At 38.9% G+C, this 288358-nt stretch overlaps 2 protein-coding genes and 1 non-coding gene across 3 annotated transcripts; 1 reads left to right on the top strand and 2 right to left on the bottom strand.

Annotated features, from left to right (window-relative positions):
- Positions 1-5891: 5891 nt before the first annotated feature.
- RLIM (ring finger protein, LIM domain interacting) lies at positions 5892-23559 on the top strand. The gene is made up of 4 exons (XM_049767238.1): positions 5892-5966; positions 19058-19245; positions 20351-20434; positions 21820-23559. Exons 2-4 carry the CDS (start codon positions 19080-19082, stop codon positions 23424-23426), a joined length of 1857 nt encoding a protein of 618 aa, XP_049623195.1. The 5' UTR covers positions 5892-5966; positions 19058-19079; the 3' UTR covers positions 23427-23559.
- Positions 23560-102026: 78467 nt separating this feature from the next.
- On the bottom strand, positions 102027-271859 carry SLC16A2 (solute carrier family 16 member 2). The gene is made up of 6 exons (XM_049767257.1): positions 271302-271859; positions 114818-114962; positions 111844-112294; positions 110532-110675; positions 104854-105082; positions 102027-103142 (listed from the first exon to the last, which is right to left on the bottom strand). Exons 1-6 carry the CDS (start codon positions 271729-271731, stop codon positions 102922-102924), a joined length of 1620 nt encoding a protein of 539 aa, XP_049623214.1. The 5' UTR covers positions 271732-271859; the 3' UTR covers positions 102027-102921.
- On the bottom strand, positions 152828-153258 carry LOC125999934 (small Cajal body-specific RNA 2). The gene has a single exon (XR_007492362.1). It is a non-coding gene; the product is annotated as a small Cajal body-specific RNA 2 (non-coding RNA).
- Positions 271860-288358: the final 16499 nt, after the last annotated feature.

Raw genomic sequence — 288358 nt, 5'->3', positions numbered from 1 at the left:
AAACAATCTCTATAACCTGGTTCCAACCTGAACTCAGATCCCAAGAGAGAATTATCTACTAGAATTTCTACTAAGCAGATCCAAAAAAAGGGGATGGGAAAAGCTACCTCTACAAACAGAAATATACTCTAAGAGTTATAATTATTAAGGACATGTATCTATAGAATTATAAAAGGGAAATATAGATGTCACCTTTAAGTCTTTTGAGATAGTCTGCGGGATATAAAATCTAAAGCAGTTTCATCCCACGCTGTGGTCTTGTGGAGTCTGACAAAGAGTTCACAGAAGTCAGGTAGTGTCCTCAAGCTGAGGGTCTCTCTGGAGCTGAATCCTATAGAGCGCAACAGTCCACAGCGAGGAGAGGTGAAATAAAAGGGGCTGCATGGATGAATTTCACTTTGGGATCCAGGTGGCAGCTTGTTCAAGGCAGGGGATGGTTCTGGTTTCTGAGGAGTTAAAAACTGAGAGTAAAAGGATTAAATAAAGAGAGACAACAGATCAGGGTCGATAGGGTAAGAGAATAGAAGAGGATTTGTAAGGTGGCAGGCAATGGAGAGAGTTAAGGAGGGATTATATATAACAGGGACTATATACAACCTAGACAGGCATTATGTATAATACAGATTAAACAGACATAGAAGTGTCCACCACATACACACTCACACACACACATAGACACATATTGGAGATCAATTTGAAGGTTGCAGCTGAAGGCCTGACCTTATGGAATGGGTCAGAGTGCTTAAAAATATGAGGCCAGCACATCCGGGGGAAAGGTTTTCTAATCTCTAGGCAAATCATCATTGATGAGAGTAAACATTGGTAAGTAAAAGCATTCACAATAAGATTGAGCATGGAGCATTCTTAGAACAATTATAATTTTTATGTCTAGAATACTAAGCAATATGGTAGTGAGCAGTGTAAGAGGAGTCTACCCCATGAAATATCATCTACCAGGTCTAGAGCATCCAGGTTCCTTCCCTAAAAGCAAACTGACAGCATAAGCATTATGATATAATAGTAAACTAGCTTAAATTAAAAAGAATAAATTGCAAAATATATTCAATGAACAGGAACTGTAATAAAAGTCTACGGTGTGTAGTTGCCTATTTCAACAGTTTCTGTGGACATCAACATTAGATCATAATAGCAGGTTTAATCAAATGGAAAATGGATATGTTAGAGTATTTTACTAAGACATTACCATATTGAGTACTGAATTTGGAGTCTAATATGATAAAGCACCGAATTGCAAAACTAGGGTGACCAACCTTTATCTCCAAGAACCACTGTGGACAAAGAAGTTAAAAAGTTAGTTTAGACATAATAAAATTAAGACACTAAAACATTATAATAGTGAACACTGTAGTGGGAGTCCCTGGCTCCCAAACAACGTTTTGCACCTGTTTCTGTGGATAAAAGCATTAGAACATTATTATAGACCTCTATAATGCACAGTGGTTTGAACACTTGCTCAATCTAAACTGCTGTATCCATTGCTGCAGGTTTCTTTGAAGTATAAAAGAGAATAAATGCTTTTGTGTTTCTCCTCTTCCACTCAATTTGTTTCCTTTGCCTCACTATACCCTGATGTCTACAGTGTTTGAGATAGTTACCAGTTAGACCATTTTGTTTCTTTATACAGTTATTCTAAATACCACATATAATATGATATGATATATGATATGTTATGATATATCATTCTGTATTTGTCCTTCTAGCTTACTTCATTTAACATAATATCTTCTAGTTTTATCAGTGCTGCTGTAAATTGCAGGATTGGATCGTTCCTTATTGCTATGTAGTATTCCATTATATACATGGACCACATCTTCATGATTCATCTGTTGTTGTTTTAATATAAATTAAAGAATTCTATTGTTAGGGGGATGGTGAGGCCTATTATTGCTTTGACCTTTGTTATTTTAGATTTTAAATAAATTAGGGAAACCTTTCCTGGGAATGAATAACTGAATAAATTAAGAAGATGGTTGGATTGTTAAGGCAAATTATAGCCAGTCCCCATAAAAATGTACAGATAGGTGCAATTTGGTTTGTTGGAATATTAAGAACGTTAGTGTTCCTATAGTGTTTTTGAAGAAAACAGAAAAAGAAATATGAAAACACCTGAAAAACTTGGGTAAAATTGGTTTTCTTTTAGCTGAAAATGAGAGTTTGATGCTGTGTAGCTCATTCCATGGGGTACTTCTGGCATTACTATGGTATATGAAAGGTATTCTTTAAGTGCTTTTTTTTGCAACAGCACTTATCTGATTTTTCCAACATTTTTGTGCACATTGTTTTCAAGTATTTCAAGTCTCTGTCTCAAAGAAGACCACTCCTTAAAATTACCAGTCCCTTTTACCCCTATAGGACTTTTTCCCTGGCCCTTCCCTGCTTTTACATTTTTTATCAGGTATGAACTAATTATAGATGTAATCTATTCCTGCAGTGTATATACACGTACACACATACTTTGACCCTCCCCAAAGTAGAATATAAATACCTGTAAGAATTGAGATTTTGGATGTTACTGCTGGTGTTTGAGGAACTTCAGAATGAGGAGATAGCAGTCACAAGAAAAAAGTGCTACTGTCCTCCTATGTGACTCACCATAATCTTGCCAGTGAAATGACCAAGTAGGGAAGTCAAGACAGGCAAAAGTCTGTATGTGCTCTTATACTTGAAGTCTGGTCATACAAGGCCCATTAAGTTAACCAGTAGTCTGTATATAGGACCCCTAATGTGGGAACTGGTCCTTATGGCATGCATTTGATGGTTATCAAGCTGGAGTGTGGTTTTCAAATTACAGTGTGGGCTCCAGTGCTTTACAGAAAAAAGAAAGTCTACTGATCCCAGCCCAGGTTCCCTATTTGCCTATTGTCAAAGAAGACAAATAGTGAAGCAAAAATATTATTTAAAAGGGAGGAGAAAAGGAAACCCGTTCGAGAGAGAATTTTAGTTTCTCAGAGAAAGGAATCTCAACAAAATAATGAGAGGTTACACAAGCAGACAACTCCTGAATATGGAGTGAGAACGCTTTGCTTTTCTTGCTTTTGCAGAGCTGGTTTTATAGGCTATTTTTTTTTAAAGTTGTCCTGACTTGAGAGTTTTCTTTGCATTTAGGAATTCAATGCTAGGGTCATGTCAAGGTAAAAGGTCATTGAACTTTGAATTGTCTAATATACCCTTCCCAGGTCCTGTTTGCTACCTCTGAATCATCTCTAAAGGGGGTGGGCAGCCTGTTGGACTTGGATTGGCTTTATTCAGAGGATTATCAGGCCTGAGTTCCTGAAAGTCATAGCCAGGGTCAGCCTGAGCATTTGGGCTGGTGTTCTCAGTCTGAAGCTAAGGAGCTCCATTTAAGATCATACCTTGAAAAAAAAAAAAAAGATCAGATCTTGATTGCATTACTTCCTGAAATGTATTCATCTGTGTTAATTTACACAGCTCAATATCTACAACCGGGGATTACAAGTGGCGCTTTAAAGTTGAGTAAAAGGATGCTAAGTATCGGTTTGGGCCAATTGCATGAATTCCCGTCAGGCGGGTGCCGTCTCGCAGCCCTCGCTCTTTGCAAACTCCTTCAGGCAGGCCGAGCCCGCTGCTTTTCCGTTTGCAAAATGGGAAAAGCCCAGGTTCCCACAATTCTCCGAGCGCGACTTTCTCACCAGCACTCAAAATGGCGGCGGAGGGTGGGGCGTGTCACATGGTGGGCGGCAGCGAGACTTTCCTTTTCCAGACCTCCGCGGCCCCGTCGCGTCACCGGCTGCCCGCCTCCTCTTCCCGCCGAGCCTGGGCGAGAAGCACGCGCCGATTGGCTGGCGGCCTGGGAGTGCGAACAGGGCCCGGGCGCGGCGTCATCACTTCCTGTTGTGGGCAGTCATTTCCTGTCGGCGTTTGGTAACAATGGGGAAGATAATGGCTGCTTGAGCTACGTCTCCGGGCCGGCGCTGGGCTAGAGGCGGGTCTCCACCAGTGAAACAGCGGAGGCGGGCTCCAGCGCGGTGGCTGCGGAGGCGCTCAGGAGCGTCTGCGGCAGCCCCTAAGAAGCTTCTGACTCTGCAACCGAGTAAGTTGAGCCCGGGGAAGCCTCCGAGAACTGGATGGGGAGCCTGGGCCGCGCGTTCTCGCGACACGGCCCGGGCGGCACGTCGTGGCCGAGGCTCGCGCCTCCGCGGGCCTCCAGGCGCCGCTGGCTAAACGAGGGGCTCTTGGCTTGAGTCGCTGCTGCCATTTTAGTCCATCAGCCAGCCGAGCGGCCCGTCTCGGAAGACGGGGGAGAGGCGGGCAGGGAGGACTTCCTCCGCTCGGCTGCACGAGCCAGCACCCGGGCCTCCCCCAAGCCCGAAGCACTTGAGCGCTTAGGAGATGTGAGCCTTGGCCTTAAGCGCGACTTTCTTCCCAATCGTCTCGGGTGTTGCATTCTTGGAAGGCTTTTCTCCTTGCCTCACGGTTTGTTTTTTAACTCGGAGAGCTAGGGTTTGGGCCAGGGTGTGTATTGGGGCGGGGGGGGGGGTAGGTGGGAGGGGTGGGGAATCAGGCTGCTCTCTTTAGCTTTCAGATTTCCCAGGATGTCTTAAGACCCCATTTTGAGCCCTTCAATCGGGCGCTCTCAGTTAGGCGCCCCCCTGGGGCCACTGTGACATCTTCCCTAAGGCAAACGTGCTTTACTCCTTCGCTCTACCCTGGCGTATCCTTTGCCAGACACCACTGCAGGGATCCCCTCCTCCCCTCCCCCCCCCAAACGGAAAGAGAAACTGTTCAATGTGCCTTTTTTTTTTCCTTTGGGAAAGGGTGGGAACCGAGCCAAATATTTTCAAGGGAAATTGCGTTCAATCGGCCCAGGACGCTCCCCCACCCCCCTTGTCAAAAAAAAAAAAGCCTTAGGGTCTCAGCTTCTGCGGGCGGTACCTGCCACGTACGCCTTAGTAACTAGTATTAACCGGTTGGGCTTCTGCTTCCTGAACACTCACTCCCTTTTTCCCTTCTGCTGATTAATTTCAAGATGGAGGAGACAGCCACGTTCCTTCACTAGACCATTTCCCCACACTTATTCCACAGGTTAGTCTGGCCATCTGAGGTCTGGCGAGCTCGTGATTTATGTGATTTCTTTCATGTGGGCACAAAAGTCTTTTGTTCGGGGGGCATTTATTTGGATTGGGTATCTACCATTTCCCAGGCCTCACACTAAATTTGGGGGGTGGAAATAAGGAGCCTGCATTTTCCCGGATCACAGTTCATCTGTGACAGATTAATCACTGACTTTAGAAGACTGATGGGAGGGAGGGGGAAACGTACTACTAAATCATTTATTTGTCTCTGTAATTAGACGACGCTTAAGACGCCTATCATATTATGTGCCTCCTGGATGACTGGCAAGGGTCTAAATTATAGACCCCCCACAAATAAATTGTTTTAGATCATAAGATTAAGTATCCACAAAACCCAGTATAAACACTTAAAATAACCAGTTTAGAACACGGTTTTCCTGGAAAATGCTCAAAACATTCTTTAGCCTAAGATGTCTTCAAGATATTTGATTAGTTTTTGTCTTAGGCGAATGTAATGTGCCAAATAAAAGTAACTTAAAAAGTCATTGTCAGAATCTGAATTTAATTACTAATATGCTAAGGGAAGGCCTATTTTAAGTAAGCTTACATTAAAAGGTATATTGGCTGTCAACTTTGACTGAAATATTAAACTTAATGTATAGAATTATTGGTTCTCTCTGACCTCTTCATTTACTCCCAAATAATATTCTACCCCTTATACAGAAATAGATTGTGTTATGGTGTATATGTGTCTATGTAAAATACATAGGATTACGATGTCTATTTCAAAGTAAATGTTTCTTATAAAAGAGGAAGAATAATGGATTCTTTTTTTTTTCTAGAGCAGAAAGTGAAGAAAACTAAAATCAAGTTTATTGTATTACAATACTATGTCATAACAGTCAGGTAATTTATTTTTGTTGCGTCTCCTGATGATTTATGTGTAGAGTGCATGCTTAAAAATATTTTCTGTTTGCAGACCCTTTAATTTGGCTGGGCTTACTATCTTAGTTGGTGTTGAGCATTCTTAAGAATGGCATTTTTACAAGGAATTCAAAGGGTAATATTACTAACTAAAAAGAACTAGTGCTTTCTTTACTGAGTTTTCTTCTTTTAAAGTACCCCATAGAACAGAGGAAAGGGGGGGAAACAAAATAGACATTTTAAAGCCTTAAAGCATTGTTAGAATGGGATAAGTATAAATAGATTTTAAGTTTGTTAATGAGTAAGTGAAATATTAGTATACTATACAGGAATCTAATATTGTTTTGTGTAGTGTTTTCATTTTTCTGCAACATTAAAAGTTATAATACATAATGTTACTGGCATTAACTTGCCCATAGTTAAGGTAAAGAGCATATTAACTGTAGAATAGAAGTAACAGGTTTATTATTCATCCTCAACTAAGTGGCAGAGCCCCATTTTAATCCAATTTTATCTGATGCTGAAGTTGCCAAACTAATGACTCAAGACCTAATTGCTCTCTAGGTTGAAAATGTAAAGAGATAGTATTAATGTTGTGTTGAATCAAAAATTAAATTATATTTGAAGGTAAATCTACTTGATGAAGTGAGACCTGTTTTAAGTCTGTCCCAGTCCCTGTTTTCAAACTTATAAATTTGATAAACTTAATTTAAAATAAGAAGTGATGGGATGAAACTTTAAGAAATGAATTAATGAAATTATACCTAAAAGTGTTATCCTATTTGGATGTGAGTTTTTATAAGTCATGAGAAATGTACATTTGTGATTATTATACTGTACATATTACTTTTTACTTAGCCCCAGTGGGTTGAGAAATAGGGCAAATCACTTACCAGCCTCTAGTTTTCCTGATTCGCAATAGAGTGAATAATAAAATAGAAAGTGAAAAGTCCTCTTTCAAATCCAGATTAATTAGGTCCTCGAATTTTCAGACATTTCCTAAGAGGAGGAAGTTGTTTTTGTGTTTTTTTTTTGTAAGTCTAGCTCTGAAATTTATATATAACAAAAAGATTTTTAAAACCTTTGGCTCAGTGATATAAAAACTATCCAGTTTATAAAATCACTTAAAGTTTTCATAACAAGAATGCAATAATCTAAAATATGAAGGAAAACATTTCTCAATCTTGATCATGGATTGTTTTCCATGTGTAAAGGATTAAAGCGATTTTTATTTATCATTTGAGATATTTCTATATAACTGAACAATTTGGGAATATAGTTATGAATTTCTTATTTTTCTGAAATACATTCTGACATTTTTGTTGTAAGTTGTCTTATATTTTAGTGCCTCATCTCAAATTGATCATAACGCACCTAACATAAACTCAGTTTCACCTAAATATGCTGACAAATACTCATAAATAAATGGTATGTATGTGTATATATATATATGTGTGTGTGTTTATATATATATACATATATATTCATGGAACACTTGTATTTATTTCATACTTGTAGTCTGGGTAATTATAAGATTTCCATGGTTTTGAGTGTATTTTCTGAGGATATAAAGAAACTATCCGTGTTCACTTTTTATATTTATTTAATTTTTATTGATTGAAATTCTGTGATTTAGAATACATGTTAATGAAGATTTTTCATTCACTCAATTCTAACACCACACCCTTTACCATAGTGCCCACCTACCTCTCCCAAAGATGTTCAATGTTTTTAACATTTTGGAATAAAAAGGAATATTTTTTTCATGCTGTTCACTTGACTGTAGTAAAACATAAGTTGACTTCTGGCTATAACATTTAGGGTTTTTTTAGTGCTCTATTGACTAACATTAATGTATGCTATATATGATGACTGTAATTTATATAATATGTAATAGTTGAGAGAATCATTAACTATTTTATTTGTTTTTACTTTGGGGCCATTCCCAGTGGTCCTTAGGGCTTATTACTGGCTCTGTACTCAGAGATTACTCCTAATGGGTTCCTGAGGAACATATAGGATTCTGGGGGGTCTAACTTGATTTGGCTGTGTATATAGCGAGTACCCTACCCGATGTACTATTGCTCTGGCCTCTAATAATTATTTTAGAACAACAGACTTAAAACTCTGCTTTTCCAGACAAATGGGTATATATTGTCAGACATCTTGGTCTTCACTTCTTTGTAGGAACACTTGTTGTCATTATGTTTGGATTTACAAATTGTTTTTCTCAAATAATATAATAGTTACTTTTTAGTGTATGTAATTTTATTTTTTTAAGTGATTTGAGTAAATGGTTTGGGCCAAATCTAGCATTGCTCAATGACTGACTACTTCTAACTTACAGCTTGGGCTTGTTTTTGTCCTTATAGATTCTTCCTGGTAGTGTTTGATGTGATGTAGTTCTGGGTTTGCCTTAGAGCCTCCTGGGCCCTTGTTAAATAATTTTAGTTTTGGGGGGCTGCCATACCCAAGAATTCAGTGTTTGGTTATGCTGTCTTTGTACCCAGGGGACTAGGGATCATTTTTGGCAGTAGGGAGTACGGTGTAGTATTTGGGCATCTAACTTAGGACTTCTCAAATGCCTTACTCAAATTGCCTTAGTGCAATCTTTCTGGTCCCTATAAAGTTCTTTTTTTGGGGGGTCACACTCTGCAGCACTCCACGGTTACTCCTGGCTCTGCACTCAGAAATTGCTCCTGGCTGGCACGGGGGACCATATAGGATGACGGGATTCAAACCACTATCCTGGGTCAGCTGCATGCAAGGCAAATGCCCTACCGCTGTATTATCTCTTTGGCCCCCCATAAAGTTTTTAATAGAAAACTCATATCTTTAAAATGATACTTTAGTTACAGATAAACATCATATTGCCAGTAGTCAGTGGTTTTAATGCTTTAAATATTAAATGCATGAAACTTTGGAAATTTTGAGTCAGTCTGTGACTTAGGAATAATTGAAGCATTTTATACGTGTGTTCATGTGAATAAGGCCAAATTCAGTAATAAAAATTTGCAATAAGTAATGAAAGGTTAAATTTGCAGTTTAAAATAATTGAATAGGAATGGATATCATAATAGTATCCATTTTTTACTAACTTGACTTTATGAATTGAGTTGGCAACATTTGTCATGGTTTCTATCCTTTGAATTATTGATGTCCTTTTTATTAATTGATTTAAACACTATGATCACAGTGTTGTTCATGATTGAGTTTCAGTCATCAGTCATACAATGTACCAGTGCACATTTCCCGCCACCGATATCCCCAGTTTCCTCCCACCCTCCCCTTTTATTTTTTATTTCTCTTTCCCTTTTTAGACAGTATGGTTTGTACTATTGTCATTAAAGATGTATCATATATATATATATATATATATATATATATATATATATTTCTATCTCCTTTCAGCACCCAGTTCTTGTTCAGTAATCATTTCCAATATCATTGTCATAGTGTTCCCTTCTCTGCCCTAACTTGCATTCCCCTACTATTTGTGGCAAGCTTCCTACCATAAACTGGTCCTTCTGGCCCATGTCTTTATTGCCTCTTGATATTATTGCCATACTATCTTTTTTCTTTGGATATGGAGAATATTATTCACAGTTAAATGAGTGGAGGGATAGAGACAGAATATTCTCACTTATTTGTGGACTATTGATGTTCTTAATGGTCTTTCAATTTGTTTTATTTAGTGGCTTGTAGTAGTCAGATTTTTAGAGCCTATAAGTCAGTAAACTTATCAATGATACACAAAAGGACGTTTCTGAGTCTGTTTTTCCTGCTATTTAAGTGGTATAGATAGAATAATAGAAGCAAGGCTAAGTGAACATTGCCATGCAGATATTTTATAATCTTATATCGCTATGGTAGAATCAACAGTTGTGGATGTCTTGGTAGCATCTGTTGATAGGCCAATATTAGGAATAATCTGCAAATTGTGTGGATGGTGAGAAGTGTTGTATACAAAATAAAGGTCATGGTATATCAACTTGCCCTAAGTTTTAATGAATATCCACATTTCTTTTTTAAAATCTAATGAGCACAAAAGTTTATGAATGAAGTGATGAGGAAAACCATTTCTAAGCTTTTTTATCTGTCGATTTAAGTTGTTCTTCAGCTTTATTTTTCTGATATAAGACTGCAACTTTTTCTTAGTTTTGTCTTATTCATAGATAATCACAGAACTGAGAGGTACGTTTTAGGATTTTTAATCCAGAGTACTGAATAACTTATTGCCTCTCAAAAAACTATGTGATTGGGCCCGGAAAGATAGCACAGCGGCGTTTGCTTTGCAAGCAGCCGATCCAGGACCTAAGGTGGTTGGTTCGAATCCCAGTGTCCCATATGGTCCCCCGTGCCTGCCAGGAGCTATTTCTGAGCAGACAGCCGGAGGTTAACCCCTGAGCACCGCCGGGTGTGGCCCAAAAACCAAAAAAACAAGAAACTATGTGATTGTTCAGTCTGTTAAAAATACAACATTTTAATTAAACATCTATGCGTGAAGAATTTCTAAAACTTTTGATATCTATGTATATATTAGTATTTTTGTCCTAACCTCAAGTTCAACAGTTCTTTATGACTTAGCTTCTTTTTAAACTCCATTAAATTAAATATTTTCTAATTTGGAGTTATTTCCATTAATAATTTGGTACATTACTGAAGTAATATTTTCTTTGCTGTCCAGGATCACATTTTGTTAATTCTCATTTATGAGGTGTCTAATGAAGCTCTATTGCAAACTAAATGCTTGTAATCCCCTAGAACATTTTTATATAATGTGTTTGGAATTTTTTGAAAATATTTGCAAGGGCAAAAGTGCTCAAGATTCAAGTCGGTTGCTTTTATGTTCTCTCTGCCTCTCTCCTCCCTTTTTTATTTGTTTATTTTGAGTTTGGAACTATACTCAGTGGTGCTCAGGGTTTACTTCTGCTCCTGCGTTGATCACTCCAGCAGGACTCAAGGGTGCCATATGGGATGCCAGGGATCAAACTTGCAGGTCAAGTGCCCTGTCTGCTGTACTATTGCTATTCCTACCATTTTTTGTTTTTAAAGTTTTATTTATTAAGCCAGTGAAATTGCTCAACAGTCTCAGTGTATTCGGGAGACCTAGGTCCTCCATACTACACAGTCCTCAGTACAAAGAGCTGGCCTCATTACTGCTTGGAAAAATCAAAAAGCAACAATAACAGCAGAATAATTTAATAAGACTTTTCTTCCACACTTACTGTCTATTTTTAAATTTACATAGCATTTGAATTTCAGGACTTAGTTTTGTGAGGCTTGTTGCTTTTTAACTGTACTTTGATACTTCAAGTCCCTTAATTGGATACTGTGAGACAGTATGTCCCTTGAATATGAAGAGTGGGCTTATACTTAGGACCAGGTGTCCTGTCACCATCAGCATCAAACAGTATACTAAAAAATTAATTTATGCCTTAATATAACAAAATGACTATTTTGAAGATTGGCTACATAGAATTAAATGAAATAGTGCTTTTAGCAGTTGTCAGAAATTAATTTAATAGGTGTTGGTGTGACTATAGGAGAAATGGAAATCATGAACAGTACAAAAAAATTCAAGATGACACAAATGTTATAAAGTCCCTTATTACTGAATACACTTCAGATTTGCTTTTCTTGCTGCTTTTTCTTCCTGATAGTTATCTGACTTAGTCATGTTAATGACTTAGTCATTTATCAGACTAGTGTTTTTTTTTTTTTTGGACTGGGCAGTTTCTGATTTGACTCTTGTGTTTTTAGGGATTGGTTTGCTTATATTGACATAGTGCTCTGAAAGAAATGAACTTAATAAAATATACTTTTTATAAAACTTAGGTGATACTCAGGGTTTACTTCTTGCTCTGCTCTCAAAGGTTCACTTCTGGCAGAGCTTGGGGAACTATATGTGTTACCAGGAATGGCCACATGCAAAGCAAGCCCTTTATCCACTCTCTTATCTCTTCAGCCTAGTAAAATACACTGTTATCCAAATATTTAAAACAAAATGACTATAAAAATTGACGTTCCTAAAAACAAATTCTTATGAGTTAATGCAGCTTGTCAAAGTTTTTAACATTTTGGATGTTTCCATAGCAGGAGAGATGACCATCATAAAATTATCATAGTAAGGTTGAATATTTTAGACATGCCTTCTGATATTCAAATAATGCATTCAAAAGTCTATAATCTTGGGGTATATTGGGAAGAAGTTATCTAAGTAAAAAATTTATTTGGAATCAAAAGACTTGGATTTAATTACTGTATCTTTCACCTTAAAAACATTTGGTTTGTTTGGGGCCGGAGCCATAGCACAGTGGTAGGGCGTTTGCCTTGCATTCAACCAACCCAGGATGATCCTGGTTCGATCCCTGGTATCCCATATGGTCCCCTAAGCCTGATAGGAGCAATTTCTGAGTGCATAGCCAGGAATAACCCCTGAGCGCCAGTGGGTGTGGCCCAAAAAAACCCAAAAAATAAAGAAAAAATATTTGGTTTGGTGATCACTTTCTCTTTGCTTCCATTTCATTTTCCATAAAGTAGATAGAGGTGACTCCTAATTCCTAGTCTTCTATTGAAGAGTAAATGGAATGCAGGTGGAAAATCTGTGTAAATACAGGGTGGTAAGTATTGCTTGTAATTACGGAGAAAATTGTGATTTTATATTTATTGACTGGGATATTGTAGCTCTTCAGTAGAGTATTTACCTGCTGTCTGAGGCCTTGAGTTCCACCCCCAACTTCCCTCTGCTCCAAAGTAGGCATGTTTTCTTAGGTTGGTTACTACTAGACATTTAAATTTAAAAATGGTTAGTGCCAATTGTATATTCAATCCAAAAAGTCTGGCCTATACACATGGATATTATAACTATAAGAAAACTAAATAGGAGCTCAGAGTGTATGGCAATAGGAGTAAGTCATGTAAATTTTTGTGCATAGGAAAATTTATTTATCCTAAGTCTTTATGTAGAGTACTCAATATTACTCTTTTTAGGAAAAATTAGAATAATGGGTTTATAGAACATGAACATGGATTTAGAATTTGCACAATATATTGGTATCTTACAGGCATATAGATATTTTAAGTCTGCACTGTCCATTATTATATAGCCACTGTGACTACTACACACTTATAATATTTCTAACACTTAGGTGAAATGGATTTTAAAATTTATTGGGCCGGAGAGATAGCATGGAGGTAAGGCGTTTGCCTTTAATGCAGAAGGACGGTGGTTCGAATCCCGGCATCCCATATGGTCCCCTGTGCCTGCCAGGGGCGATTTCTGAGCATAGAGCCAGGAGTAACCCCTGAGCGCTGCCAGGTGTAACCCCAAAACCAAAAAAAATAATTTAGTTTGGGGGCCAGAATGATAGCATAGCCAGTAGGGCTTTGACTTGCATGCAACTCACCCAGGTTCTATCCCCAGCATCTTGTATGTTCCCCGAGCCTGCCAGGAGTAACCCCTGAGTGCTGCCAAATGTGGCCTAAAAAACAAAAAAAAAATAGTTTTTAATAATTAAATAAAACAAGTCATAAAAATTACTTTTTTAAAGACAGAATTTTGTTACTTAGTATGATTATGTTTCACGTTAAGTATTCAAAAATTGGCCTCCAGGAAGGGGATAGGGCAGTTGTTTTGCTCATGAACAACCTAGATTCCATCCTCAGTACCCCAATTGGTCCCCTGAGCACTGCCAGGTGTATCCTATAAACAAAACAAAAATAGTTTAGACTTCAGCTTGGGAAGTACAATTTGTATAGTACACATTAAATTTTAGAGACATTTTATATTGATAACATTTAAAATACTATGTTTTGGTTATGTTGAGTAAACAATGTAAATTTCACTTCTTTTTTTAGTTCAGTCTTACCAAAATTAACATCAAGTCTATGAGATTATGAGGTTTAAGATAATTGTATTCTCCCTTTTCCTCTCTTTCTTGTTATGTTCATCTTTATTGTTCACATAATATTAGGCTAATTGTTTTGACTAAGACTTCTGCAGACCAACAGTTTTAATTCAATTCCAATAGCTTTTGCTATTAGAATATGCCACTTAGAAACTTAGGTTGGCTAAAGACTTTTTTGTTCCTTTGGTGAATAAATACTTATTGATGAGATTTCATTTTAAATTTGTAATCTTGTCAATGAGGAAATTAAAACAGAAAATACCTGGAAACAAATTAAAATAAAAACCAAGTAACTAGATTCAGTATGCACAGTGCTAAAATGGGAGTTGAGAGTGATGAAAGTTATAATAGAACAAGAAAAATCACAGATGAACAATTTGATCCTACAACTTCTAATTGTAATAAATGAACAAATAAAACCAAGTAGAATTTCAGTCTGAAACACATGGGTGATAGCTAAGGGAAGTGTGCATCAACATCATAACTCAGTCAACAAATAATAGGGGGTTAAGGGATGGAGGAAGATCAGATAAGAGGTGATAAAGGATCAGGGAAAGGGGGTATCATACAGTTTGGTTGGTAGTGTGCAGTAAATTTAAACATAAACACTATTGCAACACTTTCCTAAACTGTAATCTAAAAAATAATCTATACGTACAACAAATAAAACCTAACAAGAGGAAAGAAATAATACAACTTGGAGTAGAAATAAACAACAAACCAAAAATACAATGCAAAAGATAATGAAACTAACTTTATTTCTCAAAAGATAAAAATCGTGTTATCTTGGGGCTGGAGAGATCTTGCATGAGGCCAAACCGGGTTCGATCCCCAGCATCCTATGATTTTCTGATTCTGCCAGTTATTTCTGAGTCAGACCCAGGAGTAACCCCTTAGTGCCACTGGGTGTGGCCCCCCAAAACAAAATAAAATCATGTTATCTTTAGCTAGGCTTATTTGAAAAAGTAGAGAAAACTTGAAATTATTTTATGAAGTAACTGGATTGGGATTAATCAAAGTGCTCTGTAATTAAGAACAAAAAGTGCCCCTTTCTACTCTTTATTGCCATTTACACCATGATTAAGTTAATTGAATTTATTAATAAACATTGGTGGCAGAAATATTAGTGTAAACTAGGGGTAATGACTAGCCAAAGTTTCCATTATATCATTAGACAGTTTGTTTTACATAAAATATCACACATAATAAATGATACTCTTAACAGTATTTGTACAAAGTCTATCCGCACCACTTGAGCATCCCGCAGTCTTACTTCTAGCAGTGCTCAGGGTTGGCTGAGTGCAAGGTAGGCACCCTACCCACTGTGGACCCATGAAACATTTTTAAGAAATATTACTCATATGAGGCCGAAGCAGTAGCACAAGTGATAGGGTGTTTGCCTTGCATGCGCTAATTTAGGACGGACCTTGGTTCGATCCCCTAGCATCCCTTATGGTCTCCCAAGCCAGGAACGATAAAAAGAAAAATATTACTCATAATCTCTCAAGGTATTTCTTCTCTTTTCTAACATACTTATTTATCCTACATATGGTGATGAATATTTAGCTATGTTCATTGTTTAAACAATTTTAAAGAATCAAGATTTACAAAGTTATTGATAGTTGAATTTTAGACATAAAACGTTCTAGTACCAATCCCATCACCAGTGTCAACTTCCCTCCATCAGTGTCTCCAAGTTTGATGGTTATAGTTTAGATCCCTGCTTTTGGTATTGTTCAGTTGGTGGCATTACCACTCCCCCACATTACCAACATAGCCAATATCCCTGACCCCTGTTATCCCATTATTTCCCTTTCTCATCTTCCTACCTCTTGAATTTATTTCCTTTTCTGTCTTATTACTATACTCTGGGATAGGTATCCCACCCACCTCTGCAACATTGCATTCCCTTGTCTATTTATTTTCTGTACCACATATAAGTAAGATCACTCTGTGTATTCAGCATGTTTTTATCATTCTCCACAGCTATATGTATTCCATTGTGTATATATGCAACATCTTCACAATAAGTTCATATGTCATTAGACACCTAAGTTGATTCCATATCTTAGCTTTTGTACAGAGTACTGTGATAAATATAATAGTATGTGTCCCTTTGAAGTGATGGATATTTTAATGTTCTGAAAGTAGAAGCCCAAAAGTATAATTGTTTGGTTGTAAACCGTAGTTTATTTCATTCTCTTCTTACCCTCTCATCACTACCAGTTTTAATGTACCAACCTGTTTTCATTTTGTATGTTAAAATATACTTTTTTGGAGGTTGGGGGTAGAGCACATTCTAATAGGCTTTCATTTATTTAGTTAGAAATTTAGGTCCTACCTGGTGGTGTTTGGGGGTTTCTCCTGTTGTTGTACTTAGGGATCACTCCTGCCAGGCTCTGGGGACCTTATAGGATGCTGGGGATGGGGAGCATATAATACAAACTCCCTACCTGCTTTATTATATTTCTCAGGCCCCTGAGAAAGTGCTGTGTAGAAGGTTCACCATAGAACTTCAAGATAAGTAAACATTCAACACATGATCATCTTGGCAATTTTTATCACCTTTTATGTTCAGTTTGATTTTTTGAACTCAGATTAAGCATTTTCTTGTGATTTTCATTGATATAAGAATAAGGAACTTCAGGAAAGGTTTGCTTTACATATATACGAATGTAATACTACTTTACCTCCAAAGTTCCAATGCCATCTCATCATCAAAATGACTTCTCTTTCTTCCTTAGACTCCCCTTGCCTTCCTTAACCACCATAGTTTTCACATAGTGTGGAAATTTTATTGACACTTCATTTGCTTTGGTTATCCTTACTTCACTTAATGACCTTGGTTTCATCCATTTTTGTTCCAAAGAGCGTGATTTCTTTTTTAGTAAAGGCAAACTTAGTGTCTTTTAACAGGCCATTCTCATTGCCAGTCTAGCCATTTTTATTTGTTTGTTTGGAAGCTATACATGGCTGTGCTCAGTGCTTACTCCTGGTTCTGCATTCAGGAATCATTCCTGATGTTTCTCAGAGGACCATATGCAGTATCAGGAAGTGAACCAGGATCGGCCACGTGCAAGTCAAGTGCCTTACCTTGTGTACTATTTGTCCCTCAGCATAATCATTTTGAGGTACTCCCCCTTTTTGTCCAATTTGTAGTAGCTTTCTTTGAATCCCAAAATGTCTAGAGTAAAATATCAAAAAGGAATATGGACTCTTTAAATTTATTTCTTTTGTAATTGTATCTTTAAAACTCTTGCTAAAATATTCTTTTCCTGGTCATGAATTTTTGAACCAAGACAGTGTAGATACTTCTTAAAGAACTTAAGTACAATAATAATAATAATAATAATAATAATAATACAGCAGGAAAGGTGCTTGCCTTCTGTGTGTTCAACTCAGGTTCAATCCCTGGCATCCTATATGGTCCTCCGAGCTCCATCAGGAGTGTAGAGCCAAGAGTAACCTCTGAGCACCACTGGTTGTAACCCAGAAATAAAAAATTAAAATTAAAAAGAAATAAAAATAACTTTGTTTCTTGCTACTAAAGAATATCATCTAAGGATCAGGTGTTATAAAATGAAAGTATAATTAAATGCAGCACAAAGAATGGAGGCTTGAAGTGGGTAGGGCACTTGTCATGTTCTAGGCTAGGCCAACCCAGGTTTAACCCCCAACACCCAATATAGTTCCACAAGCCCCACCAGGAGTGATCTCTGAGTGTAGAGAAGTAAGCCCTACCCACTTCCTGGGTGGCCAAAATTTATTTCTTTTTTTAATGAAGATGTTTTCCCTTCATATAAAGTAATAATGTAGGCCACTAATTGATCATGAAATATGAGCAAAACATAACTAGAATTTTCTATTTTAAAAATCTTGTGATTTTATATTTTTTATGATTTACACCAGAGAAAGCAGATGAGAACAAAATTAAATGAAAATATGCTATAATTAGGCTTTTTGGTGAAACTATGCTAGAAAAAAATGCCAGAATTTGGGCATTAATAAGAATAGACTTTGTAAAGTATCGTAATTGCTATTTATGGATGAGACTTGATTATAATTCTTATGACCCATTTTTATAATTTAATGATTTAGTGAAAACTTGGGTTAGAATTGTAATAACTTATGATCACCTGATACCTAATTTTTTTCATAAAATAATAAATTTTCAAACTAAGTTTTCCATTGAAGTCTGAACATGTGATGTCATTGTTTTATTTAGTAGTTTTAGTTCACTGCTGAGTGCAGTCATAGCTATGTAATAATAAAATAATTCACGCTGTACACTCTAAGGCTAGAATTCAAAGTTCACTTTGTCTTCATTTCACAAATATGTACTCTTAATTTTAAAAATATGTCAAGTGACACTTGAGAGTTAATGCATTGAACCTCAATTAGATCCTCAGTCTAAAGCTGCCCTTTGCACTGCTGGACCCAAGTAATACCCCACATCCTCATTTTCTCACATTGAACCTCTCTCTGGTTTGCTGGGAACTCTCAAACCTTCAGTGTACCATTTGGATGCCCCACTCCAATTTTTGTCATAATTCAGTAATTTAATATGACACCTGAAATGTTGTCAAGGTATATTTGCATCACTGCAACTTGCAGGTGCCAACTATGGTGCAAAGCAATTAAAGTGCTACATCTGATCTCTGTCACAACTACTCAGCTCAGACATTATAGCATGAAGTTTACCATAGATAACATGTAAATGAATGTGTGTAGCTGTTTTTAGTAAAATTTTAACAGATTTGAATTTCTAATTCATCACTAAATGTTCTCATAAGATAATTTTTAAAATATGAAAAAACATTCTTAAATCATTTGTAAATATAAGTAAATAGCACCTCTAGATTTGCTACATGGGTTATAAGTTTGCTGAAGGTGTGATGATGGTGGAATTAGTTGAGTATGGAATGGATAGAGAACTTCATAACAGTAAACATCAAGATGATTCAAAAATGACTGCTAAAATTCATTATCTCTTTGACCTCTTATTTAATTTTTTTCTAATACAAAGTATTTCTGGAGTTTTCTGATATGAATATTTCACTTGAGGTCTTTGAACCCATGTCTTGACCTGATTTCTATATTTTCACAAAGATGAAACTTTCATAGAATATATACTAACAACTGCTTTCATCGTTGATCTTTCTCTTAGGTAATTTTCCACTTGTTTATCAAGATGGAAAGTTCAGATTCTAATGATAAAGGAAGCGATCAGTCTGCAGCACAACGCAGAAGTCAAATGGACAGACTGGATCGGGAAGAAGCTTTTTATCAATTTGTAAACAACCTAAGTGAAGAAGATTATAGACTTATGAGGGATAACAATTTACTAGGCACCCCAGGTATGCATCGTGTATTTTAAGGATTTTTATATATATGTAAATTGTTGACTTTAAAAAGATTTTAATGTTTTAAAAATATTTTTCAGTAATTTTTAAGCATTTCAATACAAGGGAAATACAATTATATATAATACTATGCTACTTGTTACTTAGTGATTTTTTTTTAATTTGGAATTACATGTCCAGATTGTATTCAGTCTAAGCCAGCCTTGGGTAAAATGTGTACTCTTCAGAACTTTTTGCTTGGTGGTTCTCTTTGACAAAGTTCTATTTATTTTTTTTCCTTTTTGGGCCACACACTCCTGGGAGCTCGGGACCATATGGCATGCCAGGAATTAAACCTGGATTAGGCACTTACCTTGCACATACGGCCCCTGAGCACCACTGGATGTAGCCAAAAATTAATATCTCATTATGACTATTTCTACAAACCTTTGGTAGATGCTTACAGTTTTAAATGTGTAACTATAACTTTTGGGGGGCATATCCAGGGATGCTCAGGCATCACCATATGGGATCTTAGGATTGAATCCAGATAGGCAACGTGTAAGACAATCTCCCTATCTGCTGTGCTATCAATCTGGTCTTTATTGTAATTTTTATCAGAGGGAATACATTTTGAGTCGAGCACTTGATTTGAATCAAAATGCCCAAGTTAAGTTGGTATTCTGTCTGTGTTAGCCATTTATTAACCATGGCTCTGGTACATCAAAGTATTAGTCTGTTTACTGTTTTAAAACAAATCTGGACTGGAGAGATACAATACAGTGGATAGGGAGTTTGCCTTGCATGCAGCAGGTCCAGGTTTGATCTTTGACATCCCATATGGTTCCCCAAGCCTGTCAGAAGTTATTCCTGAGTGCAGAGCCAGGAATAACTTCTGAGCTTTGCTGGGTTCATACCCACAGAAAACAAAAGAAAGCAGATCTGCCTCTCAGAAATGAAATTTTTGACAAGAAGTACTATATGAAAAACAATAAGAAACATATAAATATAATTGTATATAATATTCTGTAAACAAATACTACCTTGATTCTTAACTACTCCTTGGTTTTCATCTAGATGCTATTTGTAATTTGGCAAACTTTTTAAAACCTATTTTCAGGTGAAAGTACAGAGGAAGAATTGCTGAGGAGACTGCAACAAATTAAAGAGGGACCTCCACCACAAAACTCAGATGAGAATAGAGGTACAGTTTGCTAGATAGGGCAGGAGTGGGGTGAGGATGAAATGGATAGCAAACTTCATAACAAATAATAAATGACAACTAAGGTGATCCCAAAATGACACAACTTAATTTGGGTTAAGTAACTGCTCATAAAAAAGAGAGAAGCAGGATTTTCTTGATAATTTATTGAGAACGTTGACATGTTTTATTTCTGATTAACCTTTGAGTTCTACTAAATGGAACATAGTAAGAAATTGCCTGTTTAAATGTGATTTTTTTTTCTTGATTTTACACCTCCGTTGAAATTTTTTCATCATCAGCAAGAAATGCTACATTTTCTAACAGTGGTTCTCAGTGGGGTAAATTTTGTTTCTTACTGGAAAACATGGTATTATCTGGAAATATTTTGGGTGGTCAAGACTAGAGAATTGCTATTAGCATTTGTAACTAGATAGAAGCCAGAAATGTTGTCTAACATGGTAAAATGCATAATATAGATCCCTGTGTTGCCACTGTTGAGGAATTCTGGTGGACTCTTAGATCTGGTGTTTTCCTTCCAGTTTGACTAACTTAAAAGGCTATATAATGGCAGTTTGGTTCTTTAATGTACCATTATATCTACTCTGCTAGGTAGGCTCAAGCTGTATATTTTGTCTGCTCTCCAATTTCATGTCAACATGAAATGTTATTAATATAAAGAAATGTTCAAATTTAAGTTTTAAAATTTTAACAACCTTTTTTTATTTTGTTTGCAATAGCTACAGCATTTTTGTATTTTATCAAAAGCACTTAGAAACCAGAAGTAGGGCCGGAGTGCTAGCACAGTGGCAGGGCGTTTGCCTTGCACGCAGCTAATCCAGGATGGATGTGGGTTTGATCCCCAGCATCCCATATGGTCCCCCAAGCCAGGAGCAATTTATTAATGCAGAGCCAGGAATAACCCCTGAGCGCTGCCTGGTGTGGCCCAAATCAAACAAACAAACAAATAAATGAAAAGAAACTAGAAGTAATGACATAGAATAATGAAAATTGATTAAAAATGAAACTTAAAATATTAAATCTGTACCCTAATTTGTCTTGTGTGCTTATATTAATGTTAACAGTGGAAAATGTTGTCTTCTAGTAGTGACTATGAATATGACAAAGTATAGACGATAGCTTTTTATTACTTTCTTTTTTTTTTCCAAGAAAACAGCAATTTTCTATTTTCTCTAGAATTGGCTTACTTTTTCAAAACAAAATTAACTTCCCTGCCTTTATTTACAAATCTTTGCACTGTAGTTTTCAAAAACTGTAAATATGAAATGTGTTTAGAATCTTTTATTTTTTTCAAAGCATTCTTGCATGATGTTCTAAGTTTGTAGAAGTTCCTTCATTTCCCTCATCAATTTTTTTTTAAAAAACAGGTGGAGACTCTTCCGATGATGTGTCCAACAGTGATTCTATAATTGACTGGCTTAACTCTGTCCGACAAACTGGAAATACAACACGAAGTGGACAAAGAGGAAACCAATCTTGGAGAGCAGTGAGCCGGACTAATCCAAACAGTGGTGATTTTAGATTCAGTTTAGAGATTAACGTTAACCGTAACAATGGAAGCCAAAATTCAGAGAATGAAAATGAACCATCCACAAGACGTTCTGGAGGAGAGAATTTGGACAGTAGCCAAAGGCAAATAGAAAGTTCACGATCTGATTCCACATCTGTGAGAGCATTTAGATCAGAACGAGGTTCGACTGAAGCAATAATGGGAGTTATACCTACCAGAGGCCAGAGAAGGGCAAGGAGCAGGAGCCCAGACCATCGCCGAACCAGAACCAGAGCTGAAAGAAGTAGGTCACCTCTGCATTCAGTGAGTGAAATGCCACGACGATCTCATCATAATATCTCATCTCAAACTTTTGAGCATTCTTTGGTAAATGAGACTGAGGGAAGTTCTAGAACCCGGCACCACGTGACATTAAGACAGCAAATAAGTGGGCCTGATTTGCTAAGTAGAGGTCTCTTTGCAGCATCTGGAACAAGAAATGCTGCTCAAGGAGCAGGTTCTTCGGACACATCCAGCAGTGGTGAATCTACAGGATCAGGGCAGAGACCTCCAACCATAGTTCTTGATCTACAAGTAAGAAGAGTTCGTCCTGGGGAATATCGGCAAAGAGACAGCATAGCGAGCAGAACCCGGTCTAGGTCTCAGACGCCAAATAACACTGTCACTTACGAAAGTGAGCGGGGAGGTTTTAGGCGTACATTTTCACGTTCTGAACGGGCAGGAGTGAGAACCTATGTCAGTACCATTAGAATTCCCATTCGTAGAATCTTAAATACTGGCTTAAGTGAGACTACATCTGTTGCAATTCAGACCATGTTAAGGCAGATAATGACAGGCTTTGGAGAACTAAGCTACTTTATGTACAGTGATAGTGATTCAGAGCCTAGTGGCCCTGTCTCAAGTCGAAATATGGAAAGGGCAGAGTCACGAAGTGGAAGAGGGGCTTCGGGTAGTAATAGTAGTTCTGGATCCAGTTCCAGCTCCAGCTCCAGCTCAAGCTCCAGCTCAAGCTCCAGCTCCAGCTCAAGCTCAAGCTCTAGTGGTGAAAGTTCGGAAACTAGCTCAGAGGTATTTGAAGGCAGTAGTGAAGGAAGCTCATCTGGTAGCAGGCGAGAGGGTCGACACAGGCCTCCCCCCACAGTAACATTTGATGACGGCGGTTCTTTGCCTTTCCTTAGCCTGGCTCAGTTTTTTCTTTTAAATGAGGATGATGATGATCAACCTCGAGGACTTACCAAAGAACAGATTGACAACTTGTCAATGAGAAGTTTTGGCGAAAATGATGCATTAAAAACCTGCAGTGTTTGCATTACAGAATACACAGAAGGCAACAAACTTCGTAAACTACCTTGTTCCCACGAGTACCATGTTCACTGTATTGATCGCTGGTTATCTGAGAATTCTACTTGTCCTATTTGTCGTAGAGCAGTCTTAACTTCTGGTAACAGAGAAAGCATTGTGTAATTAAAGTCTGAACTCAGCTGTGTAGCTGGTATAGTGATGGGCAAACAGGAAACAAATGCTTTATGCCCACTTTTTGAGTGGTGCTTAAATATAAAATCACAACCTGAATTCAGTCACTGCTTTTTTGAATGATTGTCCTTTTCTCAAATATCTGTTCCAGAATAAAAGGAAATATTTACAAATGTTATAGAATATAAAATTTGATTTCAATACCAGTAATTGATAATGCTGATGACTTATATATGCTTGTCATTTTCTCCTTTGTTGTCTTAAGAGATATGCTTTAGCAATGGCTCTCTACCTGTTTCATGTTAATCTTTAAATTATCCCATGCCATAGGAGAGAGGTAAAGGAAATTCCCAGTTTAAACTGTTACATTACATGTTTTATAAGTGTATCACTCCCACTTATTAGTTGGCACAATTCAGCTACATTCAGAATATCATATGTTCACCTGTCAGATGAGAGGGTATTGGACATGTCAGTATAAATAACACTAAGATTAGGATTTTCTAAGTGTAAAACTGTCTCCTAAGCCCATCACTGTGGCACACTGTAGAGTGAGTTTATAGTTTGGGATATTTATCTTGTGGAAATATTAAAAAAGCTTATGCTTGTGTGAGTGAAAAAATAATTTGTTTAAAATTGTAAAGATATTTTGTAGAGCTCAGTACTTTTCCAATGCACTCTTGTATTAAGGCATTAAAATTTGTAAAGTACTATGCTTAGAAAAGAAAAAAATGCTTTTTATGAGCCAACTAAGTAAAAAAAATAGCGACCAAACAGAGTACAAAGTGTAGAACTCTGTTCAAGAGCAGAACTTATCTGTAGTAGTTCATAATGTGTAAAATAACTACTGTGACATGCAAAGGAATGCATAAAGTGCATAATTTAATTAGATTGAAGACCAATGGAAATTGTATATTTTAACTTGGAACTTGGCAGGAAGTGAAAGAATTTTAACTGTATAAAGACAACAGTCATGACAGGTTTGAACAGATGTCATTCAATGAGAACCTTGAACACAGTAATCTAACTTGAACAAATGAAGTAGATTGAAAATTATGGTTTAAGAAAAGCAAGTATCACTAGGTAGAGGATATACTGACTTTTTTTGCAAGTCTGCTTTTCAAAAAAAGAAAGATGAAAGAGACTATGACCACTTTTAAAGAAGAATTGGAGGTAGTGCAAATGTGGTGTGTGCTAATAGAGAATTTGTTTTGAATTTACATTATTTTCAAGTTTTATCATTTAAGGTACCAGTGCACATTTGTTTATATTTTTATACTTTGTATAGCATAGACCTGACATCTCACATTTAAAGAACTAAGGGTTTTTTTCCTTTGTTAAAAGTGAGTTGTGTTGGGTTATTTGAAATTCAGATTTTAATTATGTTGCCCATAGTTGATGATGAAACTGCTGGCTCATAATCTATGGGCCATGCACTTTTTGAGCTTCGTAGTAAGAATAGGTTTGTAAAGAACCCTAGTATTAGAGCTAAATTTCTTTTTTGCTTGGGATTAGATTTAGTCTTGACTATGGAGGAGTGTTTTTTTTTTCTGGTAAAACCTAATGGTCACAAAGAGAATTGAATACATTTTTGGCCTTTAACGAAGTGAGCTGACCACCCAGGCATAGTCTATAAACATACTTCAGAAATTATCTAGCTATTTTAACTGATCTTGACTTATAAAGATGATTATTACAAAGCTCATCCTTTTTGTGGTTTCCTATAACTTTCAATCCTGCATAAGTATCAAGGAAATTGATTTGTAAATATGGTAATGTTTACTAATGATATGTTCTGCTCTTGCAAGGAAATAGTGTCCAAACAAAGCTTCACTTATTTTTTTAATATAAGCAGATTTCACTGTTTATGGCGCTTATGTAATATATTTTTTTTCCAAAAGAGGTCCATGTAAATGTCAGGATACCTTTATATTTGTGAGCCTCTGTCTTCTTTCCTAAGGTTATAATCTACGAATTTCAGATCTGCAGGGTAGTTCTCATGGGCTAAAAACAAACCCATCTTTCTCTTGGAATAAAATGTCCCATCATTATAAGAGTTTTTATTTAAAGTAGATTAAGACAACTCTTGCCCATTATAAAGCATAAAGTTCTTGACAACAGATACCTCCCTAATCCTCCCAAGATGTATTACTCACTTGTGAAGTATTAAAGAAGCAATTCCTGCAGAATGTTGATAATGAATACAGATATTAAGACAATTCATAAACACTGGAAATTGAATTTTAATTTTTTAATCTTTGGTAGTGGACATAATGGACATGCACATGGAGACCCTTTTCAGAAGCACTCATTAACTTCATTTATTTATGTAGCATAGATACATATTTTTGTGGAAATTGCGAGTTGAACTTTTTTGTTTGCAAGGTTCATAACTAATATATGCTTATTAGTATTGTGAACACTGAAGACAAGGTCATTTGTAGGTGTCAGATGTACAATGGAGAATAAAATGTTTTCCCATCAACATTCAAACACCTTTTAGAGGAAGCATTTTCTTGCAAAAGACTTAACATTTCATGATGTGTCTTAGCACTTTAAGGTTTTATCTTGGAGACCGAGTTCGAACTTCATGCAGTAGTGGGTACAAGAAAAACATTGGGAGTTACATTGTTCATTGTTCATCTACCTTGTTAGATCCTTTAAAGCTTAGGTGAAAAATAGAAAAAATACTGAAATACTTTCGTTGTTAAAAATTCACTTTCTTATACAACTTTTGACGTGATTAACTGCAGGTATTTGGCTGACAAAATAGAAATTTATTACTGCTGAAACCAAAATTGAACAATTTAGATTCAAAGTTGGTGGACTTGAGCTGTAAAAAAGTGAGTCATGTTATTAATTTGTAATATTTGTTCTAAAATACACTAGCTGTACCTCAGTGGTATTATTGGAAGTGGGGATTGAAAAAAAACATGCATTAGTGCTAGAATATAAACTAATCATTGTATAACAGGAAGAAACTTTAGAATTATATATATACATGTATGTGTATGATCTCTAAAAAGACTGTTGGAATTCATCCAAAATTTAAAATTAGGAGTTTGGTTAGCTGTGTTAACTCAAGTAATTTTTTTCCTGGGGAAACATGCCATTTCTGTGCCAACTATACTTTCCTAGTACCAGTGTCTTACTTTTCTGAAGGGTTATTATACAATATTTGTTTTAAATGCCTTTTTCCCAAATGCCCATGACATAAAATAGGTCAAGCATCAGCCACAGATTTCATTTTGTTCCCAAAATAACCCACATGATTGGAATGTGTGAGTATTATGAAAGGCCGTATTTACAGCTTGCCTAGAATACAGTGGCACCTTGTGGTGGTTCTTTATAGCTTAAAAGATTGAAGATATTTTTATCTCTCTCCCTCATTGTTCTCTTTCATGTGAATGAAAAAATGTTTTCCTTATAAGTTTTACCCTCTGGCTTCCTTGTATTACCAATATTAATATTACCAATACTAAGTACATAGAAATCACATTTGCTGGACACTTATTCTTACTAAAACTATTCTGATTGATAATTTAAAAGTATTCTGTATATCAGTAATGCAAGAGACTGAAATTTAGGCCTATTTTAAAGTATGATTATTTCAATATTCAATAATCTTGAATATTGAGTTGAATTGTGCACATTGGAAAACACTTCAAAATATAACTAATGTTATATTTGGAAAATCAGAGTTCAAGGATTGAGAAACTGTTTCATTTATTTTTTGAATCCAGATTTTAATAAGCACGTAAAACAGCTAGGACTCAGTAACAGCCCTTTAAAAAAGCTACATTCTGAAAGTCAAAGTTATTCACTGGAATCCACTTATACAGTGTCTATTCCTAATGAATAGGCAGTCATACTTGATTTAATTCGGTGTTATATCTAAATTATGGCATAGAACACAGCTATTACTGAAGTTGTAGCCCTCTTAAAAGGTAACAGTTTGTATCGCTTATATTTTCTAAGTTTTAATTCAGATTTACAGGAAGCAGGCACACCCTCCAGTATAAATTGCATTAGGATATTTGGTTTAGACAAGAATTGGCTTATAAAAAACCCACACGCTGCTTTTAGAGTAACTTGGATGGCAGTAATTCATGTCTGTACTACAGTGCCTAATTATTTGAGATTTCTCTACTACTCCCTCATCTTGCAGATGATTCTGATTCTATAATATGGTTGAATTAAATGCCCAGCCTTAGCTCTTATGTGAACCTTTGCTAACATTCTTTAACTGATGGAATTTTACATGTTTTACTCTCCAGTGTTTGGATTTTACCTCTTGATAGTTTCATGTGTCCCTGGTGCTGCTTTTAATGATGTTGGGTATCAGGTATCAAACTGAGTATGTACGCAGTTGGCCTGGTCATGTATCTGCCTGTTTTATCTTTGAGGAAGAGCTGCTTTGGTATAGATGTTTATTTGGATTTGTATAAGGAAAAGTGGCAGCAGATTGGGAAGGATCTCTGAAACCTTTAAGAACCTGAAGGGATTTGGAGAGATCAGTAACAAAGACTACATTGTCTTTGACCATGAAGTACATAAATGTATTTTCTGTAAAGACTAAAGTGATTGTTATACCAGGGCTTCCTGACCTCTGGGAAAAATTTTGAAAAGTACTGAAAGGAGCACAATATGAAGTTAATTTGTTGGCTTGCTTTATGTTTCTGATTTCTTATTTAATCCTGAACATAACACCCTTTTCTAGTATCTGTTCAGCAGACTCCTGGTTGGGAAGCCCTGTATTAACTTTTGAGAATGTACCCAGTTTCCTTTTTTTTTGTACAGTACTTTATACCTGCTAAAATTAACTTGTTTAATGCAAAATGAGACCGTGAATGGTCAGTCATATTAAAGCTGGTTTGATTATTAATAGTTAATCTTTTAGGAAGCTTTTTTCCTTATGTAAGATGTCATACTGCAGATATAAAATATAGACTATCAATAAAATGCATGAAGTGATCATTTGTGGTTGATCATCTCTACTTGGGTTTTTCTTTAAAGGGAGGGGTAATCTGACAAAAAGCTCTGCTGCTTCAAACTAATATTAAGTAATTTTCGAGTCAATTGGGATTATAGTGCAATCCTGATTTTGATTACCTTCACTGCTATGAAGTGCGGGCAGATACTGCTTTATGTGATACACGTTTTGTGTAGAAAAATGGTTTAATCTTTGTAAAATTGTTAAAATATATTTCAATACAAGCATCTTGGGAAAGTTTATGAAAATGGCATATTAAGTGGCTACGTGCCTTTTTGGTGTACTCACCATTGCATTGGCTACTGCCTTGCTTTATATTTGAATATGAAATCATGTGAGTATGTGTCATCTTGTTATCATGTGTCTTCTGTTATCCCTTTGACCTCTAACCATATATGTATATACACACACATATATATGTAAGTCACTAAGATATTTTCTCTAAGTAGATCATCCTATTTTTGTATTCAGTATTTTCCCTTAGACTTGGTATATTTTTAGCTGACAGTGCAATATTTCTAGTTTTTTTTCTGGTAGCTACAGAGCCCTATCACTGGCATAGGGACTGAATTGTGGTTCATTTTTGTATGGGTTACCTTTTTTATGATTTTACTTTTAGTGTTATCAGTGAGCCTATTTGAAACTAATATCACTGAAAAGCTTAAATTCTAGACAACAAAGTTAGCCACACAACACAGGAAACATGTTGAGGGAAATGACCTAAAAATCTAGTAAATCAGTGGATATGAGCTATATTTTTTGTTAAAAATAAATTCCAAAGAAATAGTTTGAGATTGCATTCAGCCAGGACTTAGGTCCAAGGTCATACAAATAGAAATAGCTATGTTCTGATTATAGGCATTATTCAGTGCAATATATTTCCATAATGTTTCTAAATTGTATTATTACTCTGTGGGTGATATAGCTAAGTAAGTTACAGAAGCATGAGCAGCAAAATAATTTCCTGTCAGAACTGATTTCAAGGCTTCTGTTTTATATGTTCTATATGGCCCCTAATTTGTATTTTTAATGTTCATCCTCAGTTCTACACTAGATTACTGATGAAGTTTTATTTCTGAGACTAAACACGTTTTTGATTGATTTGTCGAAAAAATTTTGAGGTTTAAAAGTTACCTTGTAAATTTGATTTTGGGCATTGCTTAAATGTACCTTACTCTGTTTCTGAGAGGAAGGAGACAAAATTTGGGACTCATGTAAATAGTCATCTCAGACCCATATTACATGTACTCTTGGCTTCAATTGATCAGTAATAAGAAGTAACTAAAAAGGAAAATGTTTCCTTAGAATGCTAACCAGTTTATTGGCATTCAAGTAAAAGTCTTTTAAAGTCTTGGACATGGGTATTCCAAGAATGTTACAGCTCCCACTCAGTTTTTAGGACTTGTTTTAAATTCCTTTCAAAAACAATTTTATGTTCATTTTGTTTATGTTATTTGCCACCCTTGAGATAAATGACTCCAAAATTTGCTTTGTTGATAGAGATTCAACTTTTAGAAGAATGTACTGTGTGCTCTAAAGCCATTTACAAGCAAGGAATTTCAAATAATTGATATAATTGTGTTGAGAGTTGTCAAGATAGTAACTTAAAAATATTAGCACATCGCAACATTTGAAACATGGGAATAATTTCAAATCATAAGGCACTTTTAGTAGAGACATGCAGTTAAAATATATACATATAATTAAACATCTTCATTCAAATGTTTGAGACATGAAAGAGTACTAGGAAGAGCTTGTCTGAATTTATTTTGTTTCCTTAATTATTAAGATAACTATTATGCTCTTACTATATTCTAACCTTATTGGTCCAAGGTTACTCTTTGGTTTTGGTAATATAGGAAATGAGCTTTTGTAATATTGCTGTTTCTTAATGAGGAATTGTTGGTTTTGATTTACCTACTTTTTTTTAACAATGTTTTTATTAGACATTCACATGGGAAAATGCTCAGTTAAGAAACATAGCAAATTTGTTTAGTGTACTCCTGAAAAAAATCAATTGATCTTATGTCACCAAATATTCTGGAATAATGTCTTGGTCAGAATATAATGGAAATCATGTAATTGTAAATTTTCTGGCAGTGGCATTACAAAAGGTACATAGATAAATATGAAACTAAATATATGCAATCATTACAATACTTAATTTTATAATCATTTTAACATTTGTGTATTTTATGCTAGGTATTGAACCCAGGACCCCATATATGCAAAGTATTACTGAACTAGTCCTTAGCAAATGTAAAAATGATTGATATAATTACATCAAGATTATATTACTATTTTATTTTACCACTCACGTTACCGTGTTATTTTGGATGAGGCACATTTCAAATACTCAACTGCAACAATTATCTAAAGGTTACCATATTGAACAGTACAGTTTTAGAACAGTTTAGGAGAGAATGAGTAAAGAGTTTTAGATGTAAATGGTGATATATTTTTTAAATTCACCTGTACTGGATATTATAATCTCAATTCTAGAACTAGTCATTCTTTTAATTGTGTCTATACTTTACTTATACTATCAAGCTAATAAAATTATTTTATCCTCCATTTTTGGAATTCAAATGATATACTCCTTACCAAAGTATTTAAGAAAGACTTTAACAGATGGACTCTCCCATGATTAAAAGTTAAGGAAACATCACAACTGTAGGTTTATGCAGCAGCCAAAAAATAAATTCTTAGATTTTTGGTACCCAAAGATTCATTTGTATTCTTAGTTTAGTTGTTGTCTGTTTTGTTTTTGTTTTGGGGTCCACACCTGACATCGCTCGGGGGTTTACTCCTGGCTGTGTTCAGAAGTCACTCCTTGCAGTAGTGATTTTGCAAGGCAAACACCTTACCTGTTGTACTATTGCTATGGTCTTAGTATCCTTATTTTTTATACTAAAAGACAATACAAAGAATTTTCAGGAAGTCGCTTTATCATTTGAAATCACATTTAAATGTTTGGAAGTTAGCAATAGTTCACTACAGTCCAGTCTAATAGAGCTACAGCCTGCTTCCACTTTTGTAGTTGGATAGTAAATGATCACTTGTGTAAGTTAACTTATTTAGGGAAAATGAAAAGGGAAAGATGAAAATAGAGGCTACCAGATCAGAATTTGACCCCAGTGAGGGCAAGTATTTTTCAACAACAAATCTCTGGTACTTTTTTATGAAAGGTAGTTTGGCAGCACAGAGTGAAATACTTCTCCCCCATGAAGAGCCTTTTGAATTTAGGTTTTAGTTCAATAAAATAAAAAGTTAGGTTTAGGAAAAAGAAGTTGATTCATTTAACTTTCTTTTACTTGTGTTTTGTGTGAACATTGCATTCTGGCCTCTATAAATCTGAAAACTCAATAGTAGAGGAAGGATATTGTTTTCTAGCTTGGGTGGTTTTATCTTATTCCCAGAACATGAAACTGCTTAGAGCAACCTATAAGAGCCCTCTTTTTAAGAGTAGGGTGTAGCCCCTCTAGATTAAAGGTGAACATTTAGGAAGAGTTGTTTCCTTTGTCTTGTCTGCCCTTTCTGGGGAGAAGAGAAAGAAACAATGTCTAGGGTTTCTTTAGTATATTATATTGGTATCAGCTTATTTCTAATATACCAATTTGTCAACAAAATCCAAAGTCTTCTGAATTGTGTAAAGCAGATTATGCCTTATTGCTTTATTGAAAAAGAAGTTTCCCTAATGCTATCATCTTCAGCATAAGTTAACATTTTTCTCCACAATTAGAGACGAATAGCATCTTCATTTTATTCATTCATTATGTATTTATTTTGGTTTGGGGGTCACACCCTGTGGCCAGCTCTCTGGGGTTACTCCTGGCTCTGCTCTTCAGAAAACACTCCTGGCAGGCTCGGGTGACCATATGGGATGCAGGGATTCGAACCACTGTCCGTCCTGGATCTGCTGCGTGCTAGACTAATGCCCTACCATTGTGCTATCTCTTCAGCTCAGTATCTCCATTTTAAATAGGAAGTCCATTTAGCCTAATTTGCTAAATGGAAACACTATTTACTTAAAAGCTTTGTACAGGCATGAGCACTGACTGGACAATTATTTTTTAACTGTTATGTCAGAATAACTCTTGGAAATAGCTGGAAAACAGTTTGTTCTTTCTCTTCATTTCACATACTATTGGTACATTTGATTTTGAATACCTCTTAACTGAAAATGCATGAACCGGACCTAGCTAAAGCCTATTTCTTTTAAAATGACAGTAAACCTTAACCTAAAAGGCTGGGGCACCACATGGGATGCCAGGAATGGAACCTAGTCCCTCCCAGGTCAGCCTCATGAAAGGCAAACACCCCCACTGCTTTGCCATCCCTCTAGCCCATCTTAACCTAAAAGCATAAATAAGTTTGATTCCTGATTCTGTGCATCATTGTGGATGATTGAAGTCTACGCAAAACTGTTCCTAAAAGGTACTGACAGAAACATTGAAACTGATAGAAAACACTGTGATTTAAAACATTCAACCTCCACTTAAACATACACTTTTACACTTGGATCCCAATGAAAGGTTAATGTGTATTACCAGCATAACTGCAAGGGAGGATAGTTAGTTATGGATAAGTTTTTCACACTTTTTTCTTACTTGGTATAACTGTTGGGCGAGGGAGCAATTTGATATTTGTGTTTTATAACATAGAATCAGAATTTAGTATGCTCCAGATTCCATTTATGATTTTTTTTTTTGGGTTTTGGGTCACACTCGACCACGCTCCGGGGTTACTCCTGGCTCCGCTCAGAAGTCGCTCCTGGCAGGCTCGGGACCATATGGAATGCTGGGATTCGAACCACTGACCTTCTGCATGCAAGGCAAACACTTTACCTCCATGCTATCTCTCCGGCCCCCTATGATGTTTATTATACAAAATTTTTTTACTGGAATCTATACCCCAAGCACCAAATGAGGGGATATTAAAGCAAACAAAACAGAAGGCCCTTGCCATATTGGAACTTACATTTTAGAGAGGCAGTTTATATATTTGTAAATGCAAATTAAAATGTGTGCCTGACTAAAATGGAGTAAGGAGCTTGGGGGAAAGCTTCCTGGGAAAGTGATACAGGTTGAGGCCAGAATGATTAAGAAGCAGAGCATTCCAATCCCGGGAAATAAATTTGGCAGGAGGAAGAGTAACTGTTCATGGGAGAAAGGCAGTAAGAAATGAGGTTTATAAAAGTTACTCCAAGATGAGAAGTGGTTATATGGGAGTTAGTTAAGTGGGCACTTAATGGGAGTAAAGTGCTCTGATTTAAATTCCTACTAAATGACAGAATAAGGGGTAGAAGAAAGATCTGATTCTAAGGCTGCTGCATATTTCATGAACTATAGAAGATTCCTCACTTCCTTGCCCCTTTTGTCCCCAAGGTGGGTATGGGAAGGCTGAAATGAGAACCTGGTGATAGTTTTGCAGTGATCTGACATTTTAGTTCCCAGGTTTGTTTTTCAACAAGATTCAATATGATGGGCCATAGACAGTGCAGCAAGGGCACTTGTCATGCATAAGGCTGACCTGGTTTGATCCCCAGCATCCCATATGATCTTCCAAGCGTGATGAGTAATTGAGTTCAGAGCCAGGAGTAATCATTGATCACCACCTGGTATGGTCCAAAAACAAAAATCAGTGTTGACCTTTATGTTGTACTCCAATTTTATACCTTTCTGTCACTATTTAAAAAAAAAAACCTTCATATTTAATGGTGCCCAGTGCCACAATAAAAGGAACAAGCTTCTGAAGACTTGATCAGCCGTTGCTCTGCTTTTTTTTAAGCTATTACCTGTAGGGGGCAGGATTAGCCAAATATAATAACCAAAGTTAGTTTTTAGTTCTCCACATTTACCTTCATTTGTGGTTGGGGATGCTTCTATGATGACTCAGGACTGCATCCACTTGTTTATGATGCTTGCTGGAGGGTCCTGCACTTGGTTGAGGTTCTGGCACATTAAGTTGTGTTCACATCTTTAGTTGTGGATTTCTCATTCATTTTGTTTACAGTGCTTGGCAAAAGTTGCATACTTTTGTTGCAGTTTTCACACACACACACACATACATGATTTTGTTATGCCAGAGATCACTTTTTTTTTGATAAACTGGGAATCCCAAACAGCAAAACTGTTAGGATCAAACTTTCATGTGGAGTGATGCTTGGAATTAAATTCAAACTCACTGACTTCTAGCTAGCCAGGCAGTTTCTCTATTGACGTGTCCCCAGATTTCCTCAGTTCTTTATAGGTTGTTTTTATTGTTTGTTTTGTTTTGGAAACAGACCCTATATGCTCAGGGCTTATTCCTTGGTATGTGCTCAGGAATTGCTCCAGGTTTAGGGGACCATATAGGACATTGGCATTCAAGCCAGGTCCATCCTGGGCAGCCCCATGCAAGGCAAATGCCCTACCACTGTGCTATTGCTCCAGCCCCTCTTTATAATTTTTTTGTTTTTTATTATAACACCAGATTTACCAAGTTGCTTGGACTACACTAATTTCTGGCATTAAAAATTCAAACAGCAATCCCACCAGTAGTATAACTTCCCTTTACCAGTGTCCCCAATCGCCCACCTACCACCATAGCCTACCTCCATGCAGTCACAAAGTTATGTAATATTGCTTGTTTAACAAAAAAATCAAACAATTATCAAAACTCAGATCATGGGGCCGGAGAGATAGCATGGAGGTAAGGCGTTTGCTTTTCATGCAGAAGGTCATCGGTTCGAATCCTGGCATCCCATATGGTCCCTCATGTCGGCCAGGAGCAATTTCTGAGCATGGAGCCAGGAGTAACCCCTGAGCACTGCCAGGTGTGACCCAAAAACCACACACACACACAACTCAGATCAACACAGGTCAATTTGAAGTGATGATTATATTGTGATTTTGTATTCCTAGGGTATATCCCTAGGAATGGTATGCTGGATCATATGGGAGCTCAATTTTCAGGGTTTTTTTTTTTTGTTGGAATACCCATATTGGGGGGGATTGGGCCACACTCAGTGACACTCGGGTTCCTCCTGGCTATGCACTCAGAAATTGCTCATAGCTTGGGGGACCATATGGGATGCCGGAAGATCCAACCGTGGTCCATCCGAGGCTAGCACATGCAAGGCAAATGCCCTACCACTCGAGCCACCGCTCTGGCCCAGGAATACCCATATTTTTTTCCAGAAAGGTAGGACAAGTTGGCGTTCACACCAGCAGTCTTTTTCTCCCCACATCCTCACTAACACTGGCTATTTTTTGTGATGTGTGCGAATCTCTTGGTATGAGATGATACCTCATTGCTGCTTTGATTTGCTTCTCCATGATGAATAATGATGGAGGGCATTTTTATATGCCTTTTGGCCATCTGTATTTCAGTATATATTTCAGATATCAGTAGATATCTTCTCAATTTTGCATGGAGTTACATTTTTTTCTTGTTGAGTCCTACCAATGCGTTGGATAGCTTAGATATTAAACCCTTATCAGATGGGTGTTGGGTGAATCTCTTCCAGGTCAGTGGGTAAGCTTTGTGTCTTACTCACCATTTCCTTTGGGGTGCAAGAGCTTTAGATTTAATGCAGTCCCATATACCTTTGTTTTCACGTTCTTGGCTAGTACTGTTTCCTCCTTAAAGGTTCATTTAGCTTCAATGTCATGGAGTGTTTTGCCTACATTTTCCTCTATGTATCTTATGGTTTCAGGTCTGATATCAGGGTTTTTAATCCATTTTAATTTAACTCTTTGTGCATGGCATTAAGTAGAAATCTGAGTTCACTTTTTTGGATATAGTTGACCAATTTTCCCAATAATCTTTGTTCAAGAGACTTTCCTTGCTCCATTTTGTTTTTGTTTTTGTTTTTGTTATCAAAGATTAATTGATCACATACATACGACTCAGTCTCAGAATATTCAAGTCTATTCCATTGATCTGAGGGTCTGTCTTTATTCCAGTTCCATGCTGCTTTAATTTAAGCTTGAAGAAAGAGATTCCTTCCATCTTTTCTTTTTTTCTTTTTGTTTTTTTGTTTTGTTTTGTTTTGGCTACGTTCAGGGGTTACTCCTGGTTATGCGCTCAGAAATTGCTCCTGGCTTATGGGACCATATGGGATGCTGGGGATCAAACTGTTGTCCATCCTGGGTCAGCTGCATGCAAGGCAAATGCCCTACCACTGTGTTTTTGCTCTGGCCCTTCCATCTTTTTCCAAAGTTTGTTTTAGCTATTTGTAGATATCTATACAAATTTTAGGAGTGTTTGATCCACTTCTTTGAAAAATGTCAGGGCCCGGAGAGATAGCACAGCGGTGTTTGCCTTGCAAGCAGCCGATCCAGGACCAAAGGTGGTTGGTTCGAATCCCGGTGTCCCATATGGTCCCCCTAGCTTGCCAGGAGCTATTTCTGAGCAGATAGCCAGGAATAACCCCTGTGCACCACCGGGTGTGACCCAAAAACCAAAACAAAACCAAAAAAAAAAAAAGAAAAAAAGAAAAATGTCAGAGTATTCTTTAGGGATTACATTAAATCTGTACAATGATTTAGGGAGCATTGCCATTTTAATGATGTTGATTCTCCCAATCAATGAGCAGGGTATATGTTTCTATTTTTGGGTGTCCTCTTTTATTTCTTGAAGCAGTCTTTCGTAGTTTTATTTGTATAGGTCTTTTGCCTCTTTAGTTAAATTAACTCCAAGGAACTGATTTTCTCAGCTACAATTGTGAATGGAATTGTTGTTTAAATCTCTTTATTCTCTTTTAGTATTAATGTATAGAAAAGCTTCGATTTTTGAGTATTACTTTTGTAGTCTGACACTTTACAAGTTTATGGTTTAAAGTAGCTTTTTTTTTTTTGGTTTTTGGGTCACACCAGCAGCTCTCAGGGGTTACTCCTGGCTCTATGCTCAGAAATCGCTCCTGGCAGGCTCGGGGGGCCATGTGGGATACCAGGATTCAAACTACCATCCTTCTGCATGCAAGGCAAACGCCCTACCTCCATGCTATCTCTCCGGCCCTTAAGTAGCTTTTTGTAAACTTTTAAGGATTTTCTAGACACAGTATCATGTCATTTGCAAACAGTAAGAGCTTCACTTCTTTCTTTCCAATCTGGATGCCCTTGATAACTTTCTCTTCCCAGATTCCTATGAGTAGAGATAGTGAGAGGGACAAACTTGTCATATGCCATATCTTAGAGAAAAGACATTTATTTTTCCCCATTGAGTATAATCGCCATAGGCTTGTGGTAAATGTCCTTGACTATGTTGGTTTATCAATATTGTTTATTTAAAAAACTTTTGCTTTCATTGATTTTTTTATTGTTTCCTGGGTGTCCAGTTCATTAATTTCTGCTCTAAGTTTTATTATTTCCTACTGCCTGACTATCTTTGCCTCCATTTGCTGATCATTTTCCAATTCTTAAGCTGTGCCACTAAGTTATTTAGGTAGGCCTTCTTTTCCTTCCTGATGAATGATTGCAAAGCTATAAGTTTTCCACTCAGTACCACTCTTTTTTTTCAGTACCACTCTTACTGTGTCCCAGAAGTTCTGATATTTTATGCCTTCATTCTCATTTATTTCCAGTAATCTTTTTATATCCTTTTAGATTTTGTCACTGACCCACTTGTTCAATAGTGAGCTGTTTAATTTCCAGGTCTTAAAATTGTTTCTCCATGTCTGTTTATAAATAATGGTGGTCTGAGAAGATAGTTTATACAATTTCGATCCTCTTGGTTTTAAGAAGGTATGTTTTGTGGTCAAGCATATGGTCTTTATTGAGGATTGTCCCATGCACATTGGAGAAGAATGTGTATCCATCTTTCTGGGGATGGAAAAACTTGTATAGGTCTACTTAGCCATTTTCTTTACTTCTCCCTTCAAAGCAAGTATATCCCTATTAAGTTTTTAGCCTAGTTGATCTATCAAGAGATGACAGAGTGTTGTTCAAGTCTCACATCTGTTCTATTGCTGTTGATTGTTGAATTAACTAGGTCCCTTCCTAGTCTCCACCACAAGGTTTGGTCTAGTGATTCCTAATAAATACCCAGGTCACTCCCTATTTTACACCCCAGGGTGTAGTCTGATACTTTCTAATAAAGACCCCAACACCTCAAGAAAACACTCTCTTGTATTCCCAGTTTTCTCCACTGAACAATCTGCTTCTTAGGAATTCCTGAATCTGTTTTACTTCTACTATGTGTGGGTTATTTCTAGCTTTGGTGTTTGCTTCCAGACCCTTGTATTTCCAATGTTATGGTCTTGGAGCATGATACTTCCTCCATGCCTGGCACCTAAACAGGGACTCAGCTGAGGACTCAGGTGAGATGTTAATTCCATGGTTTTTTAAATGGATTTTAAGTTAGCAACTATTTGGTTCAAAGTTGTGACAATGGCTTGGTTTGGGGTTGATGGACCCTGGTTTTCCTCATGCAAGTTTCTATCTTCTTTCTTTCTTTTTGTTTTGGGGCCAAACTCGGTGACACTCAGGGGTTACTCCTGGCTATGGGCACAGAAATCGCTCCTGGCTTGGGGGACCATATGGGATGCCGGGGGATCAAACCATGGTCCATCCTAGACTAGTGAAGGCAAGGCATATGTCTCACCTCTTGCACCACTGCTCCAGCCCCTGCTACCTACTTTCAACAGTCAAGATAAAACATACTGATGTAGTAATTTATGCATTGGTAGCTCTGGTCATGATTTTTCATAACAGTTTAGTACGTATGTATCATGGGATGTGGAAAGATGTGGATTGAATACTCAACCTGTCACTTAAAGTTTCTGACATGAGTTATATTGTTTCTAAAAGGCCTCTAAAGCTGAAATATAGGAAAACATTTCTGGAAATAACACAAGGTCAGGTCCAAAGCCCTGAGGTTGGTATTCTACTGCCCAAACTTCCACTAGGCCAGAAGAGCCTCTAGTTGCTTCACCAAATGATATTGATTAAAAAGTGAAAAATCTGCCAAAAATGATGTTATAATAGCCCGAACAGAGCTGAATTAGAAAGCAGATCTGTAAGATTATCACTCACCCCCTTCCACCACAACTCTTTAGAGAGTGTGGAACAGACCACTTCCCCCACAATGGCTCCTTATTAGGGAGATTGGCATTAATACGGAATTGAAAATCAATCTTCCTCATCAGGAAAACAAAAACAACAGATAATTCTTAGGGAATTTGGCTCTAACACAGTATCAAAAACAAATCATCACTAGCTGGCATGGGGTTGGGGGAGACCCCATGGGGAAGGCCTTCTCCCTAATTTGGGTGTGCTGGGAGACTTGATAGGCTCCCAGCCTTCCCCTCCTCTGCCCCCGGCATCCAGGCCTTCTGGGGTGGCAGCGCAGGGGGTCATACAAGGTGGGTGTCGGGGAGTCCTTCCTGGATGTGGCCCCAAGCTTTCCCCGCCCTTCTCTTAGCTCTAGGGAAGGAAGGGCACAGGGTGTAGAGCGGGCAGATCCTGGCTTCCTGCTCTCTGTCGATCCTCTCTTGAGCTAGAGGCTAGCTCTAGCCAGCATGGGGTTGGGGAGACCCCATGTGGAAGGCCTTCTCCCTAACTTGGGTGCGCTGGGAGCCTTGATAGGCTCCCAGCCTTCCCCTCTTCTGCCCCCGGCCTCCAGGCCATCTGGGGTGGAAGCCCAGGGGGTCAGACAAGGTGGATATCCGGGAGTCCCTCCTGGATGGGGTCCCAAGCTTTCCCACCCTTCCCTAAGCTCCAGAGAGGGAAGGGCACAGGATGTAGGGCAGGCAGATCCTGGCTTCCGACTCTCTCTCGATCCTCTCTTGAGATGGAGGCTAGCTCTAGTTGGCATGGGGTTGGAAGAGACCCCATGTGGAAGGCCTTCTCCTAACTTGGGTGCTCTGGGAGTCTTGATAGGCTCCCAGCTTTCCCCTCTTCTGCCCCCAGCCTCCAGGCCTTCTGGGGTGGCAGCCCAGGCGGCCAGACAAGGTGGGTTTCGGGGGGTCCCTTCTGGATGGGGTCCCAAGCTTTCCCCACCCTTCCCTCAGCTCTAGGGAGGGAAGGGCACAGGGTGTAGGGCGGGCAGATCCTGGCTTCCAATCTCTCGATCCTCTCTTGAGCTGGAGGCTAGTTCTAGCGGCATGGGGTTGGGGAGACCTCATGTAGAAGGCCTTCTTCCTAACTTGGATGTGTTGGGAGCCTTGATAGGCTCCCAGCCTTCCCCTCTTCTGCCCCCGGCCTCCAGGCCTTCTGGGGTGGCAGCCCAGGTGGCCAGACAAGATGGGTGTCGGGGGGTCCCTCCTGCATGTGGTCCCAAGTTTTCCCCGCCCTTCCCTCAGCTCTAGGGAGGGAAGGGCACAGGATGTAGGGCGGGCAGATCCTGGCTACCGGCTCTGTCTCAATCCTCTCTTGAGCTAGAGGCTAGCTCTAGCCAGCATGGGGTTGGGGGAGATCCCATGTGGAAGGCCTTCTCCCTAACTTGGGTGCGCTGACAGCCTTGATAGGCTCCCAGCCTTCCCCTCTTCTGCCTCCAGCGTCCAGGCCTTCTGGGCTGGCAGCCCAGGTGGCCAGACAAGTTGGGTGTCGGGGGGGGGGGTCCCTCCTGGATGGGGTCCCAAGCTTTCCCCGCCCTTCCCTCAGCTCCAGGGAGGGAAAGGCACAGGGTGTAGGGCGGACAGATCCTGGCTTCCAACTCTCTCGATCCTCTCTTGAGCTGGAGGCTAGCTCTAGCGGGCATGGAATTGGGGGAGACCCCATGTGGAAGGCCTTCTCCCTAACTTGGGTGCGCTGGGAGTCTTGATAGGCTCCCAGCTTTCCCCTCTTCTGCCCCCGGCCTCCAGGCCTTCTGGGGTGGCAGCCCAGGCGGCCAGAAAGGTGGGTGTTGGGGGGTCCCTCCTGGATGGGGTCCCAAGCTTTCCCCGCCCTTCCCTCAGCTCTAGGGAGGGAAGGGCACAGGATGTAGGGCGGGCAGATCCTGACTTCCAACTCTCTCTCGATCCTCTCTTGAAATGGAGGCTAGCTCTAGCTGGCATGGAGTTGGGGGAGACCCCATGTGGAAGGCCTTCTCCCTAACTTGGATGTGTTGGGAGTCTTAATAGGCTCCCAGCCTTCCCCTCTTCTGCCCCTGGCCTCCAGACCTTCTGGGGGTGGCAGCCCAGGTGGCCAGAAAAGGTGGGTATCGGGGGTCCCTCCTGGATGGGGTCCCCAACTTTCCCCACCCTTGCCTCAGCTCTAGGGAGGGAAGGGCACAGGGTGTAGGGCAGACAGATCCTGGCTTCCTGCTCTTTCTCGATCCTCTCTTGAGCTGGAGGCTAGCTCTAGCCGGCATGGGGTTGGGGGAGACCTCATGTGGAAGGCCTTCTCCCTAAGTTGGATGTGTTGGGAGCCTTGATAGGCTCCTAGCCTTCCCCTCTTCTGCCCCCGACCTCCAGGCCTTCTGGGGTGGCAGCCCAGGCGGCCAGACAAGGTGGGTTTCTGGGGGTCCCTCCTGGATGGGGTCCCAAGCTTTCCCCGCTCTTCCTCAACTTTAGGGAAGGAAGGGCACAGGGTGTAGGGCGGGCAGATCCTGGCTTCCGGCTGTCTCTCGATCCTCTCTTGAGCTGGAGGCTAGCTCTAACTGGCTTGGGGTTGGGGGAGATCTCATGTGGAAGGCCTTCTCCCTAACTTTGCTGCGCTGGGAGCCTTGTTAGGCTCCCAGCCTTCCCCTCTCCTGCCCCCGCCTAACTTGGGGTTGGTCCTAACTTGGGGTGTGCTGAGATTTTCTCGGTTGCGCTAAGTTTGTCACTGGCAATTTCTGACCACTCTGTATATGGAAAACTGGTGTGTTGGCACTGCTTGTATTAAGATTATTTCTTATCTTTATGTTATGTTTTGCGTATCCAGAATGACCATTTTGTATTCTGCCCTTTCCACACCCCTTCAAAGCTCATTTTTACTCCTTAACTCTCTCACCCAAACATCACTAACCCACATTACTCTTTTTAACTTCAGTATTGCAGAAACCTAAGCCGTGCATTGTGTGTAACAACCCTGAACTGTTTCAAAAGACATAAAATGGACACGTATGTCTTTAGAATATATTGTTTTCCCCTGAAAAGTATAAGTCTTACTAAATATTCTCTTATACAATTACGATTCTAACCACTTTTTATCTTCTCTTTATGAGCTGTTCAATAAGGAATTTTGGTGAAAGAGTCCCCCAGTTTAATGCTTATGATTGAACCATGTCATGGGTATTATTGGACTTGTTCTTATGTCCCCCATATGCACCAATAACGCCACATGGCATTGCTCCTTTTTTGCATAGGCACATTAAAATGAGAAAATACTATACATACAAATAAGATCCTATCTAATAGAGATTGGAATACACAAATCTTGTAGTGCAAAGGGACTTACACCCTGAACATTGACATAATGACCTGGCACAGGCCTCAGAAGAAAGGGCATTTTCCATTCACCCCTGAACCAGGGAAGCCATCCACAAAACATTCAGGTTTGTCTATAACATCACCTGGAAGCAATCCTCTACCACGGAAGACCCTACCACTGCTCAGACATCGACCTGCTCAAAAGAGACTTCCCTTAACACTGAGAAGACTTAACAACAACGACCTGCTTACAGAACAGGGCTTCCTGCATTGCCCTTTAATGCTGAGGTGAAACGAGAAGATGCTCCACATTATGACTTCAATGTAGGATATGCAGATTCCAGGATCTTTAATACAGAAACATGATACCAACAACAGAGACTGTGTAAAAAGTGTGTTGGCACTACAGATAATGTCTTGGATTGGACAATAACTTGCCTGGAGCCTAGAGTTGGTCTTATGCCAGGAAACTTCAGGGGTAGGGTCTCTTTGTATTTAGGCCAAGGTATTCCTTTCCATGCCTCTCATATTTTGGTGGGCCTATGCAAACAACAATTGCCACTCTAACACTGTTTTTACTGTGCTCCTTTGATTCTAATCCTTAAAAAAACTCACTTAAAATTTGAGGTTAACTTAAGCTAATAATCATGTACATGGAAATGTAAAAAATACAATGCCTCTAATGTTTAAGGAGTTATGTAAGTTTTATGGCTTTAGATTGCCTTGTGTGCTGTTAAGAAATATTATAATGTGTTACAATCTGGGGACTTGAGGGACAAAGTAATTGTACATAGATTCTGTTTTATTTATCTTAATGTTCTTTGGCTAAAAGTTCAAAGTTAAGATATCAGCAAGGGGACTTCTTCTGAGAATTATGTTATGGGTGATTGTCCTTCCACTGTAACTTTACCTTGTCCTCTTTCTTTGCATCTTTGTTCTCATAATTCAAAATAAAAAAATTTAAAGAAAAGCATCCCTATTAGGAAAAAATCAGACTTCAACCTATGAGGGTGTACATATGGATTACCTTGGTTATATAAGAAAGTGTGCTCATAATGTGGTTGTCTTTCTCCATTTTGTGTTGAATTACTTGTTTCATGAAGTAATGGTAGGTTTTGGACCCACCCAGATTTTAATTCTGTATATAAAACCCATTTGAGTATGTCTCAATATTTACAATGCTGGCAGGGATGTGGAGAGAAAGGAACTCTTATTCACTGCTCATAGGAATGCTGTTTAGTCCAACATTTATGGAAAGTGATATGGAGATTCTTCCAAAAACCAGAAATGGAGCTCCCATACGATCCAGCTATACCACTCCTAGGGATATAACCTAGACACAAAAATACAATACAAAAATCCCTTCCTCAAACCTATATTCATTGCAGCACTATTTACAATAACCAGACTCTGGAAACAACCAGGATGCCCTTCAAAAGATGAATGGCTAAAGAAACGGTGGTACATATACACAATGGCATATTATGCAGCTATCAGGAGAGATGAAGTCATGAAATTTTCTTATACATGGATGTATATGGAATCTATTATGCTGAGTGAAATAAGTCAGAGGGAGAGAGAAAAATGCAGAATGGTCTCACTCATCTATGGGTTTTAAGAAAATAAAAGACATTTTTGCAGTAATTCTCAGAGAAAAAAGAGAGGAGGGCTGGAAGGTCCAGGTCACTACGTGAAGCTCACCACAAAGAGTGATGAGTGTTGTTAGAGAAATAACTACATTGAGAACTATCATAACAATGTGAATGAACGAGGGAAGTAGAAGCCTGTCTAGAGTACAGGCGGGGGTGGTGTGGTGAGGAGGGAGATCTGGGACATTGGTGATGTGAATGTTACACTGGTGAAGGGGGCTGTTCTTTGCATGACTGAAACGCAACTGCAATCATATTTGTAATCAAGCTGTTTAAATAAAGATATACAAAAAAGAACTGACACAGTTCCCTGCACCAGAACCAGGAACCAAATCCTCCTTTGGAAATCTCTAATACCACCTTGGCACCAACTCGCACCAGGGTAGGTGCATCCTGATGATGAAGAAACAACAACTTTATCTATGGGCAGGTTCCTCGACCTCATCACCTAAGGGTGAGATGAAATCAGAAGACACTCTGCACTTTGACCTATGCTAAAACCAAGATCACTAATTACAGAAGCGTCCTTTACCTACCTGGTTGTCAGGGTAATATGGGAACAATCTTTGGAGTAAGTCAGTTAATGGTTGCAGTGGGGGTGGGAGTAGGACCTTCCTTGGTAAAATTTATGTTCCTGTTGCTGGTATAGGAAAACATGTTTTCATAGGTGATATCCATGGTTCAGGGGTGAATGGTCAATGTCCAATCGACTAGAGTCTAAGAAGGGTTCTCAAACTCACAGCCCGCTGGCCATTTGCGGCCCTCTGTACAACATTTTGTGGCCCGCGGCCGGCCTTCAAATGTTGCAGTATTCGCGATTATTTGCTTACCGAATAATCGCAATAAAAATCGCATTAGTAAGAAAAAAATCGCATTAAACATTCACATATCCCGAGCAGTTCCATTTGGGGTATACAAATGTTTAATGCGATTTTTTGCAATTTTTTTTCTTACTAGTGCAATTTTTTTATTGCGAATATTTGGTAAGCGAATAATTGCAAATACTTTGTGCCTTGCACAGACGTCATTTCCGCTGCTCCTGCCCGCTGTCCCTTGCATTATCGGAGGCCTAAGAGAGAGAAGGGAGATAAGTTTATTACAGAATTAGATTTTGTCATACCTTCATCATGACTTCATCAAAGCCTGCAGTGAAGAGAAAGATTGATGATGAGCACAGACAATTTCAGGAAAAGTGGGAGACACAGTATTTCTTTGTTGAGCACAGGGGCATCCCCACATGTCTTATTTGCTCAGAGAAAGTTGCAGTGCACAAGGAATACAACTTGAAACGCCATTATTCAATTAAACATGCTGAGGAATGTGCAAAATATCAAGGAAATGAGAGAGCCAAGCGGGTTGCCAGTCTTAAAGCATGCCTAATGAGGCAAGAAGATTTCTTCAAGAAAGCAACCAAAGAGAATGTTGCATTAGTCAAATGGTTAGTGAGATGATTGCTAAAGCAGGGAAACTATTCACAGAAGGAGATTTTGTTAAAAAAAAATGCATGTTATAGGCTGCAAGTATTATCTGTCCAGAAAAAAAAAGGTCAGTTTAGCAAAATCAGCCTTTCTGCCAACACTGTGGCAGAACGCATTTCTGACATGTCAAGTGACATTTATCATCAACTGTGTGAGAAAGCCAAATCTTTTAATGCATACTCAGTTGCTCTTGACGAGGTCACAGATATAACAGACACTGCACAGCTCACAATTTATGTCCGTGGTGTTGATTGCAATTTTAAATTGACAGAGGAGCTGTTCACAATAATTTTAATGCATGGCCAGACCACCGCTAATGAGATATTTCGGCATCTGTGTGATGCCATTGAGAATGCTGGTTTGTCATGGAAGAGGTTTGTTGGAATAATAACCGATGGAGTGCCATCAATGACAGGGAGGAAAAATGGACTGGTGGCACTTGTTCAAAACAAACTTGAAGAGGAGGGTGTAGAGAAGGCCATTGCTCTTCACTGCATTATCCATCAGCAGGCCCTTTGCAGTAAATGCCTGCCGTGTGACAATGTGATGTCTCTTGTTGTGAAATGCATCAACCAAATCAGATCCAGGGTCTTAAAGCACAGGAGGTTCCATGCTTTTTTAGAGGAAATGGAGTCAGAATATGGAGATGTGCTCTATTTCACCAAGGTACGTTGGCTCAGCAGGGGAAATGTCCTGAAAAGATTTTTTGAGTTGAGAGAAGAAGTGAAAGCCTTCATGGAGAAGGATGGGAATTCTGTTTCTGAGTTGAGTGATCACAAATGGCTCGTGGACTTAGGTTTTCTTGTTGACATCACACATAAGCTGAATGTACTAAACAAGATGTTACAAGGCCCAGGGCAGCTTTTCAGTGCTGCCTATGACAATGTGAGAGCATTCTCCACAAAACTTGTGTTATGGAAATCCCAGCTCTCTCAGACAAACCTTTGCCATTTCCCAGCATGCAAGGAACTGTGGATGCAGGCATACCATTCAGTGGTGATAAATATGTTGATGCTATTTTTAAGCTAGAGAAGAAATTTGATCGCAGATTTGCAGACTTCAAAAAGCACAGAGCCACTTTCCAAATTTTTGTGGTACCCTTTTCCTTTGATGTCCAAGATGCCCCTCCTTTGCTTCAAATGGAGCTCATTGACCTGCAATGCAACTCTGATCTCAAAGCCAAGTTCAGGGAGATTAGTGGAAAAGCAGACATGCATGGGCAATTTTTGAGAGAATTGCCCCCCAGCTTCCCTGAGCTTTCCTGAATGTTCAAGCGCACCATATGCCTTTTTGGGAGCACATATTTGTGTGAAAAGTTATTCTCCACGTTGAACTTCAATAAGTCAAAGTACAGGTCTAGACTTAATAATGACCCTTCATACTGAGGGTCTCAACTGCTTCCTCTCTAAAGTCAAATGTGGTTCAGATTTGTGAGAAGAAGCACTGTCAAGTCTCTGGCAGCAAGGAATAGGCAAAAGATGCCATGTTCAGAAGAACTGTTCATGATCTTCACTCAGTGTTCTATTCATGTTCAGAAGAAATAATTAAAACTGTTAATAATGACGTTTGAGGACTTTTTTTGTGAAATCACTTATGCGGCCCTGCCTCATCCCGACTTTGCCTCCTGTGGCCCCCAGGTAAATTGAGTTTGAGACCCTTGGTCTAAGCCAAGTCATTATGCCAAGTGTTAGGGTATAAGGTCTTACTGCAGTATAAATATTTTTGTGTTCCCATCTCTATTAGTTAAGAACTTGTTCGCATCTGTTAACTTTTCCCATTTTAATGTGCCTATGCAAAAAGGGACAATGCCACAGGGTATTGTGCATGTGGGGGGCTGAGATGTCAAGACCAACAGTCCTCAGAGCCTTTTGCCTACATAAACTCTGAACAGAGATTTGTCTACTAGTATTCTTTATTGAATGGATCCTGAGGATAGGGGGAATTGCTGCTACATGAGAAGATATTTGATAATTGTTATGCCTATTAAAGGGTGTATCTAAAAGAAATATTGAAAGGAAATTTATAAGTGTCTTTAAATCTTTTGAAATAGGCGGGGAAGGAGGAAGATCAGGACACGGCTTCAACCTGTGATTTCGTTTTGTGGAGTCTAGGGAAGATGGCTCCCAACAGTTCTGTATCAGGAAGTGTCCTCAAGCAGGGAATTTCTCAGGAACCAAATCTGGTAGCAAACAAAAGTCCACAGAGTGAAGAAAGAGGGGCCACCAAGAGCAAATCAGTAGCAGCAGACTGTCAGCTTCTCATGCTTAAAACCTATCTTTTCACTTCGGGAGATGGTTGGCATCTAGCTGGGCTGTGGAGAATATTCTGCTTTGTGAGGGGTTAAGAACTGTGAGTGAAAAAAAGGTTAAATGTGGAGAAATAACATGAAGGGCTTGAAAAGGGTTTGTAAGGTGTTAAGCAAAAAAAAGGGGGGTAAGGGTTATTTATGATAGAGGGGACAACACTATTTTATGTAGACCTTATATCTATTATGGACAGAGATTAGACTGACATTGGTATGACGTACACAGACACTCATGTGCCTACATCGACAGCCAGAAGATAGATTCATGGATTATATTTGAAAATCATTCCCAGATGATACAGGACAAAACACTTAAAGAGAAGAAGGGAAAAGAGAAAAAATGTAAAGCTGGCAAGTCTACTGTAAAAGGTTTTCCTCCCCCTCCTCCCCATATTTTCCCTTTAGGCTTATCATGTTTGATAAGAGTAAACTAGATTAAAAAGTAAGGCTTTATATCTTAAGTTGTGTGTGGAGCATTCTTAAGAACAATCATGGTTTTTAAGTCTAAACCAAGTTACATGGTAATGAGCACTGTCTGGGGAGACTATACCATGAAATTAAAATTATATCTGTTACAGATAAACATTAGATAGCCATTAGTATAGTGAACATATATACTTATGCCATCAATCCATGGGTTAAAAAAGCTAAAAAGGAGACCCAGGTGAGATGGGACACAAAATAAATCAGGGAGAAAAAAACAAAGAAAAAATGGTTAAAGCCAGCAAAGGTTTTACATTTTCTGGTACATTCCTGTTTGGTGAGGGTAAACTTTACTGGGGAAAAGGCTACCCGTTACAGATTGTATATAGAGATTTCTATAAAATATGTGATATGATAATGAGCACTGTATAGGGAGAATATACCATGTATTATTATCCAGTGGGCCTGGTGCATCCCGTTTCCTTTCCTAGAGGCAACCTATGATTATGAGCATTATGGTATCATGGTAGACTAACTAGTGCGCCCACGCAGTTTGTGAAAAAAGGACTGATGAGAAGGAGGGAAAAGCTCTTTTGTAAGACCTGTGAAGGCCCCAGGACTGGGGTCCTGTTGCCAGGTCTCCTGGCCTGGCAGAAGCCACACCGTTCTCAGATGACAATGGATTCATACTGTAGTGACACTGGGAACTGGGGACCTCAAGTACTTCTATTTTTGATGGAGGGACTTTATCAGGACTTGAACAAAGCTGATAGGCAGAAAAGACATATAGAAAAAATATTGGTCATCTTTTTGACTCAAAAGTTTAAAATAAGCTTGGCAGAGACACAAGAAGTTTAATGAATCTATTATCACTACACTTTTCTAAGACCAGTTTAAATCCAAAATATAATGTCTTATCTGCCACCAAGAATCTGACATGGGAGATTTTTATTCATTTATCTTTTCTTTTGACATAAATGCATGTTGCAAGGTTGCCTTAAAGTGATTTCAAAGAACTTAGAGACAAATAATAGGGTTTATTTCTGCCACTGCAACATAGAGCAGGATTCCTTAAGAAGGACAGAAATTGGGGCCGGGCAGTGGCGCTAGAGGTAAGGTGCCTGCCTTGCCTGTGCTAGCCTTGGACGGACCGCAGTTCGATCCCCCGGCATCCCATATGGTCCACCAAGCCAGGAGCGACTTCTGAGCGCATAGCCAGGAGTAACCCCTGAGCGTCACCGGGTGTGGCCTAAAAACCAAAAAAAAAAAAAAAAAAAAGAAGGACAGAAATTTAGAAATTACCACCTGTTCTCTTAATACATTTGAAACACATTTTTGGGGGGGAGGTCACACCCAGCAGCGCTCAGGGGTTACTCCTGGCTCTATGCTCAGAAATCGCTCCTTGCAGGCTCGGGGGATCATATGGGACACTGTGACTTGAACCACCGACCGTCTGCATGCGAGGCAAACAGACTACCTCCATGCTCTCTCTGGCCCCAAAACTCTTTTTCTACAATGGCAAGAAGATGAAAAAAACGACAGACCTTCGTGGACTTTCCTTTAGAAAATCTTAACTTATCACAATACACTATAGACTCTAAGAACAACCCTGAAGAATACAATTTATTCTGTTTTGAACCATTATGATGGAATGTAAAAGGGTCATTGCACAGCTTATGGTAAAAATACAGCAAGACAACATTGGTTAAAATTTGATAATCAAGAAATAAGTTTCACAATGGTCTAAAGCAGGGGTCTCAAACTCGCGGCCCATGGGCCATTTGCGGCCCTCCGTACAACATTTTGTGGCCCTGCCCTAGAGGAATCTTTTTGTTTTGTTTTGTTTTAGTTGTTTGGGTCACACCCCCCAATGTTAAAGGCTTACTACTGACTTTGCACTCAAGGATCACCCCGTCTTTGCCTCCTGTGGCCCCCAGGTAAATTGAGTTTGAGATCCCTGGTCTAGAGTGAACAGGTATGTAATCAATCTCTAATTACAAAGGTCTATAATAATGTCCCAATGTATTTATTCACAGAACCAGGTGCAGAATATGATTGGAACTCTGGGACACCCACTGTAGTGAATACTAACAATATGTTTTAATGCCTTAATTTTACCAGGTATAAAATAACTCTTCAGCTTCTTGGTCCACAGTGGCCCTAGGAAACAAAGAATGGACACCCTAATCATAAACCTCGGTATTCAATCATACTGAACACCGTATACAGTGCACATTATGACAATGTCTTGATAAAAAAATCTAATTTAACCACTTCCTTTTTTTATGTTTTCTATTAGGACACAAAGCATATGTTCATTCAGACCACTGGAACAGTCAATGGCGCATCACAGATCTGTTACAGGTCCCAATCATCAAACATGATTTTGCAAATTACTACTTCCTTTTTATTTTCTTCTTTCTCCCCTTCTCTTTTTCTCTCTACTTCTTTATCCATCTCTCCATTATTCTTCTTAATAAAATCAATCTATGTTTAATAATTTTCTCACAGTCAATAGCTCCATAGGTAAAGTACCTCCATACTTAAGATGCAGCAATCGATACTATTAAGGGTAGTCATAGCTTATAGTCCTCACTACCACACTGCTTAGTACTCTAGATGCAAAAACTGTTTAGCCTAAAAAGCTACAGCCACTATATAACCCTGCTTATTTAGCAAAGACCACCCCTCGTCAATGAGGAAGAGTCTTGAAAGAGGAAAACCCTCCAACACTTATGCACTAGCCCAATCTTTTTCAACTTATTTTTACAGTGTTTACCTCTTTTTTTCTCTATTATCTTTTCTTTTCCCCTTCTTTTTTTTTTTTTGGTTTTTGGGTCACACCCAGCAGTGCTCAGGGATTATTCCTGGCTCCAGGCTCAGAAATTGCTCCTGTCAGGCACGGGGGACCATATGGGGCACCGGGATTTGAACCAATGACCTCCTGCATGAAAGGCAAACGCCTTACCTCCATGCTATCTTTCCAGCCCCACTTTTCCCCTTCTTTATCTCCTAATCCATATATTAGCCAATTACTTCTTTTTTCTTATCTCAATTATTTCTTTTTTTGTATAGCAAAAATTAGATATTATTATTGTTATTTTTTATTTATATATTTTATTTAAACACCTTGATTACATACATGATTGTGTTTGGGTTTCAGTCATGTAAAGAACACCACCATCACCAGTGCAACATTCCCATCACCAATGTCCCAAATCTCCCTCCTCCCCACCCAACCCCTGCCTGTACACTAGACAGGCTTTCTATTTCCCTCATACATTCTCATTATTAGGATAGTTCACAATGTAGTTATTTCTCTAACTAAACTCATCACTCTTTGTGGTGAGCTTCATGAGGTGATCTGTAACTTCCAGCCCTTCTCTCTTTTGTGTCTGAAAATTATTATTGCAAGAATGTCTTTCATTTTTCTTAAAACCCATAGATGAGTGAGACCATTCTGCATTTTTTTCTCTCTCTCTCTGACTTATCTCATTCAGCATAATAATTCTATGAACATCCATGTATAGGAAAATTTCATGACTTCATCTCTCATGACAGCTGCATAATATTCCATTGTGCATATGTACCACAGTTTCTTTTTTTTTTTTTTTTTTTTTTTTTTTTTGGTTTTTGGGCCACACCCGGTAACGCTCAGGGGTTACTCCTGGCTATGCGCTCAGAAGTTGCTCCTGGCTTGGGGGACCATATGGGACACCAGGGGATCGAACTGCGGTCCGATCAAGGATAGCGCAGGCAAGGCAGGCGCACCTTACCTTTAGCGCCACCGCCCGGCCCCGTACCACAGTTTCTTAACCATTCGTCTGTTGAAGAGTATCTTGGTTGTTTCCATAGTCTTGCTATGGTAAATAGTGCTGCAATGAATATAGGTGTAAGGAAGGAATTTTGGTATTGTATTTTTGTGTTCCTAGGGTATATTCCTAGAAGTAGTAAAGCTGGATCATATGGGAGCTCAATTTCCAGTTTTTGGAAGAATCTCCATATTGCTTTCCATAAAGGTTGAACTAGACGGCATTCCCACCAGCAGTGGATAGGAGTTCCTTTCTTTCCACATCCCCACCAATACTGCTTGTTCTCATTCTTTGTGATGTGTGCCAATCTCTGTGGTGTGAGGCGGTACCTCATAGTTGTTTTGATTTGCATCTCCCTGATGATTAGTGATGTGGAGCATTTTTTCATGTGTCTCTTGGCCATTTGTATTTCTTTGTCAAAATGAGCTCAATTATTTCTTAAGATTTCAGACCCAGCCTATGAGGGTCAGACCTCCAACAACAACCTAGAAATAAATCATTAATGTTTGTCTTTACATGGGCATGAGTTTGTAGACAGTGGACTCCTCTCAGACTCCCAAACCTAAAATGTAAACAAACATCCATGCCCAAAGTGTATATAACCCCTTTTATATATTTTCCTTCTTCCTCCCTTCAGAAATACTTCTATCCTCTCATCCCCAAATCCTGATCCATTATCTCTCCTTATTTATCTCTCCTTACCCTCAGTTCTTAACCCATTAGGTACTGATACCAACCTCCTACAGCAATATACCATCACCCAGCTCCCAAAGTAAAAGAACACTTATCGAGCCTTGGCAAGAAACTACAATCAACACTCCTACTGACTCAAGCTTTGTGGCCCTTCTCACCCTCTCAGATGTGAACTGTTGCATGCTTCCATTTCAGCTTCAAAAGGATCCCCAGCCCAAGGACATTACCTGATCCCTTATGACTACAAATCACTTCTCAAATTCAACAAGACCACGACGTGTGATGAAAATGTGCCACGAATTTCAGCCTCCACAAAAATGTCTCAAAAGATTTAATAGGGTCCCCCAAGCCTGCCAGGAGCGATTTCTGAGCATAGAGCCAGGAGTAACCGCTCAGCACTGCCAGGTGTGACCCAAAAACAACAACAACAACAAAAGATACAATGGGGAAGCCTATATTTCCTTATATGTTTACTACCTTTATAACAATTCCTCCTAGTCTGTATGTTCCCAAATGTAAGGTAGCCCCTTAAACACCTTCTTTTCTTTAATTCCTTTTTTAAATTCATTTTTATTTCTTTCAGTATATATTCATAGATTGTTTTTCTCTTTAACTTCACCTGTTTTGTATCTGCTTGGTACAAAAACATACAAGAAAAAGTCTGGCCAGGGATGAAAGCTCAGGTCAAAACCAGGGCACAAAGATTCTGTAGCCTGACATTGTTACCCCAAATGCACCAGCAATATAATACGGCATCATTCCTTTTTGCAAAGGCATACTAAAAAGGAAGGAAACTTATGTATAGAACCAAGCCCTTATCTACTAGAAATAAGAACCCACACGTTTTTTAATACAAGGGCACCTCCCACCCTGAACATGTGTCATTTGGTTTAGACTTGATATCTACTAGAAAAAAGAACCCACACGTTTTTTAATACAAGGGCACCTCCCCTGAACCTCCCCTGAACATGTGTCATTTGGTTTAGACTTGAAAACCATGATTGTTCTTAAGAATGCTCCACATACAACTTAAGCTATGAAGCCTTACTTTCCATATGCTTCAAATAATGGGGAACATGTAAAGGAAAACCCTTGGCCTAAATACAAGGAGACCTTATCCCTGAAGTTTTTTTGGCATAAGACCATTTATAGGCTCCAGGCATACTAGGTTGTCCAACTCAAGTCATTGTCTGTAGTGCCAATAAACCTTTTTTCCTCCTGCACAGTCACTGTTGTTGGTGTCAGGTTTCTGTAGTTAAAAATTCTGTATTCTGTGTATATCCTACATCAAATTCAGGATGATGTGGAGCATTCTCTAGTTTCTCCTCACAATTAGAGGGCAATGCGGATAGCCCTGCCCTGAAAACAGGTTGTTGTTGTTGTTGTTGTTGTTGTGTCTTATTGGTGTTAAGGGACCTCTCTTTGGAGTAGGTCAATGCTGGGGCAGTGGTAGGGTCTTCTGTGGTAGAGGATTGCTCGCAGGTGATGTTATAGATAACTTTGATTGTTTCTTATATGGCATCCTGGTTCAGGGGTGAATGGACAATGCCCATTCTTCTGAGGCCTGGGCCAGGTCATTATGACAATGTTTAGGGTGTAAGGTCCCACTGAATTACAAAATTTGTGTGTTCCTATCTCTATTAGATAAGAACTTGCCTTTATGTATATAGTATTTTCCAATTTTAATGTGCCCATGCAAAAGCAGAACAATGCCTCATTGCGTTATTGGTGCATATGGGGACCGCTGGAACAAGTCCAAAAATCTCCGTAACTTGGTTCTAACGTAAGTTCTAAATCTAGGGACTCTTCTACCAGAATTCCTTATTGAAGAGATCACAAAGAGAAGAACAGACAAAACAGTGGGGAAAATTGTCACTATATAAGAGAATATTCAGAAAAACTACAGAGGCTTGGCTGGGCTCAGAACACTCCGAATGCCAGGATTTCTTGGTGTGTTTGCCTGGTATGTTGGGGGCTCTGGGCAGGACAGCTAGCCATAGGACCCCTGGGCTGACCACTTAGTCCAGGGGAACAAGATTCCCCCCACACCAGGCGGGTCTTCAGGGCCACGCCTGGTTAATCGGGCCCTGGGGGGAGGGGGTGAGAAATTCCTCCCTAGGCATCCAAGAACTACAGAGGCTTGGCTGGGCTCAGAACACTCCACATGCCAGGATTTCGTGGGCTTTTGACTGGTATGTTGGGGGCTCTGGGCAGGACAGCTAGCCATAGGACCCCTGGGCTGACCACTTTGTCCAGGCGAGCATGATTTCCCCCACACCAGGCGGGTCTTCAGGGCCACGCCTGGTTAATCGGGCCCTGGGAGGAGGGGGTGAGAGATTCCTTCCTAGGCATCCAAAAACTACAGAGGCTTGGCTGGGCTCAGAACACTCCGAATGCCAGGATTTCTTGGTGTGTTTGCCTGGTATGTTGGGGGCTCTGGGCAGGACAGCTAGCCATAGGACCCCTGGGCTGACCACTTAGTCCAGGGGAACAAGATTCCCCCCACACCAGGCGGGTCTTCAGGGCCACGCCTGGTTAATCGGGCCCTGGGGGGAGGGGGTGAGAAATTCCTCCCTAGGCATCCAAGAACTACAGAACCGCGCGGGGGCTCATGCCCCCGCGCGTACTTCATGTACTTCAAGTAATCAGAATATTCCCTATTCTTATGTTATGTTTTCCGTATACAGAATGTTTATTTTGTATTCTCCCCTTTCCCACACCTCTACAAAGCTCTTTTTTACTCCTTAACTCTCTAACCCCCTCTCAAACATCATTAACCTAGTTTACTCTATTTAACTTCAGTAGTGTACAATCCTAATCACAGTCCAAAGCTGTGCATTGTGTGTGACAACCCCAAACTGTTTCAAGATACATAAAATGGACACGTATTTCTTTAGAATATTTTGTGTTTTTTCTCTGACATCTATAATTCTTACTAAATGTTGTCTTATACAGTGATGATTCTAACCACTTTTTATCTTCTCTTTTTGAGCTGTTTAACAAGGAATTTTGGTGGAAGAGTCCCCCAGTTTAATGCTTATGATTGAACCATGTCTTGGGAATCATTGTAATTGTTCTTATGGCCTCATATGCGCCAATAACACCATGTGGCATTGCTTCTTATTTGCATAGGCACATTAAAATGGGAAAATAGTATAAATACAAATAAGATCCTATCTAATAGAGATTGGAACACACAAATCTTGTAGTGCAAAGGGACCTTACACCCTGAACATTGACATAACGACCTGGCACAGACCTCAGAAGAAAGGGCATATTCCATTCTCCCCTGAACCAGGAAAGCCATCCACGAAACATCCAGGCTGGTCTATAACATCACCTGGAAGCAATCCTCTACCACGGAAGACCTACACTGCTCAGACTTCGACCTGCTCAAAAGAGACTTCCCTTAACACTGAGAAGACTTAACAACAACAACGACCTGCTTACAGGACAGGGCTCCCTGCATTGCCCTTTGATTGTGAGGTGAAAGGAGAGGATGCTCCACATCCTGACTTCAATGTAAGATATGCAGATTCCAGGATCTTTAATACAGAAACATGATACCAACAACAGAGACTGTGTGAAAAATAAAAGTGTGTTGGCACTACAGACAATGTATTGGATTGGACGATCTAGCTTGCCTGGAGCCTAGACTTCGTCTTGTGCCAAGAAACTTCAGGGGTCTGGTCTCTTTGTACTTAGGCCAACGTTATTTCTTTCCATGTCCCTCATATTTTGGTGGGCCTATGCAAACAACAATTGCCACTCTAACACCATTTTTACTGTGCTCCTTTGACTCTAATCCTTAAAAAGAACTCACTTAAAATTTGAGGTTAACTTAAGCTAATATGCATGTATATGGAAATGTAAGAAAATACTATGCCTGTAATGTTTAAGGAGTTACGTAAGTTTTATGGCTTTAGATTGCCTTGTGTACTGTTAAGAAATATTATAATGGGTTACAATCTGGGGACTTGAGGAACAAAGTAATTGTACATGGATTCTGTCTTATTTATCTTAATGTTCTTTGGCTGAAATTTCAAAGTTAAGATATCAGCAAGGGGACTTCTGAGAATTATGTTATGGGTGATTGTCCTTCCACTGTAACTTTACCTTGTCCTCTTTCTTTGCACCCTTGTTCTCATAATTAAAAATAAAAATTAAAAAAAAAAAGAAAAAAAAAGAGAATATTCAGTAAGGGTTATAGCTATTAAGGAAATACATACAAGATATTTAAAAGATATATATATGTCCCTTTTATGTTTCTGAAATAGTTTGGGGTGTGTTAAATTTGGTGCATCACTTTGGTGATTTGGCTTGTGCAGTCTGATACCCGGCTGGCAATGGACCGATATCAGGTAAAGTCCTTGAGCCATGACTTCTCAGAAACTGCATCTCTTAGCAAGCAAAGGCCCACAATGAAGGAAGGAGGAGGAAAGGAGTCCTCTTATCCTGACAATGAGAAAATGGCAACATCTTGATCTAAGAGCAGGTTTTCTCACCTCACCATCTAACGATAAAATAAAATCAGAAGATTTGTCAGCCTTTGATCAGTGCAAAAGCCAAGATCGCTATCTACAGAAGACTGATGGTGACAATCATAACTGGGCAGAATGTACCCTGGGACCACTAAAAAAAGCCCTAAACTAGGATTTGGCCTATGATCTGTACAACAACCAAGATCTCTAATCCCAGAGGTCTGACTGAGACAATTGCAACTGAACAGGTCTTCTGGAAACATAACGGAAGACTCTATCCTAGACTTTATCCTAAGATCAATGCAAAAACCAAGACCACCAAGTAGAGAAGACTGATTAAAGCAACAATGATGGAACAGAACTTCTAGAACCTTAAATAAAAACTTCATCAGAGGCTCCATACTTTGACCTGTGCAGATACCAAGATCTCTAGATACAGAGGTCTGATTTCACCATCCATGACAGAGCAGAAGTTTCCGGGAGGAAGGGGGGAGCCTTCCTGACTTCCCAGCACCCCCCAAAGCTAGGGAGAGGGCCTTTAGCCTGGGCTCTTCTCACACCCCATGCTGGCTGGCCAGAACTAACCTCCAGAACCTTTAACCTCATTTCTTAACTCCTCATGAACCCCTTTTCCACTTGTTGGTGGGAACCCCCACCTACAGCCCAATTCCTGTCTCTGCCCTAGGAAGAAGATGCTGCCCTCACTTTTGCTGATGTGTTCTCAGCTATCACCTTTTTACCACTTCCTTCACTATAGACTGCTGCTTGCAACTAGTTTTGGCTTTTGAGAGATTCTTGACTCTAGGACATTTCTTGATCTATTACTGCTATGAGCTATTTTTTTTTCAGATTCCAAAAGACCATGTTGCCAGCTGGAGTTGTAAGTCAAAATTTATCCTCCCCTCAGACTATTTCAAATAATTTATAGGGAATATCTATATCTCCTCTGTTTAGAAGATATTATCCTTGGAGTTTTGTGCTTTTGATAATACTTTAGTTATAGTATCCTGTGGCACCATTCTTTTTTGCATGGGCACATTAAGATTGGAAAACATTAGATACTAAGAGGAATTATTACCCATTAGGGATGACAATTCAGAAATTTTTGTTACAGAGGGCCTTCCACCTTGAATATTTGTCATAGTGACTTGACTTAGGCTTTAGTTGCTTGGACATTGGCTGGTCACCACTGAACCTTGGGTCTCATCTTTGAATACAACACCATTTTCTGCACCTACAGCAGTAATCGAACTTTTACCAGAATTACCAAGTTTAAGTGAAAGTGACTGCTTAGATCTGCCCAAGGGGGAGAGGAAGATGGGAGCCGCGAACCCATCCTCGGCAAGAACGACTTTCCAGCGCTTTCTAGAAAGATGCAACTGCTTGGGATGCCACCATTACTATCACCACCACTTCTCCTGGCTGCTGAATTCTACCAGGATGGACCCTGGAACTGCCTTGGCACATATTTACCCCAGGGTGGGCTCTCAACGCTAACATGACTATGGCTTGGAAATCAACAATCACTTACTTTGAAGGCAGATTTCTCTGCCTTGCTATATAATGGCGAGATAAAATCAGGAGATGCCTCAAGACATCCTGACTTTGACATAAGAGATATGCTAACACCAAGATCTCCAATTACTGATACCTGACAGAAAACTGTGATTGAGGAGAACCGTTTCTGGAACCTTAAAGAAAGACTTTGGGGTTAGACAAATTAGTATGCCTGAAGCCTGTTATTTGTCATATAGCGGGTTGCTTTGAGGGTAGGTTAAAATATCCTGTTTTCAGACCAAAGGTTTTTTCTTTCTATTTTTCCAACTTTTGCTGTTGGAAATTTTGCCAATTCTTTTATCTTTTAGAGGCATTCACTCTTTTCTTAGAACCTTGGGAAGCAAAATACTTTGTTTTACCTCATATTTCTGTATTTTTCTATAGTCAATTAGGGGGAAAAATTGGGTTAACGAACTCCCTCCCTATTCTCCCCAGGGTGTGGCCTAGCACTTCCTAACAAAGACCCTGGGTCTCAGGAAAATGCTCTCTTGCATGTCTGGTCTTTCTCCACTTAGCTATCTGCTTCTTAGGAGTGTTGGAGTTCCTGAACCTGTTTTATCACCTTCACTATGTGGATTATTTATTTTCTTCCAGACCTGTTTTTCTCCAATGTTTTGATCTTGGGGTATGAGGCTTAGTCCAAAGTTGATGTCTTTCTTCACACATCTATTAGTAGTCGTTTTAAGTATTTTGTTAAGGATTAAATATTTAAGTTGTTTAAGGACTTTACTGACTCCTCATTAGATGCATATATGTTTATGAGTGTGATTTCTTCCTGGTGTACATATCCCTTAATTGTTAAGAAATAGCCTTCCCTGTAACTAATAACTTTTTTAAGCAAAAGTCTGTATCATCTGATATCACTATGGTGATTCTAGCCGTTTTAAAAAGTTGTTTGCTTGAAGGATTGTCCTCCAACTTTGACTTTGAACCTATGTTTGCTCTGAGTTTTAAAGTATTTTTCTTGCAGGTAGCAAGATGCTAGATACAGTTTTCTGATCCATTTTGCCACTCTGTGGCTCATAATGTATCCACTTTGTTCATTGATGTTGAGAGAGATTATTCTCAAAGGGTTTTGTGCCATCTTTTTGTAAGTTTGGTGAGTTTGTGAGACCTGTCTGCCTTAAATTGGACCCCTCTGTTGTTCTTCTAAGGTTGCCTTTGAGTCGGTAGAGTTCCTAAGCTGTTGTTTATCTGTGAATAAGTGAATCCTTCCTTCAAACCTGAATGAGAGTCTTGCTGGGTGAAGTATTCTTGACATGACATTCATTTCACTGAGTTATTTCATTATATCCCACAACTACCTTTAGGTCTTGGGGGTGACTTTTGAGAAATTTGCTATGCATTTCAAGGATGCTTCTTTTTATGTAATATCCCTTTTTGATCTTACTGCTTTCAGTATTCTTTTTGTTTTTGTGGTTTTCATTATTGTGACTAGGATGTCTCTGGGGTGCTTTTATTTGGGTCTCTTTTAGCTGGTACTATTTGGGCATCTAGGCATCTGTTTTGATAACTCAGCAGTAATGCCGTTGACTGTTGCTTCTTCATTATTTTCTTCCTGCCTCTTTGGGACCTTAATGATTCTTATGTCATATCTGTTGTGTTTGTCATAAATGTTTATTATTGTCTGATTGCTTATTGTGAGGATTGTTTTTATCTTCTGATAATTTGATTTAAGGCTATTTTCCAATTTTTTCTGTTGTATGAAGTTATTATGCAACTCATCTTCCATCTCACTCATTCTGTCTTCAGTAGCTGTTACTCTGCTGGTGAGGCATTTCAGTGACTTTTTCCTTTTGCCTACCAGTTTCTCAGACCTTTTATGTTAGTTTGAAGTTTTCTATGTTTTAATCTAATATTCTCTTGAGTCTTGTTTGCTATTCCTTCGGCTTGTTCCATGGTTTCTTTGAGTTCTTTGAAAATTCATCCTCCACGTGTCCTCTCTAAATTTCTTATCAAAGAGATTATATAGGTGCCTAATGTTGGTGAGTCATCAGCACTCCCATCTTTATTCATTATGTGTTGTGGGGTTCTGCACTGTCTTTCCATTGTAACCTTTCCAGTGTGTGGTGATGTGTGTGTGTGTGTGTGTGTGTTATGACCTTGAAGTAAATCGGCCTTTCTGCAGCCTCAGTGCACTGATCAGACATCTCACAAACATGAGGCATTACTGTGAGGGTTACCATTAGTTTACTCCCTCATGCTTATATTTGTGTCATGGGTCTGGGTCACCTGACAGCTCTGAGTCCTGCTACTCAGAGTCTGGCCATAGGAGTGAGCAAGGGCAGCACTTTCAGACGGTCTCCTAGCAAAGGCAGCCATGTCACCTAGCCCCACCCAGTTAGCTACCTAGTAGTGCAGCAGCTGCTGTTACAGCTTAAAGGTGCCCTCTAGTTGTAGCTTGGTGCCTCCTCCTTCCTCATCACTGACATTTGCAACCAGAGCTCTGATATGCTGATGGGTTTGTGCTTTTTCCCATAGTCCCAGCCTACTTCCACCTTCCACAGTTTCCAGCTCTGCTACTGGATTGATTCACAGCAACACCTTTTCTGTCTCTGGGAACACTGTGGCCATATTCACGATTTCCTGCTCTGCCTCTGTTTTCTAGGGCTAATTACCCTCCCTTGCTCTTTTTTCCAGCAATCTCCCTGAGTACTTGATATTAGATCTAGTGATCTGCTTTTGCTCCGTTTTCAGTTGTCTGGTCCTGTTCGTGGACTCAGGAGCTTATGAAATTGCACACTCCGATTGCTCCAGCATGAGTTGCTCTAGGTGTCTTCAGGCTCCTCTGTACTGCTGCCCTACTGTTGCTGTAGTGTGACACTTTCTCATAATCCAGTTTGATTACCTCTTTTTACTGATTATAGATTACCTTCAGCATTTTATTATTGAGTTATTTAACTCAGTTGCCTGCTTTGAAACAGGTTCACACCGTAAAAGAATATTGGTAACCCCAAAACAGAAAGCTATTTTGCAAGGAAGTTAGCATCCCCTAAATAGAAACACAAGAATGAATTATACTAGTTACATTAGAGATATGAAATCCTGATCTAACCATTGTGATAGTGGCCCAAACCTTAGTATCTGGATTCCTAGCTTATCTTCAAATATAGAAACAAAGACCAAAAGAAATAGGTTAATGAAAAGACAGTTATAGTTAGGTGGAAATTTAGTATTTTTCTAGTTGGTGTGGTGGCACACATAATTTTCTTTGTTTAGTAGTAGGTAGGCCCATATTGAAGCATTATATTTGTCTCTCTGTCATACCAACACTAACTTTTGGGATAGGTCTGATGTGATATCATAGCCTAGAAATGTCCAGGGCTATTTCAGAGATACAAGAGAGTGCATATGAGATGAGACTTATCTATAGATAAGTCTCTATATCTATAGATATAGAGATTTGTAATATATAATATGTAATTCATATATAATCTATATATAATATATAGAGATATGTATTTAACTTAATGTTTTGAAAATATGTCCAAGTTCTGTGAGTATGCAAAAATTGTTGGCTTTAACTTTTCCCTGACTTACTATCTATAGTTTTCTTGCAAATAGTCTGTTTGATATGTAGCCTGGCTTTACATAAATGACACTTACTTGGAAAATTTAATTCCCAGTGCCTTTCCCCACTTCAAACTTCCTTCTACTTTTGCTCTGTAAAAAGAACCTCTTTATTTAGAGATCCAAAAATTATTAGAACTGTATCTATATAAGAACACATTCCCAAGAATCCTAAGAGAATATATAAGTACATTAAGAACAAGGATCAAATGACTCCCAGGAGAGATAGTATGATACACTTAAAGGTAGAGTGAAAAGAACATAGCTTTAAGAATTAGATTTGGATTCATAAGTCTCATACAAGTTGTCAACACTTCTCTTTGTGTCAGTTTTCTTTTCTACAAAGGAAACAATGACTACTTTGTTAGGAAGCAACTGAGTTGCTTACTGCTCATATAGACAAATTCCATAGTAGAAAAATTCTGTCCAGGTGTTATTATGATAGAAAAGCAGTGTTGTCCTCTATGATAGTAGTAGCTGATTTAACACCCAATGACCCAAATTTACACATCTGCTTTTGCAACATTTAGAGAATAATGTATGGTCTGGAATACCAGCCTTAAGAAAAAAATTAATTCATTTGGCCCATGTTCCTTGGATAACCAAGGAATTTTAGTATATATTGTGAAATAAACAGAAAAGCAACCATTTCCAAAAGTGACTTCACCATTGTGAGATAGTGGGAGATGGGAGGATTTCATCAAATAGATTCCTGCTTTACCATGGTTACACCTAATTGCCCATGAAGAAATAGAGCAATCACAAAGCTATGTTGCCATGGTAGCATTTTTGATGTTGCTATGCTTGGTATCAAGCCACATTTAACAACTACAACTGGAGCTGGATGCAGGCATATAAAGATGCAGGTACCAAACAAAAAAAAAAAAGAAAAGAAAGAAAGAAAGAAAGAAAGAAAGAAAGAAAGGAAGGAAGGAAGGAAGGAAGGAAGGAAGGAAGGAAGGAAGGAAGGAAGGAAGGAAAGAAAGAAAGAAAGAAAGAAAGAAAGAAAGAAAGAAAGAAAGAAAGAAAGAAAGAAAGAAAGAAAGAAAGAAAGAAAGAAAGAAAAAGAAAAGGAAAAAATCAACTTGAATACCACCACCAAAACTAGTAAAGTAATTGCTAAAATAAGCATCTTTTTCTTTTGTTTTGTTTTTGGGCCACACCCGGTGATGCTCAGGGGTTACTCCTGACTATGAGCTCAGAAATCACGCCTGGCTTGGGGGACCATGTGGGACGCCGGGGGATTGAACCTAGGTCCGTCCTAGGTTAGAGCAGGCAAGGCAGGCACCTTACTTCTAGTGCCACCATGCCAGCCCCAAAATAAGCATCTTTTAAAAAAGTTATGTTAAAACTTGCATGTGGCTCAACAATAATTCCACACGTTTTTAAAACAACTTGATTATTCTCTTTAATTTTTTTTATAAATTTTGTTTAGAAAATGACTAAAATAATTTTTGATACAGTTGAAAAAGATTGAGAAGGAAACTAAATTTGAAAAGTAGATTTTTTTGGTATTTGGGTCACACCCAGTGACGCTCAGGTGTTACTCCTGAATCTTCACTCAGAAATTGTTCCTGGCAGACTCTTGGGACCATGTGGGATGCCGGGAATTGAACCTGGGTCCATCCTAAGTCAGCTATGTACAAGGCAAACACCCTACTGCAGTGCTATTTTTCTGGCCCCTGAAAAGTAGATCTTAAGATCAGGATAGGTGTTTACCTGGAATGGTGAATCTTATTTAGATTGAAATGACAAAATCTTATTGAGAGTTTCATATCCTTTTTCTGTTAATCCTCTTTGTTAGGATTATCAACCATCAGTATCAGTTAGGAATGTTTTAGTTAGACAGTGTTAGACTAAAAAAACTGTTTATAGCCAGGTCTGAACTGAACTAAGATATTCCTTTCTTATAATATGAGTAAATCTACTCTGAGATCTGAGCTAGCTTACAAAAACAAAACAAAACAAAAAACACTGAGACAATTTATCTAGGGATAAGCCCTCTTTGTATTACCCATCCATCATCAGAGTTCATAGCTTAGAGGAAAAAGCACTGTTAGACATTATTCTCCTCTTTATATAATTCTCTTTGAATTATATTAGATACCGGAGGTCTTGTTCCATTATGTATTTATTGTTTATTTCATTACAGAAGAAAATTTCCCTATTATCTTAACTTTTCTTCATACTCCAAAGACTCTTAAATCATATCTCTGCATCTGGATTCTCCCTGAAATTTCAAATACATGTTACCTAGTTGTATGCTAAGCATCTCAATCTGAATATTAAAATACAATTTTAAAAATAATTATTTATTAAATATAATCACTGTATTTAATCACTATAGTTACTGAAATAGTTAGGTTTCATACAAAAAAGTTATAATGTATAACACTCCACCAGTGCACTTTTTCTGCCACCAATGTCCCTCATTACCATCCCACCCCTGGAGTAGGAATTAACATGTACTTTGAATAGTGAAATTTTCTCCTTTTTAGTAGGGCACATGATGAAATTATCCATAGTGGACTTCTGCAACTGCCAATGAGTAAAGAATTTTTCATTCATTAAGAAACAGAAAATCTCTATATCGTTAACATGACTTTACCGGTCTATCTGGTAGAAAGAATTAGTTGGGAAGGTTAAAAAATTACCTATAGAGAGTACTTTAAAAGGTTAATTGGGAGGGGCATGTGAGATTACGGATTTGTCTGTCTCTACATCAATCAACATCCAGATTATTTCTCTGTGGATGTAATTCTCTGACTGTAGCCCCTCTGATTGGTAGTGGAACTGGGCGGTCCCACCTTCCACGTGTGACTTTTTCCTTATATAAAAAAGCTTGGGCGGAAGGAAAGCCCTTTTATTTCTGGATCTCCATAGAGACAGCTTCTTGGCTTGGTGGTCTGCGATTTGGAGTGAGGGTCAGGTGGGAAATTTTCAGAAGTCTTTTCTCTCTAAGTGTGTGTAGTTGATTATTTTGCAGACCGCCTTCTGATTTTAGTTTTTTGATTGTTTTTTTTTTCGGGCCACACCCATTTGATGCTCAGGGTTTACTCCTGGCTAAGCACTCAGAAATTGCCCCTGGCTTGGGGGGACCATATGGGATGCCGGAGGATCGAACCACAGTCCTTCCTTGGTTAGCACTTGCAAGGCAGACACCTTACCTCTAGCACACCTCGTTGGTCCCTGATTTTAGTTTTCTTTAAAGTGTGGTGGTGACAAGCTCTTTACTTGGAAAACTCAGCATCAAGTTGGAACATATTGAAGCTGAAATAACTAACAGTTATTGCACTGCTGCCCTGTCCTCTCATATGAAAGAAATGTTTGTTTTGGGACATATCTAAGGGACTCCAAGTGACTTGCTTATCTTTTACTTCAGAAAATACATCCAAGGTTTGACCTGGAAATAACTATAGTTTGTTAAGAAACATTTTCCCAAGTAAAGCTTTGCCTCCTTCTAATCAAGCTTGTCTTTTTTAAGTCAGAATTCACCCTTTTTACAAAAACATGCTTTTTAGTTGGTTATCTTTGAAAGCCCAAAAGCAAAAACCTGTTTCCTTAGATTTTTACCTGGGTAAAAATTTCAGATGTAAGCTTTGGATCAATACTTTTATCTGTTTATGTGTGTGTTGAGTCTGGGTGTGGTGGCCACCGCTGTTTAATCCCAGTAGTGCTGAGAGGTTTCTCAGTAATGTTTGATTTTGTTTGTAATGTCTATTTATGTGGTATCTCTACCTTTCATTATATTTATATTCCTTGACTCCTGTTGCCATCATGGGAAGAAGATGATGACACCACTGTGAATCGTCCATTTATTGAAGAGTGGGGAAAGGATGACATCACACATATGAAATACTCATGTGTTGTGTATGTAAACATTTTTATGGGATTATTATGTTACTGACCCTACCCTGATCGGTGATTGTGCCCTACCCTAGGGTGTGACCTGGCATTCTGCTCTCACCCTAGAGTGGTACCTGATTCTGCTCTAACCATTGGGTGGTACCTGATTCTGGGGCATAAAAGCATGGGTCTGGGGCCGGAGAGATAGCATGGAGGTAAGGCGTTTGCCTTTCATGCAGGAGGTCATCGGTTCGAATCTCGGCGCCCCATATGGTCCCCTGTGCCTGCCAGGAGCAATTTCTGAGCCTGGAGCCAGAAATAACCCCTGAGCACTGCTGGGTGTGACCCCCAAAAAACACACACACACACACACACAAAGCATGGGTCTGTGGAAGATGAGGGTTTTTTCCTGGGGCCTATTTTTAGGCCTTTTGGCTTCAGCCTCTTCATGGAATAAAGAGCTGTTTTCTTCAGAAGCCTGACTGCCTGTTGGCTTTCTTCCCACCGCATTCACCTCAGAACCGCCGGCTGAACAGGGTAAGAGATGCGTGGTCTAAGCTGGGGAAGAAAGGCCTCATCCTCCATTCTTCCATCAATCAACCTCATCAGGGGCTGATTTGCAACATTATGGCACCTCAACAGGAACCTGAACCTGGACCCTCAATAACTGTAAGTGAAATACTTCATTGGAAATTTCCTCTGCTGACCATTAAATGGTTTCTGTGGTTAGTCATGTGGATTCTGCCACCTTTTTGCATACGTATCGATTCTCCATTATACACGTGGATTATTCCATTTTGTTTTAAGCTAATTGGTTTGGATCTAAAGACAATCACTACAGTTGGATGGTTGTGGTCTATATTTCAAATGAAAATTGCATTGTCTCCAGCCATCATAGTTTGTGGAATTTCTGTGTTGGCTCATGTTGTTACTGTGAGCATAGGTATTGGCTGGTATTTAGAAAATAGAAAGTGTAGAAATGGTGAGGCTAAAACCAGTATGGATAATAAGAAAATCTTTTCGATAAAAATTCAGACCAAGGTGCTGGCTGATGAATCCAGCCCCACCATCAACAATATAGAAATTTTTCCTTGAAGAAAAACAACTTGGAAAGTTAAGCCTGATTATAGCGAACGCATGACAGTAGTGACTCAGACGATGATCAACCTCCAGTGGTAACTCCAGAAGTGAGGCCTCATTCTATTCCCAAAATTGAATCGCACAATAGTGCAGATTCAGATAATGAACCACATGCATGGCCTCAGAGCTCTATTCAGAGTAATTTTGCTAATCCGGCCTCATCCCCTTTACACGGGGTAAATGTTTCTAACTATGTACCCTATCAGATGGAAGAACTAGATCGGTTTAAAAAAGCATGTAAAGAGTATGGTCCAAAATTACCATTCAGTGTGGAGTTACCAAAACTTTGGAGTCATAACTCATCTTGGACTTTGTATGATTTTAAAAGAATCACTGATATATGCCTGTTGTTTAAACAGCGAACTGAATGGGAATTGAACTATTAAGAAGGTGTAAAAGCCAGATTATATAGCCCGGATGGTACGAAAAAATAAGTGCATTATTGTATGAATTATTGATGGCAGAAAATAAATTTGCAAATATTTAGACACAAGGGGCTTTACCTAAAGAAATCTTAAATTTAATTAGGGATATTGCATTGTCGTCATGGGAAAAATTGATTCTAACAGCATTGGTAGAGGAAACTTTTTAAAAATTACCCAAGGTCCTTATGAGCCATATGCAGAGTTTGTAGGTAAGATAAAAGATGCTCTGAAGTTACAAGTCGAAGATGAGGAGATGAGAAACTTCCTCGTAAAATCTTTGGCTTATCATACTGCAAATTTGGCCTGTAGGTTAGTATTGAATACTTTAAATAAAAAGGCAGATGTGAATGATTTCCTTTATGCCTGTCGGAATGTCTATGGGGAAACCCAACTCCCACCCCACATAGGCTCAGTGCAAACCTTTGCAGTTACCAAGGGAACGATGCCTTTCTACCCATGGGGACAAAGCACTTCCTGAAAACCAGGTCTTTGCCCAAAATGCAAAAAGGGTCACCACTGGGCGAAAGATTGCAGATCCGAAAATCTCATTGATAATAACCTAAGAAGAGGTTTCAACACAATCCCCAGGAGGCAAATCATCTGCTACCATTGTGGAAAACAGGGCCATATCAAAAGGAATTGCCATCTTCTTTTAAATCAGCTTCTCAAGGACACACACACAAGGTGCAGGGAAACACCCACAGGGTCTCCCCCCAGGCCCTTACAAATCAGGGGCAAAGTTCACTGACAATAATCCTTCTAAGCCCAGCCCAAGAAAATTCATCACTATAAGGGAATTAATTCACGCCACATCAGGGAGCACCGGATTAGACATTTTATACCCAGAGGACATTACAATGTACCCAGGAGCATGCCCTTACATGTTAGAAACTGGCATTGTGGGCCCGCCACCCCTAGATACTATGGGTTTGATTCTTGGCAGAAGTTCCCTCAACATAAAGGGTATATCAGTAACCACTGGTGTCATTGACTCAGATTCTATGAGAGAAATCATTGTAGTTATTACTGTACCAGTTACATGGACTTTTAAAAAAGGAGAAGCAATTGCCTAGATAGTAATAGTGCCTTATGTCAAATTTGGGACTTCTGATAAGACTATAATTGGAGGTTTTGGAAGCACAGATCCGGTGCTGCTCAAAACCCAATCGTGGATCTGGTTACTAAATTTAAAGGTAAAAATCCAATGATCAAACTTCACTTGGAAAGGCAACCCTTTGACGGCATGATAGGTACTGGTGCTCAGGTTACCATAATTTCTGATAAAAAATGGCCAGAAAATTGGCCTCTCCGGGAAATCCCATTTTCGCTAGAAGGAGGAAGCCTGAGCTCCTGCCTGTTGAGTATGAGGACTATAATATTTTTTGGCCCAGAAAATCAAAAATCAATAATCAGACCTTACGTGGGCCCATTTTCACCATCCCTGTGGAGCTGTGATCTACACAAACAGTGGAAAGCAGAATTTCACATCCCATTAGCTCCAAAAGAGCCTGAACCTTCTTTTGATTTAAAAACCCAAAATTTTATTAGGGGCCACTACCATAAAAACCTCAGCACCAATAAAAATAAAATGGAAATCTGGCGAACTAATTTGGACAGGCCAGTAGCCCCTTAAAACTGATAAATTAAAGGTGCTGACAGAATTAGTGAAGGAACAGCTAAGTTTGGAAAATATTGAACCATCTTTTTCTCAATGGAATTCATCTATATTCACTATAAAAAAGAAATCCGGTAAATGGAGACTTTTGATGGATCTTAGAACTGTAAATGTATCCATGATACCTATGGGCAAATTGCAGACTGGTTTACCTTCACCTGTAGTTATTCCAAAGGAATGGCCACTAATTATAATTGATCTGAAAGACTGCTTCTACCATATTCCTATCCACCCAGATGATTAAAAAACGTTTTGCATTCTCAGTTCCTTCTCTCATGTACCATTGTTTCTTTATCCACTCATCTGTTTTCAGAAATTTGGGCTGTTTTCAGATTCTGGCAATTGTGATTAATGCTACAATGAACATAGGAATGTAGAGGACTTTTCCACATTGTGTTTCTTAGCCCTTAGGATATATTTCTAGGAATGGTATTTCTGGATCATATGAAAGTTTAATTTGTAGTTTTTTGAGGAAAATCCATATTTTTATCAAAAAGGTTATTATTTAATTTATTTATTAGTATATTTAAGCACCGTGATTACAAACGTGCTTGTAGCTGGGTTTCAGTTATAGAAAAAAATAACAACCCATGTTGCCTGTGCAACCTTCCCACAACAATGCTCCATTACCCTCCTCCCCAACCCCCTGCCTGTATTCAAGAAAGGAATTTATTTCTATCACTCAGTACCATTGTCATGAGAGTTGTTAGTGTAGTTGTTTCTCTAACAGCAATGACCACACTTTGTGGTAAGTTTCATATTGTAGCCTGGTCCTTCCAGCCATCATTTCAATTGTCTCTGGATATTATTACAATAATGTCTTGTATTTTTCTTAAATCCCACAGATGAGTGAGACTATTATGTGTCTAACTCTCTTCCTTTAACATATTCAATCAGCATAATAATTTTCATGTCCATCATTGTATAGAAAAATTTTATGACTTCATAATTCCCAAGAGCTGCATAGTGTTCCATTGTGTATCTATACCTCAGCTTCTTTACCCACTCATCTGTTGTCAGTCATCTGGATTGTTTTCTAGATTAAGGCAATTGTAAATAGTATTGCACTGAATATAGCTGTGCAGAAGGTTTTTTTGTGTTGTGTTTTTGTGCTCTTAGGATATATCCCTAGAAATAGTATTGCAAGGGCCCAGAGAGATAGCACAGTGGCATTTGCCTTGCAAGCAGCTGATCCAGGACCTACGGTGGTTGGTTTGAATCCTGGTGTCCCCCGTGCCTGCCAGGAGCTATTTCTGAGTAGACAGCCAGGAGTAACCCCTGAGCACCGCCGGGTGTGGCCCAAAAACCACAAAAAATGGTATTGCAGGATCACAGTGATGGCTAACCTTTTTGAGCCTGAGTGCCCAAACTGTGCACAATGCCTGGTCCTCCCAATGGCCAGTCCAGCCCTGTTGCCAGGTGAGTTGCAAAGCAGACATAGGCATACTTGCCTCCCGCTGTGCTGCGTATCTTAATTGCGGACCTCTTCCCACGTGCCAGCTGCAACGCCTTCGCGTGCCACCACTAGCACTCATGCCACAGATTCTCCATAGAGGATATAGGAGCTCAATTTCCAGTTTTTTGTGGAATCTCCATATTGTTTTTATTTTTTATTTTTTGGTTTTTGGGCCATACCCGGCAGTGCTCAGGGGTTACTCCTGGCTGTCTGCTCAGAAATAGCTCCTGGCAGACACGGGGGACCATATGGGGCACCGGGATTTGAACCAACCACCTTTGGTCCTGGATCAGCTGCTTGCAAGGCAAACGCCGCTGTGCTATCTCTCCGGGCCCTCCATATTGTTTTTTTATAAAGGCTGTACTAGACTACATTTCCACTAGCAGTGAATGAGAGTTTCTTTCTCCCCATATCCCCACCAGCACTGACTGTACTTTTCTTTGTGATATGTGGCAGTCTCTCTGCCATGATATAGTACCTCATTATTGTTTTGATTTACATCTCCATGATGATTTTTGATTTAGAGCATTTTTCACATGTGTTTTGGCCATTTGTAATTATTCTTTGAAGAAGTGTCTGTTCATTTATTCTTCTCATTTTTGTTGGGGTTAGATGTTCTGTTTTTTTAAGTTCTGTCAGTAGCTTGTGTATCTTAGATATTAGCCCCTTACCTGACAGTTATTGACAGTTTTCCTAAATAGTATCTCCAACTCTGTGGGAGTGGCCTTTCATCTTAGTTAATATTTCCTTTGAGGTGCAGAAGTTTCTCAACTTAATATAGCACCATTTGTTTACCTTTGCTTCCAATTGTTTGGAAAGTGATGTTTTCTCGTTGAATATTTCTTTAGTCTCAATGTCATGGAGAGTTTTACCTACATGTACTTCTATATACCTACGGTTCTGGATTTGATATCACGGTTTTAATCCTTTTGGATTTGACTTTTGTGCATGATGTTAAATGGAGTTCCGAGTTCACTTTTTTGCATGTGTCTGTCCAGTTGTTCCCAAAGTACTTGTTGAAGAGGCTTCCCTTACTCCATTTTGAGTTTTTTGCTTCATTATAAAAGATTAATTTATTTTCTGGGGAATACTTTCAGAATATTCAAGTCTATTTCATTGATCTGAGGGTCTTTCTTTCTTCCAATACCATGTTATTTTAATGAATATTACTTGTAGTACAATTTAAAGTTAGGGAAAGTGATGCCTCCGATATTCTTTTTCCTAAGGGTTTCTATAGTTATTAGTGCATGTTTATTTATTTATCCAAATAAATTTCAGGAGTGTTTGACCCATTTCTTTGAAGAAAGACAAGAATACCTTTAAAGGAATTGCATTAATTCTGTACAATACTTTAGAAGTTATGCCATTTTAATGATGTTAGCCTCCCAATCTATGAACAGGATATGTGCCTCCATTTCCTTGTGTCCTCTTTTATTTCTTGAAGCACTCTTGTAGATTTCTAGATCCTTCACCACTTTAGTTAAGTTGACTCCAAGGTATATGAGTTTGTGTGACACTAATGAGAATGGGAAATTTTTTTACTGTTCATTTCTTCTCTGTAATTATTTCTGTAAGAAGGTCATTGATTTATGCATGTTAATTTTGTACCTCCTACTTTGATTTACTCCTGTTAGAATATCATTTAACTGGGCCCAGAGAGATAGCACAACGGCGTTTGCCTTGCAATCAGCCGATCCCCGACTTAAGGTGGTTGATTGGAATCCCGGTGTCCCATATGGTCCCCCGTGCCTGCCAGGAGCTATTTCTGAGCAGACAGCCAGTAGTAACCCCTGAGGACCACCGGGTGTGGCCCAAAATACAAAAAAAAAGAATATCATTTAACTGTGTTGACCAGAGATTTTGAAAGAAGAAAGCTAGAAAATGGAGTTAAGATAAATTTGTAACTCTTGCATTCTGTCAATATGAAGTTGAAAGTGCTCCTGGAGTTCATAAATTACAATTATTTACAAGATCTACCAATCTGGAACTAACTTTACCCTGAGCTTGTCTTTTCCTGCAAATTGGCTTGGTCTGATTTCCAATTTCAGCCACTGTAGTTGGTTGATAGGTGACTCCTATCATGGTGGATTCATGGCACATGGCTACTTCAAGATATTTATCCAGACTAAAAGACTTAGGAGAATCAGGAAATCTAAGGTCTAGCAAATAGTGAGGAGTGCCAGGAACCTGCCATAGGCAGACTCTGAGTTCATCCAACTCTATAATTGTTAGGTACCCTCTGCATGAGAACTCTGAGTTCTACTGACATACAATTTTCGGAAATTTAGTTTTTTCCCAACTTATCACTTGTGGAATAACCAGTCCACCTCAAGGGCTTAACAAATCAAAGCGGTTCAAAGGAGGACAGGATTTAATATACTTTATTTGATCAATGTACATTACAACAGCCTCATTACAACCACTCTTTTCTTCTTTACTACACACTGACACCATTCTCGTTCCCATACCCTATCTTATGGTTCTCTGCTCTTTCTGGATCTGTGCTAGCAGCAATTGCTCCACTCTCTTGAGGTTCTCTCCCTCTTCAGTCCAGACCCCCTCTGCTCTGCCTGACTTTCTGGTCAATACAAAGAACACTTTTAAATAATAGAAGCCACGCTTACAGTCTTAGAGCAGTCAGTTATAGAAAGGAAAACAAAGCTGACACAATACGAAGGACATTTTTTTCTGTGAACCCATGGACAGATTTATAAGGACTCAAGACCTTTTTGTTTGCCTAAGTTTTGTCAATGTATATAAACATTTATGTAGACACTGATTTGTCAAAAATTCTATCTGGCATTGAGTTGTTTCACACAAAAAACCAAGCTCTTTAAGTGTAGGAAGAAGCCTAACAATTTTACCATAAGTCCCACTGTAGGGGATCCATCCGTACTGACTGATACCACGATCCCCTGCAGATTCAGGAAATTTCTCAACTAAGCATATTAAGGAGAAAGGTAATGACATGGTTGCTAAAAGGCATATAACAGGACCACACTAAGAGGTATGTGAGAAGGAGCTTATGTATTATCTCCACTTTTTCTTTTCTCAGGTGCTGGCTTTGAATGATATCTGATACACTTCCATATCTTTCTGTAGTTTGGCAGAGTGCCAAAAGCCTGGAAGAGAGGTAATATTTGAGAGGTAACCATAGCTATGTTACACATTAATACATTCCCATGAAAGCAAGGTCCCTTGGCAACTTTCTACCGTTCTGAAATAATACTAGGCTTAGAGCCTTTTGTCTGTCTCTAAAATTAAGCAGAGCTCTGGAAATAAGTTCTTATTAATAATTATCATATGAAATACAAAGAGAAATAAAGGAGAAAGGCAACAGAGAACTCATTTTGGGGATATTTTATAATATCTTTAAACACCATGATTACAAGACATGTTTGTAGTTGGGTTTCAGTTATAAAAAGAACACACCTCTTAACCTATGCAACATTCCCACCACCATTGCTCCCCATCTCCTTTCTCACTCACACCCCTGCCTGTATTCAAGAAAGTCATTTTATTTCTCTCATTCATATCATTGTCATGATAGTTGTTAGTGTAGTTATTTCCCTAACTGCACTCACCGCTCTGTTGTAAGCTTCATATTGTGGCCTAGTCCTTCCAACCCTCAATTCTATTATCTCTTGGTATTATCTCTATCTTTTATTTTTCTTAGAGCCCACAGATGAGTGAGACTATTCTGTGTCTATCCAGAGTGCTCATTTTGGATTTTACCGTCATTATTAAGTATAAAGGAATCCGGAGAGATAGCACAGTGGTGTTTGCCTTGCAAGTAGCCTATCCAGGACCTAAGGTGGTTGGTTCGAACCCTGGTGTCCCATATGTTCCCCCATGCCTGCCAGGAGCTATTTCTGAGCAGATAACTAGGAATAACCCCTGAGCACCACCGGGTGTAGCCCAAAAACCAAAAAAAGTATAAAGGAATCCAAAATATGATTATGTCCAGAGAAAAATTTATGGGAAACTCTTAATTTCTCTTCCAAGCTCCCTTCCCTACCCCACTTCTTTCATAGAAAATACTGAGATGCAAGTATAGGATTGTTGTGTATGTACACATTTTTATGGGATTATGTTACTGACCCTACCCTGATCGGTGATTGTGCCCTACCCTAGGGTATGACCTGGCATTCTGCTCCCACTCTAGGGTGGTACCTGATTCTGCTCCCACCATTGGGTGGTATCTGGTCCCGCCATTGGGTGGTACATGATTCTGGGGCATTAAAGCAAGGGTCTGGAAGGCGGGGGGCTTTTTTCCTGGAGCCTATTCTTAGGCCTTTTGGCTTTGGCCTCTTCACGGAATAAAGAGCTGTTTTCTTTGGAAGCCTGACTGCCTGTTGGCTTTCTTCCCACCGCATTCACCTCAGAACCGCCGGCTGAACAGGGTAAGAGATGCATGGTCCGAGCTGAAGGAGAAAGGCCTCATCCTCCATCCCTCCTTCAGTCAACCTCATCAAGGGCTGATTTGCAACATAGGATGCGCTAATAAGCTCTATCTAGTTCTGCTTCTGCTCTTTCATGCCTTTATCCTAAGGCTGTTTTCCATTCACTGTCCAGAGCCTTCATTGGTGTAGTCAGTAAACAGATTAGACTTGAGACAGCAGGTACTGACTTTAGACACAATAAGTAATCTTTTTGAAAAGTTAGAGGAAAAAAAATGTGCTTATTTCCCTACAGTTTGTAGGGTAAGGCAAAAAGAGTCTTGTAAGATGTGTGAAATTTGTCCTCTAGGCTTCACTTTGATCTACAAAACAGAACAAAGAGCATCTATCAGTGTGAAATGAAGAGGTTTGGATGTAGTGAGGAATATGTAAACACCTGTGAATATTGCTTTTCCATAAGTGAGGGCCACCTGTAACCATCTGAATGAGCCTCTAAATCCAATTATTATGATGTGCGGTTGTATAATGAAGGAGAAATAGAGTATTCTGTGCATATATTGTGGAGTGGGGGAGGTGGTGAGGAGCAGGAAGCTGGAAGATCTTGCACTGAAAGGAAACTCTGACCATTGTAAAACTTTCAGATAGAGGCTGGAGGCTCCCATGAAGACGCCATCTTAGAAAAGAGAAGTGTGTGGTTTGGACAGGAAGAGAAGAGAATGGAAATCATTTCCCGTTCTCCTTTTGCACCCAATTAGGACAAATGACTGAAGGAAGCATATTCGAAAGGAAAAAAATGAGGAAGGTAGTCTTGGAGCAATCTAGACTTTTCTATAATTTCTGAAGCTATATCCAGATTTGAGGGCCTAGAAAATATCTCCAGTTTATCTAAGTGAACCTAGGGTAGCTGGAGAAGATTTGTCCCCCTTCCCTACATCCTATGTAGATTGTGGGCTTGAATTGGGGCTCCCACCTGTGTGACTTCCTCTTGAGAGTTCTGGGGGAAAATTATAGAAATTGATGGGGTTGAAAGAGTAGGCTATTTCTTTGGCACAACCAACCATATTGTTCTAAGTTGTATGGAACAGGAGACTGGTGCCTATGCTTTCAAATTAGAGAGAAGAACCAAGGAAGATAGATGTTATAAATAGCCCCCATATTCCTCCAGACCTCCTGCCTGGAGTACTTGAATCTTTCCTAGCTTTGACCTGAGTCCATTCTTTGGGGGCCTATGGGGCCATTCTGGTAGAAGGAAGAGATAAGGGTCAGGTAGTTCTCATCAACTTATCAGTCATCTGACCCTGGATCTAAACTTAGCTATTGATTGGAGCAGTATGGTTCTGCCCCAATTCTTGATGGCACAGATAAGGTGGTGAGGGCTATGGATCTACGTAGTACTAAACCTTGCTACAGAGAAACTTCTTCCAATTGATATGGGTCCCTAACAGCTTGTTTGGCCCATAATTAGTCCTTTCTACCTTTCCCACACTCTTCTCCTGGGCAGGGTGGGTGTGTTAGGGTCCAGAGTTGAAGGACAAGACCACACAATTGAAATAAAGCAAAGCAAAGCTTTATGCTTTCAACAAACAAGCTACAAACTGACCATTCAGGGCCAGCTCCCAGGGGATGTGACCACAAGCCAGGTAGCAGGAAATCTTGACCTTTAAGTTGATAGCCTGTTGTCTAGGGTGTTTTTAGGGTGTTTCATCATGTCCTTTTATGGCTAGGTATCTGGGATGGTCTCTTGTGGTTTATAAGGCTTTTGGATTTGAATCATTATTGTTGGAATAGAAACTTAGCCCTTACATGGAAATTAACCTTTTCAGCCTTAAATAGAAACTTAATATTGATTTGACAAAATGGAGTCCCTTCTGATCTAGGCTTCACAGATGGTTATAATTTGAGGATTCTTGAGTTGCAGGAACAGGTGCCACTCATACGTCTTTATACTTTCTGGACTCTACAATAAATGTAGAGCCATGAACAGCTACTATTTCCTATGCCAAGGTAACCCAAGAAAAGTAGCTGAACCAGGAACATCAGAACAAGCCCCACTCCCTTTCAGTCCCATTTACATTTTCAAGTATTTTTCCACTGTTGTGAAGATGAAGACATGGCGGAAAATGACATCTGCTAGTAACCGCAGTAAAAAATTCAAAGATCTCACTGTAAGGTCAGTGAGGGCAGGTGCCTGGTGGGAAAGGGAAAAAAGTGGTAGCTTCATCTGTCAGTATGCAGCCCCTATGATTTGGGTGGTCTTAATTGGGATGTTAAGTACATTCAACTGGCCCTGGTGGAAGAGAGACGATTTTCAAGGCTTCCCTCTCTTACCCCCACCTAGACGGGGCCTTTAACATCCATTAAAATGAGCAACATAAGTTTATTTTATCCAACTGAAATTTAGTAGGAAACTAATTCTTAGGAGCAAAGTGCTCCTCAGAACAGCTCCTGTCAGAAGGAGGCCAGTTTCAGGGAATGGTGTTCTGCTCCCAAAGAAACTGAAGTCAGTAAGATTTGGGATACTGGAGCCCAAAGGAAGAAAAATTATCTATGAATGAAGATACTAAATGTTTTTCCTATCTTTTACTTAGTAGAGTTGCAATCCCTTCTTACAATTTTTCCAAATTGCCTTAAATTGATTGTAAATGTTCAAGTAAAAAAATTTTTTGTTGGTTATATATTTTTTAATTTTTTATTCAATCACTGAATTACAAAGTTAAAATGTTATTCATGGTCAAGGTTTAGGGGTACAATATTTCATCACCAATCTCTTCACCAGTTTCCAATTCCCTCTACCAATGTCTCAGTTTCCCTCCCAGCCTGCATTTATGGCAGACACTTTTTCTCTTTTTAAAAAATTTTAGGCACTGTGGTTTGCAATGCTATTATGGAGAGAGAGGGGGCATGATGCATATCACTTTTCTTCCTTTCAGAACCCCAGTTCTCATCCAGAGTGACCACTGCCCTCTATTACTATTTTAATGATTCCGTCCATGTTCTACCTCCTTTCTACCATTGTGTCAAGCTACCAATTCACCTCCCCTTTATTTCTAATTTCTTTTTGCATTAGCTATTCCTCTAGTATGTTATTTTATACTCCATAACTGCATGGGATCATTCTGTGTATCTCCATCTCTCTCTGACTCATCTCACTCAGCATGATATTCTCCAGGTCAATCCATGAACCAGCAAATTTCCTGTTTTCACCTTTTTCTAAAGGCTTTATAGTATTCTGTTGTTCTTACATACCATGAATTCTTTAGCCAGTTATGTTGGGCACTTGGGTAGTTTCCAAATCTTGGCTATTGTGAATAGTGCTGCAATTATTATAGGAATGCAGAGGAATATTCTGCATTTTGTTTTTGAATCCTTAGGGTATATTCCAGGTGTGGAATAGATAGGTCATATGGAAATGCAATTCCTAATTTTCGGAAGTATGTCCATTTGCTTTCTGTTACTTATTGCTCCTTTTTAGAAGCTTACTGCATCCAGAAAAGACTGGAACAGAAGCCAGGCAATGAGTAGAACATTTTCATTACATGTAGTACAACTTGGTTGGATGCCCAGTATTTCATATCATCCCACCACAGCTAATACCTGAGCACCGAGGTATGAGTTAGCCCTGATTATGGGTGTGGTTCAAAAACAAAACAAAAAACTAAGCCACTCATTATTCCCACCTGCAGTGAATGAGGGTCATTTCCCCAACTTTTCATCCATACTAACATCGCTGAAGTTCATTGTATGGTTTATTGTGTGGTTCATTGCCAGTCTCTTTGGTGTAAGGTGATATCTCATTGTTGTTTTGATTTGCAGTTACTTGATGACTAAATATATAGATTGTTTTATTTGCCTTTTGGCTTATTGTTTTTTATCTTTGAGGAAGTTTTTATTTATAGTTTCTCCCCACTGTTGGATGGGATTGAAATTTCTTATTGTAAAGTTCTACTAGTATTATATATAGCTTGGATAGTAACTCTTTATCAGGAGATTATTGGGCACATAATTTCTCCCAGTCTGTGGGCTATCTTTGTGTAAAAGATGAAACTGGCGAGTCTACAACTTTGCTTTGGTCAGCTTAGGGCAGGGAGGAAAGCAGTGGAGAAAGGTTTTCAGGAGTGACTGCAGTGAGATGACTCTACTTTTTATCAGGGGAGGAAAAGTATTTCCAGTTTTTCTCAAACTTTTATTTTTTTTTTGGTTTTTGGATCACACCCGGCAGCAGTCAGGGGTTACTCCTGGCTCTATGCTCAGAAATCGCTCCTGGCAGGCTCGGGGAACCATATGGGATGCCGGGATTCGAACCACCATCCTTCTGCATGCAAGGCAAATGCCTTACCTACATGCCATCTCTCCAGCCCTTCCTCAAACTTTTTAAACAAGGGGTTAGTTCACTGTCCCTCAGGCCATTGTTCTGTAAAAATAAAAACTATGAACAAATTTGTATGCACACTACATCTATCTTATTTTGAAGTGAAGAAACAAATGGTAACAAATACAATATGAGGAATGAGGAGCTTGTATCTCTGAAAAAGAAACTGATGCATCTTCACGTGGGTCATTTCTCTTAAGCAGGTCTTGACAAATCTCATGAGGCAAGGAGCAATAAGTAACAGAAAGAAATCAGAACAATTGGGAAAAGAATAAACAAAGCCCAGGTGGGTAACACACTTGGGAAACATGAGAGTGAACCCTTATTTGCGAATCAATCCCTAAACTCATTTCAAATATTGATTAATTTGGTGGTGTGATTTTCTATAACCTCAGAGTCATTGACATACCAACAGCATTGTTCCTTCAAAAACATGCATATCCCCCTTTTGTCCACTGTTATCAGGTCCGGTGCTTGCCTGGTTTGCAGGACCACCTCAGTCAAGCCTGTGAGATGATAGAGGTATCAAAGATCTTCTGCAGCTGCTTGGCAAAGTCTCAGGCCGAGATCAGTTCCTGAGCTAATGCCTCACTTAAGAGTCCAACAGAGGTGGTCAGTCCTGCCGCTATCAGCACGGGAAGGAAGATGGCTCTTTTCACCCTGGTCTATGGCAGTGACCAGGACCTTATCAGGTCCATAGAGGGTGAACTGGGTACCAATGCCAGTAGGTGGCATCTACCTGAGGTGAAGGGATGTAGAGAGTAAAATTACACCAGAGTAAAAGACCAGGAGGAGAGGTGCTCCAGGCTGCGGAAGTTATTTGGCTCCTGGGGGGAGGGTCCTCTCACAACAGAATTCCTATAAAAAGGGTTCCTTGCAGGAGCAGGCAATCTGAAACATAAACAGGGGTAGTAGCAAACAGGGGTTGAGACAGACAGTGAGAGAGAGAAAGCAATCTTGGGTTTCAGAGGAGTTTACAGCCTCTAAGCTGAGCGTATATTGTAAGTACTTTGGCCAACAGGAAAGTATAGTGGGTGGTGGAAAGAGCATTGCCTACGCCTATGTTCAGCATCCTTAATAAGATGGGGCATTCTGTCTCATCCATCTATTGTTTTATTAAGATGGGATATTCTGGGGCCAGAGCAGAGGGTGTTTGCTTTGGACGTGGCTGACGTGGGTTCGATCCCAGGCATCCCATGTTATCCCGTGAGCCTGCCAGGAGTCATTTCTGAGTGAAAAGCCAGGAGGAACTCCTGAGCATTGCTAGGTGTGCCCCCAAAAAAGAATGGGTCATTTTATCTTACCAAATTGGTCACATCAGGCATTCCAGGGGTGCAATTTTTAACCCTAGCCTTTTCACATTTAGGAATTTGCAGGCTCTGCTTCATCCTGTGTGTTACTAGTTTTAATGAGGCTTGCGGCCAAATTGGACCTGCAAATCTGAGATAATGCTGTCCTTTGGTTTTACTGGTGGTAAATACAAATATGCAAAAATTTGGGCTATATAATTTGAGGTACATTCATTTTTAGATGATTTTTCTTGGCCTCTAGGCTCCCATGTATCAAATTAATGAATGCCATAGATGGTATATTTCACTACCTGCACTAGCTTGTTTGCATAACTTACCAACACATTTAAAATGACAATCATGGCTAGAAATATAATGTTGTTTTACCAGTATTAATTTGGATTAATAATTTCTTACTCCTGAACAAACTTCTTTATTTATCTCCTGATGAGCAGAGTGATGCTGTATGAGACTTTTTCATCACTTTCTTGGATCATAAAGGTCTGGTTGGGCATTTTTTCCAGTAAAAATAAAAGCATATCTTCTCTCCCAACCAGAACCCCTCCTTTTTTCCACCTGCTTTTTTAACCAAATAGGTTGCTGATTAGTATGGGTTTTATCACTAGCCTTCTCTGGTATTTTTCAGCCACATACATTTTAGACAATATCATGATTGCTGGATTTTTTAGTTTCATTTAGAAAACATTGATTGCCTGTTATTTCCAAAGGTCCAATTTTCTAAATGCATTATAAAATGAATCTATAGAATCTAAGCTCCATTTTCATAGACTTATCTAAACAAAAACATTAGAATATTCTTTCAAATATAATTTAAAGCTAAACATATTAACAATCCAGTTTACAACCTACTTGTTTCACTTTCTTATATAGAACACACATCTACACATCTACACACTTTTCTTTAACTAAGAAAACCCCTCCACCACCAGAATACTCTGGCTACTCAAGTTAACAGCCTAGAAACCAGCACTGGGCTCTTGGAAAGGAGATTTAGAACTGCTCTCTGCAAATTTGAAAACAAGTTGCTAGGGATTCTTACACCTAGCAGGACAAAATTGTACTCTATGGTACTTATTAAAAGTCTGTAAGCTGTTCTTGAATAAAATATTAAAATCAGTTCTATAGATTTCCAACGATTTTTGTATATTCACAATCAAATATTACGATTGGAAAACATTCACTAAAATGATTATGAACCACTGAGAATTTACCACTTACAGCTAATATTAAATTTGATATCTAGTGACAAAATTGACACGGAGTTAAGTTACTTTAATCATACCATGCATTTCCCTGAAGTGGGCATCCTAATTAAGAATATAGTCTGAAAAGCTAACTACAGCAATTTGCAATATTTTCCATCCATAATTCTTCATTCTTAGAAACCACTAGAGTTAAAGCTAGCTGCTCTTTATGGAAGCTTTTAACTCACTAAGGTTGAGTATTAAAATGATCCACTTTTTTTCCTTTCAGTCTGTTATCAATCTACTTTCAGATTGTTGGTATTTCCTGATAAATGTATAATCTGCCTTATGAGTGGTCTTGGCTCTCTTTTAGGTTGCCCTGGCAACCAAGAGAGAAGAATTTTCCTTGTTAGAAATGTGGGAAGCCAGCTGGTAAGGGAGTTCAGCATGGAGAGGCCCCTTTAAGGGGCTCTTATTAACAGTAATGAGTGGGAGTAGGAGGAAATGCAAAAATGCAACACTTCCAACTCCCTCTAATTTGGATTCTGGATTAGTTGCCAGGATTCAGGGATTTCTCCTTTTTAAAGAGAGTATAGTCCACCCCTGTGTCTTAGGAAATAGTTAAAATTCTGCCCATATATAGTAAAGGTGATGCCAGAATGAAATTTCAGGCTAGGCTTTGTTCAGAATATCTGTGTGTGGAGGGGAGAAGAAAGGATAGGGTGATGACATTGTAATCCTCATAGTCTCCCTTAAGGTCATGACTGGGAGCTTCCCCTCTATTAGTTTAAATGTAATAGCGGGGACACACTTATCTTTATAATATTTCAATTTACAGTCCCGTTTCCAATGGAACCCTTGCTGGCAGCAGGGGCATATGCTGTTAGGACTCTCCTTTTTATCCTTTGCTTTTTCTGTTTAGGGCAGGAGTATTTCCAATGGTCAGTACTATCACACTTATAGCATGGGTGGGCAGCACCCACTTCACTCCACTCTGATTTTTTTTCAGGGGAGTTACCATGGCAGTGGCTTGATAAGTGACTGACACCACATCTTGAGTTCTAATTATCAAATCCTGAAAGTGGCATTCCTCATCCTCATAAGCTTGCTTGCATTCAGAGGTCATCTCTTTGCAGGCAAATTGGTGGATTATTTTGTCCTGAAAGACAGGGTCAAGGACCTTCTGTTCGAAGTTCTCCTTTGCTCTTTGAACAAAATCAAGGAATGGTTCAGTAGTCTCTGGTGAAGGGATACTAGAGAGGTAGAGCAGAATGCATTAGGAAAGTGAGGGTACAGCGCTCCCATGACTGTAAGACGCAAAGGCAATCTTGGTCAAAGTACCCAATGCTTCCTAGGTAAGACTCATAGACTGTCAAGCTCACCCTCCCCAACAGATCCAGAGATCAAGTGGGGGGTTAGGGCAGTGCTGGAATTTTCTCAGGGTAAGAAGCCTCCCACTGAAGGAAAAGGTAACCTAGCAGTATTATTCTAGTGATAGTCTGACCAATTTTGGTGGGTGCTAAGGAATTGGTCTATGATATACAGAATAGCTCTAATCCAGGGAGATTGGGCTCCATTGGCAGTACTTAGCTTCTCCATTTCCTAATATGTGTAGGAGACTATACTGGGGGATTTCCAGGGACAGTGCAGACAGGATAAAAACAAGGGTCCTAATAAGAACTGGAGCTCCTATTTATGAGTATGAGATAGGGAGGGGACTCAGAAATGAAGAGAGATCTGGGAGGTAAAGGAGTGAATGAAGGGGTGGGAAGAGGCATTCCACAAGGAATATCTGAGAAGGATGTGAGGGAGACACTGGTAGGGATGCCAGGAGAAGGTATTTCTGAGGACAGGGAAGTGCCCAAGGGATAAATAGAGCAACCTAAGAGGCTGGTTTGGGGTCTGTACCAAGACTCTGTCTCAGGGGGCAGGGTGAAACTGGATCAAAACTATAAAGAAGGGCTGAGATGGAGAAAAATTCAATGGGAGGGTCTTCTTATATTTAATCTGGGCCCCTGTGGCCAGAAACTGAATTTGTGTACAGGTGTCTCAAAGACCCTTTTTGGCTCCATCCAGGTAGCAATTTATCAGGCAGCCTGTAAAAATATCTCCCCCCACCTGTGCGGATGTAAGTTTAAGGTCCCTAGACTTGGACCTCACATAAACCATGGAAAGCTGTTTCCTTTTTATATAGGGAGTTTCCCATTTTGAGACTAAAGGAAAGAAACAAAAAGGAAAACAGACAGGAAAAGGATGGGAATCTGCAGTGGGGACAAGACTGCAGGGATAGCCCTTCCAATTTCCCTAGAGAGTTGCCCCAGCCTTCAGTTGGATGTCCTCTTTTGTTCAAGTCCTTGAGACTTTCTTTCAGAGTGAAAGAATGTGTCTGAAAAGAGTCAAAGGAAAGGCAGAGGAATATTTGCCACCTGATTGAGCAGTCGGGACAAGAGACCACCCTTTTGTTTCACTGTAACTCCAGACAGAAATCTCCTGTTTGTCTACCATCTTTGTTCAAGTCCTCAGGGATTTCTTTCTGAACTAAAAAGATAGGAAGGAGAGAAATAGAGAGTTAAAACCCAAGTATGACTGAAAAAGGCAGTGTCCTTAGAGGAAGCAGTTGCAGAGAGACTTCCATTGCAATCCAGGGATGACTGAAGGGGGCAGTGTCCCTAAAGAGAACAGTTGTTGGGAATTGTTTCATTGAAGCCTAGGGGTGACTGAAGGAGAAAGTGTCCCTAGTGAGGACGGATGTGGAGAGAGTGTTCCATTATAACCCGAAGAAGCTGAAGAAGACAGAGGAAATAGCTGCAGGGAGACTATGCATTAAAAGAACCATTGGGCCAGTTCTCCTCTGAAATGCAGGGAACTCACCTGTTTAAGATGACACTTTTGTTGAGCCCCACCTTGGGTACACGTTGTAAAGGATGATGTATGATCCTGACTGAGTCCACCATCTTGCTCAGATCAGAGGGGTGGAAAGCAGTGGAGAAAAGCCTTCAAAAGTGATTGCAGTAAGATGACTCTCCTTTTATCAGGGGAGAAGGAGTACTTAAAAGCTACGCAGCTAATAGGACTTATCTGGGCAGGAAGCTTGAACTGTGAGAACCAAAGACCCCTGGGCCTAGGACCAAGATGGTCCTGAACCCAGTAATTTTACAGGCAGGTCAAAAGTCTATGCACACAGTATTTTCCCACTCTACCACTTCTCCATAGGCAGAGGGAGCTAGCCCAGAGATAAAGCTGCAGAATGTAACCTCTAAAGAGCAGGACCCTCCCTATTCTGTTGAAATGTTTGAATTGTAGAAGCTTGTTAACCCTATATAAACTGCTTGGAAATTTGAATTGGGGTCTTCGTCAAGATTCCACTATGTTGGATGAGACTTGGACCTTAGCTAGCTGAATAAACTCCCCTTTGCACCTTGCTTTATTGGAGGTGGTTACTGATTCTCAGCACCGACTCAGGTGGTAAACTCAAACCCTACTTTAGGGGCTCGTCCTTGATTGACTTTCCCTTGACCTGGGATCTGGCCAGCTCTGATATAGGGAGAATTAGGACTTAAAAGACCTGCAGGCATGGGGCTGGAGCAGTGGTGCAAGCAGTAAGGCATCTGCCTTGCGCTTGCTAGCCTAGGATGGACCGTGGTTCAATCCTCTGGCGACCCATATGGTCTCCCAAGCTAGGAGCAATTTCTGAGTGCATAGCCAGGAGCAACCCCTGAGCATCACCAGGAATGGCCGAAAACACACACAAAGAAAGACCTGCAGGCAGTCAGGGGTGGTCTTTGGAATGAGAGGTCTGACTATCAGGTGCTGTCTTTGGACCAAGATGCCTGACTAAGTGTCAGGGGAGGTCTTCGGATTGAGGGCCCTGACCAAGAAGGCTCCAGACTGGAGCTAGTTGTGAGCTTAGCAGACATGCTTGGGAGCTCCCAACAGAGTGTTCAGGGAGACATCCCTGACAACATTTGGGTTCCCTCAGAATGGTGGGCTCTGTTCGGTAAGATCAGAAGGAAAGGAAAGGAAAGAGAAGGGAAGAGAAGGGAAGGGGAGGGGAGGGGAGGGGAGGGTGGGGAGGGTGGGGAGGGGAGGGAAGTGAAGGAAAGGAAAAATGCAAGGAAAAAGGCAAGGCAAGGCAAGGCAAGGCAAGTCAAGGCCTTGGGTTATCATGCATGCCATTCAAGTGTGTGTGTCTGGTCTCATTTATGTGCAGGAGTGTTTTTCTTCCCCTTTTTACATTATGTGTTTTGCTTGTGTGTGTTGGCTGGATTTACAAGTTTAGTAGAGACAGTTATGTCTCTGAGTCTGCTGCTGTTGCTGAGACCACTCCCCTTCTCTGCTCCCTATGCAAGCTGCAGGTCTGTGAGTATTTCGAAGAGAATGCAGGCAGTGGGAGGGCTGGCACAGAGCCAGGCAGTCAAGACAGCAAATGAGGGCCAAAGCTGGGGGTATTAGCCTAGCTCCTTCCATCTGTAGGTTAGATTAGAGCAATTTTTCTGATTGAAACAGAAAAGGGGTGCTATGGTGGTATAAAGTCAATATTAAGACATTGGGGATTGGTAGGCTTTCTAACTTCTGGAATGTAATATTTAAAATTCTCCAAAAGAAAAGCTGAAACTTTGAGATAAGAACACTGAACTTCCTTTTTTTTACCGTCTGCCCCTCAGGAAATAACAAACTATCAGAAAAAAAAACCCTGGTCATTTTAAAATTTAAGCTGGGACTACAAAAAGCAGGTTTAAAAAATTGGGCCTTTTTATATTTCTACTGGAGAAAAATTTCTCTGACTTTAAAGGTTTCTAAAAATAAAAAATTGTGTATAAATTGTTGCAAAAATTGTGGCTTGCCTTTTTAGGTTATATTGTAAATTTTGTGAATGCCTAATATTGTTGAAATAACTAAATTTCATAACCATTTTGTCACCAGGTATTAAATTTATTGATGGTCATAAGACAGCTTTTTTAAATGTGAAAATATTAATGGGTTATGAAAATATTAGAAGTGCTCTCTGAATGTAATGGTACTACATTGTGATTGTATTTTATTGGGTATTCTATAGAGCCTATTAAATGCCTTTAATCATGTCTAGCAATCTGTTTCAAAATTGAAAGGCCAGGGCCTTACCAAAAATAAAAAAAGCCCTGTCCAGTGCTCTAAGGTGGGTGCCGGCTGCAGCGAGAGTAACAGTACCATCCAGAAAGAGAATGAAGAGAAGAGATTAGAAAAAGAAATGCAGGTGTGTGATTTATGTAAAAAGATAATGGATTTATGATTGTTGGAAGGTAACTCTGTGAAAGTGTGACCAGTTTGTTACAAATTGGAATAAAGTAAAGTTATAGAATGAATATAAAAGAATGTGCAGTAGGTTTGATGTATGTGAAGTAAAAAAAAAACCCTGAATGGTCAAACTGGCAATCTCAGTAGGATACAAACCTGTCTCTGAAGGGCCCTGGATACATCTTTAAAATCTGGTCTTCAGGGCCCGGAGAGATAGCACAGCGGTGTTTGCCTTGCAAGCAGCCAATCCAGGACCTAAGGTGGTTGGTTCGAATCCTGGTGTCCCATATGGTCCCCCGTGCCTGCCAGGAGCTATTTCTGAGCAGACAGCCAGGAGTAACTCTTGAGCACTGCTGGGTGTGACCCCAAAACAAAACAAAACAAAACAAAAAATATCTGGTCTTCATTTCCTTTTAGGTGTGAAATCTTCTAAATTTAATGTAGTACCATTTGTTTCTCTTTCCACTTGGTTGATCAGTGTCATTTCAACCTTAATAGGGTGTTCTTTTCTTTTATAACTGAAACCCAACTGCAAACATGTTTGTAATCATGGTAATCATGGTGCTTAAATATATTATTTAAAAATATGATTTCAGTGCTACAGAGTGTTCTGTTTTCCTCTATTTATATTATGGATTCAGGTGTAATATCAAAGTTTTTCATCTATTTTCATTTGACTTTTATGCATGGCATTTGGAAGAGGCCTAAGTTCATTATTTTCCCAGCACCACTTGTTGAAATACTTTGCTTGCTTCACTTCATATTTTTGCTCCTTTATTAAGATTTTTTTTTTTTTTTTTTTTTTTTTTTTTGGTTTTTGGGCCACACCCAGTAACGCTCAGGGGTTACTCCTGGCTATGTGCTCAGAAGTTGCTCCTGGCTTGGGGGACCATATGGGACACCGGGGGATCGAACCGCGGTCCGTCCAAGGTTAGCGCAGGCAAGGCAGGCACCTTACCTTTAGCGCCACCGCCCGGCCCCCCTTTATTAAGATTTATTTGTGGATCTGTCTCTGGATATCAAGTCTATTCCAATTATCTTAGCACCTATTTTTTGTCTGCTTTGTTTTGTTTTTGTTTTTGGATCACACCTGGCTATGCTCAGGGGTTGCTCCTGGCTCTGTGCTCAGAAACCACTCCTGGGAGGCTTGGGGAACATATGGGATGATGGGATTCGAACCACCATCAGTCCTGGGTCGACCACAAGCAAGGCAAACACCCTACTGCTATGCTATCTCTCTGGCCCCAAACTGTCTTTATTCCAATACTATGCTGTCTTTATTACTATCACTTTATAGTATAGTATGAAGTTGGGGAAAAAGTGATGCCTCCCATATTTGGGGGGGGGGGATACCATATCTAGTGGTGCTCAGGGATTACTCCTGGCTCTGATCTCAGAAATCGTTTCTGACAGGCTCGGGGGACCATATGGAATGCTGGGGATTGAACCTGGGTCTGTCCTGGGTCATCTGCATGCATGGCAAACATGTTGCTGCTGTTCTGTCACGCTGACCCTCTCCCATAATTTTTATCTGAAGACTGATTTGGCAATTTGCAGTGATGTGTTATTGCTTCATCTGAATTGTAGAAGTGTCTGGTCTATTTATTAAAAACGCCATAGGTATCCTTATAGGGATTACAGTGAATCTGAATAATGCTTTAGGGGAGTACTGGCATGTTGATGTTAGTCCTTCCAATTCAGGTACAGGAGATATGTTTCCATTTCCACATGTATTTACTCATTTAAGCAGTGTTTTATAGTTTTTTTGTATCAGTCATTAACCTCCTAGTTTAGATGATTCTTAGATACTTGGTATTTTTGAGGAAAAATTATAAATGTAATTTTTTAATATTACTCTCATCTATTTTATTATTTGCATATAGGAAAGATATGAACATTTGCATGTAAATATTGTGCCCTTCCACTTTACAAATTTATTGTTTCTGGAAACTTTCTCTAGAGTCCTTAGGGTTTCTTAGATATATTATCATGTCATCTGCTAACAGTTGAAGCTTGTCTTCTTTTCCTATCTGTGTGCACTAAATATCTTATTCTTGCCTAATTACTATGACAAGTATTTCCAGTACTATGTTAATACAAGTAGTGAGAGTCTTGTCTTTTTCCTTATCCCTATTGATCATAATATTTGCCATAAGTTTTTGATAAATAGCTTTGACTATTAGGAATGATGAGAAAAGTTCCTTTAAATCCCATTGGTTGAAAACTTTTTATAATGAATGTCTGCTGGATGTTGCCAAATTATTTCTTTCTCTGCATCAATAGATATGCTCATGTTATATTTATTTTTCTTTTATTGATATGGTGTATTACATTGAATTGCATAGTGTATTACATGAATTGACTTGTGCATTAAACCATCCTTGCACCCTTAGGATGAATCCTACTTAGTGTATGAGATTTTTTTATAAGCTGTCGGATTCAATTTGCTAGTATTTTGTTGAGGATCTTTGCTTCAATGTTCATCAGGGATATTGCCTATACTTCTCTCTTTCTGGGCAGTATCTCTGCCTGATTTTGGTTCTGTTTGGGAGTCTTTCTGTTTGTGTATTTCCTGGAAGATTCTCAAAAAGATTGTTAGTAGGTCTTACTTAAAGATTTGAAAAACTCAATAGTGATACTATCTAGGCCTTGGAATTTTTTGTTTGTTTTTTGTTTTGATTTTGGGGCCACACTTGATGATGCGCAGGTGTTACTACTGATTATGTGCTCAGAAATCGCTCCTGGCTTGGGAGACCATATGGAATGCTAGGGATCAAACCAAGGTCCATCCCGGATCAGCCATGTGCAAGGCAAATGCCATACCACTGTGCTATTTCTCCGGCCCCTAGGCCTTGGATTTTCTTTTGTATTTTGTTATTGATTTCTTTAGAAGTCTGTCCAAGTGTTCCACATCTTCTTGATTCAACCTTGGGAAGTTATAGGAGTCTCAGAAGTTATCCATTTGTGGTAGATTCTCATATTTTGTGGCATATAGATATTTAAAGTGATATTAGATGATTCTTTGGATTTCTGTGATATCTGTTGTGACATCCTGATAAATTTCAAATTTAGATGATTTGGATTCTTTCATTTATTTTGTTAGTCTTGTTAGTGGTTTATTTATCTTGGTTTATTTTTTTTCAAAGAATAAAATCTTTGTCTCATTGATCTTTTGGATTGCTTTTTTGTCCAATATTTCCCCCATATAAAAGAGTAGGAATTGTTGACATACACCTGTAAATAACTTTTTACTTTCACCTTTTCTATTATTTAGCACAAGAACCCTTAATTACACTGTTCCTGACCATCAGGTGATTTATATTAAATTCTGACTAATAAAAGTGGCAGGGAAAGCAGCAGGGAGCTAGAAGTGTGGCTCAACACCTCCTGGCCCAAATGTGTCTTCTCCTATGACTCTGTCTGGTTTCTTGTGCAAAATTGCAAGCTGAGACTCCACAGAATGCATCCATGAGTGAGCCATCAACCCCCAGGAAACTAGCCAATCAGTGAGACCCAGAATTTACCTCCAAAGCTGGCAACTGAACAGGGACCTGAAAACTTCAAAACAGATGTGGAGTAATAAATTTCTTGGGGTACTGAATAACAAAACTGTTATTTTCATGTCAGCCTCCTCTTGCTGCACTGAATGTGCTCTACCCTATATTGGAGTATTAGGTCACATAACTCTCTTCTGAATTGCCTCATGCTGCTCTGGTTATTTACCAACACTTTATTTGGGGGGGGGGGCACACCCTGTGAGGCTCAGGGGTTACTCCTGGCTATGTGCTCAGAAGTTGCTCCTGGCTTCTTGGGGGACCATATGGGACGCCGGGGGATCGAACCGCGGTCCGTCCTAGGCTAGCGCAGGCAAGGCAGGCACCTTACCTCCAGCGCCACCGCCCGGCCCCTACCAACACTTTTTTTAAGATAAACTGAATGTGGCATATATGTCAAAAATACTCCTATGCCCTAAGAAGTGAAGAGAGCTTATACAGTAGTGAATAGTCCTTACTCAAAAGACTTTCCTAATGCTGGTACTTTCCTAATACTTTCCTAATGCTGGACCCAGTGATATAAATTAAATTGCATTAAAGATGTCTGACAGATGTGTGCAGGATACAAAAGTTAAGATTTATCAATCAAAAGGCTCCTAAAGAGTTTTATTTCCCTTGGTTTGTTTCCTGGTTTGGTCCCTTCAGCCACCTTAATTGCAGACCTGAGAGCTGATGAGGGGGTCCCCGCTGGTTTAGGAGGGTATGGAGGGACGATTTTCTCTTTGACCACTGAGAGGCTGCTCTGAGTATCCTGGAACTCTAGGGTCTTGGCCAGGACATGGTGACCTTTGCAAAGTGACCCTGAACTTTCTGGAGGAGTGGCTGTGACTGTATGTTTTCAGAGGAAGCTCTACAGAGACGTGATGTGGGAGACATACCAGCACCTGCAGGCCATAGGCTTTCCTGTGTTAGGCAGCCAATAATATGACAGTGAACATAATCTCTTCAGGGCAGCACAGGGTAAGTTGACTCAGCCCAATAAGAGTGGAGGCTAATTCCTGCTGTGTGTTTGGGTACGAAAGAGCTATAATAAAGGGCTGCTGCCTCGTTCCCTGCCTGTTTTCCTGCTTTCCTGTGTGAGGCAGCCAAGAAGATGACAGCAAACACAATCTTTTCAGGGCCCAGCACAGGGCCCTGTCTCTTCCCAATAAGGGTGGAACCTGATACCTGCCATGTATTTGGGCACAAGAGAGCCATCATAAAGGACTGCTACCTCAATCTTTGCCTGTTCTCCTGTGTGAGGCAGGCAAGAAGATGACAACAAACAACTGTCAGGGCCCAACACAGGGTAAGCTGTCTCCATCCAATAAGGATGGAGGCTGATTCCTGCCATATGTTTGGGCACAAACAAGCCATTATAAAAAGGCTGATGCCTTATTCCCTGCCTGCTTTCCTGCTTACCTGTGTGAGGCAGCCAAGAAGACGACAGCAAACATAATCTCTTCAGGGAACAGCACAGGGTAAGCTGCCTCTGCTCAATAGGGGTTGAGCCAAAGGAGTGCTGCTGCTCCATTTTGTGGCTGCATGCATGTTCTAGCCCATGAACCCCACCACAACACATAGTAAAACCACACTACAAGCTTGGCAATGGGGAAACAATGCAGGACAACACCATGCATAGAGAATGAAGATGGCAGCTCTGATGACCTGAAAAGTACCAATCACTTAACCCTTCGGAGAAGGAGTTTAGATAAGAACTATGGAGAATATTCAGAGAACTCAAAGAAAGAATAGATCGAGCTGAACTTACCAAAAGTAAAAATTAGAAAATTCCAAACTGAAATAACAGGACTGAAAAACTCAGTAGATAAAATGAAAACCTTGGGCCCAGAGAGATAGTACAGTGGCATTTGCCTTGCAAGCAGCCTATCCAGGACCAAAGGTGGTTGGTTCGAATCCCAGTGTCCCATATGGTTCCCTGTGCCTGCCAGGAGCTATTTCTGAGCAGACAGCCAGGAGTAACCCCTGAGCATCGCTGGGTGTGGCCCAAAAACAAACAAACAAAAAAACAAACAAACAAAAAGAAATGAAAACCTCAATGGCAAGCCTCTCCAACAGAGTAGCAGCAGCTGAGGACAGAACCAATGAGATGAAAGACAAGATGCAGAACAACTCCTTACAGCAGACAAAATTGAAAAAAGAATCTTAAAGCAAATGATTAAAAAAATGGAAAAAATCCTCAAAGAATGTGAACAGATGAAAATAGAAAGCTTTGGAGGGTACCAAGACCAAACAGTCATATGATCATTGAGTAGAAATAAAAAATGATCAGACTTAAACACCAAATCTAAAGCCAATGACAACAGAATCGATACCCAATCTATGACAAGTTAGACACAGAGGGGACCACTTATATTAGCAGCCTGGGGGGCAAAGGAGGGGGATATGGGATGCATGCTGGGAACACGGGTGGAGGGAGGACAACGTTGGTGGTGGGAATTCCCCTGATTCAATGTCACTATATACCTAAAATATTAATGTGAAAGATTTGTAATCCACTGTGATCAAAATAAAAATTATTAAAAAAAACAAACAAAAATTAAAATTAAATAGTGACTTACAGGGGCCAGAGAGATAGCATGGAAGTAAGGTGTTTGCCTTGCATGCAGAAGGACAGTGGTTTGAATCCCGGCATCCCATATGGTCCCCTGTGCCTGCCAGGGGCGATTTCTGAGCATAGAGCCAGGAGTAACCCCTGAGCGCTGCCGGGTGTGACCCAAAAACCGAAAACCAAAAAAAAAAAATAAAATAGTGACTTACAGCTATCAACATATAAGTCTTTTACCTCTTTCGTTAAACTAATTCTAAATACTTCATCTTTTGAGACATAGTTTTAAGAGGGTTATTTTTTTCTCTTCCTCTTCTAGTTCTATTTTTGTATACAGAAATGTGGCAGATTTACTTGTATGTTAAGACTGCACTCATTTTATGTATATTTTATGCCATATTAAAATAGTTATAGTTCAATTTTTATTTTTCAATTGGAATCATTTTAACTTCTTTTCAGGATGTGGGGTGGAAGGAAAGTTCAATGGGTTGTGTGAATGGTTTATATGTTGGTGACTGGGTTTTGTTCCTGGTCCTGCAAGGCTCCCTGAGCACCACTAGGAGAGACCCCCAAGCACAGAATTGGATGTAGTTTCCAAGTGCCACCAGATGTCTCCCAAAAAGAAAAATGGAAAAAAACCAAGCACATGATTATTTTTTCTTCCCTAATAGGTATGCCTAGAATGTACAATAGTGTGTTGAATAATACAGATGAAAATGGACACACATGGCTTATGTGTGACCTTAGAGTAGTTTTTATGTTTTAACAATTAAGTATGAAGTTGTACGTGTGTTTTATATAGCCTTTACTATATTAAGTTTTTCAACACTCTTTTTGTTGAGTTTTCAAAATTACAAATGGATATTAAATCTTGCCAATACCTTTCTCTTCTATTGATATATAATTTTTCCACTCTGTTAATGGGGGAAATTCTAATCTTTTATTTCTCCTTTCAAAAATTTTCCCCTCCTTCCTCTCCTGGAACGCTATTATTGTTATTATTATATTATGTTAAATAATAATTATTATATATCATATATTATATAAAACATTATATTGCAAATGTTGTTCCTCTTAATGCTCTCCTAAACTTTCTTATACTGTCTTCACTTTAAAATTATTTTTTCAGAACCAGAGAAATAGTACAGAAGTTCATCTGCATGTGCCTTACATGTGGTTAACCAGGTTCAATACCAGGCATCCTTTATGGTCCCCTGAGCTTCAGGAATTATCCTTGAGTGCAAAGCAAGAACCTCCTTAGCACTGCTAGGTGTGACAAAAATTAGTTTTCCTCCTTTGTTTTTATGATGTAGTCTACCTTATTCTCAACTTCATTATTTTGAGTTCAGATCTTCCATTCTGCTTTAGTGCTGTTATTATATATTAGAAAACACAGTAGTAACACTAAATTAATCTTTATCTCATTCATTTATGTTTCCATGTATTTTTCATACATTGAAACTTACTTGTAGTTTATTTATAGTCTCCTTTTCCACTTATTCCTTCACTTTATTGAACATCAATAATAGTATTTTGGCTTGGAAGTCTTCATTGAGGAGTTTTAATAGTTCCAGTAAATTTGGCGACCACCTTGGGCTTTTGTCTTCATCCATTAAGTATATTTTTATTTTAGTTTTGTCTTGTTTTGGGGCCACACTCAGTATTCAGGGGTTACTCCAGTTTTTGCATTCAGGAATCACTCCTTGCATGCTCAGGGGACCATATAGGATGCCAGGGATCAAACTGGGTCAGCCGCATGCAAGGCAAACTTCCTATCAGCTGTTATTGCTCAGGCCAAATGGTTGTGTTTTTTTTTTGTTGTTGTTATGTCTGTTGTATTGACGCTGGGGTAGAGATCTGAGTATGAGCTGACCTAAAAAGTGATCACATTTATCTGCACTAAATCAAGCCTAAGTATGTGACTTTGAGATTATGCTGACTCAGCTACCCACTGGGGAGTTTTAGTTACACCACTGAATAGCAGCTACAGTGCTACTGGGAAATGCACCCAGAGGCTACTACTCCCCTTATAATTCTTTGATCAGGCAGATCATTTTAACCTGTAACCTGTAACCCCTGCAGCGCTGTTACCCATTAGGGTATTTGAATTTGCTGGACCAAGCAGTCTGAAATACTAAGCACAAACTGACTTGGGGAATGTCCTGTGTTCCAATCCTACATTTGACCAGATCCTAACTAAATATTCAATACATGTGACAAAGCTGGGTCTACTGCCAGCTTTCTTTAGTCTATTCAGAATTATCTTTTCAATCCACTCTATATTACCAGCTATATGTGAGATACAGATAAAGTTTGACTTGGGCAAGGGGTTGGGGGGAGAACTGATGAAGGTAGATGTCATTGTGCCCATTGCTGCCCTATCCTTGGCTTAGAATGGTGGAATTTTCCTTCTCATGATCCCTGCTCTAAAAGGATTCAGAGCAGTTTTGCAGGGGAAGCTAAAGGCTGTGTCTATCTTATTAGACTTTAGTCTTGCTTGAAACTCAGGTTTTGTAAGAGTGGAGTTTTAAGTCTGGGTGTTGATTTTCAGCTTGCCCATACCTTTTTCTCAATGCAAAACTCTAACCAATTATTGAATGTTTAACCACTCTTCAATTTCTTGGAGCCATGATCCTTTTCTGAAATTGGTCACAATTCTGTGTTCCACAGTAAGAATCTGTCAGAGATGGTAACTGGATTTTTAGTGAATTTTCTCAGCAGTGGCTCCAGATGGGATTATCAGTTGAATTCAGGTTTGATGTGTTCTTTATCTTGATGCCATAAGAGCATTCTTAGATCTTTTGGGGTTGCTGGAGTCAAGACTTTGTATTGATACCACCTACTACTCATCTACCTGCTTGAATATCTGGAGTGACTGGGAAGAGAGACTACTAAAAGTACAGGTGGGTTGAGGTGAGGATAATTGTAAAGTCTACATAAAACTCGGCTCAGGTTTTCTTTTTCAGCATAATTCCAAAGTTTATATTCTTTATGGAAATGGGCTTATTAAAAACAAACTGAAAGAGAAGACCAAGTCACCTTTTTTCCTTCTGTGTGTTTGTTTCTGATTTGTAAATTGAGAGATTTAGATTAGACTGGAAAACAATGACCCAAATTTAAGGCTTAGTCTACTGTCACTGTCAAAGGGTTTGTACCCACTGCAGACCCTTTCTATCTCTAGATTCGTTTCCCCATTTAAATTCAATGTAAAGAATTGATAAGGATACTTATCAAAGGTTATTTTCACAGTTGTTGTTGATAGATTCTTCTTTTGTACATCATCATAAATTTCCAAACATTTGTCATACACTGTTAAGTGATCTAACTATATGAGTTTCTTCAGGTTTACCCAGCAGAGGAAGGAAGAGAAAGAGGGAATTAAACCATATTAAGTCTTCCCAATTTTCAACATGCTTGTAGCAAGGCCTTGAAGGGGCCACCACTCTGACTCATTCACTAATTGTTGATGTATTTAAGAGTAGTGCTGAATGTACCTTTAAGGGTGATGATACCCCCCCCCACTAATGGCAGTTGGACTCGGACATGCCCCTTTGAACTGACAACTGCCCCCAAAGTATAAAAAGGAGAGTCTGGCAGTTATTGGGGGACCCAGAGAAAATACCAGAGAGAGCCTGCCGGCCCATGGGGGAGCGGAGCATTGTTAAAATGCTGTCTGCTTCTTCTCCCCTCCCCTCCTCTCCCCTCCCATTCCCTCCCCTCCCCTCCCCTCCCCTCCTCCCCTTCCCTCCCCTCCTCCCCTCCACTCCCCTCCCCTCCCCTCGCCTCGCCTCTCCTCTCCTCTCCTCTCTCTCACAAACCCGGACCTACAGGCCTGCCCCAGCCCTTTCAGACCCCCGCAAAAGAAGCAGACTTCAGACTATCTCCCTCAGACCTCCCAACAGTGGCAGACTTCAGGCTGGGAATAAAAGGATACATTGTTTCTACCCCCCCTCTCTCTGGCCACTCTCTCTCCCAGGTTGCTCAGGAGGCAGTTTGGGTGGGCACCTCACCCCATCTGGCAGTCCGGTCTCCTAGCCCTTGCAACCTTGTAGCTTTAAGATCTTTGCAGCTGGTGCCCTGAACACAATTGAACCCTGGCTTCTGCAAGGACTTCAAGAGGAAAAAGATCTTAGTAAAAAAGGTTAAAGTTGAAAAGAGAGAAAGGGGCTGGGGTAGCTCAGCAGTAGGGCGTTTGCCTTGTATGTGGCTGACTCAGGATGGAGCCAGGAGCGATTTTTGAGCACAGGACCAGGAATAACCCCTGAACATCACCAGGTGTGGCCCAAAAACAAACAAAAAAGAGAGAAATGACTACAAGAGAGATTGAACAGATAAATAGAAAAGAGAAAATGAGCAAAAAATAGAGAAAGAGAAAATAAGCAGTAGAGATTCAGAGAGAAAATAAATGAGCAAAAGAGAAAACGAGAGAGAAAATGAGCAATGTTTTAAATAGATAATATTTGCCCCTTAGATAGATAGATAGAAAGTGAAAAACTGATAACCCCCCAACTATCATTTATCAGCAGGAAGTAGCTAGAAAGATTTCATAGATCCAAAGAATGAGAATCTTTCACTTTCTTAGGCTAGGCATAGGTTTTTATAAAAAAGTTACAAAGTTCAGGGCGGGAGAGATAGCATGGAGGTTAGGTATTTGCTTTGCATACAGAAAGATGGTGGTTTGAATCCTGGCATCCCATATGGTCTCCAGAGCCTGCCAGGAGCGATTTCTGAGCGTAGAGCCAGGAGAAACCCCTGAGCGCTGCCAGGTGTGACCCAAAAACCAAAAAAAAAAAAAAAAGTTACAAAGTTCCCTAAACATTGTTTTCTTTTTTCTCTACACTGGTCTCTGACTTTTGAGATTTCAAAACAACACTCAAGATATTAGAAGCAGAAATGTAGCTGACAGCCACTCTTGCTAAAAGATTAGAAGATTATCACCTGATTGAACTCCACAGACCACTGAAGATAACTTTCCAGGTATATGAACAATATAGAAATCTCTATCACTACCTCTATCTCTGGTAGTCCAGGGTCGCTATTCCATGCTCTCCATTTGTGAAGTAACCACTCCAGTCCTGAATAGAGCACCAACTTTAAATTCCCATACTATGAGGGAAATTAAAGGAAATCTGGGAAATCTGAAAACTGGCAGAGATTTATGGGACTTTAGGAGGGAATGTATATAGGTTGTCCAGAGCTCCTAGCATAGAGAGGCCGGAATCACTAGAGCATAGCAGTTGAAGAAAAGGAGTTCTTTGCAAACTCTGTCCTTCAGAGCCACATCAGCTTTAATTACAATTTAGTTTGTGTAAGCTATGAAACCTTGGCCCAGAAAAATGAACATTATTGCTGAACTATAATTATGGAGTTTTGGTGAGACATTTTTAAGAGACCCTCTCCCCACTCAGCTAGTCTTAAGTAAACTTGCCTTAAGTAAGTTAAGCCTTAACTAGTCTTAAGTAAATCACAAATATTGGCTTTGTTATTTATTGCTTGTTTTATTGTTGCAAAGATTAGCTCCTATCACATCCTGCTTGTTTTACTGTAAACTCCCTTAACTTGTTTTGTCCAGAGACAGAAGCCATCTTCTGAAGAAAGAAATTTCCTCCTGAAAACAATCATTTGTTGAAGTTTTACTGAGAAACACTGTTTTGCTGTTTCTTATAACAAGCCCCATAGATCATCTTTGCAGATTTCCTGTGTGTATGACTATCAATGGGCATTTCCTTAAAAATTGTAATCTCTCGGTAAAGTCGAGGCCAATGACAGGAAGCACCTTAAAGCTGTAGACTCTGTGGGCTCAGGGAGATAGCATGGAGGTAAGGCATTTGCCTTGTATGCAGAAGGACGGTGGTTCAAATCCCGGCGTCCTATATGGTCCCCCGTGCCTGCCAGGAGCGATTTCTGAGCAGAGAGCCAAGAGTAACCCGAGTGCTGCTGGGTGTGACCCAAAATCAAAAAAAAAAAAAAAAAAGCTGTAGACTTTGAAAGTAATCCCTATTGTTTAAGGCCAAATATAATATTTTTTCTGATTATTAACAGATAAAATAACCTTATTATTGTAACCATATTTCTTATTATTGTGACACTGTATTTTACCTATCTGCTGAATAATTATGTACTATATACTTTAAAAGAATGGGAAGAACTGTGTTTGGGGCTGTATGTTGCCTTCTTTTGTGTGAAGTGCAGTCACCGAGAATCTAATAAAGAATTCCTGGGGAGGTGGGAGTGAAAGCAGAGTAGGTAGGGCTTTTGCTTTGCACACAACTGAACCATATGGTCCTCTAGCCAGCTAGGAGCGTTTTCTAAGTGTAGAGCCAGGATTAACTCCTGAGTGTTCCTGGGCATGTCCCAAAATAAAAGACAAAAAAAAAAAAAAAGAATTCCTTACTTAAGCTGTGGAAAATGTTTCCATTATTTCTAACTTGGGATATAACATAGACCTGCTTATTTGCTCTTTTGTTTCCACAGTAGAATACATAAAAATGGAGTATACCTTGAGAGTTGAAAGGGTTACCTGAACTCTTGGTCCACTTTAATAAAATCCTTTCTCTTCCAGCAAGACTGAATTTTCCAAAACAAAACTACCTTTCTAAATTCTTTGTCTCTCAGAGATGCAGGACAATTTTTTATTTGGAATGAAAATTTCAGTTTTGGAACAAACTCTTGTTTTTCACCAAGTTAAGACTTTTATTTTTATAAACAACAAACAAACTGAAGTTATATTTTAGATTTGTTTATTTTGCTCCAAACATTTTGAGGAGTTAAATGTTCCAGGTTTCAAGCTCCCAGATTTGTTCATCCTAGATTTAACTGTGGTGCATAAGAGGCAGAATCATAGACTAAATATTAATACTGAGCTACTTTCTCTCCAACCAACATGCTCTCCAACAGCGTACAAGTCCACAAATGAATATATGCATATGTGGAAGAAGTAATCTGATACCATACCACATTATATAATACGTGTAGGGCAATTTGGAACATGTGAATGTCTTTAATTCATCTGGAGACAAGTGGGTGGCATCTTATTCTTAATAACCATCTGCTCTTTGAGCAACAAAAGAGGCCCTACGGAACTATTCTCTTGACGTGACTGAGGCAGAAATGGAAGTAGGGGCTTGTTATACAATATTTCCAATGCTCTCTCCTGGGAATTATAAGACTCCCAGGCACAGCTTCTCCTGTATCACTGTTATTTGAGCTGACTGAATTGAAATTAGCCCGCCCTCCTGTTCACAGAGCCAAGACCAAGTGAGCTTTTGTTTGTACAATTGGTAAAACTTGAACTGGAACTAGTGAAGGGGGCTCAGGATTTTGGTCTTGAATGATATCATCAGAGGCCAACATGCCCCAGCTGCCTGTTTTAAATGGAAAATGGAAAACACTGTTTCATTTGGAGTGTCCTTTTGGGACAACTTCATCCTCCTGGTCCTAGGATGGCCCTACCTTGGGATGACAAGTCACTATTAACAACAAGTGACAAGTATGCCTCTTCAGAAGATGATGAAAGGTTAGGGTAACAGTTTGAATATTACAAAGGTTCAGAGTAGGGAAAAGAGACACAGTGAGGCTGAGTGAGGACAGAGGCTCCTAAACAAGTAAATTGTGTTAAAAGGATACATCTCGGTTGGGAATGCTTTTTTAGTAACACTTGCCCAGAACCTGAGCATAGAAAGCATCTGGTAGATGTTTATAGGGATGAAGATGGTTCAGCACCTACTCTTCCTGGCACCTTTAATGCCTATTAAGCAGAGTGACCAGACTGCCTGGCATGAGGTCACATGGATAATATAACCTTGATGGTTTCTCTTCCAAAAGAATTACTTGTCCAAAAATAATAGAAATACTGTCCCTATGTTTGTCTATTGTCTAAACACTTTTGGGATTCAGGATGAGATAGGATTTTCCCTAAAACAGTCTCTTTTCAGGTCTGGTCCAGTTAGAAGTATTGACCTCTCATAAATAATGAGAGATAGAGGAGTTGGTACTTCACCAAGTTAATAATTATTCCTCTTTTCACAGTGTCATCTTCACCATTAGTCCTTCTGTGCCTGCTGAGATGAAAGTAGTTTCTTTACATTTGAAGATGGATAAAATGTGGGTATTAGGAGTGAACTTTAGGCCTTACTGTCCAAGGAAATTTTTAAAAACCAGCAAATAGAACTTTTAAAAAAACACTGAGGGTGATATACTTATTTACATGATGATTAGAGAAACTTGAGCCAAAAAGTGACTTGTGGCTCTGCCCAAGATGAGTGGAACTGATACTAGTATTAGGCATGGATCAGACCAAGATAAGGCTAATTGGCTTAATCTCTATGTCCCTCATATCTTCAAGCACCCGTGTGTATAAGACAGTCAATTAATAGCAACAGGAGGAAGAGACTGAAAGGATGCAAAAGAGGGAAAAGGAGAAGAAAAGGAAGCAGACTGTTAACCAACCATTTGGTGGGAAGCCAACCTGTACACTTGTAAATTGATGGCACCTATAGCCCTTAGGAAATCAAGTCCCTCTGGGACTCTAAGGTTAAACAAGGCTCATTATCTTATTTTACTTTTCTGACATCTCTGTTTTGACCTTAACATCTAACTCCCAAGGACTGATCTTAAGGAACTCCCCAGCATGCAGAGGATTAGGTCTCCTCACCCTGCTTCTAGGGACATAGTAGCACCATTAGCAATTGTTTTGAGGGATGGCTAACAAGCTGGAGCCAGGATGTCCCTCCCTTTTCTCCCCGGAGGTTAGAAGGTGAGGGGGGTTAATTACAAGTTTTTCTAGATCCTAGGGGAAGAATGGCCTTGGCATGTTTCAGACATTCAGGAAGAGAATTTATATAATGCATTTAGAACACTTGGAACTTTGACTCAAAAAGAAGTCAGTTGACTAAAACACTATGTGCATAGGTTTAGGTACAAGTGTGGTGGTGGCAAATATGTAAATGCTGAGCATGTCAGGGTAAAGGAAAAGGTCTGGGGAGGAGCAAACAACAGCAAAAAATAGAAAAACAAAAAGGAGGCAGATTAGATTGGTTCCTCAGGGGTTGGGGACCCTGGTAACAGCTCCCTGTTGGGGTCTGGTTCTGAAGCCAACATCTTATCTTTGCTGGAATCTCTTTGATCTTTCTTAAACATCCGTTGATGCATCAGAGGGACAAAAGAGAGAATTACAGCTCCTATGATAGGGGGCACACCGGCAAAGTAGAAGGCGATATGGTAGTCTCCAAAACAGTTGCGAAGGAGACCTGAAACAATGAAGACAGATAAAGCAACTCAGCTTTGTCCAGCTGCCCACAATTCTTTCTGACTCTTATCGAGCCATCATACTGCCCCTCTTGGCCTGTAATACCTTGGCCCAGGAACACCCTCATATTAAACACTTTTGTATGGAAGAAATAGAATATCTTCTATAAATACAGAAGGTTTCTTCTTGAAGTTTTGGAAGCACAGACACTTGAGGCTAATGTTCATTATGAATGAAGCTAAAATAACTTCTCCGAAAGTTCTCCATTTGTGGCTTTCTTGGAGTTAATCAACTTCTTGTCACTTCTAGGCATAGAGTTTAGAGGAATGCTGGTTTAAAATAGTTCTATAAAATGGGCTGGAGCAATAGTATAGTGGGTAGAGCATTTGCTTTGCATGCAGCCAACACAGGTTTGATCCTAGGACATCCCACTATGCCCTGAGTAATTCCAGTAGGAATTACTGAGTACAGAGCCAGGAGTAACCTTTGAGCACCTCTGGGTTTGACCCAGCCCCCCCAAAACAAAACAAAAATAGTTCAGCCTCATGTTAGTTCACAATGTTAATATTCTCCTGTACCCAATTTGGCCTAGAGTGTTTTCAAATTTTCATTTTTGCACTTTCTCTGAAACCCCTAATTTTCCCTGAAAAGAGGCTATATGAGTATCCTTCCTTCCACATATAGATAAATTGATCCTTTGGCTTCCTATATCTTGCCAATACCATGATGTATAGTGGGTAACTCAAGCTTATCTGCGGAAGCTAATGTGGGACATTTCAAGTAGAATAACTGAGCAAAGACAAATCAGTCTTTGGGATATTTAGGAGACAAGAGAACCAAAAATGTAAACTATAGGATCTACCTTTGAGATCAGGAACTGGACAGTGGTTCTCCTGTGTCAATGGTCATTGCAAAAAAAACCTGAATGGAGGCTTTTTTTACTGTCACATATGATAATCAGAAGTACACTTAGCACCATAGGCAGAATTGACATTCTAGAAATATTTATAACCCATTTGACCAGCCTCCGAGAGAAAAGATAACAACACATCAATATTTTTAATAAATCTTATAAAAAGTAAATTACTTTTTTCCTTTTATTGATTTTCCTTGTGTGCTATGTTCCCTGAGATATCAAAAACACTTTTTTTTGGTAGAGTGGAGAGAAAAATTGGGTATGTTGAAACATGTCAAGCCATCACATTCCTATTTTCTTTAGGAAGTAGCCTTGCTGACCAAATCCTGGGATGTGCCTTAATAAAGTCTCTATTATAGGCTCAATTCAGAAGCCATTAGAATAGAAGGAGGTGTCTCAAAACATTATTAACTTATAATAGTTTGATAAACTGTTCTCTTCTTCCTGACCTTGAAGATAATTATTTCTTCATGAAAAGAAAGAGAAGACACATGAACAGTAGAGTAATCAAGGTCAATCCATTTCTCTCTCCACTCTTTTAGAATCAGTTCTCTCTACCCTCTTGAAATTAGTGCAGTAAAAACACACTAAAGCAGATATACAGCCATGAAAATCCCATTTCCCAAAATGAATCGATGTTTTTCCATCAGTAGTTGTAAATTATTTTGTGTACTCTAATGAAGCTGCTTAAAAAGAGATGAAGAAAAGAGACCTCTATGAGAGATGTTTAGGAAATTTTGAGCTCAGGGAAGGTAGGATTCCTACTCTCACATTTTCCCTAGAATATCATCCTCACCTGCAATGGGGGGTCCAGCAATCATAGGTAGAGCCATCATGCCCAGGAGGTAACCAATGGCTTGTGAAGCCTGCATTGGACCCACCAGCTCAAATGCAATGGGAGCCATGATGGTGATGAAGAAGCCATCACAAAGGCCCAGGAATAGGCAAACAACGATGAGGCCTCCAAAGCCCTGGCACAGGGGAATCATCATAGACATCAGACCAAGAAGCAGGAAGGAGATGACCTAAAAGAGCAAGGGCCTGAGGTTATTTTATATTGGCTAAACAAAATCATGTAATAAATCATGTCTTCTTTCTGAGGCTTTCATTTCTGCTAACAGTAAAATGGAATAAGGATTGCTGACAATTATTGTTCAACCAAATAATTACTAAAGCCCCCTTAAGTGATGAAAGAAAATTTTTATATCTTTTTGAATAAATTGTATTTTGGCCATACCAAATGGTATTTGGTGGCTACTCAGCTTATTGCTGGAGGTGGGGGTTGCTCCCAGAATTTCTTAGGGAGGGGGTACTGAATCAAATCCAGTGCCCTCATAAAAAATGTCCAATTTTAAGGGGGTTTTAATTTAACTGTAATTATTAATATTTGTGTTTGATTTTGAGTGATAACTGGTGATGCTTAAGGCATATTCCTACTTCAGTGACCTGCATCACACCTGGCGGTACTTGGAGGAGGTCTCCAACATATATGTTCACCTACTAATCTAACTCTCTGGCACATCTTTCCATAATTTTTAATAAAGGTGTAGGAATGTGTCCCTACCTCCAACAATTTGTTTGTGGGCTGAGGAGATAGTATAGTGCTTAGGGCACTTTCCTTGAATGCAGATAACCTGGGTTCAATTCCTGCACACTATTTGGTTCCCCAAGTTTACCAAGAATTATTCCAGCGCAGAGCCATGAACACCACTTGGTGTATCCCCAAGAGTTTGTTTGCACTAGTCTTAGACAAAAAGTCTTGCTCTTTCTGTTGTTTGATGTTGTATTTGACCACACTAAGCATCAGAGTGTGGATTAGATCATGTTGGTATTTTCATATCCAAGTAAAATACAGGATGAGGTAGGGAAGGCAGTGAGGATGACCTGTATCATGATTAGAGAGGTGTGTAAATAGAAAGCACAAATTCCTCAAATATGGACTGATATAATGTCCATTTTTGTGGAGTGCTGACTTTAGTAAACATCTTGACTTGAAAGAAACCATTAGGTTCACCTAGATTTCTTATTCTTTAAGATATATGACATATTGTCCCGTTTTAGACCTGATAGGTGGAATGTCACTGAGGTCTTCTGGGATTGACTGAGTACGTATCCTGTGAAGGCAACAAAGAGGACTTAAATGAGATCCAAGTTACTAGCAGAAGATCTAAAGGATCTGAAATCATTACTGTGCTCTTTGGGAGCTGAACAAAGCCTCTAATACAAAGAAACTACCTTTCTGTAGGTGGTGTTTTCACTTCTATAAAAGGACAACTAATATCACAACTGGTTCCATTTTTATTTGTCAGTTGTACTCAGGGAGCCAATCAGGGCCTTCAACCAGTAGAGCTCAGCTGGCATGTGTTGTGAGAAATTGAAGCTAGGGCCTCATACACTTCAGTCATGTCTTCAGTTCCAAAACGGAATTTTTAGTTAAGGTCTCTACAACCATGCCTGTAAACCAGACTAAATATGGCAGAGAAAGACCTCCTCCCAACTGCAGCAATTGTAGCCAGCAAAGCCAGGTTGTACTAGATTCAGGGCTAGGAGCAGATCTGTTTACCAAGACCATCATAGGAACTAAAATTTTACAAAAGTTTATACAAGCAGACTGACTTAGGAATGGGTAGTAAGATAAAGGCTGTTTTAATACTCTCAGTGTTAGTTTGTTTTGGGAGAAGAGAAATATATTGATCATGTCAGAAAGAGGAAATCAGAGCCAGAGAGTAGAGGAGATAGGGTACTTTTCTTGCATGTGCTAAACTCCAGTTTGAGTCCCCAATACAACATATGGTTACCAAGCACTGTCAAGAGTAATCCATGAGCACAGAGCCACTAGTAAGGTTTGAGCACCACCTGGTGTGGTTCCCTCCTCTCAAAGGGAAACCTCTTAATTGGGACACTTTTAAACTTTCCAATACTTTTTGAGAAAGCTAGGCAGAATCTAGAAATTAGTATCCTAATACTCCATCTTCTCCTCTAGGAGACTCATACACAACTTTATGAAAACCAGAACCACCTATCAACCTAGTCACAATGGTATTGTAATTAGATTATCATTAATAAACATTAAGTAACTCATTAATTGATTTTAGTTAGTTTCTAGCTGTTTTTAGAGACCTTGACAAAATTTTTAGAAACAGGAAACTCACATTGGTATTAAGAATCATGTCCCACAAATTGCCTCAACATGAAACTTTACTGCAAGTTTTAACCATTTCATTTCCAGCACATTATTCAAGGGCTTAACATCAGACAAGTATGTCTTTGTCCATAGCAGGAAACCAAATAATTAGTGAATGGCTCTTAAGAACATAAGTATGTATATTCCACTCCTCTTGTAGACCTGCATTCCTATACCTGCATTCTTTTTTTCATTTTTGGTATTTGACCCATATTCAGCAGTGCTCAGCGGTTACACTGGCTCTGCACTAAAGAAATAACTACTGGCAGGCTTGGGGAACCATAGGGGATGGTGGGGATCAAACCTGGTTGACTGCATGCAAGGCAAATGCCCTACCTGCTGTGCTATTACTCTGGCCCCTATAACTATTCTTACCCTGAGAAAAAGTATATTTTTATAATTTTTATTTTATATAATTTTATACAATTATTAATAATATGTATATTTCCTTATATATTGTCTTGAATCACCAGTAGAATAAGTTTGGACAAGTGACTTTCCCTTTTCAAACCTTATTTCCTCGATGAATTAAATAAAGGAGTTAAATTATTACAAGTTGATGAAAATACTTCAATTATAATGTACTAATATGGCTTTATATTATTCAAAGTGTAAAACCTGATAAAGAGAAAAATGGCGAGTGGTAGAGCTATAAGGAAATGGTCAGTAATAACACTGCACTAGCAAATACTTCCACCTCTCTTGGAACTTCACTGCATGATAGAACACAATAGTTGCTCCAGCCTTACCTTTCTCATAGGATATAAGATCAGTTCCTTCTCCAATGCTAGTCTAGCCTGATTTCTACTACCCTTTGTCATCTTGGAGATGCTCATTCTGACAGGAAATAATCACAGGTGTAGCATGTAGAAGAGGATTGGAAAAGTACATATAATGTTATACACAGAAAGAAAAAGCATTTGAGGACATTTTCACTGGAATTCAATATTTTATGATTGATTTGTCTTATTTTCAGGCTTTTTGTTTGACTTTAATTGAGTTACTTATTTGGGGGACTTGGCTCGACCACTTAAGGCAGAGCTCTCAAATTTATTTGGCCTTTAACCTCTTTTTCAGAAAAATAAAATCATTTAGTGTCCTAGAAATACACCTTCTTTAAGCAAACAGAAAGTACCCATAAATATGCATGAGTCTACTACTGTCTCCCTTGAATTGTTCTAGTGTCCCCTCTGGGAAGGGTATTATTTTCTCTGGGGAGCAGTAGTTGGGTAAATAATATGAGGAGAATGCTGCTAAGAGTTTAGTTCTGTTCCTACTGTCTATATGAACTTTTCCCTCAGTACTTCTATAACTGTAATAATAGGTTGGACTGGAAAGATAAGATCACACCGATTAAACCAATCCACCAGTTCTTACGATCCTATCACTGAGTTAAATACAACAGAACATTGTAATAATATTCTAGACCCAAAACACTTGAAGTTATTTACAAAAAACCTTTAAATGTGAGACATATAAGAGAAAGCAATTCTTTCTAAATAAAGTTAGGGTCCCTTAAAACTGATGTTAGGAGTTTCACAGGAGATACAGAACTTAACTGTTTCCCAGATGGATTCTTTGTGACCATGTGTTTTCTGGAATTACTATTCTGCCTCCACAAGTTTACACACTTGAGTACCTTCAGGTAAGCTCAGATATATGAATAAAAAGTGTAAGAAAGGTAAAAAAGGCAATATAGTTGCCAAGTAGACAAAGATAGTTGTGGTGTCCATCTATATTCAAGTCATACCAGAGCCTCATTCACATAGAAAGTATCCTCGAGCTATGTCTATTGACTCCAACATTAGACTCTGTTTAATCTCAGGAGGGATTAAAACCTCACATAGATATACAATGCATTTTGATAGTCAAGTCTGATGTTACTTAAAGACTATTCATGGTTCATCCCTGGTGGGCAGGCATCATTCCGGGTGGTATTTGTGGCAGGGAGGTGAGATATAAAATGCTGCAGATTAAAATCCAACCTCCTGCATATAAATCCTGAGTTCAGCATATTAAGATATCTATTTGGTCCCCCAAAATGTTCTATTTACAAAAGCCTTGTTATACCTATATATCTTTTTAGCTTCACATGTGAGGTTATATAAGAAAGGTAAGCATTATGGGGAACACAGTAGGAGTACAACAGATAGGGCACTTGCCTTGCATGAGTTCAATCTCTAAAGTTTCATATGGTCACTTGAGCACTGCCAGTAGTAATTCCTGAGTGCAGAGCCAAAAGTAACTAAACACTGAGTGCCACTGAGTGTGACCCCAAAACAAACAAATGCAACAAAAACAAAAATGAAGAAAAACATAAGAATGATTAATACATAAATGAAGGCAATGAAGACTAGATAAAGGGAGTGAGATCTATACTTTTCTGGCACTTTTGTGCATATGCCAGAAATATTCTATCAATCTGAGGGTATTTTTGAATCAATGCATGATGCCAAATAGCTCTAGAAGAATAAGAGGTGATAGACAAAAAACTAGGATTTGAAGAGAGAAACCCTGGGCTACAGAGTACAGATGCCTAAGACTCCCCGAAAACATATCAGGTAGCAATGAGGTCAATTTGCAGTGGAGAAGGGCCAGGAGAATATCTAAGTCCTGGCTGCAATTTCCTCTCAAATGAGAAAAATGTTAATAATAACCTCCTTTGAAAATATTCTTGGTGCTGAAGAGATGATAGTACAAGGTTTGAGAAGCTTTCTTTAAAAGTTATGGGCCGGGCCGGAGAGATAGCATGGAGGTAGTGCATTTGCCTTCCATTCAGAAGGATGGTGGTTCAAATCCCAGCATCTCATATGGTCCCCCGTGCCTACCAGGAGCGATTTTTGACCATAGAGTCAGGAGTGACCCCTGAGCGCTGCTGGGTGTGACCCAAAAAGCAAAAAAAAGTTATGGGCCAAGGTTTGATCCCTAACTGCATATGGTTTTCCAAACCCTGTCAGGAGTGATCCCTGAACACAGATTAAGGAGGAAACTCTAAGAACCCATGGCCCAATCTACTAAGGGGAAGTGTTCAAGTTTCCACATACTCTCACTGAATTGTTACCCTATTTTGCTCAAGGACACACAAATAAGGACAGTCTTCATTTGAAAGCAGGGGAAAACTGAAGTCCAGAGAACTTTATTCATTTTTTTAATGATTCACAACAATACTAGGATGCAAGACACAGAAGAGGCACACCCTCTATACTTTTATCTCCTAAAACTAGAAATGAACAACCAACTGGCTTATGTTATTCCTCCCTAAAGTGGACTGAATGGATCATCATACAAACCTGCAAGTAGATCTTCTTTAGTCCAGGAATAGAGTCACTGACACGGCCTGACACAAGGCGTCCAAGGCCTGAAGTAGCACCAATACACACCAAAAGCACCCAGGTCTGCTTGATTTCCAAGAACTCCTCTTCCACATACTTCATCTGAAAAACAGCATTAGAACCTCCAGAACAAGAGAAAGAGGGACTGATTTGTTAACTGTTAATATAGTCAGAATCCTCTGCCACTTACTTCTCTAGATTATGGCAAGTGAGCCATTCCCTGTAGTCATAGCTATGGGACAAGTTCTCTGGATGCTTATAATAGTTTAAAATGCTGCATATTGAGCTGTGTATGTGGCTTAAGTAGTAGAGCACATTCATAGCATATGTGAGACCTAAAATTATTCCCTAGCAATGCATGCCACTTTGAGCACTGCCAGGAGTGACTCAACACCCCACCAGTACTAATCAGTGGGGTGCCTGTTAAAAATGGGATAACTGGAGTTTGTGTTTCTAAGAAACAGTTGAGAGGAATAGTAATCTCTTACTCCTGGAAAAATTGGCTAAAAATTAAACAATTATGAAAATCCAAGGATTCCCCTATGATTTTTGCATTCCTTAATCCATATGTGACAGCCTGGTGCAATAATAGGTCACCAGGGAAGAAGATTCCACTGACTCCAGTGGAATAATCCCAAAGTCTGTTTTTAAGAAACATAAGATGTGTAGAAGAGAACAAATGAACTACAGCCAATAATTCTGAAAACTTAATAGTGATGGATGCTCATTAAACAAAGCTAAGTATGTCTTATTTGCTGCAAGATTGCTTAGTATCCTTAAAAGGTTAATACATATTATGATTCTAGTAAAGATTATTATATTTTTTTCTTAACAAATAATTTCACCACAAAGACCAGTATTCCATCAAACAAACAGTCCTTCAGACATCTGGACCTAATCTCCTGAAATATAACTGTATTTGTCAGTTGTAGAAAACATAGGCTAATACATAGGAAACACAAAGTAATATAGAAGCTAATCTATTTCTAATAATTTGTTGGATAATAAACGCAATCACCCTGCTACACCATCAATACACACACACACACACACACACACACACACACACACACACACACACACACACCATCAAGATCTTTCAACTTATACACTTTCCTTCTCTGGGTATTTCCAACTTCTATTTTGTCTTTTTCTTTTAAAGTTCTCAATTCTGCCCTTTCAACAACCTCCACCTCTACCCTATAGACAGAAAAATTGAGAGATGCTTCTTAGGTTCAATAGGTGGGTATTTCACCCTGATATTCCTCACCAGGTGTACATAAGGAACGAAGTAGCCAAGGGCAGCAGCAGCAATCCCGAAGGCCCAGATGCGGTAGGTACGCTGGCGAAACACTCGCATGTTGAAGTATTTCCTGAGCTGAATCAGAAAGTGTTGGCATAGAGTGTGTACACCTCTCTTGCTTGGGGTGTCCTGGGAGCTGGGCAGGAGAGGTCGGTAGGTGAGTGAAAGCAGCATAAGAATAAACATGAAGGTGCTCAACACTTGGAAAGTTTGGGCGAGCTTGATTTTAGCCCCCAGTGTTTTGATGAGGAGGGGGAAGGATATGGAGAAGATGCTACTCCCAGCAGATACCACACCATTGGCCAGACCCAGGCGGCGTTGGAAGTAGTGGCCCAGGATGACAAGTGATGGCTGAAAGGCAAAGGAACAGCCGCAGCCAAAGAGAATCCCGTAAGTGAAGTAACGCAGACTTAGGGAGCTGTGGAGAGATAGAAAGAGCTAGCCTTAGCAAATTGAACAGCAATTCACTGCCCCTCTCCCATTAACCTCTTGAGATCCACATCATCCCACCATTAACGCATAACTAAAATGACTCTCAGAACAGATAAGAAATAGGATATTCTGGTCTTCATTTTGCAGATGGGGAGATATAGTCTCAGAGAATTAGTTATTTACCAATCATAGCATGACTGAAGGGACAGTAAAACTTGGCATTTACCATCTCTATGACTCTTATTTGAAACATAGAGAAAATCATTCAAAAGAAAACCAAAAGCAACCTAAACAAAGACTTGATGAGGGGCTGTAAGGAGTATGTCAGTGACTTAGAATAGTTTCACAGTATGACCCTTCTAGATACCATGTTGGTAACCAAAGCTTTTTTCTAAAGTAACATGCAAGATCTTTGAGAATTTGCCAATATCTGGGAAAGTTATGACACTTCACAGTGTCTTTCATTCAGTATCTTTCTCCATTTTCAGGGCACCCAGAAAGGCTGCTGGTCTCCAGAAACACTCATTACCAATCTTACCCAAAGTCATATATATTCTAAGTAAATTATTACATATCTCATGAAATTTGCATAGGAATTCTGAGGTAAAGAGACCTTTCATATTCCAAAACCCAGATCCCCTGCCTGCTTGATGGGAAGTGGTGTCTCAAAAGAAATGTGGGTCTGACCAAGTAAGACAAGTTTGGGTTTAACATTCTTAAGCTTTACTGTGGCCCAAAGCTTCTGTAATTAAAGATAAAAAGTTAGAGAAAGGCTTTGAAATGTTCATCTTGGCTAGAAATCTGTCTCCAGACAATATTGGCCCAGCCTAATTAAGCCTTTTTTTAGGGGTTGGATAGTATAAATATTAGGGTGTTTTCCTTGCAGACAACTGACACTGATTTGATCCATGACACTACATATGGTTCACCAAATTCCTGAGCACAGAGAAAGGAGAATGTCTTAGGTACAGCTAAGAGCTGTCTTAGTCTTCTTTCCCCAAAAAGATATTTTTGATTTTGAAGCCTCAATATTTTGTGATAGTTCTTTTGATTTGTTTTATTTTGGGGGTCACACTAGCCACAGGCAGGGGTTACTTTGGGCTGTGCACTGAGCAATGACTCCTGGCAGGTTTGGGATCAACCCAGGTTGGCCTTGATCAAGGCAAAAGCCCTACCTGCTGTAGTGTTGCTATGGCCCCTTCTGATAGTCCTTTTTTTGTGGGGGGCATCACGCCCGGCAGTGCTCAGGGGTTACTCCTGGCTATATGATCAGAAATAGCTACTGGCAAGCTTGGGGGACCATATGGGATGCCGGTATTTGAACCACTGTCCTTCTGCATGCAAGGCAAATGCCCTACTTCCATGCTATCTCTCTGGCATGACCCCTTGTGATAGTTGTTATCTGAGCACTGACGTATCTAATAAAACATTTATGGTTAAGCCATCCCTTTCCATAGACAGATCCAGGCCTGACATTTAAGAGCTAGGCCTTTACTGATGCTGATATAGAGCTTGAACTCTTGATTATAAAACAGTTTTCATCACCTTTGCTTTATTCATTTCCATCTACTTGCATCTACAGTGTATGGGTAAGAGTTATAGTTCCAAATGCATTTTTCAGAGTATTTAGGAATTTCCTGATGAGATTATATGTATCCTTTGGCATTTCCCTAAGCAGAAGGTACCGGAGAGATAGCATGGAGGTAGGGCATTTGCCTTGCATGCAGAAGGATGGTGGTTTGAATCCTGGTATCCCATATGGTCTCCTGAGCCTGCCAGGAGCGATTTCTGAGTGCAGAGGCAGGAGTAACCTCTGAGCGCTGCCAGGTGTGCCCCCCCCCCAAAAAACTAGTCAGAAACCTGATCTAAGGTAAAGATAAGGCCATCTGTAAGTGGGCCAGGGTAGGACAAAGCAAGGATTTAGTACAGGGGTTGTTGTGGGCCAAATCCTAGCTTAGCTCAAAGGACAGACTTCTGAGTAGGTTTGTCAAGCCTACCACAATCATCCACCAATCTTGCCTCTCTATTCTCACTTCATAGTATCTGAAGAAACTCAAAGAAATTAAGTCAGATAACAGGAAGTAAGAAGTGTGATTTGGAACTCTAGCTCTAAGCAGAACCATTTTACCACTGAACATGAACCCACATAGCAAGTTCTTTGGCTCTAAAGATGCTCTTACAAGAAGGCAAATGAGATGAAGGAAGGGAAGGGTTTTAGGGATGGAGACTGCATGCCACACATGAGTTTTCTTTCCTCTTTCTTTATTAGATGGTAATGAACCAAGAAACCATTGAAGGCCAGGTATAAACTCTGCTGGACAGTAGATTAGGATGACAGATATCTTTAACTCATAAAGATAGATTACTCATACAGGGCACAATTGTAGCAAAACCCAGTTCTCATTCTTCAAACTGAGTGGAATTCTAGCCTAGAGATTATAACCCATATCCTTCTCTGAGGAGACTAGCTCAGAAAGCAGTCTGAAAAGTTAGCAACTCTTATTCTTACCTGGTGAAGGAGCTGGAATGTAGTCCAATGAAAGCAACAGCAGCTCCTGCAGTTGCTGTAATTCGGCATCCCAAACGATCAGTGAATATACTCACAATTGGAGAACAGAAGAAGATCATGCCCATTGAGAGGGCTCCTACCCAAGCTGCAGAGAAAAAAGAGTAACCACTTTAGCTTAATGTGATAATTAGTGGTATGGCCATTATCACTTTTTCTGGCCTTTAATAGTGGGCATTGCATTGGCCTGAAATGACGACTTGGCATCCCTTAATGGCTAGAGAGATCTTCAAAGAGTGTGTAGTAGGACAAGGTACGAGTAAGGAGTACAGGTCATAATTACACCCAGAATTTCATACAGGGTGTCATTAGAGATCACCAAGTGCATGATAGAGCCTTCTGATTTGCCCTCCCAAAACCGCACTACATTTATCTGTCTCTTTTTTTAATTTGACCATGTGACTGAATTATGATTTATAGATTATATAACTTTAAGCCTGAACTACTATTAAGTTTATCATTTAAAAAATTAAATATGGGGCCGGGAAGGTGGCGCTAGAGGTAAGGTGTCTGCCTTGCAAGCGCTAGCATAGGATGGACTGCGGTTCGATCCCCCGGCGTCCCATATGGTCCCCCCAAGCCAGGGGCGATTTCTGAGTGCATAGCCAGGAGTAAGCCCTGAGTGTCAAACGGGTGTGGCCCAAAAACCAAAAAAAAAAAAAAACCACAAAAAATTAAATACAATCTTAGTGTGAAATTGGGTGCCATGTATTAAAACTAAAGAAATGCTGGTTCTGCTAAGGTTCCTGAATAAGTATGTAGAATGAAATTTCCCTCGCTCTGCAGTTTAAAACATGTCCTGAATTCCATATAAAAATACATTTTTGTTCTTTAAGCCATTCAATATTTGTTACAGAAATTAGACCTACACAATCTGAAACAAATTTCTCCACTATGATTTACTGAAAATAGGTCCAGAAATGAGAAGGGACTTACCAAAGTTAACACAGCAAGTTAATATAGAGCTGGGACTCAAACTCAACCCTTTATTTATAGTCCTTTATTCCTATTATGTAATGGCCCCAAATACCATATATCCACCCAGGTAAAGAGGGTCTGGATGGTCACAGGAGGAAAAAATACAAAGATGAGAGTAAAATATGCATGGTCAAGTAACAATCTGTCTCTTCAAGCTGAGAGAGAGTGCTGCCTGCCAGAACTGCAGGTTTTTTTGAGTAAGGAGACTACCCCAGGCAGGGGAGTAAGAACAGAAAGCCTATCCTGAGCCAGTTCTGCCCAGATTTTCTTGATACATGTAAAATAAGATAAGTAGGAAAAAAATCTCTGTCTTGGATAAAACCAAGTTGTAAACAAACTGATAAAAAGACAGGAATAATCTTTGTTTTGAGTTGAACCAAATTGTAACTTGTAAACCAACAATTCTCCTTTTTTTTTGTTTTTTGGGTCACACCCAGCAGCGCTCAAGGGTTATTCCTGGCTCTATGCTCAGAAATCGCTTCTGACAGGCTCAGGGGACCATATGGGATACCAGGATTCAAACCACCATCCTTCTGCATGCAAGGCAAAGGCCCTACCTCCATGCTATCTCTCTGGTACCTTCTGCCTTCTGTGTCTAAGGCAAACGCCTTACTGCTGTGCTATCTTTCCGGCCCCAATTCTCACTTTTCCTTTAATGAAAAGCAGAAGTTATGAGATAAGCCAGAATAGCTCATGTTCTAAATTTCTAAAATTTTAGAACACAGGGAGATTTGACAAAAACCTCAAATAGAGTGATAAAAGTGGGTGTTATTTTGCATAGGCATGGTGAAAGCTAGGGAAATAAAATAAAAACACTTTAAACCTAGATACGTGCAGGTTGGCCTTTCCCAGGAAGCATTTGGTCATATATTCCAGCTGTAGGCTTCAGTTTTATGTAACCCCAAAGAGTCTTCTAAGTCCCAAGAAAAGTTCTCAAAGCAGCTGTTATAGGCAAAGTACTAGAGTCCTGAGCTTTCACAAGTCCTATGTTGTTGCCATGGCATCATGAAGAATGCTGGGTTTACAAGTCATTGCCGGGATGTCAAAAAGCATGTCCAAATTTGCCAGTCATTGCCTGGGTTGCTCGAAGATTATCCCTGGATTCCTTGTTGTCAAGGTGGCACAAAACCTGTTTTTGGTTTTGATAAAGGAACCCAAAGTTTGGGGCTGTGAGGCTGATCTCAGAGCAGCTGAAGTTTAAGTCAAGTTAATATGAAAATATTCAGTGTTAAAGTCTCACTTACAACATATAAATTTAAGAGTTCCTATCCCTAATATTTCCGCATTTTACTGGGTCTATGCAAAAAGAAAAAAGGATAATGCCACAAAGTACCATTGGGGCACCAGGGGACTATGGCTAGGTTGTAGTATTTATCCCTCATTTAATGTCATTTTCTATAATTCTTGATACATAGGTAAACAACAACACTGTTCCCCAAGAAATATATAAAAATATATAAAAATCCCCTATTTTCTGCTGTAAAAGTCCAAAGGAGCATTACTATTCCCAAATAAAGCAATGCATACGAGGAAATACAAATATCCCCTCATGTCTGTTGAGTAAGTCCAAGGTGGGTAGAGTCTGTAATACTGCTTCAGCTAATGAGGTGATCTGTCAGCTGATGGCAGTCAAATAGATGGTGGAAATGTCCTGAAGCTGCTGGGTAGAGTTATGGACTAAGATCAGTCCTGATCCAAGGCCTACTCAAGAATCTAGTTTTGGTATGAGTGGCAGTCTATGGTGATGAGAGGTTTAAAGGGGCAGACGGCTGGCATGTGGGAGTGGAATGGTGTTGCAGAGCACAAGGTATATTGAGTTGTAGGCATAAAGGGGCCTAATTGGGAGAACAACAAATACAGGATAAGAGAGCATGGAGAAACAATGGAAAAGGTTTTACATAGTGGCAGGCAGGGGAGTGGAAAGATAAAAGAACTGTGCAACACAAGCAGACATTACATATGGCACAGATGGACATTAAACTATCATAAATGAGGCCACCACACACACAAATGCACAAACATACACAGTAGATTGATCAATATGTTATATCTTTTAAACTGATCCATTGAGGATGGTAAATGTGAATGAGCCAAAGCGCTTCATAGATATAAAGCCAGCAAGTAAGGTGGTGAAGAAATTATAGACTTGACTGTAAAAACATCATAGGTTAGGTTATGCATACATCATATGAAAACCGATTGGATTTTTCATATCCTGTCCTGAGTGTATCAAAATTTTATTCAGAAATTGCTAAACATCCTACAATAAGCACTGTAATAAGAGTGAAGAACACAGAACACTGTAATGTGAGTCCAGAGTATTCAGTACCTTTCCTGTAGGCTTTTCTGTTAAATATATTAGAACATTTTAGTGAATGTATTTAAATTGAAAATGGATTGCTAAAACAGTCTTATAGTGAGCACTTTAATGGGAGTTTAGAGTATAGAGCACTGTCATGTGAGTTTGGAGCATCCCACTTCTTTTGTATGGATGACTCTGAACAAAAAATATTAGAATATTATTACATACATACTAGTTTGTAAAGAAGTTACTAAAACATTCTTAAAATGAGCACTCTAGTGGGTGTCCCTGGCACCCAAATTTATTCAGAGATCTGTGGACAAAACCATTAAAACATTATTGCAGACATCTTTTAAATGGCAATGAGCTGATCACCTGCTTTAATTTATGCAGTTTTATTCATTGCTATAGGTTCCTTTTAAGTATTAAAGAGGAAATAAGCTGTTGACTTCACAGTAGAGGTAGGGGTAGCCAAAACTTCGTGAACATCAAATTTAAACCAGCATTGTCTCACTGCATTTCTATAGCAGGCAGTGTAATGACCTCTATTTCACCATAATAATTTAATGACCTCTATTTTACCATAATAATTCAAAACAGAAAATAAGTTATATTTTTTCAAGTTGTTCTTAGACTCAATAACATACTGTGACATGTCAAGGTTATCTAAGGGGAAGTCCACATAGGTCTGTATATTTTACTTCTGCTTAACCTTGTAGGAAAAGCACTTTAGATGCATTAAAAGCACAGGTGGTAATTTCCAAATTTGTATCTTTTTTTAGATAATCCTGCTGAGCTTTGCAATGAATGCAATAGGACCTGTTGTTGTCTGTCAGTTTTTCTTCTTTGGACAATAACTTAAGGCAATCCTGGAGTTTACATTTGCTTGTCGATGATAGTGGCAGAGATAGGGTGCATGAAAATCTCAAATGTCCGAGACTTTTTGTGACAGGTTAGACACTGGACTGCGGATTTGAAATGGCCTTGAAAAAGTGTAACAATAATACTCATTGAGCTGATTGTTTCTCTGCTGAGCATGCTCTGCAGCCATCAAGTCATTGAGAAGACCATTATATTTCTCTTTATGTCTTTTTCTGCCCTTTGGCTTTATTCATATCTTCATGGAGACCCTTCATCAGAAATAGAAGTAGTTCATGTGAATCTTGTTGGCTCTGCCCTGCAAACTGGTCATTGATCTTTAAGTCTTATCTTCAAGTCTTTTGGACTGATAAGCATGTGCTATACTGCCCAATGGGCTTTCATAATTAGGTCAATTTGTTTTGCCACTATACCTTTATGCCCCAATGGATTTGACTTGTTAATATCATCCTGGTAATGGGTTAGGTTGAAATAATTTGTCAAACATGGAGTGTTACACAGGCACTGCAATATTGAATTCATGCAACAAGTGTTTCATAAGTTACAAAGTCAGTGAGAGTTGGTCCAGTTCCTCCAAAAACCAAATTGAAAATTTGAATCTCATTACTCTTTTTTTGTTTTTGGGCCACAACCGGCTGTGCGTAGGGGTTACTCCTGGCTATCTGCTCTAAAATAGCTCCTGGCAGGCACGGGAGACCATATGGAACGCCGGGATTTGAACCAACCACCTTAGGTCCTGGATCAACTGCTTGCTAAACAAACGCCGCTGTGCTATATCTCTGGCCCCGAATCTCATTACTCTTAGTCTCTGCTTTAGTACGATACGTCAGCTTGTTGTTCTGATTAACCTGTTGGAATTTATGTTGGTTTCCTTTTCTATTTGTCTTGAGTAATCTGTGTTGTATCTGAGGAGGAGCAGGAAAGATTCAGCTTGATTGGTTCCTTATCCCATTCAGCAGGAATCTGTGGCTTGGTTTCATCATTTGTAAGAACTTTGTTTCTTACGAGGCATAATAGGACCCAGAATTTCTTGGTGAGGTTGCCATCTGTAGGAATATAAGCATATCCTTTTCCTCTTAAAGATTATCATCTATCCATTCTTTGTAAATTTTTACCCAAATAGGTGAAATAACTGATTTTTGGGCCAGTGTATCTTCTTGAAAGTGTCTTTCAGCAGCTGTGTGGGGCTCCATTGGGGGTAAATTCAAGAAGTTTAGTAAAAATGCTATGAAGCATAAAAAGTAAAGTGATGACATTCCTCCTTTCATGTATTTTAATAACTGAGTTTGAGGGTTCTGAGCACATGTTCAACAAGGATTGAACAATCCCTGAAGATTGCAAGGGATACTAATGACATGCTTGATTTGCTATTCTTTACAGAAGGATTGAAAGTTTTACTAGTGTAGGCTGGGTTATTATACATTTTGATGGTATGGGAAACAACCATGACAGAAAAACATTGAAGTAAAAAGGAACAAAGATTCTTATCTCTTTCAGAAATCATAGGAATGTTAATAAGTGTCAACTACTACATGAAGATATGGCTTGTTTGGGGAAAGGTTAACATAGTGATATCTGCTATAATACACTCATCTGCAGACCTTGGAGGTTGGTTCCAGCTACATGTGAGGTACAGTTCAAAGGGGTGCAAATATTACTTGAACTGACAATTTGTGTGGCTTACCTTTATAGAATGCAATAATATACATGAAGAAGACTAGTGTTTATGTGTACTGCTTGGTGCTCTTCTACAGATGATGTGAAAATAGATGTTGCCAGGCAATCAGCAGTTTTGTTTTCTTGAAGTCAGGAAAGCCAAAATGAGATCTTATGTTAGTGATAAAAATAGATTTAGAATGCTTTCTTAAAAAGGTTCATAGTTTCTGAAGTAATTCCTGAACTACATGGTTGTAAGCACTTAAGAAAGAAGTTAGAATTTTAGGAAAAATGATGACCATGTATGCTGAGTCACACATTATGTTACATGGGTATAATACATGAGAAACTAAGTAAATCATCATGGCAAGTTCCACTTATTGGGCAGACTTATAATTTTTCAACACTGTTGTGGTCAGTGAGGGACCAGTGATACCACCTTTCCCTGATGAAGAGGCATCTATATAAAATACTAGAGCATCAGGAATTGAAGAAGAATGTATTATAGGGCTCGGAGAGATAGCACAGCGGTGTTTGCCTTGCAAGCAGCCAATCCAGGACCAAAGGTGGTTGGTTCGAATCCCGGTGTCCCATATGGTCCCCCGTGCCTGCCAGGAGCTATTTCTGAGCAGACAGCCAGGAGTAACCCCTGAGCATCGCCGGGTGTGGCCCAAAAACCAAAAAGAAAAAAAAAGAATGTATTATAGATGAAATTACAAAAGGTATCTTTCTGAAAAAAGTCCACGTGTTTCTAGCTGGATAGTGCAAACAGCTAAGGCTGTTTGAAGGGCTTCACTGAGAAACAGAATGGATTTAATTTTCATTTTATGAATGGGAAAGTCAATGACATGGTGCTAGTAGTCCAGTAGTGCATGTGCTCACAGTCTCCCTTTAATTCCAAGAGCAGATATCAATTCCAAATTCAGCATAAGGGTGTGAGGCTATCTAATGTTTAAATAGATAGATTCTAATTTGCCAGATAATTGGGTTATAGAAGTAGTTGTTGATTGGTGGCACAACAAAGAACAGTAAACATACTTTTTCCAGGGTTAAACCTTAGAGATAAGACTTTTGGAGCTGGCCCATAAAAATTCTAATTTCTTTTGAGTTTCAGGTTTTAGCTGCCTTGGGCTATACAGGGCAGAATCCCCTTTCAAGGTGAGAAGTAGGTTCCTGAGCTCAGAGTTGGGAATTCCAAGGTGGGGCAGACCCAATGAATGTTTCCCAGTAGTTTTTGAAAGTCATTAAGAGTTCTTAGATATTTCTGGCAAGTGGAGATTTTCTGGGTATGTACTGTAGTGTGTTCCAGAACATAGCCCAATTATTTATATAGGGGCAGCATCTGAACTTTCTCTGTGGCAACCTGTTAACCAGTCACTGGCAAGCATGTCATCACATCCTCATATAATCTCTGAAGTTCCTTGTCATTATGCAAGATATTATCCATATAGAGAATATATAAACATGGGAAAACCTTGCATAAACAGGGCATAAAACCATATCAGCAAAATATTGGCTCAAGTTTTGTGAATTGGTTATTCCCTGAGGTAAAATAATCCACATAAATTTATGCATGGGGACCCTGTTGTTAAGAGAGGGAATGAATAATGCAAAGCATTTGTGAAATTCTGGATATACAGTATTTTATAAAATTGGTCTTTTAGGTCTATCACAACCAACGGCCAGTCTTTAAGAATAGTTGCTGGAGCAGGGAGACTGGGTTGTAATGTGCACATGAGAACCATAGTAGAATTAACATTCCTTAAATCAATTAACAACCACCATTTTCCAGACTTCTTTTGTATAACAGAAACAGGAGAGTTCAATTTTGAAAATGAGGATTCAATATGTCCCAGTTTAAGTTGTTACTCCATCAAGTCTATTACCACCTTTAATTTTGTGTTGTTAAGGGGCCACTGTGGTGTCCATACAGGATTGTGGGATATCTAATGAATGTGGAAGGACATCAGGCACTGAACTACAGTAGCTCCAATTAAAAAGGCATGGCCTCTGAACTAGTGGCCGGAGAGGAATCTGGAGGAGTAATATGATAGTCAGCATGCCATTGATCATGTAGATCTCCAACCCATAGATTCCAGGGTAAGGGAGCTACATATGTTAGGAAGGTGGCCACCTGTACTGGACCAATGAATTAATGGCTTCTAACAATCTGTCAGGCAGAGAAAGAAAGCACTGAATCGATTCTTTGTAGGCCATAAGGTATTTCTTACAAGGCCCTATTACAGGAGCAGAGTTGGGAAGAAATGATAGAAACATCAGCACTTGTGCCAAACATACTTTTACATTTCTTCCCATGAATCTCAAGGCTTATAAGTGTAGCTTGGCCTTTGTAAGCTTAGAGGTAAAGGTCATCAGAGGATTAGTGGAGGCAGTTATTGGGTTGGTGTTACAAAGTTTTCAATCCTCAAGGTGATCAGAGTGGCCAGGCATTACAAAGAGGAATAGAAGAAGCTGAGCAATATAGTCTAGCTTCTCAAAAGTCCAAACAGTTGACACTGAAATGACAATTATTATTTCTCAAACACGATCAGGTTCTATCACCCCCACATGAATGATGATTCCCTTAACAGACGATTTCTCCCCAGGAGAATTGTCCGAGGATCGGACAGGATCAGTTCCTTTATGCCAGACCTTAATTTGTAGGGACTCTAGGCTGGTGTTATGGTTACAGTCCAATGGCAGGGGATATCCAAGGCACAACTTCCTATAGTAGCAGGCTTCAGTGAATCTATTTTTGTAGCTCTGTTGGCTGGGCTGAGGAGGTGAGCTGTCAGTATGAGTGTCCTATGATTCAGTGGGGCCTGAGACTTGCCCTGTACCCTTTTTACTGAGACATTCTGACTTGGTACTGGTCTCAAGAATGCAGGTCCAAGGAGGAATCTTGCAGATTCTTCAAAGATGCTCTAGTTTTCCATAGTTAAAACATCTGCCCTGAATCTGTTAATTCTGTGTCTAGTTACTTTTCCAGTTACACAAGTCATAATTATCAGTCAAGGTGAAGTCTCTAACCCAGTGATTTCTCTTGCCACACCTTGACAAAGTCGAGGTGGTTCCTTCCAGAGACAGTATTAGGAGATGTTCTGTCTTCCCTGCAGAAATAACCTGACCCATTTCAATTATCCTGAGCTTGCCTCCGAGCTGAATAAACCTCAGCAGCATGAATGTGTGCCTGATGTTTATTTTAACCAATATTTTGACATGCTTTTAGGTACCTCATAATGTCGTTTTTCTCTCTCTGATAGGGTACAAGTTTGCCGTTCAATCTTTATTAGCATTATCAAAGGCTAATTGCCTTATCAGGTGCTTCTGTGTTTCTTTAACTTTAATCTGCCTCCGGATAGCATCTGTCAATTTCACCAGAAATTCTGCATATAGCTCTGAAAGTCCCTTAAAAACTTTGTATAGCTACCCCTAAATTAGGCATCAGCATAAATTTTCCCCAACCTCACAATGCTATCTCATGGACCTTTGCCAAAATATCACAATAGGAAAGTTTGCTTTTTTACATCAGTGCACTGCCCTTCTTTGATTAACATTTCATAAGTCATTTGAACCCCTGAAATTCTCCAATCAGAATGACCTAAGGTGTGTTTAGTCATAGCCTCATCACTAATCCACATCTTATACTGACAAAATTGCTAAGAATTCAGGAAAGTCCTAGCTATTTTATGAAAATCCCGAGAAGTCCAAAGCACACCCTTACTTCAGGCAGTAAGGAACTCAACACAATACAGGGATGTTGGTTCATATGAGTTACAAGTATTTTTGAACAGACTAAATATGGCCATGTTCAAGTCCTCATAAAAATAGAAGCTGATAATTTTCCTGATAGACTGGGGAGGAGTCTATCATGAGGCCTAGATGTTTCTACTAAGCTGCTTTCAGCCTGAATCTCAAAGGGCAGTAGCTGATTCATTATGATTCTTTTCCTTGCCCAAGGTAAGAGATCTAATATATAGTGATTTCTCAGGTTTAACGCCAGTGGTAAGTGATACATGATCAGCCTTGGAATGGATTTTATTTTGAGAATGCATCGCTACGGGAAAGACACTTTTACTCTCTAGTATAGAAGATATTTCAGAGTGGGATATTCACATTCATGAATAAGAGTTTCATGTTCTGGAGAGATGCATGTAGATACATTAAAATAACAACAAAAGTAACAACAAGCCATTAGCATGCATATCGACATCCTATTAAGTAATACTGAAAGGTGCAGCAACATTAATCAAAACCCAAGAAATTAGCATAGTTTTGACCAACTAGGAAATTCTAGCCATGACCTACAAAAGGACCAAGGCCCCGACCCAGGAGGAGATCATTTTACTCACTATTGTTGGGGTCTTCTCAGGTCCTTCTTTTGTGAGCCAGATGTAATGGCTCCAACCCCTATATTTCCACTCAGGGAGAGCGGGTTTGGAGCAAGAGTCACCACAGGAAATAATCCAAACAAAGCTGAGAGTAAAATACACATGGCTGAATTGCTAATGTCTCATCAAACCAAGAGAGAGCTGCCTGCCAGAACAACAGTTTTTATTGAGTACAGAGACCAACATAGGCAGGAGAGAAGCCTATCCTGAGCCAGTCCCACCGAGGTTTTCTTGAGACATATAAAATATGAAATATGATAAGTAGAGGGAAAAAAATCTCCGTTTTCCATAAAACCAAGTTGTAAACAAAGAGATATAAAATAGAAGATTGAATTATTGGGGTTATATTTGAACTAGCCAATATTTGAGTTGCTTCCATGGATTCTAAACCAGATCTATTGTTTTATTAATTAAGCTACTTCCTTCAGAACCAGAAAACAGGAAGGGGAGTTAAAATATAAGCTCTCTTGAGCTGGAGGCTAGCTCTAGCCACATGGGGTTTGGAAAGACCCAATGTGGAAGGCCTTCTCCCTAACTTGGGTGTGCTGGGAGCCTTGATAGGCCAACAACCTTCCCCTGTTCTGCCCCCAGACTCTAGGCCTTCTGGGGTGGCAGCCCAGGCGGCCAGACAAGGTGGGTATCGGGGGTCCCTCCTGGATGGGGTCCCAAGCTTTCCCCGCCCTTCCCCCAGCTCTAGGGTGAGAAGGGCACAGGCTGTAGGGTGGGCAGATCCTGGCTTCCGGCTCTCTATCCATCCTCTCTTGAGCTGGAGGCTAGCTTTAGCCACATGGGGTTTGGGGAGACCCTATGTGGAAGGCCTTCTCCCTAACTTGGGTGCGCTGGGAGCCTTGATAGGCCCCCAGCCTTCCCCTGTTCTGTTCCCGGCCTCCAGGCCTTCTGGGGTGGCAGCCCAGCCGGCCAGACAAGGTGGGTGTCGGGGGGTCCCTCCTGGATGGGGTCCCAAGCTTTCGCTGTCCTTCCCCCAGCTCTAGGATGGGAAGGGCACAGGGTGTAGGGCGGGCAGATCCTGGCTTCTGACTCTCTATCCATCCTCTCTTGAGCTGGAGGATAGCTCTAGCTGCATGGGGTTTGGGGAGACCCCATGTGGAAAGCCTTCGCCCTAACTTGGGTGCTTTGGGAGCCTTGATAGGCACCCAGCCTTCCCCTCTTCTGCCCCCGGCCTCCAGGCCTTCTGGGGTGGCAGCCAGACAAGGTGTCGGGGGTCCCTCCTGGATGGGGTCCCAAGCTTTCCCCGCCCTTCCCCCAGCTCTAGGGTGGGAAGGGCACAGGGTGTAGGGCGGGCAGATCCTGGCTTCTGGCTCTCTATCCATCCTCTCTTGAGCTGGAGGCTAGCTCTAGCTGCATGGGGTTTGGGGAGACTCCATGTGGAAGGCCGTCTCCCTAACTTGGGTGCACTGGGAGCCTTGATTGGACCCAGCCTTCCCCTGTTCTGCCCCCGGCCTCCAGCCCTTCTGGGGTTCCAGCCCAGGAGGCCAGAAATGGTGGGTCTTAACTTGGGGTTTGCTGAGATTTGCTCGGTTGCGCTAAGTTTGTCACTGGCAATTTCTGACTAGTCCACATATGGAAAACCGCGTGGGGACTAGTGCCCCCTCGCACACAGCATGTATTAAGAGTATCCCTTATCTTTATGCTTGTTTTGCGTATCCAGAATGTCCATTTTGTATTCTTCCTTTTCCCACATCCCTACAAAGCTCATTTTTACTCCTTAGCACTCTCACCCCCAAACATCACTAACCCACATTACTCTTTTTAACTTCAGTACTGCACAATCCTTATCACAGACCAAAGCCATGCATTGTGTGTGACAACCCCAAACTGTTTCAAAAGACATAAAATGGACACGTATTTCTTTCAAATATTTTGTGTTTTTTCTCTGACAGCTATAAGTCTTACTTAATATTCTCTTATACAGTGACGATTATAACCACTTTTTATCTTCCCTTTATTCAACGAGGAATTTTGTTGAAAGAGTCCCCCAGTTTAATGCTTATGATTGAATCATGTCATGGGGATTGTTGGACTTGTTCTTATGGCCCCCATATGCGCCAATAACGCCACGTGGAATTGCTCCTTTTTTGCATAGGCACATTAAAATGGGAAAATACTATACATACAAATAAGATCTTATCTAATAGCGATTGAAACACACAAATCTTGTAGTGCAAAGGGACCTTACACTCTGAACATTGACATAACGACCTGGCACAGGCCTCAGAAAAAAGGGCATTTTGCATTCACCCCTGAACCAGGAAAGCCATCCATGAAACATTCAGATTTGTCTATAACATCACCTGGAAGTAATCCTCTACCACGGAAGACCCTACCACTGGTCAGACATCGACCTGCTCAAAAGAGACTTCCCTTAACAATGAGAAGACTTAACAACAACAACGACCTGCTTACAGGACAGGGCTCTCTGCATTTCCTTTAATGGTGAGGTGAAACAAGAGGACACATCCTGACTTCAATGTAGGATATGCAGATTCCAGGATATTTAATACAGAAACATGAGACCAACAACAGAGACTGTGTGAAAAATAAAAGTGTGTTGGCACTACAGACAATGTCTTGGATTGGACGACCTAGCTTGCCTGGAGCCTAGAGTTGGTCTTATGCCAGGAAACTTCAGGGGTAGGTCTCTTTTTATTTAGGCCACGGTTATTCCTTTCCATGCCCCTCATATTTTGGTGGGCCTATGCAAACAACAATTGCCACTCTAACACCATTTTTACTGTGCTCCTTTGACTCTAATCCTTAAAGAAAAACCACTTAAAATTTGAGGTTAACTTAAGCTAATATGCATGTACATGGAAATGTAAAAAATACTATGCCTCTAATGTTTAAGGAGTTATGTAAGTTTTATGGTTTTAGATTGCCTTGTGTGCTGTTAAGAAATATTAAAATGTGTTACAATCTGGGGACTTGAGGGACAAAGTAATTGTACATGGATTCTGTTTTATTTATCTTAATGTTCTTTGGCTGAAAGTTCAAAGTTAAGATATCAGCAAGGGGACTTCTTCTGAGAATTATGTTATGGGTGATTGTCCTTCCACTATAACTTTACCTTGTCCTCTTTCTTTGCATCTTTGTTCTCATAATTAAAAATAAAAAAATTAAAAAAGAAACAAAAAAGAAACATTTAAGGTATCATACAACTACAATCATATTTGTGATCACGGTGTTTAAATAAAGATAATTAAAAAAAGAAACATTGAAGAGGAGCTGTAACCACGCCCTCAAATGCCATCACAATGTTAACACTGGGCAAGCTCTATAGACTTACTCTTTTCTTGAAATAGATATAAAGCAAGAGGTGAAAATAGATACACCAGCCAAGCAGCTGTAAGCAGAAAATCTCAGGAAGAGGGAAGGCAAAGGCTTTATCCTGCTGAAGCCACATCTGCTGCATCCATCACCCATAATCATATCTTTGCCTGTGGTCCTGCTTCACCACTACTCTACAATTCTCTCCAGAGACACCACTCTGACCAAACTCCAGATATACTAATATTTTTGATATACAGGGATTTTTGGAATGAGTGCACCCTCCCCCTAAATTATACTTCCAGGAATCCTGTCAACTGTAGTCATAACCAGAAACACACTCTCCATGTTTGCAGAAGGCTAGCTCCATAAGCTCACTCTTTACCAGAAAGAGGTGTAAACTAAGCCTTGAAAAATTATGGGTACACTGTCCATGCAGGTGAAAGCTGGCAATCGTGGGTGGTAAGGTGGTATTTTGCCAAAAACCACTCCTGCTGCATTAATCACTCATAGTCACTGTTCTGCCTAAGACAATGCTTCACTACTCCTCTACAGTTCTCTGCAGAGATACCAATCTGACCAAACTCTAGGTATGCCAGATATTTGGTCTGATAACACCAGAACGTTTTTGGAGTCAGTGAGGTCACCCTCACCCTGCATTCTTTCTACTACTTCCAGAAAACAGACAGCTGAGAAGATGCCTCACCTAAGCCAAAGTATCAGTAATAGAGCTTTGAATTCCTGGAATAAGTCATTTGTTTGATGCTGTCATTCCCATAGGAACACACCAATTTAGATGCCAATGTATAGCTAAGATCTCTTAATGTTTGGAAACAAAATAATAGAATGGTCAGCTAGCAACAAGAGCTGACTTAACTTTCGGCCAATGACTTAATGAACTCATTGGAGATACAAGAATTTTCACAGATTTGTTTGCTATGGTACTTCTTTTTTATTTTCTTTCTTTGTTGTGGGTAGATGGTCCAAGTACAGAGTTTGGTGACCCTCTAAGCCCCATCAGCTGCTGACTGTAACAAACATGCACAGAAGGCAATAGATAGTGCCTATCTCTCTAAGGATAACACTGATAACTGTTTACCAGCAATTGTCACAACCTTGCCTTATGTAGATCTTCCTTTCATATTTTTCCAACAACAGTCAGAGAGGTAAATGTTAACATTTCATGACACAACTTGCCTGGATCCCAAAACTTAGAAGAAGCTTCCTCTGATAACTGCTGCATTCAGTGCAGGTTCTTCCATGAGTTAGAAATAAAGACATGTGAGAATAAAAAAATGGTGGAAACAATACAACAGCAGTAGCAGCTGCTACATCAACATAATGGGGGAGCCAGAGACACCTAGAGCAACCTATCCCCTAAATCCCTCAAGAGTGAAACCTCCAAAACTCCCAAGCATGGCAACAGGTATCTGACTCCTGGAAAGGAAACACTGGCCATTACCAGATTGAAAATCAAGTTTTTAGAGAGCTTGTTGGAGAAAGACATGGTAGCAGCAGTAACACAGTGAGTATCACTCTGACTATTTTGTCCCAAGAGCTGGAGCTTTGGAAAGAAGCACAGGTCCATTGCAGGGCCAAGCTGGCAAGACATGGACAATAGCAAGTGGAGCTGAGGTGCTGAAGAAGTGCAACAAAGAAAGATGGGATTCTTGGATCAAGCAGAGGCTGAGAGACAGATGACTATAGACTGCCAGTAATGAGAGAGCTAACTACAGACTGCCAGCCAGTCAGCCATGGCAGTGAGGCCTGGAAGCAGTTCTGTTTGTGGGCATTCATTCATCCAGCCTGGTCCCACTTCCCTGATAACTCAGATAGGGCTTCGGACCCAGATTGCATTTTCAACTAAGGTTTCTGCACACAGACAAAATCATGGCCTGACAATGGCAGGAACAGAAACCAGCAGCAGCTGGACAGTTTTTGGAATCAAAAGAGCTATTTAGAACTCTGGCTGTTCACTGAGGGATGAGCCAGGACACTCTGCCTTGCCTCATGGCCTCACATTTCTTCTTGTCAAGGAGCCCTACAAAAACACATAATGTCACCACACTGCAAGTTGAAATGTGATAAAGAATGCAAAACGCCAACAAACTTAGTGAATGAAGACTATAATTCAGAAGATTCAACTAATACCAGCCACTTATATACACGCTATGATAAGGACTTTAGAGAGGAAATGTGAAGGAAGTTCAAAGAATTCAAGGAAACCATAGAACTGACAGCCAATAAGATTCAAAAGGGATCTCCTTTCTTCCTGGGAGCTGGGAGGTTCTGCCAGCATGGGGTTTGACAGCCCTCTGCCATGCCAATGGCCTCTTTAACCAGGCCTAGGAAGGGGTGCGGGACATGGGTCACCCCAGCACCCCTCTACCTCCTTCCTCTGGAACTCTAGGGCTTCTCCTAGCCACAGAAGTGGGTCCCTTGGAAGAGCTTATTGGTTTCCCTAGGCTTTCCCCATTTCCCTCCTGGCTCCAAAGGGAGGGCCTGAGGTCGGGGCTCTGACCTTCCGGCCTTCTAGCTCTGGAAGGATCTCCTTCCTTCCTGGGAGCCGGGAGGTTCTGCCAGCATGGGGTTTGACAGCCCTCCGCCATGCCAACGGCCTCTTTAACCAGGCCTAGGAAGGGGTGCAGGACATAGGTCACCCCAGCACCCCTCTATCTCCTTCCTCCGGAACTCCAGGGTTTCTCCTGGCCACATGGCTGGGCAAGCCAGCGAGGTGAGAATAGCAGCACAATAGGTTCTGGCTTTAGGACTTACCAGGGAAGTTTCCTTATTAAACCTGTCCATTGTGAAACCACGTGGGGGCGGTTTCATATTGACAAATATTTTCATATTGACAAATATTTGGATATCATTGTGTTTCATCTACTTGTCATAATCTGAAAGCTGTCCAGGAGCTTGTTTAATTCCTTTACTCTCTCACTCACATCTCCTGTTACCCCACATTTAACCATTTTTCTGTACTAATGATTTTTGTTTTGGCCAAGGTGGATTATACATATCTTTCACAGTAATTTTTGGGTGGAGTCTGAAGCTTCAGCAGGCAACACGTCACGGCAAGGTTCCACGCTATAGGCTTTTTAGCCAAGATAAGGGGAAGATGCAGCCTCGGCTGCCCGCCCCCCAGCCTTCTCTCTCCTTCCTTCTGGTCCCCAGGGTTATTCCTGGACACCTGCTCAGGGTCCCAGCAAGTGGGTTCCAGTGAGGTGCAATTTAAAAGAGACCCCAGGCTTCCTTGTTCCTGCAAGGGGCTGGGAGGGGACTGGTGAATTTCCAACTTCCAGCAATTAGGAAGCAAACACCTCTCGGGGAGTCGGAAGCTTCAGCAGGCAACAAGGGGAGGACATGGCTCCATGTGCTCTTCGCTTGTCCAATTCAAAGACCAAAGTGATGTCTCGGAAAAAACACCCTCCCTCTTGACTATTTCTAAAAACATAAAAGGGACACGTGTATCTCCTTTATATATCTCAGATGTATTCCCTTAACATCTATAACTCTTTTCGAACATCCTCATATAGTGACAATTTTGCCCACTGGCTTTGTTATTTGATTGTTTTATTTTCCCCCTTTGAGATCTGTTTTATAAGCAATACTGGTAGAAGAGTATCTCTGTATAGATTTCATGTTTGAACCAAGTTAAGGGGAATGTTAGACTTTATTTGTCGGCCCCCAGATGCACCAACAATATCTTGTGGCATTGCTTCTCTTTTGCATAGGCACATTAAAATGGGAAAATAACACATATGCAAACAAGTTCTTATCTAATAGAGATGGGAACACAAATTTGGTAATGTAATTAGGCCTTTTACCCTGAACATTGGCATAATGATTTGGCTTAGGCCTCAGAAGAATGGTCATCACCCACACATACCTGAACAATGGATACCATCTATGGAAACAACCACAATTGTCTATAACATTACCAAGATCCAAGCCTCTACAAGGGAAGACCTACCACTGCTCTGACATTGACTTACTCAAAAGATTGCTCTCAACACCCTTTCTTTCCTTTTCTTTATTCTCTCTTTTCTTCCAACTAGTCAAGTATTTGATACCTTTTCTTTAAATAAATTAGATAATAATAAAAGGCTGGGGTGACCATACTAATATCAGAGGACACAGGCTTAAACTTAAAATGTTACAAGAGACCTCTAGAGAAAGTTATTTTTAATAAGCATCAGGAAGAAGTCACAATGATAAATTCACCCAATGATTTGCGAACAAATTTAAAATCGTTAATACACCTGAATAAAAACATTAATAGCAACAAAATAGTAATGTGAGACTTAACCTCCCCTGTCACCACTTACCACCTGATAGATCAATGATTCTACAAGTCAACAAGAATATATTGGCTTTAAAAAAGAATTGGAAGAGAAAGGCTTAGTATACATATATACACATATATGTATATATACATGTATATATACACTCATATAGGGCTTTTGACCCTCAATATGCTGAATAAAACTTCTTCTCCAATGCACACAGGACATTTTCCAGGATAGAAAATATACTAGACCATAAAACATATCTCCATAAAATCAAGAGTAAAGAAATTGTAACACCCATTTTCACAAAGTACAATGCATTCAAAATAGAAGTGAATTACAAACAGAAATGGAGACATAATCTTAACACTTGGAAATTTATCAGCTCACTACTGAATATCTAGTGGATCAGAGAGGAAACTAAAAAATTCCTGGAACGAAAGAGAATGAAGATATGAATTATCAGAACTTGTGGGACATAACAAAAGTGGTATTAAGAGGAAAATTTATAGCTTTTCAAGCATTCATCAGGAAGGAAGAAAAGGCCTATATAAATAACTAAATGGCACAGCCCAAGAAACAGGAAAATAATCAGAAAAAAATGAGCCAAGATAAGAAGGTGGAAGGAAATAAAACAGTGAGCAGAAATCAATGAACTGGACAGCCAGAAAATAATCCAAAAGATTAATGAAACAAAAATGGTTCTTTTAAAAAATAAACAAGATCAATATACCATTAGCAAGACTCACAAAGAATGTGAGAGAGAAATTTTATAATAAATAGAATCAGCAATAAAAAATGGAAGCTCACTAGAGATACTAGAGATATAAAAAGGGAAATCAGAGGTTACTTTGAGAAGTGGGCCTCTTTAGGTAGTATCTTTGTTATGTTCAAACCTCTGCTTTGTATATATTTCAAAACTTCATCATCATTAAAACTCAATCACTTATTCAGTGTTACCTATGTAACCTAAGGCATTCTTTCAATATAATCTATGTACCTAAGTTCCTGGTAAACTTCTAGACCTTGTTTTTTCTATTGTGAATACCCAACTGAATGAAAGAGTATGAACTGAGTGAGGTCAGTTTTATTCCACTACCACACTCACTTATGTTTGCTTAAATCTTCACTAATAATCAATCCTTTACTGCTGGACCACTTGAAGCCCTGAACTACTGGCTCCAAAAGAGCAGGCCTGTGTTAAAATTAGATCTTAACTTTGAGCATTATTATTTATTACTTTTTATTTCTTTTTTATAGCTTTATTTAAACACCTTGATTACAAATATGATTGTAGTTGGGTTTCAGTCATGTAAAGAACACCCCTCTTCACCAGTGCAACATTCCCATCACCAATGTCCCAAATCTACCTCCTCCCCACCCTTCCGCCGCCTGTACTTTAGACAAGCTTTCTACTTCCCTCATTCATTCACATTGTTATGATAGTTCTCAGTGTAGTTATTTCTCTAACTTCACTCATCTCTCTTTGTAGTGAGCTTCATGTCGCAAGCGGGACCTTCTAGCCCTCCTCTCTTTTGTCTCTGAGAATTATTGCAAAAATGTCTTTTATTTTTTAAAAACCCATAGATGCGTGAGACTATTCTGCATCTATCTCCCTCTGACTTATTTCACTCAGCATAATAGATTCCATGTACATCCATGTTAGGATAATTTTATGAATTCATATCTCTTGATGGCTGCATAATATTACATTGTATATATGTACCACAGTTTCTTTAGCCATTCACCTGTTAAAGGGCATCTTGGTTGTTTCCAATGTCTGGCTATTGTAAACAGCACTACAATGAATATTGGTGTGAGGAAGGGATTTTTGTATTGTATTTTTGTGAACCTAGGGTATATCCCTAGGAGTGGTATAGATGGATTGTATGGGAGCTCAATTTCCAGGGTTTGGAGGAATCTCCATATCGCTTTCCATAAAGGTTGGACTCAACAGCATTCCCACTAGCAATAAATAAAAGTTCCTTTCTCTCCACATTCCCGTCAGCTCTGCTTGTTCTCATTCTTTGTGATGTGCGCCAATCTCAGTGGTGTGAAACAGAACCTCATAGTTGTTTTTATTTGTATCTCCCTGATGATTAGTGATATGGAGGATTTTTTCATGTGCCTTTTGGCCATTTATATTTCTTCTTTGGCAAAGTGTTCATTTCTTCTCCCCATTATTTGATAGATTAAATGTTTGTTTTTTTTGTAAAGTTCCATCAGTGCCTTGTATATTTTGGATATTAGCCCCTTATCTGATGGGTATTGGGTGAATAGTTTCTCCCACTCACTGGATGGCTCTTGTATCCTGGGCACCATTTCCTTTGAGGTGCAGAAGCTTCTCAGCTTCATATATTCCTATCTGTTTATATCTGCTTTCACGTGTTTGGAGAGTGCAGTTTCCATCTTAAAGATGCCTTTAGTCTTAATGTCATGGATTGTTTTACCTATCTGTTGTTCTATATGCCTTATGGTTTCAGGTCTGATATCAAGGTCTTTAATTCATTTGGATTTTACCTTCATACATGATGTTAGCTGGGGGTCTGAGTTTGCTTTTTTTGCATGTGCCTAACCAGTTGTGCCAACACCATTTTTTGGAATACGCTTTCCTTGCTCCATTTAGAATTTCTTGCTCCTTTATCAAAAAGTAGCTGATTGTCTGGGGAAGTTTCTCTGAGTACTCAAGCTTATTCCACTGATCTGAGGGTCTGTCTTTATTCCAATACCATGCTGTTTTGATAACAATTGCTTTGTAATACAGTTTATAGTTGGAGAAAGTAATGCCTTCTATATTCCTTTCCCCAAGGATTGCTTTACCTATTCGAGGGTTTTTATTGTTCCGAATGAATTTCAGAAGTGTTTGATCCACTTCTTTGAAGAATGTCATGGGTATCTTTAGAGGGATCTCATTAAATCTGTACAATGATTTGGGGAGTATTGCCATTTTAATGATATTAATTCTGCCAATCCATGAGTAGGGTATGTGTTTCCATTTCCACATGTCCTCTCTTATTTCTTGGAGCAGGGTTTTATAGTTTTATTTGTATAGGTCCTTCACATCTTTAGTCAAGTTGACCCCAAGATATTTGCGTTTGTGTGGCACTAATATGAATGGGGTTGTTTTCTTAATGCCCATTTCTTCCCCATTATTATTGGTGTATAGAAAGGCCATTGATTTTTTGTGCTAATTTTGTAGCCTGTTACATTGCTATATAAATCTATTGTTTCTAGAACCTTTTTTGTAGAAAATTTAGGTTTTCTAGGTAGTGTATCATGTCACCTGCAAACAGTGAGAGCTTGACTTCTTCTTCTCCTATCTGGATTCCCTTGATACCTTTTTCTTGCATAATAACTATAGCAAGTATTTCCAGTACTGTGTTGAATAGAAGTAGTGAGAGAGGACAGCCTTTTCTTGTACCAGAATTTAGAGGAAAAGCTTTAAGTTTTTCTCCATTGAAGATAATATTTGCCATTGACTTGGTTAGATGGCCTTACCTATATAGAGAAAGATTCCTTTCATTCCCATCTTGCTGAGAGTTTTTTTAAATCAAGAATGGGTGTTATACTTTATCAAATGCTTTCCCTGAATCTATTGATATGATCATATTGTTTTTATTTTTATTTTTGTTGATATGGTGTATTATGTTAATTGATTTACATATGTTAAACCATCCTTGCATTTCTAAGATAAAACCTACTTGATCATGATGAATTAATTTCTTAGTCGTTGGATCCTATTTACCAGAATTCTGTTGACAATTTTTGCATCTGTGTTCATCTGGGATATTGGTCTGCAATTTTCTTTTTTGGCATCATCTCTGTCTGGTTTTGGTATCAAGGTGATGTTGGCTTCTTAAAAATTATTTGGAAATGTTTCCGGTTTTTTAATTTCATGTAAGAGCTTGGGAAGTATTGGTAATAATTCCTCCTAAAAGGTTTGAATGAATTGATTAGTAAATCCATCTGGACCTGGGCTTTTGTTTTGGGGAAGACATTTGATTACCATTTTAATTTCTTTAATAGTGACGTGGGTGTTTAAATATGCTACATCTTCCTGATTCAACCATGGAATATTATACGAGTCCAAAAATTTATCCACTTCTTCCAGGTTTTCATGTTTCGTGGCACAGTTTCTCAAAATAGTCTCTGATTACCCTTTGAGTCTCTGCAATATTATAGTGATCTTCCCTTTTCGATTGTAATCCAGCTCATGTTTTTCTCTCTTTTGCTGTGAGTTTTTCCAGTGGTTTACAAATCTTGTTTATTTTTTCTAAGAACCACCTCTGCCTTCGTTGATCTTTCAGATTATTTGTTGGATTTCTACATCATTTATTTCTTCTCTAAGCTTTATTTCCTTTTGTCTACCTATGTTTGGTTCCCTTTTGCTTTCATTGATCTTTTGGGTTGTTCTTTGGATGTGCATTACATTTCTAATTTATATGTTTGTTCTGACTATTAAGATGTGTTTTTTGTAGGCAGCAGAATGTTGGATTCAGCTCTTTGATCCATTTTGCCACTCTGTGTCTCTTAACAGATACATTTAGTCCACTAACATTGAGACAAATAATTGTCATGGGATGTATTGTCATCTCTTTGTAGAAGTTTGGTGTGTCTGTTGGTCTGTCTTGTCTTAAAGGAGACCTTTTTATTTTAATTTTACTCTGGTTTTGTGTCTATAAAGTTTCTGAGATGTTGTTTATCTGTGAAGCTATGTATACTTTTTTCAAACCTGAAAGTGAGTTTGGCTATATGTTATTCTTGCCAAAGCATTCATTTTATTGATTTTTGTCACTATATCCCACCACTGACTTCTGGCCTTGAGGGGTTTTTTTTTTTTGACATGTCTGCTGTAAATCTTAAGAATGCTCATTTGAATTTAATTTTCCTTTTTTTTCTTGCTGCTTTCAGTAGTCTGTCCTTATCTGTGGGATTCATCACTGTGACTAATATGTAGTACACATCCAAAAGATCAATGAAAGCAAAAGTTACTTCTTTAGAAAAATAAAGAATATATCTAAATTACTAACAAAAAACACAGAGAAAGGTAGAGAGAGAAACTTATTAAACTGAATTAGAAATGAAAAAGAGGAAATCACTACAGATACTACAGAGATTCAAAGAGTAATTGAAGACTACTTAGAAAAATTTTGTCACAAAACAAGAGAACCTGGAAGAAATGGACAAATTCTTGGAATCTTTCAATCTTCCACAATTGAGCCAAGATAATCTAGCATATATAAACAAACCCAGCACTATTGAGAAAACCAAAATGGTAAACAAAAATCTTCCCAAAAACAAAAGCCCAAGACCATATAGATTCACTAATGAATTCTTTCAAACCTTTTTTTTAAGCCTACAGCACCTGGTATTCCCAGGCAGTCTCCCATCCAAGTACTAACCAGGCCCGACCCTACTTAACTTCCAAGATCAGACGAGATCGGGCGTCTTTCAAATCTTTTAAGAGGATCTTTCACAAATCCTTTTCAGGCTCTTCCAGGAAATTGAAGAAACAGAAAGTCTTCCAAATAGTTTGTATGAAGCTAAAATCATACTGATACCAAAAGATAAGAGATGCTACAAAAAAGAATAGACCAACATCCCTGCTGAACACAGATGTAAAGCTCCTCAACAAATCCTAGTATATAGAATCAAAGGCCTCATCCAGAAGTTCATACCCCATTACCAAGTAGGTTTCTTTCCAGAGATGCAAGAATAATTTAACAACCGCACATCAGTTAACATAATATACCATATCAGCAAAAGAAAAAATACATTCTATATGATGTAAAATAAGCATTTCTTAAGATGCAACACTCATCCATGATAAAAACTCACAACAAGATTGTAATGAAAGGAAATTTTCTTAATACAATTAAGACCACTTACCACAAGTACATGGCAAACATTATACTCAATGGAGACAAACTAAAAGCTTTTCCTCCAAAACCTGGCACAAGGAAATGCTGCTTTCTTTTGCCACTCCTATTATACATAGTACTGGAAATAGTTGCCATATTAATTAGGCAAGAAAACTATATAAAGGGCATCCACATAGAAAAGGAAGAAATCAAGCTCTCACTGTTTGCATATGACATGATACTATATTTAGAAAGCCATAAAGACTCTACCAAAAAGATTTTAGAAATATTAGATTCATAGAGCAATGTGGCTGGCTACAAAATTAACATGTAAAAATTAGAAACCTTCTTATCAGAAATAATTATAGAGAAGAAATGACCACTAGAAAACAATCTTATTCACAATAGTGCCATAGAAACTAAAATAATTTGGAGTAAACTTAACTAAATAGGTGAAGGACCTATACAAAGAAAACTACAAAAAAAGTACTTCAGGAAATGAAAAAGGACACAAGGAAATAGAAAAACACATTCTGTTCATGAATTGGGAGGATTAATATTATCAAAATGACAATACTTCCCAAAGCATTATTACAGATTTAATGTAGTTCCTCCAAGGATACCCTTTACACTCTTCCATAAAGTGAATCAAACACTCCTGCAATGCATTTTGAACAACAAATGTCCAAAAATAGGTAAAGCAACCTTTAGGATAAAGAAGATGGGGGCATCAATTTGCCTATTTTTAAATTAAATTAGAAAGAAATAGTCTTAAAAACATCATGGTACTGGAAGAAAGACAGACCTCAGATCAATAGAATAGACTTGAGTATTCAGAGAATGTTCCCCAGAAACAAAATCAATTAATATTTAATAAAGTGACAAGAAACAAAAAATAGAGCAAGGAAGGTCTCATCAACAAATGCTGCTGTGACAGCTGGCTATCTACATGCAAAAAAACAAACTCGGAACTTCATCTGACACAATGCACAAAGGTTAAATCCAAATGTATTAAAGACCTTGATATCAGACTCATAACAAGTGGAAGCAGTGATAAACAAATGGGGCTAAGAAGCTTCTGTACTCAAAGTAAACAGTGACTAGGATACAAAGGACACCCCCAGAATGGGAGAACCCATTCTCCCAATGCCCATCAGATAAGGGACTAATATCTAAGATATTAAAATTAACAAGAAAAAAGTATATCTGTCAAAAAATGAAAGAAGAAATGAACAGATACTTCCTCAAAGAAGAAATACAAATGGCCAAACAGTCACATGAAAAAATGTTCCACATCACTAATCACCACTAATCAAAACTATGACACAGCGACTGGCACACATTACAAAGAACAAGAACAACTAGTGTTGGCAGGGATGTGGAGAGAAAGGAACTCTCATTCACTGCTGTTGCGAATGCTATCCTGTCCGGCCTTTATGGAAAACAATATGGAGGTTCCTCAACAAAACTAGAAATTGAGCTCTCATATGATCCATCTATACCTCTCCAACGGATAGACCCTAGGAACACAAAAACAAAATAACAAAATGCCCTCTGCACACCTATATTCATTGCAGTGCTATTTACAATAGGCAGAATCTGGGAATAATCCAGATGCCCATCAACAATATGTAACTAAACAAAGTGTGGAACAATAGAATACTATATATCCATCAGGAAAATGAAGTCATAAGATTTTTCTATGCATGGATGTATATGAAAACTATTATACTAAGAGAAGTGATTTAGAGGGAGAGATATAGACACAGGATAGTCTGTGGGATTTAAGAAAAGTATAAGACTGTATGGAAATAATACCCAGACTAAAACGACTGCCCCATGATATGAAGCTTACCCCAAAGATTGGTGAGTGCAGTTCGAGAAACAACTACAGTAACAACTATCATGACAATAGTAGTGAGTGAGAGAAATAGAATACCTATGTTAAAGACAGGTAGGGTCACACAATGAGGGAAATGGGTGGCATTGGTGGTGGAAATGTTGCACTGTTGAAGGGGGCTGTCCTTTTTATGACTAAAACCAACTACAAGCCTGTTTGTAATCATAGTGCTTAAATAAATATATTTTAAAATGGTAAAAAAAAAACCTTTAAAGAATTAAGTCACAGACATTGAGATCAAACCTGAGTCCATAAAGTACATGGAGGAAAACAGGAAGAACACTCCAAGACCTAGATCTCAAAAGAGCTTTTAACTATATGATGCCAATTAAATTAAATCTTTATAGTGGGACTATCTCAAACTAAAACCTTTATGGGGGTGTTTTTTTTTGGTTTTTTTTTGTTTTGGTTTTTGGGTCACACTCAACAGTGCTCGGGGGTTACTCCTGGCTCTAGGTTCAGAAATCGCCACTGGCAGGCACAGGGGACTATATGGAATGCTGGGATTCGCACCACTGTCCTTCTGCATGAAAGGCAAACGCCTTACCTCCATGCTATCTCTTCGGCCCTAAAACCTTTCTTTATAGCAAAAGAAACATGGGGTAAAAGTAAAAGATAGTTGATTGGGAGAAAATATTTTCACTAAACACATCAGATTAATAGTTGATAGGATTTACAAATTACAAAATTTAACAGCACAAAATATAAAATATTCATTAAATTGCATAAAATAAATGAATAGAATCCTCTCTGGGGAAAACAAACAAATGACAGGCACAGATAAAAACATTCATCATCACTTTTTGATTAGCAAATTTTAATCAAAATGATAATGAGATATAATCTTAAACCATTGAGGATGGAACATATAAAAATATTGGGAACGGGGCCGGAGAGATAGCATGGAGGTAAGGCATTTACTTTTCATGCAGGAGGTCATCGGGTTCGAATCCCGGCGCCCCATATGGTCCCCCGTGCCTGCCAGGAGCAATTTCTGAGCCTAGAGCCAGGAATAACCCGAGCACTGCCAGGTGTGACCCAAAAACCACAAAAAAAATATTGGGAACAATTTGTGTTGGTGGAGATGTGGTGAAAAGAAATACTCATCCATTGCTGGTAGGCATGTTGTCTGTCCAAGCTCAATGAAAAACTGTATGGAGGCTTCTCAGTTAACTCAGCATCTAACTGCCATATAAAAAACAATGCTACTTTTGGGTATCAATGCCCAGACATAAAAACATTCACCCAAGATAATGTCTGCACAGCCCTATTCATCACAGCACTCAGTACAATAGGTAAGAGTTGGAATCAAACTAGATGTCAACAGACAAGTGGATGAAGATGTTGGTACATGTACACAATGGAATACTATGTAGCAGTAAGGAATCATGCAATCATGCAACCCACTGCAGCATGGATGGAACTGGAAAATATTATGTTAAATAAAGTAATCAAGAAGAAGAATAAATACAAGATGATATAATTTATATATTATATTTAGAAAATTGCATGAATAAATGCAATGGTTTTAATGGGGTTTTTGAGAACACTCTAGGCCCCAGAATATAGTAAGGAGAAGTAAAGAAATTGAGTGTAGGAAGAAAATGACACATATTAAAGTGACAAGAATAGGGGCTAAGGGGCCTTATATACATCTGGTGTTAAGAAAGGACAGAATGAATTATCCAAGTCAGAGTCAACAAAAATGAACTCATGCAGCTCAAATTTAACAACCAAACTTTAAAAGGTGCCTGTAATGATGGCAGACTGGGGTTGGTGTTGGTGGCATGGGATGGAGTCTGGGAATACTGATGGAGGTAGGTTGACACTAGTGGTGCAATTGGTCATAGAACATTGTATGTCTAAATCCCAACTATGAATGTCTTGTAAATCACACTAATTGAAATAATTTTTTAAAAAACCTAGTTTTCCTTTCTCCAAAATATCATACACTTGTAATTATAGAGTACATAGTTATTTCATATTAACTCCTCTTGTTTACATTTAAGGATCTTCCACATCTATACATGGTGTGATATCTAATTTCTGAATTATATTTCATTGTTTAGCTGTACAAAGTTTTTATATCCACTTACTTTTTGAAAATGTCTTGGATACTTCCAAATGGCAATTGTGAACATATTTGCTATAAATACATGAATTTTTTTGTAAACATATGTTTTTTATCCATTTGGTTAAATACCACAGAGCAAGATTGCAAATTATATGTTTGGGTTTGTGAGAAAGTCATAATATCTTCTAAAGTGTCTCTTCTTATTTTTTACTCCTAGTAATAAATGAGAAATTTTATTTTCTATATCTTTGTTAGTATTTTGTGTTGTCAATGTTCTATATTATGATAAATCTAATATCAGTGGTAATAAGACACGACATATGTAGTGCTTTATCTTTGTTATTTCAATGGCATTTCCTTGATAACGTGATATTGGGAATATCTTTTCAAATGCTCACTTGCTACCTATATTTTTATGAGGTTTGTTGGTTTGACCAGTTTTTTAAATCGGGTCATTTATTTTATTATCTTTGACTATTTGAATTCTTTATGTATTTTAATAAAAATTTATGTATTTGTTGTAATAGTCCTTAATTCAATGTGTTTTGGTAAATACTTCCATTATCAGTATAATTTTAGTATTGCTGCCTAAAAAACACATCTGTATAGTCAGAACAAGCACAGACTCAAACTCAAAGGTTAGAAGACGATCGTTCAAGCAAACAACTACTGAAAAAGGCCAGAGTTGCCATACTATCTTCAAATGACACAAATATTAGACTTAAAAAAGTTATAAGGGACAGAGATGGATATTTCTTAATAATCAAGGGATATGTACAATAGAAAGAAATCACACACATAAATATATATGCATCCAATGAGGGACCAGCAAAATATTTAAAACAACTGCTGCCAAACTTGAAAGAATCTATTAATAACAATACAATAATAGTGGGAGACTTCAACACTGCGTTGTCACCACTTGATAGGTCAACCAGGCTTAAACCTAACAAGAATATATGAGCACAGAAAGGAGCAATGGAAGAAATTGGCTTAGTAAATCTATATTAAATGGCCCATCCCCAGAAAATTGGATATGCCATGTATAATTCTCTAAAACAGACCACATGTAAGGCCATAAAACATTTACCTATATAAAATAAAAATGATAGAAATTGTACATACTAACTGCTCAGGCCATAATGACTGAAATTAGAAGTAAATAACAAGCAGATTCAGAGGAAAAAATTTAATACCTGGAAATTAAATAGCTCACTACTGAACAACCATTGGGTCAGAGAATAAATAAAAAGAAAATCAAAAGATTCCTGGAAACCATGAGAATGAAAACAGATTATGAAAATTTGAGGGATATAGCTAAAAAGTTTTAAAAATGCCTTGCATGCATTCATCAGGAAGAAAGAAGGGGCATACATAAATAACTTAATAGCACAGCTTATAAAATTGGAGCATGATCACCAAAATGAACTAAAAAATAGGAATACAGAAGGAAATAATAAAGCTTAAAGCAGAAATTAATGAATGAAAAATACAAAAAATATATTTTCAAAAGATCAATGAAAGCAAAAGTTACTTCTTTGAAAAAACAAACAAGATCGATAAATCACTAGCAAAACTCACAAAGATAGGGAAAGAAACTTAATAAACAAGACTAGAAATAAAACTGGGGAGATTACTACAGATATAACAGATATTCAAAGGGTAATCAGAGATTACTTTGAGAAACTCTATGCCACGAAGTAAGAAAATGTGGAAGAAATGGATTAAACTCTTGGAATCATACAATGTCTCAAAACTGAACCAAAGATGATCTACATATCATAATATCTCATCACTATTGAGGAAACCAAAAGGGTATTCAAAAAATTTCTCAAAAATAAAGGCTCAGGCTCAAATGGATAAACTAATTCTTTCAAACCTTCTGAGAAGACCTAGTGATCAGACTTTGTGGGCTTTTTCAGGAAAGTGAAGAAACAGAAACTCTCCTGAATAGTTTTTATGACTCTAACATCACCCTGATACCAGAAGCAGGAAGAGATGCCAAAATAAAAGAGAACTACAGAACAATATCCCTGGTGAACACAAATGCGAAGATCCTCAACAAAATTCTAGCAACAAGTATCCAAGGCAAGTATTCAGGAGATGCAAGGATAGTTCAACATACATAAGTCAATCAGCATAATACACTATATCCACTATGCTATATTTTCAGCCCCTAAAATGTCATTTGAGGGGTCGGAGTGGTGGTACAGTGGTAGGGCATTTGCCTTGAAAGCAGTTGACCTAGGACGAACTGCAGTTTGATCCCCTGGCATCCCTCAAGCCAGGAGCGATTTCTGAGTGCATAGCCATGAGTAACCCCTGAGCGTCACCTGTTGTGGCCCAAAAAGCAAATATATATATATATGAACAGAAGATAGAAATATCCTCTAAATAAGTAAACAGAATACAGAGGTCTTTGAAATAAATTTAATAGAAACAACATAAGTATCACTGGGGTCCCAGAGAACCAGGAAGACAACTCCTATGAAGAAGCAATGGTCAAAGACATTATTGCAGCAAAATTCCCAGAGCTGAGAAAAGCTTGCACCCACATTCTGGACACCTAAAGAATTTCAGTTAGAGACTAAAATAAAAGCACCCCAAAGCAAATCTTAGTCACAATAATAAAAACCACAGTTTTTTTAATTTTTATTGTGACTGAAGTGCATCATACAGAATTATTTATGGTACATGGTGACAATGAATGAAGGGCATTCCCACCACCAATGTTGTCTTCCCTCCACTTCTGTTCCCTGCATGTCTTCCATATCCCCCTCCTTTACCCCCCACCCAGAATACTAGTGTAACTGGTCTCCACTTTACAGCTTGTTGTAGACTGGGTATCTATTCTGTTGTCATTGACTTTGGGTTTAGTGTTCCAGTCTGATCAATCTTTATTTTCACTACATGTTCATATGACTGGTCCTGTAAAAACCACAGTTTTTAATCATTATCACTTTATAATGAAAGCAGCAAGATCAAAAAGGAAAATTGTATACAAAGGAGAAAACTTAGATTTACAGCAGATTAATAACAAGCAACCCTTCAAGTCTGAAGGCAGTTGTAAAATATAGTGAAATATCTCAATGAAATGAATGCCTCAACAATAATACTTCATGAAGCCAGACTATCATTCAGGGTTAAAGAAAGGATACAAAGCATAACAGTTAAACAACAGCTCTGAAATATTACAGAGTCAAAGTCAACCTTAAAATAACTAAAAGGTTTACTTTAAGGTCTTATGAACCACACAGAAACCACAAACTTCTGCACAAAGATAGTACAAAATATGATGGCAATAAACTCTCTCAAAGTGAACCAATTAAGAAACACAAAGTGCAAAATGAATCAAAAACTTGAATCCAACTTTTTTGCTACCTGCAAGAAACACATTTTAATAGAACAAATAACTCAAAGTTAAAGTTTGAAAGACAATCCTTCAAGCAAACAGCTCCCTTCAAAAGGATGGGGTGGCCATATTAATATCAGATGATATAGAAGTCAAGCACTTGCTGTTTACAGATGACATGTTACTGTAACTAGAAAATTTTATAGACTCCACGAAAAAGGTCCTACAAATAATAGACTTGTTTAGTAAAATGAAAGTCTACAAAATTGATACACAAAAATTCATGGCTATTCTATACACAATTAATGAACGACAAGAAAGTGACATTAAAATAAAATCCCATTCACAATTGGGCTTCAGAAAATCAAGTACATTGGAGTCAATTTAACTAAAGAGGTGAAAGACCTATATAAAGTAAACTACAAAAGACTACCTCAAGAAATAAAAGAGAACACAAAAAATGAAAACATATAATCTGCTTATGGACTGGTAGGATTAACATAATTAAAACAGCAATATGGGGCCGGAGAGATGGCATGGAGATGGGGCGTTTGCCTTGCATGCAGGAGGTTATTGGTTCGAATCCCGGCATCCCATGTAGTCCCCCGAACTTTCCAGAAGGCATTTGTGAGCGTAGAGCCAGGAGTGACCCCTGAGCACTGCTGGGTTGACCCAAAAACCAAACCAAACCAAACCAAACCAAACCAAACCAAACCAAACCAAACCAAACCAAATCAAAACAAAACAAAACAAAACAAAACAGCAATATTTTCCAAAGCATTGTATAGAGTTTTTGCAATCCCTATAATACACATGACATTTTTCAAAGAAGTAGATCAAATACTCCTGAAATTTCCATAGAACAACAAAACTCCACAAATAGCTAAAGGAATGTGTTACATATACAGAGTGCAATACCACATTGCTGTAAGTAATAATATAATCATGCAAATCACTGTAACATGGATGGAATTGGAGAATATTATATTAAATGCAGCATTAAATTACCCAGAAGGTTAAATTCAAAATGGTATCACTTATATTTAGAGCAAGTGCATGAATAAATGCGATGCTTTAAATGAGAGGTTTTGAGAATACTAGGTCCTAGAATATAGTGAGAAGGGAGGAAATTGAGTGGCAGAGGAGAAATACATATATGAAATGTCAGGAAGAAAGAACATAACTAAATATCCAAGGCAGAGTCAGTGACAATAAAATTATGAGACCCAATCTATAACAACAAAAATTAAAAATGGGCCTTTGGTGATGGCAGGCTTGGATGGCAATGGTGTCATGGGATGGACTATGGGAATATTGTTGGACAAGTTTGACACTGGTGGTGTGATTGTTACTGCAACATTGTATGTCTAAAACTTAACTGTAAATAATTTTGTATATTAAAATGGTCTGGATTAAAAAAATAAAGATAATATGGTAATAATATTCAGAGATAATTGAGATGAGGGGCAGGAGGACCAGTCCATTGTAGGAAGCTTTCTACAAAGAGTGGGAGAGTGAAGTTAGGGCAAAAAAGGGACCACTGTAACAATATTTGGAAATTATCATTCTGGACAAGAGCTGGGTGCTGGAAAAAGATAAAGTTTTGTTCTTTATATTTCTTCAGTCAGAATATTGCAAACCACAATGTCTAAAAAGAAAAAAATAGAAAATAAAGTAAAAGGAGAAAGAAGAAAACATGCCTGCCACCAGAGGAAGGCAGGGGAGAGGGCATGATGCAGGACCATTGGGAAACTAGGGAATTGGTGACTGTAAATGTGTTCTAGTGAAGGGTGTAGTATACTATATGACTGAAACTCAATCATGAACGACTTTGTAACTGTGAAAAATGTACTATAAGTAATGTGTTTGACACAGTGTTTTGATAAAGTAAAGGTTTTTGGTTTTTGGGTCACACTAGATGTGATTAGGGGTTACTCCTGGCAATATGCTCAGAAATCTCTCCTAGTAGGCTCTGGGGAACACATGAAATGCCAGGGCTAGAAACCAGGTTGGTCATATACAAAGCAAATTCCCTACCCATTGTATCCTGGCCCCCCAAATAAAGTAATTTTTAAAAATTAAAAATACCTCCACAAATTCAAGAGGATAGAACTATACCAACTACTTTCTCAGATTATGAAGCACTGTAAACAGATGTTAATAACAATAATAATGGTGACAAAATGCAAACACCTGGAAATTAAATATTACACTAGTGAACAACCAATGGATCAGATGAAAATCAAGAGGAAATAAAACTATTTCTGGAAACAAATGACAATTAGGTGATCTAACAGAATTTGTGGGGCACAGCAAAAACATTATTAGGTAACTTCATAGCTTTGCAAGCATTCATCAAAGGTGAACATAAATAATGACTGCATAGCTTAAAAATTGGAAAATCAAAAACAAAATGAGCTGCAGGCAGAAAGAGGGATATAATGAAACTTAGAGCAGAAATTAATGTATTTAAATCCTCCCACCAAAATAAAAAATCCAAAAGATCAAAGAAGCATATAGTTCACTCTTTGAAAAAGAGTTTACTTTGATTCACTTTGAAAAAATAAACAAGATTGATAATTTACTAGCAAAACTCACAAAAAAAGAAAGAGAGCCTTAATAAAGAAAATCAGAAAAGAGAGGGGCAAAATCACAACAGACACTACAAAAATGGAAAGGATCACCAGGGACTATTTTGGGAAAATGTGTGGCATAAAATGAGAGAGTCTAGAATAATTTTTGAACTCCTATCACTTCCCAAATCTGAATCAAGATGAGTGAAATCTCTGACTTGACCTGATACTTTAGGATATTTATATGGTAATCAAACCTATTCCTAAACACAAACCCCCAACCCTTGATGGATTCACTGGTGAATTTTTTAGACCTTTAAAGAGGTTTGCCAATCCTCTTTAGCTCTTCCAAAGAACTGAGGAAATAGAAAGACTTCCAAACAGTTTCTATGAAGCTACCATCACCTAAATACCAAAATAAGACAGATGTATTACCAAAAAAAAAAAAAAGAGAGAGAGAATTACAGGCCAATATCCTTGATGAATACAAATGCAAGATCCTCAACAAAATACTAGCAAATAGAATCCAGCAATTCATCCAAATGATCATACACCATGACCAAATAGATTTCATCCCAGGGATGCAAGGATGGTTTAACATATGTATGTTAGGGACTGGAGAGTTACTGTATTTGCCGGCGCATAAGACAACTGGGCATATAAGATGAGCCCTAATTTTGCAGTTAAAACATAGGTTTAGGCCTATATTTGCTGTATCAGACAGAACATTCCTCTGTTGCAACTGTATGTACCACAGTGAGCCAATCACAACAAGCAAAGATTCAAAGGTTATACTGTAATAGACTTCCTCTCCGAGTCTGGCCAATGAGCAGGCTTTTTACAGTGTAGATTTGGGTCCATAACATTGTCTAATTTGCATACATAAAAAGCCTGCTTGGATTGGCTGAGTTAGAGAGGTGGTCTGAGCAGCCTGGCAGTGATTGATGCAGGATCAAATTGGAAAATTTGTTTTGTGGCAATATTCAGACAATTTTCATTTGGTGCATATTGAAACATTTTTCGGGATATACTCTGCGTATAAGACAACCCCCGATTTTCGGTTGACTTTTTTTAATTTCAAAAGTCATCTTATACTCCAGAAAATATGGTAACACAGTAGTAGGGCATTGCCTTGCACATGGCCAACACAGGATGGACCCAGTTGATTCTCGGAATTCCATATGGTACCCCGACACTGCCAGGAGCAATTTCTGAGCACAGAGCTAGGAGTAAGCCCTGAATGCCACTGGGTGTGACCCAAAAACCAAAAAAAAAAAAAAACCCCACCCACATCTGTAAGTCAAGCAACATAATTCACCATATCAATAAAAGAAACAAATCACATGATATTACCATAGATAAGAGGAAGCATTTGTTAAGATCCAACACTCATTCATTATGAAAAAACGTTCCAAATAAAGTGTCAATTCGAAGGAACTCTCTTCAATATAGTCAAATATATTTATTACAATTCCATGCCACATATTAGGCTCGATGAGGAAAACTTAATAGCCTTCCCTCTAAGAGCAGACAGAAGATAAGGTTGTGCACTCTCACTACATTTATTTAATAAAGTAATGGAAATACTTGCCATTGCAATTAGGCAAGGGAAAGATATCAATGAAATCCAGATAGAAAGGGAAGAATTCAAGCTCTCACTACTTATGGATAATATGATACTAGACACTGAACCCCTAAAGCAGGGTCTCAAACTCGCAGCCTGTGGGCCGTTTGCGGTCCTCCATACAACATTTTGTGGCCCTGCCCTAGAGGAATCTTTTTGTTTTGTTTTGTTTTAGTTGTTTGGGTCACCCCCCCAATGTTCAAGGCTTACTACTGACTTTGCACTCAAGGATCACCCCGACTTTGCCTCCTGTGGCCCTCAGGTAAATTGAGTTTGAGACCTCTGCAAGACTCCACAAAAAAGCTTCTACAAACAATAGATCATATAGCAATGTTGTAGGCTACAAGGCTAATACAGGATAAAAAGTTCATAGCTTTCCTATATACAAATAATGAAAGAGAAGAAACATTAATATATAATCCCATTCACAATTGTGTCTCAGAAAATAAAGTACCTCAGAATCAACTTAACTAAATAAGTAGAAGGCCAATACAAAGAAAACTACAATACTGTGCTTCAAGAAATAAAAAGCACACACAAGAAAATGAAAGCACATCACCTGCTCATGGATTAGAAGAATTAACATAATTAAAATGGCAATACCCTCAAGGCATTGTAAAAATCCATTGCAGTTCCTATAAGTTCCATGATACTTTTCAAACAAATCGATCAAACATTTCTAAAATTGATATGGAAAAATAAACCTCCAGAAATAACTAAAGCAATCCTTAGGAGAAAGAAAATGGGAACAACACCTTTTCCAACTTCAAACTGTACAATATTGTAGTAATTAAAATGTCATGGTAATGGAATAATGACAGACTCTCAGATCAGTGGAATAGAACTGAATATCCTTAGACAAATGCCCCAGGCATATGCAAAGTTAATTTTTCATGAAGGAGCAAAAAATGTGAAGTGGATGCTCACAAACACAGTGACCATGTTTGCACCATGACAAGTTCTATTGACTTACTCTGTTCTTGAAAGATATATAAACCCATCTGTGAAAGATTATGAGTACACTGACCATGCAACTGAAAGGTATAGAATGCATATCTTTTAGGTCAAATTGGTAAGGCAGGTAGAACACTTGCTTTGCATGAAGCAAACTCACATTCAATCTCTGACACTACATATGGTCCCCCAAGTACTTCCAGGAGTAATATATGAGAGTAGAGCCATAAGTAAGACCTGAGTACTGTGCAGTGTGGCCTCAAACAAAAAATGGTAATCAGGGGTTCCTAAGGGCACTTTTAGGAACTATGGCGAGAATGGAACAGTAGTGTATCCTACTAGAGCTTCGTAGGTAGAGCTGATTTTCTTAGCAAGGAGGGTCTTGACCTGTAAGGTTTATAAAATGGGAATTAAGTAGGGCATCTTTTTAGGGGCTTTTGCTAAACCATTTTATTTTGCATTTTGGTAGTCTAATTAACAGGGAAGAGATAGGGGTTCAAAGGGCACCATGATCTATTCCATGAGAGGGAACAAAAGTGGGGCTCACAGAAATGGGGCTACAGGTGATGGCAGCAAGGCAGATCTTTCTAACTCCTTTGGCCCTCAGGGAAAGGAGCGAAGGCTAACTTTGGCTGCAGAGGACAAATATTTTTCTAAGGGTGGGGACAGAAATGGCTTCTTTGAGTAGTAAGTTCTGTGTTATCTTTGGCTATTATATGTTTGTAAGCAGAGGGTCAAATGAAATAAGACTCTGATTCATTAAGAACTTGGAACCCACAACCCTTGGAGGACAAAGAATGTTAGATGCTCTGATCCTTCCATCTTTGGAAGAAATTCCCCGACCAGTTCTGTCTGGCTCTGTCAGGTGGTCAGAAACACCCCAGGGGCTGTCGGTCATCCCTGCGGTTTCAAAATGAACAACATTATCTTAATTAGTACTCTAATTAGCATCTAATTGCCAGTCTCACTCTTGGTCTTATGGTCTTTTAATAAGCGCCCAGTGATAGCCTTCTGCTCTCCACCTCTCCCTAGAATTCAACCCCCCCCCCAACTATGCTGCACTTTCTCTTCCCCTGCAGCCCATCTCCCACTAAGCTTGGAGGCAAAGATGAACTCCAGTGTCTGCATTGCACCATCTCTTCTCCCTCCTCGTTGTAGTGATCTCAGAAAATTGGGTTTAATCCACCAGGATCTAGTTGCTTAGTAACAGAAGTGCCTGCTCCTAGCAACGAGGAACCACAAAGATGCTGCAGGAAGAGGGGCTGTCTGGATCTTGCTCTTGATTGCTGCTGGCTGCTAGCCTTCCCGTTGTTTTGAATATTGAATGTAGATATTTGTCCCCTTCTCAGGTGCCGAGCCTTGAAAGACTGATAAACAGGGAGGCTGCCCAACATACACCCTATCCTGCTTGCCAGGAAACTTTATAGTCCACAGGATGCAGCTGGTAATCCCAGCAGGGTATTTCTAGCAAATTTCTCACGAAGAGGAAAATTACTTCCTGATGGATTCCTCCAGTCTAACCTTTTGAGGGTAGGGTCCCCCAGGCTTCTTTGTCCCTGGGTGAAATCAACTGCCTGGTGTCAGAGTTGGGCGTCATTGTAATTCCATTTCAGTTTGAAAGGGCTCTAACATAATAGTCTGCCACTATTAGTTGTTTATTTTTTTGAGCCACATCAACCAATACTCAAGGGTTACTCCTAGCTCTGCACTCAAGAATTAATCGTGGTGGTGCTCTGTGGACACTATGGAATGCCAGAGATTGAACCCATTTTGGCAATGTGCATTGCTATATTATCTCTCTGGTGCCAATGTACTCAAATTTTCTTTTTTTTTTTTCAGATCATTAATACCTTTGATAAATCAGTGACTCCGGGCCTCGTCTATCTGATCAATTCATCACATCCGAGCACCAGACCCCTCGGAACCAACTCTGGACTGGGACCAAACTAGAGCCTTAGGTGATAATGCCACCGCTTCGAGGAAGGCCTCACTGCACAGGGCCCAAGCAGGAGGGTTTCACAGGAGGGAGGTTTTTTTCATCTCAGGTCGAACCGGTGGGGCTAAAGGGTGGGGGTTAGACCCGATCAAATAAGATCAAGGCGTAGGCGGGGAAGGGGCCTTCATCTTGCACAATCACCTTGCACACTCATTCACTCACACTCACGCTCGCACACTCATCACCAACCACACCCCAGGCCGCACTGCTCCCATGTACTCAAATTTTAACGTAATAAAAGTTCATCAGTAAGAGTACCCACTAATGGTCTGTCTGGAATCCTGACTCTGAATGGATGCTACTTGATGTTCGTCTCAACACAGAGTCACAGATCTCACTGGTCTTCATGAGAAGTGCACGTATATTCTCCTTTCTATGGAGTGCCAAGGTTTGACCATGATATTTCCCCAGGAAAAAAATTGTGAAAAGTGAAGTTTGTGGGAAACAATCAGCCAACAAGGTCCTCCCAATTTGTTGCTCCTTCCTGGCCCAAGGCACAAGGCACAGCCAAGCTCTCACCTTCAGACCCCACCCACCCCTCTCTGCCACCATCATTCACTTGATGATTTTTCTTTTCCCCGCTTTCTTTCAATAAAAAGCTTCTGGCTCTTCAAGCTAAGAGGGACAGTACAAATTCTGTCTAATGAGGGTGTGAAAGCCTTTCTTTCATTGCAAACTGCTGCCAGCAATGTCACTGGTGCTCACAGATCAGATACCAGACTTCCCTTGAATGCTGCAGTGTTATTCACTTTAATGGAAAAACTTTCCAATGGCAGACAGATAAGCTACATTTGGGTAAACACCTTCTTCATTAATCTCTTTCTATTTCATATGGAAAACTTTTGTGATGGAAAATGCCAATTCTATATGTAGCAGAAGAGCTCACTGGTCTCTCCTGTGCACATCACCCAGCAAGAACAATCACTAGTTTTAAGCCATGTCTGTAATAATGTCAGTAAGAATGTCAATAATATCTGTAAGAATGTCAGTGTGTAGCCATTAAATGTAAGAATCACTTTTGAGACCTAGTAAGTGACTACAAGGGCTGCAGCACATTCTTTGCATGCACAGTAGCATGGTATGATTCCTGACAATATATGCTCCCTTGAATGCTACTTTGTGCAACCACTAGGTGCTGCTGGAAGAACCTCCTGAACATTTAACCCAAGCACTACTTTTCCAAATGAAAAATTCTGTTTTTGAGCTGAGGATGCAACTCGGTGATATACTTGCCTTGCATGTGAAAGGCTCTGTATTTGATCCTGACAGTGCCAAAAAGAAAGAAATCTTGGGAAAGGGTGGAGCCAGCTGAACTGTGCTGGATCTCTGAAGCCCAGCATATCTCTCTGGATTGTCTTCTCTACTGCGTGTTCCGGGCTTAAGATTTGATCTTGTGCCTGGCTTCACCCCGAAGGCCTCTCCTTCCTTGGAGGTGAGTTGATCCACCCAGAAAGGGTGGAGCCAGCTGAACTGTGCTGGATTTCTGAAGCCCAGCATATCTCTATGGACTGTCTTCTCTGCTGCATGCTCGGGCTTCAGATTTGATCCTATGTGTGGCATCACCCCCAAAAGCCTCTCCTTCTGTGGAGGTGAGTCAATCCGCCCAGAAAGGGTGGAGCTACAGGATGGCAGCCGCTCTGCTACGCAGCTGTGCACAATATATAGCCAATGAATACCACCACAACATGTAGAAAAACCCAGAATACAAGTGTGACAATGGGGAAACAATGCAGGCCAGCACCAGACAGAGAATAAAGATGGCAACTCTGATGACCCGAAAATGGCCAACCACCTAGTCAGTATCTCAGATATGGAGTTTAGAGAAGAAATATGGAGGATGTTCACAGAACTCAAAGAAAGCATAGATTGAGTTAAACAAAATACTAATAAGAACCAAGAAAATATGAAGATAGAAATCAGAAAATTCCAAACTGAAATAACAGGTCAAATTACAGGCCAGAAAAACTCAGAAGACAAATTGACAGACTCAATGGATAAACTCTCATCAGGGTAACAGCAGCTGAGGATAGAATTAGTGAGCTGGAAGATGTGATGCATAACAACTCCATACAGCAAATGAGCAGACAATGGAAAAAGTACTCAAAGAATGTGAACAGGTGAAAATAGAAGTCTTTGATAAGCTCAAAAGAAAGAACTTAAGAATCACTGGAGTCCCAGAGACCCAGGAAGAAAATTTCCAGGAAGAATCATGGTCACGAATATCATTAAAGAGAAACTGCCAGAGCTATATAATACATGTGATCAAATCCAGCATGCCTGAAGAGTACCAAGTAAAAGAGACCCCAAGAAAACCACCCCACAACACATCCTAGTCACAATGACGAATCCCATAGAGACAAAATTCTGAAAGCAGCAAGATCAAAAAGGGAAATTACATTCAAGGGAGCATCCTTGAGATTTACAGCAGACCTGTCACAAGAAATACTCAAGGCCAGAAGACAGTGGTGCGACACAGTGACAAAACTCAATGAAATAAATGCTTTGCCTAGAATACTGCACTGAGCAAAACTCACTTTCAGTTTTGAAAGAAGAATACGTGGCTTCACAGATAAACAACAGCTCAGAAACTTTACAGACTCAAAACCAGCCTTAAAAGAAAAACTGAAAGATCTACTTTAAAACAAGACTGACCAACAGACACACCAAACTTCTACACAAAGATGGCACTAAAACCCATCACAATTCTTTCTCACAATGTCAACGGACTAAATGAACCAAAAATAGGGAGACAGAAAGAAATAACAAAGCTGAGATCGGAAACCAACGAAATGGAAACCCAAAAAACCAATCCGAAAGATCAACGAAAGCAGAAGGTGCTTCTTTGAAAAAATAAATAAGATTGTTAGACCATTGGCAAAATTAACAAAGAAAGAGAGAGAAACTTGATAGCTCATATTACAAATGAAAAAGGGGAGATCACTACTGATATTGCAGAGATTCAAAGGGTAATCAGAAACTCTGTGCCACTAAAAATAAGAACCTGAAAGAAACGGATAAATTCTTGGACTCTTATAACCTTCCACAGTTGAATAAAGAGGATGTAGCATATCTAAACACCCCCATCACTATTGAGGAAATTAAAACAGTAATCAAATGTCTGCTCAAAAACAAAAGCCCAGGCCCAGATAGATTCACTAATGAATTCTTTCAAACCTTTCAAGAGGAACTACTGCCAATACTGACAAGACTCTTTCATGAAATTGAAAAAACGGGAACACTTAAAAATAACTTTATGAATCCAATATCACCTTGGTACCTAAACCAGACAGAGATACTACCAAAAAAGAAAATGACAAACCAATATCGCTGATGAACACAGATGCAAAGATCCTCAACAAAATCCTGGCAAATAGGATTCAATGCCTCATTAAGAAGATCATTAATTATGATCAAGTAGGTTTCCTCCCAGGAATCCAAGGATGGTTTAACATCCATAAATCTAACAACATAATACACAACATCAACAACAAGAAAAATAAAAATCACATGATCATATTAATAGACACAGAGAAAGCATTTGATAAGGTCCAACACCCTTCTTGATAAAAACTCTCAGCAAGATGGGAATAGAAGGAACCTTTCTCAATATAGCTAAGGCCATCTACCACAAGCCAGTGGCAAATATTATCCTCAATGGAGAAAAACTAAAAGCCTTCCCTCTTAATTCTGGCACAAGACAAGGCTGTCCTCTCTCACCACTCCTATTAAACATAGCACTGGAAGTACTTGCTAAAGCGATTAGGCAAGAAAAAGATATCAAGGGCATCCAGATAAGGAAGGAAGAAGTCAAACTTAGACTGTTTTTAGATGACATGATACTCTACCTAGAAAACCCGAAAGACATTACCAAAAAGCTTCTAGAAACAATAGACTCATATAGCAATGTGGCAGGCTACAAAATTAACACAAAAATCAATGGCCTTTCTATACACCAATAATAATGGGGAAGAAATGGACATTAAGAAAACAACCCCATTCACATTAGTGCCACACAACTCAAATATCTTGGGGTCAACTTGACTAAAGACGTGAAGGACCTATACAAATAAAACTATAAAACCCTGCTCCAAGAAATTAGAGAGGACATGTGGAAATGGAAACACATACCCTGCTCATGGATTGGCAGGATTAACAACATTAAAATGGCAATATTCCTCAAAGCACTGTACAGATTTAATGAGATCCCTCTAAAGATACCCATGACATTCTTTAAAGAAGTGAATCAAACACTTCTGAAATTCATTCGGAACAATAAAAACCCTCGAATAGGTAAAGCAATCCTTGGGAAAAGGAATATAGGAGGCATTACTTTCTCCAACTATAAACTGTATTACAAAGCAAGTGTTATCAAAACAGCATGGTATTGAAATAAAGACAGACCCTCAGGTCAGTGGACTAGGCTTGAATACTCAGAGAATGTTCCCCAGACATACAGTCACCTAATTTTTGATAAAGGAGCAAGAAATCCTAAATGGAGCAAAGAAAGCCTCTTCAGCAAGTGGTGTTGGCACAACTGGTTAGCCACTTGCAAAAAATAGAACTTAGACCCCCCAGCTAACATCATGTACGAAGGTAAAATCCAAATGGATTAAAGACCTCGATATCAGACCTGATACCATAAAGTAGATAGAACAACACATAGGTAAAGCACTTCATGACATTGAGACTAAATTCATCTTCAAAGAGGAAACGGCACTCTCCAAACAAGTAAAAGCAAATATTAACAGATGGGAATATATAATGCTGAGAAGCTACTGCACCTCAAAGGAAATAGTGCCCAGGATACAAGAGCCACCCAGTGAGTGGGAGAAACTATTCACACAATACCCATCAGATAAGGAGCTAATATCCAAAATATACAAGGCACTGACAAAAGTTTAAAAGAAAAAAAATCTAATGCTATCAAAAATGGGGAGAAGAAATGGACAGACACTTTGACAAAGAAGAAATACAAATGGCCAAAAGACGCATGAAAAAAATGCTCCACATCACTAATCATCAGGAAGATGCAAATCAAAACAACTATGAGGTACCACCTCACACCACAGAAATTGGCACAGATCACAAAGAATGAGAACAAGCAGTGTTGGCAGGGATGTGGAGAGAAAGGAACTCTTATCCAACTGCTGGTAGGAATGCTGTCTAGTCCAACCTTTATGGAAATCAATATGGAGATTCCTCCAACAACTGGAAATTGAGCTCCCATACAATCCAGCTATACCACTCCTAGGAATATACCCTAGGAACATAAAAATACAATACAAAAATTCCTTCTTTACACCTATATTCATTGCAACACTCTTTAGCATAGCAAGACTCTGGAAACAACCAAGATGCCCTTCAACAGATGAATGGCTAAAGAAACTGTGGAACATATACACAATGGAGTCCTATGCAGCTGTCAGAAGACATTAGGTCATGAAATTTTCCTATACATGGATGTACATGGAATCTATTATACTGAGTGAAATAAGTCAGAAAGAGAGAAAGACGCAGAATAGTCTCACTCATCTATGAGTTTTAAGAAAAATGAAAGACATTCTTGCAATAATTTTCAGAGACAAAAGAGAGGAGAGCTGGAAGTTCCAGCCCACTTCATGAACCTCACCACAACTAGTGATGAGTTTAGTTAGAGAAATAACTGCATTGCGAACTATCCTACAATGCAAATGTATGGAGGAAATAGAAAGCATGTCTAGAGTACAGGCTGGGAGTGGGGGTGGGGAGGGATATTTGGAACATTGGTGATGGATATGTTGCACTGGTCATGGGGGGTATACTCTTACATGACTGAAACCCAAGCACAATCATGTTTGTAATCAAGGTATTTAAATAAAATATTATTTATAAAAAGAAAGAAATCTTGGTTTAACCTAACCATGGTGTTATTTGGTATTTATAACACCTAATGTCATTAACAATATTAGGTGATATCATCAAACCCCCAGTCAGGGTTCTTCTGGCACTCATTATCCTCCCATGTTTTTGAGATCTCCAGGAAAGAGAGATCTACCACAATCCTTGATAAATTATTGCTGTCCTTAATTTTCTATAAGGTCAGGACAGTCTTCCTGCTGAGTGTGTCTGATTCTAATTTCATGTGGCAGAGATGCTGGTCTCCGTAAACATGTTGAGTATCCTAGAAGTATCTGGGTTCTGGCATTTTCATTACAAAACTCAAATATAATTATGCTAGAGGGCGTTTTAAGCTTTCCACCCATTTCTCCTGATACTGAATAGTAGTTAATAGTGTTGAGACATTGTGAATATGAGCAACTGAGGAACACATGTGCTCCTTGCTTATCCAGACAAGGAAATGGACCTTGTTAAGGTCACATAAAACTGAGACAGAAAAGACCTTGGAAAAGAAAAACCTGAGGAAGTTCTCAGAAAAACTGTTTCCTAGGCAGAGATACAGGTTTGGTGATGGTAAGAGGCAAGCCTAAGATGCACAGTTGTGAATGAATTAGTATCTGAAGCCTATCCTCATGGAGATCCTGGGTTCTACTGATGGAACTTAATACATGGGAGTACAACCTACACATAGACCCACAGAAATACACACAGACATACACAAACATATCACATGTCCACATGCACATGTATCAACACAAATACATGTTACAGAAAGTTGCAGCATGACTGACTACCAAATGCCTGAGCTGAGATTCCAACTGATCATCACATACAAGAATCATTAAAGTATAAAACTCTATCAATAATATGGTTTACACCATAGTGTGGTTTATCAAGACTATAAACCACAGTGCAAAAAATATTTAAAATAAGTGTGCTTCTTGTAGAAGAAGACTGTTCAATACCTAATGTTCAGTCTAGTTCTTGAAGAAGCAGAATGGTGCAAGGTAATGAGGTTGGGGGAGACATTGATTGAGGGAAGTGAGCACTGATTAAGGGATTAGAATTATAACATTGTGTGCCTGAAACCCAACCACAAATAAGTTTGTAATTTCAAGGTGATTATATAAAAATAAAATAAAAATTAATTTTGAAAAGTTACTTAACTTCCCAATATTTGTACCCAACAATGGTCTTCTTGTTATTGAGAAAAGATTTGCAGCAGAGAGGTCTCTAGTAGAGTTCTTGCACTGGGGATCCTTCTGGAGCTGAGTCCCATATCAAACTACAGCCCATGTTTGGGAGAGGTAAGAAGGAGGGCCACAGAGCATGAGTCAGCAGGGGTGTTGGTTGTAGTTTTTTGCCGAGGATGAGGTGTGGGTCTGAGTGGGTGTCCCTTCACTTGGGTGCTTGGTAATGGCTTATTGGGGTAGGAGGTCTGTCTTGATACCTAATGGATTAAGAACTGAGGGTAAAGAGCTTTAATAAGAAGGGATATCAAGTTGGGGTTGGTAGGTAAAGGGATAGTAGGATTTTTAAAAGGGGAAGAGGGGATAGTATATAGGAGCGGCTATATAAACTATAGGCATGGGTTTTTTACAATTTAGGTTTGGCTTTCATGGAGGAGTCCTCTCTGTGTGTGCTCATGCCCACATAAAACCATATAATAGTTAGCTTAGGTATAGCTTAAGAAACAGAGGAGGAGAGAGTAAGAAATAAGAGGAAAACAGAAAAATAGGTAAATATAGTAAAAGTAAGGTAAAGAAACTAATACATTAACTAAGAGAGATTGGGCCATTATGGCAAAGTTGGGAGGTTTTCTCCTTTTCTAGAGGTTTCGTTAGTGATGGGGTTGGGCCTTCCTGAATGAGGGTTTCAAGATTAGGTGATGACTGGAGCAATTTTGTTAGAATATATATATATATATATATATATATATATATACACACATATATATATATTGTCTTGTTTCTGTTTTCTCCATTTCCTTAACCTTACCTCTTTTGGTTCTGCTTGGTCCAAAAAACCCTGAAAACTAAAAAATTGTTTTCTTTTATCTTTAAAACTAAAATACTGGTAGAAAAAAAACCCAAAACTGACACTGCCCAACTTCACTATTTTCTATAAAGTTATGGTAATGAATGTGATAATGGCAAAGGAATACACAATTGAACAGCACAGAAAATATAAAAATAGACCCAAATAAATACAGTTGGGAAATCTTTGACTATTAAAAAAAGAATAAAAATAGAGCAAAGATAGTCTTTTCAACAAATAATGGTAGAACAACTGAACTTCCATATGCAAAAGCATAAAAAAAGAAAAATCTGATACAGTACTGACTTATTTTACAAAAGTTAAACTCAAAACTAGCCATAGACCTAAAATATAGTAGAACAACTGGGAAGATTGCTCAAGTGATAGGGCATATTTTCATCACTTGCAAGGTTCTGAGTTTGATCACTAGATAACATGCCCTCAAATATTGCTTAGAATAAACTTGGTGGTCCCAGACACTGCCGGGCTGGAACTGGTGAAACCTGAGCACTGTCAGGCTTAAGCAACAAATCATCAGGCTAGCCATCAGCAGGGTGAATATCACTGGGTGTGCTCTCAGAGCCTACCAGCACTACTGGGCTGATCCTTATTATATATAATCATATATATATATATGATTAAAAATATATATATAGACACTTTATGTATGATCGCTAAATAAAATAATTGATAATACAATTTTCCCAATTCCATGCCCTCCACTATGTTTCCTTCTACCATTGTCTTAGAGTTCCCTTTCTAACACCCCATAATGACCTCCCACCCTCACCCTTGGTAATCTCAGTTCTGTAAACCAATACTCATATTCTGTTGTTGAGGAAAAATATATTAACAGATTTTTCTCTAAAGAAGATACACAAATGCAACATAACACAACAGAGAAATGCTTTACACAACTGAATTGGGGAAGAAAGAGAAGGGTATTGGGGTCTTTGGAGGTGGGTAAACTGGTGATGAATGTGGTGATGGACCTACCAACATGGGACACTATCATTAAAAGTACTACAAAATAATAGAACCTCAACCAATTTTTAAAAGTTACATATACACAAAAGAAGATACACAAAAGGTCAATAAGCATATGAAAATATGTCCAATATCAGTAATTACAAATCAGAACCAAAATGAAATATCATTTCACATCCATAATGATAGTGTAACAGGAATTTTAAAGAAAAAAATTAAGAGACAGGGCTAAGATAGCCTCATATGGAGAATCTATGCAGTAGTATCCTGTGATCTCAGTTAAATATACACTAAAACTTGAATTAAATTCAAAATCTTCTCTGAGGTCCCATTGATTAGTGCGTGGAGGAGCTGAAATGTTCTTCAAGAAAGGAACCTTGTGTAACAGCAAGCAGCACAGAAGGGGAGGCAAAAGTGTGCAATTCATTGAAACTACAGACAATGACTTGGATTGGACAAACTAGTTTGCCTGGAGCCTAGAGTTGGTCTTATGCTAGGAAAGCTCAGGGGTAGGGTCCTTGTATTTAGGCCAAGGCTTTTCCTTTCCATGTCCCTCATATTTTGGTAGGCCTAAGCAAACAATAATTGCCACTCTAACACCGTTTTTACTGTGCTCCTTTGACTTGAATTCTTAAGAAAAACAACCCACTTAAACTTTTGAGGTTAACTTAAACTAATATGCATGTGCATGGAAATGTAAAAAAGTACTTTGCCTTCAATGTTTAAGGAGTTACATAAGTTTTATGGCTTTAGATTGTTTTGTGTACTGCTAAGAAATATTATGTACTACAATCTGGGGACTTGAGGAACAAAGTAATTGTACGTGGGTTCTGTTTTATTTATCTTAATGTTCTTTGGCTGAAAGTTCAAAGTTAAGATATCAGCAATGGGTGGGAATGCCATCTAGTTCAACCTTTATGGAAAGCAATATGGAGATTCCTCCAACAACTGGAAATTGAGCTCCCATACGACCCAGCTATACCACTCCTAGGAATATACCTTAGGAACACAAAAATACAAAACAAAAATCCCTTCCTTACACCTATATTCATTGCAGCACTATTTACCATAGCAAGAGTCTGGAAACAACCAAGATACCCTTCAACAGATGAACAGCTAAAGAAACTGCAGTACATATACATAATGGAATATTATGCAACTGTCAGGAGAGATGAAGTCATGAAATTTTCCTATACATGGATGTACATGGAATCTATTATGCTGAGCGAAATAAATCAGAGAGAGAGAGAGAGAAAGATGCAGAATGGTCTCACTCATCTATGGGTTTTAAGAAAAATGAAAGACATTCTTGCAATAAAACTTTCAGACACAAAAGAGAAAAGAGCTGGAAGTTACAGCTCACCTCATGAAGCTCACCACAAACAGGGATGAGTTTAGTTAGAGAAATAACTACGTTTTGAACTATCCTAATAATGAGAATGTATGGGGGAAATAGAAAGCCTGTCTAGAGTACAGGCGGGGGTTGGGTGGGGAGGAGGGAGATTTGGGACACTGGTGATGGGAATGTTGCACTGGTGATGGGTGGTGTTCTTTACATGACTGAAACCGAAACACAATCATGTATGCAATAAAGTTGTTTAAATAAAAAAAAGATATCAGCAATGGGACTACTGAGAATTCTGTTTATGGGTGATTGTCCTTCCACTGTAACTTTACCTTGTCCTCTTCCTTTGCATTTTTGTTCTCATAATTTAAAAAAAAGTGTGCAATTCAACTCACAGCATCAAACAAGGATTGATTGGAGTAGTGACCATCAGTAAGGCAGAGATTTCTAACGTATTAAGGCACACACAACTTTGAACACACACACACACACACACACACACACACACACACACACACACACACACACACCAGGAAAATTCAACTCTTTAGAATTCTACTCTTTTAATTCTACTCTTAACACCCTGGTACTGGAGGCAAGAGAGTAAGATATACAGGGGTCTGATTGAGCAGCAGGTTTTTCCCAAAGTGGACAATTGCAACCATAATGGAAAATTTTTTCTCTATTTGCCACCTTCCCCCACCAGAGAAACACCTTCAATCAAATTCCTGAGGTGAGCTCCACCCAGGCCAATTTAAAGGCAGAACAACAGGGGGCTGAATGGCATTTGCTTACACCTAGCCAAAGGAACTCAACTTCTCCTGGTTCACATCTGAGGTCTGCAAGCAGAACAAACAATAGCCTAGAGAAAAAATAACACCCTAAAGGCCTCCTACAGCATAATCAGTTATCAGACAGATCACCCTTGCCTGCTGTGCCTGCTATTTATCCCAGGAAGACATACTCCTGGCCATGACCACAAACAGTTCTGGACTCTTCCCTCCTTTTCTTATCCCCCCTGCCCTGCCCTGCTTTCTCGTCTCCTCCCCTCCCCTCCTCTCTCCTCCCCTCCCCTCCTCTCTCCTTCCCTCCCTTTCCCTCTCTTCCCTTCCCCTCCCTTTCTATCCCCTCTCCTCCCTTCTCTTTCTCTTCCCCTCCCCTCTCCTCCCCTTCCTTCCCCTCTCCTCACCTCCCCTCTCCTCTCCTCCTTTCCCCTCCTCTCTCTTCCCCTCTCCTCCCCTCCCCTCCCCTCCTCATCTTTTTTCATTTTTTAGTTTTGAGGCCACATCCAGTGACTTTTTTGGAGTGGGGATTACATTTAACTCTGTGCTCAGGGTCACTGTGGGCAGGGCTCAGGTGACTATATAGAATTTCAGGGTCAATCTGATTTGGTCACATGCAAGGCAAGTTCTTTACTGCTATGCATTGGCTCTGACCAGGCTCTAGTCTTTTCTTAAACTCATGCCCCATGGGTTAAGAAGGAGGTGGGAGGGAGGGAAGAAAGGAGGGCAGGAAGAAAGTAAAGAGGGAAGGAAAGAGTGGAGGGAAAAACTCCAAACAAAATTAACTAAGTAGAAAAACACAAGATACACTGTAATTAAAATGACAAAAAAAAACAAAACAAAACAATATTTACAGAATCCTAGGGGCCGGGCGGTGGCGCTAGAGGTAAGGTGCCTGCCTTGCCTGAGCTAGCCTAGGACGGACCGCGGTTCGATCCCCCGGCATCCCATATGGTCCCCCAAGCCAGGAGCGACTTCTGAGCGCATAACCAGGAATAACCCCTGAGCGTCACCAGGTGTGGCCCAAAAAAAAAAAAAAAAAACCAACAACAACAATATTTACAGAATCCTAAAAGCTGTAAGAAAAAACGTACATAAGAGAGAGAGCCTTCATAAGACTAACATCAGACTTATCAACTAAAACTACAGGATAAAGAAAAATGGTATAATATTCCCAGAGACCCCAAAGATAGTTCAGTAGCTTAAAATGCTTTCCTGGGAAGAACTACATTGAGTTCAAACCCTGTTACTGTTAAATGTGCAAAGATCATGAAAGTCCCACACTTTGTGATCTCTACTGAGGACCCAAAAGATAAAAATTTTTCATGCCTTTTTTAAATAATATCTTTATTTAAGCACCATGATTATAACATGTTTGTAGTTAGGTTTCAGTCAGAAAATATTGTCAGGTTTCTGAAAAAAATATAATTTCCAAGACAATATGGAGGATGTAAAAATTCAAAAAAGACCAATAACTCTAAGGTAATTGAAACAGTAATTAAGAAACTCCCCAAGAATAAAAGTCCAGGACCAGAAGGTTTTACAGATGATTTCTATCAGTCAGAGAAGAATTACTACCGTAATTATTCGAGTATAACGCGCAGAATTTTCTACCAAAAAAAAAAATCAAAGTTTGGGTGGGTGTTATAAACAAGGGTTAGGGTGAGGTCGCAGTAGCAGCTGGTCCAATGAGGGCACAGGTGAATTGTGAGTTCGCACTGTGCCTTTTCCGGGCTGCAGCCACACACTGTACGTGAGGGCGAAGGAAAAGAAAACTCAAGAAACCTGGCCTATCTCTCGTGACATCCTGGGTTAAAACATCATGGGAAGACATACCAAAAGAAATTATCATCAAGAGTTCTTTGAAGACAGGCATCAGCAATAAAATGGACGGCACAGAAGACGACCTGCTGTGGAATTCAGACTCAGAAGAAAACGAAGAAACTGGAGAAACAGATGTTCCTGCCAACTGGGACACTGATGAAAAATTAACTCGAGACGAATGGGAACAACTCTTTAGTGTATCTGATGATGAATCAGACTTTGAAGCATTTTAAATATTGTTACTGGTAATTTTATTTCGGTATTGTGTTTACACCAGTTTACGTTGTCAATAAATTATTTTTATCATGGCTGCACGTGTTCAACAACATATTTTTTGTCAATTACAATGCTTGGTGTGAAACAAAATTTTATGCCAATTTTTAATCTAAAATTAGGGGTGCGCGTTATACATGGGTGCACATTATACTTGAATAGATATGGTACCTTTGATGCTCAGACTCTTCCAAAATATTGACAAAATAGAAATCCTCCCTAATTATTTTTATAAGGATAATATGACACTCATTCTCAAAGCTGGGAAAAACACCACCAAGAAAGAAAACTACAGACCAGTATCACTAATAAACATGGATGCAAACCAAATCCAACAATATATCAAAAAGATTATACCATGACCAAGTGGGTTTCATCCCATGGATGCAAGAATGGTTCACCATATGCAAATCAATCTACATCATACACCACATCAATAATAAGAAAGACAAAACCATATGATCATATCAATCAGCACAGAGAAGGCATTTGACAAAATTCAACACCCACTCATGATGAAAACACTCAGCAAAATAGAGTTGTAAGGAACCTTCCTCAAGATAGTCACAGTTACCTATAAGAAGCACACAGCCAACATTGTCCTTAAAGTCAAAAAAATGAAAGCATTTCCACTAAGGTCAGGTACTAGACAAGGCTGTCCACTGTCTCCACTCTTATTCAACATAGTTTTAGAAGTCTTAGCAAAAGCAATTAGAAAAGAGAAGGACATCAAAGGAATCCAAATAGGGAGAGAGGAAATGAAAATATCTCTTTTTGCACATATGATGATATACATCAAAAACCTTAATGAGTCCACAGCAAAACTCCTAGAAACAATAAACCAATACAGCAAAGTGGTCATCTACAAAGTCAATACACAAAAGACAGTAGCATTCTTCTATACAAATAATGAAGCAGAGGAGAAAGGGATTAAAGAATTGATCCCAGGGACCGGGCGGTGGCGCTAGAGGTAAGGTGCCTGCCTTGCCTGTGCTATCCTTGGTTGGATCGCGGTTCGATCCCCTGGTGTCCCATATGGTCCCCCAAGCCAGGAGCGACTTCTGAGTGCATAGCCAGGAGTAATCCCTGAGCGTCACCGGGTGTGGCCCAAAAACCAAAAAAAAAAAAAAAAAGAATTGATCCCATTTAAAATAGTATCTAAAAAATCAAGTACCTAGGAATTAACATAATAAAAGAAGTAAAAGACATATACCATGAAAATTTCAAAACAATTTAGAAATAAATTGAAGAGGACCTAAGGAAGTAGGACAATATCTCATGCTCATGTGTAGGAAGAATCAACATCATCAAAATGTCTATCTTACCTAAATTATTATACAGATTCAATGCAATCCCCATTCAAATTCAGACATTATACTTTAAGAACTTAGAACAATAAATGATAAAATTTTTATGGAACCATAAGAAACCCAGGTTAGCCAAATACATACTGAAAAACAGAAAACTGGGTGGCACTTTTCTACCTAACCTGAAGCTTTACTATAAAGCCATAGTGATCAAAATGGCATGGTATTGGAAGAAAGACAAAATCCCAGACCAATGTGTCAGAATAGAATACCCAGTGACACACACCCAAATATATAGTCAACTAATATTTGACAAAGGTGCCAAGAATCTGAAATGGAACAAAGACAGTCTCTTCAACAAATGGTTTGGAGCAACTGGAAAACTACCTGTAGGAAACTAAAGATTGATCCGTACCTCACATCTTACACAAAAGTCAACTCACAATGGATTAAAGATCTTGAAATCAGACTCAAATCTATAAAGTTCATTGAGTTAAAAAAATAGGCAGAACACTTCAAGACATATACATCAAAAAAGTCTTTGATGAGAGAATGCCAATGGCAAGAATTATAGCATCAAACCTAAATAAAAGGGACTACATCAAACTAAAAAAATTTTGCATGGTGAAAGAAACACTGGTTAAAACTGGAAGCCAGCTAACAGTATCAAAAAAATTGCATTCAACACATCAGATAAAGGATATAGTATATACAAAGCACTCAGAAAGGTTAGCTCCAAAAAACCTAATAAAGCACAAAAACGGGAAGAAATGAACAGACACTTCTCTGAGGAAGACCAACAGATGACTAATAGACACACGAAAACATGTTCACCATCACTAATCATTAAGGAAATCCAAATCAAGACAACAATGAGTGAGTATGGCACACATCAAAAATAACAGAACCAATCTCTGTTGGTGGAGATGTGGTAAGAAAGGAAATTTTATGCACTGCTGCAAACCACTTCTCAAACTCAACAAGAATATGGTGTGGAATGAAAATGTGCCCTGGATCTCACCCCTGCAAGAATATCTCAAAAGTTTTAATGGGGATATCTATATTTTTCTTGTATGTTTAATACCTGATTAGTTACACCTTATAGTGTGTTTATTTTCAAAGTAATAGGTAGCCAACTCCATAATCTTAATTATTACATTTTTAATTTTTATATTTTTCCATTTATATTTATATGGTAATTTTATTTGTTTTGGTTCTGCTTGGTATGAAATTCTAGAAGAAAAAGTCCTGCTTGAAATAAAAGCCAAGTTCAAAAACAGGGCACAAAGATTTTATAGCCTGTCATTCTTACCCCCAAAGGCACCAACAATGGAATATGGCACTATTCCCTTTTGCATAGGAATACTAAAAAAGGGGCAATCTTATGCATAGAAACAAACTCTTATCTACTAGAGATAAGAGCCCTTACATTTTATAACACAGGGGCACCTCCGACCCTGAACATGTTTCAGGAGTACCCATCTCCATATTATCAGATAGTGACTGTCCAATTTTGAACCCCAGGTCCCAAACCAAGACAGAACACAGCTTCCTACAATAGTATCAGGAACCAATATCCCCCTGGGAAATCCCTAATACCACTCTGGCACCAACTTGCGACAGATCGATACAAAAACATACCTGACCATGAGGAAACAGCAAAAACTTGATCCAAGAGCAGGTTGCCCTATCTCATCTCCTAATAATAAGATGAAATCAGAAGACATGCTATCCTTTCATCTGTGCAAAAACCATGATCACTAATTACATAAGACAGGCTCTGACATCAATGACTGGGCAGAACTTTTCCTGGGGCCAATAAGAAATATCCCAGCTTTGTCTTTGGCCTAGGATATGTATAAAAACTACAATCTCTAATCCCAAAGTTGTGTCAATGTGACAACTTTGACAACCATGACTGAGAAGAACTTCTGGTACCATAAGGAAAGACTCTATCCTAGGCTTCAACCTAGAATCTGTGCAAAAACCAAGTTCACTAATTACAGAAGACTGATTACAACAAACATGATGGAACAGATATTCTAGAACCGTAATGAAGGACTCTATCCTAGACTTTGTCCTATGACCCATTGAATTACCAAGATGTCTAGCTACAGAGGCCTGATTTTGTCATCCACAACTGAGCAGAAAATGTCCTGTATTCATAAAAAAAGACCTTGGAGTTTGATAATGAGCATGTATGGAGCCTGTAGTTGCTCCATGACAGTACACTTCAAGGGTGGAGAAACTGTATCTCCTAGGCTAAGAATTCTCTCTAACTTCCCCAGTACTTATTGTGCCTATGCAAGAAAAGAAACCCACAAAGCCTTGCCACACCAGCCCTTCAATTTTTTCTTTTCTTTCTTATGGTTATGGTTTTGGTGATGATTTTTTTGTTGATGCTTCCATGGTTTTGGTCATTGCTTGTTTGTTTTTGTTTTATTTGTTTTTCTTGGCTTTTGTTTTCCCTTTTTCCCTCTTCTCTTCTTTATTTCTTTTCTTTTTCCAACAGAACCACAGAACTTGACTCATCTTGTTCTCCCTCATAATTTGAGGGGGAAAATGGATGGTACCAGGTGCATCCAGTCATATGAACATTGAGTGGAAATAAAAAATTATCAAAATAAAGCATCAAGCCCAAAGTCAATGACATCAGAATCAATACCCAATCTACAACAAGCAATACACATACACTAGCAGTCTATGGGTCAAAGGAGAGGTATGGTAAGCATGCTGGTAATGGGGGTGAAGGGAGGACAACACTGGTGGTGGAAATGGCCCTAATTCTTTGTCACTATGTGCCTTAAATATTACTGTGAAAGACTTGTAATTCACTTTGATCACAATAAAAATTATTTAAAAAAAGAGAAAATACACTACTGGTAGTAATATATATAAAAGCATAGATTAAGGGAAAGATGGAAAGTAATAATGCAGTATCTTAGAATGAGATAATCTTATTTTAATTAAGAAAGATATATAAACTAAAAATTCCAGTTTTAACCCATGATATAAATAAGATTAAAATATAACTTGATCAGGGGCCGGGCGGTGGCGCTGGAGGTAAGGTGCCTGCCTTGCCTGCGCTAGCCTAGGACGGACCGCGGTTCGATCTCTTGGTGCCCCATATGGTCCCCCAAGAAGCCAGGAGCAACTTCTGAGCGCATAGCCAGGAGTAACCCCTGAGCGTCACAGGGTGTGGCCCAAAAACCAAAAAACAAACAAAAAAAATATAACTTGATCACTGCACAGCAGGCAAATAAAAATACATGGGAGAAAATAATAATAGAGGAAACAGAGACAAATTTAGAAAAAAAAACCTGTGGAATGAATTGGATTGTGGGGTTGATATGATCCCACCCCACTCAATATATTCCTTGTTACTCATTGGTTGGAATCATCTTTGAATGTAGCACCTTAGACTGGTGTTTACACCCCTGGTCCCACCTCCAGGTGAGGTCTCTTCCTTCAGAATAAATATTCGGATTTTCAGGGAAACACTCTCTTGCATTTCTGGATTTCCATGGAGCTTGCTGCTTCTTAGGAGCATAGGGAAAATGTGTTGGAACCTCGGAAATCCATTTCTCTCTTGTTGTGTGTGTGTTTCTGTGTATTATTTCCTATATCAACATTTGCTTTTAGACCTGTGTCTCTCCAATGTTTTGGCTTGAGAATCTGAGTGTTATTTCTATAAACACACATAATGCATATATCATACTTCACTAAACATCAATGGTCCAAAACTACCAACCAAAAGGCATAGAGAAGATGGATCAGTGAATCAAACCCTATTTTCATTTATTTACATAAGATCCTCTTGAACTTTAAACTTTACTCAAAGTAAAACATCAAAAATCATAAAAGCAGATTGTAGCCTGAAAACATCAAATACTCATATAAGACAAAATAAATGTCAAACTATAGAATGCTAACAAGACAAAGATGGACATTATATAACTAAAAGATCAATACATAAGAGCATTTAACACTCCTTAACACATAGTCACCAGATGAAAGGTCATCAATTTTTATAAAGGAACTGCTAAAACACCATAAGATAAACAAAGCAAAAAAACAAATAGAAGAAACATTAGACTATAACTAATGATTGCACATATCAGCTATAGAGAAAATTGACAAGGAAACAGAAAGATTCCTTGTATAGTTTTCTTAACATACATTTACAGTCCTTTTCACACTATAAAAGCCATATGTACATACTTCTCTAGGGATCATGGGGCTTTATCTGGTATATATAACATGTAGGAGTACAAAACTAGTGTAAATAACATTACAAAAAGTAAAATATCAAGTATCTTTTGAATATAAGTATCTTTTCAGATGCTATAAAAAGTAGAAATTAGCCATATAGAAAAATCTGGGGCAAAAGTCACCTGGACAAAAAAATCTGCTATTGAAAAATTACTAGATTAATAAAGAAATCAAAGAGTAAATAAAATTATCCCTTCAAAGAAACTAGACACAAGCTATCAGATCATATGTAACCCAACAAATGCAGTGCTAAGAAGAAAGCTTTTTTAAAAATATATGCTTACATTGGTAATTAAAAAAAAATCTCAATCTAATCTGTTTTAAGGAACCAGAAAGAGAACAAGACATGGAAATAAGTCGTAGAGGTAAGAAAATATTAAAGTAGAAATAAACGAATCTGAAATAAAAAATATAACACAATATATCACAAAAATATAACTCAAAACTAGGAGCTGGTTTCTTGAAAAGAATAAGTTATACTGACAAAATTAAGGAAATGAGTGAAAACTCTAGTAAACAAGAATAAAAGTGACCAGGGAAAATTACAACAGGTACCACATAAATACAAATAATTAGATACAATTTTATGAATGACCTTATGCAAATAATTAAAAAATGCAAAAGAATTTAAATAATTTTAGACTCTTACAAACTCCCATGATTGAATCAAGAGGAATAGAAAAACCTGAACAGAACAATGACAAGCAAGACAGAGGAAACAATAATTAAAACTCTCCCCCAAACTAAAATCCCAAGTAGAAAGAGGTATGTTAGAGAGTAATACCACACCTTCTAAATTTATCTATTATCTTTTTCAATCTGTTCAAAAATTAAGTGAACAATAATAATGCCAAATAGTTTATATGAAGCCAATGTCATCCTGATAAAAAAAAAACCATATAAAGACATAATAAAAGAAAACCTACAGACCAATATCCCTGATGAAAATAGGTACAAAAATCCTCCACAAATTCAATAGTACATTAAAAGATTGATGCATCATGACCAAAATGGTTTTTGGACAGGGATGCAAATGGTTCAGCATTTGTAAATCAATTGATGTAACATGCAACATCAACAAAATGAAAGATACAATTTATGTGACTTTATTAATAAAAAGCAGAGAAAGAATTTGACAGGATTCAACATCCATTTATGATAAGGGGGACTTACTTCATCATAGTAAATGCTATATATAACAAACCCAATATAACAAAATACCCAAGAGCAAATTTTTTTTTCCTCTGAGAACTGACATAAAGCAAAGATTTTTACTATAACTGCTATTATCTAACATATTTTAGAAGTCATAGTCATAGCAATTAGGAAAATAAAAAATAAAAAATGATTTAAATTATAAAATAAATAGAACCATCACTATATGAAGATAACATTATAATATGCATCAAAAACTCTGAAGACTATATCAAAATAATAACAAAAAATATTAAACCAATAAAGTCATATGGCAGTTTACAAAATCAGTATACAGAAATCTGTAAGTTTTCTATATTGAAACAATGAGCTAGAATAAATAGAAATAAAAATATCTTCCCATTTACAATTGCATCAAAAACTAAAGTATGTAAGAATTAATATACACTGGCATGTGGTGGGCACTGAGCTGGACAGCTAGCCAAAGAACCCCGGACTTCCAGTCAGTCCGGGGGCCCAGATTCCCCCACGCCATAGGGTCTTCATGGCCTGATCTGGTAACCTGGGCCTTCGGGGATGGGATGGGGTGGAGCAAAACTCCGCCCCTATCCATTCATTCGCAAGCTACAGAGGCGAGAGCTGGGCCTGGAGAAGCCACACGCCAGGAGTTGGTCCCTTGCACTGGCATGTGGTGGGCACTGGGCTGGACAGCTAGCCAAAGAACCCCCGGACAGCTAGTCAAAGCAGATTTATCTAAACCGTTTTCATATGTGCCTGTGGGGCATATACCCTTTTTAAAATAGTCCAAAAATATTCTAATTCTTGACTGTTTGTAGGTAAGGAAATGGAATATCCTATGTATGGAGGATAGCACTCAAATAGATTTCTGAAGTCAGTGTCTAAGTAAATGTTACTTTCTATATAGTTGTCCTCTCTGACTACCGAGCCTTAGCCTTAAACGTTTTTTCTATACAAGGTATAGAACCCTTCTTCTATATTGCCTTTCCACATCCAGAGACATTTCTACCCTTCCCCCATATCCCAACCTGGATTTGTTATCTCCCCCTTATTTAACCCTGTTTACCCTCAGTTTTTAACTCGTTAGGCACCAAACCGACCTCCTTCCCAACAGACCACCATCCAGCTCCTCAATGAACGACATCTTCTTCATCTCTCATCTTGTGTCTCAGCAAGAAACCACAACCAATAAGCCTCTTGACTCAAGCTTGTGACCCCTCTCACCCCCTTGAAATCGTGGACGGTTGCATGATACCGGATTCAGCTGCAGCAAAACCCCCAGCTCAAGGACACTATAGGACTCTGAAATGCCACAAATCATATCTTAAACTCTAGACCAAAGTCTGTGATACGAAAAAGTACCTTGACTTTCGCTCCCCACAAGAATATCTCAGAAGACCTAATTGGGAGGCCTATATTGCCTACATTAGCTTAATACCTTTATAAAAATGTATCTTAAGATATGTATTCCTAAACATACAGATAGCCTCCCCAATCACTTTCTTTTTTCAAATACCTTTTCCTTTTTTTTCAATTTCCTTTTTATATATCTCAATTTTATCTATATTATATATATATTTTTTTTCTCTACCCTCACCAGTTTTGGTGCTGCTTGGTCAAAAACCAAGAAAACGTCTTGCCTGGGATAAAAGCTCAAACCACACCACAGATACTGTACGTGTAGCCTGTCATCCTTACCTGGAATAGTACCAGCAATACAAAAGGACACCACACGTTTTTGTATAGGCACAGTAAATAAGAGGAAATCATGGACTCAGACACAAGATCTTATCTTCTAGGATAAGAACTCACACTTTTTCTACAAGGGTGCCTCCCATCCTGGACATATGTCATGTGGATACAACTCAGTCTCAACGAGATTGGACAGTGTTAGTTCATTCTCAAATCCCAGATCCCAAACGTAGAACTGAAACAAACCCATCAACAACACCAGGAACTAAGCTGCATTGGGAGTTATACTTGTGCCAGTGTTAATATGACAACGAGGACAGCGAGGAAATGAAAACTTGACCTAAGACCAGGAGGTCCTATCACATCACCTAACACTAAGTGGAAATCAGAAGATGTATCATCCTTTGAACTATGAAAAATAAAAGCAATAACTACAGAAAACTGACTTTGACAACTGTGACTGAACAGAACGTACCTTGAGACCATTAAGAAAAACCCTACCCTAGGCTATAGCCCAGGTCTTTTACAAAAATCAAGACTTCTTAGTACAGAGGCCCAATTCTGACAACAGAGACTGAGTATTGGAACCATAATTTCCTAGACTTCAGCTTAGGGAACGAGCAAAAACATGGAGCACATGATACAGAAAACTGAACACACCGACAATGGTGGAACAGTACCTCTAGAACCTTAAAGACTCTATCCTAGGCCCTGTCCTAGGATCTGCGCATATACCAAGATTTCTTGCTATGGTGGCCTTATTTTCTCATCCACAACAGAGAAGGAACGTTCCTGACACCACAAAAAGACAACAACAACAAAAACCCTGGGATATGGCAATGAGAAGGTATGGAGCCAGTGGTTGTTCCCATGACAATATGCTTCAAGAGTGGAGAAACCCTGAATCTCTTAGGCCACCAGAATTCCCTTCCTTCCCCAATACTTGGTGTGCCTATACAAAAAAAGGTGGGGTAACACAAACCCTGCCACTGCAGCACTTTTTCTGGTGTTTTGTTTTATTTTTTTTATATTATTTTCCTTCTCCTTTTTCTTCCACTTTTTTCTTTCTTTTCCACTTTTGTGTATATTATTAGGTGATTTTTTTTTATTTTTAGTAGTTGATACCAGATTTTTTCTCCTCTTTTCCTTAACCTTTTTACCTCCAACAGAATAGCATAATTTGAATCATTCAGCCTCATAAATTGAGGGGGGGAAAGAATGATACCAGGACCAGTCATATGAACATGTAGTATAAATAAAAAAAAATGACCAGACTGGAACACCAAACAGAATAGATACCCAACCTATAACCAACCTATAAAGCGGAGACCATGTGCAGTAGGATTCTGGGGGCTAAAGGAGGGAGATGTGGGAGACATTCTGGGAACAAGAGTGGAGGGAGGATAACATTGGTGGTGGGAATGCCCTTTTTTCATTGTCACTATGTATTGTAAATAATTCTGTGTAAATGAACTTCAGTCACAATAAAAAAATTTTTTTAAAAAAGAATTAATATCTCCCGCTGTCCCCACGGGAATGGAATCTGGTGCGGAGAGCTGCTCGTCTGGGAGCCGGGGAGCAGATGGAAAGGCGGCTGCCCCCTTCCCCTCGCATGTTTGTGGGGCACCCGGCACTAAGCCATTCGTAGACGACCTGCTTCTGGGTCAGGGTTTCATACGTAGCAGAGCAGCTCCCTTGCTGCGATCTATTGAAAGCCAGCCCTCGACACAATGGTTTGTAAATAAAAAGAATTAATAGAGGTTAAAGTTTATTAATTAAAATTTTTATAATATTATTAACATACATAGAAGAGACAAGGAAATGGCAAAATAGTTCATTGCTTATATGTAAAATTGACCCATGTGCTATATATCCAACCTCAGGTCAACAGTATGAATCAGGGTCACTCACAAGATAATCCAAACCAGGGTGAGACACATATAGTCTGGCAGTCTTCTACCTTGTATCTCCATCCAGCTGTGTGCCAGAAATGTTTTTTATTGAGTACAGAGACCACCCCCAGGTGGGGCAGTAAGAAAATAGTAAGGGCAGCTAGGTCAGGCTATCTTGAGCCATTTCTCCCAGGTTTAAGTCTTTGGTTTTGGTGAAACAAAGTTGTAAACAAACATACAAAGAAACCAGGGATGGTCATTGTTTTGGTAAAATAAGGTGTAACCTAATGGATTGGAAAAAACTGATATTGTTGGGTTGGAGAGATAGTATATTAAGTAAGGCACCCAACTGACCTTGCACCCAACTGACCTGGGCTTGATCTGAAGCACCATATATGGAGCCCTAAGCCACACTACAAGTGACCCTGATCATAGAACCAGGAGTGAGCTCTAGGCACCACTTGGTGTGGCCCATACCCCACAAAACAACTAGCATTATTTAAATTATCATTCTGCTCAAAGTACTAAACAGATTCAATATAATACTTATCAAAATTCTAATGACAGTTTTCTTTATAACTTTTTTATTTAATTATGGGGCCGAAGAGACAGCACAGTGGTAGGACATTTGCTTTGCATGCAGCTGACTTGGGAACAACCTCGTTCGATTCCTGGCATCCATCCTGCCAGGGGCGATTTCTGAGTGCAGAGCTAGAAGTGACCCCTGACCACCACCAGGTGTGGCCCAAAAGCCATCAATCAATAAAAAAACTTATTAAAGTTATAAAAACTTTTTTATTTAATTAAAGAAACATAATTTACAAAATCATTGACAGTTGAATTTTAGGCAAATATTTTAACACCAATCCTACAACCAGTATCAACTTTCCTCCACCAGTTTTCTCAAAATCCATCCCTCCCATCACCCCCTCCCACTCCACCTGCCTCTTTGACAGGCACATCACATAGTTCTGTTGTTGTAGATTAGAACTCATGTTTGCTGTGTTACTGAGTCTGTGCATTGGTATATTGCTATACCACACTCCTATATCACCAATATAATCAAAGCCTCAAACACCAGTTTTCCCATTAATTTCCTTTCTCATCTTCCTTCCTCCTTGATTTCTTTACTTTTCTGCTTTCTCCACAATAAACTCTGGCATCAAGAGTGATCTAGGAGGCCGGCATGGTGGCGCTAGAGGTAAAGTGTCTGCCTTGCCAGCACTAGCCTAAGACGGACCGCAGTTCGATCCCGAAGTGTCCCATATGGTCCCCCAAGCCAGGGGCAACTTCTGAGCGCATAGCCATGAGTGTTACCGGGTGTGGCCCAAAAACCAAAAAAAAAAAAAAAAGTGATCTAGGCAGCCCCTTTACTAAGTTAAATTTCCATATCCAATTAATATATGCACTACAAATAAGTGATAACATCTGTTTGTCTTCTCCTTTTTTGTTTTTGGGTGACACCTGGCAGCAGTCAGGGGTTACTCCTAGCTCTGCACTCAGAAATCGCTCCTGGCAGGCACGAGGGACCATATGGGATGCTGGGATTTGAACCACCGTCCGTCTAACCCACACCTATGTTAATATTCTAGCCGTTTTAAATAGTACTAAAGTTTGTATGAAACTACAAACATCTCCACCAAAGATGTACAGAATAAAAAGAAAGATGGGAGGCATCATGTTCTCCAACCATAAAGTAATAATATTAAAACATATTTGAACCATATTTGGACCATATACTGAAAACTATAGAAAATATGAGATGAGGCTGGTCTAAGTGCAGTGGTGTTTACAATTAATTGATCACAGACAGTTACAGATTTCTTTGTTTCTTCACTTCCACTGCTTCACTTGACTAGCCTTAAAAAAAGAAAAAATATGGGATGAGATAAGACCAAGAGTTATGCTTTTATAAACTGCATAGTAAGAAAAGTATCTCTGGGAACTTTCTCAATTGAATCCTCTGAGTTGTTTCCCTTGGGTCTGTTTCAAATTTTGTTCCTATCAGGTCTTACATATACTTGGATTTTAGTTTTAAAAAATTAAATGCAAATAGATTTCAAAAGCAATAAGATCTACTCAGAGGTGCCATTTTTGTTTCTGAGAGATAATTTGGCAGGCAGACTAAAGGGATTTAGAACTCAAACTTGGCCAATCTGCAGAGAGTATCTTTCCCAGGTGTTTTTGCTCATCCATAAGGGGTTATTGCCTATTCTGCACTGAGATCTTATATCTAGAAAGAAACAATGCAAAAGAAGATATCCCATTACAAGGATGTAATGACTTGGAGGACTAGAATGTCAGCATCACAGAAACTACAATGTGAGGTATAGAGGCACTGAGTAAAAAATATGTTTGGCAAAGAGGACAATGACTCCATGGTGGAACACAAGCCTAATGGGATCTGAGTGACTGACTGATTAGTAGTTTTGGAGGACAAAAGTAAGGAGGGAATGGAGGGAAGGAAAGAATTCAAACAAATCCAAAACCCTCAAATAATTTGACTTTGATTTAGAGTAAGATGACAGGATACTCATGTTGTTCAAATTCCAAATACAGATCTGCAATATGTCATTTATGACTTAGGCAAAATAAAAAATTAAATTGTCATATAAACAAGGCATCTATTAATAAATAAAATGTAACAAAAGACATGACTCAAAAGAGAAAATATTTTTAAAGGGTGAAAAGTTGGGAACTGTCAATGGAATGCAAACATTTCATTTTTCTCGAGAAATCTGATATCCAGGTTGATTAAGAAACTTGTTTGAAGTCACACAGTTTTCTTAGATCTTGATTCCAGATTTGTTTGTTTGTTTTTTGCATTACACCTGGCAGCGCTCGGGGCTAATCCTGGTTCTACACTCAGAAATCGCCCCCTGCAAGCTCAGGGAACCATATGGGATGCTGGGATTCAAACCACCGTCCTTCTGCATGCAAGGCAAACACCCTACCTCCATACTATTTCTCCAGCCCCAAGTCCGGGGTCCTTAACTACCAACAAGGATGCTGTTTTCCCTACTCTGCTCCACTCCAGGGCTGCCTATTTTCTGTTTTCTTCCCCCAATAAAGTAAATGCATAGAAAAAGTTTGCTAAATTGAGCAAATCCCATGAGTTTTGCATTTAATTTTTTTAAAACTAAAATCCAAGTATATATAAGACGTGATAGGAGCAAAAACAAGTCTTGCCTGGTTTATTATATGACTAAATTTTAAAGTTGGAGAATTCTGGACCATGTTAGACCCATGGCAAGACAGATTCAGATCAGGACTATATGAGGGTCTCATTTCAAACCACAAGTTCCAGAACTCACCATTTTATCATCCAATATTTTATTGTGTTTCCAATGTTGAGGAATTCATGCTTTAACTTATCTAGGGTGCTTATTAAAGTAGTTCAGGGTATGGAAACTTTGAGTCCAACAAGTCAACTTTTCTGTTTCAAGTAAAAATTCAAAATACAATGAGAACCCTAAAAGACATATGTATCTCTAGTAAAACTAGGGTTAAAAAAAATCCACCACATTAGAGAAATGGTAAATGAGAATTCAGATTAAGATATAAAGAATGGTGTCTTGAATAGCTGCCAAATTTCATAATTTTTTCATATCTAGAAGAAATTCACAAAGACAATTAAAAATTACAATAGCCCTAGGACTTTGATGTCTTGGTAGGATAACGTGGAATATGTAACTATCATCTCTTAGGTGATTAGTTCTCACTTTGTGAGAACTAATGGAAAGGAGCCTGAGCTGCTGGAACCCATTCCTTATTAATTCATGGCATGAGAGGCATTTTTTTAAAAAATAAAAGATCTCTGAACTATGAAAAAATGCAAAACATCTTGAGCACTTTTTATAATCAGCAGTACTCAGTAAAGTTAGAGAGCCCAGAAGAAATGGACTGATTCCTGGAAAAATATCATTTCCCACGACTTAATAAGGAAGAAGTAGAAAGCCTAAATAGGCCAATCACAACTAAGGAAATTGAAATAGTATTTAAGAAACTCCCCAAGAATAAAAGTCCAGGACCAGATGTTTTTACAGGTGAATTCTATCAAACATTCAGAGAAGCATCAGTATCATTGATCCTCAGACACTCTTCCAAAATAGCAAAAAGACAGAAATCTTCCCTAATTCCTTTTATAAAACAAATATCATGCTTATTCCCAAAGCTGACACAGATTCCACCAAGAAAAAAACTAAAGACCAATATCACTAATTAACATGGATGCAAAAATCCCTAACAAAATCTTAGCTAACCAAATCAAATAACACATCAAAAAGATTATACGCCATGACCAAGTGAGCTTCATCCCAGGGATGCAAGGATGGTTCAACATATGCAAAAAATCTACATCATACACCACATCAACAATAAAAAAAAGATAAAATCACATGATCATATCAATCGATGCAGAGAAGGCATTTGACAAAATCCAACACCCATTCATGATGAAAATACTCAGCAAAATAGGGTTGGAAAGAACCTTTCTCAAGATAGTCACAGCTATATATAAGAAGCCCACAGCCAACATTATCCTTAAAGTCAAAAAACTGAAAGCATTTCCATTAAGATCAGGCACTAGGCACTAGTATTCAACACAGTACTATAAATCCTATAAATCCTAGCAATAGCAATCAGACAAGAGAGGGTAAATCAAAGAAATCCAAATGGGAAAAGAAGAAGTCAAACTATTTCTATTTGCAGATTATATAAAGATATATATTGAAAACCCTAAAAAGTTCATAGAATAGTTCCTATAAACAAACCAATACAGCAATGTGGCCAGCTACTAAGCCAATACACGAAAGACAGTGGTATTCCTTTATACAAAAAATGAAGCAGAGGAGAAAGAGATAAAGAAGTCTATCCATTTAAAATGGTATCTTAAAATATCAAGTATGTAGGAATCAACCTAACAAGGGAAGTGAAAGACCTAGAAAATTTCAAAACATTTCAGAACGAAATGAAAGAGGACCTAAGAAACTGGAAGAACATCCCATGCTCATGCGTAGAAAGAATCAACACTGTAAAATCACCCGACATGCTATATTTTCAACCCCAGGTAAATGAATTTCAATCAGACTCGCAGAAGAAATAATTCAGACTAAGGGTGAAACACTTGTAGTCTGGCAGTCTTCTGTCTAGTATCTCCACTAAGCTACTTGCCAAAACTGTTTTTATTGAGTACAGGTACCACCCCCAGGTTGGGGGAGCTATCCTGAGACTGTCCAGCCCATGTATACATATAAGATAATCATTGTTTTGTGTAAAACCAAGTAGTAAACACACATAAAAAGAAATCAGGGATGATCTTTGTTTTAGGAAAAATAAGGTGTAACCTGACACAACATCATCAAAATGCTCATCTTACCTAAACTACTATATAGATTCAATGCAAACAATCCCTGTCCAAATTCAGACATCATTTTTAAGGACTTAGAACAATCAATTATAAAGTTTGTGTGGAACCACAAAAGAACTAGTTTAGCCAAATCCATATTGAAAACAAGAAACTGGGTATTATCTCTTTACCTAACCTGAAACTTTACTACAAAGTCACAGGGATCAAAATAGCAAAGAACTGAAACAAAGACAGAAACTCAGACCAATGGGGTCAGAAAAGAATATCCAGTGACATACCCTCAAATATATATTCTACTATTTGACAAAGAAGCCAAGAACTTGAAATTGAAGAAAGACAGTCTATTCAACAAGTGGTTTTGGAACAACTGAATAAACATTTGTAAGATATTAAAGATTGATCACACTTACACAAAAGTCAACTCAAAATGGATTAAATGCCTTAAAAATCAGACCCGAATCTATAAAGTTCATTGAAGAAAAAATAGGCAGAACACTTCAAGACTTATACATCAAAAAAGCCTTTGATGAGACAATGCCAATGACAAGATCAAACCTAAATAAACTACATCAAACCTAAATAAACATAAATAAACAGGACTACATCAAACTAAAAAGTTTCTACATGGCAAAAAAAATCACCACTGGTTAAAACTAGAAGACAGCTAACAGAATGAGAAAAAATTTTGTACTCAACACATCAGACAAAGGGTTAATATCTAGGTTATAAACACAGAAATATTAGCTCCATAAAACCTAATAAAGCTATAGAAAAATCGGGAGAAGAAATGAATAGACACTTCTCTGAGGAAAACCAACAGATGGCAAAATAGACACATGAAAACATGCTAACCATCACACATCATTAGGGAAATCCAAATCAAGACAACAATGAGGTATCATCTTACATCAGTGAGGATGGCACATATCAAAAGTAATGGTAATGGGGGCTGGAATTGGGGTGCCGTGGTAGGGCAATTGCTTTGCACATAGCTGACCTAGGACAGACCGCAGTTTGATTCCGGGTGTCCCATATGGTCCCCCAAGCCAGAAGCAATTTCTGAGAGTATAGACAGGAGTGATCCCTGAGAATCACTGGGTGTGGCCCCCTAAAAACTGAAACAAAAACAAAAGTAATGGGAACAATCTCTGTTGGTGGAGATGTGGTAAGAAAAGAAATACAAATGGCCAAAAGGCACATGAAAAAATGCTCCTCATCACTAATCTCAGGGAGATGCAAATCAAAACAACTATGAGGTACCATCTCACACCACAGAGATTGGCACACATAACAAAGAATGAGAACAAGCAGTGCTGGTGGGGATGTGGAGAGAAAGGAACTCTTATCCACTGCTGGTGGGAATGCCGTCTAGTCCAACCTTTATGGAAAGCGAAATGGAGATTCCTACAAAAACTGGAAATTGAGCTCCCTATACCCTAGGAACACAAGAATAAAATACAAAAATCCCTTTCTTACACCTATATTTATTGCAGCACTATTTACCATAGCCAAACTCTGGAAACAACCAAGATGCCCTTCAACAGATGAATGGATAAAGAAACTGTGGTACACATACACAATGGAATATTATGCAGCAGTTCAGGAGAGATGAAGTCATGAAATTTTTCTATACATGGATGTATATGGAATCTACTATGCTGAGTGAAATAAGTCAGAGGGAGAGAGATGCAGAATGGTCTCACTCATCTGTGGGTTTTAAGAAAAATAAAAGACATTCTTGGGCCCGGAGAGATAGCACAGCGGCGTTTGCCTTGCAAGCAGCCGATCCAGGACCAAAGGTGGTTGGTTCGAATCCCGGTGTCCCATATGGTCCCCCGTGCCTGCCAGGAGCTATTTCTGAGCAGACAGTCAGGAGTAACCTCTGAGCAATGCCGGGTGAGGCCCAAAAAACAAAAACAAAAAAAAAAAAACAAAACAAAACAAAGAAAAACAAAAACAAAAAAAACAACAAAAAAAAAAAGAAAAAGAAAAAGAAAAGACATTCTTGCAATAATTTTCAGAGACAAAAGAGAGGAGGGCTGGAAGTTCCAGCTCACTTCATGAAGCTCACCACAAAGAGTGGTGAGTGCAGTTAGAGAAATAATTACATTGCAAACTATACTAACAATGAAAATGTATGAGGGAACTGGAAAGCCTGTCTAGAGTACAGGTAGGGGTGGGGTGGGATGGAGGGAGATTTGGGACATTGGTGGTGGGAATATTGCCCTGGTGATGGGTGGTGTCCTCTTATATGACTGAAATCCAACCACAATCATGTTTGTAACCAAGGTGCTTAAATAAAAATATTATTAAAAAATTTAAACGTGACAAATGTGAAATAAAACTGATTTGAAGAGAATTGAAATAATAAAGATATTTTGAATCAGTCAAAAAACCTGGTGAAGCTTATTTAGCTATAAACTTTAAAGTCAACTTTTCAGAGAGGCCCATCAAAAATAGTTAATTATTATTCTATTTATAAGAGCTGTTTACAACATAACAGTGCTCACATATTTATTTATTTATTTGATCATTTATTTTAACAATAAGCTCTACCATCAGAACTTCAGCTGTGGGAGAGAAACAGCTAACATCAAGTGATAGCATTATCTGAACATAGTCACAACTGTTTCTTAAATCATGATTGAGTGAATAAATGCCTGCCCTTTGCTCTTGTTCGGAAAATTTACTGGTGTTGCTTGGTAAGAAATGCTGTGTGTTCAGTCACCCATTACAGAGATTGAAAGATGAGACCGGAAACATGAGTACAGAAGATAAAGCATCCCATGTGGTCCCCTATAAACTATCAGGAGTGATTCCTGAGCCAGGAGTACCTATCATCACTGGTGTGACTCAAAAACTATAAAAAGAAAAAAGAAAAGAAAAATCAGAGATCTAAAGATGGGGTGTAAAGGCAGAAGTATTTAATGGCAGGTATGTATTGGCTCACTGTTGTTGAAGCTGGAATCTGAAGCTAAGGTTGTCAAAGTTGTTCTTTTTGAGATCAGTGAGGAGGAGCATGCATTATGCCTCTGCTGAAAATGAAATATGAATGATGAAATTAATATATATTAACCACGAAAAAAAGAAATTAAAAAACCTTTTCACTCTGCTGTGACAGTTCAGATTTTTTAAATTTTTTTCATTTATTTTATTTATTTATTGATTTATTGATTTTTTTCATCGACCATCCTACCTCAAACCCCACATCCCAATCTTAGAACTGGAACAATTCCCTGCACCAGCACCGGGAATCAAACTCCCTCGCTGCACCCCAGGAAAGGCCCAATACTGCTCTGGCACCAACTTGAGCCAGAGTAGGTATATATGATGCCATAATGACGAGGAAACAGCAACAATCTTGGTCTAAGGGCAGGTTGCCCTACCTCATCACATAATGAGATGAAATCAGAAGACCCTCAATCCTAGGATCTGTGCAAACATCAAAATCACTAATTACTGAAGACTGACTACAACAATAGCAACTCTGAGCAGAACTTTTCTGGGGACCATAAAGAATGACTGGATACAGTATTATAGGCAAAGCATTAATTTTATTGAGTTTTGTCACTATATACCACCACTGCCTTCTGGGCATGAGGGTTTCTTCTGACAGGTCTGCTGTAAAACTTAAGAATGCACCTTTGAATGTAATTTCCCTCTTTCATTCTGCTGCTTTCAGTATTGTATCCCTATTTGTGGGATTTATCATTGTGACTGGGATGTGTCTCGGGTTGCTTTTCTTTGGGTCTGTTTTAGTTCGTAGTCTGTGGGCATGCAGGATTTGGTTGCATGCAGTCTTTAGCTCTGGGGTTTTCTCTGCAATGATGTCCTTAACTGTTGATTCTTCCTGGGTATTTTCTTATGTGTCTTTGGGACTCCCATGATTCTTATGTTGTTTCTGTTGAGTTTATCGAAGACGTTTATTTTCATCTTTTCACATTCTTTGTGGATTTTTTCCATTGTCTGATTACTTGCTTTAATGCTCTTTTTCAATCTCTTCTGCTGTAAAAAGTTGTTATGCATCTCCTCTTCTAACTCACTGATTCTGTCCTACACTGCTGTTACTCCTTTGAAGAGGCTTTCCACTGAGGTTTTCATTTTGTCAACCGAGTTTTTCAATCCTGTTATTTCAGTTTGGAGTTATCCAATTTCTATCTTCATATCCTCTTAATTTTATTTGTGGTTTGTTCAGCTCTGTCCATATTTTCTTTGGTTTCTATGAACATTCTCCATATTACTTCCCTTAACTTCCTATCTGAGGGGCTAAATAGGTGGTTGACAGTTTTCTGGTCATCAGAGCTGCCATCTTCATTCTCTATGCATGATGTTTGCCTGCATTGTTTAACCTATTTTAAAACTATTTCTGTTGTTGTTCGCACCAGGCCAGATCCGTCATTTTTACATCTATTTTCTCTAGTGATGTAAACCAAACTATAAAAAATCATGAGTACACTGGCAAAGCAGCTAAAACAGTCTTAGGAGAAAAGAGTGGGCCAACCCCAGTGCTGACAAGGCCTTGTCTGCTGCATCCAGTGCTCATAATCACTGCTTTGCCTGGTGCCTTGCCTCACTATTCCTCTATTAATCTCTTCAGAGACACTATTTTCCAAGCTTTAGGTATGCCCATATTTGGGCTGATATCAGCAGGGTTTTTTTGAAGTGAAGGCACTCACCCCTGCATCCTCCTTTCAGAAGACCTGGTAGCTGTAACCTCACCCACAAACACAGTTGTATGTTTACACCAGTTCAGCTCCATAAACTTTCTCTTTTCTTGAAAGAGATGTAAGCCAAGCCATGAAAAATATTATATGCATGAGCCAGAGAGCCAGAAGACAGCATTCTCATGAGTATAGTATCCTCCACCCTGCTAAATCATGTCTGCTGTATCCATCACTCATAATCACTGATTTGCCTATAGCCCTGCCTCAGAACTCCTCTACAATTCTACTCAAAATCACCAATCTGACGAAACTTCAGATATGCTGATATTTGAGGTGGTATCACCAGGGCTTTTTTGGAATGAGTGTGACTATCCTCCTTCAGTATCCCTCTACTGCCAGGAGGTCTAGCAGCTGAGAACACATCCCACAAAAGCCACAGTACCAGTAATAGTGTTTTGAATTCCTGGACAACTTCATTTATTTCATGCTATTATCCTTCTAAAAACAACATAATTTAGATTCTAATAAGTAGCTGAAGTCACATAATGTTTGGAAACAAATAAAATAACGGTATGGACAGCTTGAAACAAGATTTTACTATACCATCTTCAATTGTTTTAATGACCTCACTGGAAATTGTATGATTTTCACAAATTTGCTTGCTATTCTATTTATTTTTATTCTTCTTTCTTCCTCTCTTTCTTCCATCCTTCTTTCCTTTCTTATATCCTTCTTTCCTTTCTTTTTTCTCTCTTTATTTCTTTCTTTCTCTCTCTTCCTTCCTTCTTCTTTTTTGGTTTTTGGGCCACATCCGGCGGCACTCAGGGGTTACTCCTGGCTGTCTGCTCAGAAATAGCTCCTGGCAGGCACGGGGGACCATATGGGACACCGGGATTCGAACCAACCACTTTTGGTCCTGGATCAGCTGCTTGCAAGGCAAGCACCACTGTGCTATCTCTCCGGGCCCTTCTTCTCTATTTTTATTTTTGTGTTTTTTTTAATTTTTAATTTTGTTTATTCTCTTCCTTTTCATTTTTCTTTCTATTCTTTTTTAAAAATAACTTTGTTCTCATTGATCAGGAAACAAATGCATTATGGTCAACTATGTCAACTATGTGGTGCATTCTCTTTAAATAAAGTAAAATAATAGAACTGTTTATTGGCCATAGGCAGCCCAGCCTTGGAGGCCTCTGTACTGGAACATTTTTGGCTTAATGCTTAAATATTAGGCCTGAAACTATTTCAGTGTAGTGTTGCATGTCACACTCTTGAAATTCTAGTGACTTATAACCAGATAAAAGTTCTAGATTTTGTTAGTCAAGTGAATTTAAAAAATTAATACTGACTTTATTCGGCATTATATTTATTGGTTTGTTTGAATACATACAAAATATTTATAAGAAACTTTATCTAGGGGCCAGAGTGATAACACAGAGTAGTGAGTTTGCCTTGCATGTGGCTGACCCAGGAAGGACCTGGATTTGATTTCTGGCATACCATATGGTCCCCTCAACCTGCCAGGTGTGGTTTCTGAGTGCAGAGCCAGGAGTGACCCCTGAGCAACATTGAATGTGGCTCAAAATCCAAAAATGAAAGAAAGTTTCTCTAGCTTTCCCATAATACAATGATTTATATAAAATATCAATTTAAAATAAAATGTTCCTATATGGGTTTTCAGGACCCAATTACATATGTTTGGGGAAAGTATTACTGTAGTATTAACAGTGTACAATATAAAAAAGAGATGTAAAATAATTAGAAAATTTTCCAAAAAATAACTTTGAATACAAAAGAGAAACAAATGCAAATATTTGCAAAGCCTATTTTTGTTAAAAAACATTTTGAAATGGAGTCCATCAGTTAAATGCAACAGTGCCTGTAAATAACTTGTATATAAAAGGTCACATCAGCATTATTAACAGTAGTCCAAAACTGGAAACAACCAAATTATCCATTAACAAATTAATTAATAAATATTGTAACCACACAATGAAATATTATTTAGTAACAAAAGGTATAAAATACTGACACTGATGGAGCCAGAGAAATAGCATGAAGGTAAGGCATTTGCCTTGCATGCAGAAGGATGGTGGTTCGAATCCCGGCAACCCATATAGTTTCCAGAGCCTGCCAGGAGCAATTTCTGAGCGTAGAGCCAGGAGTGACCTCTGAATGCTCCCAGGTGTGACCCAAAAATAAAAAAAACACTGAGTAGAATCTCAAAAAATTATATTTAGTGACATAAAAGAAATTGGCACATAATCATTATTCCACTTATAAAGAATTATTTAGAATATCAACTAATCTACACTAATCTGACTAGATATGGTGATAGAGGGAGAGATGTACTACAAAGAGGGAGATAGATACTGCAAACAAACACAAAGAAACTGCTGGGATGATAAAAGAAACAAATGGCTAAGTTCTTTATTATTGAAATGATTTCATGAACATATGTATGAGCCAACATTTACCAAATTAGTCACCATAAATATGTACTGTATAAATAACTAGATTTAGAAAAATATTACCAAAAATGATATTATAACACATTATAATCCATTTCAAAGTTCCTCTATTTTAACTACCATTACAGAAGCTACAAAACCTAAATCTTTATTTTTCCAGACTCGTAGCTGGAAGTTAGAAAATATCAAAGCATTCTAAATCCATAGAATCCCATTTCCTTCCAGCAACAATCTTACACTAATATACATCTATATAAATCATAGAAAAGTATGGTTTGCACTAGGGTGGTGTGAGTATTTGCTAGGATACCAGAAACTCCACTGTTTTCCTCTGATTTACTTTATAACTATCAATTCTCTCCTTCTACAGTAGTCTAAGAAGGATTTTTGGATAATATCCCACTGGCTATCCTAAAATATGAAATTTTAGTCACATTCTGGGGAAAATTAAGCTACTATGAAGAGAACGAGCATGAGCATGGCTTCACAAGACAAGTAAATATGAGTTTTTGGAGTTCCAGGTCAAATCTCCTTGATAGATATGTAAAAAATATTTTATCTGTATAAGATAGATCTGCATAAGGGATTTTATTTTGCTGGGATTCTCACTTCCTTCTTCAAATGAGTCTTGAAACCCTAATGAATTCCCACTATATTAGTCCTCAGCACAACTACTTCTCTACCCTCTGATGAACCATACTTCTATTTGGTTATGATCTTGCAAGACTTTGAACTGTTCTCCTCCCTCTGGAGGCTCTAGTCTCTAAATATGTGTCTCTGTAGGAAAGCTATAAAATTTTGGTACAATTTTGTTACAAAATTTTGGTACAAAATTTGGCAAATGACAAATAGGAATAAAAAACTAAGGGTAAAATAAAGGTATTTATGAGGCTACCTAGTAAATAAGTCACTACAAGCATCATAGCAAGTTAAGAGTCCCACTCCCACCTCAAAGAACCTGGGAACCAGAAAGTACAAAGAACCTTGATTCCCAATTATATTCAGAATGCCTCCTAGGGTCTCTACCCAAACTCTAAAGGGCAACTTTTAACCCTTTTCAAAGGTATTGGATCAAAAGGTGGGGTTTCTGTTATTAGTGAGAAGAGGAGACAGGAAGAAAAAGTTGAAGAGAGGGCTGACTATGAAAGGAGATGCCCGAGGAACTCAATGAAAATATTTCTGAGGGACAGTGAGTGCCATCTGCAAGAGACAGGGTTAAATTTAGAAAAATCAGTGGGATTATAACAGAAAATGTCTTGACTGCTCCAGATAGTGCTAGAGATAAGTCTATGCTGAATCGCTTAAATGAGGAGCTGGGAGTTATTGTTTCATATCTCTGAGGCGGTGATCATTTAAACTTTAACTCATTTTGGTACTGATACACAGAGTCTCAAGTCTTTCTATTTTATATGCCTGTATATACCATTTAATTGTACACTCATTTCAGGTCAAGGAGCAAAGATTACAACTTCAAAAAGAGCCTTCTTGCAAAAGCATGTCACTTGGGCTGGAGGAATACACAGGAAGGGAACTTGCCTTGCATGTGGCTAACCAGGGTTCAATCCATACACCATATATGGTTCCCTGAGAACTTTGAGGAGTAAGTCCTGAATGTATATCCAGATGTAAACTCTGAATATCACTGGGTGTGTCCCCAAACAAAGCAAAATAAGAATAGGTCACCATGTGTGTTGATTAGCAGTGTGTGTGTGTGTGTGTGTGTGTGTGTGTGTGTGTGAAGGAACCACTAAGTATACCAGTAAATAAACTGTACTGATATACTTCAGTGCTACACTTTCTAACCCTCTCATCTTTCTTCATTCCTCTCTTTTCTGTCTCACTCTCTTTAACCCACACACATATACAACTCATTCACATACTCTTTTTCCAACACATTTATTATTGTTTTTTTTAGAATAAACTAGATCACCACAATCCGGATTTGCAAACTGAAATGTATAATAAGTGGGAAGCAACACTTCTTAGGAATGCTATGGTTAGATTAAATGAAGGTCTGCATTCATAAATCTGCATATAGCATCATACTATGTTAAGACCCTGAAAACAAATAAATGTGTTACTTTGTAAGTATGATAAGCTTAGATCATTTAAAAGGTCTGTTAAAACGTAGGAATCTTTTCCCAAAGTTTAGAAACCCATTATTCTCTAAATGTGGCCCATGGCATCTCATTACACAATGCCTTGATTAATATCTAGACTCCAAGGATTTGTAGCTATACATTGTATATCATATTGGGCAGTTTGTTTTTTAAGGGTTCTGAGAATGAGACAAGAAATGAGATTCAATGTACAATAATTTATAAAATAAAGTGAAAGCAAATGATACAGTTGTCCAAGAAGGGTGAGAAAACTGAGAAGAGAGGGAGATTTAGTTTGGTTATAGTGTCTTACTTTTCCCCACACTTTGAGGAAGGTATGACAAATCTGTGGTGAATTCATGAAATTATGTTCAGTAGTCACTCAAAATATTTTTAGATCTTCCAGGTATTGGTCTGCCTTAAAATCTCTGCCATATGGCAGGTGCCAAAGTGCATGCAAATGTCCGGATGTATCTCAGAGACATCATCAAGGCTCTTAGTCAAATATATTATATGTATTTTACATATGCTAGGCATAGTCTTTGGGGCATAGAAATGTTTCTAGCTTCTACTATACCCTTTATTTTTCCAGCTGCAGTTGTTTTCTCCATGATTACATGTTCAGAAGTCTTAAGTTTCTAGAGAGGAAGAATAGAAGAGCAGCATAGGGGTCAGAGAATCTCTGCCTGCAGCTCTGAAGTCAGATCGACTTTGAGTCTTTACTATTTCCTTCCATGGCACTGCCCAATTAACAGGCTAACATGCTCACAATACCGTACTAATTGTCACCAAATCCATTCCACTCCATAATCCTCTCCATGAACTTTAAGTATATAAACCCTTTCCAATTTCAGATATCCATTGACCAAGATATGACCAAGGAAGTAGAATGGGAGTTGAACAATGTTATAGCCCATTGCTTTCTAACAGTCGGAGTGAATATTGAGACTAGAATAGGGAAAAGCCAGGAAAATAATATTTTGTTGATTTCCTATCATAATCACAAAGCATGATATGTATACATATATAAACGGCATTATTCCACATACCTGCACTGATAAGTATAAATGTATATGCTTGATGGAGGAGCAAACTGAGACATGTAAACCATCTCCCAGAGTTACACAATTCTAAATCCACAACATAAGCTTCAGCCTTCATTGCATATTTCCCCTCACAGAACCCCAGGGAACAGCAGGAGTATACAACTCTCTGAAAGCTGCTTCTACTAAAGACCATTAATCTGTATTTCTGTCAACCAATATCCAAGTCTTCAACTAACCTCCAGACACCAGCATACTAATGTCTCATTTTCTCAGGATACCTCAGCTGATGGCTTTGAAACAAGGCAAGGAGTAACATGAATTAAGAATAGGAAGAAAGCTCAGTTACAGACCAAACCCGACAAGAAACATATAACTGATTGTAGGGGATACATAGGGCTCTCAAAGTAGGTTTTGGGGCCTATATATATTTTCTGGGGGACCCAGCCTATCCAACACCCAGTGCAATGAGCAAAATAGGCTATCCTGACAATACTGGAGCAAAGGGGGCTTCTTTATTGTCTTAACTTTGATTTTGCTTTTTAATGGACTCTAGAAAACCATTCCAAGGATTTAAGAAAAAACATTCCTAGACACTGAGTCATAGGTGGGGAGATATAGAGGGAGCAAAAATGTAAACAAAATAAGGCATCCAAAGGCCACTTTGAAAAGTAAAGTGCCTGTGTTGCCGAATATTTACAATTTCTTCAGGAAGATTATTTGAAATAGGTATATGTAGCATGTTTAAGTATTTCTTAGTGTGGTGTGACTTGCTTACTTAGATTACTAATATTTAATTTACTAGTGGACTATTTCAATAACTTTTATATTTGTGAAAAAAGAAAGAACATAGAAAGTTTATGCTGAGTGAGGGAAGTTAATTAGAAATAGAAGGATAGATACAGTGTGATGGCTGGATGGCTATAAGGCACATAAAAATATACCAAGTATTGAGGCTGGAGAGATAGCATGGAGGTAAGGCGTTTGCCTTTCATGCAAAAGGACGGTGGTTCAAATCCCAGCATCCCATATGGCCCCTTGTGCCTGACAGGAGCAACTTCTGAGTGTAGAGCCAGGAGTAACCCCTGAGCGCTGCCGAGTGTGACCCAAAAACCAATATAGATATATGTGTATATATATGTATATGTATATATACCAAGTATTGATATGACATCCTGACAATGAGAAAAATGGCAACAACTTGGTCTACGAGCAAGTTGTCTTACCTCACCTCCTAACGATAAGATGAAATCAAAAGACATGTCATCCTTTGATTTGTACAAATCCAAGGTCGCTATCTATGGAAGACTGACTGTGACAACCATGACTGAGCAGAACTTACCCTGGTATCAATAAAAAAGACCCTAGTCTAGGTTTAGGTACACAATCTGTACAACAACCAAGATCTCTAATTCCAGAGGTCTGACTGAGACAACTGTAAACAAGCAGATCTTCTGGAAACATAATTAAAGACTCTATCTTAGGCTTCATCCTAGGACTGGGACACAAACCAAGACCACCAACTACAGAAGACTGATTAAAACAACAGTGATGAAACACAACTCCTAGAACTGTAAATAAAGACTTTACGGTTTTACTTTACTTTACGCCTTCACTTTAGGTTCCATCCTTTGACCTGTGCAAATATCAAGATCTCTAGCTACAGAGGCATGATTTTATCACCCACGAAAGAGCAGAAAGTTTCCAAACACCACAAAAGGGCCTAGTGAAGAGTCAATGAACATGAACGAAGCCTGTAGTTATTCCCATGACAGTATACTTCAAGGGTGGAGAAACCCAGTATCTCTTAGGCTAAGGGAAATCCCTTTCTAATCTCCCCAATATTTACTGTGCCTATGAAAGAAAAAAGAGAGAGAAGCACAAATTAATTTTTAGTTTTAATATTGTTGATTTTTTTGTGCTTTGTTTTGTTTGTATTTCAGGACTGTGATTATTGTGTAGTTGTCTTTCTGCTGTGATGCTTTTCGAATTTCTTGTTTGATTTTTTTGTATTTTTGCTATGTTTTCCTTCCTTTTTCCCTTTCTTCTCTTAAATTGATATTTATAGCCTCTAGAAGGACTCCTCCCATTTTTTGCTTGTTTGATATTTGCCCCACCTTATTTTATTATTATTTTTTCTTTCCTTCAAACAGAACCACATAACTTGAACCATCTTGTTATGCCTCACAAGTGGAGGGGAAAATAATGGAGGGTACCAAGACCAAATAATCGTATGAACATTAAGTAGAAATAAAAACAATGATCAGACTTAAACACCAAATCCAAAGCCAATGACAACAAAATCAATACCCTATCAACAACATGCTAGACACAGAGGGGACCACTTATACTAGCAGCAAGGGGGGCGGTAAAGGTGGGGGATATGGGAAACATGCTGGGAACAGGGGTGGAGGGATGACAACATTGGTGGTGGGAATGCCCCTGATTCAATGTCGCTATATACCTAAAATATTAATGTGAAAGATTTTTAATCCACTTTGGTCAAAATAAAAAAAAATGTACCAAATAATAATCATCAGGGAGGTACAAATCAAAACAACAATGAAATGCCATCTGAAACCAGAATGACTCACACACTTCACAAAGAACAAGAAAAACCAGTGCTAGATGGATGCAGGGTAAGGGAGACTCATTCACTGTTGGTGGGAATATCAACTAGTTCAGCATTTTGGAGAAAAACAATAATTCTCAAAAAGCTAGAAAAGAGATGGATTGGTGGGAGATTTTTTGACCTAAAAGAGAAATTTTCACACCAGATCAGTGTACTCTGAGAAGAGCCAGGTCACAGAGCAAAATTAAGCAGCTGCACATTTCTTCTACTCAATGAACTCAATCACCAAAAATAAAATAAAACACAAGCACTCTAGGGACATACCTTACAAAAACAAAATCACAATTGTAAAAGTGCCTTCTGCATGCTTATGTTCACACAGCACTATTTACGATAGCCAGAATCTGGAAGAAACCCAGATTAGAAGGCCAGAAGGATCAGCTTACTATATGAAGCTCACCACAAAGAGGGGTGAGTAAAGTTAGAGAAACAATACACTAGTAACTACCATGACAATGTTAATGAGTGAGAGAAGTAAAATGCCTGTTTTGAATACAGGCAGGAGATGGGAGAGGAGTGAGATGGAGGGCATTGGTGGTGGGAATGTTGCACTGGTGAGGGGTGTGTTCTTTTCATGACCAAACCCCAATTACAGTCATGTTTGTAATCATGGTGTCTAAATATATTATTAAAAATAAAGCACTAGCCAAGGAAGGACCGCGGTTCCATCCCCTGATGTCCCATATGGTCCCCCCAAACCAGGGGCAATTGCTGAGCCCTTAGCCAGGAGTAACCCCTGAGCATCAAATGGGTGTGGCCCGAAAAACCAAAAAAAAAAAAGAGAGAGAGAGAGAGGAGAGAAGAGATTTTTCTGGAGCCGGTAAGGTGGCGCTAGAGGTAAGGTGTCTGCCTTGCAAGCGCTAGCCAAGGAAGGACTGCAGTTGGCTCCCCCGGCATCCCATATGGTCCCCCAAGCCAGGGGCAATTTCTGAGTACTTAGCCAGGAGTAACCCCTGAGCATCAAACGGGTGTGGCTAGAAAAAAATAAAATAAAATAAAAAATAAAATTAATGGAAACACACACAAATAGAAAATATACAACTCAAAACACAGTTGAACAAACAAATGAATTAGTTAGCAATATTTATATCATATTCAGATAATCTCTCGTGTTTGGGAAAATAACCTTGAAAGCAGATACACTTCTAGCCACCTATCATATAATCAATTCAATAGAGGACTTTCTTAAACCACCTGAAACTCCAGCATTCCAACCTACGAAATGCAAAGAACAATGGGAAAACTAAGGAAGACAACTGCAAATGGGGATATGAAGGGATACCCTGTCAAATCTCCAAGCTTTCCAAAATGTCTGAGCCTTATAGATAAGGACCTATAATCAACACTTAAATGGTTTAGCATCAGAAGACTAGCCTGTGAAATTAAGCCATCGATAGATAAACAGTTCAACCAATTTAAAAAAGAACTTTTTCAGAAGATGAGAGAGTACTATAAATGGAACTGAACAAACTAAAAAAAACTATCAGCAAGCCATAGTAACAAAATTATACAGGTGGAGAACCGCATAGAAAAACTTGAAGACAAATTACAAGCCAGCATTGATAGAGTCAAAAAAGAAAGGAGAGTGAAAAAAAATGGAAGAAAATGTCAGGTACTTAATGACCAAAGACAAGACAAATGATCTGCAAATTACAAGACTACCAGAAAGGGAGAAAAGGGGGAAGGGGAAAGAATATGTAGTGAGGGAGATAGTAGCCCAGAACTTTCCCACTCTCTGGAAAACTGATGCTATACAAATCCAAGAGGCAAAAAGAGTGCCAAACAAAATAAACCCTGACATATCAACACCAAGACATATAGTAATCTAAATGGCAGTAAAAGAGATATGAAATCTTTACAGCAGAAAGGGAGAAGAAAGTCTTAAGCATAAAGAAAAAAAAGAATAAAACCAGATCTCCCATTTGAAACAATACAGACAAGAAAAGAGTGTAATGACATATTCAAACTACTGAATGAAAGAAACTTTCAACCTAGAATCCACTACCCAGAAATTCTCTCATTTATATGGGAGAGAGGAATAGAATCATTATCAGACAAAAAAATAACTCAAAATTCACGATAACCAAACTGATTATAAATGAATGATAAATTACACAAAGCAAATACCAATTATAACAGCAATAGTCCTACACAAAATAATGACACAACAGTCCATTCTATCAATAATTCCCTTAAATGTCAATGGGCTAAGTTCTTCCATCAAAAGACAGAGTGGTGTGTTGGATCAGAAAACAAAACCCAGTCTTCTGCTGCCCGCAGAAAATACACTTAAAATTCAGGATGGATACAGGTTCCAAGTACAAGAATAGAAAACAATTATACATGCTACTGAAAAAAAGCTAAGACCGTCATACTTATATCAGACCAAACTGTATTCAACCTCAAGAATGTAGAGACAAGGATGGAACTATAATAGTACTGGGAGATTTCAATATACCACTATGCCACTGGACAGATCCACTAGGACACTGGTGGGCAACCTTTTTTTTAACTGAGCCAAATCTCACAAAAACCACGAGTGAAATTTATTTTGAAAACCACATTTTTAAAACCAAAAATACATAGGATGGTACACTGTTTAGTTTCAATAAGTTTTTATTGAGAATTTCTGCATGCAAGTATCCATGTAAGTTGGGAGGATACAAATAACACAACTAATAAAACAAAAACTTTAGAACGATATTATTGATAACATTAAATTCCATAAAATTTGCCTTACAATATAGAGAAAATTACATCCTGACAATAACTGACAAAGTCACATACACTAATGTGAACATTGGCCTTGCATTTCCTTGGATAGTTTGCATAAGTCAGGTTTGTATTTTGTTGTTTTTAATTTTAGGCACGATTCCAGGTTCTCATCGATGAGACAATTTCTCAATTTACTCTTGATAAGATTCATGCTTGAAAATGATTGTTTGCATAAATATGTAGACCCGAACAAGGAAACGGTAGCTTTTTTAGTTGATTATATGAGTCAGGAATACAATTCCAGGTGTTAAAAATCAATATATCTTCCTTCTCCAGCTCTTTCAAAGCAGACCACTTGTGCTGTGAACTTAGTTCACATTTGTGTTTCTCCAGTCTTTCTAAATTAGCACAAAGATATTCAAATTTCTAGCTCCACAGTTATTTGTTTTTTAAATCCAGCAATTGCATTTCAAAGTTGTCAATGTCAATATTAAAGGGAGAAAAATTTAATTCCATTATAGTTACAGTCTAGAGGTTTTTTTTTTTTAACAAAGGCCAACGTCGCTTTGCTGTTTCTGAAATCCTGAAACCTCTTGAGAAAAGCTTCCCTCATATTTAAAAGTGCTGTTTTAAAATAGGTAATGCCAATATCAGAATTATTTTCTTGGCGATGTTTCAACAGGCTTGGAAAGTGAATCAAAGTTTCACGGTCAAGCTGCCTGAGACTCTGCTTCTGAATCCCCGAATGTTTCCTCAGAGGCCTAGGGAGTGCACCCCCCAAAAAAACTGCATTTTGAAGCTGCTGAGTGAGTAATTCTGGTTGTGGTATCACTCTGCCCTGCTGTGCCTTTGTTCACTCTGAGGACTTCAGGGGAAACTCCTATCCCTGTCTGCCTGAGACTCTGCTTCTGAATCCCCGAACGTTTCCTCAGAGGCCTAGGGAGCACATCCCCCAAAAACTGCATTTTGAAGCTGCTGAGTGAGTAATTCTGGCTGCGGGATCACTCTGCCCTACTGTGCCTTTGTTCACTCTGAGGAGTGTCAACTAGAGGCAGCAGAAGAGCGCAGCCACTTTGCTTCCTGGCCATGTAATCTTTCTAAGCAATGAACCCCACCACAACACGCAGGAAAAACCACACTACAAGGCTGACAATGGGGAAACCTCGCAGGCAAACACCATCCACAGAGAATGAAGACGAAAGCTTGGATGACCTAATAAATTCCAACCACCTGATTAACCTTTCAGATAAGGAGTTTAGGATAGAAATATGGAGTATGTTCATAGAATTCAAAAAGAGCATAGATCGATCTGAACAGAACACAAAGACAGAAATCGGAAAACTCCAAACTTAAATAACAGATCTGAAAAACACGGTTGCTCAACTGAAAACCTCAATGGATAGCCTCGCCAACAGGATATCAGCAGCTGAGGAGAGAATCGGAGTACTGGAAGATGTGATGCAGAAAAACTCAACACAACAGAAGAAATTGGAAAAGAACCTAAGACAAACGAACAGGCAATGGAAAAAGTACTCAAGGCATGCAAACAGATGAAAATAGAAGTCTTTGATAAACTCAACAGAAACAACATAAGAATCATTGGAGTCCCAGAAACCCAGGAAGAAGATCTCCAAGAAGAATCAACTGTCAAAGATATCATCAAAGAGATACTCCCAGAGTTAAAGAATACATGCAATTAAATCCTGCATGCCCGAAGAATACCAGCTAAAAGAGACCCAAAGAAAGGCACCCCAAGACATATCCTCGTTACAATGACAAATCCCATAGATAGAGATAGAATACTGAAAGCAGGAAGATCAAAAAAGGAAATTACATTCAAAGGAGCATCCCTAAGACTTACAGAAGACATGTCACAAGAAACTCTCAAGGTCAGAAGACAGTGGTGGAATATTGTGACAAGACTAAATGAAATGAATGCCTCACCGAGAATACTGCATCCAGCCATCTACCACAAGCCAGTGGCAAATATTATCCTTAATGGAGAAAAACTAAAAGCCTTCCCTCTAAATTCTGGCACAAGACAAGGCTGTCCTCTCTCACCACTCCTATTCAACATAGCACTGGAAGTACTTGCTATATCGATTAGGCAAGAAAAAGATATCAAGGGAATCCAGATAGGAAAGTAAGAAGTCAAGCTCTCATTGTTTGCAGATGACATGATACTCTACTTAGAATACCCTAAAGACTCTACCAAAAAGCTTCTAGAAACAATAGATTCATAGAGCAAGGTGGCAGGCTACAAAATCAACCTACAGAAATCAATGCCTTTTTATACACCAATAATGATAGGGAAGAGATAGAAATCAGGAAGGCAATCCCATTCACAATAGTGCCACACAAACTCAACTATCTTGGAGTCAACTTGACCAAAGACGTGAAGAACCTATACAAAGAAATCTATAAAGCCCTGCTCCAAGAAATAAGAGAAGACACACGGAAATGAAAACACATACCCTGCTCATGGATTGGCAGGATTAACATCATTAAAATGGCAATACTCCCCAAAGCATTATACAGATTTAATGCGATCCCCTTAAAAATACCCATGACATTCTTCAAAGAAGTGGATCAAACACTTATGAAGCTCATCTGGAACAATAAACACCCTCGAATAGCTAAAGCACTCCTAGGGAAAAGGAAAATGGGAGGCATTACTTTCCCCAACTTTAAACTGTACTACAAAGCAATAGTTATCAAAACAGCATGGTATTGGTATAAAGACAGACCCTCAGATCAGTGGAATAGGCTTGAGTTCTCAGAGAACATTCCCCAGACATACAATTACCTAATTTTTGACAAAGGAGCAAGAAATCCTAAGTGGAGCAGGGAAAATCTCTTCAACAAGTGATGGTGGCAGAACTGGTTAGCCACTTGCAAAAAAGCGAACATAGACCCCCAGTTAATATCCTGTACGAAGATAAAATCCAAATGGATTAAAGACCTTGATATCAGACCGGATACCATAAGGTATATAGAACAACACGACGGTAAAAACTCCATGACATTGAGACTAAAGGCATCTTCAAGGAGGAAACTGCACTTTCCAAACAAGTGGAAGCAGAAATTAACAGATGGGAATACATTAAACTGAGAAGCTTCTGCACCTCAAAGGAAATAGTGCCCAGGATACAAGAGTCACCCACTGAAATGGGAGAAAGTATTCACCCAACACCCTTCACATAAGGGGCTAATATCCAAAATATACAGGGCACTGACAGAACTTTACAAGAAAAAAACATCTAATCCCATCAAAAAATGGGGAGAAGAAATGAACAGACACTTTGATAAAAAAGAAATACAAATGGCCAAAAGGCACATGAAAAAATGCTCCTCATTACTAATCATCAGAGAGATGCAAATCAAAACAACAATGAGATACCACCTCACACCGCAGAGATTGGTGCATATCACAAAGAATGAGAACAATCAGTGCTGGTGGGGATGTGGAGAGAAAGGAACTCTTATCCACTGCTGGTGAGAATGCCACCTAGTACACCCTCTATGGAAAGCAATATGGAGGTTCCTTCAAAATCTGGAAATTGAGCTCCCATTTGACCCAGCTATTCCACTCCTAGGGATATACCCTAAGAACACGAGAATACAACACAAAAACCCCTTCCTCCCACCTATATTTATTGCAGCACTATTCACAATAGCCAGGCTCTGGAAACAACCAAGATGCCCTTCACCAGACGGATGGCTAAAGAAACTGTGGTACATATACACAATGGAATATTATGCAGCCCTCAGGAGATGGAGTCATGAAATTTTCCTATACATGGATGTACATGGAATCTGTCATGCTGAGTGAAATAAGTCAGAGGGAAAGAGAGAGATGCAGAATAGTCTCACTCATCTATGGGTTTTAAGAAAAATAAAAGTCGGGGCCGGGAAGGTGGCGCTAGAGGTAAGGTGTGTCTGCCTTGCAAGCACTAGCCTAGGACGGACCGCGGTTCGATCCCCTGGCGTCCCATATGGTCCCCCCAAGCCAGGAGCGACTTCTGAGCGCATAGCCAGGAGTAACCCCTGAGCATCAAACGGGTGTGGCCCAAAAACCAAAAAAAAAAAAAAAAAAAAAAGAAAAATAAAAGTCATTTTTGTAACAATCCTCAGAGACAATGAGAGGAGGACTGGAACACCAGCTCACTCCATGAAGCTCACCACAAAGAGTGGTGTGTACAGCTATAGAAATAACTACACATAGAACTACCATAATCAAGTGAATGAATGAGGGAACTGGAAAGCCTGTCTGGAGTACAGGTGGGGGTGGGGTGGGATGGAGGGAGATTTGGGACATTGGTGGTGGGAATGTTGCACTGGTGAAGGGGGGTGTTCTTTACATGACTGAAACCTAATCACAATCATTTATGTAATCAAGATGTTCAAATAGAGAAGGAAAAAAAAGAAAAACAAGTTTCACGGTCAAAATCTTGAGTAAAAACAGATAATTTGTTTTCAAACAAAATAACTTCTTCTAACATTGAAAAAACTGTTTCCTTTCCCCTGTAGTTTATGATTAAGCTGATTTAGATGTGAAGTGACATCCACCATGAAATACAGTTTTTGAACCCACTGATCGTTTGTTAATTCTGGATAATGAACAGCCTTCTCAAGGAAAAATGCTTTGATTTCTCATATTAAGGAAGCAAAACGTTTCAAAACATTTCCTCTTGATAATCAACATACCTTGTTATGCAGCACAAGATCTGCATACTCACTCTCCATTTCAACCAAAAATTCTTTAAACTGGCGATGATGAATAGCTTTAGCTACAATGGAATTGATCATCTTAATCACCAAAACCATAACTTCGCATATTTCTTCTGGAAATGTCTGCACACAAAGTGCTTCTTGATGTATGATGCAGTGGTATGTAAGTATCTCATAACTAATTTTTCTTTCATAATAGCAACAAATCCATTTCTTACGCCAGTCATATTTTTGCCCCGTCTGTTGCAATTGAGATGATTTTATCAAGTGGAATATGATATTTTTCAATGCAATCAATTACAGCATTTGCTATATCCTCTCCACGTGTTTGACCTTTCAGTGACAATAATCCTAAAAGTTCTTCTTTAGGACCTGTAGTTGACATAAATGTTACAAAAAGTAAAATTTGAGCTGTATCATTTAAGTCACAAGACTCATCGACTGCTATTGATAAAGCTGAAACTACTTTAAGATCATCAACTTGTTGGTTGGTTATATTGGAAGACATTTTGGCTTTCCTAACCTTCACTGTTCTAACAGACAATGGCAACTCTTTAATTTTTTTTTTAGAATTTCTTTGTGTGTGTTTTGGGGTCACACCCAGCAGCACACAGGGGTTAATCTTGGCTCTAGGCTCAGAAATAGCTCCTGACAGGCTTAGCGGACCATATGAGATGCCGGAAATTGAACTTCCATCCTTCTGCATGCAAGGCAAATGCCCCACCTCCATGCTATCTCTCTGGCCCCAAGAATTTCCTCTTTGTTCTTAAAATCCCTGAATAACTCTTCTGATACACTTATAAAACAGTGTTTTAGTATTAGCCATCTGTATGTGGTTTGCATCTCTTAGTAGTCTCTTGACTAACAGCAAAACTTGCAAATTTAGGAGGCACAGTCTTCTGAGGGCAGCAGACAGAGAGAGGATGCTGCCTCAATGCTGAGGCACCACACAGAAAGTCACGCCCCCCATACCACATGACCCGATTGAAGCTGTGTGGAGCCGGCCACAGGGGCTGCACACAGGGAGCACACTGACAGAGGCTAGGAGCAGAGTCCTGACTCCTGAAGCAGCTGCCCAGCACACAGAAAAGCCACATTAAAAAGTGTAAGGAGCCATATGTGGCTCCCGAGCCGCAGCTTGCCGACCAATGAGATAGACAGGAAGTTCGCAGAGAGGTTAGAAGTGTGTAGAATGGACCGGCGGTGTGGCGCTAGAGGTAAGATGTCTGTCTTGGAAGCACTAGCCAAGGAAGGACCGCGGTTGGATCCCCCGGTGTCCCATATGGTTCCCCCCAAGCAAGGGTCTATTTCTGAGCACTTAGCCAGGAGTAACCCCTGAGCATCGAACAGGTGTGCCCCCCCAAAAAAAAAAAACAAATAAAAAAGAAGTGTGTAGAACATTCATTTTCCTTGTACATGGTCTACCCGGGTTCTATGCTTAGAATCCCGTATGGTGACCTGAGCCTGTTTGGAGTAATTTCTGAATACAGAGCCAGGAATAACCCCTGAATACCACTGTGTGTGGCCCAAAAACAAAAATATAAAAAACAACCAGTACTAGTGTGGATTTGGGGAGAAAGGGACTTTCATTCACTGCTGGTGGAAATATAGACTGGTCCAGCCTCTTTGGAAAACAATATGGATACTCCTTAAAAACTACAAATAGAGTTTCCATATAATCCAGCAACACCACTCCTAGAAATATACCCTAGGAGCCAAAAAACACAATGAAGAAAAGCCCCCTGCATTCCTATGTTTATTTCAGCACTATTCATAATAGTCAGGATATAGAAACTATCTAAATGTCTAAGAACAGATAAGTTCCTAAAGAACCTGTGGAAATTTACCTAATGCAACTCTTGGGTAAAATAAAGTGGTGAAATTTGCTTATACATAGATGGATATGAAGACTACTATGCTCAGTGAAATGAGTCAAAGGGAGAGGGATAGATATAAAATGATTTACTCATCTGTGGTATATAAAAATATAGTATGGTAATAATAATATCCAGAGACAATAGAGATGAGGTCCAGGATGACCAGTCTACAGTAGGAAGCTTGCTACAAAGAGTGGGGGAGTGCAGTTACAACAGAGAAGGATCCACTATGACAATGATATTTGGAAATGATCACTCTGGATAAGACCTGGGTGCTGAGATAAGATAATATGATAGGTATGATACTCCTTCAGTAACAATCTTCAAACCACATTTACTAAAGGGAAAAAAGAAACATAAAGAGAGAGAAGATATATGACTGCCACAGAGGTAGACAAATAAGTCAGCAGGAGTAGAATGAAAGTGAAACTGGGGACATTGGTGGTATGAAATATGCATTGGTGAAGGGATGGGTATTGTATGATTGAAACTCAATCTTGAACCACTTTGTAAGTGTATCTCATGGTGATTCAATTAAAGAATTTATTTACTTATATAAAAGTGACATAGGGGACAAAGTGATACCAAAGCAGGCTATTGCCTTGAATGTTGTGACCTGCATTCCATCCCTGGCATCCAATATGTTCCCCTGTGCTTCCAATTGACATAGTATCTGCTGATTCATACCCCAGCCTTGCTCAGCTGCTCCATCATTCATGGTAGCAGAGGCCCCCTCAGGTGGGACAGAAACAGGTAGTAAAGGGGATAGAGCTGAAGACTCTGGGCTGTGTCACTGATGCGCACTACCTTTCTTCTACTGAAGACACTTTGTGTGAGGACCTCAGCCCCCAAATTGTATCAGCATATCGAGGTCACTGAAAGGGTAGAAACCAAAGAGATAGCCCCATTAGAGGGGGACCAACAGCAGGGAGATGAATGGGTTCCTTCACCCAGATTCTGGCTCAGATACTGAAGGTATTTCCATCCCAGTTGACCTCAGCAACCAATCACTGAAGACGGAGATGGAGAATCCAAGCCCAACTGAAGCCCAAAATGAAGAGATGCTGCTTTCAGAACCTCCTGCACCTGGGTAACCTCCAAAACTTAACATTTCTCTAGGTTACTCTCTTTATCGGATTTACATCAGTCACTATATTGCTGGTTAAATTGTGCGTTCTTCCTGTATAGATCTTTATAGCTACTCTTTTGTTCTATGTCCCACTGCAAACAGATAATTATGTATCCAACTCTAGTGGTTTCAGATTAGTTTTCACAGTTCCTGAAAAATGTATAATGTTGTTTGTTTTTTAATGATTCTTGGCTATCTTAGTGAATGTTTCCCAATTGCTGTGACGTTTGATTGTGTATTTCATTTAGCAACTTATTCTCAAATTAAGTATGTCTGCAATAATGTTCTAATGTTTTTGTCCATAGAAGTCTATGAAAAAGGAACTTGGATACTATAAACTTTTATTACAGTGCTCATTATACGAATGTTTTAGAAAACTTATTTTCAAATTATGTGTATCTGCAGAAATGTTCTTTCTATTTTTAGAAAAGTTTATGAAAAGGAACTTGGATGCTCTAGACTTATATTACAGAACTCTGTGTAAGAATGTTTGGGAACATGTTTTCAAATTAAGTATATCTTCAGAAATGTTCTAATACTTATGTTCAAAGAAATCCATGAAAAATTTTGTGATGTATATAAGACAAGGATATGGAGAAATTTGAATATTTTGAGAATGATGTATGCACAGTCTAATCCAGTGGTCCTCAAACTATGGCTTGCAGGCCACATATTGTATTTGTTTCCATTTTGTTTCTTCACTTCAAAATAATATGCAGTTGAGGCCGGAGAGAGAGCATGGAGGTAAGGCATTTGCCTTTCATGCAGAAGGATGGTGGTTTGAATCCCGGCATCCCATATAGTGCCTACCAGGTGCGATTTCTGAGCATAGAGCCAAGAGTAATCCCTGAGTGCTGCTGGGTGTGACCCAAAAACAAAAACAAACAAAATAATATGCAGTGTGCATAGGATTTGTTTATAGTTTTTGTTTTAACTATAGTTCGGCCCTCCAGCAGTCTGAGGGACAGTAAACTGGCCCCCTGTTTAAAAAGTTTGAGGACCACTCTATGATGCTTTTACACTCAAGTCTACCCTCACCAGCAGTGATTCCTAGGTATTAAAAAATTTCCTCACCACTTTACTTGCCACTAAAGTTTTTCATTCCTTTTATTCTCCCAATTTTTACCGTGTCTATGCAAATTAACATCCATTTTTCTAGTTCCTTTCTGGGGGTTCCTGCCTGTTGTGGAAAGAACAAGACTATGTAGCCCTTCTCAGTTTTTTGAACAAAAAAGGAGATTATTTACAATTTATTATTACAAGGAGTTTATTTACAAGGAGTCACCCTGTGCACTGGAAGGTGTGGCCAAATAACTCAAAAACAAAAACAAAACAAAAAGTGGCATAGTAAAGAAACTAAATATTCTGGGCCAGAGAGATAGCATGGAGGTAAGGTGTTTACCATGCATGCAGAAGATCAGTGGTTCGAATCCTGGCATCCCATATGGTCCCCTGAGCCTGCCAGAAGCGATTTCTGAGCGTAGCTGCGAGATGTGACCCAAAAATCAAAAAAAAAAAAAGAAAGAAAAAGAAGAAACTAAATACTCAAGGTCAATTAAACTGAGAATTTTTCTTTAATAGGAAGCATGTAAGGGGAATGAGAGGTAGGAGTGGGGAGAGGGAGCACTGAACTATAGTGGAGGGAAACTGAATCTCTGGTGGAGGGTGTGATGTTGAATGTGTTGGTGTTTTTATGCATGAATTGCTGCCACTATCAGTATTACAATTACAATGCATAAAATAATTTTGTAAAAGAAAGATAACTTAGTGTAGTAAAAAATATACATCTCTTCCTTCTCGTCCACTGGTAAGTCAAATTTACACATAACTATAACTCAGAACCAACAAGAATGCAAACATAGTAGGAATAGTACAGTCTCCTTTTTACTCTGTGCTGACTCTCTCTAGAAGTCTGTCACTTAGGAAAGAGGCTCTGGGATGAAGACTTGATCTATAAGAGGAGTAAAATAACACTGGTAGCCCAGCTAATAGGAAGCTGCCCACCAAAGGTTAAATTGGAAAGCTTTAAAACTATCCTTTGGACGCCTCTCAGGGAGTCGGAAGCTTCAGCAGGCAACACGGGGATGACATGGCTCCATGAGGTAGGCTTTTTGGCCAACCTAAGGGGAAGATGCAGCGTCGGCTGTCCCTCACAGCCTTCTCTCTCCTTCCTCCTGGTCCCCAGGGTTACCCCTGGCCACCTACTCAGGGTCCCAGCAAGTGGGTTCTGGCGAGGAGCAGTTTAAAGGAGACCCCAGGCTTCCCCATTCTTGCAGGGGATGGGGAGGAGACTGGTGAACTTTCAGCTTCCTGCAATTAGGAAGCAAACACCTCTGGGGGAGTCGGAAGCTTCAGTAGGCAAAACGGGGACGACATGGCTCCATGCGCTCTTTGCTTGGCCAAAAAACAGACCAAAGTGGTGTCTCGGAAAAATCACCCTCCCACTTGACTATTTCTAAAACATAAAAGGGACACGTGTATCTCCTTTGTATATATCAGATGAATTCCCTTAACATCTATAACTCTTTTAGAATATCCTCTTATATAGTGACAATTTTGCCCACTGGTTTTTTCATTTGATTGTTTGCTTTTCCCCCTTTGAGATCTATTTTATAAGCAATACTGGTAGAAGATTATCTCTGTATAGAATTCATGTTTGAACCAAGTTATGGGGAATGTTGGACTTTATTCGTTGTCCCCCAGATGCACCAACAATATCTTGTGCATTGTTTCTCTTTTGCACAGCACATTAAAATGGGAAAAATACATATGCAAACAAGTTCTTATCTAATAGAGATGGGAACACAAATTTGGTGATGCTGTTAGGCCATATACACTGAACATTGGCATAAGGATTTGGCTTAGGCCTCAAAAGAATGGGCATTGCCCAAACACCCCTGAACCATGGATACCATCTATGGAAACAACCACAATTGTCTATAACATTACCAGGATCCAAACCTCTACCAGGGAAGACCTACCACTGCTCTGACATTGACTTACTCCAAAGATTGCTCTCAACACCCAGACGACTCAACAACAGCCTGCTTGCAGGGCAGATTGCACCACATCTAATGGTGTGCTGAAACTAGAGGATGCTCCACATCAGCCTGACTTCGATGAAAGAAATGCATAGAATCCAGAATCTTTAAATATAGGAACCTGATACCAACAACAGCTAAAGTGTGAAAAAGTTTCACCGGAACCACGGAGAATGACTCGGGTTGGACAGACTGATGTGCCTGGAGCCCAGAGTCGTTCTTATGTCAATAAACTTCGGGGATGAGGCCTTCTTGTAATCAGGCCAAAGATTTTTCCGTTTTCTCCATATTTTTCTGGGCATATGAAAACAATGGCGATTGCCACTGTCACACCTTTACTATTTTTTTGAACCCTTATCCTTTAAGAAAAAAAATTACTGAACTTAAAAACAAATAACTGTAGTAGAATGCCTGTCTTGAATACAGGCAGGGGATGGGAAGGGGGAGGGGTATTGGGAGGGGGGAATGTTACACTGGTGAAGGGGGTGTTCTGTCTGTGACTATAAACCAATTATAATCATGTTACTTAAAAATATACTAAAAATGATAATTAAATTAAAAAATAAAACTATACTTTGGTCCCTTTCATTGTGAGCCTACTTTCTAGAGCCCAAGCACCGGTTCTGTAGATTGATGGTGGTGTTAATTTCATCTTAACTCTTAATATTATTGATGTTATAGTTATTGCTAATCATAGTAATAGTGGTAGAAGCTCTACATTTTACTACTCTAAATTTTACATCCATCTTCCTTATCCAATCATAATGGCAGCTCAAATTTGTCTGCAACAACAATCTAAAGAGCTGAAAAAATTCACCTGCATACTCTTTGTTCTTATGTCCCCACTGGGAAAATGAAGGTCCAAAAAGCTGAAAATACTGAAAACTTATAATTTGAGTCACTGTTTTCCATTGATCAACCATGATCATTATTCTCAACTTGTGTATTAATCTTGAATGATGGCTTATAGCCCTGTTGGGAAGGGGTCAACATGTCTCCTTCCATTTTCAATATTGTCTAACAGCTTTTATCTATGCCTTTTATCCTAGTCAGACCCCTCCTGCCTGATGGCAGTTTCATCCATTTTTGCCTCCCCTATCCTACACATGATTTATAAAACATAATCTTTAACATAATCTTTTACCATAAATCAACCACAACTCACACATATGCTAATTACTTAGACCAAAAGATCCTTGGGAAAGAGACTTTGCTTCATGTTTCTCCTCAGTCCCCCACAGTATAGCAGAACTTAACAGACAAGTGTTTTACAAAAGGCCAATTATTTGGTTCATCTAATAAGACTGACAGGGATAATCAAACAAGAGTTGTAAGATTCAAGTTCATATTCAATTTTTTTTTTTTTTGGGCCACACCTGGCAATGCTCAGGGGGACCATATGGGATGCCAGGATTCGAACCACCGTTCTTCTGCATGCAAGGCAAACACCCTACCTCCATGCTACCTCTCCGGCCCCCATATCCAAATATTTATGCATTTTGTGAGTATATATTTTAGAATACAAGTTCAAAATTTCAGCCTACTACTGGAGGCTCTTATTCTCCTTCTACCAATCTCAGAACTACTCCAGTATGTTTGTCACATAGATACCATGTTTTGGAATCTCTTCTTGGGGCCATTATACTTCTAAAACAGGTAATCTACAAGACAAATAAAATGCAGGAAAAAACACACTCCACTTTCTCCTTTATCTCCATGTGGATCTTCCTTGCCCTGAAAATTCCAACAGATCATTAAGACCAATTCTGTCCCACCTCCCTTCCATTATCCTTCATTAGCAGTAGCAAGCCTTTCCCACCACAATTAACAGGTATTCAGGAAGTCCAGAGGCTACTCCTACCAGTACTTGACCAACCCAGAAGACTACTCAGACCCTGCAATGTTAGGGACAATTAGGGATGCTTAAAACCATATTATGTTAGTATTGGTGAAAGAAAACCATAATACAACAGAATTGGTGAAAGAGAACATACATAACTACACATAAGTATATATGTTTGAGTATAAATATATATATATATTGTACACATATTTTGGTAATTATAACAAATATATATATTCTACATGCATATATCTATATAAATTAAATACTATGTTATCCATACATATATTTACATATGCACATATTATACATATGCATATCTGTCTATACAAAAATATATTTTACATACATAAATTTATATCACATTTATGACCTGATGTAAAAGACACAGATATAATTGACATTAAAATATACATGTGATATCTATATATACCATAAATTTCACAAAACTATCATTTGTCTACAGTACAAAATTTTTTTTGGGTTTTTGGGCCACACCCGGTGACACTCAGGGTTACTCCTGGCTATGCGCTGAGAAGTCGCTCCTGGCTTGGGGGACCATAGGGGACGCCGAGGGATCGAACCGCAGTCCGTCCTAGGATAGCGTTGGCAAGGCAGACCCCTTACATCTAGTGCCACCATGCCAGCCCCTACAGTACAAATTTTAACATTTTCTTTTTATATATATTTTTTATTTATTTAAACACCTTGATTACATACATGATTATGTTTGGGTTTCAGTCATGTAAAGAACACCACCCATCACCAGTGCAACATTCCCATCACCAATGCCCCAAATCTCCCTCCTCTCCAACCAACCCCTGCCTGTACTCTAGACAGGCTTTCCATTTCCCTCATACATTCTCATTATTAGGACAGTTCAAAATGTAGTTATTTCTCTAACTAAACTCATCACTCTTTGCGGTGAGCTTCCTGAGGTGAGCTGGAACTTCCAGCTCTTTTCTCTTTTGTGTCTGAAATTTATTATTGCAAGAATATCTTTCATTTTTCTTAAAACCCATAGATGAGTGACACCATTCTGCATTTTTCTCTCTCTGACTTATTTCACTCAGCATAATAGATTCTGTGTACATCCATGTATAGGAAAATTTCATGACTTCATCTCTCCTGACAGCTGCATAATATTCCATTGTGTATATGTACCACAGTTTCTTTAGCCATTTGTCTGTTGAAGGGCATCTTGGTTGTTTCCAGAGTCTTGCTATGGTAAATAGTGCTGCAATGAATATAGGTATAAGAAAGGGGTTTTTGTATTGTATTTTTGTGTTCCTAGGGTATATTCCTAGGAGTGGTATAGCTGGATCGTATGGGAGCTCGATTTCCAGTTGTTGGAGGAATCTCCATATCGCTTTCCATAAAGGTTGAACTAGACAGAATTCCCACCAGCAGTGGAAAAGAGTTCCTTTCTCTCCACATCCCCGCCAGCACTGCTTATTCTCGTTCTTTGTGATGTGTGCCATTCTCTGTGGTGTGAGGTGGTATCTCATCGTTGTTTTGATTTGCATCTCCCTGATTATTAGTGATGTGGAGCTTTTTTTCATGTGTCTTTTGGCCATTTGTATTTCTTCTTTGTCAAAGTGCCTGTTCATTTATTCTCCCCGTATTTTGATGGGATTAGATGTTTTTTTCTTGTAAAGTTCTGTCAGTGCTTTGTATATTTTGGAGAGTAGCCCCTTATCTGATGGTTATTGGGTGAATAGTTTCGCCCACTCAGTGGGTGGCTCTTGTATCCTGGGCACTATTTCCTTTGAGGTGCAGAAGCCTCTCAGCTTTATATATTCCCATCTGTTAATCTCTGCTTTCACTTGCTTGGAGAGTGCAGTTTCCTCCTTGAAGATGCCTGTAGTCTCAATGTCCTGGAGTGTTTTGCCTATGAGTTGTTCTATATATCTTATAGTTTTGGGTCTGATATCGAGGTCTTTAATCCATTTGGATTTTACCTTCTTACATGATGTTAGCTGGGGGACTAAGTTCAATTTTTTTTGCAAGTGGCTAGCCATTTGTGCCAACACCATTTGTTGAAGAGGCTTTCCCTGCTCCATTTAGGATTTCCTGCTCCTTTATGAAAAATTAGGTGATTGTATGTCTGGGGAAAATTTTCTGAGTATTAAAGCCTATTCCACTGATCTGAGGGCATGTTCTTATTCCAATACCATGCTGTTTTGATAACTATTGCTTTGTAGTACGGTTTAAAGTTGGGGAAAGTAATTCCTCCCATATTCTTTTTCCCAATGATTGCTTTAGCTGTTCTAGGGTGTTTATTGTTCCAAACAAATTTCAAACGTGCCTGATCCACTTCTTTGAAGAATGTCATGGGTATCTTTTGAGGGATGGCATTAAATCTGTATAATGCCTTGGGGAGTATTGCCATTTTGATGATGTTAATCCTGCCAATCCATGAGCAGGATATGTGTTTCCATTTCCACATGTCCTCTCTTATTTCTTGGAGCAGAGTTTTATAGTTTTCTTTGTATAGGTCCTTCACATTTTTAGTCAAGTTGATTTCAAGATATTTGAGTTTGTGTGGCACTATTGTGAATGGGGTTGTTTTCTTAATGTCCATTTCTTTCTTATTACTATTGGTGTATAAAAGGCCATTGATTTTTGTGTGTTAATTTTGTAGCCTACCACCTTGCTATATGAGTCTATTGTTTCTAGAAGCTTTTTGGTAGAGTCTTTAGGGTTTTCTAAGTAGAGTATCATGTCATCTGCAAAAAGTGAGAGCTTGACTTCTTCCTTTCCTATCTAGATTCCCTTGATATCTTTTTCTTGCCTAATCACTATAGCAAGTACTTCCAGTGCTATGTTGAATAGGAATGGTGAGAGAGGACAGCCTTGTCTTGTGCCAGAATTTAGAGGGAAGGCTTTTAGTTTTTCTCCATTGAGGATAATATTTGCCACTGCCTTGTGGTAGATGGCCTTAACTATATTGAGAAAGGTTCCTTCCATTCCCATCTTGCTGAGAGTTTTGATCAAGAATGGGTGTTGGACCTTATCAAATGCTTTCTCTGCATCTATTGATGTGATCACGTGGTTTTTATTTTTCTTGTTGTTGATGTTGTGTATTATGTTGATAGATTTACGGATGTTAAACCAGCCTTGCATTCCTGCGATGAAACCAACTTGATCATGGTGGATGATCTTCTTAATGAGGCATTGAATCCTATTTGCCAGGATTTTGTTGAGGATCTTTGCATCTGCGTTCATCAGCGATATTGGTCTGTAATTTTCTTTTCTCGTAGCATCTCTGTCTGGTTTAGGGATCAAGGTGACGTTGGCTTCATAAAAGCTATTTGGAAGTGTATCTGTTTGTTCAATTTCATGAAAGAGTCTTGCCAGGATTGGTAGTAGTTCCTCTTGGAAAGTTTGAAAGAATTCATTACTGAATCCATCTGGGCCTGGGCTTTTGTTTTTGGGCAGACATTTGATTACCGTTTTGATTTCATCAATAGTGATGGGGGTGTTTAGATATGCTACATCCTCTTCCTTCAACCGTGGAAGATTATATGAGTCCAAGAATTTATCCATTTCTTCCAGGTTCTCATTTTTAGTGGCATAGAGTTTCTCAAAGTAGTTTCTGATTACCCTTTGAATCTCTGTCATATCAGTAGTGATCTCTCCTTATTCATTCCTAATATGAGTTATCAAGTTTCTCTCTCTCTTTTTTAGGTTTGTCAGTGGTCTATCAATCTTGTTTATGTTTTCAAAGAACCAACTTCTGCTCTCGTTGATCTTTCGGATTGTTTTTTTTTGTTTGTTTGTTTGTTTGTTTGTTTCCACCTCGTTGATTTCTGCTCTCAGCTTTATTTCCTTCTGTCTCCCTATTTTTGGGTCCTTTTATTGAGCACTTTAGAGTTCTATTAGCTGTGTCATTAAGCTACTCAGGTAAGCTCCTTCCTTCCTGATGTGTGCTTGCAAAGCTATAAATTTTCCTCTCAGTACTGCTTTTGCTGTGTCCCATAAGTTCTGATAGTTTGTGTCTTTATTGTCATTTGTTTCCAGGAACTTTTTGATTTCCTCCTTGATTTCATCTCAGACCCACTGGTTATTCAGTATGAGGCTGTTTAACTTCCAGGTGTTAAAGTTTTTCTTCTGAGTCCCTTTGGAATTCACAAATAATTTCAGAGCCTTGTGGTCAGCGAAGGTAGTCTGCAAAATTTCTATCCACTTGATATTATGGAGGTATATTTTATGTGCCAGCATGTAGTCTATCCTGGAGAATGTCCCATGTACATTGGAGAAGAATGTGTATCCAGGTTTCTAGGGATGGATTGTCCTATATATATCCACTAGGCCTCTTTCTTCCATTTCTCTTTTCAGGTCTAGTATACTCTTGTTGGGTTTCAGTCTGGTTGACCTATCCAGTGTTGACAAAGCCGTGTTGAGGTCCCCCACAATTATTGTGTTGTTATTGATAGTATTTTTCAGATTTGTCAACAGTTGTATTAAATATTTTGCTGGCCCCTCATTCGGTGCATGCATGTTTAGGAGAGTTATTTCTTCCTGCTCTACATACCCCTTCATTAATACAAAATGTCCATCTTTGTCCCTTACAACCTTCCTGAGTATAAAGTTTGCATTATGTGATATTAGTATGGCCACTCCAGCTTTTTTATGGGTGTTGTTTGCTTGGATAATTTTTCTCCAGCCTTTTATTTTGAGTCTATGTTTGTTCTGACTATTCAGGTGCGTTTCTTTTAGGCAGCAGGTTGGATTGAGTCTTTTGATCCATTTATCCACTCTTTGTCTCTTAACTGGTGCATTTAGTCCATTGACGTTGAGAGAAAGAATTGTCCTGGAATTTAATGCCATCTTTATATCGAAATTTGGTGTGTCTTTTGGTTAGTCTTGTCTTAAATTAGGTCTTTCAGTTTTTCTCTTAAGACTGGTTTTGAGTCTGTAAAGTTTCTGAGCTTTTTTTTGTCTGTGAAACCATGTATTCTTCCGTCAAACCAGAAAGTGAGTTTTGCTGGGTAAGTATTCTAGGTGAAGCATTCATTTCATTCAGTCTTGTCACAATATCCCACCACTGCTTTCTGGCATTGAGTGTTTCTGGTGACAGGTCTGCTGTAAATCTCAAGGATGCTTGCTTGAATGTAATTTCCCCTTTTGATCTTGCTGTTTTCAGAATTCTGTCTCTATCTGTGGGATTCGTCTTTATGACTAGGATGTGTCTTGGGGTGGTTTTTCTTGGGTCTCTTTTGGTTGGTACTCTTCGAGCATGCAGGATTTGATCACATATATTCTTTAGCTCTGGAAGTTTCTCTTTAATGATGTTCTTGACCGTTGATTCTTCCTGGAAATATTCTTCCTGGGTCTCTGGGACTCTAATGATTCTTAAGTTGTTTCTGTTGAGCTTATCATAGACTTCTATTTTCATCTGTTCCCATTCTTTGACTAATTTTTCCATTGTCTGCTCATTTGCTTTAAGTTTTTTTCTCAATCTCTCCTGCTGTATGGAATTATTATTTATCTCATCTTCCACAGCACCAAGTCTATTCTCAGCTTCTGATACCCTGTCCCAGAGCTTATCCATTTTGTCATTCACTTCGTTTACTGAGGTTTTCAGGCCTGTTAGTTGACATGTTATTTCAGTTTGCAATTTTGTGATTTCTGTCTTCATATTTTCTTGGTTCTTATTAGTGTTCTGTTCAACTCGATCCATGGTTTCTTTGAGATCGTTAAGCATCTTCCATATTGCTAGTCTAAAGTCCTTATCTGAGAGGTTGATTAGTTGGTTGGTCATTATCTGGTCATCAGAATTGTCATCTTTATTCTCTATGTCTGGTGCTGGTCTGCGTTGTTTTCCCATTGTCACACTTGTATTGTGGGTTTTTCTACATGTTGTGGTGGTATTCATTGTCTATATGATGTAGGCAGCACACTCCTCTGGCTCCGCCCTTTCTGGATGGGTCAACTTGCCTCCAAGGGAGGGGAGTCCTCCGTGGATGAAGCCTCACACAGGATCATATCTTAGGCCCGAGCATGCAGCAGAGAAGACAGTCCGGAGAGAAATGCTGGGCTTCAGTGATCCAGCACAGTTCTTAGTGTGATTTTTTTCTTCTTGTTGTGATGGTGTTCTTTTCTTAGAAAGAGCGCATGGCCACATAGCGAAGTGGAGCCAAAGTGCTCTGCTATAGCCTCTTTTCGGCCCACTCCCAAGAGTTTCACACAACAGGATAGTAGACAGACACAAACAGGCAGCACTCACAATTTTTCACAGTCGGGCCCCAATGGGCAGGCGTAGTTTCGTGGATTTTCCCAGCCTGACGTCACAAACAGGGGGCCTGGCTTTTGCAAAGTAATGCTGGTTTTTATGTTATGGAGCAGTTCCTTGGCATTCCGCCCAGAATTGGCCTCTGGGAGAGCGAGTTTTCTGGAGCCTCTTTTCGGCCCACTCCCAAGATGTTCACTCAACAGGATAGTAGACAGACACACATAGGCAGCACTCACAATTTTTCACAGTCGGACCAAATTTTAACATTTTGTAATGCACTGCCTTTTTAATTTAATTAAAGAACTGGGGCTGGAGAGATAGCATGGAGGCAAGGTGTTTGCATTGTTTGCAGCAGGTCGATGGTTCAAATCCCAGCATCCCATATGGTCCACCAAGCCTGCCAGGAGCGATTTCTGAGCGTAGAGCCAGAAGTAACCCCTGAGCGGGTGTGATCCAAAAACAAAACCAAAAAAAAAAAAAAAAAGAAACAAGTACTGCATTTTATATGAACATTGGGACTTCTAAATTAATTTTATGACCTGCTCATGGTTCTAATATAGTCTTTTTTTGTTTTAGAGCCACACCTGTCAGCACTCAGGGTCAACTAACTCCTGGCTCTGCTGTCAGAAATTACTCCTGACAGCCTCAGTGGACTATAGGGATACATACCAGGGATTGAACCCAGATTGACTCTATGCAAGGTAAACACTCTATTCAATGTGCTATCACTTTGGTCCCCTAAGACAGTTTTTAAAAAATTGTACTAGAGAAATTTTGAGTTCTTCACATGTTGTACTGCTCTACTTTTTTGAGTTGTTCATTGTCTGCTCCCTAATTCAAACTGGTATCTGACATGTTCCTGATGCTGTTAAAGAGAAAATGAGCAGACAAAAGGGCTGGCTAGTAGAACAAGATGGTAGGTCTTCCAGATACTATTCCTAGGTTAGTTCTTAAATACAAATAGCTGGGGCCGGAGTGATAGCACAGCAATAGGGCATTTGCCTGACATACTGCCAACCTGAGATGGATCAGGGTTCAACCCCCAGCATCCCAAATGGTCACCCTGAGCCTGCCAGGAGCAATTTCTGAAGGCAGAGAATATTTCCTAAGCACTGCTGGATGTGTCCCCCACCCAATAAAAACAAAAAGCAAAAAACAAATCAAATAACATAGCTGAGAGCAATGATCTTTATGGTTTGTTTTGTTTTGTTTGTTTGTTTTTGGCCACACCCATTGATGCTCAGGGATTACTCCTGGCTATATGCTCAGAAATTGATCCTGGCTTGGGGGACCATATGAAATGCTGGGGATCGGACCATGGTCCGTCCTACGCTAGCACAGGCAAAGCAGATGCCTTACCGCTTGTACCACTGCTCTGGCCCCTGATTATAATGTGTTATGAAAAAATATAGACTGGCCAATGAAACGGTATTGAGAGGGTTCCAGAGAGATTAACAGCAGATAAAGTACTTGCCTTGCACACAGCCAAACCAGGTTAGATCCCCGATACCTCATATGTTCCCCCAAGTACCAGCAGTAGTAATTCCTAACTGCAGAGCTAGAATTAATCCTAAGCATTACCAGGTTTCAATAAATAAATAAATAAATAAATAAATAAATAAATAGGACTAAGAACTGGCTGACCCAGCCTCAATGTATGTAGGACACCAAGGGGCTTACCAACTCTACTCTAGTTATTTTACCATGAGTTAAAGGCCAACCTGCTCGTATTTAGTTCAAATTGTTCTTCAATGATAGAGATTCTTTGTGCCTGGTGTTGGCCTGCATTGTTTCCCGCACTGTCACGCTTGTATTGTGGGTTTTTCTCTTTTTTAAATTAATATCTTTATTTAAACACCTTGATTACAAATATGATTGTAGTTGGGTTTCAGTCATGTAAAGAACACTCCCCTTCACCAGTGCAACATTCCCATTACCAATGTCCCAAATCTCCCTATTCCCCACCCCCATCCCTGCCTGTACTCTAGACAGACTTTCTACTTCCCTCATTCATTCACATTGTTATAATTGTTGTCAGTGTTGTTATTTCTCTAACTGCACTCACGATTCTTTGTGTTGAGCTTCATGTGAGCTGGTCTTCCAGCCCTCATCTATTTTGTCTCTGAGAATTGCAAAAACGTCTTTTTATTTTTCTTAAAACTCATAGGTGAGTGAGACTATGCTGCGTCTATCTCTCTCCCTCTGACTTATTACACTCAGCATAATAGATTTCATGTACATCCATATATAGGAAAATTTCATGACTTCATCTCTCCTGACAACTGCTTAGTATTCCATTGTGTACATGTGCCACAGTTTCTTTAGTCATTCATCTGTTGTAGGATATCTTGGTTGTTTCCAGAGTCTGGCTATTGTAAATAGCACTGAAATGAATATGTGTGTGAGGAAAAGATTTTTGTATTGTATTTTTTTGTTCCTAGGATATTGCAACTCCACGCCGGATACTACTTGCAACTTTACCTGCAAGACCCCGCCCATTCCTGGGAGGGGTCTTGGGAAGGTTAGATAAGGCCTTTGACCCAAGGGATTAGGGTCTTTGCCAGCATGGAGGTCAGAGGAAAGATGGCTGAAAGAAGTTAAAACGCAGGACAAGCTAAGATTTGCATGTGCTTAATTGGTTATGATACAGGCCACACACGTGGGCCAGGGCCAATAAAGATGTTATCTCTCTGGAAGCCTGCCTGTGAGTGAGTTCAATACCCGCCAATTTCCTGGACCCAGACCCCCTGGTTGAAGGGGGTTGCAGAGCCACGTGGCCTAGTATGGCAGAGAAAGGCCCATCCATGTGTTCGCCACCATCAAAGCCCATCCTAAGGGCTGTAACCCTACAGGGTATATCCCTAGGAGTGGTATAGCTGGATAATATGGGAGCTAATTTTCCAGTTTTGAGAGGAATCTCCATATCGCTTTCCATAAAGACTGAACTAGACAGCATTCCCACTAGTAGTGGATAAGAGTTCTGTCTTTCCACATCCCTACCAGCACTGCTTGTTCTCATTCTTTGTGATGTGCGCCAATCTCTGTGGCATGAGATGGTACCTCATAGTTGTTTTGATTTGCATTTCCCTGTTGATTAGTGATGTGGAGTATTCTTTCATGTGTCTTTTGGCCATTTGCATTTCTTCTTTGACAAAGTGTCTGTTCATTTCTTCTCCCCATTTTTTGATGGGATTAAGTGTTTTTTCTTGTAAAGTCCTGTCAGTGCCTTGTATATTTTGGATATTAACCCCTTATCTGATGGGTACTGGGTGAATAGTTTCTCCCACTCGGTGGGTGCCTCTTGTATTCTGGGCACTATTTCCTTTGAGGTGCAGACGCTTCTCAGCTTAATATGTTCTCATCTGTTTGTCTCTGCTTCCACTTGTTTGTAGAGTGCTGTTTCCTCCTTAAAGATGCCTTTAGTCTCAATGTCCTAAAGTGTTTTACCTACGTTTTGTTCTATATATACCTTATGGTTTCAGGCCTGATATCAAGGTCCTTAGTCCATTTGGTTTTGACCTTTGTGTGGTATTAGATAGGGATCTGAATTCAACTTTTTGCAAATGGCTAACCAGTTGTGCCAACACTTGTTGAAAAGGCTTTCCTTATCGTGGGTATTTCTATGTGTTGTGTTGGTATTCATCAGATAGACGATGTGCACGGCCACAAATCAGAGTGGCCGCACTCCTCTGGCTTCACCCTTTGTGAGTGAGATGACTCACCTCAGAAGAAGACAAGTTCTCAGGGAAGAATTCTGCAGAGGATCAAGTCCCAGACCAAAGCAAGCAGAGAAAAGGCCTAAGATGTCTGCCGTGCTTCAGAGCAAAACAAATGCCTCACTGCTGTGCTATTGCTCAGGTCCCTCTTTTTATTATTTTATAATAATTTTGCTTCTACTTATCTGTGAACACATGTATTATAATTAACTAGTTTTATCCATGGCATGTAAATAAAGTAACTTATATTAAAAATAAAAACAGATGGACAGAGATACACACTTTCCTCTTCTTGAAAGAGGGGGCAACCTTTGGCCTTCTTCCAATTGTGGGATACTCCAAACACCTTATTAATTGTAACAATCCTATCTCTTTCTCATACAGCATAACATATTTCAATCCAAGATCATCCCCTCCTATTTATAACACCAGGGAGGTGCAAGTACAGCAAAGTCATTTGATCTCTGTGGCAGATTTAACTATCACATTTGCCTATGAGACATTTGTCCACAACAGATGAAGGAACCCCTTAGGAGATAAAGTTTCAATGCAAACAGGCACATCACTGTTAGAAATTCCTTCTGGGCCTGTAGAGTTGGCAGGAGTTAAGGCATTTATTTGCCTTGCATGCAGAAGAATGGTGGTTTGAATTCCGGCATCCCATATAGTCCCCCAAGCTTGTCAAGAGTGATTTCTGAGCATAGAATCAGGAGCAACCCCAGAGTGCTGCCGGGTGTGACCCAAATACCAAAAAAAGAAAGAAATTCCTTTTTATACACATATACACCTTTATAATATTTTCTAGAAGAGCCAAAGAATTTTCTTTGCCTCATAACTCACCCATGCTCTATTATGAACAACCAAAATAGCATATCAGTTTTATGTTCAAATCTACTAAGAATTGACCATGTCATTTAGATGCTTGTTCCTTGCTTTAAGTAAAACATTGAAAGTAACCATAGGGGAGTTACTGGAAATGCTCACATTGCTAGACTGAATGATTTTATAGAACTAGAAAATAAAAAGCAAAACTAAACATACATCAGAGATTATCTAGTTCAATCCTGATGCATGGTAATAAAATCCCATGGAAAGGGTAAAAGATATGGGTAATAGAATTTCAAATTATTGATCACATGTTTGATTTCATATATTTTCACATTATTGATCATATTTTATCTGTATACATTCTTTTATTTTATTTTTTTTTTTTAGTTTTTGAGCCATACTCGGTGGTGCTCAGGGGTTACTGTTGGCTTTGCACTCAGTAAAAAAGTTTCTGGCAGGCACAGGGGACCATATGGAATACCAGCGATCAAACAGGTTTGATCTATAAAGCAAATGCCCTATCCACTGCACTATCACTCTAGTCTCTTGGCTGCATACATTCTTGTTTTGAGAAACATGTCTTGCCTTTCCTGAAACAACAGCCTCTATATCCTCTCCAAAATTCACCATAAACCTATTTACACTGTGACCAATCCTAATTCCATTATAACTTACCACACTCAAAGGATATTAACAAAATCATATTTTATATTGGTCACACCTTTGTAACAAGAGAAGCATTTTAGTGTTTTTAAATGTTATTCTTTCTTTTTAAATAAATTTTAACAGAATTACCATTAATCTATCATATTCATTCATTACCCATCCTTCAGTGATGCACACTTCCTGCCACCAATGCTCCAAGTTTCCGAAGGTTATTCATCTTTTCTCTTTGTTGATCTTCCTTCCTTCTTTCCTTTTTCTATTTCTTTCCTTCTCTTTCCTTCTATTTCTTTCCTTCTCTTTCTTTCCTTCTTTCTTTTTTTCTTTCTTTCTTTCTTTCTTTCTTTCTTTCTTTCTTTCTTTCTTTCTTTCTTTCTTTCTTTTTGTCACACATTCAAAGTAAATGCACTACTGCTGAGCTATATATTCCAGCCTCAGAGCCTATTTTCCTTTTCAGTCACAACTGAGGGTGCTCAAGGCTTACTCCTGGCTACATGCTCAGGGATCATGCCAGCCAGTGTTCAAGTGGTCATATTTGGGACCAGATATCAAATTAGGGTTAGGTGCATGCAAAGCAAGCTACTTTTCCTTTGTACTATCTATCTGGCCCTTAGATGTTTTTCTTTTCTTTTCTTTTCTTTTTCTCTTTCTTTCTTTCTTTCTTTCTTTCTTTCTTTCTTTCTTTCTTTCTTTCTTTCTTTCTTTCTTCCTTCCTTCCTTCCTCCTTCCTTCCTTCCTTCCTTCCTCCCTCCCTTCCACCCTCCCTTCCACCCTCCTTTCTTTCTTTCTTTCTTTCTTTCTTTCTTTCTTTCTTTCTTTCTTTCTTTCTTTCTTTCTTTCTTTCTTTCTTTCTTTCTTTCTTTCTTTCTTTCTTTCTTTCTCTTTCCCCCTCTCTTTCTTCCTTCCTTCCTTCCTTCCTTCCTTCCTTCCTTTCTTTCTTTCTTTCTTTCTTTCTTTCTTTCTTTCTTTCTTTCTTTCTTTCTTTCTTTCTTTCTTTCTTTCTTTCTTTCTTTCTTTCTTTCTTTCTTTCTTTCTTTCTTTTGGTTTTCTGGGCCACACCCGCTGACATTCAGGGGTTACTCCTGGCTATGCAGTCAGAAAATGCTCCTGATTTGGGAAACCATACAGGACACTGGATATCGAAAGAAGGTCCATCCTGGATCAGCTGCATGCAAGGCAAGTGCCCTACCTCTGCACTATCACTCCTGCCCCCTTTAGATGTTATTATTAATTTTAAAAGTCTTCAAATATTTTTAAATACAGAGCCCATGGAAATACAACACAGAGGAACAAAAAGAGATATGCCAACAAAGAATATTCTTAGACTCAGAAAATCAAGAGTTGGCTTTCTGCCTAATTTTTTTTAATGCAGGCAAGTACTATGCCATATACTTTTATAGCTGGGTGAGATGTCCAAACCTAAGACATGCTACTTCAAAAGGCCATGAAAAGATGAATTGACAGTACAGCAGGTGAGGCATTTGCCTTGCATGCAGCCAACCCAGTACCACCAGAAGTAATTCATGAGTGTCTGGATTAGTCAAAAGTAAAATTAAAAATAATCAAAAGATAACAAAAATTTAGTTCTGCCATAATCATGTAAACCAACTTTCCAGTAAACTGTCTGCCCCAACCATTATTAAAGTGCAGGGAACATATTTTAGAGTGGCATCTAGGTTGCATCTAGTGGCTCTCAAGGGCCACTGCTTCAGTTATTGGGGGAATTTCATAGTGGTGTCTGAGGTTCCATGTGGTTCCAGAAATCTAATCTGGTCTTTCTGTGTGAAAAATATGTCCTCCAGAACTTTGAATTATCTATTCAGCCTTATTCAGCATATTTATTGTGTTTCACCAAAGAGAGAATGAATTGTGAAGGATGTTGTGTTGCGCAGTCATAAATGGTAGGAAAAATGGTGGAAACATGTCAGCAACAGTAACAGCAACCACACTAGCAGTGTGGGGGAGCCAAGAGACTGATAGAATCTTGTCCCCTCTACCCCCATAGAGATAAACCCCCAAGAGTCCTGAGCCTGGTGATGGATTCGGAGTACCTGACTCCTGGAGAATAAAAGCAGCCATCACCAAATAGAAAATTAAGCTTCTAGGGAGATTGCTGGAGAAAGACACAGTAGCAGTAGTGACACAGTGACTGGCACCCTGATTTTGTCCTAGAGGGCTGGAGCTTTGGAGAGTAGCTCAGGACCATGGCAAGGACAAGCTCACAAAATGTGGACATTAGGGAGTGCAGCTAAGGTGCTGAGGGAGTGCAGCAAAGAGAGACAGTTCCCTGTGATCTGGCAGAGACAGCTGATTACAGACTGCAAGCAGGCCAGCCATCACAGTGAAACCTGGGAGCCACTCAGCTAGTGGGCCTCTATTCATCCATCCTTCCCTATTAAATCAGGTAGGGCCTCTGGCCCAGCTTCACTTTCAACTCAGGTTGCTGCAGACAAAAATGTGGCCTTGAGACAGCTAAGAGCAAAGATCAGCAGCACAGTGACAGTGGGCAACATTTGGAACAGTGGGAAACATTTGGAATCAAAATGGCTATTTAGAATTCTGGTTAGTCAATGAGAGACAGGCTTCACACTTCCATCTTACTCCAGGGCTCTACATTTCTTCTAGCCAAGGAGCCCCACCACAACACATAAAAAAAACCACACTGCAAGGTCACAATGGGAAGGCAATGCAGAATACCACCAAACCTAGTGAACTAATTTAGTAGTTCTGAGGACCCAACTAACATCAGATACCTATAAAGCCTATTTGATAAGGATTTTAGAGAGGAAATGTCTGGGATGTTCAAAGAAGTCAAAGAAACCATGTAACTGACAGCCAATAAGATTCAATAGAATATGAGAGTAGAAAGGAGTATATTTCAAATATGACAGAAATAAAAAACGTGGTAGGGAAAATGAAAAACTCCCTGGAAGGTCTCACAAGCAGAGTAACAGCTGCTGAGGACAGAATTAGTGAGCTGAAAGATGAGCTGCATAACACCTCTATACAACACAAGAAGCTGGAAAAGAGCCTTAAAATAAAAAAGAAGAAAGAAAAACTGCTCAGAATAAGCAAACAGAAGAAATAGACCTATGGGATAAGTTCAATGGGAACAACATAAGAATCACTGGGTCTCAGAGAGACATCATATCAGGAGTAAAACACAATCAAAAATAGAAGCAACAATCAAAAAAAAGTCTTTGCGGGGCCCGGAGAGATAGCACAGCGGCGTTTGCCTTGCAAGCAGCCAGTCCAGGACCTAAGGTGGTTGGTTCGAATCCCGGTGTCCCATATGGTCCCCTGTGCCTGCCAGGAGCTATTTCTGAGCAGACAGCCAGGAGTAACCCCTGAGCACCGCCAGATGTGGCCCAAAACCAAAAACCAAAAACCAAAAAAAAAAAGCCTTTGCTGAGAGGTTCCTAATGCTGAAGAATGCATGCACTCATATCCTGAATGCATAAAGTATACTGGCTAAAGGAGGCCCAAATTAAAGGCACATCTTAGCAACAATGCCAAAGACCACAGATGGAGATAGAATACTGAAAGCAGGAAGATCTAAAAAGGAAATTACATATAAAAGAGCAAACTTAAGATTTACAACAGATTTATCACAAGCAACCCTCCAGGCCCTAAGGCAGTGGTGGGATATAGTGAAAAACTCAATGAAATGAACACCCTCATGAAGCCATACTTTCATGCAGGTTTGAAGAAAAGATACACAGTTTCATGGAGAAACGAGAGCTCATAAAGTTGACATATTCAAAGCCAACCTTAAAAGAAGAACTGAGGGTTCTGTTTTATTGCAAGACAGACCCCACACACACACACCAAACTATGGAAACAAAAAAAATCCCACGAAAGTCATCCCTCTCAATTTAAACAAACTAGATGCACCAATTAGGAAGCACAAAGTGGCAAAATGGATCAAAAAATCAAATAAAAAATTGTGCTATCCACAAGAAACACATTTGAATAGTCAGAACTGACACAGACTCAGAGTCAAAGATTGGATGACAAACTTCTAGAAACAAATTCCTTAAAAGGGGTAAGTTGGCCATACTAATGTCTGATGACACAGACTTCAGGCTTGAATAGGTTACAGGAGACAAAGAGGAACATTTCTTAATAATTCAGGGATCTATACATCAGTTAAAAAATCACACTCATAAATATATATGCATACAAAAATGAGACAGCAAAATAATTAAAACAATTGCTGAAGCGACTCGAGAATGGTTGACTATGGGATGTGGAGATGATGTCTGACTTGTGTGGTGGTGCATACAATTCTTAGCTAAAGGGCACTTGAATTAGCTTTAACAGAAGAGAAATGAAGAAACCAGAACCATAGAAGATTAAGGATGAATTCAGGAAGATCCGAGACCATGGAAAATTTGCCTTCTCTTTATACTATTTTCCAAGGAGAGGTTGCTATGGTGACAGACTATGGAGGCTTTATCAAAATAACAGGCTTCCAGAAGAAGGTCTGGTCCATTGGACTTATATGTCATCATGTCATGTGGATAAACCCTCTGAGATTGTAGATGTTGGAGATAAAGTGTGGGTGAAGCTTATTGGCCGAGAGATGAAAAATGACAGAATAAAAGTCCATGAAAGTTGTCAACCAAGGGAATGGAAAAGATCTTGACCCCAACAATGTTATCATTGAGCAAGAAAAGAGGCGAAAGCTTTCCAGAACACTACTTATTTCATGCAACCAGGAGGAACCAAATACTCTCCGATACCTCATGAGGAAGAGGAGAAGGAAGAGGTAAAGTCAGCAGAGTTTGAAAAACCTGACCCTACAAGGAATTCTAGGAAAAGAAAAAAAGGAAATGAAGAAAAAGAAAAACAGAGACAGAAAATCTGACTCTCACAGCTCAGACTCTGAGAGTGATACAGGCACAAGAATAAGCATAAGGAATGAGAATAGAAAGAGGGGGTGGTTGAGAGAAGGGCCAGGAGCATAACTTAAAGCCCTGGCTCCTTGAGATCCCTGACACTGAAGAAATGCTTCCCATCCCATTGACTTCCCCTTCATGCAGCTGACAAGTTTGGGGTTAGATGTCAAAAGCATCTGCCTGAATGAGTTGTTTCCTTATCTTTTTGGTCCTTTTGCAAGTGAGCTCATGCAGCTCACCCATTCATTCATTCAACTTCACTCAGCAGAGGTTCCAATTACCATCTGCAACTGCCACTGCCAGAGCCAAATTCTTGTAAGGGATGAGAAATCTAGGCTAGTCACAGGTGGCATTACTGTGGTGAGTCTGGCTGTAGTTGGGGTACAGATTGACCTTTCCTGTTGGTCTGCCCTGTACTGATTATTGGGTGATCTCGCTGCTTCCAAAATGGTGACAGATGTAGAATGGCAGTATGAAAGAGAACATGGTGAGAATTGGTGCTCACTTTTTCAATTCCCCTGAATATAATTCTGTGCTAGAAATGGTAACCATTGTCACAGTCAGGAAACCATTGTTTTCAATGACTGAGCTTTTGTGTGACATAACTCAAGCCAAAATCATTGTTGTACTATTTACTACTGTGTGAGTCAATTGATTGCACTTCAGGTTTCTGCTTAAATTCCTGGCACTAAATGAAGTATGTTTGTTTCTAAAAAAAAAAAATTAGCAGGACAGTGGCCATGGAAGTCAGAATCTACTAAGGAGTAATAACGCACCTGCCGAATCAAAAAAATAAAAATAAAAATAAATTGCTAAAAAATGTGAAACACTTTAATAGCCACTCAATAGTAATGGGAGACATCATTGCACTGTCACCTTTAAACCAGGATAAATCTCAACAAGTGTATACTGGATTTAAAGTAGGAAATATCAAAGAGTGGCATAGTATTTTTTCATCCCAAAAAGCTTCATACATATGTTTGATTCTCCAAAATAGACCACATTCTGAGCCACAAAACATACTTCCATTTAATCAAGAGGATAGAAATTGTACTATCTTCTTCAGCTACAATGCACTCAAAATAGAAGTACATTACAAGCAGAAATGGACAATTTTACCACTGGAAATTAAACAGCTCACTGCTGTTTAATTTGATTTAAAGAGAAAATTGAAATCAAAGAGAAAATTGAAATATCTGGAAAAATGAGAAAGATGACACAAGTTATCAGAATTTGTGGGGCACAGCAAATGCGTATCAATAGGAGACTTTGCATTCATCAGGAAGGAAGAAAAGGCCTACATAAATAACTTAAAAGCAAAGCTTACAAATTGGAAAATGATAAACAAAATGAACCAAAAATAGACAGGCAGAAGGGAGTAATGAAACTAGAGCTAAAATTAATGAATTGGAAATTATAAAAATAGTCACAAAGATCAATGAAAGCAAGAGTTGATTCTTCAAACATATAAACAAGATCGCTAAACCATTAGCAAGACTCACAAAAATGAGAGAGAAGCTTAAAAACTGAAATAAAAATTAAAGGGGGTGGTCACTACAGATAGTAGAGAAACCAAAGATTAATAAGAGATTTTCTTTGAGAATTTTTATGCCACAAAACAAGAAAACCTGGGAGAAATGAATAAATTGTTGGACTCCTACAACCTCCCAAAGTTGAACCAAAATGATCTGGAATATCTGAACAGACCTATAACTATTGAAGAAATTGAAATGATAATTAAAAAGCTTCCCCAAAATAAAAGCCAGATGGATTCACTAGTGAGTTCTTTCAAATCTTTAAAGAAGACCTACTGCCAATTCTTTTCAGGCTGTTCCAGGAAATTGAAGAAACAAAAGCACTCCCACAAAGTTTCTATAAAACTATTCTCACCCTAATACCAAAAGCAGACAGTGATACCACAAAAAAGAGAACTAAAGGCCAATATTGCTGATAAACACAGATGCAAGGATCCTCAACAAAATGGTACCAAATAGGGTCCAATAACTCAAAAAGAATGTCATACACCATGAACAGGTAGAATTCATTCCAGAGATACAAGGATAGTTTTAACATCTGCAAGTCATCAAAGTCAACAAAAGAAAAGATTAAAATCATATGACTATATCAATAGATGCAGGAAAGCGTTTGAGAATTCCAGTACTTCTGAATGATAAAAACTCTAAACAAGATGTATATAGAAGCAACTTTGCTCAGTATAGTGAAGGCCATTTAAAACAAGCCCATGGAAAGTATTATACTCAATGAGAAAAAATTAAAACCCTTTCCTCTAATATCTGGCACAAGACATGTTTGCCCCTCTTGCCATTACTTTTTCTTTTTTATCTTATTTTAATTTTATTAAAACCATTGTGATTTACAAAGTCCTTCATATTTGGGTTTCAGACATACAAAGAATCAAGGCCAATCTCACCACCAGTGTCCACCTCCTGCCACCAATATTCCCCTCTTGCCATTTTTATTCAACACAGTACTTAAGTACTTGTCATTGCAATCAGGCAAGAAAAGGATATGAGGGGCAACAAGATAAGAAAGGAAGAAGTCAGGAGAGGAGCAGTGGCACTAGAGGTAAGGTGTTTGCCTTGCAAGCTCTAGCCTAGCACGGACTGCAGTTCGATCCCCCAGCATCCCATATGGTCCCCCCAAGCCAGGAGCGATTTTTGAGTGCATAGCCAGGAGTAACCCCTGAGCATCAAATAGGTGTGGCCCAAAACAAACAAACAAAAATAAATAAAAGAAGAAATCAAGCTCTCACTGTTCTCAGATCACATGATACTATATTTAGAAAATCCTAAAGACTCTACCAAAAAGCTTCTACAAACAATAGATTGGTATAATAAAGTGGCAGGCAACAAAATTAAGATGCAAAAGTCCATAACCTTTTTTTATAAACAAATAATGAAAGAAAAAAAACGACATTACAAAAATATCTGATTCACAATTGTGCCACAGAAAATTAATTACTTTGGATTCAACTTAAGAAGTAAAAGACCAGGGGCCAGAGAGATAGCACGGAGGTAGGGCGTTTGCCTTTCATGCAGGAGGTCATCGGTTCGAATCCGGCGTCCCATATGGTCCCTCGTGCCTGCCAGGAGCAATTTATGAGCCTGGAGCCAGGAATAACCCCTGAGCACTGCCGGTGTGACCCCCCCAAAAAAAGAAAAGAAATGAAAGACCTATACAAAGAAAACTACAAAACACTGTCTCAAAAAATAAAAGAGAAGGACCGCGGTTCAATCCCCCGGCATCCCATATGGTCCCCCCAATCCAGGGGCGATTTCTGAGCGCTTAGCCAGGAGTAACCCCTGAGCATCAAATGGGTGTGGCCTGAAAAACAAAAAATAAAAAAATAAAAGAGGACACAATTAATTTGAGGCTTACACCCTGCTCATGGATTAGGAGGATCAACATCATTAAAATGGCAATACTTCCCAAAGAATTCTACAGCATTTAAGAAAAAAATTTTGGGGGGGTCACACCTGGCAGTGCTCAGGGGTTACTCCTGGCTCCACACTCAGAGCTCCTAGCAGGCTCAGGGGACCATATGCCAGGATTCAAATCAATGACCTTCTGCATGAAAGGCAAACGCCTTACCTCCATGCTATCTCTCTGGTCCCTAAAATTTATTTTTATTTAAAGAAAATGTTCTGCTTCCTGAGGTGAAGAACGGAGGGTAGAAAGGGTTAAATGTGGGGAAATGACAGATGGGGGTGAGAGAGTGAAATGTAAGAAAATAATTTGTTTTTTGTTTGTTTTGGTTTGGTTTTTGGGTCATACTTGGCAGCATCCAGGGGTTACTCCTGGCTCTACACTCAGAAATCGCCCTTGGCAGGCTCAGGGGACCATATGGGAGGTAGAATTCAAACCACAGTCCTTCTGCATGCAAGGCAAACATCTTACTTCCATGCTATCTCTCCGGCCCCTAGAAAAGAATTTGTAAGATGGTAAGTGAAGAGGGGCAGGAGAGGTTATATATAATAGCGGTAGGGCAGTATACAACATAGACAGACATTATGTATATTACAGACAAACATTAGACAGACATTGAGGTGTCCAACACATACTCTCATGTGCACATATAAACAGTCATTGCAGGTCAATCCATGGGTTACAGTTGAAAATCTGACCCAGGTGAAATGGGACAGAACACTTAAAAAATATAAAGCAGGCAAGTCAGATGGAAAGGTTTTCCATTTTCTAGGCCAACCATGATTGGTGAGGGTAAGCTTTACTGAAGAAAGGCTTCATGGGTTAGATTATATAGAGAGCATTCTTTAAAAGAATCATAATATTCAAGTCTAGAAAATTAAGTGATTATGGTAATGAGCACTGTAAGAGGAGTACACACCAAGAATTATTGTCTAGCGGGTCTTGAGCATCCAGGTATCTTTCCTAAAAGCAATCTAAAATCATTAGCATTATGATATAATGGTAAATGACCTACAATTGAAAACAGATTACAGTAACATAATGAATGAGCTCTGTAAAAGTAGCTCATGGCATGCAGTTGCATATTCCATTGCATCTGTGGGCATTAACAGTATATATTAGCAGGCATAAGCAAGTATAAAATGAAGATTATAATTTTTGATGTGACATTATCATAATGTATTCTGATCTAATATAGTATAGCATTGCAATATGGAACTGGGGTGACTAACGTATATCTCCAAGCACCACTGTGGACAAAAAGATCAAGGGGTTATTATAGACATAGTAAAATTAAAACATCAAAACTACTTATAGCGAGCACTATAGTGGGAGTCCATGGCTTCCAAATGCATTCTTCACCCATTTCTGTGGATAAATGCATTAGAACATTATTATAGATATTTATAAAGTGCAGTTTATTGGACACCTGCCCAACTTAAACAGCTGTATCCGTTCTTGAAGGGAGAGTTTAATCCATTGACTTTTAAGAAAACTATTGACAGAAAGGATTGTTGTGTCATTAGATTGTGGAGGGTTGTTGTTGTTGTTACAATTGGGGATTTGGTTTGTATAATTGCTCTTTAAGTAGCTCATTTAGGGTCAGTTTAGTTAGTGAAAATATTACGAGTTCATTTTTGTTTGAGTATGTTTTTAACCTTCCCTCCTATGTAAATGAGAGTTTCGCTGGGTAGTGCACTCTAGGTTGAAAGTTTCTTCCATTCAGTAGTTTGTATATGTCATTCCACTCTTTCCTTGCCTGAGTTGTTTCAAATGGAAGATCTTGTTTGATTATTATATTGTTTCTTTTATACTTGAGGGGATTTTCTCCCTTACTACTTTAAAAAGTCAATCTCTCTGTTTCATTTTTGGTTTTTTGGGGTTATTTTTGGTTTTTGTTTGTTTGCTTGCTTTTTGCCATTTGGATTACTAAATGTCTTGGTGTTGTTCTGTTATGGTCTATTTTGTTTGTAACTCTTTTTTGCCTTTTGGATTTGTAAAGAAACCTCTTTCCCAAGGGTGGTGAAGTTCTCTACTATTATCTCCCTCACTACTTGTTCTTCCCCTTTCTTGTTTTCTTCCCCTTCTGGAATTCCTATAATTTGGAGATTTTTTTCCCTTGTCTTTGTTCATTAAGTACCTTACATTTTTTCCAGGGTTTTGTCTCTCTTTTTTGACTCTTTTATCACTGCTGGATTGTAATTTGTCTTCAAGTTCTATGCAATTGTCCACCTGTGTAATTTCTACTATTATGGCTTGCTAACATGTTTTTTAGTTCCTTCAGTTTCATTTGTATGAATTCTTTCATCCTCTAAAAGAGTTTTTTTTTTTGAGTTGGTTGAATTGCTCATCTATAGATTTCTTAATTTCACAGGCTAGTGACTCCTTAATTTCCATTGCTAAACCATTAAGTCTTATTTTAGGTCCTCGTTTATAAGGTTCAGGCATTTAAGTAGACTTGGAGATTTGCCAGAATTTCTCTCCATATCCCCCAAAGTAGGTATCTTCTTTAGCTACCCTACTGATCTTTGCATTTAGTTGTTTGGAATGCTGGAGTATTAGGATGCTGAAAGAAGTGGTAGATCCAATCTGCCAGGAAGTCTATGATATATGTTGAAAAGACTTCACACAGATGCACTAGCAGCCGAGTGGTTTGGAAAAAGGAAGATTGAATGGAAGGAAGGTGATTTCAGTAATGAGACTAGAACCCAGAAAGAGACTGACAGAAGTCTGGAGTGGAGGGCCCATTTGAGCTTTGTAGAGGGGATTAGGACTGGAGCCTCCCTGTTCCCACACAGAAACAGGCCTCTGTCCCCAGGGAATAAAGATTCAGCAATGGTGCTAGTACTGGAAGATGTCTGGGAGAGACCCAAAAATACAGCCCTGTTTGCATTTGGTGGAAGGGATTAAGGGGGTGAGGTTCCCTATTCTCTCCCTGACACCCACCTATCTGGCCCCAAAAGGCAGATGAACACTGATGGGACTGAAACCAGGAAGGAGACTGAGGTGAGGCTGGAGAGGAGGCTCCATTTGAACTTGGTTATAATTCTACAGATTTAATGCAACCCCTCTAAGGATACCCATGACATTTTTCAGAGATGTGCATCAAACACTTCTGAAATTAATTTGGAACAATAAATTCCCACTAATAGCAAAATCAATTATTCAGAAAAAGAAGATAGAATCACTTTCCCCGACTTTATATTGTACAATAAAGCAATGGTCATAGAACAGCATGGTATTGGAATAAAGAGAACCCCTCAGATCAATGGAATAGACTTGATTATTTAGAGACTGGCCCCCAGATATGCAATCAATTAATATTTGACAAAGGGGCAAGGTATATAAAGTGGAGCAAGGAAAGTGTCTTTAACAAATTATGCTAGGATAACTGTTCAACTACATGCAAAATGTAAACTTTAACACTGCCCACAAATGGCAAATCAAAATGGATTAAGGTTCTTGATATCAACCTGAAACACTAAGTATATAGAGGAAAACGTAGGCAAAGACAATCCATGACATTGAGACTAAGCTCATCTTCAAGGAGAAATTACCAGTGTCCAAGCAAATAAAAGCTGAGATTTTTAAAAAGAACTATATTAAACTGAGAAGCTTCTGCACTCGAAAGGAAATAGTGACTATGATACAAAGATCACTCACAGATTGGAAGAAATTGTTCATCTAAAACCTCTCAGATAAGGGGTTAGATATACAAGATACTGATAGAATTTAACAAGAAAAAAATCTAACCACATTTAGAAATAAAGAGAAGTAATGAACAGACATTTCCTCAACGAATAAATACAGATGGCCTAAAGGCACATGAAAAAATTCTCCACATGACTAATCATCAGTGAGATGCAAAACAAAACAAAGATGAGGTATCATCACACATTGCAGGAATGGACCCATCACACACACACACACACACACACACACACACACACACACAAAACCACACACAAGAACTATCAGTGCCGCCATGCTTTGGAGAGAAAGGGACTCATTCACTGCTGGTGGCAATGTAGACACTTCCATCCTCTTTGAAAACAATATGGATATTCCTCAAAAAAAAACCACTGCATATTGAGCTACCATATGATACCACAATACTAATCCTAGAGATATAACCTAGGAACACAAAAGCTCAATACAAAAATGCTGTTTGTATTCTTATGTTTATCATAGTACTATTTTCAATAGCCAAAATCTGGAAACAACCCTAGTGGCTGAGAACAGAAGAGTGGCTATAGAAACTGTGCTATATGTACACAATGGAATACTGTGTAGTTGTTAGAAAAAAAATGGAGTCATGAAATTTGCTTATCCATGGATGGATATGGAGAGTATTTACATGGATAGATATGGAGAGTATTATGCTGAGTAAAATGTGTCAAAGGGAGATGGTTAGACATAGAAGAATCTCAATCGTTTGTGAGATCCACGAAAATACTAGACAGTATGAGAATAATATCAGAGACAATAGAAATGCTGACCAGAAAGACCAGTCCATGGTAGTAAGCTTGCCACAAAGAACGGGGAGTGTACTTAGGGTAAAATGTGTCCATTGTGACAATGACAGTTGGAACTGATCACTCTGGACAAAAGTTGTATGCTGAAATGGGAAAGTGATATCTATTGTACCCCTTTATTAACAATAGTGCAAGCCCCATTGTCTAAAAAGGGAAAAAGAGAGAGAAGTAAAATTTCTGCACCAGAAGTTGGGGTGGGGGACTGGAGTTATTGGTGGTGGGAAATGTGCACTGGTGAAGGATAATGTACATTGTATGACGCAAATTCAAACACTAACAATTTTGTAGAACGGTGCTTATATAAATTAATTACATAGTAAAAATTGAGGGGCTAGAGAGATAGCACAGTGGTTGGGTATTTGCTTTGCGTGTGGCCTACCCAGGATGGACCTGGGTTTGATTCCTGGAATTTCATATGGTACCCTGAGACTGCCAGGTGACTTCTGAGCACAGTGCCAAGAGTAATTCCTGAGCACCACCAGATATGGTCCAAAAACCAAAAAATATTGATATAATCTTAGCAATTCCTGTATCAGGGTGGGAAACAGTGTCTTCTCTGAAATTGTCTTGACCCAAAAGCCCATAATATTTTTTTCAAACAATATATACCAAATATCATCTGACAACTAGATGGATGTTCTTCACTTTCTGGTGGGGGGTTGGCAGTGGTACAGGAGTACAGATCAGAAAATCACAAACTCCTAAGGAACTATTGAGTTTAGCACCAAGTTATAAAGACAGATGAATTTTTAAGTCAGTGAAAAGTGACAGGCCCAAAATTGAAAGATCAGGTAATGGCTAATCCAGATCTCTTGACTCAGCTGGCACTACTTTTGGTTTTCAGATACATTTAGTATTAATTTTTCAGTAATTATTCATTCAACAAATATTTACTGAAGATCTCAAGCCAGGCTTTGTGCTAAGCTTAAGAGGCAGACAATTTGGAAGGTATAATTTCTTAATAGAAATGGCATAAGTGGGGCCGGGCGGTGGCGCTGGAGGTAAGGTGCCTGCCTTGCCAGCGCTAGCCTAGGACGGACCGCAGTTCGATCCCCCGGCGTCCCATATGGTCCCCCAAGAAGCAACTTCTGAGCGCATAGCCAGGAGTAACCCCTGAGCGTCACAGGGTGTGGCCCAAAAACCAAAAAAAAAAAAAAAAAAAAGAAATGGCATAAGTAAAGTAATTTTATTGGAAGGTGCTTACTAGGAGACTTGTCTTGATGCTGGTTTGTATAATAAACACAGTCTAGCTTAGATTATTGGTTTCTTAACTATGGCTTTGGGATATGTTAAAGTTTCCCAGACTCCAAACAAGACCTTTTTTTCTGTTACTGGTGGTAAGAAATTGTGGGTCTCACTTGTAAGCCATATGTCCACTTTTCTGTGTTTTAAGGGAAAGACTATGCCATTATATCCAAAGAATGAAGGCAGATGGAGGATTGATGTGAGGAGATAGGGTTAGGCAGAGAAGAAGTTCCCAGAAAAACTGCCAAAAAGAAGAGTTCCCCACAACAGGATGAATCAAGACCTTTCCAGTCAGAGAAACCACAGACTGCTGGCACTAAGATGGTGCCAGCAGGTGACCTACTGAAAGGGGTGTGTGTTTGAGAAAGCCATACAGATACTTCACATATATATATGGGAGAGAGTAGGTATTCACCATTGGGTACTTCCTCTCTCATCATACAGCTTGGTTCTTGTATTAGCACCATTCAATCAGAATCTCCTCATTGTGTATTTAGAAGAACACAAATTTACAGGCTTTAGCCTACAGTCATATGGCAAGTAAACAGAAAAGTGGTGAGGTTAAATGCAGAAATAAAGACAGTCACTTCTAGTTTTCACTATACTTCTCTACCCACTTGATACACTCACTTGGCATCAAGATCATCTCAATGCACAAAATACCAATTACTAAGTTGGCTTGCTTTTTGTTCTACCAATCAATTCTAATCCATTTTCTACCCTGGACCTAAAAAACAGGCTGAAACTGTGGGCAGCCTTAAGTAGGGTGAAACACAATGCTAGAAGTGTGATAAACACAGTTGAGTATATAGGCATGAAGAAACAACTCCCAGGGATCTTTCAATGTTGAGTAATTAATGATTGAGGCATTTTCAAAGTATGTTATTGTCTTTGCACTTAAAGTTGCTACTGGTGACAATGAAATGGGAAAAAAGCCAAAATTCTCTAAGCAGTCATTCAGACCCTTCAGGTAATTTGCTACTTCTAAGTATCCCTGTTCCCTCAGCAAAAAAAAATTAATTCTGAGCTCCCAGATAATTTTGGCCAGATCTCTGTCACACACACACACATACATACACATATGGCATTTTGCATCTGACCCTGTTCTGAAGGAAGAAAAGCACCCAACACTGGAAAAGTAGAAACACAAAGAGTTTAGAATGTATACCTGTCCAGTAGGTTGAGAGCCTGGCTTCAAGGAATTATAAATCTCAGAAATAGTTCTATCATAACTTTTCTGTCAAAATGTCCACTGAAGTAATCTAATTGGAAAAATATGTAATTACAGGATGAGAAGAAGTAATAAGAGCCAAGGCAAAATGATTCTTCCTTATTTTCCTATCTATCCCCTTGCTATGAAAAACTCAGAGAGTCTCAGATTCCATATTTTGGGAAACAAAAGATTGAGTTCAGCCAAATGTTTCCCAAACCTAGTCTATTTTAATAATCATACCTTATGAGTTTATAAAATTTATGCTTTGGTACCCTACCTAAGAAATTCTACTTAAGTAAATGTATCTGTGTCCCAGAGAAGTTGTATTTAAAAACTTCCCTATATGATTTTGATGGTCAGTATTTAAAGCTCATAGACTGGAAGACAATGTTCTATAAATATAAAGCAAATCTGAAACCAAATAAGTTATAAGAATTATGAATGACACCAAAGATCTTTTTTTTTTTTTTTTGGTTGTTGGGCCACACACCTGAGCACCGGCTCAGGGGTTACTCCTGGCTGTCTGCTCAGAAATAGCTCCTGGCAGGCACGGGGGACCATATGGGACACCAGGATTCGAACCAACCACCATTGGTCCTGGATCGGCTGTTTGCAAGGCAAACGCCGCTGTGCTATCTCTCCGGGCCCGACACCAAAGATCTTTACCATGGAGCTGATGAGATAGCTCAACAGACTGAAGCACATGCTTTGCATGCAGGTACCCTACTTTGCAAGCAGAATTTCTAGCACTGCATGATCTGTAAGCTCCACTAGGAGTGTCCAAACCTTTAAAAAAATTACCATAAGAGGTGCTAGAATGATAGTAAAGCAGGTAGTGTGTTTGCCTTGCACATAGCCAACCCAGGTTCTATTCTAGCATTCTTACTTACAGTCAATCCATGTTTTATTCCTGTCAGTGCATAAATTGGAGTGAACCCTTAGTGCAGGACCAGGAGTAAACATTGAGCATCATTGTGTGTGGTCCTCAAAAAAGCCAAAACAAAAGTAAAACCTTTACCATCAAACTATATCCACATGTCTTGGATCAGGGCATTTCATATAGGAAGTTTGATTTGATTTGATTTGAATTGACTATGTGGTCAGACCCAAGGGACATACATATGCTCTCCTGAATATTTACCCTTTTATAAAAGTAAGTAAATAATAACTTAATAACTTTCATAGCTATTTAAGAAGAGAAGGGTAAAAACCTATTGAGGGAGAGTTATTCAGTTACATGTTGGGAAAGGACCAGGTGAGGAGAAATGCACTTGCTATTACAAACAATTAGGAAATCTAGTCATTCTGTCATTATCATCTTCACCTGGACCCTTGCCAAAATCTGAACTCTGAGAGTAAGAAAATGTCTTTCCTATGGCTAAGAAGCTTAAAAAACCTGTATCTGTCACAACATCTTGCAGCATTTTGAAAATCTCAAAGTTGAGGCATTCTTTCCTCTAGAATAACTGTATTCTGATGCAAGCTGGTCTTTGTGTAAGTAGTAGGCAAATTTAAATTAGCAATTCCATGATAACTGTGTGTGAGAATCCACTTGAAACTAGGAGACTTCCTGCTTGCTCCATACAAGGGTGTTACTGAGCTAGCAGGAAAAGAGGAATCTGTCATTGCTGGCAGCTTTTCCAAAAAGGAAAATGGGAAGAAAATTTACTTAAGTTGAGTTTGGAAACTGAGAATAGGGGGAACAGGTTGAACAGGGAAGGCTAGATATACCCATAAAATTAATTCTATCTAGCTGCACCTGAGACATAGATTTCAGTCATCACATATGTTAGGAATATAAGATGTGAGAGAGCTTCTGCTTTAGAATTTTAAAACCTGATTGCTCCCAAGTGAAGGATGAAAGGGAAAAATAAATCTTAGTCTCAGCAATTAAAATCAGAGTCCATAGATAGAGCAACAAAAATCAAAACATCATTTTCTATGTGGCCAGCTAAATTCTGGTTGCTTTATGTGAGATCTCTTAGGCAGAGTGACATGGTTAACAGACAAAGTAAAAGCTAAAATATTTTTGTTGGCTGCTAAGAACTTAGAAAATAGCCTAAATATATTATAACTTCCAAAAGCCTTGACAATCAACCTGAGATGTCACTAGTGGATTCTGTCTTTAACTAACATACCTGAAATGAAAGGTATGAACCACTTGGCCCTTCTTGCCATGGTGCATCAGCCTTTCCCCAAACATCATGTTCTCCTACCATTGACCCTTATTTCTTTCAATAACATTTACCAAAATCTTACTATGTGTTAGGTGCTGGTCTGCCTATGCATTTATTTATAAATCATTCTACATAAATAATTGATTACTAGACATAAAAATTATTTCTCCTATATACCCGTGACCCTCCAATTATAGATTCTAGTATAATGTGCTATCCATAGGGAAATATGATGATTATTCCTGAAGGAAACCAAACCAAGAAGGAAAAGTAAAGGGAAATGTATTACATAATCAGTATACTTTTTAGACACTGTCTAATTTCTAGTAGACTTGCTACTGGGTTTTATTTAATAGCTAATCCAGACTCCTTGTCTCTTCATTTACTTCCACATGAGCTTCCTATGTACTTTAAAATATAGACACACTTTAGAAACTACTAACTTCTACTTGTTCTCTATGTGCCCTTTATCTTTGAGCTTCAGTTACCTCATTGTCAATAATAGGCTAATAACATCCTGAAACAAGCTACATCGTTCCAAAAAGATCTCTTCTCTTGGATTACATTCACTTAAAATTGCCACTGATCCTGTGAGTGAAATAAGGAATAAGAAAGCCTTTCTATGCCAAGAAAAAATAGCAAAATTTGTTCTTAAGAGGTAAAAAAGGACATTGTAAATATCTCATAATTCTACATAAAATTTAGAGATCCTAGAAAAAGACCTAGAAGATCTAGACTTTTAAACAGTAAGACCGGATAAATTGGAATTATTTTGTATATGGAAGGGTAGAAAGGTCCTAAATGTTCTTAAATATTTGTTCCATTTAAATCATGAGTCAAACCTTTAAAGAAAATATTTCTTGTTTCTTTCAAAAATAAGAAAATGGAGATTTAGGGCAGTAATATATCCTCCCTAAAATCAACAGGATGAAACTGGTAAAATTCATGTTTATTTATACCATCTCCTTCTCTTGTACCAAAACAGGAAAGGAGCAGAGTAAGAGCAAAGTTCTATATATTAAAACTTATATGGAGGGGCCGGAGAGATAGCACAGTGGTAGGGTGATTGCCTTGCATGCTGCCGACGTGGGAGGGACCCGTTCAATTCCCAGCATCCCAGCCTGCCAAGGGCAATTTCTCAGTACAGAATCAGGAGTAACCCCTGAGCACTGCTGTGTGTGGCCCAACAACCAATCAATAAATCAATAATGAAGTTTATAAAAAATAAAAAAACTTATATGGAATAATAAAGCTTTCTAAATTGCCATAACAAATTCTGCGGAAAACGTGGTTTTTTCTCTCTCTCAAATTTAAATTATACCATTAGATATAGTAATAAAAATTATGTGTTATTTAACTAAATATATTCTCAGGCCAATGAAATAGAATCAAGAGCCTAAAGACAGATCTTCATTTGTGGAAAGTTAATCTTTGATATAGGAAATAAATATATTAAGTAGAGAAAGAAATGTTTTTCAATAAAAAGGGTATTATAAAAACTAATCATCTAAAAACAAATTATTGGGATCTCTGTCTCACACCATACAAATGTTAATTCAAAATTGATCAATATTTCTATATTAGAACATACTCTAAAATGTGTCAAAGAAGAATACTTCATCATAGTGTATCCAGAATTCTGGAATCATCTTCAAAAACTTGATGCCTCTGGCTATAAAAACAAAAGCAAAAATAAACAAATGAGACTATATCAAACTAAGAAATATTTAGGGGTAGTAATAGCACAGCAGATAAAGCATTTGCCATCAAATGGCCGACCTGGGTTTCCCAACTTTAAACTGTATGATAAAGCAGGATTCATTATAACAACATGGTACTTGAATAGACAGACCCTCAGACCAGTGGATTAGACATGAATATTCTGAGACTGACACCCAATTAGACAATCAATTAATCTTTGAGAAAGGGACAAGAAATACAAAGTGGAGCAAGAAAAAACCTCTTCAACAAGTGGTGTTGAGAAAATTGATCACCAACATACCAAAATGTAAACTCAGACCTCTCTTTAGCACCATACATGAATGTCAAGTCAAAACGGATTAAACATCTTGATATTAGACCTGAAACCATAAGATACATAGAGAAAAATGTAGGCAGAACACTCCAAGACATTAATGTTAATGGCATCTTCAGAGATGAAACACCACTGTCCAAGTAACTGAAAGCAAAGATAAACAAATGGGACCACATTAAACTGAGAAGCTTCTGTACTTTAAAGAAAACAGTAAATAGAACACAAAGACTAGCCATAATGTGATAGAAATTATTCACCCAATACACATCAGATAAAGGGTTAATATATTAGATATATACAAGGCACTAATAGAAGTTAGCAAGAAGAAACAAAAACCTAACCCTACCCAAAAATGGGGAGAAAAAATGAATAGGCATTTCCTCAAAGAAGAAATATGGGGGCTGAAGAGATAGAACAGTGATAGGGCATTTGCCTTGTGTGCAGCTGATCCAGGACAGACAGTGGTTCAAATGCTGGCATCTCATATCATCCCCTGTGCCTGCCAGGAGCTATTTCTGAGGGCACAGCAAAGAGAAACCCCTGAGCGCCACTGAGTGTGACCCTAAAACCAATATAGATATAGAGATATAGATATAGATATAGAGATATAGATTGCCAAAAGGCACATGAAAAGATGTTCCACATCACTAATTATCAGGGTGATGCAAATCAAATCAACAATAAGGAATGTTCTCACATCAAATAGACTGGCACACATCACAATAAACAAGAAGAAGTGCTGGCATAGCTGTGAGAGAAAGGGACTCTCATTCACTGCTGGTGGAAATGTGGTCTAGTCCAATCTTTCAGGAAAACAAAATGGATATGCTTCAAAAAACTAGAAATTGAGCTTCCATATAATCCAGCAATACACTCCTAGGGATATAATCTAGGAACACAAAAAGCACAATAGAAAAATGCTTTCTGCATTCTTCTATTCATCACAGCACATAGCAAGAATCTGGAAGCAACCCAATGTCTGAGAACAGATGAGTGGCTAAAAAAACTGTGATCTATCTACACAAAGACATTAGAAAAGCAAAGTCAAGAAATTTGCATATTCATAGATGGATGTGGAGATCAATATGCTAAGTGAAATGAGTCAGAGGGAGAATGATAGACATAGAATAATCTCACTCATTTGTGGAATACAAGAAAAATAAAAGTTAGCATGATAATCAGAGACAATAATAAAGATGAGGGACAGGGGATAAAGTGACAAGCATGGCACCCTTTAATAAATAATAGTGTAAACCACAGTGTCAAAAAGGAAAAAAAGTGAAAGAAATTGAGAGAGAGGCAAAGTGCCTGCCCCAGAGACATATGTATAGTATATGAATATGAGGGGAATCGAGGATAATGATGGTGGGAAAAGTACACTGGTGAAGGGTAGTATATATTCTATGACTGAAACTCAAGAATGAACAATTTTAACCATGGTCCTTAAATGAAGTATTTTAGGCAAATCCTAGTTACAATGATGAAAACCACAGACAATGATATACTGAAAGCAGCAATATCAAAAAGGGAAATTACATACAAAAAAGCATCCTTATGAGTTACAACAGATTTATCACAAGCAACCCTCAAGGTCTCAAACCAATGGTTGTATATAGTGGAAAAAACTCAATGAAATGAATGGTTCACCAAGAATAGTTTACCAGCCACACTTTTATTCAGTTTTGAAGGAAGCAAACACAGCTGCACAGATAAGCTACAGCTCAGAAACTTTAAAGAAACAAAATCGAGGTTAAAGGAAGAACAGAAAGTATACATCTTTAAGGCAAGGCAGACACAACAATCAGACCAAATTCCTACCAAAAGATGACACTAAATCCATGACAATGATTTTGCTCAGTGTCAATGGGTTAAATGCCACAGTTAAGAAACTCATAGTGGCAAAATGAGTAAGGTAACTGAAAACGTTTTGTTGCCTTCAAGAAACACATCTGAAATGTCAGAGCAAACAGACTCAAAATCAAAGGTTTAAGGACAATTCTTCAAACTAACAACTCCCTTAAAGTCTGGGGTGTTGTCACCTGCGACTGTGCAGAATTTCTTCTAGGACCATAAAGAGAGTCACTGGGGCTAGACAACCAACATGCCTGCAGCCTGTAGTTGGTATTTTGACAGTATGCTTCATGGGTAGAGAAACCCTGTATCTCTTAGGCCAATGGAATTTTCTTTCTAATTTTCCCAACAGTTGATGTGCCTATGCAATAATAATAGTAATTAATAATAATAATAATAATAATAATAATAATAATATGCCACACCAACCCATCCATCCCCTTTCTTTTCTTTTCTTTCTTCTTTTCTTTTTTAATTTTATTTATATTCTAGATAGGGGCCCCCACTGTTCTATAAAACTATAGAACTTGAATCACATTGTACTGTCTCATATTTCTATGTACTTTTACAAATTGAGAAAAGAAAAAAAGTGAATGGGGCCCAGGGGCCAAGTGGTCTCAGAAACAATGAATGGGGGTAAAAAAGAGGTCAGATCTAAATATCCAAGCCAAAGTCAATGACAGAATCAAGAGACCCAAACTACAACAAGCTAAATACAAAATGGACCTGTTACATTAGTAGTTCAGGGGGTTATGGGTGGAGGTTTAGGATGCATGCAGGTAACTACGGTGGAGGGAGGTCAACACTGGTGGTGAGAATGGCCCAAATTCACTGTCACTAGACACCTGAAATACAGCTGTGAAAGACTTGTAACTAACAATGGTCTCAATAAAAATATTTTAGAAAAGTCTGGAGTGTCTATACTAATATCACACGACACAGACTTTAGTATTAAAATGTTTATAAAAGACAGTGGTAGGCATTTCTTAATAATCAAGGGATGTGTACTCCAAGAAGAAATCACACTTCTAACTATATAAGCACCCAATAATTGGCAAGCAAAATACTTAAAACAACTGCTAATATACTTTAGGAAAGATAATGCTAGCAACATAATAATAATGGAATACTTCAACACCCCATTTTCTTCCTTTCATAGGTAAAAACAGGCTAAAACTTAACAAAAATATACTGGCTCTGAAGGAAGAAATAGGAGACATTGTCTGTAGATATATAGAGAGAGGACATCATCCTCAGAAAGATGTATCTAAATTCTTTTATTTATTTTTTTTGCAAATTATTCTCCAATGCACATGTGACATTCTCATGCTTGGACATAAGACATAAGACATAACTCTATAAAATCAAAAGGATATAAATTGTTTTTACTATCTTTGTAGACCATGATATGCTGCAAATATTAGTGAATTACAAACAGACGTAGAGAAATAACTTCTAAACCTGGAACTTAAATAGCTCATTACAGAAAAACCAGTGAATCAGAGATGAAATCAAAAGATTCCTAGAAGCAAATGAGAATGAAGACATTTATTATCCGTATTGGTGGGAGACAGCAAAAGTAGTATTAAGATGAAAATTTATATTTTAGAAGTTTTCGTCAGGAAGATAAAAAGGCTTACATAATAACTCAATAGCACAGCTTAAGCAGTTAGAAAATGGTCAATAAAATGAGCTGAAAGTAGGTAAATAAAAATAATTATTTTTAAATAAATAAATAATTTTGTTTTTGAAATAAAGAAAAATAAAGAAGAAAGAAGAAGAAGAAATGGCTTACATAAATAACTTAGTGGCACTGCTTAATCAATTAAGAAAATGGTCAACAAAATGACTGGAAATGAGCCGAAAGCAGGTATAAAACGTTTAGAACAGAAATTAATGAACTAGATACCCAGTAAAATGACTGAAAATGAGCCAAAAGTAGGTAAAGAAACATTTAGAACAGAAATTAATAGCTAGATACCCAAAAATATCCAAACATCAATGAAAGCAATAATTGGCTCATTGAAAAATTAAAAAAAACATTGATAAGCCATTAGCAAGACTAACAAAGAAAGGGAGAAAGACAAATTTAATAAGCAGAATCTGAAATGATTTTACTTTCAGAATCTTTACTTTCAGGATCTTTATGCTACAAAACAAAAAAAAAAGGGAAAAAAATGGAAAAATTTTTGGATTCCTAAAACCTTCCAAGGTTGAACCAAGATGATACAGAATTCCTGAACAAACTTACCACTGTTAAAAATTTGAAGTGATAATCAAAAGGCTTCCCCAAAACAAAAACCCATGCCCAGATAAATTCAATACTGAATTTTTTTTTTTTTTATTTTTTATTTTTTTTTTTTTTTTTTTTTTTTTTTGGTTTTTGGGCCACACCCGGCGATGCTCAGGGGTTACTCCTGGCTGTCTGCTCAGAAATAGCTCCTGGCAGGCACGGGGGACCATGTGGGACACTGGGATTCGAACCAACCACCTTAGGTCCTGGATCGGCTGCTTGCAAGGCAAACACTGCTGTGCTATCTCTTCGGGTCCCCAATACTGAATTCTTTTTTGTTTTTTTTTGGTTTTTTTTTTTTTTTTGGTTTTTGGGCCACACCCAGCGGTGCTCAGGGGTTACTCCTGGCTATCTGCTCAGAAATAGCTCCTGGCAGGCATGGGGGACCATATGGGACACTGGGATTCGAACCAACCACCTTTGGTCCTGGATCAGCTGCTTGCAAGGCAAACACTGCTGTGCTTTCTCTTCGGGCCCCCAATACTGAATTCTTAAAGCCTCTCAAGTGAATATATTGCCAAGCTTTTCCAGAAAATTGAAGAAACAGAAACACTCACAAATAGTTTCTATGAATATTAAATCACCCTGATACCAAAGCAGAAAAAGACACCCCATAAAATATTACTGTATACCCATATCCTTGATTAATGCATATGCAAAGATTCTCAACAAAATGGTAACAAATAGGATCATATACCATATGACCAAGTAGAATTCATTCCAGAGATGCAAGGATGGTTTAACATATGAAAGTCAATCAACATAATACACCATTTCAATAAAAGAAAAAATAGGATCATAAAAAAAATAGGATCATATCAATAGATTCAGAGAAAGCATTTGACATTGTTCAGCACCCATTCATGATTAAAAACTCTCAACAAGGGGCCGGGCGGTGGCGCAAGAGGTAAGGTGCCTGCCTTACCTGCGCTAGCCTTGGATAGGACCGCGGTTCGATCCCCCGGCGTCCCATATGGTCCCCCAAGCCAGGAGCGACTTCTGAGCACATGGCCAGGAGTAACCCCTGAGCATCACAGGGTGTGGCCCAAAAACAAAAAACAAAAAAAAAAAACTCTCAACAAGATGGGAATTTAAGAAAGTTACCTAAATATTGTCAAAGCCATTTATCACAATTAATGCAAACATTATACCTAAAAGAAAAAACTAAAAGACTTTCCACTAAGATCTGGCACAAGGCAAAGTTGGCCACTCTCATAATTTCTATTCAATATAGCACTGGAAATACTTGCTATAGCAATTAGGCAAGAAAAAGATATCAAGGTCATCCACATAGGAAAAGAAGAAGTGTAGCCCTCATTGTTTGCAAATGACATAATACTGTATCTAAAAAAAATTCTAAAATTCAACAAAAAAATCTTCTAGAAACAATAGACTTGTATAGTAAAGTGGCAGGCCACCAAGTTAATACACAAAAATCCATGGTTTTTCTATACACAAAGAACTAAATAGAAGAAATAAACATTTGAAAACGTCTTATTCACAATTGTCTATTAGAAAATCAAGTACTTTGGAGACCACTTAACTAAAGAGGTGAAAGAGCTATACAGAGATAACTACAAGAAACTACTTCAAGAAATAAAAGAAGGCACAAAGAAATAGAAATACATACACTACACGTGAATTGGGAGAATTGACATCATTAAAATATTAATATTACCCAAAGCATTGTAAAGATTTACTGAAATCTTTATAAAAATACCAGTAAGAGGGGCCAGAGAGATAGCATAGCAGTAGGTTATTTGCCTTGCACATGGCAGACCCAGGACAGACCTGGATTCAATCCCCTGTGTTCTATATGGTCGTGATTTCTGAGCACATAGCCAAGAGTAACCCCTGAGCATCACCGGGTGTGGCTCAAAAACAAACAAAAAATACCAGTAACATTTTTCAAAGAAATGGATCAGATGCTCCTGAAATTCATATGGAGATGTAAACATCCACAAATAGCTAAAGCAATTCTTGGCAAAAAGAAAAAGACAGGAGGAATGACTTTCCCCCAACTTCATCTGTACAATAAAGCAGTAGTCATTAAAACAGCATAGTATTGGAATAAATACAGACCTCAGATCAATGCAATAAACTTGAATATCCAAAGATAGACACACAGTTTTATGATTATTTTTATAAAGGAGCAAGAAATACAAAGTGAAGCAAGGAAAGTCTCTTCAACAATTGGTGCTGGTAAAACTGTACAACTACATTGCAAAAATAAACTCAGACCTCTTCTTAACACCATGCATAGAAGGCAAATCAAAATGTATTAAAGACCATGATATCAGACCTGAAACCTTAAGTTGCACAGAGGAAAACTTAAGCAGAACACTCCATAATGATGCTAGAGCCATCTTCAAGGAGAAAACACCACTGTTCAAGACAATGGAAGCAAAGATAAACAAATGGTACTACATTAAACTGAGAAGCTTCTGCACTTCATAGAAAACAGTAACTAGAATACAAAGGCTATTCACAGAATACATAAAGGTTAATATCTATGATATACAAGGTACTGACAGACTTAATAAGATAAACATATCTATCCCTATCCAAAAATGGGGAGAAGAAATGAACAAGTATTTCCTCAAAGAAGAAATGCAGATTGCCAAAAGGCACATGAGAAAATGCTCTACATCACTAAGCATCTGGGAGCTGCAAATAAAACAGCAGTGAGGTATCATCTTATGCTACAGAGACTAGCACATATCACAAAGAACAAGAATAACCAGTGCTGGTGGAAAAAGGAACACTCATTCACTGCTGGTGGGAATGCCTTCTAGTCCAGCCTTTCTGGAAAACAATATGGATATTCCTAAAAAAAAAAAAGGTGGAAATTGAGCTCCCATATGATCCAGCAATACCACTACTAGGATATACCCTAGGAAAACAAAAAGACAATACTGAAATGCCCTGTGCATTCTTATGTTATTTGCAGTGCTGCTTATTACAACAGCCAGAATCTGTAAACAACCCAGATATCTGACAATAGATGAGTAGCTAAAGAAACTGTGGTGCATCTACACAATGGAATACTACAGAGCTGCTAGGAAAATTGAAGTCATGACATTTGCTTATACATGAATACACATGGGGAATATTATGCTGAATGAAATGAGTCAGAAGAAAATTGATAAACATAGTTAATCTCACTCATTTATGGGATATAATAAAACAAGAGATAATATAGTAATAATATCCAGAGGCAATATAGATTAGAGTCAGGAATACCATCCTAGGGTAGGAAGCATGCCCTAAGAGCAGTGAGTGAAGTTGAAGTAGAGAAGGGTCCATTATAAAAAAAAATAATGGTTGGAACTGATCACTCTAGGCAGAACTCAATGCTGAAAGGGGAGAAAGTGACAATGCAAAGTACCTCACCATTAGTGCAAACTACAGTGTCAAAAGGAAAGAGAAAGAAGCAAATTGCCTGACCTAGAGACAGACAGGGGATGAGTGGAGAGAAACCAGAGACATGTGTGGTAGGAATGGTGAGAGGTATATGATTGAAACTCAACAATGAACAATTTTGTAAACATGGTGCTTAAATAAAGCAATTAATAAAATAATAAAATAACAACTATAAAAATGTATATGAATTTATGGGGCCGGGCAGTGGCGCTGGAGGTAAGGTGCCTGCCTTGTCTGCGCTAGCCTAGGAAGGACCGCGGTTCGATCCCCCGGCGCCCCATATGGTCCCCCAAGAAGCCAGGAGCAACTTCTGAGCGCATAGCCAGGAGTAACCCCTGAGCGTCACAGGGTGTGGCCCAAAAAAACAAACAAAAAAAATGTATATGAATTTATACTTTCCTTTGTGAAAAATAAAATTATATTCAAAATAAATAAATGAAAATTAATAATACAAAATTTCTCAAAATGAAAAAAATTAATTTAATTAAAAAAACAACCAGGGGCCAGAGCGATAGCACAGTGGTAGGGTGTTTGCCTTGCATGTGGCTGACCCAGGATGGACCTTGGTTCGTTCCTCATCATCCCATATGGTCCCCCAAGCCAGGAGCGATTTCTGAGCGCATAGCCAGGAGTAACCCCTGAGTGTCACCAGGTGTGGCCCCTCCCCCAAAACAAAACAAAAACAACCAGTGCTGGCACAGTGCTGGGACTCTCATTCACTGTTGGTGAGAATATAGACTGGTCAAGACCTTTGGAAAACAACATAGATTTTCCTCAAAAAAAAAAAAAAAACTAGAAATTGACTTTCATATGATCCAGCAATATCCCTCCTAGGGATATAACCTAGGAACACAAAAACACCATGTAGAAAAGCTCTCTTCATTCCTATGTTCATCGCAGCACTATTTACAATAGACAGAATCTGAAAACAACTCTAATGCCCAAGAATAGATGAGTTCTGTTAACAAAACTGTGATACATCTAAAAATGGGATACTATGCCCAAGAACAGATGAGTTATGTCAACAAAACTGTGGTCATCTACACAATGAAATACTATGCAGCTGTTAGGAAAACTGAAGTCATGAAATTTTCTTATTCATGTATAGAAATTAAAACTATTATACTGAGTGAAATGAATCAGAGGTAGAGGCACAGACATCTAATAAGCTCATTCATCTGTGTGATATATAGAAAGATAAAATATAGTATGGTAGTAATATTCAGACACAATAGACAAGAGGATCACGGTGACCAGTCCATGGTAGGAAGCTTGCTACAAAAAATGGTGAATGCAGTTAGGGTACAAACAGTCCTCTGTGACAATGATAGTTGAAACTGATGACTCTGGACAAGAGCTGGGTGCTGAAAGAAGATAAAGTGATATGCATGGTACCCCTTCATTAGCAAGAGTACTAATTGCAGTGTCAAAAAGAAAAAAGAAAAGTAAAATCCTGCCTCAGAGGCAGGCAGGGGAGGAATACTGGGGACACTGGTGGTAAGAAATGTGCACTGGTATACATTCTAGGATTAGGACTTAAAATGAGATATTTTGTAATCACAGTGCTTAAAGTAATTATAAAAATGTAGATCTAGATCTATCTAGAAACATAGATAGCATTAAATGCTTGTATTTTAAAAAAGACTTAAAAATACATGCAAGATTTCTAGTTTCCTTCTTAAAGAAAAATGATAAAAAGAGAAAGCTGAACTCAAAAAATAAGAAAATTATATATATTGGATATGTAAATTTAAAAAGTTAACAACTAAGATTTATAAAATTCTCACAAAACTTAACAAAATAAAATAATTTCATCAAAAATACAATGAGATGAACAGATACGTCCCCCCAAAAGACATATAGGGGACCAGAGAAATAGTACAGTGGGTAAAGCTCTTGCCTTGAATGCAGCCAATCTGGGTTGATCCTCAGCATTCCATATGGTCCCTCAAGCACCACCAGAAGAGATTCCTGAGTGCAGAGCCAGGAGTAACCCCTAAATATTGCTGGGTGTGACTCAAAAAAAAATAAGACATAAAGATGGCCAATTAGTGTTTGAAATGTGTTATTCATCACTAACAACAAGACAGAAAAAAGAACAGAAACAATAAGGGCTGGTGGGATTGTGGGAAACTCTCACCCACACTGCTGGTAATGTCATCTGGTCCAGACTCTATTGACAATGGTATAGAGACCTCTACTCAAAATAAATAGAGGAGAGGAAGAAGAAGAAGAAGAAGAAGAAGAAGAAGAAGAAGAAGAAGAAGAAGAAGAAGAAGAAGAAGAAGAAGAAGAAGAAGAAGAAGAAGAAGAAGAAGAAGAAGAAGAAGAAGAAGAAGAAGAAGAAGAAGAAGAAGAAGAAGAAGAAGAAGAAGACGAAGAAGAAGAAGAAGAAGAAGAAGAAGAAGAAAGAAGGAGAAGAAATATTTCTGCCACTGAGGCAGGAAGGGGAAAAGGCAGGAGGGAAACGGGATATTGTTGGCAGGAAATGTGCACTGGTGAAGGTACATTGCAAGTTTGAAACTCAAACATGAACAACTTTGTAATTTAAAATAAAAACAACTATATTATGAATCACCTTGTAACTATGATTTTTTTTTTTGTTTTTGGGTCACACCCGGCGGTGCTCAGGGGTTACTCCTGGCTGTCTGCTCAGAAATAGCTCCTAGCAGGCACGGGGGACCATATGGGACACCAGGATTGGAACCAACCACCTTAGGTTCTGGATCGGCTGCTTGCAAGGCAAGCACCGCTGTGCTATCAGTCCGGGCCCATAACTATGATGTTTAAAGTAATTAAAAAATAAAGATAAAGCTTTCATGATCTAGTACTTCCATCTTTTGACATCTACGCTAAGCAGAAAAAAAATTCATTCAAAAATATGTGTGTGCTTCTGTGTTCACTGCAGTGCTATTTATAACAGCTAAAATTAGATACAACACAAGTATTCATCAACAAATGAGTGGATAAAGAAAGCATGGTACATATATGTAACATAATACTTCTACACTATGAGAAAAAATAGTTATACACTTTTCTCCTCATGGGTGTAACTGGAAAGTATTATGCTGATCAAAGTTAGTTGAAGGAAGCAGGAAAATTCTAAATGTTCTCTCACATATGTAAGGTATAAAGAAACAGAAAAGGTATGACCTTTAGAGTTAGCCTATAAATTTCGGTTCACTAAGTAAAGGGAGGGAAGTTGACATGGTACCTAGAGATAGTGGTAAAGGGATAAAAATACTCTGGTAGTGGGTGTGCCATCATGACTCTGTATGACTGAAATATGCTATAAACAGTGTTGCAAATCACATTGCCAACATTTAAAAAAACGAGTGGAGGAGCCGGAGCAGTGATGCGGTGGTAGGGTGTTTGCCTCCCAAGCAACTGACCTAGGACAGACCTTGATTCAATCGCCAGGCATCCCATGTGGCCTCCCAAGCAGGGAGCTATTTCTGAGCATATAGTCAGGAGTAACCCCTGAACGTTGTAGGGTGTGGCCCAAAAACAAAACAAAAAAAACCCAAATAAACAAAAACACAAACAAAAAAGGGGCCGGAGAGATAGCCTGGAGGTAGGGCGTTTGCCTTGCATACAGAAGGACGGTGCTTCGAATTCTAGCATCCCATGTGGTCCCCTGAACCTGCCAGGAGCGATTTCTGAGTGTAGAGCCAAGAGTAACCCCTGAGCGCTTGCCAGGTGTGGCCCGAAAACCAAAAACAAACAAAAAAAATGAGTGAAAACAGTGATGACAGTAAGAAACCCTCAACACCCAACTCACCATTGAGAATATTATCTGGTTCAGCCTTTATGAAAAACAATTTGATGTTTTCTAAAAAAAAAAAAAAGAAGGGGGCCGGGCGGTGGCGCTGGAGGTAAGGTGCCTGCCTTGCCTGTGCTAGCCTAGGACGGACCGCGGTTCGATCCCCCGGCGTCCCATATGGTCCCCCAAGAAGCCAGGAGCAACTTCTGAGCGCATAGCCAGGAGTAACCCCTGAGCGTCACAGGGTGTGACCCAAAAACCAAAAAAAAAAAAAAAAAAAAAGAAAAAGAAGAAGAAAAAGAAAAAGAAAAAGGAAAAAAATGAAACAGAGCTAACATATAATCCTGTAAATCTAATTTTGGGGGTTTGGGGGGCCAAACCCAGCAGTGCTCAAGAGATTACTCAGAAATTACCCATGCAGGCTCTGGAGACCATATAGTATGTTGGCGGATCAAAACCGTGTTAGCCACATACAAAGCGAATATTCAGTCCACTGTGCTATCCCTCCAGCCCCTGTAATTCTAATTTTAGCTTCATTTCAAGGACACAAAACACTGGTTTAAAAAGATATATACACACCTGTGTTCATTTAGCTTTAAAGGTAAATTTGGAAAGAATTCAAGTGCCAAACAACATGAATAAATTGAGAAATTATGGTGTATATAAATAATGGAATACAACAACTAAGAAAAGCTGAAATCTTTTACTTTGCTAAAATTTAGATGAAACTAGTGTCATGTTAAACAAAATAGTTCAGAAGGAGAAAAACAAAACACCAGATGATCTCACTCATATGTGAAATACAGAGAAACAAAACAAGGGCAAAGTTAATCACACAGAAAGTTTTGTACATGACCAGCCCAGGTTGATCCCATGCATTCCATATAGTCCCCCAAGCACCACCAGGAGTGAACCCTGAACATAGATTTAAGAAAAATCCCTGAGCAATAGAACCACAGGTAGGGCACTTGCCTTGCATGTAACTGACCTGAATTCAACCCCCAGTATTCTATATGGTCCCCTGAGCACACCAGGAGTGATTCCTGAGTGCAAAGCCAAAAATAACCCCTGAGCATCTCCAGGTATAATAAAAGAAAAACTTTAAAAACTAGCCCCAATAAGGAAAACTCCAAGACAAATATAATCCAAATGACTAAATCCAAAAATAGTAACAAAATACTAAAAGTGCAGAATCAACAGGTTCAGTTTGAAATAATTGTTTTATCTTCCTATGGTGTGCCCCCCCCCCACAATAACAAAGAAACTATTAAAATTTCACACAACTAGGGCCCGGGCGGTGGCGCTAAAGGTAAGGTGCCTGCCTTGCCTGCGCTAGCCTTGGACGGACCACGGTTCGATCCCCCGGTGTCCCATATGGTCCCCCAAGCCAGGAGCAACTTCTGAGCACATAGCCAGGAGTAACCCCTGAGCGTTACCGGGTGTGGCCCAAAAACCAAAAAAAAAAAAAAAAAAATTTCACACAACTGAGGACTATAGGCAAAAAGATCCAAAACCCCCAAAAGTTCCCAGCAAAAATAGATCCAGAGCAATAGTTACTTCTTTGGGCTCACTGAGCATGATAGATTTCTATAATTTTTCCCATCAGATTTCCTATGATACTACTGCGCTGACACTACTGTAAAATTTTGAAGTGTTGCATGGCAACATGCAGCAAAACAGTCTAGGATTTATAGATCTGAAGCAAATTTGGAAGCTTGGCAGTTTGATAAGTTAAGTGTAGAGTTGGGCTGTTTGTATTGTGATGCTGGGCTGCTTTGACTTTAGGCTGAAAGGGTAATCTGCCCCCACCCACTCTGAAAATGCCCCAGAGGTATCAATCCAGAACAGAGTGCCTGGGTAGAGTCAGCAGCCATTATTTTTTTGTGGAGCTTGGTAGAGGAGCTGGGCTTTTCTTTTCTTTTTTTTTTTTTTTTTTTTGGTTTTTGGCCCACACCCGGTGACGCTCAGGGGTTACTCCTGGCTATGCGCTCAGAAGTCGCTCCTGGCTTGGGGGACCATATGGGAAGCCGGGGGATCGAACCGCGGTCCGTCCAAGGCTAGCGCAGGCAAGACAGGCACCTTACCTCTAGCGCCACCGCCCGGCCCCCATGGGCTTTTATTTTCTGCCAGGAAGATGGTGGATGTGGGGGAAGGCTGTTGGGTTTTCCCTCTCTTAATGAGCAATTTTATAAGTCGCTCGTATCTCATATGGTTCCTAGAGCACTGCAAGAGTAATTCATGAGAATATAGCTAAAGTATTCCCTCAGCATCACCATCATTATTTATAAACAATGATTTACAATATTGGTGATAGCTGAATCTCAGGCCTACAGTATCCCAATTCCATCACCAGTGTCAACTTCCCCCAAACTACTGTATGGATTTTTTTAAAAGCATATTGACTCCACATATCCTAATCTGTCCTACCACATCTTAGCTTTGTTCTGATACTTATTTAATTGTGTATACTTGTTTTCCCTTTCCCTCTCTTGGATGAAATTTTCCAAACAGATAGGATAAAGACCATACAATAGCTACCCTTTACAAAAATATTTTTTTTCAAATATGTAAGGATCTGTTTTTTATCTTTTTCAGAGAATTTCTTCTATTACACTTACTACCTCACCATGTTCCATCATTGTGGGCCCCTTTCCAGGAAGTACTTTAAGGTTTCTTTGTTTTATGGGAATTACTATTTGTAAGCACCATACATTTCTGGGAAGTCAAGATTTTTCCTTACATAAGTAAAGAAGCCCCAAAATATGAAGAAGTTTCTCAAAACCATAAAGATAACAGCAAGACCAGAAACAGAACTCTTATCCCCCCATGTCCAGTTCAGTGATCTTTCTTAATTCTACCAGCATTGCTCTGCTAGGTTGAGATGCTTCTTTCTGTTACTACATTTACATCAATTTTGGAGCAGTGGTTGCTTATTTGAATTTCGTTACTCTACACTGCTTTTTATGCATATCTTTAAATTTCAGGCTATTAAATTTAGAGAGAACTCTACCCTGATTTTCAGAAAAGTCTTTATTACTACAAGCCTGGAATTTAAAATTGGGTAACCAGTGCTTTCAGTTTATGCCCTGCTGGATATTAAGAGACCAGACATTTGCCCTCAGTGTGCCCTTCATTTCTACATATATAAAATGGGATTAGAAGTATCTAGATAGATTTTCCCTGCTACAAAATTTCTCTTAATTAATACATATCATGTTGGCATTCTTTTTTTATTTTCAGAACTCTTCAACATAGCACTTATGTTCAAAGATATTGTCACATGGTGAGAATATTTCATTTCATGTCATAACTTTCTATTGCAAGGAAAATCAATTGAGATGTAAACTACAATGTGCCACACACAGAGAAGATTGCTATCATTTAATAATCTCCCCTTTTCCTCCAACTCACAGAATTTAGAGTATTCTTCAAGTCTTGGGGTGGGGTCTAAAAGCTGCTGCCATGTATGCTTTAAGGCTTTTTGCCTTACCCCTGGGAACAGCTTTGAAAAAGTGTCTAGACTTCTGATGTGAAAAATCAAATGGTATAAGATAAATGGGCTATGCCATGAGCCATTTGCAGGCATATCATTATGTGGAGCAATGCCCAGATATACCCCACTCGATGCCCTCAAAATATCCATAATATTTCTTCTCCTGCCTTTCAACTGCACTCCACCTGCTGGCTCAGACCCTAGTGAGGAACAGAATCTCACTTGTCCACCAGTTTGCCAGCACTATACAACTGGAATCATAATCAAGCTGTCCATTTCTTTCTCCTCAACCCACCACTGCTACTCACCATTTAGCTAAATTTCATTTCAAGTTTCAACTCTACCAGCACATATTTCTTGATTTCTCTAGCCCTTACACTCATCTCTCCTTTTTATATCACTCCATAAATACTGTATTCAATTAATATATAGCTACATATATTTTTAGGAATTATAAACTCTTGAAAGGACACTTTTTCTTCTCTAGTTCATTCAAACTCTTGTCTCACACAAAATAAACATCTACTGACCTAAATTAAACATATAGTAATTGATCTGGAGGTGGACATTGTATTGCTGGGACATAATCTAAATGTTATGTTTTGGACCACACGTGTTTGGGATCAGGGTTTACTTCGTTGTTTAAAGATCGGTGTTCAGTGTTCAGGTATCATTTCTAGCAAGGCTTGGGGGACCATATGGGATGTCAGAGATTGAAACTGGATCAGCTACTCCAAGGCAAGATCCCAACATGCTATACTATTCATCTGGCCTTGTACAACAAACTAGATCTTTTATCTGCTTTGTCCATTCTATTTCCATACCAATCATGGTAAATGTTATTATTATTTATATGTTATGCATATGAAAATTCAGATTTCAAAAAGTTTAAATCTTGTCAACATTATCCATGTGGCAGGTAACTGGATCTAGTACCATTTGACTCCAAAGTCCATACTCAAAGTTTGGTAATATCGATTTGCAAAGTATTTATAAAATTAGTGATGATATATTCATATAACAAAATACTGTGAATTTGTAAAATGAGTGAGATATTTTTGGACTTAATGTTTATAAATTAAGTTTAGATATAATAATATCCAAATGTATAAATTATACTACATTTATATTCTATGATATGTAAAATAAACTATATCAAACTGGGTATAAAATATATGCAAAATATATTTTGAAGTATAAAACACAAGGTGGAGGATAATATAAATGATAGGCTACCATTTGTGTCTTTAAATTAGATTATAGGGGCCGGAGTGGTAGTGCTAGAGGTAAGGCATCTGCCTTTCAAGCGCTAGCCTAGGACAGACCGTGGTTTGATCCCATGGCGTCCCATATGTCCCCCAAGCCAAGAGCTATTTCTGAGCGCATAGCCAGGAGTAACCCCTGAGTATCACCAGGTGTGCCCCCCCCAGAAAAGAAACAAAAACAAACAACAACAACAACACAAATTTTAACTGGAGTATATAGTTTTTTCTCTTTCACACATACACTTGTATACAGGATATCTCTAAATAAACATAGTAGACAACATTAAAGGCCTTAGAAAGAGGAATGGTGTAATTGGGAGACAGTAGTGAAAAATTAACTTCTGTTTGTTATATCTCTTAAAGTTCTTATGTTAAATATATTAATTTTTTGTTTCAGGGCCACACATAATGAATCTCGGGTTAATCCTTACTCTGCTGCACTCAGGAATCACTCCTGACTGGGTTTAGGGAAACATATGGGATGTCCATGATCAAACCCAGATCAGCTGCATGAAAAGCTCAGGTCATTGTGAAATTTTTACCTAAAATCACAAAATATTATTAAAAAACTAAAAATACACAAAAATGAAACTCTTTCTTCACAAAGAATACCTGGGAATTGACTTGGAAAAGCTCAGGGAGAAAAGAAGGGACCATTATGCCAGTGGTTGAGTTGGGACACTCTCAGAATGCCAAAAGTTCTATCTCTTGTGACTATTCCCCAACTTCTCTATATAGTGAGAACTAGATGTATTAAGTTTACATGATCTCTAAAATGCCAGCATAAGTAACTAAAATGAATACAGTAAATTTTATGTTGGAAAGATATAGTTCAAAAAACTGAGCACTGTATTTGTATGCAGGAGGCCACCGTTCAATCCCTAGCGCAGTATAGTTCTCAAAGGACCACCAGATGCAGCTCCAAGCACCAACCCAGGAATAGCCCCTGATTGTGATGCAAAAACCAAACCAAACCAATGAAAAAAATACCACAAGTTCGAATATTATGGTAATATTGCTATTAAAGTAGAACTTGGAAATTGGATTTTATTGTAGCAATAAAAAAGAAACTTTTTATTCTGATTTGCTATGAGATAATCTTTTTTTTTTTTTTATTTTTGGGCCACACCCGGTAACACTCAGGGGTTACTCCTGGCTATGTGCTCAGAAGTTGCTCCTGGCTTGGGGGACCATATGGGACACCGGGGGATCGAACCGCGGTCCGTCCAAGGCTAGCGCAGGCAAGGCAGGCACCTTACCTTTAGCGCCACCGCCCGGCCCCATCTATGAGATAATCTTAATGGAAGTCCCTAAGTGGTCATTAAAGGCTTGCTAAAAACTATTAAATCCCTCCTCCAGGCCTCCAGTCTTCTGTGCTCTGAGGCTATCCTGTTTAAAACACAAGGAAACTGGCTCACTCCAAAACTGAACACAAAGAAGTAGGACCCCTTCCTTGCTTAAGTTCCCTGACTCAGACGTTCTGACCTTAAATATCCTTTTACTTCTTCCTCCCTACCTGCAAAAGAACAGAGGCTCTGTGAAAGACCCTTGGGAGGAAATGACACTCTAACTCCACCCATTATCTTCTCCCCTACTTAGCAATTCCCAGTTAAAAAAATCAATTCTTAATTGTGAACGCATGCCAAAGCTGTAAATATTTCAACAAGCCTTGTTTTCTTGAATGTATATGACCTCTGGCACCTCTTATCCCAAGGTTTCTTAGAGAATGTAGGAACAAAGAAAACACATCCAGTCTTTGGGAACAGGATATGGAGGTCAAACTGCAGAAGAATTTAGAGTAGAATAAGAAAAGTGGTGAGTTATAGGGAGGGGGAGGAGCTGATTTATTGTCAATAAAGTATAGTAAGTATATTTCAAGGATCTGGGAAATGTTCCCAAATAATAGTGATAACACCAAACCCATCATAGCTTACAAAGATCTTTCATATACACAATTTCATTTAAACATTTCATAGTCCTAGAATAATAAATATTGTAAGCTCCACTGTATAAACAAAATTTTATGTGAATTTTCACTTCTAAACAACTAAGAAGAAATTTTTCTGTGGTCCTTTTCGAACCCAAGTCATTATTCAGGATAGAGTATGAAGATTTGTTAAAGGAATATGTCTTGTATAACAAGACTGTCAGTAAACTTTTTGAGTCATCTCTTTTAATACCTTAGTCATAGAGATGCCCTGGGGCTAACAGAACAAAAATGTTCCCATTGATACCCTCCTCTTCCTCATATTTATTATGTAGAGTAAGATAGCTAAAAGAAGTTTGGGATTCCAATTGCCTGTGTTACATTTATTCTTTTTGTTTGCCCTTTATTTTTGATGTTTCAGGAATTAAACCTCACACATAGACCTCACACTCGACCAATGAACCACATTGTCTGTCCCAGCTGCCTAGTTTTAACTCCAGGCTCTGCCATTATTTGCTATTAAGAGTTTGAGCAAGTTACTTAACTTCTGTGCCTTGGTTTCATGTCTGTGAATTGGAGGAAATAACATTACTTCATAGGATTGTTAAGAATTAACATGAATTGGCATATGCAGAATGCCTGGCCAAGTGGGTTTTTTGTTTTTGTTTGTTTGGTTTTGGTTTGGGAACCACTATTGACAAAGTTCAAGTGTTATTCGTGGCTCTACATTCAGGAATCCTGTCAGTGCTCTGGGAATCATGTGGGATACCAAGAATCAAATCTGAATTGGCCATTTGCAAAGCAATTGCTTTACCACTCAAATTTTAACTGATAAATAAATGCTAGTTTTTCTTTCTTCTTGTTCCCCTTTTCTCTCATCTTTCTTTTTTGTGTTGTTGTTTGAGGCCACTCAAGGCAGTTCTCAGGCCTTACTCCCAACTCTACACTCAGGCAGTGTTCAGGGATTACTCTTGACATTGCTCAGGGATCACTCCTGTAGAGCTCCGGGATCATATGGGGTGCCACATGCAACCTACCTACCCACTGTACTATTGCAGTAGTCCTCTTTCTTCTTTTCAGGAGCAAAAAGCTACCCATCAAAGAAAAAACACTCTGTATGAGTGTTTTGTGTCTCTTCCTCAGTAACACAGAACTCTGACACGGAATCATCTCCATTCTTCTTTCAGTCTCTGTAGAACTAGTGACAACCTCACATGAGGCACTTGGATGGCAAACAGAAATAGAGTTTTTTTCTTTGTGCAAAGTTCCATGATCTAAACAAGTAACTTATTGGGGACCAGAGCAGCAGTACAGTGGATAGATTCCTTACCTTGCATGCCAGTGACCCAGGCTCAATCCTAAGCATCCCATGTGATTCCTCAAGGAGTGATCCCTCAACACTGAGATAGGAGTAAGTCCTGAGCATTGCCCAGGTGGATCAAAAACAAAAAAAAAATAAAATAAACAAGTAACTATCTGTTACCTCAGTTTTTGGGAGAATCTTTTTTTTACCCACTGTACTATCCCCTGCCCCATGTAAACTCTGTTTTATAGATACAATGTACTTCAGAAATAAGTAACTGTGTTCATTGGTCTAACCAGACATCACACACAGAGTTACACACATGTACACAAATCTGAATAAAGGATGTCTATATATCCAGTTTGGGCAAAAAGATAACAAAATAAATTGGGCAAAGAGACTGCTTGTTCAGCAATGTTTCTCTTCCACCACATAAAAAAACAATGACCATGGAGCCGGAGAGTTAGCACAGCGGTAAGGCATTAGCCTGGCAAGCAGCTGATTCAAGATGAACCAGGGTTCGAGTCTCAGCATCCCATATGGTCCCCGAGCCTGCCAGGAGCAATTTCAGTGAGCTGCTGGATGTGACCCAAAAACTAAACCAAACCAAACTAAAAAAAAAAAGCAGCAACCAAACAACTAATCTGTAAGTCCCCCTGGATGACTTTCTCTTCTTCACCCTGCTAAAGGTATATTTTATTCCAGTTAGGAGAATTAAAAGCTGTATTTACTTTTTTCTCAGTTTAAAAAATATGTTTATAATAGCATTAATAATGGTTTCTCAAGGGCATAATTCCATGCATACCTATCCCCAGTACAAGCATCTCACTCCCCAAAGACCCCAACATCCTTCCCTCTCATCCACCAACAGTATGGATCAGTAGTCCCATTATGGACCTTTGTTGCTACCTCACTATGTATCTTTAAGACACACATATGAGAGAGATCACTCTGTATATTTCCCTTTCTTTCTGCCTTTACACAGTATAGTATTCCTTCAGAAAAGTAAATTCAAAGCACATTCAGGGCTGGAGTGGCTGGAGCGGTGGCTCAAGGGGTAGGGCGCCTGCCTTGCATGGGCTAACCTAGGACAGACCTTGATCTCCCTGCTTTCCATATAATCCCCCACAAGCCAGGAGCGATTTATGAGAGCATAGCCAGTAGTACCCCCTGAGCATCACCAGGTGTGGCCCAAAAAAACAAAATTAAAAAAAAAAAAGAATCTTGGGGCTGGAGAGATAGCATGGAGGTAAGGCGTTTGCCTTTCATGCAAAAGGTCATCGGTTCGAATCCCGGCGTCCCATATGGTCCCTCGTGCCTGCCAGGAGCAATTTCTGAGCATGGAGCCAGGAGTAACCCCTGAGCACTGCCGGGTGTGACCCAAAAACCACAAATAAAAAAGAATCTTGAGATTTGACCAGAATTCATAAGATACGTTGAAAAAGATATTGGCAGAACTCTCCAGAAAATTGATCACAGGGGTCAATGAGATAACTACAGTGGAAAAGATAGTAAAAAGGGGGGATTACATCAAATTAAAAAGCTTCTTCACAGCAAAATAATTCAAACTCTAATTAAAAGACACCCCACTGACTGGAAGAAAATATTTGTATACAAACAGGCAGTTATAGATCCACAATCTATAAAATATCCACTAAACTCACCAACAATAAATCCAATCACCCATCCATAAATGGGGTGAGGTGATGAACAGACAAAAACCCAAAGAATATCTGAGCCAAAAAAATGGTCTTTTCTTACTTTTCTATAATCAGCTTTTCAAATTTAGGAAAAGGGAAAAGAGAGGGGCACAAAATGTAATGAAAATTTCAGTTCTATTCAGAACCACAGAGACCAAACTGAAATCACTATGTTCCCATTTGTCCCGAGAAAGAGAGAGTACAATGATAGTATTTGAAGAGAAAGGAGTGCAACTGATCAGACATATGTTGAATAGTATTGTGTAAAACCTATCATAATATGATCACCTATGCTGAGGTCCTGGGGCTATGGAAAGAGGAGATATAAAAATAACAACAAAGAGTTAGAAGGAGCTACCTCCTAATAACATATCAGAGTATATGACTTCCATGTTCTTTAATATTCCAGAGAAAGTTTTTTTACCCAGAATTCCAAGAAAGTAAGAGAAGAGAGGGGAAAGGGAAGGTATGACTATGTAGATTTATAGAAATGCTCCTGCTATATGGGCTGGAATTGGGAATGTACAACATCTGCAGCCCAAGTAAAAAAGAGAGAGAACAATACTGGAACAAAGGAGTAGGTTTGTGTAGTAAAATTAATATAAATGCATCATGAAAGAAGTAACTAAGAAAATTTGTGGTTGAGACAGCCAGTTTTAGTCCATCATTTCCTATTCAACTCTAAAAACTAAAACAAAGTAGAGAATAGAGAAGTACAAGACTACTGTAATCATTAGAAATGTACTTCCTCAAACTTCTCAGACAGGTCACAACCCCCATTCATAAATAAGTGTCAAGTGCTTTAATATTTGTAATAGTGCTCACTTTTAAGGCAACTGACTAAAAGGCCTTTACTTTAGCTCTCTGTCATTCCTAAAATATTAGAGAATGGGAGTGACCTAAACCTTCTTCCTAGTAACCTTTGAATATTTAGATGAATATTCGATAAGAGGAAGATAGAAGCATGAAGAAACTTGCCATAAATGTTTCTAATCCTACCACTGGGAACTTGCAAAAGATGCTAGGTCAATTGGCCATATCTTCATTTCTCTTATCTAACAAATTTTCCAATTTGGGCCCATTATACTAGTCCTTTACGCCCTTAAGAAATCTTTGTTACATTAAACCTGATTTCATATACGGATGGGAAAAAGCTTCTTTCAGATAGGGTATTCAAAATCCATGGCTTGATGCCATGTGGGTGTATATTTAAAAAGAACAACACAACCCTTTTCTTCTAAAGTTTACTCATTAAATTCCTTGTAAGAAAATGACTTTAAATAAGTAACCCAACTCCTTTTTTTTTTGCACAGTCTTAAAAGAACAATTCTTTCTTTTCAAAGTGCATCAAAATCAAAAGATGTTATTGGGAAAAAACAAAGTGTACCCTCCTGGAAAAAAAATCTGCTCCAAAAGTGAAGATGGTGTCCTTAACATATTTCTGCAAATTTTGCCAGTGCAGCTGCTTCTAATTTTAATGGCATTAGAATATTTGTAATTATAAACCAGAATAAATCCAGAAAATGAACTCTATGGCCACATACCCATATACATAGGCAGCCAGGGGACACCTCTAAAGTCCTTAATACTGACAGAAAGTAGCACACCAAATTAAATGGAAAAGTAGCATAAAAGCCAACTAAGCTCCATAAACAAAAACAGTAACACAAAAGGTTTAACTAGCAACAAACAATTTATAACCTACCCCATAAAATTATTTTATGGCCTCATTATAAGATATAGCAATTTACACAAGTTTTCTGTTGCTGAAGTATTTTTGGATAATTCGTTCAGTCATTTAGTTGTAACAAGCAATATAAAGTAACTCATTTTGTGCCTGCTGAGGGGAATGCGCAGGATGGGGGTGGGGTAGGGATAATGGTGGAAAGATGGTTCATTACACTGGTGTTGGGATTGGTGTTGAAATATTGGATGCCCAAAATAACTGTATTATGAACAACTTTCTACCTTTAAAAACTGGAGAAAAAAGAATAAGTCCAAGAAAACGGAGAGCTCTGTACTATTAGCTCAATAGTCAAGTTCTTTCTCACTAACCCCTGTAAAAGCTGAAATTGACCATGGCTTCTGGGTACCCAATAGGGCAATCTTTTTTTTCCACTTGTAGCAGTACTTAAGTGTCCAACAGAAACCACTCTCATCTGCAAAACAATAATATCCCGACTTTGGCTCAATAGGACACTCTTTTTTTTACTTTAATAATAATTTCTTTTTTGCTTTAATATTAATTTCCATTTATTTTTTTGGTTTTGAGGCTACACCCATTGACACTCAGGAATTACTCCTGGCTAGGTGCTCAGAAATCACTCTTGGCTTGGAGGACCATATAGGATGCCAGGGAACGAACCAAGGTCTGTCCTGGATCAGCCATGTGTAAGGCAAAAGCCCTACTGCTGTGCTATTGCTCTGGCCTCTAATATTAATTTCTTTATTTAAGCACCATAGTTACAAACATGTTCATAGTTAGAAAATTTTGACTATTATGATCTTGTGGTCAAGAACAATATAGAATTTTATAAATATATGAAGATTTTATTAAATTTTCAATGAATTAAAAATGAAAACAATAACATTTAATTAGATTGAATGAAAAAGTTATATTTGGCGTGTTAAGCCTTGTGTAGAAACATGAATGTTTAGTGATGTAAATACTACAAATAGAGATATTAGACTGAGAGACTTGTAAATATTTTGAAAATGTATTTTTAAGAATTAACGCAAGGGGACTTTTTATAATAATTTGATAATAACTGTCTCTGAAATAGTCTCAGAGGAAGTTATAAATAGGAGTGGCACTGAGAAAGGCTGCAAAAAGAGCAGAGATCTGACACTTCACTTCCTGCTTGGAAAGACAGAGAGTTCTACATAATACTTATAGATTTTTTATACAAAATCTTTATTAAGCACCATGATTACAAGCATGACTGTAGTTGGGTTTCAGTCATAAACAGAACATCCCCTTCGGGGCCGGAGAGATAGCATAGAGGTAAGGCGTTTGCCTTTTATGCAGAAGGTCATCGGTTCGAATCCCGGCATCCCATATGGTCCCCCGTGCCTGCCAGGAGCAATTTCTGAGCCTGGAGCCAGGAATAACCCCTGAGCACTGCCAGGTGTGACCCAAAAACCACACACAAAAAAAAAAACAAACAGAACACCCCCTTCACCAGTGCAACATTCCTACCACCAATGCCACCCCTCCCTCCTTCCCCACCACTGCCTGTATTCGAGACAGGCATTCTACTTCTCTCACCTATTAAGATTGTCATGAATTTTTTTTTGTGGTTTTTGGGTCACACCTGGCAGTGCTCAGGGGATACTCCTGGCTCCATGCTCAGAAATTGCTCCTGGCAGGCACGGGGGACCATATGGGACACTGGGATTCAAACTGATGACCTTCTGCATAAAAGGCAAACGCCTTACCTCCATGCTATCTCTCCGGCCCCTGTCATGAAATTTTTAGTGTAGATATTTTCAATAGGGCATTCTTAAGGATCACAAACTGCAGCCCTATTTCCCCCTATATAACTGACCAGAGGCCAAGTACCCACAACTCCATGGACACCAAGTAGCAGGCATTCTTGAAGAGGTTATTGTACATAATATTGTTATGTTATTGTTGTACATAAAGATTTATTCTTGCATAGTGGATTTTAAAAAATATCTTTAACCATGTTGATACATGTGGTCACATCCCTTGATAATTAGATAATGGGGAAATGATATTTATATAGATTTTCATTGCTTTCCCAATCTCTTCCCAACTTGTTCACCCTTATTCACAAATATTAAAAAACTTGTATTTGCACTAATGACTCAAAATGTATGTTCAGTAAGTAGCAAATAATAAATTACTACATAATTCTTTTTTCTCTTTTTTCTTTTTTTTCTATTTTTTGTTTTTTTTTTCTTTTTTATCTACGTAATTCTTTATGAAGCTAATAGCACAGCTAGATGGCTCATCAAGTTAAACCTTTTCATTGCAATAATAAATAGATAACTTGAACTAGGACAGCTCAGCAGATTAAGCATGAGAACACTAGTTTGATCCCTGGCAACACCCCATATGCCAGTGGAATGTAATCCCAGTGATTGCTGTTGATGATCCTTGGCATCACCACAAAGTGTAAAATCTCTGGCTCACACACAATAAAATGTGTGTGAACCCCATAATTAAGTGTGCAAGCACCACAAATAAATGGGTAACCCCTGGTAAACACTACAGCCAAATAGTTTTGACACTCAGTTACACAGAAACAACCAAAATAACAAAGGAAAGGGAATGTGTAGAAATAAATAACAAAATACATACACAGACATATACTCCCTAAAGTACCTATTCAAAGCCATTGCCCTTCACTTCAGCCCTCTGACATACAGATTTAGACTTAAGAGTAAAGAACAGGGCTGAAAGGTCTGGAACACAAGCCTGGCATGCACTGAGCCTGGCTTTTATCTCTAGCATTTTCTGGCTTCTAGAGCACTGCTGGGTGGAGTTCTGGTGGCCCTCAGTAACACTGGAGTATACCTATACCCCAGAAATTTAATTTAGACTTAAAATGACCACTTAAAATAACCTGGAAGTAAGTTGGGCCTCAAATAGCCATTGTATTTTAAATAAGCATCCCCTGGCTTTCAAATACCCCAATCTCTACTACTCATCCCTTCCAGTAAGAATAGTGGTCCCAATTTGGGACCCAGTTTAAATGAAGAGGATGTAGAGATATAACTTAAAATAAGCTAGCTAATTGGGCCTGTGGTCCAAATTTCCACAATGGACTCAGTAAATTTTTTTTTTTTTTGGGCCACACCCGGTGACGCTCAGGGGTTACTCCTGGCTATGCGCTCAGAGGTCACTCCTGGCTTGGGGGACCATATGGGACGCCGGGGGATCGAACCGCGGTCCGTCCTAGGCTAGCGCAGGCAAGGCAGGCACCTTACCTCCAGCGCCACCGCCCGGCCCCTGGACTCAGTAAATTTTATCTAATATTAATGGACAACGGTCTTTATTAAAAGGGAATATATTGAAAGATTTTTCTCAAAATATAGTTAGCTCTCTAAATAAACAATTTGGGGGAAAAACAATTTGGGGGATCAATTCAATGAACCACAGAACCAAACAGTGAAATCAGTAAAATGGGGATATATAAAGATAACCTCTCCCTCACCCCACTCAACCTTGTGACATTTTGTTTGTCCAAAGGCAGTACCATTTTTACCCTATCTACAAAATTCTCTAATAGAGTTTTCTATGAGTCCAAAAAAGTCTTTTGTTGGGCCTGGAGAGATAGCACAGCGGCATTTGCCTTGCAAGCAGCCAATCTAGGACCAAAGGTGGTTGGTTCGAATCCCGGTGTCCCATATGGTCTTCTGTGCCTGCCAGGAGCTATTTCTGAGCAGACAGCCAGGAGTAACCCCTGAGCATCGCCGGGTGTGGCCCAAAAACCAAAAAAAAAGTCTTTTGTTTTTGCCCAATAATGAACCTTCCTGACTGTTGCTTTTTTCTCTTGAATAAGAATTCTACTTCCCCTACCTGGATGTCTATAAGGACCATGATTATAAACTGCTCTAATAATAATGTCTCTTATAATGCTCAATGTAGTCAAGATAGAAAATGCAGGATAATGGGTTTACTCTGGAGTACATTCAAAATCACCAAGGCAGGGCCGGAGCAGTGGTCCAGAGCAGTAAGATATCTGCCCTGCCAGCGCTAGTCTAGGACAAACCATAGTTCAATCCCCCAGCGTCCCATATGGTCCCCCAAGTCAGGAGTAATTTCCGAATGCATAGCCAAAAGTAACCCCTGAGCGTCACTGGGTGTGGCCCAAAACAAACAAAAACAAAAACAAAAAACAAAAAAACAAAATGACCAAGGCTTTGAACTGAATCATATTCTAAGTTCCTACCCATCTAGTTTGATTTCTTCTCCCTCTACTTTTCAATAATCATTTTATTTAAAAAATAATAAAATCTTGGAGTCAGCATTAACAACTATAGCTTTTTACCCCTATCTCTGAATTTCTAAAACTTAACCCCACCCTAGTCCCAAATCATTTAGAATTGTCAGTGGTGATGGGGAAGAGAGATAATACAGGGTGTAAGGCATATGTTCCCCTCAAAAGACTATCAAGCAAATACTGACTGATACAGATTTTAACAAGTTTCTACCAGTTCTGTCCCTTTGAAGACACCAGTGCTTTAGTACAAGTCACTAGATTTCTTTTTAAGTTTGGGGCCACTTCTGGTGGTGCTCAGGACTTGCTTACTCTTGGTTTTGCACTTAAGGATCACTTTTAGCACGCTCTAGAGATTATATGGTATGCTGGAGATCAAACTTGTGTTGGCCACATGCAAGGTAAATGCCTACCTCCATGCTGTACTATCGCTTTGGCCTCTCATTAGAAAACTTTGATTAAACTATGGAAAATGTATTCAAGCAGAGAGGCATGTAAAATCTCCAAGTATAAGCTTGTGGAAGGTAGCACTGATGATGAAATTTTTTAAGAGCTTAGAAATGTAGTAGAGCATTTTGAGCTTTAAACAACAAAAACAATAAAACCTTGCTGAGACCTTCCACAATACTTTCATTAACTCAAAAGACACCAACATATTATAAGACTTTGAGAACATAATAAATTATTTTTGTTTGGGAGGGTTTGGGCCACACCCTACAATGTCTCTCACAAATGCCTCTGCGCTCAGAAATCGCTCCTGGCAGGCTCAGTGGACCATATGGGATCCTAGGAATGGGAAACATGTTCGCAAGGCAAATACTCTACCATCAGTGCTAACACTCTGGCTCCATCTTTGCCATTCATTCCTAATCTATGCTCTCCATTATTTAAATTTGTAACCCCAGCTTTTTTATAGATCTGTTTGTGTCCCAATACACAGAAGCCAAACCTCTGCATTGCTCAAAGCAGCCCCCCCCTTCCCAGTTGCTCTGTGAGTTCTTGAGCTTGAGCGGAAAGTCCCAGCCAGCACCCCCCTGAGTCTCCTATGATCACCTACTTTGAAGTTTGTTCCCCAGCAGTGAACCTCTTCCTGGTACAAAAGTAGTTTTTCCAAGTTTTATTATACTTCTGAAGGCTTCAGCTCCAGCCAACTCACACCACATGAATTCCTGGGACTAGCTTCAGACCATCCTCTACTGTTTCACATGAAATTTTATCCAGACTTTGCCACTGGCCTTCAGCCACAATACTCTCTGAGAGAGAGTAATGTAAGTAACAACCAGATTCTGTACCAGGCTCCTTTCTCAAGGAACATAGAACTGCATCTGCACTGAGAGAAAATAATTGTAGGGATGGATTTGGCAGTGACCTTCCTCTAGAAGTTGTGCCACACAAGAGTCAGTCCCCTTTGTTTAGGTGTCAATCATAGGCATTGCTTGAACATACCCTGAACAGCTCCTGACTCACACACCAACATTCAAGTGACATGCACATTACTGAGCCTATGCCACAGGTAAAAGACAAAAATAACTCTCAAGTACCTTCTTCTTGGGAAGCCTAGGAGGTACAAAGTATCAACTCCTTTGATGAAAGGGAAGAGGAGGGTCTTCAAAGGTTTTAGGGAATCCACATGTGGATGCCCAAGAGTCCAAGGCTTCCACCTATATTCATTACATCATCTTTAGGCCTCTTCAGAAGTACTGTTGGGCCTTCTTGGAGAAGGGATCCCCTTTTGCCTTTGGCAACAAAGCTTAAATCTAATTGTTCTCAATTGTGAACTTTTTTTTTGGTTTTTGAGTCATACCCAGAGGTGGTCAGGGGTTACTCCTGGCTTGGCACTCAGAAATCTCTGCTGGCAGGCTCAGCGGACCATATGGGATGACAGATTCGAACCACCTTCCATCCTGGATTGGCCACGTGCCCCATGGCTATGTTATCTCTCAGGCTCCATTGTGAACTTCTGATAGATGGAAAGTGAAGTTGTTCTGAGATGTCACAAGAGGGAGTGAGTATCCCTAGCCTGTTGGCTAGGTCCTGAGACTCAACAGAATTGCTAAGTGCCCTGTCCAGTTGCTAGCTAAGAAGTTAAATGTCTCCTCAGACATCTCTGAGTTTATAGGCTCACTTGCGGTCCTTTCACCCCAAGCCTGGAGAATTGTGCCACCCCTACCTGATGGTCTTAGGGAAGAAGACCAAGTCTGCTCTGAGAGAAGTAGGTGTGAGGATCTGCATTCTGTCTGAAGGCCTAGCAGTGGTCCTCAAACTATGGCCCGCGGGCCACATATTGTATTTGTATCTGTCTTGTTTCTTCATTGCAAAATAAGATATATGCAGTGTGCATAAGAATTCGTTCATAAGTTTTGTTTTTACTATAGTCAGACCCTCCAATGGTCTGAGGGACAGTGAACTGGCCCCCTGTTTAAAATGTTTGAGGACCCCTGCCTAAGAGGCACTCTATGAAAAACTTAGAGATGGAGGGCATCTTCTCTAGAAGGTTGGAAAGTGGGATGGAATAAACTTCAAAGACCAGTGTGTCCGTCGTGCAAGAGGTAGCAGAGACTGATGCCCTGCCTGTATTGAAGGTCTGTTTAAAGGGCACAGAGATCTGCTCCCTTGGGTAGGATGACAAGAAAAAACAGCTCTGGTAAAGAGACCCTCACATACTCCATCTCATATTTGCTCCCTGCTTCCCTCTCCCTTCTGCAGACATGCACACCTGCCATGAGTTTATTCTCAAACTGTTTTGACATCTCCATTCCCCGCACAGAAACAGAGGCTGCTGAGGAGATCTGAAATGCGATGCTTCACTCAAAGCACAGTCAGTCTTCCAACCTCTCTCCATGACTCCCCACCTCCTTCCCACAACGCAAAACAAAACAAAACCCCACAAACCCTAAACTAAACTAAAATATTTTCCTCTGGTACACACATCAGAGAATTTTAAACAAACCCCAAAAGATGCCTCTGGATTTGTCGTAGGGCAAAAACGTTCATTCCTTGCCTCTGATCAATGAATACCCTGGTCCCACCCCTGCACCTAGTCTCCATAATCAAAGCTGTCCAGAGTTCCACAGCCAAAGCTGACCAGAGCTCCCAGCTTGCGCCTCAGCAGATCCAAGGGCAAGGGGCAAGAAGGAGGAGTCAGAATAGAGAGCTGGGGCTGGGGGCGCCTAGCTCCAGGAGGTCTGGGTTCAGGGCCAGGAGGCTGACTGACACTCTTGTTTAGAATGCCAGGTGGGGCGACCCGGGTCACTCACCTGCTTGGAACTCCACTTGGCGATTTTTCTCTCTTTCTTCCTGCAGCAGCATGGAGTAGAGGATCCCAAAGGAGTTCTGGATGCCAAAGATTGAGCCGTTGCACCAGGTGGCAGCAAAAACCACCATCCAGCCAAAGCCACCTTCTGGGGGCTGGAAGCCTCGAGCAGTGCCGCGGGTCTCCACCGTGGGCGTGGGTTGGGGCTCGTGCACCGACTCAGGCCCAAACTCCAGCTCTGGCAGGGTTGCAGGGTCTGGAAGGGGCTGAGGCTCAGGCTGGGGCTCGGGCTGAGGCACGGGCACCGGCTCGGGCTCGGGCTCGGGCTCCGGCTCCGGCTCAGGCTCGGGGCTCCCCACCAGCTCATGCCGTTCCTGGTCTACCTCCTGCCAGGGCCCCTCGGTTTCCACGCTCGCCTGGCTTTGTAGCGCCATCGTGACCAGGGAACTGTGGCCGCTTGGCCAGAGGCGCCCTTGTGTAACTGGTACTTGTTTCCGAGGCTGCTGCTGTAGCAGGCGGCGGCGGCGGCCCTAAGTGCTGCTGCTATCGCTGCCTCCTCCTCCCCAGCTGACCAGCCTGTCCCAAGACAGACGGTCCCCCGAGCCCTCTCTTCCTCCTCCCCCATCCAACCCCCCCTCCTTCTCTTCCCATGTCATCTTTCTCCTCCCCCTCACCCCCACCCCTTCCTCCCTCAACAGGCAGCCGCTGCAGCCTTGTCTCGCTCCCCCCACAGCCCTTCCTCCTAACTCGCCCTACCTATTCCAACTGCCTCTGCCTCCCTAATTCCCTTTCCAAACTACTGAATCCTGTCTTCCCAGTCAAGATTTGCAGAAGCCCCCCGCAGGCTCCAGAACAGTACCGATTAACCCAGGACTTGCCACCCTCCTCTCAGGGAAGACCCCCGCCTGTTCTTTGGTCCCACTCTGTTTTTCCTCACTTGTGAGGAGCAGTTTGGAACAGGGGTGACCCTGGGGGCCCCGTAGAAGAGCTAGTCCATCCTGCCCTCTGGAGACCCTATGTCCCTCCTTGGGCCCAAGGGACAGATAAGATTGGAACAGAGGGTAGGCACAATGTTCTCTAACGTGCAAGCTCAACCTCACTTAGTCCACTACACTACACCCCCCCCAGGCTCGCTCTCTCCACCCCCGCCCTTCCCCGCAAATCCCTGGCAGGCTAAGAAAGGGAGGAGGCGGCCCTGCAGCGAGGCCCGCCTCTCCAGGCAGTCAATCAGGGCTTTGTTTGCTCCAACTTGGAACCCAGAGGAGCTGCAGAAAGCCGGGTCTGGGCCGGACCCGGCCAGGAAAAGAGGGAGGTGCGGTGATTCCGGAGAGGGCTGGGCCCCGGCGGGGGAGGGAGCTGGAGCTTTACTCAGACTCCTGCAGACTGACTGTCCCGAAGAAGTTCGGGTCATATCGAGGCTCCAGTCTGGGCAAGGGCTGCCTGATACCCAGACTGGATTCAGGCCTCTGCTGCAGCATTTCCAGCACTAGGGTTTTTGGCCGAGCCACTCGCAGATGGAAGTGTTCATAGTACTCACCACCCAGTCCCGCCCACCTCAGTCGTAGGGGCGTGGAAGTCATTTAGAAGGTCCCAGACTAAGGCCCTACCCCCTCGAGGGTTTTGAAGAGAGCTTCCTTTACCGCCGTAGGGAACACTTGGCCCTCGAGAGTCGGAGGACTGATTTGCCCGGAAAGCCTCCCTCCGGGAGCTTTAGGCTGTGCAGAGCGTCAGCCCTCAGGGCCAGACCGCGATCCGGGTAATCTCTCTTTTACCTAAGAGCCAACGTTTCTAATGCACTAAGCATGAGGTTGCGGTGTGGTTACCAAGCTATTCAGCTCCCCAGGAAAGCGCAAAGCCCTTTCTATACAGCATCTCATTAACCCTCTTGCTGGGTGGGGAAAAAAAAAAACTTAAACAGCCTGTGGAAATGCAGACTGGGACTGATCATCTAGATACCAAAGAACAGTCATTTACGTACCCAATAGTGGCTCAATGGGATCTGAGGATAGAATCGTCCCAAGGAGCTCATCCTGTTTTGTCTTGCCTTACTCCATGATCCTAAAATTACATCTGCGAAAGGTAAATATATATATATATATATATATGTATATATATATATGTATGTGTGTGTATATAAAACATCTTCCAGTTCCATTCAAAGTTGCAGCCAATTGCATGATTTCATCGTTCCTTGTATCTGTATAGTATTCCACTGTGTATCGATGCCACACCTTCATAATCTGTTCATTTATCCGTGGACACCTCGGTTGATTCCATATCTTAACTATTGTACTAAGTGGTGCAATAAATAAAACTTAACTATCAGTAACATTGTAAGTTGTGATTAACGATTTTTTAAAAATATAACTCAACCCACAAAAATTGTCCCAATGAGTACCATAAAAGTAAATATTATTAGCACCTGCTTTTGCATTCTGAGGATCAACTAAGTCAAGGTATATGTTAGGCTAAAGTCCTGGAGCAATTCAAGTGCACGCTGAAATTTAAGAGAAGTCTCCATACCAAAAGCCTCACAGTCCCTAAGGAGTTCAGGGAAGTCTAGGTCCAGGTGTTCCGGGGAGAGGGACAGAGGTGTGAAGGCAGAATCTGACTGTGCTATCATTGTAAGCTTCTGAAGGAGGTGGGGGCCTAGATTATTGCTAAGGATTTTTAACAGTTGAAGACTGGGGTGGCAGTGCTGTAAATCATGCTCTATCCTCAAAGCATAGAGAAATGGTAGTACTTTACTCAGAAACTGGATAAAAAGCTATTCAGGCCAAAAAGTTAATATGTATACTGCTTCTCCCAGGAAACGCTTGCATTTTAATAAAAGTTCACAAGGCTCCAGCCTTGAGAAGAGATAAATCATGGACAATATGGGCACTAAGTTTTAAACATGTGCTTTTGTCAAGGATCTCTTTAGAAAGAGATCAATTGTTACCCCCACTGAAACACTAACATAGGATTCAATTTGTGGGGAACCTGATTAAGACCCTGATAAGAATTCTTTTCAAACCCGGCTATATATTATATATAATATATATTATATATTTAAACCCTGAAGTTTTGCATCCCATCTCAAATTCTTTATGGTCCCAATCCTATTTCCTTCGATATTTGAATTTTACTATTACAAGAATGGTAGTGAGGATAGGTGATGACACTTATTGAGCATCTCCTATGAACCTAGTGCTATATTATCCCTTTACATAAATAATCTTGTTATTTTTATAACAATCCTATAAGGATGGAATTATTTGTTTCTGATTTATAAGTGAAGGAATAGAGGCTCTTTATAAAACCATTACGATGTAGGACAGGGTTCTTAAATCATTTGTGTGATCCTCCAAAGTGTGTACCCCACCCAGAAGACAGGATTGTGTAACTACCATGCCACCATTTGAACAACACATGCAGTATCCACTTTTTCTCTGTTCCTCAGATGGTACTTAATATAATGACTAGAACAATAGTATCATGCGACATTGACGTTAATTTTACTCTAACCATTGCATATCTGTTGATCTTAAGCAAGTTGTTTCCCTTTGTAAATATTCATTGGGTATGATTTCATCCTCCACATTCCATATGGTCCCCTGAGTGATTCCTGAGTGCAGATCTGGGAGTAACCCCTGAGTGTTGCCAGCTGTGACTCAAAAAACCAAACATAAAGTGGGGTTAATACCTTTTCAACAGAGCTGATGGTTCTGATATTTAGGTGCTGGCACTATTAGGGTGCTTGCCTTGCATGTGGCAATCAGATTCAACCCCATAGTATCACATATGGTCCCCTAATCCTCTCCAGGAGTATTTCCTGAGCACAGAACTAGGAATAACCCCTTAGTATTGCTGAGTGTAGCCATAAGCAAAAACAACAACATGCTCAGAAGTATAACCTTTATTCTGAATATACAAAAGAGCTACTAATATTTTTATAGGAGACTAACATCACATCTGTAAACCTGAGACAAAGAGATAGTACAATAGGTATGGTGCTTGCCTTGGATGCAGCTAAGCAGATTCAATCCCTGGCACTCCATATAGTCCCCAGAGTCCCAGCAGTATTGATTACTGAGCACAGAGACGAGAGTAAGTCCTGCCCATCGCCAGGTGTGACAATAAAAAATAAAAAGCAAGACATAACAGAAACTGTGATGGCAGTATAAAGAAAGGTTGTATTGAGGACGGCGAGGTGGCACTAGAGGTAAGGTGTCTGCCTTGCAAGTGCTAGGCAAGGAAAAATTGCGACCGTGGTTCGATCCCCCGGCATCCCATATGGTCCCCCCAAGCCAGGGGCAATTTCTGAGCACTTAGCCAGGAGTAACCCCTGAGCATCAAATGGGTGTGGCCTGAAAAACCAAAAACCAAAAAAAAAAAAAAAAAGGAAAGAAAGGTTGTAAATGGTGATTTTAGGGTGTTTGGGGAATAGTTCAGTATCAAAAGTGTCTGCCTTGCAAGCCTGAGGTCACTAAAGACCCATGTTCAATCCCTGACACAGCTTCACATGCTGAAGTGTTTGTCATCTTTACTGCCACAATAAGGTATTCAATCTCTTACACAGTAAGCATGTATCTTACCACAAGAGAACAGGAAGAGAATACATTTTAGGAATTGGGTAAATAGTATAAAGGTAAAGCACTTGCCATTCATGTAGCCAACTGAAGCTAGGTTCCCCAGCACTACATATGGTTCCCTGAGCACTGAATCACAGAGCCAGGAGCAAGCTCTGAGCACTGACAGGTAGGATCCTAAATCAAAATAAAACAAAAATATAATGAAGACTATTATGTAAAATTATTTCATATATGAATCTCTATATATATGTTTATAATCATCAAAACAACCACAAGATGGAAAAATACAATAAAAATAAAGAATAACAAATAGTCTGATAAATTATATACGCATGTATGGATGGATGTATATATAAAAAAGAGAGAGAGAAAGAATCTGCAGAAAAGCTTAGGGCCTGAGGCTCATCCCGCTTGTGCAAAGCTGACAGTTTTGGTGCATGCTCCCAGTAATTATAGAAGGGCTACCGAGGTTATAATGCCTGGAGTGCCAAATGGTATAAGAAATCTAACTTTGTTCCTCATTCATTCAAGAAATATGCTTCAGGCCTTTGAACTCCAAAAGTAATGGCTCTGTGAATAATTGTTAATAGTAACATTGGCAAAATAGAGAAGGTAGAAAGGGAAAAGCAAGCAAAGATAATTATGACATTTCTTGCTTGAGTAAAGAGAATAATAATAGTGCTAATAGAGATTGAAATTTAAGAGCCAAATCAGGTGTGAGAGACCTTCTTATTTCTTCCTTTTCCAACAAAATGGTCAGTTATAGTTCTAAAATATAATATTAAGCATCATTAATAATATTTTTAAATCTTCAATAATTCTTTATTTGATTCTTGAAGTTAAAATTTAAATTAAATTTAAATTAAATTATTAAATTAATTAAATTCTTAAATTTAAATTTCAGGCAATGAAGGTTCTTTATGGTTCAGGATCAGCCTTATAATTCTAGCAATTATTTTCTCTTAGTAAATACTTTTATAATATCCGAGGTCATATCTGGGGGTAGTAGCCAGAAAACATAGTTTTAACAAGGCCACTCATAAAACTGATGTATTGCCTTGTCTTGAAAATATTAGAAATAAAACAATAATAATCTGAATTTTTAGATAACAAAGATTAGTACAGTTTCTCTAAAATTTCTCCCCAATATTTGAAAATTGGCATACAAATATCAATTTTAATGTGTCATATGAGTATATGTATTGTCACTATCAAATTAGTAGCTAATTATATTAAAATATAGAAAATATTGAAAGGACTGAAAAGTCTTCTCAAAAAAAGTTAATTGTTAACAAGTTTTCTTATATATCATCAGACTGATGAAAATATCACAGAATGGGGCCGGAGAGATAGCATGGAGGTTAGGGTGTTTGCCTTGCATGCAAAGGATGGTGGTTCAAATCCTGACATTCCATATGGTCCCCCGAGACTGCCGGGAGCGATTTCTGAGCTTAGAGCCAGGAGTAACACCTGAGCGCTGCTGGGTGTGACACAAAAACAAAAACAAAACAAAAAAAAATCACAGAACACCATTGATTTGAGGATGAGTGCTTGGAATTCACTTGAACAAATGACTTCTATAAGCCCTTTTATAACTGGGGTTTTTTATTTTAGACTACTGGTACTTACGTGCTTAGAATTTTTCTTATAGTCCAATAGAATGTTCTGGCTAGTGTGAAAGTCAATAGGCCATTTTCATCAATACCCCCGTCCTGTGCCTAAATTAAACCATTTGAGAATTGATGCTATATTTAGAGCATCTCGAGGTGGATTCACAGGCTTTTCTTCTTTCTCTCACTGTATTCATCTTTAAGAAAATAGCCTAAGAGATTTGATGACAGAGCATCACCTTGAATCCGAGTCAAATGAGATTTGTTATGAAAAAGAGCAAAGATGCTATTGTAGTGACAGAAGAAGTTCCAAGACAAAAAAGACTTGCATTTTATTTTCCATAATCAGGAAAGAGTACTGATAGGAAACTACATTACTAGGAAATTAAGTTAAATGTTGACACTTCCTGATGTCCAACTAGAAACTGATGAGAAAAGATATTGGATGTAGCCTGTCTGATCTCAACTGGAGCCAGAAGGCTATTCATAATAATAGGTGCATTAAAAACAAATCAATTGGCCATGTACATAAAATATGCTTCCTGAATGCCAAAGAAAAAATTCTGCTCAATAGTTGGCCTATTATTACAGGAGGTATAGAGGATGACAAATGAAATATGTAGCATGAATGTTATAGAACACTATGAGATAGAAAATACTTAACCTTCTGAGGATTAGCACAGAGCAAACCTTAAAGTAAGAATAAGGGTGAAATAGATTGTTTCCTTGAGCATATCCAGAAAAGAAATTAAAACACTTTTAATGAGAGATTAAATGCTTGTGTTTTGGAGTTAAATATTACTACACCATACCATCACTGATTTCCCTACAGTGGTGGGCAACCTTTTTTTTTTTTTCAACTAAGCCAAATCTCGCCAAAATCATGTTTGAAATTTATTATGAGAGCCACACAGGGCGTGCACTGATAGAGGCTAGGAGCAGAGTCCTGACTCCTGGAGCTGCCGCCCTGCACACAGAAGAGACGCATTAAAAAGTGTAAAGAAAAAAAAAGTGCAAAGAGCCGCATGTGGCTCGAGAGCCCTGGCTTGCTAACCACTGCCCTACATCACTACCCTTAGATTCATTTCTGCCAGTCCCAATCTTGTCCTCTCAGTTTTGTTGTCATTGGACTTTTTATATTTCATTGCTGTTTCTTTATAGCTCACAGAAGTGAGATCACTTGGTATTTGTCTGTAAACTATGTAAACGATGTAGGCCTCAGGCAAGTTCACTACCTCACTCAGGCTGGCCTAAGGCAGGGGTGGAAAGTAGAGTTCAGAGGCTTTTGAAAAAAGGCCATTCATTGGAGCCACTGAGTGAGTTTTATAATTAGGGAGACATATTTAAATAGTCACACAATTAATAGCATTTACCTGTACTGGAAGCTCCAACAAAGAGAAAGGGGTCCTAACTGGCCAGGTGTCAGGCAGCATGCCAGATCTGCACATGTGACTTCTGTGGCTAAGGGAATGTGACCTATAGGGAAACGTGACTTATGTGACCAAGAAGAGCACAGGAGGTTAGTTCCTTTGTGACATGCCAGGTGTTTGCTCATCTTCCTCTCCTCTGGCAGAAGGGAGTGCCTTGTCCTACAGGGTGCCTCTTTTCAAGGACTATATTTGGCAGGCGTGAGAGACTGCCCTACTAGAGTGGCAATTTCAATTTATAAATTTATATAATAATTTATATAATAATTTATAAATTTCATTTATCTTCTTCTTTTGATTTACTTTGCTTAACATGACACCATCTGGTACCACCCATGTTGTAGCAAATGTGAAATTTCATATATTTTATAGTTTAGGAGTATTCCACTTGTGTGTATATAAATTATTTATTTATTTACATGGATTTTTTCCAGCTTTTAGCTATTGTGAATATTGCTGCAACAAACATAGGTAGGCAAAGCTAGGAAATGAACCCAGAGCTCTCACATGAGAAGCATGGGCTTGAGTCCTTAGAGTCATCTTACCTGCCCTCCTTTTTGTTTTCTTTGGCAAAGGAATTTGTAGAATAAATGAAGATACCTTTTGAAGGCAATATCATGAGGTGCTCTGTCTATATTCCCTTAATAGATTTTGTGTATTTTGGTGTACCATCAAAGTCTTTAATTCACTTTTGAGTTAACTTTTGTATAAGACAGTTAAATATGAATAATTTTTTGCCTGTGGTTACCGCATCCCACCCCACTGAAGAGATTTGTCTTTCTCCACTAAATGCTTCTAGTTTCTTTGTGTTTTTTTCATTCATTAAAATTTACTTACTGAAATCCTACTTATTATGTGTTAAAAATGGTTTGCTAAACTCAGTTTAATTTTCCTATTGTAAAAGTAGATATGTTAGAGATGGTACAGTGTCCAAGACACTTGCCAGGCAAACATAGCTTTGATCTCTGGCACCCCATATGGTCCCTTGAACTCCAGCAGCAATGATTCCTGAACACAAAATCAGAACCATTGACAACCACTGGGTATGCTCCCCTCAAAAAGTAAGTATATGCCTATAAAAATCATATAAATTTAATTCAAAAAGTATTAAAGATTTGTATATTCGACCCAAAACAATAAAATACAAAGATAATTTAATGAAACACTCAAATACCTCCTTATCAAAGAAGTATTTGGAGACTAAACTCCAACACCAAGTGACTACATCATATTATAAACTTTCTTTTTGTTTGGTTTTTGGGCCATACTTAGTAGAGCTCAGGGGTTATTCTTCACTCACTCAGGAATCACTCCTGGCAGTCTCAAAGGTCCTTATAGGGTGATAAAAAATCAAAACTGGACTGGCCATATGCAAGGCAAACACCCTACCTATTGTGCGATTGCTCTAATACCAATATTTTAAAACATTCTAACAATATGAGACTACCACAAAAACAAATGCTGAGCTAACAATTAGAAAAAATGCACGCATATCACACATCTCACACGAGGAAGATATCCAAAACCCACAAAAATATGCACAAAATATACCACTCAAGAACAGGAAACTACAACTCAATCAAAAATGGTGATAAACCCTGAAGAGATACCTCTTCAAGGAAGATATACAAATGATCTATACATGAAACAAAGTTAGACATTATTTATTATTAAGGATATTAAAATAAAAATCAAATGATATATCATCTCACACTATTTAATTTATATTAAACATATAATGTATATATTTATATAAAATGTTTATGTTTATTCATATATATTTATATCAATATATATGTATATCAAAAGGTTAATAAACAACAAATATTGGTTTAGATAGGGAGGAAAAGGATTCCTGGTTCACTGTTGATCGTAATATAAATTGCTGTGGCCTCTATGGGAAGCAATTCCTTTAAAAATTAAAATAGTCATATCTATAATACATAAAAGTTTTTCATAAGATTTATCATCCAGTTATGATGAATCTGAAGGAAGTTGTGAATAGAAGCAACATATCAACATATAATAGATGCTATGTAACAATTCCACAGCTAACATAGTCAATGGAGAGAAACTTAAAGCTTTTCCTTAAGATCTGGAAACTGGGACTGGAGCAATAGTACAGTGTGTAGGACGCTTGCATACCATGCAGCCGACCCAGGTTATATCACAGCATACCATATACTTCCTCAAACCAACAGGCATTATCCTGAGTACAGAGCCAGGAGTAACCCCTGGTTAGACCACTGGGTGTGGTGCCCCACCAAAATATCGGGAAACTAGATAAGGTTGTTCACTCTTAATGCTCCTGTCCAGTATAGTTTTCTAGCCAGAATGGTTAGGAAAGAAAAACATGTAAAAGAAAAAAAATAAGCTTTATACAATTTTATATGTGCCAATAACATACAGTGATTTTCAGAAAGAAAGAAATCTGAATTGGAAAATAACTAAAGGCAACTCAAAACCTAAGGTCTAGTGATTTAAATGCAGGAGAGCCAGGTTTGATTCTTAGTTCCACATGATCCTCCAAGCAGTACCTGGAGTATCCTCAGGAGCAATGAGTCAGGAGTAGCCCCTTAGCATCAGCATGACTTAAAGACTTAAGATTGGTCCCTGAGCTACCATACGTGCTGAATATAATGCTGGAAAACTCTACTTTCTATGATCCCTGGTGTTGCAAATATTTTCTAGCCATACTACAGACAGTGTTTGTGAGTACTACTACGAAGAATGTGAACCATGTGAACGCCAAAAGTCAATGTGCAAACACCACAGCCAAACAAGTATCTGAACTATGATCATCACAATATGAACAGAAGAAATGGAAAAAAATAAATAAAAATTAATATTTAAATAAAAATCTGTATTTTGTATCTAGGGGTTATTCAATACATTAAAAGAATATTAATAAAAATCCAAATCCCATTTTATAATTGAATTATAAGTTAAACTATTTGGGAGCAGTTCTAGAAAAGGGGTAAAGACTAAAAACTGGCATTACTGAAAAAAATGAAAGCACAAATAATGGAAAGACATAAGGTGCTCATTGATTAGAAGCATGAATATTTTGGAATACACATTTCCTTAAAAGGACCTATAGATTCAAAACAATCCCTATCAAAATACCAGTGAAAACATTTATTGAAATAGAACAAACAATTCTTTTGGGGGGGGTTGGGTCACATCAGGCAGTGCTCAGGGGTTACTCCTGGATCTATGCTCAGAAATTGCTCCTGGCAGACTTGTGGGACCATATGGGATGCCGGGAATTGAACAACCAACCTTCTACACACAAGGTAAACGCCTTACCTCCATGCTATCTCTCCGGCCTCCTGAACAAACAATTCTAAAGTTTATATAAATCTCAATAGACCCTAAGGAGACTAAGCAACTTTCAAGAGAATAAAATATCACGTTTCCTGACTTCAACTGTATTTTTAAGCAGTATTAAGGGGCAGAGAGATAGTATAGTAGATATGGCATTTATCTTAAGTGCAATTGACCTGGATTCAATCTCTGGCGTCCTATATGTTCCCTTAAGCATTGCCAGGAGTGATTTCTAAGTGCAAAAACAAAATAACCCCGGAGCATAACTGGGTATGACACCAAAAACTAAAAATAAGGCCAGAGAGTTAACACAATGTAGGGCATTTGCCTTGCATACAGCCTACACAGGACAGACCCGGGTTCGATTCCCGGAATTCCATATGTTCCCCTGAGCCTGCCAGGAGAGATTTCTGAGCTAAGAGCCAGGAATAAGCCCTGAGCAGCGACAGGTGTGGCCAAAAACAAAAACAAAAAATCAGTGCTGTGGGGCCAGAGAGGTAGCACAGTGGTGTTTGCCTTGCAGGCAGTGGATCCAGGACCTAAGGTGGTTGGTTCAAATCCCAGCGTCCCATATTGTCCCCCATGCCTGCCAAGAGCTATTTCTGAGCAGATAGCCAGGAGTAGCCCCTAGGCACTGCTGGGTGTGGCCCAAACCCCCCCCCAAAATCAGTGGTGCAAGCAGTAGGGTGTTTGCCTTGCACATCCTAACCTAGGACAGACCGTGCCCAGCGTGCCATATGGTTGCCCAAGTCAGGAGCGATTTCTGAGAGCATAGTCACATGTGGCCCAAAAAGCAAAAAAAAAAAAATCATAAAAACTAAAAATAGAATAAAATAGCATAAGTAATAATTAAAACTTTGTCTTATTAGAATTACAGGAAGAACAAAGTCCATTGGAACAGAAAAGAGACCTCCAAATTAACCCCATACATACATTTATACCCAATCTAAATTAAAGAGCCCAAACCATATAATAATGGTAGGACATTTCTCCATCAAATGTGGTTAGGAAAAATGGACATCTACACACAAAAGAACCTGACCACTAGTTTACACACAAATTTATCTCAAAACCAATTGAAACATTTAGATTTTAGATCTGAAACCATAAAATACATAGAAGAAAACATATGGTACACTACAGCAAAGATTAATTTATTAAAAAATTCAACTTCAATGGGAAAATAAAGAATATGTTAATGGGGACAGGAGTAATACTACAGTGAGTAAGGCCTTAGTTTTGCTAGCAGCTGACCTGGGTTCAATCCCAGGATCGCCATAAGATCTCCTGAACTCATCATGTAATTTCATGTAATTAAATAGCCTTGACTTACAAAATTACTTATAGATAAGTTTCAGGAATATATTTCTTTTTCCCCCTTATTTAAGCACCATGATTACTTACATGATTGTAGTTGGGTTTCAGTCATAAAAAGAACACCAGTGCAACATTCCCACTACCAATGCCCCCATCTCCCTCCTTCTCCACCCCACAGACATTCTACTTCTCTCACTCATTAACATTGTATGATAATCATTGTAGTCATCTCTCTAATATAATCACCACTCTTTGTGATGAGCTTCACAATGAGAGCAGGTCCTTCCAGACCTCATCACTGTTGTCTCTGAGCATTAGTAAAATAATATCTTTTGTTTTTTTAAAAACCATGCAAGAGTGAAATTATTCTGTGTCTAACAATGTCCCTTTGAATTATTTCGATCAGCATAAGAGTTTCCATGTCCGATCATGTATAGAAAATTTTACGACAAAATCTCTCTTGATGGCTGTATAATATTCCATTGTGTATATGCACCATTGTTTCTTTAGCCATTCATCTGTTGAAGGGAATCTTGGTTGTTTTCAGAGTCTGGTTATTGTAAAAAAAACTGCCATAAGTATAGGTGTGAAGAAGGCATTTTTGTATTGTGTTTTTGTGTTCCTAGAGAATATTCCTAGGAGTGATATAGCTGGATCATATGGGAGCTCAATTTCCAGTTTTTTGAGGAATCTTAATATTGTATTTCATAAAGGCTGGACTGGATGGCATTCCTACCAGCAGTGAATTAGAGTTCTTTTCTTCCCACATCTTCTCCAGAACTAACTGTTCTTGTTCTTTGTGATGTGTGCCAGTCTCTGTGGTGTGAGATGGTACCATACTGTTGTTTGGATTTACATCTCCCTGATGATTACAGATGTGGGAAATATTTTCATGTGCATGTGCCTTTTAGCCATTTGTATTTCTTCTTTGACAAAGTATTCATTTCCTCTCCCCATTTTTTGATTGGGTTATATTTTTTTTTTGTTAAGTTCTGTCATTACCTTGTATATAGCCCCTTATCTGATGGGTGTTGTGTGAATTGTATCTCCCATTCTGAGGTTGGCTTTTGTATCCTAGGCACTATTTCCTTTGAGGTGCAGAAGCTTCTCAGCTTAATATAGTCCCATCTGTTTATTTCTGCTTCCACTTGTTTGGAGAGTGATGTGTCCTCTTCGAAAATTCATTTAGTCTCAATGTTATGGAGTGTTTTACCTATGTGTTGTTCTATATACCTTATAGTTTTAGGTCTGATATCAAGGTCTTGAATCCATTTGGATTTGACATTTGTGCATGGTGTTAGATGGAGGTTTGAGTTCATTTTTTTGCAAGTGTCTGACCAGTTGTGCCAACACCAACTGTTGAAGAAGAGGCTTTCCTTGCTCCGTTTTGCGTTTCTTGTTCCTTTATCAAAGATTAACTGATTATATGTCTGGGGAAAATTCCCTGAATATTTAATTCTATTCCACTTATCTGAGAGTCTGTCATGCACAAAGGTCAAATCAAAATATATTAAAGACCTTGATATCAGACCCACAACCATAAGGTGTCTAAATAACATGTAAGTAAAACACACTATAAAATTTAGACTAAAGGTATCTTCAAGGAGGAAACAGCATTGTCCAAACAGTGAAAACAGAGATAAACAAATCGGACTATATTAAGTTGAGAAACTTCTGTACATCAAAGAAAATAGTGACTAAAATATACAGGCCACCCACAGAATGGGAGAAACTATTCAACCAATACCATTAGAAAAGAGGCTAATATCTAAGATAAAGAAGGTACTGACAGAACTTAACAAGAAAAAATTATCTAACCCAATCAAAACATGGGGAGAAGAAATGAACAATTTTTCAAAGAAGTAATACAAATGGCCAAAAGGCACATGAAAAATGCTCCACATCACTAATCATCAGGGAGATGCAAATCAAAGCAACAATAAGGTACCATCTCATGCCACAGAGACTGGCACACATCACAAAGAACAAGAACAATCAGTGCTGGCAAGGATATGGGGAGAAAGGAACTCTCATTCACTGTCAGTGGGAATTCAGTCTAGTCCAGCCATTATGAAAACCAATATGAAGATTCTCAAAAAAAACTAGAAATTGAGCTTTCATATAATCCATCCATACCACTCCTAGGGATATACTATAGGAACACAAAAATACAAAACAAAAATGCTTTCCTCACACCTATATTTATTGCAGTACTATTTCCAGACTCTGGAAACAGCTTAGATGCCTGACAACAAATGAGTGGCTAAAGAAACCATGGTGCATATACACAATGGAATACTATGCAGCCTTCAGGAAAAATGAAGTCATAAAATTTTCCAATACGTGGATGGACATGGAAACTTTTTTTCTGAGTGAAATAAGTGAGGAGAGAGAAAGATACAGAATAGTCTCACTCATTTATGGTATTTAAGAAAAAATAAAACACATTATTGTAATAATGCCCAGAGACAATAGAGATAAGGGCTGGAAGGACCTGCTCAAGATATGAAACTTACCACAAAGAGTGGTTAGTTCAGTTAGAAAAATATCTACACTGACAACTATCATGACAATGGTAATGAGTGAGAGAAACAGATAATTTCCTTGAATACAGGCAGGGGGTGAGGAAGAGGTAGTTGTGGGACATTCTGGGAATATTGCACTGGTGAATGGGGGTGTCCTTTTTTATAACTGAAACCCAACTACAAACTTGTTTGTAATCATGGTGCTTAAATCAAGATATTAATTTAAAAATGAAACATTATTTTTACTTTATCAAATGAGTAAAACAAAAACAAACCAAAAAGGGTATTTGGCCCCTTTGTTTATAGCAGCACTAAGTACAGCAAAAATGGATCAGGGTTATAGTACAATGGGTAGGGTGTCTGTTTTCATGTGGTTTTCTTCTTTTCCCTGAGTTTTATCCTTAGTACCTTACATGGCCTCTAAGCCTAACAAGTGCGATTCCTGAGCACAGACCCTGAAAAACATTTTTTTGTTGTTGTTGTTCTGGGGCCACACCAGGTAGCACTCAGGGGTTACTCCTGGCTATGCACTCAAAAACCGCTCCTCGTTTGGGTGCATATGGGATGCCGGGGAATAAACCCGTGGTTCGTCTTAGGTTAGTGCGTGCAAGGCAAATGCCCTACCATTTGTGCCACTGCTCCAGGCACAGAACCACCATTTTTTTGGAAAAAGTTCTATTCTGTTTTCCATTGACGCTGATCCAGACAACATTATCACCACAATGAATGAGAATTTCTTTTAACAATTTCTTGGTCAGCACTGATTGTTTCCTGTATTCTTCGCATTCTCACTAGTTTGAGTTGATACGTCATTATCATTTAAGTTAGATTTATATGAGATTAAGTGATAATGAACAATTATTCATAAATATTTCTTATTTGTGTCATTTTAATTTGTCTATTAATATCCTCTTACCATTTATGAAGGATTAGTAGTTGCTGAGTTAGTATTTAGTAGTAGTTAGTAGCTGGGTTAGTAGTTGTTGGTGAGCTTTATGACTGCTTCATATATCTTGAATAGTAGCCCGATATATTGTTTGCAAATACCTTCCCCCCATTTAAAAGATGCAATAACTTTTTGTGACTTCTTTTAGGCAGTTTCTTATATAATAAAAAAGTACACCTAACCCTATGACATGACAGTTCCACTTCTACATATTATTTAAAGAAATAAAATCGGGGCCGGGCGGTGGCGCTCGAGGTAAAGTGCCTGCCTTACCTGCGCTAGCCTAGGAGACGGACCGCGGTTCGATCCCCCGGCGTCCCATATGGTCCCCCAAGCCAGGAGCGACTTCTGAGCGCATAGCCAGGAGTAACCCCTGAGCGTCACCGGGTGTGGCCCAAAAACCAAAAAAAAAAAAAAGAAATAAAATCATGTTTATTAAAAAAGCCGGCAATAGAGATAACCGGCAGAAAGGCAGGTCCTCTGTCTGTGCCATCAGGCTGGAGAAATCTGGCTGTGCTTAGTGATTACCAACTGGGAGAGACTGTGAGTGTCGCCTGTGCATGTTTTTCTACTGTCCTGTGTCCTGAACCTCTCCTGAGTGGACAGAGAAGGACCCAGCAAAATTGCTCTCCTAGAGTTGCTTGGGATGCTCTGCTTTGCTTCAAGGCCATGTCCTCTTTCTAAAGAATGAACCCCACCATAACATGTAGAAAAAAATAGCACTACAAGTGTGATGATGGGGAGACCTCGCAGGCAAACACCATGCACAGAGAATAAAGAAGATAGATCTGATGACACAAAAAATACAAACCATCTAATTAACCTCTCAGATAAGTTTAGAATAGAAATATGGAGGATGCTCATGGAAATCAAAGAAAATATAGCTCTAGCTGAACAGAACACAAAGAGAGAAATCAGAAAACTTCAAACTGAAATAACAGATCTGAAAAACACAGTAGCTGAACTAAAAAACTCAATGGGCAGTTTCTCCAGCAGGGTAACAACAGCCAAGTACAGAATCAGTGAACTGGAAAATCAAATACAGAACAACTCCATGCAGCAGAAGAGAAAGGAAAAGAACCTTAAGACAAATGATCATGCAATGGAAAAAGTACTCGAAGAATGTGAACAGAGGAAAATAGAATTCTTTGGGGCTGGAGAGATAGCATGGAGGTAAGGCGTTTGCCTTTCATGCAGGACAGTGGTTCGAATCCCAGTATCCCATATGGTCCCCTGTGCCTGCCAGGGGCTATTTACGAGCATAGAGCCAGGAGTAACCCCTGAGTGCTGCCAGGTATGACCACCTCCCCCCCCCAAAAGAAAATGGAAGTCTTT

The sequence above is a fragment of the Suncus etruscus genome, chromosome X (assembly GCF_024139225.1).
Source record: "Suncus etruscus isolate mSunEtr1 chromosome X, mSunEtr1.pri.cur, whole genome shotgun sequence".
In the NCBI taxonomy this organism is placed as follows: domain Eukaryota; kingdom Metazoa; phylum Chordata; class Mammalia; order Eulipotyphla; family Soricidae; genus Suncus; species Suncus etruscus.
The sequence above is the reverse complement of the archived record's forward strand: the minus strand, read 5'-3'. Positions and strand labels throughout refer to the sequence as shown.

Excerpts from the sequence above, each read along its gene's own strand:
- RLIM (XM_049767238.1), top strand. The coding sequence starts at position 19,080 with ATGGAAAGTTCAGATTCTAATGATAAAGGAAGCGATCAGTCTGCAGCA. Across the intron at positions 19,246-20,350 it reads CAATTTACTAGGCACCCCAG|GTGAAAGTACAGAGGAAGAA; the intron begins GTATGCATCGTG and ends ACCTATTTTCAG. Across the intron at positions 20,435-21,819 it reads AAACTCAGATGAGAATAGAG|GTGGAGACTCTTCCGATGAT; the intron begins GTACAGTTTGCT and ends TTTAAAAAACAG.
- SLC16A2 (XM_049767257.1), bottom strand. The coding sequence starts at position 271,731 with ATGGCGCTACAAAGCCAGGCGAGCGTGGAAACCGAGGGGCCCTGGCAG. Across the intron at positions 114,963-271,301 it reads CCAAGTGGAGTTCCAAGCAG|CTTGGGTAGGAGCCCTCTCA; the intron begins GTGAGTGACCCG and ends TTTTCTCTGCAG. Across the intron at positions 103,143-104,853 it reads TGCTGGACCCCCCATTGCAG|GTCTCCTTCGCAACTGTTTT; the intron begins GTGAGGATGATA and ends TCATTGTTTCAG.